This window comes from Armigeres subalbatus, chromosome 3 (assembly GCF_024139115.2).
Source record: "Armigeres subalbatus isolate Guangzhou_Male chromosome 3, GZ_Asu_2, whole genome shotgun sequence".
In the NCBI taxonomy this organism is placed as follows: Eukaryota; Metazoa; Arthropoda; class Insecta; order Diptera; family Culicidae; genus Armigeres; species Armigeres subalbatus.
The window spans coordinates 194,513,287-194,801,644 of NC_085141.1; the positions used below are offsets into that span (position 1 = coordinate 194,513,287).

Consider the following 288,358-nt stretch of genomic DNA (forward strand, 5'->3'; position numbering starts at 1 on the left):
TTTTGTAGGGTTTTCTTCAAACTGCTTTTGTTTTTTTAGCGATTCGTTACAGGTATTATATTTTCTGGTGTGGTAAACTTCAAGCGTGGCGAAACGGAGAGCCAAATTTTGTGATTCGTGGGACCGGCAAAACTAATTGATTCGTCAATCGAAGGGCACGCAATTTTCAATAGTCGATCTGAAGTTCTCCTATTGGCCAACCTGAGAGTTTGATTCCATGATGATGCTAAATGGAATAATTACCTCCAAATGTTTGCTCCATTGATTCCTTCCTACACACTTCTAGTACTATGATATCGAATCAGCGGTCCTTCAGCACATCGGCAATTATACGTGAAGTTGAGGGATTTTAAATTACACGTACCGAGCTTCCAATCACTAGTTTCTTATCGTCGCTGTTGTATTCTGATGTTCAACCGCTTACAAAGAGGAACAGTCGCTTGATCAGATTTCCGGAGAGTACTTAACTTTCCTGCCAGTAAATGACCAAAGTTACCGGGGTGTACGGTAGATTTTTTTAGTTCTTTATTGCATTGAATTACTACGCATTTTTATGATTTTTAATATATAGTTTTGATAATTTCACTATGAGTATTTCATTATATATGAAATAATAACAAATTGGAAAGATGTTCATCGCGAAATTCAAAGCATAACTAGCTTGTTTGTCATACTAATTATATTCTACTAGTTCTTTCAAATTGAACGAAACCTGCTCATTGTTGCCATAATTTGCGTAATCTAGAACAGTGAATCCATTGAACTTGCCACAAAAGATACATACTCATGCATTGGCTATTTATTTATTCAAACTACGGCCAGAGTGACCTGTGTAGCACATAAAAGTCGTCTCCATTGAGCGCAGCCCATAGTTGCACGTCGTCAACCACGCAGTCTACGATGGATCCCCAATTGCACCTGACCAGCTTTTATTGTGGCTGACGGATCGCTATCGCCAACCATTTTAAACGAGTGATTGTCCGACATTCTAAGTACGTGTCCGGCCCACTGCAGTTGTCCAAATTTCGCGATGTTAACCACGTTTCTCCCAACAGCTGATGCAATTCGGGATACAGCGATATCACCTCCCTCATGTACGGTTTTTTTTATCTACACCTTATCATAGATGGTACGCAGCACTTATTAGTGTTTTTTGTCTTTTGTCGTTCAAAAATGATGTCACAGATTCTAGGGGCGGAGGGGTTCCAAGATTTTGTGACAGTACATATACTAGATATACAAAAAAAGCGAGACAAAGAGGGGAGGGGAGTCTAGTAATCTTAAAAGTAGTGGACGTCATATTTGAATCGGCCCAGTGGTAAAACTAGAATAACTTTTTTCAAGTATATATTGGTCAGTTCGACATGAAGATTAAAGAGTATTTTAAATCAACGATTTTTTTTATGTAAACCATCTAGGGCATGGGTTCCCAAACTGTGGGTCGCGACCCCCAGGGGGGTCATAGGCTGATCAATGGTGGGTCGCAAAAGACAAATCTTGATTTATAACTTTGTCACTATTCAGTCTCACAAATCTATACCAGCTTTTAGATAAACGATCTAAGTAATGATTCGATTATAAGAGAACATCAAACTTGACGAGGTCAATGTCTTGTGCAAATGGCAAATAGAATGAAGTTCAAGACAATCCACATCTAATCAAAACCCAATCCAGAACTAATCTGAATCAATTCCAAATCCCATCTAAATCCAAATCACATCCAACCCAAGTTTAATTCATATCCAAATCCAATCCATATCAAACTCAAATCCAATTCAATTTCAAATCTAATTTAAATCCAACCCAATCTAAATCCAATCCAAATACAATCCAAATCTATTTCAAATCCAATCCATACAAATTGAAATCCAATTTAATTTCGAATCGAATCAAAATCTAATTCAAATCCAATCCAAATCTAATCCAAATCTAATTCCAATTTAAAGCCAAACAAAATCTAATTCAAATCCAATCTAAATCAAATCCAAATCTAATTCGAATCCGATCTAAATCCAATAAAAATTCGATCCAATTCCAATCTAAATACAATCAAAATCATATCCAAATCTAATTCTAATTCAATCCAAATCTAATTAATTTCCAAATCCAGTTGAAATACAATCTAATTCAAATCCAATGCAAATCCAATCCAAATCCAATTCAAAAACAATTCAAAACCAATCCAAATTCCATCCAAATCCAATCAAGTTCCACAACCAATTCAAAAACAAAAAATACAATGATGGGATTTGAAGCAATTTATTATGATTTGGTAAATCCTAACGGAAACTCATTTTTATCCAATTTATAAAAATCAATGCATTTGTACCTGGTGGGTCGCAACCAATTTAGGATTCTGATAGGTGGGTCCCGTATCCAAAATGTTTGGGAACCTCTGATCTAGGGAACGGTTCGGCACTTCATCCCATAGCTCCTATTTCATCCATCAAAAACAAAACAATGAAAAGGAATTTGGTTTGTTCTTATTTTTTGATTTTTTCCAGCAGTGAGCACGAGTGTTAGCAAAAGAAGCGACGAGATTGGTGCTGTATTTCTTTGTTTTGCGATGAGATAAATACATGTCCAGTGAGATGGAAAACGGAACAGTTCCCCTATTTAAATTAAAATAAATTTCTGTTGCTGGCTGAACTGCGGGAATTTCTTCGTAAGCTCATCCAGAAATTCATCCGAAAGTTTCTCCAGGAATTTCTCCGAGAGTTCATTTGAATTCCTCTGGAAGTTCCTTCAGAATTCCCAGGTATCTCGGAAATTCTTTCGAGAATTTTTCCGGAAGTTCCTCAGAGAATTCCTCCGAAAATTCTTCCGCAAATTCCTCCGGAGGTTCTTCCGCAAATTCTTCTGGAAGTTCTTCCGGAAATTCCTCCTGGAGTTCTTCTGGAAATTCATCCGGAAGTTCCTCCGGGAATTCCTCCGGAAGATCCTCCGGGAATTCCTCCGGAAGTTCCTCCGTTAAATCCTCCGGAAGTTCCTCCAGGAATTCGTCTGATAGTTCCTCCAGGAATTTCTCTGGTAGTTCCTCCAGAAATTCCTCTGGTAGTTCCTCCAGGAATTCCTCTGGAAGTTCCTCCAGGAGTTCCTCCAGAAGCTCCTCCAGGAATTTCTTCGGAAGTTCCTCCAGGAATTCCTCCGGAAGTTCTTCCAGGCATTTATCCGAAGCTCTAAGGATTCTCTGGAAGTTCAGGAATTCCTCGGAAAGTTCCTCCTGGAATTCCTCCGGGGAGTTTAATCAGGAATTCCTCGGAAGTTCGTCCGGGAATTCTCTGGAGGTTCTCCCAGGAATTCTTTCAGAAGGTCTACGGAATTCCCAAAGTTTCTCCAAGAATTCTTCCGGAAGTTTCTGTGAATTCCTCCGAAAGTTCCTCCAGGAATTCCTCCGAAGTCGTCCAGGAATTCCTCCGAAAGTTCTCCCAGGAATTCCCTCTGAGCTCGTGCGAATTCCTCGGAGTTCATCCAAGAATTCCTCGGAAGTTCCTCCAGGAATTCCTCCGGCAGTTCTGGAAATTCCTCAGGAATTCCTCCGGAAGTTCCTCCAGAATTCCTCCGGAGTTCCTCCAGGAATTCCTCCGGAGTTCACTCAGTCCTCGGAAGTCCTCAGGAATTCTCCGGAATTCCTCGAATTCCTCCAGGAAGTTCCTCCAGAGTTCCTCCAGAATTCCTCGGGAATCCTCCGAGTTCCTCAAAATTCCTCCAGAATTCCTCCGGAAGTTCCTCCAGGAATTCCTCGAGCCAGGAATCCTCCGAGTTCCTCCAGGAATTCCTGGAAGTTCCTCCAGGAATTCCTCCAGAGTTCCTCCAGGAATTCTCCAGGAGTTCCTCAGAATTCCTCCAGGAAGTTCCTCCGGGAATTCCTCCAGTTCCTCCAGGAATTCCTCATTCCTCCAGGAATTCCTCTGGAAGTTCTCAGGATTCCTCCAGGAATTCCTCCGGAAGTTCCTCAGGAATTCCTCGGAAGTTCCTCAGGAATTCCTCCGGAAGTTCCTCCAGGAATTCCTCCGGAAGTTCCTCAGGAATTCCTCGGAGTTCCTCCAGGAATTCCTCCGGAGTTCCTCCAGGAATTCCTCCGGAAGTTCCTCCAGGAATTCCTCCGGGAGTTCCTCCAGGAATTCCTCCGGAAGTTCCTCCAGGAATTCCTCTGAGTTCCTCAGAATTCCTCCTGGAAGTTCCTCCAGGAATTCCTCAGAATTCCTCCAGGAATTCCTCGGAGTTCCTCCGAGAATTCCTCGGAAGTTCCTCCAGAATTCCTCGAGTTCCTCAGGAATTCTCCAGGAAGTTCCTGAAGGAATTCCTCAAGGATTTTCCTCAGGAATTCCTCAGGGAGTTCTCCAGGAATTCCTCCAGGGAGTTCCTCAGGAATTCCTCCAGGGTTCCTCCAGAGGAAATTCCTCGGGAGTTCCTCAGGAATTCCACCTGAAGTTTCTCTAGGAATTCCTCTGGAAGTTCTAGGGAATTCCTCAGGAAACTGAAGGAACTTCCGGAGGAATTCCTGGCTCGGAGGAATTCTGAACTACTCGGAGAATTCCTGAAGAACTTTCAGGAATTTCTGAAACTGAGGAGAAATTTCAGAAGGATTTCTGAAGGATTTTCCGGAGGAATTTCTGAAGGAACTTCGGAGGAATTTCTGAAAAACTTCGGAGGAATTTCTGAAGAAACTTCAGAGGAAATTCTGAGAACTTCCGAAGGAATCTGAAACTTCCGGAAGAATTCTGCAGAACTTTCGGAGGAATTCCTGAAGGAATTTCTGAGGACATATGGAATTCTGGAGGAACTTCCGGAAGAATTCCCTGAACGAACTTCGGAAGGAATTCATGGAGGAACTTAAAGGAATTCTGAGGAACATCAGAGGAATTCCTGGAGGAACTTGAGAATTCCTGAGGGAACTCCGGAGGAATTCCTGGAGGAACTCCGGAGGAATTCTGGAGGTGAACTTCCGGAAGAATTCCTGGAGGAACTGGAGGTCCTGGAGGAAACTTGAGGAATTCCTGGAGGAACTTGAGTTCCTGGAGGAACCGGAGGAATTCCGGAGAACTTCCTGAGGAGGAATTCCTGGAGGAACTGAGGAACGGAGGAATTCCTGGAGGAACTTCGGAGGAATTCCTGGAGGAACTCCTGGAGGAATTCCTGGGAACTTCCGGAGGAATTCCTGGAGGAACTTCTCAGGAGGAATTCCTGGAGGAACTGGAGGAATTCCTGGAGGAACTTCCGGAGAATTCCTGGAGGAACTCCCGGAGGAATTCCTGAGAACTTTTCCTGGAGGAATTCCTGGAGAAACTCCGGAGGAATTCTGGAGAGCTTCCGGAGGAATTCCTGGAGAACCTTCGGAGGAATTCCTGGAGGAACTTCCAGGAGGAATTCCTGGAGGAACCTCGGAGGAATTCCTGAGGAACTTCCGGAGGAATTCCTGGAGGAACTTCGGAGGAATTCCTGTAGGAACTTCCTGGAGAATTCCTGGAGAACTGGAGGAATTCCTGGAGGAATTCCTGGAGGAACTTCGGAGGAATTCCTGGAGGAACTTCCGGAGGAATTCCTGGATGAACTTCCAGTGGAATTCCTGGAGGAACTTCCAGAGGACTTCCTGCAGGAACTTCCAGAGGAATTCCTGGAGGAACTTCCGGAAGAATTCCTGGGGAAACTTCCGAAGGTATTTCTGGAGGATTTTCATGGAACTTCCGGAAGAATTCCTGGAGGAACTTCCGGAGCAATTTCTGGCGGAACTTCCGGAGGAATTTCTGGAGCAACTTCCAGAGGAATTCCTGGAGGAACTTCCGGAGGAATTTTCGGAGGAACTTCCGGAGGAATTTTCGGAGGAACTTCCGGAGGAATTCTTGGAGGAACTTCCGGAGGACTAACTAGAGGAACTTCTAGAGGAATTCCTGGAGGAAATCCTAGATGATCTTCCGGAGGAATTCCTAGATGAACTTCGGGAGGAATTCCTAGAGGAACTTTCGGAGGAACTTATGGATGTATTTCTGGAGGAACTTCCGGAGATATTCCTAAAGGAACTTTCTGAGGATTTTTTGATAGAACTGATGGATCTTCTGGAGGAATACCTGATGGAACTGCCGGAGAAATCCCTGGATGAACTTTCGGAGGAATTCCTAGACGAACCTCCGGAGGAATTCCTGGACGAATTTCCGGAGGAATTCCTGGAAGAACTTGAAATAATTGAAATTTGTTCACGCTGACCCACGCCTCCGTCTTTGATGAAAATTCAATCGGCGCATAGGTCTACTTTTTCACGAATGTTTCGGAGCTACTATAACTCCATAGCCATTTTTGTGCGACAACACCTTCTCTCATACTCAGGTTATGACAACAAATTATTCTGAAAGAATAATTTCATATATTGTAAAAAAATTCCTGTGCTCTACGATAAAATTTACAAATTGATCATTTTTACGGATATTCGGGATCTTGTTGGCCTCCACATACACAAAAATCTTATAATTACACTTTTACAAATATACATTCATTCATTTATTTAGTCTACATCTATACAGATAACACTGAATCAACAATTTGACGCCACAATACACGGTTCGAGGCCGCATCTCTCCATCCTCGAATACGCCCCAAATATACACACATTTAAATAATGGCACACACAAATATACAAACACCCACACCATGTCCTGTCAGAAGTGGGGATGAAGCGGACCTTGAGCAGCTGGGAATATAATTGAAGAAAACTGTACTGAAAAAATCATTACTTCTGCGGGAAATTATAGAAGTAGAAGAAGAAGATCAAGATGACATCGGCATATGTCGGTGTAATGTTCAGCGGGCAAAGTTCGGAAGTAGAGTGCGATCAGTATAACGATAGTAGGTTCGCAGATCAGGATCAGATGATTGACTCGAACCAACACGGAAGGCCTTCTGAAACGTTACTAGCTAGACATGCATGGCATGACGGCATACAGCAACCTACTAGCAATATGAAGCAAGGGGCAGGTATTCTTCCGGTAACATTCCATTTGGTGGGTGAGAGTGAGACTCAACGATTGTGCCTTCAACAGACAATGAATTTGCAAAGAGCTATTATAATAATATTATTATAATCTTTATTAACCAAATATCTCGGCCCTTGGGTGGTTTATCTCGTGAATGCTAGAAATCTCCAGACGCACAGCTTGATAAAGCATTCTTTAACTATTGAAGATGACGCTCGAGGTCAGTCATGTCCTCTCTCGAAGGTTTTATTTTACGAAACTGGGTTTGAATTCCACGCACTGGTCGGGGAAAGCGAAAAATCTACAGAGAATTAACTACAGCTAGACTCTACTGAACGTGTGCTTGGATTGTATCGAACGAAGACATCCCGGTATGCGGTCACAATTTATTATCATTATCAAGTTCAACTTATGAATTACTGCAATTATACAGTCGGTGTAATGTTTAGCGGGCAAAGTTCGGAAGTAGAGAGCAATCAATACGATCAGGCTCAGGCGGTTGACTCGTGCCGTACCCTTTAGCCGTGTGTTACATTGTGGGAGGAGATCTCACTAAATTCAATTTGAGGCGGTCGAATTTTTCCTCGCCATATTGAAAGTTTCGTCGAAAAATAATCTCCTCTAGACGAATCTCAAAACTACAACAAAAAGACAAATTATTAGTTATTCACAAGAGAAAGAGTTATTCAAACTGTATCAATACTCCTAATCCCGAATTACAATAGCCCAGCTGCAATTCAACCAATGCCGTTAATGCACTGGGTAGAAACTCCGTTTTTAAAATCGTTTTCGGTACAGCACTTCCACCTTCTCCACTTCGGTTGCAGCAATTTTTTGAATGTCGGTCGAGGAAACCATTATAAAAACCGCAAAACTGCGAAAAATGGAGAAATGTTCAAACCCGATTATTTTCTCAAATATATTATTTACAGATACTTACCTGCTTGATGACATTTTTTCCTTATCACCTTGCTTTATTGCCGCCTACTTTTTCAATTGCGTTTACCAGTTGTCAAAATTACTTTGGTAATTAGATCAAACTTTCCTTGAGCACTTTCCTTGAGAACTGCGTACTAAGCTTAACGCAAAATGAACTCCCCCAAGAAATTATGACGTTTGAGCGGGTCGCATAATGAACGCAAAATGAACTTTTGTTCGAGAAAACGACCCGCTCAAATGTCAAAATCCGTCGGGTGAGTGAATTCGATGAACTCCTGCACAGGTCTATAGCGGCATCTGGTGTAGTAATACAATATAAGAATACTACAATTGTAAGTTTTAGCGACATCTACAAGGAAAGGGCGTAAACTTCCTTAACGGATGTCATTCAAATTACTTAGAGATGTCGCTCAAATTACTAAAAAGTTAAATGAAAAATAGAATCAAACACCGAGCTGCGATGATTCTTGATTCGGGTGCCACTGTGACACGCTCATTTTTTCTACTCAATAGTATCTTTTTTTTTACTAATTTGAGTAGTTCCACTTTTGTAAAGTAAAATTTCAGAGGAAAAAAACCGGTGAGTAAAATCAAAATGAGGGCACTGCACGTAAAAATCTCAAAGTCAAAGACAAAGCAGTCCGTGCAGTTTCAATACCAAATTTTCAAAACAAAGATTCAAACGTCGATTTGACGAACCTGATAGCATGCAAACTAACCTAACACCATCAACAGCTAGCAGAAGCCTTCAGCTACGTAGTGATGGTGTTGGTTTGCGTGGGAGTGCACTTTTCCCTTCGTCAAATTGAAGTTTGAATCTTTGTTTACAAAAGCAGATAAGTCGTTTTGAAAATTTGGTATTGAAACTGCACAAACGACGATGAATTTGATAAGTTATGTCTGTTTGTATGTGGATGGATAATTTTGGCGACATCTATGAGGCAAAAGAAGGTGAAAGAAGCGAAAATTTTGCCTGAGAAACAAATCGTTTGAATCTCATAGATGTCACTAAAATTAACAAATTTCTCTCGATTACACTTTCGCATTCGCGATTACTCCTGCCATCTGTTGGTGAATTTTGCTTATAAGCATAGATCAAGACAAAATTTTCAAAACGACTTATCTGACTTTGTAATCAAAGATTCAAACGACGTTTTGACGAATCTGATAGCTCTTCCACGCAAACCAACACCAACAACAGGTTCGGAACCCAAGTAACCAAAAGTTTCTTTAAGAGTACGTGAAGCGAAAAAAGCACTCTTAAAGAAACTTTTGGTTACTTGGGATGTTTTGTGACTGGCGACTGGCAACCAACTGGCTGCAATTCCCACTTTTTGTATGCATCCTTCACAGTGGCACTAGCACAACACGTGACAACGCGAGAGATTTAGAACTATTTTTTTAATGTTCATCTTTTACATACATATCTGATATATCAATTTTTGAAGCGACATCGTTAGATAGGTCGCTTGAACATCTTGGAAATCAGAACAAAATGCAAAACAAAATTGCAGTTTCAAAAAGTGACCAACCGGGTACCGGATTCTGTGTTATTGTATCATTTCTACTAGAAATTTGAACGCTCATTGTATAATGCACTAATATGCAGGTCGGTTTAGTTTACAGTGGTTCAGGTTTACGTTTGCCATTTTTTTTCCATACGGATTTCTTGAATCTTAGGGTCTGTCTCATTTGGAGAATTAAACTGAAATTAAACTTAAAAGTGACATTTCAATAATTATCAAATAACCCTGCTCGCAGAGCAAGATTACTTTTGACAGATATCGAATCATTATGCATCGATGTCTTATTGGAATTGCTGGGTAGCACCAGCCATTCTTATGACTGGGTTATTTGCTAATTTTCGAACTGTCACTTTTAAGTTTAATTCTCCAAATGAGACAGAGCCTTAGATGTTAGATACGTCGTTATGAAAAGTAATGCTTAAAATGTTTTATTTTATTGCAACTAGCGACATCTTTTGTGGAAAGATTTTTTTCTGATGGAGAATCAACTCAACAATGAGCAGCTCGAAGTTGTTCCCGTCCTGCTCGTTCTTTTTTTGTCAACAAATGGGCATGAGCAGGACAGGAAGAAACTACTTCAAGCTTTCATTGGACAGCACAGCTGATTAACGAAACGTCAGATTCTTCATTGTTTTGGTTCGCCGCTGCATCTGGGATTAGAAGTTGTGAATAAAATCCGGAATATTTTTGGCAACCAAAATGTCGAAAATAGTGCGTCGCGAGGTTTCTCCATTGCTTCAAGAGATCCGTACCTTCCTTTTGGGTGTAAGAGTCTGAAATATGAATAAATATGTACCCCGTTGTTGGTTCCAACAGTAAAGACAGATTACATAATTTCAGAGAAAATATACTAATGCTCTTCGATGGGAGGATGGAATCGCTGCTAGAACTCAACCGCCACCAAATTTACCAGAAGGACCACACCACAAGTAATAGCTTATGAATAAACCTGAAGAATCGTAATAATTCAATATCCATTCTCAGATTGTCAGCCAATCATTACGTTTTGCGTGATGCTCGCCGAGAGGTAACCCATCCGATCAATTTATCGTCTCATGTTCTTCTCGGTGAAAAGGGGTAAGTATATTTATTTCTTACGATAGCCTACCAGTTACAGGACTTTTACTTAGGTCAAGGAAGTTTGAATGGGAATTAAAATAACATTGGAGCTCTGGAAGTTACTAAGTGGTAATTGAGTGCTATAGCTATAGCTGATTGAACTTTGTTTTAGTAGTTATCCTTGAAAGCTTGAAATGTCGGTTGCTGTCTGGTAGCCAAAGGGAGATGATTCCAAGTAGTAGGCTCCGCTAATGAGCACACTTTTACCACTTGACGTCGTATGGTGCGGAATGATGAATGTTCTCGTTCGAATGTTCGTTCCTTTTTGAAGATGTTGATTTAGGTCCGAAGGCAGCTCTCCGAGGTAACCGCGCCGAAGGAAACAACATACACGGAAATCGTAGTTCTCCAGTAGATCTCTCCCCTTGATAGTATGCCGTAATTCCGCTGTGGTGTCCCGTTGACGAAGGCCGTATCAAAACGTACGGCCGATTTGAAGCTTCGAAGTAGTTGCTGCTTCAGTGCCATTGTCAGTCCCGGATAGTATACAACATCACAGTAGGTGTATAGTGGAGTAATAACCGATCAAACTAGCTTCTTCCTTGTCGGTAACGATAGTAAACTCTGGAATCTACGGAAAGTCCGCAGAGTACTGTATACTCGCTTTACGACCTCGTTGACTTGTGCAGACCAGTTTAAGCGCTTGTCCATCCCAAGTCCCAAATTAATGACCTTGTCTGATAGACGGATTGTTTCGCCGCAGAAAACAATATCAGTCTGCGGGATAATATTGCCTTCTTTGCAAAAAACGATTGCTTGGATTTTTTTTGGGGTTGGGTGAAAGAAAATTTTGCTCGGTCCATTCCTCAATTGAGCGCAGGTCTCTGTTGATACGGACTACGAGTCTGTTTATCTGCTCTACCGGTCCCGATATATAAATCTGGAGATCATCCGCATAGAGTTGGTATCGGCAAATCAAAACGTTCGGTAGGCTGTTGATGAAAAGACTGAACAAAAGAGCATGAGCCTTGCGGTGTTCCATCTGTTCTGTGCCTCATTTCTGTAGAATTGGAGCCGTTGAGCTTGACGATTTGACTGCGTTGATCAAGAAAAGACGAGATAAGCTGGCAGGCAGAGCTGGAAAACCCAAATTCACGGCTCAGCTTCGCTCTGAGGATCCTATGCTTGACACAGTTGAACGCCAGAGATAAATCAACCACCACCAATATAGTACAGTGTCGATTATCCAGATTGGCGTAAATTTTATGTACCACTTCTGTAAGTGCAGTTGTTGTACTATATCCCCGACGGTAACCAGATTGATGAGCTGATAGCAAATGGGGATTGCAAATATTAAGGTGGTCGGATATTTGCCCAAGCAATTCTTTTTGAGTAATAGTAGCCTAGGCTAGTTACAAGAAAGCAATAGGGTACCCGCAGCGCCGTAGCGTGTGCTTTCACCCGGAACGCTCCAAGAGGTTTCGTGAGGAGATCTGCGATCATTTCTTCAGTACATCAGTAGATAAAACTGACTTCTTGCTTCATTTTCATATCATCGGGTATCACTGTGTTTAGTCCTAAATTGGCCAACCCTGAAAAATGCATATTTTCCAAAAAGGATCGATCACGAGGTGGAGAACAGTCTTGAAGAAATTGAAAGTACACAGCAAGAATTTAGTATGGAGGTACATTGAAATCTCTTTTATTGTTTAGAACTGATTTGTCCATACAAGGAAATTCATTTTACTTTAAATGTTGTGGCGCCATCTCGTTCAAACAGCACCTTTGTCTTTGCCTTATTGTCATCAGATAACGACCAGTCGTTTAAGTTTCACCCAATCATTTTTCTTTGGACATCTAGTTTTTTTTGCTAAAAATGCATACAGCTGCAGAGATATCATGGTCTGCTGTTAACAGATACATACACTGCCGTTCTACGCATAATTGTCCCATGTTACCTTTAATGAAAAAATTCAAACTCGAGTCAATTTGTCCCACCAATTTAAGAATCGATTCGATCTTCAAATTTAACAAAATATTTTTGGGATGTTATGAGCGTAGGCAACACTTTTCCAGGACATAAAACGAATCCCTACTTATTTAAACGGGTTTCGGCCTCTATTATCATCAGACAACAACTTCATTTTTTCAGTGGGACAAATTGACTCGAGTTTGAGATTTTTCATCAAGGGTAACATGGGACAATTATGCGTAGAAGGGCAGTACAGTAACTGACCAATAAGTTTTTGATATTCTTTGTTATCTGGAAGACAATCATTTGATTCATGTTTTTCAGGGGGAGAAGGTGGAGCAATGAATCCCTACCCCAACATGTGCGACATCTGGATTTGGTTCTAAACTGTAAACAACAGTGTTAATTCTCTACCACCTTTTTGTTATGGCGAGGCAATTTTTATGCACACTTTTGTTTTCGATATTTTATCAAAATTAAACACTCATTCATGCAGCAATATAACGATGTGATATGCTTGAGATACCTGCTTGATAATAGGGACTCGAAACAGAATTTATTTGCAGTAACTAACTGAATATAAAAATGTTCACATTAACGATTGCGTCCTAACACCGGTTCTAAGCTTCGATGCAGAGTACACGAGCTTTGTTCGCCAGTGACAGGCATATGAGGCCCTTGATGTTTTTGCCTTTCTCGTACAACAAAGTTGTACCGAAAGGCTATCATTTCACTCCAAAATCGAACTTTTTATAGTAGTCTCGGGGACCCATGATGTTATATACCAATCGACTAAGCTCGTCGAGCTGAACAAATGTCTGTCTGTACGTGTGTGTGGATGTGTGTGTGTGTGCACACGAAAACCGAAAAACATTAGCCATTTTTTCATATAGTAATTCTTAACCGATTTTCTCGCAACAAGTTGCATTCGTTGGGGGACAAACCCTTGTTGATCACTATTGAATTTGATAACGATCGACCATTGCGTTTAAAAGTTGGAAGAAAATGGAATCGAACTATGTAAGCGCCATATAAGGTTTGTGTCTTGGCTAAATGCGAGAAAGATAGTGTCACCACTCGGTGTTTGATATCGCGTTTTGATATTATGGGTCTAAGGGTATTTTTGATTTTTTTATTTTTTTACATTGTTGGGAATAATCGGCCTCTTTCGGGTCCAGCATTTAAATGATATAAACCGGATTCCATACTTTCGACACATACATTTCACGCGTCCACATATATTGCATGAGAATGTGGGGCTTCTTGTACCTTTTTCACATTCCAAAAAGCTCATTCTTTCAGTGGAGACGCCATCCATCCATATATGGAAAAACTAGTGTGAACATATTTTGGTGGGACAATATTTTTTGCATGGGAGTCGAACACGGCGCAAAATTTGCAATATATTTTGAACAAGTCGAGATCATCACAAATCGGACTAAGACTACAGAAATGTGTGTAATTTTGTTTGCATGTTTTTGGTGACCCCACACTTTTTTTTCCTTGTTGGGTATTTTATTCACTGTGACCATTTGTTACACGTAAAAAAATAACCTTATATGTTATGGCAAAAAAACATTCGAAAATACTTATACTCTTCATTATGCCACCTAATGAATGATCCTATATCAAAAAGCTACTAACATTCATAAGTTAATGAAAGGTATAAGTTTTGGAATGTATGTGACTAATGCGATGTATAAGTTTTTTCTCATACATCTCATTAGGCGCCTGCTTTGGCAAAAAAGTATTAGAAATCTTAATAATAAATAACATAATTTTTTTTTACGTGTAGATCTATTGTGATATATGCCCCATTTGATCTAGCTTTGTCAAGTTGACGCATTGTTACTAGTTAGAGCAATTTCCTTACCTTGACTACCAGTGTTATCCGAATGCGGTATTATGGTTTTGATGAATCGTACTACCATATTGGGACTTGTTCTCCAAACTTCTGAGGGTTCTATCAGCCCGTTGCTGAAGAACTGTAATCTCTTTCTAAAAATTGCCGGACAATGGCATAACAGAGTCATCTACATGTATGCCGCAGAAACGACATACATCATCTTGAAGTTTTCCTAACAGCTTCAAGTGATATCGGCACGAGCAATGGCTTGTTATAAGACCTGTGTATGTGTTAAGATCTTTTTTGGAAAGATCTAAAATTTTGCGAGTGATAAATACGTTTGGTGTGTTGAAACGTTTTGACTGCCTCGCAATCAAGGTGTTTTCCAGATGTCTTATATTTTAGAGTGTTCCCAAGATTTGAGTTCCATTCGAAGACAACACGCAGATACACCACAAAATGGTTCAGGACCTATGAATTGTCGAGATGAACCAAGTCTGGCCAGCATATCAGCTTTTTCATTACCTTCAATGCCACAATGACCAGAAACCCCATACAGGTTCACTTTGTTACGACTACCCTAGGTTTGGAGTGATTGAACACATTCCCAAACGAGTTTAAATCTGTATGTTGCTGATTTCAAAGCATTCAATGCTGCTTGACTGTCAGACATTATGCAAATATTTGAATGCCTATAATTTCTGCGTGAGCATAATTTAGAGCATTCAAGGATTGCTTGAACTTCAGCTTGGAAAACAGTAGGCAATTTTCACAAGGGAATCGAAATATTTATCCCTGGGCCAGTCACGCCTGCTCCAACTTGATTGTTCAGCTTTGAACCATCGGTGTAAAACACAATTGATCCTGAGCGAAGATTTGGCCCATCGTTTGCCCATGTATTTCGCTCAAGATTAATTACACCAAAACAACGATAAAAATTGTATCTGTTCCTCATCCAGTCATCATTGTTTGTGATAAGTGAGTTGATACTTATTTTGTTTAGAATACTAAGATGTCCTTTTAGGTCACCTTCGAAGTGGATTGAATCTCTTTTGATCTTCAAAGCACTCTTCTCTGCTTCAAATTGAATAAATTGATCCAATGGTAGCATGTGGAGCAAAGCGTCTAGCGCTTTTTTCGGCGTGTTTCTCATTGCACTAGTTGTTGAAAGCGTAGCCAACCTTTGCAGTTTTTCCAACTTTTTCTGAACCACCCTATTTTTTGTTTTTGGCCACCATATTAATGCGGCTAATGAAATTCTGGGTTTCACAATCGCCGTATAAATCCATTGAATCATTTTTGGCTTTAGTCCCCATTTAGTCCCCACTTCGCCTTACTTATCCATAAAGCATTTGTCGATTTACTCAATGCTTCCTCAAGATGTAAGTTCCAATTTAGCTTACTGCCAAGTCTAACTCCAAGATGCTTGACTGAGTTTGAATGTTTCAAATCTGCTCCTTTCAATTTTAAAGTAGGCCACCAATATGGCCTTTGAATGGTTTATGTTTAATGTTTAATTCTTCTTTTTCACTATGGTGATGAAATTTAGGGCAATTTGCATTCGGTTAGAAATAACACAGTCATATTTTCCTCCCACCAATTATATCACTATATCATCCGCGAAGCCAACTATTTCGAAGCCTCGAGCCTCCAGTTGTTTGAGAAGATCATCAACGACACAATAGAGTTGATAGTACGCCTCCTTGGGGACACCCTTTTACTGCTCTTTCACTAATTGATGAGCTTCCAAGGTTAGCTGATATTTCTCTTTTTGATAACATTTCGCCAATCCAATCTACAATACATACATCGAAACCTCGTTTCAACATAGCATTCATTGAATTGTATGTTTTATCGAATGCTCCTTCAATGTCAAGGAATTGCAGCTTGAGATTTCTTTTGCTTCAAAAGATCTTTCCAACTTTGTAACTAGCTTGTGAAGCTCTGTTACTGAAGATTTGACCTCTTGATATGCAAATTGATTTTTGCGTAGAGAAGTTTTCGTCAAATAAGATGATTTTATATACTCATCTATTTATTATATAAATATTTCATTGGCTAGAGCGCCAGCATTGCTCCTGGTGTAATTCATCCCAGTGACTTTATTCGTTTGTTGAATATCTCTCCTGGCCTCATTCACACTAGTTTGGATAACAGATGCATTCTGGTCTTCATGTGAGGTAATGATAGAACACAGGAAGTGTGTTTGCATCATTACTTCTATTGTTTCATAACTTGTCTTGGTAAAAGACCCGTTGTCTTTTTTAATAGTCCCAAGTGTGATCTTTAGCAAGGACTTTCTACAATCTAGCTGCTACTGGAGTACTTTCAATGTTTTCACAAGTGTGCCTACAGTTTATCCTTTCAGATCTTCGAATTTCTTTATTGTAAGTAGTGAGGGATTCTCGGTATTGTTCCCACTGTTGTGTACGTTTAGCCCGGTAAAAGAGTTTCTGGGTTCTTTTGCGCATCTTCTGTAAGTGGCTGTTCCACCAAGATACGTTCCTGTTCCACCAAGATGCGTTCCTATTTGAAGAACGTTCCTTAGCAGCGCAGCTGACTTGAAAAGATGGCAATATTAAGCAAGAAAGTTGCTTAGATCTTTCTTCTAGTCCACGATAAGAGTTTAATGAGGTGCTCAAGTTTTCCGCCCACTTATCAAATTTGAAATATAAAACTCCCACTTAGTTTTCCTGGGATCTCTTCTGGTTTCAATGAGTTGATTTCCAGCCTCATACTCAAATAATATGTGCATGTGATCAGATAGAGATCAGGGCTTGTAAAAAGTGCAGATTTGTGAATATACTCTATGATAATTTGTTGCATGGAAATTCTCAGATTCATCGAGAGAGAGGAGATACACATATTCGATGTACTGTGTTTGTCGCACAAATACTGCACGAGAGAGTTGTCGTGCTTCATTTTTGCGTTTGAAGTATTGTTGCTCTGTGTTGCAACCTACTCACAACATCATTTAGCAACAAAACTTCTCTCTCGCTTTGCTTGTGTTGCTGGCATAATTTACTGGTTTGTTTTGCTCGGAAGTTCCATTTCTACGGGTCGGAACCGAGAAGGATTGCATCATGCTACAACATGGCACTGAGGAGATACATGTTTAATTCGTTCAGTACTGTAGTAAGAGAGCGTATAGACACAATCAACATACGTTCACCATTCGCATGCTGGAAGCGTGCAATAAAAGAATGGTGGAGAATAGGGAATGCACCTAAATGTTGAAGCTTCTAAAAAACGAAAATTTCAATAATTCAATTATTTTCTATGAGAACATTAATGCTTTCAGAGAAATAAAACCTTATGTGAAAAAATCCGTAGAATATTCAGAAAATTGTCGCCCACAGACTTTTACTCCAGCATGTTTAATTATTAAACATGCCATCAAAACAGGAAGTACTGTGGCGCGCATTGTACAGTACTTTTAAGCGAACAAAGATTGTGGGAAAAGTACACGGTGGACAATATTAAGCGTGAAAATGTTTCGAAAACTGCTAAAGTATTTTTGGTCTACTGAGCTCCATTGTATACAAACGTGATTTGAAGGCCAAAGACACGAAGCAACTCATCAATAGGATAAGAAGCAGCATCCGGAAATGGCATCCGTTAAACTACGCCGCGGAGCGGACCACGAACCGTACACTATGATTCAATAATCTATGTTTAAATACTAAGGACAACTCTTTATAATAACGTAAATCAGACTGAGCTGCACTTCTTTGCAGTTTTCTTCCCGAGCCATTTTTTCCATTCCCGCTATTTAGTGGCCACCCATTAGATGTGTTACTTTCAGGGAATGTAAAACAACAACATTGTTAATGACAACAACATTTTCTTTTTTTGTAAATGTTAGGACCTGAGACGAGACCTGCAAAGACGCTGCTTCTTTTTTCTTGTTTTGACACTTGTTCTTCTTTTCATCACAGTTGACCATCGAGTTTCAACTGTTTACTTGACTGTTTCACCTAAGCCCCAGGTGGACCCTTCTGAGCACAATAAAAGTGTATCCATTTCACGAAATAGTTAATTCATTTTCATAAGGATTTTTATACCGGGAACAAAACACAGGTTTATTACTGATTATTAACAAGCTAAACGGAAGGTTTGGAATACTCGTTAAAGTAAAAAAAGTCTTGGTAAAACAAAAATGATGTGGAATATTTTATTTGGGATACCAATACTTTCACTCAAAAAGCTGCTGGTTGCACCTGACAGTTCGTGACAGCAGTTGACTGGCAGCAGCTGAAGTTACATTTTTTCCTCTTTGCAGGTCTCGTCTCAGGTTAGGACCAACCCGTGAGCAACTTGACAGCTCCAGTACACTGTCAGTGTACCCCGAAAAATTGGTTCAGGTGGTTCTGTCAAACTCAATTATTTCGTGAGCATTTCCTGAATATGGCGTAAAAAGTTAAAAATAAACCCAAATTTTAATTATATATATTTTTTAATCATTTACACAATTACATTGCTCATTAGTTAATTTTCATATAGGCTCTATATACATAAGCTCTGATGGAGCTGGGTGATGAATTATATAGATAATCATCACAACCTGGTTTGGCGCTGGAATAATAGAAACAATTATAGAGTACTTAGGCTGTGAACCATTCCACCGATTCTTCTAACTTTAAGTTACAATTTGACAGTTCGATGGTTACTGTGTTGTTGTTGAGATAGTTTTGTTCGTTTGATTTCAGATGGGTGTGATAAAAGCAACAGCAAATTTTTATTTTTATTTTGTGAATTTCGAAATGAATTCAGTTCTTTACTTTAAATAGCAAATATTGACACTAGTAGTAGAAATGGTTATATTTGTCTCATTTAAGTCATTTTATTTTTATTGAAATAGGACAACGTGACAACAGTTAGCCCATATATTTTCTGTCAAATTTGCTCTTTTCCATTGCCGTTCCGCTAACATTGTGTTTGGGGCTTTATTCATGCGGAAAAGAATCAGTTTATGAGTTTTATTACGGATGAATTTTTATGCCTTCGAAATTTTAGGCATATCCTAGGATAGAATGTGCCAATTAGTTATTAAAAAATCGTACCGATTTTTCTGTCAAAAATCGTACCGGTTGATTGGTAAGAAAATGACAATCGATTACTTCGATCGGCGGTATCACATTTTTAAAAGGGCAGCTTGTTGTTACCTTGGCCGTGTTGCTTGAGTAATTAAATTGTAATTTATTACAAAATTCAAAAAGTTTGCTTTTCGATTTTTGGGCAAAATGAGTTCATTAGGCTTGCAAAATTATGTATGCATGATTCTCAAGGGTTATGCTAATTTGAAACACTCAATTTGAAGCATTATTAACCAACTTTTTACCCATTTCACTGAAAAACTCATCTAATTCCATGTAAAATCTTTTTGCTGATAGTACTTAACATCTTTCATTACAAATTATGGAAAAAAATGAACGAGAAAACATAAATTTTATACATATATTTTTCGGCCGATTTTGCATAAAAAATATTCGGAAGCACTGGACGCCACCTCGTCGAAGCAATAGACTTAGGAAACATCAAGACAGTCGCAATTCAATTGTCACATCTATCATAGGGCATATCCAGCTTTTACGCGATGGTGCCATAAATCTTTGAATCACCCTTTTGACATATCCTGTGTCCACTATAATATTCTTAGACAGATGGATCTCAGCAATATGTGCTTTATAAATGTTTCGTTGTGTAGGATCTCAGTAGTCTGTGCTTTATACATTTTCGTTGTAAACATGAAGCTGTCAATATGTTGCTGGAAATCGTAGGTTGGAAAACGTTTTCATATTTTAATCTAAGATATTTCAATCAAATATTTCTTTCCGAAATATTATATAGGGGCAAGTGGGTTTTGTCGACTAAATTTATGAAATTTGCACAATGTTCTTTGATATGCAAAAGAATGTTTAGTAAATTTGAGCATAGTCAGACATAAAAAACCCTGCCAATAATAGAACAAAACTGCCAAAAGCCGTCATTCCCCCTACTACTTTTCAACTTTGCAGGTGTTCATGAACATTTTGGTGTACGGAATTCTTCTCTTGCTTCAGAAATATTTAAAGCTATACTGTGTCTACGAAGACATGTTGATGGGGACACTATTCAAACGATCGACTATGTGTGATTCTCTGGAAGGCAAGACTGAACTTTCAAAAATCTTGTTAAATTGTAATTTCAACTAATGTGGTTTAGAGCAATTAATGTGATTTTGCTGAACAATATCTGCCATTCATTTGAGTCATCTCAGTATCAGATGTATTCCAGTATATATCAATTCATTTGACAATAGAATCACACTGTTTCCCATCAATGAATATACGGCCGCAGGATGACCATCTAGAATAGCTATCACGTGAGGTTACGAGGAGGGATGAAGGGCTAAAATGTGTTCAGTAAACTTGTTAAAAAAAATGTTGGTGGGTGTTGTAGATGTTCATAACGATGCGATATCCAAGCTGCGCATAATGTTTCCTTGACGTTGAAGTTCGGTTTCGGTTAATCGTCAATAAGTATTTTTAACTCCGCCTGAGATTTTACAAATTAAAAAGATCATCTTTGTTGGCCTCAATATGTTATGAAGTCTGAACAAGCTCATGTTTTACAATGCTCACATTTTATTTTTCCAATAAACTGTTTTGAACGTGGATTGCTGAATAAATCAATGATTGAAGCGAAAAGTCATCAAACACAGTGGCGGACGCAAGCGTTTCAACAACCAGAACATCGGCATCGTTTTATTTTCTATCGTAGTCGAGTAGTATTTTGTCGGAACTGGATTACCACCCACTTTTATTTTATACTAGTCGACCCGGCAGACGTTGTCCTGCATAGTAGGCGAAAATGCGTTACGAACTGCTCATACGAAATTCTACGAATCTTTATTTTAGTTTTTCGCGGTTTACTAACTTTACTAATGATTTTCGACGAGGAAATATCATATAAACCCGTCGGAAACTGTAACGAATATAACTGCGAATAAAATCCATCCAGCCGTTTTCGAGTTATGCGGATACGAACACAGACCATTTCATTTTTATTATATAGAAGAAGACTAGTCGACCCGGTGTCCTGCGTAGTAGGCGAAAATGCCCATGTGAAATTTCTATACGAATCCTAATTTTAGTTTTTACGATTTACTATTTAAGCCCCAAACGCAATACAACGGAACGGCGACGGAAACGGAAAATTTGACAGTTAGCCCATATATTTTCTGTCAAATTTTCCGTTTCCGTCGCCGTTCCGTTGTATAGACCAATGCAAGATCTTGATCTAACCTCACTTATTTGACAGTTCACAGAGCTTGTTTTCAAGGTGTTAGAAGAAAAATCGATGAGGAGAAAATTAAAATTCATATTTTTAGTTTAAAATTGCTGCGATCCGAATATTTCAATGATATTCTTTGCATTCAGCATGAAATCAATCGCAAAGGACATCTACATGCGAATAAAATGACGAAACAATTTTATCGGAAGCTGTCCCGGAGAAAAAGCTCTGTGAACTGTCAACCTACGTCATCATGCACTGGTCTATTGCGTTTGGGGCTTTACTCGTGATTTTTCATAAGAAAACATCATATAAACCCGTCGGAAACGATAACGAACATTTTGCCTACGGAATGAAGAAGAAAAATCCAACCAGCCGCTTTCGAGTTATGCGGATACGAACACAGACCATTTCATTTTTATTATATAGAATAGATTATACTCTGCGCTTTGAAAACTCAATACAAGAAAAATTTAATGAAATCAAATTAGTTTTGTTTTTAATTTAGTTCAATTAATGGTTCCAATTATCTCTACGCCTTTTTGTACTGCAACTCTTGCCCGTGGTTTGGCATCAACAAAAGACGAAACAAAAATATATTTTCCCTTACAACAAAACCGTGTCGGCGATGCAGGATGGCCCGTTGTTTATGTTGTGTGGCGCCATCTGCTATTTTCCTAGTGGGTACGCGAAACTAAGGCTTTCTGTCATCTTGTGGGGGGGTTGGTTAGGACAAACTCAACTCGCAATAAACGTTTGTCCCAAACTGCAACAGAATAGGACAATGATCACCTGCCGCGCATTTCGAGAATTAATCGATTTTCGACGATGTGTTAGGTTAAATAAGTATCAGTTATGGGCTGAAAGTCTCCTTAATAAAGACAAAAAAAGTATCAGTTATCAATATTTAGACATAAACTTAACCATCTGTTAACATGATTTGTGTTTTACTTCTGAAATATACAAGTTATTGCAGTTTGGAAAGTTCCCAACATATACCTCTCCATGTTTGTTGCAAATGTTGCAAATAAACTGGAACTCAGCGTTGTCTTTATCCTCTGCAGATGAGGGCAAAGACAAAAGATATTTCAGTTACCAGATAAAGATTGTCGCTGTCCGGAACATCTTTTGCTGGCGAGGATAGGGGATCTAAATGTCAATGAAGGAATTTGATAGTTAGGTACCACACATGTTTCGGACAGCAGAACAAAAAGAACCGAAGCGACAATATTTATCTGGTAACTAAAATATCTTTTGCAAAGATTTATCGCTCTTCTCTTTTATAACATTGCTTTGTTTTTTGCAATAGAAAATTTTGTATATATTTGTTTAGTAGGCTTATGAGACAACCAGTTGAATTAGATATCTCGGAATCTGTGAAATTGAGAAAGTTGTGACATTTTACAAAGTTGTTCGAAAGATCAAACCCATTGTGGACAACATCTAATTAGTTCGGAATATATCCACTTGGCGGCGCTAGCGTATATGACACTACCAGTTGAATAAGATATCTCGGAATTTGTGAAGTTTTGAGAGTTCGATTAAAAAAAACATGTGTTGATAAGTAGCCTAACATGTAGTTTTCCAAAATTCTAACCATACATTAGGGTGGCCCAAATTAGTATGAGAAAAACTTTTTTCAATTTTTTTGATAGGCCGCCCTCTTATTCGATTCTATTTGATGCCCTGATGCTCTAGACAAAATTTCAGCTCAATCGGTCCACGTTTGGGCGGTGCTAAACTTGTTGCAAGTTTATATGGAAAAATGTATGCAGAAACATCCAAAAACAGTAAATTGCAGCTGGACTACACAACTTACGATGAAGAACCATGATACTCATTCAGATTTTGGAGAATTTTATACAGAATGTTAAGCAGAAAACCGCGGGAAGATTAGAGTTTGCCCGGCTAAGTTATTAGCAAATTTCGTTTCTTTTACCTTTGAAAAGAAATAAATTCACCCCTACAACACTCCAGTAAAATGCTAATATCTTTGCCTAATAAACTCTAATCTTCTCGCGGTTTTCAGCATAACATTCTGTATTCAATTCTACAAGAACTGAATGTGTTTCATGGTTCTTGATCGTAAATTGTGCCGTTCAACTGCAAATCATTGTTTATGGATGTTTCTGCATGCATTTTTCCATATAAGCTTCCAACGAGTTTAGCACCACCCAAACGTTGACCGATTCGGCTGAAATTTTGTCCAGAGCATCAGGGCATCAAATATAATAGAATAAGAGGGCGGCCCATCAAAAAATTTGAAAAAGTGTTTTTTGAGCCACCCTACCATACATATTAAAAAGATTTCAGTATTACTCTGTTAAACACATTTTAAAAGCTTTTACAAAAATAATTCCTATCTTCACCATGTCGAAATACAGTGATTTCACCCACACGTCCATCTCCGCGAGATGGCAGCAGCGCGGCTTCGTCAAGGCGAATTAATTCGGAATTCATCTGCTTGGCGGCCCTAGCGCATATAAGTATACCAGAATTAGATATCTCAGAATCTTAAAAATTTAGAAAGTTGTGATATTGCATAAAGTTGTTCGAAAGATCAAAACCATTACGATGAACATCTCATTATTTCTAAATTCATCCGCCTTGCAGCGCTTGCGCATATGTGACTATCAATTGAATTAGAAATCTTGGAATCTGTAGAATTTAGAGAGTTGCGATATTTTACAAAGTTGTTAAAAAGATCAAACCCATTACGCAGAACATCTAATTAATTTGAAATTTTTTAGGTGGCGGAAACGCACATGAGGCTACCAATTGAATTAGATATCACAGAATATATATCATTTAGAGAGTTATGATTCTCTATGTTTGTTCGGAAGGTCAGAACCATTATACTTCAAATCTCATTATTATGCTATTCATCAGCTTGGTGGCGCTAGCGAACACAAAACTAGTGGTATATGCGAAATTTAAAGAGCTGTGATGTCTTCAATCACTATCAACAACCACCGCTGCTGCACCTCGATGATTGCCGTCAACGCCATCACTGCGGTAGCCGTTTTCGCAGAGAAACAGAAATAACACTCGTCAAACCTCCATCGTTCACTGATATACTGGTCAATTCAAATAATCATTAGTTGGCCAATTGATTACTCGTGGCGTACGCATCGGATATGCTCTGGTTTGACATTTGCTCACTACCGCCATCTGGTTCGTGATTTGCCAAATTAACTGAAATCAACAGTTGTCGTTAGTGTTTGAACGAAGATGAATTTGATGAGTGAATGTTCAACATGTTATGTCTGTTTGTCTGTGCTTTAACGTAATGATTTCGACCTTTCGAACAAACTTTGTAGAAGACGGCTTCTTTCTAAATTGTATAGATAAAAGATATTTTAGTTACTAGATAAAGATTGTCGCTTCGGTTCCCTTTGTTCTGCTGTCCGAAACATGTGTGGTACATACCTGTCAAATCGTATGGATTTTCCTTCTTTGACATTTAGCTCCCCTATCCTCGCCAGCAAAAGATGTTTCGGACAGCGACGACAGCGACAATATTTATCTAGTAACTAAAATATCTTTTGTATAGATGCCCAGATATCCTACCTTGCCTAAAGACACTTGTACACTAGCGCCGTTGGGTGGATGAATTCTGAACTAAACTAATCTTTAACGTGATGGTTTTGACCATTTGATCTTTCTAAATTGAATAGCTTCCGAGATATCCTACCACCCTGCCGAAAGTCTCTTGTACACTAGCGCTATTGCGTGGATGAATTCTGAGCTAAACTAATCTTCAACATGATGGTTTTGTCCTTCCAGCTAACTTTGTAGAAGACGGCTACTTTCTAAGTTGAATAACTTCCGAGATATACCGAAGCGCCGTTCGGTGAATCAATTCTGAACTAAACTAATCTTCAATATAATGGTTTTAATCTTTCGAACAACTTTGTAGAAGACGGCTTTTTCTAGATTGAATAGCTTCCGAGATATCCTACCTTGCCGAAAATCTCTTGTACACTAGCACCATTGAGCGGATGAAGTCTGAACTAAACTAATCTTCAACAAAACAAAATGGTTTCGACGTTCCGAACAACTTTTTAGGAGACGGCTACTTTCTAAGTTGAATAGATTCCGAGATATCCTACCTTGCTGAAAGTCTCATGTACACTAGCGCCGTTCGATGGATCAATTCAGGACTAAACTAATCTTCAATATAATGGTTTTGACCTTTTGAACAGCTTTGTAGAAGACGGCTTCTTTCTAAATTGTATAGATTCCAAGATATCCTACCTTGCTGAAAGTCTTATGTACACTACCGCCTTTGGGTGGGCGAATTCCGAACTAAACTTATCTCCAACATAATGGTTTTGACTTTTCGATAAACTTTGTAGAAGACGATGAATTTCTAAGTTAAATAGATTCCGAGATATCCTACCTTACCGAAACTCTCACGTACATTAGCGCCGTTGGGTAGATGAATTCTGAACAAAACTAATCTTTAACATAATGGTTTTTACCATCCAAACAAATTTGAAGAATACAGCTACTTGCTAAATTGAATAGATTCTTAGATATCCTACTTTGCTGAAAATCTTATGTACACTAGCGCATAATTGCAGTAACTTAAACTAAATGATTGGAATTTTGTTATTATTTAGTCTAAGTTATATAGCTATAACTCCGTTACTAAAGGAATTTTAAACAACGAACCATTGAACAGAGTTGTAGAAAAGCCTTCGCACTAGAAGTACACCATACAACACATTTTGAAACTCAGCTTTTGGGATGAGTAATTGTCACGACGAGACCCCTCGTTCTGCCTCAACTGTGGCCGACCAGCGTGATGGTCAACAGCGGTCCACAACGGACGACTGATTAGAAATGTAGATGTGCCTAGATTTGATGAATACATATATGTAGAGCAAGTAAGATACACTTCGATTGGGCTATTGTTCAAACTAAAAACAACAATTTGCAATCCAGCGCTCATAATTTGTAAGGTCTTCATAAAATTGGCTGAAATTCAAATAAAACAACTCACTAAATAGCTAATCGTCTACGGTAGCATACAGTTCGACTAAAGGGCTGTTTAGCATCAGTTAGCTCAGTGTAGCAGTGTTATTTGTTATCAAAGGTAATCATGCACATGCGAATGAATTTATACTTATATCTATAGAACGTGAATTCAATAAATTCTAGGAATAGGTTTAGCTAATATAAGGCGCAATATCCGCAGCCGAAGAGTCACTGAACTCGAAGTGAATTATCTAAATTGTAAGTAGCCCAAACAAAGACATTTCAGTTACAGAATATGTATTAAACTTAATCTATACATAGGGTTATCACTACTTACTACCGACCGTATCGTTACTGCACTTTGTAACACGAGGGTCTACCAAAATTGTATGTATAATCCGATTAGATTCAAGAATTGAGCAGTAAATAATGTTTTTTTTTTGTTCTAGCTTAAAGCTTACCAATCTAAATACCAGGTTTGCTTATTAGATTTGAGAAACCCCATAGAACACAGAACAGTAATTGACAAACTACAAAATGATCATCGACTCGTCGAGTCAAGTACAAGACACTGAAGACGACCACACAGTTGTGGTCGAAATACGTATCTGCAAAGATAACGAAAATTAACTGGTGGAATTAAATGGACAGTACTTAATTCGTCTTAGACGATGCAAAGAATGTTTAGGCCAAATTTGAGCATAATTGGTTATAGAAAACTCCCTGACAGGGACAATAATAGAACAAAAACTGCAAAAGCCGTCATCTCCCCTATATCTTAGATTAATAATACATAGATACACCACTCAAGGCGAACATCGGGCAACAAAATAGCAGCGCTGTTCACACAACTACCGGTCATTGGGTGAACTAGTTGCTTCCTGCTCATTTCACGTTAACAAGAAACAAATCGAGAGTACTTTTTCAATTGAGACTATTTGTTGAATGGAGTATTATATTTTTCTAATGTCGAATTTTTTAATTCCCATTGCAAACGTAGATTAGCAGCAGTTCCAGCATAACTTTTGTTGATTTTTTATTTACACAGGTTGAATTTAGTTTAGCACTAGTCTAAACTATAGATAGTAGAATCTATAGATGAGCGGAAGCATGGCTGAGTCGATTTTTTTGCCCGTGCACACGCGCATATGACGTCACAGCCCTTAACGTTTCCATTGAAATCGTGACGTCATGCTCGTTTGGAGACACGTTTGACAGTTCGTTTGGAGACAGAGGATTTATCTTCGCTCATCTATATATTCCACTATCTATAGTCTAAACCCCAAAACACGTAGTTTTACACTGGGCTATTTTACAGTTTTGCACTTGATTCACCAATTCAACTATGTTGGAGTTGCCAAAACCATATGGGTGAAATAAACAAGTAGAAGGGAAAACAGTCCACAAAAAAAAAACGTTCTATAGCTAGTACAAAATACCTAAGAAATTCTACGAAAATTCTTCCATTGATTGTTTTGAGAGTTCCTTAAGGAATTATTTTGGGAGAAGTTCCAGGAATTCATTCAAGAATTTTTCCAGAAAATCATTATAAAATTCGTATAGATTTTTTTTCGTGAATTCTTTCATGAATTCTTTCAGAATTTTTCATGAAATTTCTTCGGAAATTCTTCCAGGATTCTTCTCTTGAATTATTCTATGTATCCCATGTATCCTTGTTGAAATCTTCCAGGAACTCATTGAGGAATTCTTTCAGGCATTCATTCATAAATTCTTCAAGAATATTCCAGGCTATGTTATAAATGTCATTGGCATGTCACCTGACTAATTTATTCAAGACCAATATTTTTGTCCAAAAGTACATGGCTCTAATACTAAATCTGTGGTTAGAGAGTGGAATCTCTCCAAAATGTCACCTGTCATTTGTCATAATGTAATTTGAATTACATTTTGCCTCGCGCCTCAGATTACGATTTAATTGCTACAAGCTCGTCATCATTACTGAACTGTTGTCTATATACTTTTGAAAAACTATAGCTTAAAAACAAGTTCTAGGAGAATTATACAAATGAATGAAAAACAAAAAACATTTTACAAGGAATTGATGGTTGATTTTCAAAAGTAATTTACAGAAACAGCTCCTGTAAGATTTTCAGGAAAACACCATTTAGACATCTCATGAATATCTGCAATATTTTTAGAAAAAAAAATGTATGAATAGGAATATCAATTAACCACTTGAGCTAAACATTTTACCTCGTTTTATTGTCTCAGTCAACTCTTTGACTTATTTGAGGTTAACTTCCCAAAGAACTCAAAGTTTATGAAGCCTCTAATTATTTAAAAATCCGAAAAAAACGAAAAATAGGTTAATTTGTGAACTAGCCTGATGTTGGTTCAAAATCGAACGAATGTTCAGCCAAACCTAAAAAACAACATTTTGACGATTTTTAGTTTTAAATTTTGAAAATAGTAAGAGACGTCAAAAAACATGGGTTCTTTGGGATAATTGACCTTAAACATATCATCGGTTGAGCGAATAAAAACAAGAAGGGTCAATTAGAAATTCGGGAGAAATCTTAGGTACATTTTGCTGATTGGAAGCCAAAATACATGTGATAGGTCGTTTGGCCCGAACTCACAATTGTAACCAACCAGAATGAATGAAGACTGCATTCCTTCTCGAATACAACCTGTTGTGAAGAAATCGGATAATGCTAAGTACCCAAAAGTGTGTCTCAATATGTTTCCATATAGGGTATCTGTTCCCATGTCCATCTCACCCCCTATATCCATCTCATTCGGTACTCATCAAATTTAAATTAAGCATACCACTCTAAATAATCACTGATCGAATCAAAAAACCAATCAGGCACATTTTTACGGGTTCAAATTACATTTTTTCTAACAAATATGAGCGAGAATCACATTTCCAAACCGTAATTTTTAATAAAAAGTCGAACATCTTCCATGTAGGATGAAAATCTTACCTTCATAAAAGTCATTCGTCTTATTAGTCAATCCGTACTAGTGCAATACCACTTGACACCACTGAACTTTTTCACATTTTTACAATTTATTCGCAATACTTTCCTCGAAAAAACACCACGCACAACACACTTCGAAATATATACTCACGAATTTACTAATTTTTAGTTAAAAAATAGCCACATAATGCTTGAAAATTATGAGATGAATTTTGTTATCTAAGAAAAACTGTTTTGTTCGTATATGCATCTCATTTTACTATCTTCCTAGCAGCACAGAGGTGCCAGTTTTCAAGGCTATGGTACCGTTTTAAGAGAAAAAATTCCGGGATATACGCAGTGTATAACGATGATATTTTGTTTAATTTAGATTTGAATATTTTTTTCAAACACTAGAAGCACATAATCATAAGCTTTTTGACATAATTTCGCTCAAAATATATGCGGTAAATTTCGAAGTAAATTGTATGCAAAGTTAATTTTTTAACTTTGGCATCACGGCCAGCATGCTTGCGCGGCATCACGATGCGCATGCGCAAACTGGCAATGTGTGCGAGCTTGTTGGGAATAGACATATTTGTGAATTACTTTACGCAATTTGTTGTTGTCGGTTTTTCCTTTGGAATAAAATAAACAAATCAATTGATAATGTCATTTACTATTCAAGCTAGCCGCTCAGGTGTGAGTTATACGAATAAATCTATATGAGACTATTGAAGAGCTACAGTAGTGTGAAGTAAATTTTTGGCAGTAAAAAATAAGACGGATATCGGTTCTCTAGTCGCGATTCACTTGAGATGAAAATCTTACGGTGAGATGGATATATGTTCAATTCGCTGCTAGTTTCAAACGGTTATTAGTTCAATTGGGGAAGGAAACTGCCTAATTTTCTAATTGCAGATAAATCATCGATTATGAGCAAGCACGGTTTTGATATTTATTTATGCAATGAATTGGAGTTTATTACATAGTTGTCAATTATAATATGTTTGCTTGCTTATTGAGATGGATATAGGGACATATACCCTATGGAAATTTTGAACTATTGTACTTTTTACTACATGCGAGTTGTCATGTTATGAAATCTGATGTGAGTCCTGGAGGTTTAAGTAAATTTTATTATATTTTGAGTTGCTTTAACTTCAATTAGGGTAAATGGGTTTGACCGTGCAAGTGTTAAATGTCAATTTGAATTGTCAAATCAAAATGCGCCCGACTGCTCTGTTTCGGAATGCGCACCCCACTGTGTTTAGTTCACCCAACGACCGATAGAGTGTTGTTTCCTGTGGATTACAAGCAGGGATGCCCCAGTGAGCAATCTATGTATTAATTATCTAAGCCTATATAGAAGATAGATTATACCCAATTAGTCTCTAGCCCATCGAAAAAACCGCATTTTTTTGTTGCGCGTGTGGATCAAAACTGCTTCGTAAAAACATGTATGCAGAGAGAAGCGCTACATTTGTCTCGTATATTGCAGCCTGAGAACAGTTGCAAAATTCAGAATTGTTTTGCTTTGTAATGTATCAACTTCTCTCGTAATACAACGCAGGAGTGACATCAACACAAGAGTTCGTTACAATCGCTTCCCTCGGTAGGCGATCAAACAACGAACATGTATGATTCAGTAGCTTATGTGTGACAAGAGCATCGAAGCTTCGTGTTGCTTGCCGAATTTGTTTCCTCATTACCACTGGCTGCTTGTGAAGCAAGCAAGAGAATGAGACATGCGTGGTTTGCTCATCTTCATTGGATTGCAAGCCCTGATAGAGATACTTCATCTGAAACATGCCAATTCGTGATTTTCTCCGAAAGTGTATGACTGCACAAGGTTAAATCAAGAATTTCTTGCCTTATGGCATTTGAGAAGGTAGGTTTATTTCCCCTGTTACATATATCTACATCTACATCTACATCTAGATATATCACATCTACATTTTTTTGCAATGTAGTCTAATGGAACGTACACACGGTCAAGCAGTTTGACCAACATTGACTCCACCTCTCGTTTATTCAAACATCTATCAAGTTTTACCAACAGCGGCACGAACAATCAATTTATTTGACCAACAATATCACACACGAACGATAGAAGCGCCAACTTGAGCACCAACCATCAAAAAATATATGGGGGTTTGTGCAACTTCACTACAAATGCTCAAACATGTTCGGCGAACCTTGACTCCACCCCCGACAACTCAAACCAAAATCAAACCGTTTTATTTTTTTTCCAACTGAGCCGTCAACTGTCAAATGGTTGTTCGAACAACTTCATACACGTTTAAACAAAGCAGCAACCGAAGCGTTTTCTTGGGGGCGGAGTCGAAACGAGACTCCACTTCACCGGGAGTTCTAACTATTATTTCTAAACTGAAATTTGTAGTACTTCGCCTGCTTGTACAATTTACGCGACCGTTAGCACTTAATCTACCGATATACAAACCATAACTTGTTTTTGGCAGTAACTTCGGTTGATTTTTTTTTTCGCCGACACTATCACGTCACTAATTAGCGGCAGTGTTTCCAGAAGCTTTACCTACACTTACGACCGGGACAACTGTTTCGTAGTATTTTGGAACCATAAACCATTGAATGATCATAGTTGCGAGATCAATAGATGCATTAGCGAGGACAAATGTAACTTGGGAAGAAATTCCCTTGCTAATTCTCCTCTGATTGACAACTCACTATAACCACCGCCGTGTGCTATAACTTTTAAGAGACTGTGAATAAGTGTTGTTCGAAAATACCATCACGCCGTTTCATTTATCATCTAGATTCCTAAATATATACAATTATTTTATTTTGCAGCTCGGCTAAAAAACTTCCAACGCCTGGAAAATCTTATGGATGGGATAAACACTAAAGCCTCGGATTGTTTAATGGATATTTTAGATTTTTTCATGCTACCTAAATGGTGTAGTATGATATCACAAGTACCATACACTCCAATTCTGTAGGGATGTCAATAAAACGAAAGAAATTTCATGTTTACAGCATTCTTCATGAGAAAGAAACATTCCATTTTTATATTGAGAATCTACTATACGGCTAGAAAAAAAGTGCGTTACAGAAGCCGATAAGCGACCACATTTGCGTGTTGATACTGAAGGGCCAATTCTTTAGTTACAAATCAGCATCTGTACCCCAACGAAGGATAATCCTGATGACGTGAAGGATGCGTTCTATAAGAACCTTGATAAGGCTTGTCAACGGGGATGCAAAAGCGCAAATTGAGAGAGAAAATGTCTTCCGCCCAGTTCTTGGTACGAAAAGTTTCCATTCCGATACCAACTATAATGGTCTGCAAACTTGTGACCTTTCCTGCTGCTGCTTCTTCTCATTGGCATTACATCCCAAACATCAGCACTTCAACAGTGATTAACTGCGAGATTTCTAAGCCAAGTTACCATTTTTGCATTCGTATATCATGAGGCTAATACGATGATATTTTTTATGCTCAAGGAAGTTTATGCTTTAAGGTTCCCCCAAACACACGCGACGCGACAGTCGCAACGCGATTCTATCGCTTGGCGACAGCGATTCTGTCGCCGTTGGTATGGAAGCGTAAATCAAACATTGCCTGCAGCGACCCAACGATAGAATCGCCGTCGCAGCGATGACATCGCTTAGGTCTGGGGGAGCCTTTATAGCTGCGCATCTTACCGCCCCTGGTGCTGTTAGAGAGGGATATTAATCAGCAGTACCTATTTCGCACGTAAAAATATCCGCAAAACGGCGCAAACACACTTGGCAACATTCGAGTAGCGACACTTGCTCACAGATAGATCACGTGCTGATTGACGGAGGGCATTTCTCGGACATTTTAGATGTAAGGTCCTAAGGGGCCCTCCTTAGCCGTGCGGTAAGATGCGCGGCTACATAGCAAGACCATGCTGAGGGTGGCTGGGTTTGATTCCCGGTGCCGGTCTAGACAATTTTCGGATTGGAAATTGTTTCGACTTCCCTGGGCATAAAAGTACCATCGTGTTAGCCTCATGATATATGAATGCATGAATGGTAACTTGGCTTAGAAACCTCGCAGGTAATAACTGTGGAAGTGCTTAATAAACACTAAGCTGCGAGGTGGCAATGTCCCAGTGGGTGATGTAATGCCAAAGAGAGAGAGAGTCCTTTCCCGAACATTGACATGGATACTACCTTGTAGTTGGAAAAATTCGGGTACGACTATCCATCATCACGAATTCATGAAATAAAGAACGACGCGTTCCAATATCCAACGCTTGGTAGTTGAAGGGGTTATTGTACAGTACCGGCAGAAGCTGGACAAGCGCATAGGGACCGTACACTAATTACGTAAGCATTTTTTCTGGGGTTTCCAACTTCCCCCATGTAAGATTTTCCCCATACAAATATTTTTTTATTTATATGGAACGTAAGAAATTGTCAAACCCCCCTCCCCTTGCTTACATAATTGGTGTACGCCCCTGTCGTGACCCGGACGAGGTTTTCAAGCTCGACCGTTCGTCGCAACAATACTCAGCAAACTGAACTCTGTTATCGATTCGTCCCAACACGAACGAAAAACCAAAAACACCTTTGCGTTACCATGGAGCACAAGATAGCACTCTACACGCTGATCAAAATGGATCAATAAATGAGTTCATATCGTTACAAGGAAATAATCTCAGTGGAATTTTGCAATAACTCCTCATTCTTATCTTATTCACTACATTCTTTCCCTTCTCTACTCTGGAGACGCATTAGAAACTTAAAATACCTATGTAGCTTGAAGAAATATCCGAGGAAATATCATAATTCATTCCTTTTAAACCAATATTAAATTACCCCCTTTTCAAGAATTAAGAAAAATATGCGAACGACTCTATATATTCCTAACCTAATTCAAATTGTATTCAAAACCAAGACCAATCAAAATCAAATCTAAATACAATCCAAATTAAATTTATTTTCAATCCAAATTCAATCCAAATCCCAACCAAATTCAATTTAGATTTGTTCGCGACAAATTCAATTTAAATCCATAATCAATTCGACTCCAATCCAAATCCAATAAAAATCAATCCAGATTTAATTTTAATCCAATCCAAAACCAATCAAAATCCAAATCCAGTCCAAAAACAATCCAAATTCAATCCACATTCAATCTAAATACAAACCAAATCCAATTTAAATTCAATCCAAATTCAATCCAAATCTAATCCAAAGCCGATCCGCATCCAATCCAAATCCATTCCAAATTTAATGCAACTCCAATCTAAATCCTACTCAAAACCAACCGAATTGAATCCAACCCAAAACCAATCCGAAATCTATCCGAACAATCCAAATCCAATCCGAATCTAATCCAAATACAATCCAAATCTGTTCCGAATTCCAACCAAATACGATTCGAATCCAAATCCACTCACAATTTTATCCAAATTTAATCCAAATCCAATTCACAACCAATCTAAATTTGAATCCAATCCAAATTAGATCCGAAAGTATTTGATATCCAATTCCGTATCTAAATTCAATCCAAAATCAAATCAAATCCAATTTCTAACCTATATGAATCAAAATCCATTCCAAATCAACTCATAATCCAATCTGAATTCAATTCAATTTTAATCCATATCTAATTCAGAACCAATATAAATCCAATCCAAATCCGATCCTAAAACAATCCAAATTCAATCCGAATCCAACCCAAATCCAATCCAAAAACAAATCAAATCCAATTTCGAACCAATGTAAATTCAAATCCAATCCAAATCCGATCCGAAACCATTTGATATCCAATTCCGAACCAGTCTAAATCCAAATCCAAAACAAAATTAAATCCAATTTCTAACAAATATTAATCCAAATCCAATCCATATTCAATCCAAATCCGAATCCATTCCAAATCCACTCATAATCCAATCCCAATTCAATCCAATTTTAATTCAAATGTAATTCAGAACCAATCGAAATCCAATCCAAATCCGATCCTAAAACAATCCAAATTCAATCCGAATCCAACCCAAATCCAATCCAAAAACAAATCAAATCCAATTTCGAACCAATGTAAATTCAAATCCAATCCAAATCCGATCCGAAACCATTTGATATCCAATTCCGAACCAGTCTAAATCCAAATCCAAAACAAAATTAAATCCAATTTCTAACAAATATTAATCCAAATCCAATCCATATTCAATCCAAATCCGAATCCATTCCAAATCCACTCATAATCCAATCCCAATTCAATCCAATTTTAATTCAAATGTAATTCAGAACCAATCTAAATCCAATCCAAATCCGATCCTAAAACAATCCAAATTCAATCCGAATCCAGCTCAAATCAAATCCAATTACGAACCAATCTTAATTCAAATCCAATCCAAATCCGATCCGAAACCTTTAGATATCTAATTCCGAACCAGTCTAAATCCAAATCCAAAAGAAAATCTAATCCAATTTGTCACTAATATGAATCCAAATCCAATCCAAATCCAATCCAAATCCGATCCGAATCCATTCCAAAACTACTCATAATCCAATCCTAATCAAACTTTTGTCCAAATCTAATTCAGAACCAATCTAAATCCAACCCAAATCCGATTATAAAACATTCCGAATTCAATCCGAATCCAACCCAAATCAAATCCAAAAACAAATCAAATCAAATTCCGAACCAATCTAAATTCAAATCCAATCAAAATCCAAATTCTTATTTTAGTTTTATTTTCATCTGATCAATAATTATTTCTGTCATTTTTTGTTTTCATTCCAACATTTTTTTGGTTTTCGTTTAACAAACTCTCTTGACTATTAGTTTCATTTATCTCATTGTGCTTTTTTGTCCCCCGGCCTACTCCTCTGCCCTTCTGCCAGGGAGCCTACCGGGGACGCTAGCATTCACCTGTCTTTTTCTCTTGTCTTTTTTTTAATCTTTCTTTGCCACTTTTATTTTTTGTGCCTTTTATTTTGTACCTTTTCTTTGCCACCCGGCCTACTCCTCTGCCCTTCCGTCAGGGAGCCTACCGGGAGCTCTAGCATTCTTTTGTTTTGTTTTTCTTTCGGGCCTTTTGTTTTGCACCTTTTCTTTGCTACCCGGCCTACTCCTCTGCCCTTCCGTCAGGGAGCCTACCGGGAGCGCTAGCATTCTTTTGGTTTTTTTTTCTTTCGTGCCTTTTGTTTTGCACCTTTTTTTGCCACCCGGCCTACTCCTCTGCCCTTCCGTCAGGGAGCCTACCGGGAGCGCTAGCATTCTTTTGGTTTTTTTTCTTTCGTGCCTTTTGTTTTGCACCTTTTTTTGCCACCCGGCCTACTCCTCTGCCCTTCCGTCAGGGAGCCTACCGGGGACGTTAGCATTCTCAAGGTTTTTTTTTACCTTGTCTTCCATTTTCTATTTTTTTTTCGAAAACACATATTTTTTTATTTACCTGATTCCGATGACACCGATTCCAATAAAAGTAGTCAGGGAGCTCAACCAACAAAAAAAAACTGAATTGAATTCTACCGGCTGCGTCATTGTCGTGACCCGGACGAGGTTTTCAAGCTCGACCGTTCGTCGCAACAATACTCAGCAAACTGAACTCTGTTATCGATTCGTCCCAACACGAACGAAAAACCAAAAACACCTTTGCGTTACCATGGAGCACAAGATAGCACTATACACGCTGATCAAAATGGATCAATAAATGAGTTCATATCGTTACAAGGAAATAATCTCAGTGGAATTTTGCAATAACTCCTCATTCTTATCTTATTCACTACAGCCCACATAGGAGATGTCAACGGATCTGGCGACATCAACCGATTTCTTTCTTTATTTCTTTATTTGGAGCAGAGAAAAGCCCATTTGAGTAGAACCATGGGATCTTTCTCAAATGGGTGCAAAACCTCCTCATCTGCCCATATAAACAGAAATACAATAATTCCAAATGATACATTGTTTGACTTAAATTACTCAATATTATAGAATATATCCTAATGGCCTATGCTAATGTGTGATACTGTTGGAAGCTGAGAGGAGTGTAGTAAACCGTTTCCGAAGAACACCACGGGAAAGGATAAAATCAAACGTGGTGGAGCAGTGATTGAACATGCGACACATACTAGTGAATGGCTCATTTTGCGCATAGTTTGTGCGAGCACCTCTCAAAAAAATGAAAGTGGACGGAAGGGGATGCTAACGTTCAATTGAGAGAGCAAGGCCGGGCAATCAATTCTAGATTCCAGAAGATAAGCAATAAGTTGGCAGCGTGCTTCATAACTTGGTAAGTTATTTGGATCATTCCAAGGAAGACGGGCGTAGAGCAAACGAACGAATTTTCGCTGAATTGTTTCGATTCGTATTGTGCTGTTTTGGTAGAAAGGAGCCCATATATCTAATGAATATTCTAGTTAGGACCTAACGCGCAGTAGAGTAATTTTAGACATTGAATGTTATCGAAGTGCTTCGCTATGCGGAAAATAAATCCAAGTGTTTTCGACGCTTTCGATTTGATAAAGGCGATGTGGTCTTTGAAAGTCAGCTTAGAGTCTAATAAAACGCCTAGATCCTTAGCAACAGATTGTCGTCTAATAGTTGTAGATCCGATTTTGTAACGAAAGTCAATCGTAGAGCGCTTGTATGAAAATGATTTGTGGAACAAGTGCAGCGCAGGAAGTGCTAGACACTGCCAACGAAATGGTTGGTTTGACGAGGTGTGCCAGTGAGTGACGGACGAGAAAAATCCTGTCAGAAGTCAGATGCTAATGTCTCGTACCCGTTGCAATAGAGAACGAGCAGTACAGCAACGGCAGAAGAGAAACGAATCCACCCCAGAAAGAAAAGGCAGCACGAAGAGAGTGTGATAGCGCAGGATCGCAGGAGAACATGGATAGAAACGATATGCGGAGCCAGTTGGTAGCAATACTTCGAAGATTTGTTAAAATGATGAAAACGAAGACGTGTATTAAGAAACAGGGTGGGCATAGTCAAGCTGTGTAACCACCAACGCTGGATAAGATGAAGAAGGCTCTCACTGATTATTCGTTGCTGTTTTTTATAGCAGGCTTGCAGGGCCAGACACCAACCACCTAAATTTTTAGTGGACCATGGTGCACAATTTTGCTTAGAGTCCCTCACTGGCACTCGCACAATGAACAACCACTCTGACGTGAAGAACAGACCCTCGATCAGATTTGCACCCCCGGAGAACAACAAACCCCACTTCCCTGTCAACATACGACCATGCTGCCGTAATCTGAAAAAGGGACGTATACGCCATTTTTCAAAAATAGTGTTAAATACATCGCGCTCTTCCAAAGAAAAATGGAAAACATTCATTCATTTCATTTATTTAGTTTACATCTAAACAGATAACACTGAATCAACAATTTGACAATTCGAATGCGCCCCCCACGCTGGACAAGTCGTTTTGTACCTGGTCAGCCCACCTCTCTCGTTGCGCTCCACGCCGCCTTGTATCTGCCTGTATAAGCGAACACCATCTTTGCAGGGTTGCTGTCCGGCATTCTTGCAACATGTCCTGCCAATCGTACCCTTCCGGCTTTAGCTACCTTCTGGATGCTGGGTTCGCCGTCTTCTTGCACACCGCCAAAGATGGTCCTAAGCACCCGTCTCTCGAATACTCCGAGTGCTTGCAAGTCCTCCTCGATCATTGTCCATGTTCCATGTCCGTAGAGAACAAACGGTCTTATTAACGTCTTGTACATTACACATTTGGTGCGGTGGCGAATCTTGTTTGACCGCAGTTTCTTCTGGAGTCCGTAGTAGGCCCGACTTCCACACATGATGCGCCTTCGTATTTCACGACTAATATTATTATCAGCCGTTAGCAAGGATCCGAGGTAGACGAATTCCTCGACCACCTCGAAGGTATCCCCGTCTATCGTAACACTGCTTCCCAGGCGGGCCCTGTCGCGCTCGGTTCTGCCCACAAGCATGTACTTTGTCTTTGACGCATTCACCACCAGTCCAACTTTTGTTGCTTCACGTTTCAGGCGGGTGTACAGTTCTGCCACCTTTGCAAATGTTCGGTCGACAATGTCCATGTCATCCGCGAAGCAAATAAATTGACTGGATCTGTTGAAAATCGTACTCCGGCTGTTACACCCGGCTCTCCGCATGACACCTTCTAGCGCAATGTCGAACAACAGGCACGAAAGTCCATTGCATTGTCTTAGCCCCCGGCACGATTCGAACGAACTAAAAAAAATGGAAGACATGCATGTTGTAATTTGTAAAATGGAAAAAAATGGAAAACATGCATGTTGTCTGTTGTAACTTTTTCCGATTACGGCAGTATAGTTCCCACCGGGGTTGGTTACCCGATCCTTTCTAAGGTTGCTCGTATCCCGGCCAGCTCCACGAGGAGGTAGGAGTACAAGCTGGTGGGTAAGAGGCTGAGGAACCCGAGATGGGGTCTATGTTATTCCTTCAGGTACGCGAAATATCAATGGTGCGCTTTATCCAGCATATGAGAAGGACGAAGATCCCGGTCGAACTTCTCAAACTTGGAAGTAAGCAGCTGGTTTAATCGATCCACCACATTATGATTTCTTAGTAGCATACGATTCAGTGAAAAGAAATAAGCTGTGGCAAATGTCTGAACATGGTTTTCTGGTGAAACTGGTTAGGCTGATATGCCCCCCCTCCCCCCCAATAAGTTCTTTATCATGACAGCTTGCAAAAAAGTCTTTACATTTACGATATGTAGCATACAATGAGAGATTTTTTCCGCAAGCTGTCATGATAAAGAACTGATTTGCAGAGCTATAAACTCATGATAAATTTCTTTTTAAAAAAGCTTCAAACGTGGGGAGCCCCCTGCTTCTGTGGATGCATTTCAACTTGTTTTATGCAGCAATGTGAGAAAATAGGGCAGTGGCAAAAGTGGCGACTTTTGTGCGATGATAGGCTTAACCATTATAACTCTACAAAGCAAAGTACATAGTAGCGGGTAGAGATGACTAGATGGAAAGTTGTTTGAAGCTGTTGAAGAATTTGTCTACCTTAGTACGCTTGTGACAATGATGGATTACGCAAGCAGCTTAGGTACCGCAACATGCACGGACATAAAGCGTGGACGGGGTTTTCGAGCGAAAGGTGTTGCGTACAATAATCGGAGGGAACTTATAAAATGGTGTGTGGCGCAGACGTATGAATCAAGTGTACAAAGAAGAAAATATTGTACGGAAGATTTCAGAGGGCTGGTCACTTAGTGCGAATGTCGGAGAAAGAATAGCGAAAACAATTTTCAAAATTGAACCGGATAGAGGCCGGTGACTTCATGGAAAGCCACGAACAAGCTGGCTGCACGCGGCGGAATCAGACCTAGAACCCTAAACGTTCTGAGAAACTGGAGGAACATCGCCCAAGACCGACGGTTATGGAGCTATAAAATACGCCAGGCATAGGTGTATCAACGCTATAGCCAACCAGGTATTTAGGTACCAGGTAAGTAGAGTTAACGTTCATTAAGTTTACTATGTTCTGAAAACTCATATGTGAATATGTACATTATGTGGAAAATATTGATTTGAAAAATGTATTGGCAGTAACCACTTTTCCTTCGATTGAAGGGTCGTGGGTTCGAGTCCCATCTAAGGGAAAGTGGTTACCTCCAATACATTTTTCAAATTAATATCTTCCATATAATGTATATATTCACATATAAGTTTTCAGAACATAGTAAAATAATGTCCACGTTGGCAGGTTTAATACCCGGAATATAGGCCATTAACTTTGATTAAACTGTTCATTAGGTATTTGTGTTTTACTGCTTTCAAAATATGTTTTCGAGACATTTGGAAATGTTAATTTTAAAACAAATAATTTTACATATGCACAACATGTGATAGATTTAGTTCGGAAAAGGTATTGGAGGGTAACCGCTCCCTTCGGTGGGGTTGATCCCACGAAACCAGTGCGCTAGACAGGTGCTTTCATTAATACGAAGCTCCGTCGTCCTCCGCAGCTTAGCGGGTACTGATGAAACCAAATTCCCAGCACCGGGCACGTTTTTGCATTAATTACTATGCATTGCCACCATACTTAAAAAAATGTTTGGTTTTGAATTTGGGAAAAAAACAATGATTTTTCAACGATATAGAAATGCTAATATCATCTTCCACACTTAGACGTACATGTTCATTAGAGTGGGGCGTCATGGTCATTTTTTCAAATCAATGGTTTTTCGAAGCCATTCTGGGTCCTGAACAACTGTGCAGAATTTGGGGCCGATTGGTTACTTCCTCGGTTTCCGCATCGCGTTTTTAGTTTGTATGGAAATTAGTATGGGAGAACATATATTTTTGCATTTCTACTACTAGAGGTCTCAGTTCATCGTAAACCAAGTGGTACATTGCGTTAAAGTATAACCCAAAGGATGCCAAAAAACTTTGCTGAAGAAGGCACGTTGCTGGAACGCCCACAAAAAAAGTTATAACGCTTCGAACATTGAGTGTTCAAACCATATGCGAAAAATAGTTTATTCTGCCAGCACTGCATTACTACGTAGAATTTAACTGAGTGTTATTTCAAAATAATTGATCTTATATGGCTTTATAGCTAATGGGAGCTATCCGGAATTATTTCACAAAGAAAAAAATCCGACAAGAAGGAAGATGGGTTTTGCCCTTCGATAACCATACACGGAAGAAAAAAAGTACCCAAAATTGAGTATTTTTAAACTTACTTTTGAGTTATTTTTTCTCTTCTCTTTCATCCACTCTTTCTTTTGTTGTCAACAACAAAAGAGCCAAACAATCCAACAACGCCAGTTCAATACGGGAAGCCAACTTTGAGTTTTATTACCTGAGGTCGAAATTGAGTAAATTAAACTTACATTTGGGTGAATAAATTTTCCGTTGGGTACTTTTTTAACATGGGAGTAAAGGCAAACTACTTCGACCCTACTTACTCAATTTTGGCTTCCCGTACGGATGTTCGAGGTTGGGTGAATTAAACTCACTATTGGGTAGTTTATTTCTTCCGTGTAGGTTGTCCGGTAGTGCTGGCAGAAACATTGATTTCTTGTACACCCGATTCTTTTTTTACACGGGGGATACGTTCCGTGTAAAAAAAGTTTTCAGTTCAAAATTTGAAAATCCGTGTAAAAAAAGTTTTAGGATTTCTCGACGAATCATGCAAAAAGGAGCAACTTTGCAAAAATTTTGTATGGGATTTTTTTTACACGGCCGTGTAAAAAAAATCCGTGTAAAAACAGAATCGGGTGTATATGGTTTAAACTATCAATTTTCGAAACGTAATAACATTTTTTGTAGACCTTCCAGCTACGTACCTTCTTCGGCAAAGTCTTTCGGCATCTTCCAGACTATATGCTAACGTATTGAGTCACATGATTGATGATAAATTGAAGCAGCTAAGAGCAAAAATGTAAAAAGGTACGTTTTCCCATACTAATCTCCATGTAAATTTAAAACGCGATGCGACATGCGAGGTTGCAACCAATCGAGCCCATATTTTGCGCAGTTGATTGGGGTCCCAAAACGATTTAGAAAAACTTTGATCTCACTTGATCGGACGAAGTTTACGTTTTTCCATACAACTGCGCTCCACTCTAATGTTCATGATAGAGTTAGAGGCGAAAGTATAGATTTGATAGTTCCGTTAAGATACGACAGGCATGAAGAATGTATTGTAGAAACCTATTTAAAACCAATTTTCGATAGCAAACAATGGGACCCCGCAATATACAATCTTTCTCTGTTCTATGATTTGTAGCTTCTTTGGGTCATTGTGATATTAAAGAAAAACAAATTAGAGATGGCAGTATGAACCTTTTATTTTCCTTTTAATAAAATACACGGATTACATTTGTGCCTACAAACACACAACGCAGGTCGTTGGTTATTGACAGATTCGAATTTTCAATATTATGTACCAAATATAATGCCGGTTTAGTTAACAGCATTTAATCGGTCTATGCACTAGTAATGGAGTATTCACTATTGTAAATATTTTGGGACTATATATGGCGTTTTGTTATTATGCGATCAGATTGCACTGTGGATGACTTTACTTGATTACGGACGAATCTAGTTGCATGTCTTTGTTTGCTCATTATCTTTTGTCAGATTCGTATTCTATTGCTTGCTTTCCTAACTATATAAAGAGGACATATGTTAGCGAGTAAAGTCTAGAAAAGTTATTAGTTTTTTGTTTCTTATGGCAGAATAAGGGAAATTTTTAAAACTTTACAGTCTACTAATAATTAGTACTTTCCACATGTCTTTCTTCTTTACTTCAAAAATCAATCTTTTCTTTTCAGCGCCAACATTATTGGTATTTATAACAGAATAAATTTCTCTAAACAAACAATTAAAAAAGCACCGCTGCAATGATAGTACTGGTTTTATAGTCTAGGTCTTGGGAATGCTTTTCTAGGATTATTCAATGTTGCAAAAGAGTTGTTAATTTCTCTTTCATGACATTGTAGAGCATAGCATTGACAAAATCGACTTTTAGCGAGTAAAAATGGAACCGGAACTTTTTAATATTAACAATATTTCCATAAGACATTACACAGATAAATGATATGGATATTACAATCTAACTGATGATGCTAAGCGCGGATGATGGCAACCCATAAAAATGAAACATCCTAATTGTAGCTCATAGTAGTTTCTTTTTTGCGTTTCCATTGGAACCTGTAAAATAGAATAATAATTGATTAAGCATTATACATTAACAAGCTTCTCCTTATTACGGTTTTCAGAAAATGCTATTTTTCAAACTTAGTTTTTAAAACTCAAAGATGCAGCTTATCGGGTTGTACGCAAAGGTGGCGTAGGACTACGTAGCTATACGAAATGGATAATCATTTGTCATCATATTTGCTCGCAGGTCAACCGGATCAAGTAGCCGAATATCAGCTCCCAGTTGGATGGAATTTTAGTCTCCAGCTGTGGAAAAGGGATTAACATGACTCATCGGCCGCATCGACGCTGAAGCCACTCGTCTGCCACATCAGAATCCCAGAAGATGCCACCCTAAAAATGTTTAAAATAGAGGAAAAATAAGCAGAATCGAAAGCGGCGCGAAACCGAACGCAAATATATTTATTTGCATCGTTCGGTTTCCGCCCGCTTTGGAATCATACATGCATCGTCTCTATGGCGCCGGTGGAAAAGTGGGAGGAACTTCAAGAATTATTTACAAACAATCTTCACCCAGACAAACAGACATTCGGTTTAAGTTTTCGAATTTTCTTCTTTTAATGACTTCTACGTGAAGTTAAACGATTTACAATGATATGGTAATGCTAATATCATCTTCCAAACTTAGACGTGCATGTTCATGATAGAATTAGAGGCGAAAGTATAGATTTGATAGTTCCGTTAGGATACGGCAGGCATGAAGATTGTTTTTATAGAAGTCGATTTGAATCATTGGATGGAAATGAAATCGATTTTCTCCGGCCCACCATTTTATACAAAAGAAGGTTGATTCGAGATGATTTGTGCGAAACTTAATCGTTTGGTGATGACAGCAAGTTGCCTTTCGGTAGCAGAATCATAAGCGCGCGGCGTATCGTAGGAAGATGATGCAATAAATTTGTTCGAATGAATAGAATCACTAACAACAAATAAGCTACCATGCCACCTAAACAGTCCATTTTTGCAATCAACCATTTATGTTCAGAAAATGCTAGTCCTGAGAAAAACCAATTCACTTTTCCTAATTCGCCTTTCTAATAACTAACTGAAACTAAACGCTTGTCGTAAACTTGCGTTGAAATTTCACTTCGTGCTTTTATTGTCCGACGGGCATTCGATAACTTTTCGCTAATACGCCACTATTTGGAATTAAATTTTATCATCGTCACTGGTGGCGCGGGATCGCAACAGACGCCATTTTTGTAATCAATCCTTTCTTCACATACAACGCTGGTTCGTTGAGGTTGAATGATCTTCAGCAATCCGCAAGTTGCTTGATTTTGATGTTTCTGCTTGCGATGCATGTTCGTGATTGGTTGGTTTTTCTATTTCTAAACTTTTCTAACCAATGGACAATTGTTGATCTTTCCGCCGCATTCTAAACAAAACTCATCAGCCATATTTTAACAAATCGGGACCGCTTTGCGATTTGGGATTTTGTAAACAAACATGGGAAGGCGAATTCCTGCCAAAACAAGCATTTCATGAGGAAACCACGATATGGATCCGATAGATTAAGCTTTCCTCTACCACACTCAGGAAAATCGACACATACTTTATGGCAAAAATCCATGTATTTTGAAATATGCATATCATGTGTCGGCACATACCAAATTGCATACAAATTCACACATGGATACGATGACCCACATAGATAGTATGTATGAACGCTCATGTAATGCATGCGGGCGCATGAAATATATGTGTCGAAAATATGGAATGCATTTGGCAACCCCCATTGCAAAAATCCATGTGTAAACTCATGAATATAATGCGGAGTTTTTTGTGAGTGCAGATAAGGGAATTAGTTTAGGATGAAAACGCTTGCATTCTCCGGAATTCATGAAGCAATGTTTGTTTACAAAATAAGTTACGCCCAAATCGCAAATCAGTCCCGAAATACATTTAGTTTCTTTTATCAATTGACCAATTTCTTTCCTAATCTTCTATCCTTCCCACGCAATTTCAGCGGCTGGTGATGAGCCGGGTTTGTTTTCTCCGAATATTCCTAGCCATTTTACCCTTCACCTCCAACTTCTTCGCTCGCTGAGCCTCACAACCCGCCGGATTTGTAGACACAAGTTCCCGCATTCATGATCCTGTTTCTTCCGTTCGACCCTGCCATGCGTCCATGGGAGCCACGTGACTTTCGTTGCACCATACTGCTCTGTCATGGTTTGTCTTTCGATCGCCACTTTTGGCTCCAGCGGCAATGTGCACGATTGAGGTGGAACTTACTTCGCCTTCGTCCGGCAAGATCACTCAGGCCCACTGCCCGAAAGACAGAACGATGCTGTTAAACCTGCTCCCCTACATACGTAGACGTTGATCGTTGAGGCCGACGGTGGAGAGAATTAAACAAGTGTGAAGCTGTCGAGAAGAGTAGACGGAGCGTCGATTTATTCTAAAGTTTGCTCTCATCATCTTCGACGCATGTGCTTTTGTCATGAGCAAACGACGAACGATCGGAGTGTCAGTTAAGGTGATGTATGTAGCTTTGCTGATGGAATCATTGTCGTGCGTGGTGCTTGACGAATAATTGATTAATTGGAAGGATTGTTCACAGCAGTTCTTCATGCTATTTTCGCGATGCAGTGTGAGTTTTATGGAAAGTGTCGATATTTTTTCAATTACTGGCTCATAATCTTCGTGACGAAAAATGAAACGTTACACTTTATATCAATTATAGATAATAAATAGATTGAAAAAACAGTGTTCTCAGATAAATACAAAGAAGCGTTGACTCTTCCTTGATTGAATTCTTCTTCTTCTTATTGGCATTACATCTCCCACTGGGACATTACCGCCCGCTGCTTAGTGTTCATTCAGCACTTCCACATTTATTCACCGCGAGGTTTCTAAGCCAAGTTATCATTACCATTCGTATATCATGAGGCTCACACGATGATACTTTTATGCCCAGGGAACACGAAACAAATTCCAAACCGAAAATTTCCTAGACCGGCACCGGGAATCGAACCCAGCCACCCTCAGCATGGTCTTGCTTTATAGCCGCGCATTTTACCGCTAGGCTAAGGAGGGCCCCTGTAATAAGGTAAACCTTGATTTAATGGTCCAAAAAATTAGAAATTCAACTGAGATATTAACGTTCAAGGTCTATCATATTTTCGTGTAGGTCTCCGATTTTCGCGCTCGGAAGGTGTTCCCCCTATATAGAAAAGACATACGTAGTCCTATGCTAAATTTTTATTTCCGTTTCATGGTTGTGATCACCACATGGCCTTGTGGATATACTTGGGAGGGATCAAAGTGCTTCGTACAACAATTCCACGGGAGGATGCAAATGTTATGTATTGTTGGCCGTTGTCATTCGATAAGGTGCGTGAGCGTTCATGTTGCCAATGATGATTTAGACATTCCTCAGTAGGCAACAATCATATACTTCAGCTGTGCATAGAACGCTTCTATATTATCGTTGGGTCGCCCGTCGTGTGAACAAGTGTTGATGCTGTAGTTGAAGAATCGGCTTTTTATCCTCAGTTTACACATCCTTGCGTTAATTGACTGTCACCCAAACACGCTTTGGCGTATCTTGCCCAGCACTATCAAGCTATCAATGTATTAATATTAAAGGTGTCTTATGTAAAACACATATTTTAAGATATTATGTGAAATATAGCGGAATATAAAAATTGTTGTACATGACATCTCGAATCGTAGTAACTTTCTACAATATACTGCATAAGCATTGCCAAAAAATGCCTTATTTTTCCTCAAATATATTTCTTATTACAGAGGCCGTTATCAGCATTTTTTTAACAGTAATAGGGGAAAGACGGCTTTGGCAGGTTTTGTTCTATTATTGGCATTAGGGTTTTTGTCGACCGAATTTTATGAAATTTGGCCACAATATTCTTTGATATGCAAAGAATGTTTAGGCCAAATTTGAGCCTAGTCAGTCATAAAAAACCCCCTGCCAATAAAAGAACAAAACCTACCAAAGCCGTCATTCCCCCTAGATGTATATTTTTTTGGCACGGCGAATGCTGGGTAAAGCGTACCATTGGTACTTCGCGTACCTGAAGGAATAAAATAGACCCCATCTCGCGGTCCTTAGCCTCTTACCCAGTAACTCCTATCCCTACCTCCTCGTGGTGCTGACCGGAATACAGCAAACCTTAGGGAAGATCGGGTAACCAGCCCCGGTGGGAACTGTGGTCGTATGCTGACAGGGAATGGGGGGTTTACTCCTCTCCGGAGGTGCAAATCTCACAACAGCGTCTGTTTTCCATGTTATGGGGGCTGATCATCGTCCGAGTGCCAGCGAGGAACTCGAAGTGAAACTGTGCACCATGGTCCACCGGAATTAAGGAGGAATGGTCCTCCGGAAATTTAGGGGGTTTGGTGTCAGGCCCTGCAAGCCAGCCAAAAAAACCTACGCAACGAATAATCAACAAGAGATTACGGACCGGAACCATCGGCGAAGACCACTGCAACGAAAAGTGACTAGCAATTCGAAACTCGGTTCGTGGAACTGCAAATCTCTCAGCACACGCATACTCGCCGATGTGCTCAAGGACCGTGGATTTGGCATCGTAGCGCTGCAGGAGGTTTGTTGGAAGGGATCAATGGTGCGTATGTTTTGCGGTAATCATACTATCTACCAGAGCTGCGGCAACATACACGAGCTGGTAACAGCTTCCATAGTGATGGGCGATGTGCAAAGGCGCGTGATCGGATGGTGGCCGATCAACAAGAGAATGTGCAGGATCAAAGGCCGGTTCTTCAACTTCAGCATAATCAACGTTCATAGCCCACACTCCGGAGGCACTGATGATGATAAGGACGCATTCTACGAGCAGCTGGAATGTGAGTACGACAGCTGCGCAAGCCACGACGTCAGAATCATCATAGGAGATTTGAATGCTCAGGTTGGCCAAGAGGAGGAGTTTTGACCGACAATTTGGAAGTTCAGCGCTCACCGGCTGACGAACGAAAATGGCCTACGACTAATTGATTCCGCCGCCTCCAAGAATATGGCCAATCGCAGCACCTACTTCCAACGCCTTCCGTATCGGTACACCTGAAGATCACCACTGCAGACATAATCACAAATCGACCACGTTCTGATTGATGGACGGCACTTTTCCGACATTATCGACGTCAGGACATATCGTGGCGCTAACATCGACTTTGACCACTATCTGATGATCGTTAAACTGCGCCCAAAACTATCCGTCATCAACAATGTTCGGTACCGACGACCGCCGCGGTACGACCTAGAGCGACTGAATCAACCTGATGTCACCACTGCATACGCGCAGTATCTCGAGGCAGCGTTGCCGGAAGAGGTTGAGCTCGATGGGGCCCCTCTTGAGGACTGCTGGAATACAGTCAAAGCAGCCATTAACGATACTGCGGAGAACAACGTCGGGTATATGGGACGAAGTCGACGGAACGATTGGTTCGACGAAGAGTGCAGACAGATTCTGGAGGAGAAAGACACAGCGCGGGGGGTCACGCCGCAGCAAGGTTCCCGGCAGAACGTGGAACGTTATAGACGGAAGCGGAGACAGCAGACCCGCCATTTCAGGAGAAGAAACGCCGCCTGGAAAAAGCGGAGATGAAACAGCTGTGTCGTTCTCAAGAAACACGCAAGTTCTATCAGAAGCTCAACGCATCCCGCAAAGGCTTCGTGCCGCGAGCCAAAATGTGCCGGGATAAGGATGGGAGCATCTTGACGGACGAACGTGTGGTGATCGAAAGGTGGAAGCAGCACTACGAGGAACATTTAAATAGCACTGAGAGTACAAGCAGTGAAAGTCAAGGCAGCGGAGTAAATGACTACGTCAGTTTAGCGGACGATAGAAGCCAACAAGCCCCCACCTTGAGGGAAGTTAAGGATGCCATCTAATAGTTAAAGACCAATTACCCAAGCAACCAAAAGTTCAGATAAAAGGGGATGTTTTGGCTTAATCAGCTCACATTTTAAGTAATTTTTTGTATGGTGGGAGCGCAAAAGTGAACTTGGAAGTTCCGTTAAGGTGCTTGGAACTCAATGTGAACCAAAAGTGAACCAATTGGTTCGGTTAGGAACAAATTTAAGTAAAATCAGAACTTTTGGTTGCTTGGGAAAGCAGCTGGTAAGGATGGTATCGGAGCTGAGCTCATCAAGATGGGTTCGTAAAAGCTGGCCACTGGCCTGCACAAACTGATAGTCAGAATCTGGGAAACTGAACAGCTACCGGAGGAGTGCAAGGAAGGGGTTTTATGCCCCATCTACAAGAAAGGCGACAAGCTGGAGTGCGAGAACTTTCGAGCGATCATCATCCTTAATGCCGTCTATAAAATGATATCCCAGATCATTTTCCGACGTCTGTCACCTTTAGTGAATGAGTTCGTGGGAAGTTATCAAGCCGGCTTCGTTGACAGCCGCTCGACAACGGACCAGATCTTTAGTGTACAGCAAATCCTTCAAAAACGCCGTGAATACCAGGTCCCAACGCACCATCTGTTCATTGATTTCAAGGTGGAATACGACAGTATAGACGGCGTAGAGTTATGAAAAATTATGGACGAGAACAGCTTCCCTGCGAAGCTTACCAGACTGATCAAATCAACGGTGGATGGTGTGCAAAACTGTGTGAAGATTTCGGGCGAACACGACCAGTTCGTTCGAATCGCGTCGAGGACTAAGACAAGGTTATGGATTTTAGTGCCTGTTGTTCAACGTTGCGCTAAAAGGTGTCATGCAGAGAGCCGGGTGTAACAGCCGGGGTTCGATTTTCTACAGATCCAGTCAATTTATTTGTTTCGCGGATGACACGGACATTGTCGGCCGAACATTTGCAAAGGTGGCAGAACTGTACACCCGCCTGAAACGTGAAGCAACAAAAGTTGGACTGGTGGTGAATACATCGAAGACAAAGTACATGCTTGTGGGCGGAACCGAGCGCGACAGAACCCGCCTGGGAGGCAGTGTTACGATAGACGGGGGTACCTTCGAGGTGGTCGAGGAATTTGTCTACCTTGGATCCTTGCTAACGGCTGATAACAATGTTAGTCGTGAAATACGAAGGCGCATCATCTGTGGAAGTCGGGACTACTACGGGCTCCAGAAGAAACGCGGTCGAAAAAGATACACCACCGCACCAAACGTGTTATGTATAAGACACTGATAAGACCGGTAGTCCTCCACGGACATGAAACATGAACAATGCTCGAGGAGGACTTACAAGCACTCGGAGTATTCGAGAGACGGGTGCTTAGGACCATCTTTGGCGGCGTGCAAGAAGACGGTGTGTGGCGGCGAAGAATGAACCACGAGCTCACCCAGCTCTAAGGCGAACCCAGTATCCAGAAGGTAGCTAAAGCCGGAAGGGTACGAGACAGCGTGGAGCACAGCGAGCAAGGTGGGCAGAACAGGTGCAAAACGACTTGGCGAGCGTGGGGTGCATTCGAGGATGGAGAGATGCGGCCTCGAACCGTGTATTATGGCGTCAAATTGTTGATTCAGCGTTATCTGTTTAGATGTTAACTAAAAAAATGAAATGAAGACGAATAATTTTATTGGCCAATTAATCACATTTCGTTTTAAATATGAATAAACTTATGACCATTTTTGAGGGAAATTACATCCTATTCTTATGCGCGAAATAAGGAACCAATGGTCTTAGATTAATACCACACATTTTCGTATATATATATAGCAACACCAACAACTTTTGAAACCAACATGTTTTTTTAACTCAGAATCATTATACCGTGACCTGCCCTAATTCCGCGCATTGGCTAATACCGTGGATTTTTTTTTCCAAATTGATGAATATAGAGTGACTGTCTGCCATGAACATCACATTATTTGGTGAAATGCACAAGTATATAGCAGAAAATGTTAGCAAATAATTATTGTAGGTATTTGTAACGTATATTAGGCTTTAAAAAATAAATTTGATTTTGTATGCCTCGACCAGTCAAAACTATTCACCCGCTTAGTATTCTTATTCATCTTATTGGCATTACATCCCCACACTGGGACAGAGCCGTCTCGCAGCTTAGTGTTTACTTAAGCACTTCCACCGCACCGGGAATCGAACCCAGCCACCCTCAGCATGGTCTTGCTTTGTAGACGCGCGTCTTACTGCACGGCTAAGGAGGGCCCTCCCGCTTAAAACATTTAAAATTAGGGTTATACTGCCGTCATACGCATATTTGTCCCATGTTTGCTGGGATTCCCTATATACATGAGACAGTTATGCGTATAACGGCAGTATATTTCCAAGTCTAGTAACTTAATTTTTCAATGATGTTTGCTTCTATTATTTCATTGGGCCCATTTTTACAGCTATAATTGTATTGCTGGGTATTAAAATGGCATTTAAAGTTGTTGTTTATGCACTTTTATTTATCAAAACAATTGATAATCAATAAACATTTTGAAACCGGTTATATTGAGAAGTTGCTCACTTCCCAAGGTAATGATTCTTTTTAGTACCGTGACCTGCCCTAAATCCGCGCATCGCTTAATACCGTGGTTTTCATAAAAAATCAGAACCTGGCTATCATGAACATCACATTATTTGGTGAAATGTTCAAACATAATATGTTTGAACATTTCACCAAATAATACGATGTCCATGATAGCCAGGTTCTGATTTTTGATGAAAACCACGGTATTAGGCGATGCGCGGAATTAGGGCAGGTCACGGTAGGTATCTGTATAAAATAGTAATTTTTTAGCACGTTTTTCTTTAGTATGACCTAACAATTCAATTGAAATTTGTATATAATTAAATTGTTTACATATTTTATTGTAAATATGCTCTTAAGTTCATCATTTGAGCTTTAGGTATTAGGCAATTTTGTGCGCGGTATTTGGAATCATCTTCTGAATATGTGGCCGACGCTGTTATTGATCTTTGTATTTATTGAGTTACTGAAACTTGAACTGACTAATCCCAGCCAATCGTTCAGTTAATTCATTGTGCAATTTTACTGATTCTGATCAATCACGGAGTAGCAACCATAGATATGTACATTCAGTAATAGCTATGCTAAGCTTCTACTTCTTTCTTTAATAGCTCCACATTCCAACTGAAACTTGGCCTGCTTTTCAACTTAGTACTCTATTTAGCATTTCCTCAGTTAGTATTGAAAACTTCTCTATGCCCGGCATTGCATGGGTATGTATCTTGTGTGGCAAGTACTATGGATACTATGCCCAGTGAGTCAAGAATGTTTCCCACTCGAAAACATCCTAGACCGGACCGAGGAATCGAACTCGTCATTTTTGGTTTGGCTATCCTACGCCTTTGCTCGCAAGGCTACTGGAGACCCCTAAGCTATGCTAGCGATTCTCAATATTCTTCCGAAAACCGCTTTTGTAACCGCATGGAATCAAATTGATAAAAATAAAAATATGTGTCCAACGTACCTTAAAACAGTGTAGAATCCAATCATCTGCAATCATTGCTTAGCACCAAAACTATTCAATGACTGGTTACGGCGATGTCAGTACAGTCCCGTGTTGGACCGAACCGGTGCTGGAATCTTCGAAAGGCCTTTTTCCCGTCGCGGTGACAGCACCGAGGGAATTTCCTTACAATTGGCTCCCTCTGATGTGGTTGAAACAGTTGAACTTCGTTTGGATTGTGTCTTCGGCGAATTACTTATGTTGCGATCAACTATCCCATTGTTGTTGACCCACGCGGTTGTGAAGTCGTCGAATTCGGGTCCACCTGGCGTCATGGCTTGGGGCTGATTTGAAGAGTATTTAGAGAGCAGCTGCTTCACCTTTTCAATGATCTGCGTATCATTTTGAGCTCCCGCTGCTGCTTCTATGAGCTGCTGTGCGAGAACCGAAGTTTGTCCGATTTTGCTCGGCGATGTGTTCACAGAACTACTGACTGGCTTAATTTTTCTGCCATTTTTGTCATATTGGGATGTTCTGACTGGAGAGTTACGGGATAATTGTGCCTGGTGGGAGTTTACTTTGGTATCAAATGTGTCAACAGTAAGGGGCGTTCTTTGCTTGGTGGTCCTGCCACTCCAAGTATTATCTTTTTGGTCCGCTGAAGGGTTCGGCTTCCGTACAGATCGATAAGTAGGAATTTTCCTACTCAATGTCGACGCTTTGTCGCTAGCGGGCGTTGTTGAACCTTCGGCACTTTTGCGCCTCGAGGGCAAGGGGGATTTGGGAATTTTTGACACTGTAGGAGTCTTTAACGGTACTGGATTATTTGCGTCATAGAGATTTTCGGAAAATCCTGTCTTTCTCAGTCCTGTGCTGCTAGCTATGTCTATCGTGATTTCATCATCTGTGATGAAAACGCCAGATTTTGCGAAGTTTGTCTCTGGAGTATCCACGCAATCAACGGTATCCGGCAATTCGGCGACCTTATCGATATCATCGGATTTGGCTGTTCCTTCATCTGAGATTGTCGTTAAATCCTCATCGTTTGCCTTCGAACTACTTTCATCAGTCGGCGTGACTTGTGAGTCTGAGGTTGTCTGCTCCAGATGCGCTATGAAATAATGAAAATAAAAGATTAAGTTAGAAAGGTAGAAAAAATTTCACTTTTGCTGTTCTACAACCAACTTTCAACAATTGTTAGTCTTTTGTTTAGTTGTCTTCCTAATCCATAACCATTCAAAAGTAGCATCTTTTGAACTTAATTCAAAATAGTTTCTGTGAAATTTATATAATTTTTGGCAATTGACCTTTCCCGTTGAAAATTGTATCTCATTTTATTGTCTCAGTCGATTCTTTGACTTATTCAAGGTCAACTTTCCCGAAGAACCCATGTTTTTTCAAGGCTCTAACTATTTAAAAAATCAAAAACAAAACCCGAAAAAGTGCTGCACATGTGGCCGGAAAAATTCACCTGATGTTCAAATGTCACAAAGTGAAAATCTAAATAAATACAAAATACACAAAATTTCACACTTTTTCATAGTAATGACAAATAAGCATATCCAACAGAGCAGCATAATGAATACAAATATTTCCAAAAACTAGCCACTTTTGTACCGCAAAATCATTTGTTTACTTAGGTCATGTTCTTTGTATCTGTGCTAAGCACAAGCAAATATGGTGGTCGATGGGAGTACCAAATTGAAATATTTTTTTTTTTGGTTTTGGTACTAAACTAAGTTTGTTTTTCTAACTCTTCCATGAAAAACATCCAACAATAATAATATTTTGTAGGTAATCCTCCCGATTTTTCAATTTTGACTAGTGCCTAAAAATTGAACAAAATAAATAAGTTTATGATGCGCGAAGATAGGGCACATCACGGTAATGTCTACATTTATATATATGAACAAATCCTGAAAATTTCAGACAAATACGAGAACATCATTTCAACCTGACGTGCCTTGGGAAGGAGATCGCGCCTTTCTTATTATGTATAACATGATGACTTACCGCTAATTTCAGCATCTTCGTTCGAGGCTTGGCTGTACAATGACACCCTTTTTTGCACCTGACCCGCTGCTGTTCCGTTGGATTGTATTACTCCCAAACTGCGATATCCCTCATCACTAATTTCACTACCGTTGTCGCTGATATTCTCATATTTGCTGGTTTTGTCCTCGGCGGAGGACTCAGTCTTACTGCTATCAGTTATAATAGAGCCGTCACGATCGCACTCAAAGTGGACCGTCGCTTGGTGTAGTTGATTGCTTCCGCTATTATTAACAGTCGTTGCTTGTGTCGTCGTTGAACTCGAATCCAGCGAGTGTTGCTTTTTCTTCATATCTAAACGGCGGGGACTAGGCGACATCGAACGGCGAGTCAAATTTGGAGAAGCGAGGTATCCCTTCTCGTGTATCTGTAAAGGGAACAATTTGGCATTTAATTCCAATTATTGTGCGCTTCGTCACTGAGTCACTTACGTGTGCCGCCGTAGACTCATTGTTCTGGTTAATTTTACGCTGTGCGCTTGGACTACGGCTTCGACTGCGCGCGCGGGACGGCGGCGACAACGTGCTTCCCAAGTTATCCATATTGGGTGATCCAGTCTGTGCGGTATGACTATTTGACTTGCTTGACGGCGTAGGTGATCTAATGCGAGCAAATACGGTACGAAAATCAATAAGGCAAATAGAAAAAAATCTTCTAAAGGATTCGACAATATTAGCAATTTAGGATCGTAGAAGTCAAATAACAGGGTAGTCCAAAACGTTAAAAATGAGTAGTATATTATTATCTTAGTTTGAATTCGTAAATGAAGACCTTCTATCTACAAATCTCGGGTACTTATTCAAAAGGACGTATGTGATTTTGTAAACAAAGATTCAAACGTCGATTTGTCAGATCTGATAGTCCTCCCACGCAAACCATCACCACAGACAGATAGGGGAAGCCTTCGGCTACCCGTTGGTGGTGTTGGTTTGCGTGGGTGTGCCATCAGATTGGATAAATCGACGTTTTAATCTTTGTTTACAAAATCACATACGTCCTTTTGAATAAGTACCCGAGAAATGTCTATTAAAAGAAGTTACATTGATATAATTATAATATAACAATATGTAATAATCACAATAACTTCGGAACTTTATCATATAAATGGGAGCGCAACGTTGGACATGGGGTTCTTTTTAAAATTACGTAACGCTAAATTTGGATATTTTGAACCCCCACCCTCCCCCACGTAACACTTTTTGTATTGAAGGTTCAATTTTTTGTATGGGCCGTAACGCTCGGCTTGACCCCCTCCCTCCCCCTTCAGCGTTACGTGATTTGTGAAAGAACCCTAGGTAGTTAGGCAGAAAGGGCAGATATTGAACTTAATTCAGCTATCTTCATGTCAAGAGCTGTTCTTTGGAGCATTTTATGCCTAACGTCTTTTGTCTTACGTATATTATGCCTAACATAATTATGCCTTGTGTATTTATGCCTATCGTACTTATGTTTAGCGGGTTATATCATATATGTTTTCCTTATTAGGGCGAAACTCGAGTCCACACTCCTTCTTCTTCTTATTCTTATTACATCTTCTTCTTATTACATCTCCACCATAGGCGTAACTAGAGTCTCGGTCTAGGGGGGGGGCATGGCACCAGCTGGTGGGATGTAAATTTCAAAGGCGATTTAAAGCACTGTGCGCATGGATTGTAATAGAAAATTTTTGACTAAGTTTATCGCTCATTCGTTCTAGAATCTTCTTCGAATTATCTATAAATGAAATTCGATATGAATATATTTCTGAAAGTTTTCAAGCATTTCCATGATTATTTAATGCATAACGATCTCGATTTTTTTGAAACTTGAAATTTTTGAAACTCTTTAGATGTGGAATAAATTCCACGAAATTTTGTCATAATCAATATAAGTATTCATGCAATTCCAAAATGTATGCTATGTGCTGAAATAGTTAAGTACCGATGAACACAATTTTGGAATCCTAAAGTGTTTTTTATGAGTCATAAATTCCATGAGTCATAAAATTATGAGTCACAAATCAAATTCCAGAATAACATAGGGTTTTTGTAGTTACTGACGTTAGGAAGAGGCTTTATTATGGTTTTCTGAATAGGTAACCCGGGTAGAAGAAAATAGCAAAAGAATAACAAGTTTTACCATTAATATATGAATAACAGAATAGCAAAATCTGATGTTAGTTTGTTTGATATAGTTGCTAAAATAACTAAAATAATAGCAAAAATTGTTCGAGCGAATAGCTAAAAAATAACTCATTTTGCTATTATAAGAGCAAACCAATAGCACAATATTCATAGAAAGGAAAATATCAAAAACAGTTATTATTGATATGTTGAAAATGCAAATGATAAATGAATAACAAACTTTGTTATGATTGCAAAATGTGTTCTTCATTTGTTGTTCTGTTCTTCCATACAATAACATAATAATAACAAATTTTATTATTATAACAAAATTTGCTATTAGGATGCTATTTTATGTTATTCATGAATAACATAGGAATAACAAAATCTGATATCACAGCAAAATTTGTTATTATTATGTTATTTGTTTGTTATTCACCTCTACCCGGGATATGTTGAAAATGCAAATGATAAATGAATAACAAATTTTGCTATGATTGCAAAATGTGTTCTTCATTTGTTGTTCTGCTCTTTCTCACAATAACATATAAATAACTAATTTTACTATTACTACAAAACTTGTTGTTGGGATGCTATTTTATGTTATTTATGAACAACATAAGAATAACTAAATCTGATATCATGGCAAAATTTGTTATCATTATGTTATTTGTTTGTTATTCACCTCTACCCGGGGAGAGATTTCTCTGCAAGAATCAAAGAGACTTGAGAAGCAACCAAATCGATCTAAATTGTGCTGCAAAAGAAATGTTCTCTGATACGAACTGGTTTCTAAATCTAATTTTTTATCCTAAAAAACAAATTCTAACTAAAGCAGGCACAAAAGAGTTTTCCGATGATCCTTATGAAATCGCCAAAAAATTAAATGGAACAAGATCTTTTTGAGGATTATAAAAATATTTCTTTAATGCAATCTCTGTTGTGAGTGCAAAGGTTGCCTAAGTTTTGTCCTAATACTTTCAATGGAATGCGTTGTTGATTTTTCTGTCATTGTAACAAAGATTCTTAAGTTTTATAATTTTATATCTTTCTGTGCCAGAATTACAATAGCGAGAGCAAAAAGCTCCATAGGAATTTGATCAACTGTTTTGCGGCATACCTTGCGATTAACTCGAAGATTTTCGAAAGAGTGGTCGTTCGAAATTTCATTGAACGGATTTGTGTACATGTGTTCATTTTGATGTAGTTGCTGCAGTCTTTTTTGAAGCGGATGGTAGTTTAATAGAACAGAAATATTTATATCTTAATACAATTATGTTTTTATGTTTCTGCGACCAGGATACTAGTCTAACAAATGCAGAACAAATTTATTATTTTAAGCTAGCAACTGAATTAGAAGCGGCATTGATTTTAGCTTAAAAATCGAGAAAATGTTCCCGGGGGTCCAACTTAGATTTTTCGATGCTTTGCTGAACAAATGGTCATAGATGTGATATAACGCAACAAAAAATATGTTTATAGAATTCATAATCAAAATTAAGAAATATGTAGGAAATATGTAAACGAAATAAAAACTAACTAAGTTGGAATTACTTTTCAAAATTTTCGGAAATTGGTGCACAAGTAGGCCTGAAGGGGGCCCCCCCACCCCCCCCCCCCCGGCCCCCCCTTATTTACGCCAATGATCTCCACACTGGGACAGAGCCGCCTTGCAGCTTAGTGTTCATTTAGCACTTTCACAGTTATTTACTGCGAGGTTTTCTAAGCCAATTTACCATTTTTGCATTCGTATATCATGAGGCTAACACGATGATACTTTTATGCCCAGGGAAGTCGAGACGATTATGAATTAATGAAAAAGCAAAATTTGCCGCTATGAAATGAGTAGATAGCCGCACCGTAGACCAGTTCCTTCAAAACCTCTCGCATGTTAACCTACATATACAGTAGCGGCTTTGTTTTGATGCGGTGAGTGCAAAATGAGTTACCTAAAATAATCCGCTTCCAATCCGAAAAGTTCCTAGACCGGCACCGGGAATCGAACCCAGCCACCCTCAGCATGGTTTTGCTTTGTAACCGTGCGTATTACCGCACGGCTAAGGAGGGCTCCATAAGTCCACACTCCACAGCACGCAAAATCGTCTAACAAGTGACGCCACCAATTATTTCCGAAATAAGATTATTTCTGTAACTTTCGCATTATAGAAAAAAAAACCTGAAAAATCCACCTAACGGTGGCAGCACCTTTCTCGTATAATAAGAAAAAACACATGAAAAAGATCAAAATAGCACTTAAACCCTTTCAGGGCGGATGGGTCATATTTGCCCAGCGGGCCCATCCGTCCTGAAAGGGTTAAAGAGATAGACGAATAATGAACGCTGTCATCAGAGGAAAAGTAGAATTTGAAATAATTTAAAAAATTACTAGGCGTTTTTTTTATTTGTTTATTACTAGCAGACCCACCGAACTTCGTCTCGCACCAAATTAATTAGTTAGCACCCACAGTAATTTTGTATTCACAATTTAACCTTTGATGTTTGCCCGGCGATTCAATTTCATTTGGCAAAGCGAACGCCACAACTCATTCAAACGTTAACTATTGGATTCCATTTGCTTGACTAGTATCGAACCATCATACAATCATTTCTTGTCTTTAAAACCTCCCCATGCCAAATTTGGTGGAAAAAAACTGATTCGGATAAAACCATATTTTTTCGCAAAGCTGTGTAAAACGAGTTGAAATGCATCATCAGAACCGATGCCCCCGCAATTGGGGCTTATTAACGTGTAATGTTTAAAGGAAGTAGAACATTGTCATACAGATCCTAGCTCTAAATCTAAAAGGTGAAGCAAGCGTGCAAAATTTTTGGAAAATGTACTCTTCTTTGATTATGTTATTCACTACTGGATAATCTGATTGCCAAGAAGTTAGTCATTATCTTCTAATTTTAGGCCTACATGATGGGCGTGGTGAGACGAAGTTCAGCTAGTTTTTTGCCTTTCTCGTATACTAAGTATACGGTAAAGGCTATATGATCGCTCCAAAAACAAACTTTTTATAGAAGGCTCGGAGACCCATAGTGTTATATACCAATCGACTCAGTTCGACGAATTGAGGTGATGTCTGTGTGTGTGTGTGTGTGTGTGTGTGTGTATGTGTGTGTGTATGTGTGTGTGTGTGTGTGCGCAAAACTACTCAAAAAATGTCACTCATTTTTCGGGCACTTATCTTTAACCGATTTACTCGCAACAAGTTGCATTCGACGCAGAATCCTGTCCCATTATTTCCTATTTGAAATTGGCCAGATCGGACTATGGGATCGAAAGTTATGGCCAAAATACAAATTCATACGAAAAAATCGCGTAAAAAATGTCACTCATTTTTCGGGCACTTAACTTCAACCGATTTCCTCGCAACAAGTTGCATTGGACGCAGAATCCTGTCCCATTGTTTCCTATTTGAAATTGGCCAGATCGGACTATGGGATCAAAAGTTATGGCTAAAATACAAATTCATACGAAAAAATCACGTAAAAAATGTCACTCATTTTTCGGGCATTTATCTTCAACCGATTGCTTGCAACAAGTTGCATTCGACGCAGAATTCTGTCCCATTGTTTCCTATTTGAAATTGGCCAGATCGGACTATGGGATCAAAAGTAATGGACAAAATACAAATTCAAACGAAAAAATCGCGTAAAAAATGTCACTCATTTTTCGGGCATTTATCTTCAACCGATTTGCTTGCAACAAGTTGCATTCGACGCAGAATTCTGTCCCATTGTTTCCTATTTGAAATTGGCCAGATCGGACTATGGGATCAAAAGTAATGGACAAAATACAAATTCAAACGAAAAAATCGCGTAAAAAATGTCACTCATTTTTCGGGCATTTATCTTCAACCGACTCAGTTCGACGAATTGAGGTGATGTCTGTGTGTGTGTGTGTGTGTGTGTGTGTATGTGTGTGTGTATGTGTGTGTGTGTGTGTGCGCAAAACTACTCAAAAAATGTCACTCATTTTTCGGGCACTTATCTTTAACCGATTTACTCGCAACAAGTTGCATTCGACGCAGAATCCTGTCCCATTGTTTCCTATTTGAAATTGGCCAGATCGGACTATGGGATCGAAAGTTATGGCCAAAATACAAATTCATACGAAAAAATCGCGTAAAAAATGTCACTCATTTTTCGGGCACTTAACTTCAACCGATTTCCTCGCAACAAGTTGCATTGGACGCAGAATCCTGTCCCATTGTTTCCTATTTGAAATTGGCCAGATCGGACTATGGGATCAAAAGTTATGGCTAAAATACAAATTCATACGAAAAAATCACGTAAAAAATGTCACTCATTTTTCGGGCATTTATCTTCAACCGATTGCTTGCAACAAGTTGCATTCGACGCAGAATTCTGTCCCATTGTTTCCTATTTGAAATTGGCCAGATCGGACTATGGGATCAAAAGTAATGGACAAAATACAAATTCAAACGAAAAAATCGCGTAAAAAATGTCACTCATTTTTCGGGCATTTATCTTCAACCGATTTGCTTGCAACAAGTTGCATTCGACGCAGAATTCTGTCCCATTGTTTCCTATTTGAAATTGGCCAGATCGGACTATGGGATCAAAAGTAATGGACAAAATACAAATTCAAACGAAAAAATCGCGTAAAAAATGTCACTCATTTTTCGGGCATTTATCTTCAACCGATTTGCTCGCAACAAGTTGCATTCGACGCAGAATTCTGTCCCATTGTTTCCTATTTGAAATTGGCCAGATCGGACTATGGGATCGAAAGTTATGGCCAAAATACAAATTCATACGAAAAAATCGCGTAAAAAATGTCACTCATTTTTCGGGCACTTATCTACAACCGATTTACTCGCAACAAGTTGCATTCGACGCAGAATCCTGCAGCCCTTACTTTGCACCGTTCAATGTGGGAAAGCGATCCATAAAAAAATGAAAAACGATCCATAAATAACATCTGAATGTTCCATAAAACGCTACCATAAATCCATAAAATAGTTCGAGAGATTCCATAAAGAATATTTTTATGATCTATAAAACTTTGAAAAATGATCCATAAAAAATATATATTGGTCCATGAAATTTCAAATTTGCGCAATTTATATCCTGATGATGATCCATAATTTCAGCCATATGATCCATAATTTTGGTCAAATGATCCATAATTTTGATAATGTGATCCATAATACTTGGAAAGAAGGCCAATGAAACTATATTAATTGATCCACACATTTTATAAAACCTATGGATCATTTATCAAAATTTATGGATCATATCACCAAAACTATTGATCATTTGAATAAAGTTATGGATCAAATGGCCAGAATTATGGATCATATGACTAAAATTATGGATCATCATTACGATAAAAAAATGCGCAAATTTGAAATTTCATGGATCAATATATAGTTTTTATGGATCATTTGTCACATGTTCATGGGAAAATAGCAAGAATTGTATTGTTTGTTTTGACCATGTTAATGGAACATATTTCCCAATTAATTGCTAAGTTTTAGATTAGTTATGGATCGAAAAATTATTCTTTATGGAATCTCATTGACTATTTTATGGATTTAGGGTAGCATTTTAAGGAACATTCAGATGTTATTTATGGATCGTTTTCCAGTTTTTTAAGGATCCGTCTTTATCGTTTATATGCAAAAGCATGTTTTGCCGCAGAATCCTGTCCCATTGTTTCCTATTTGAAATTGGCCAGATCGGACTATGGGATCGAAAGTTATGGCCAAAATACAAATTCATACGAAAAAATCACGTAAAAAATGTCACTCATTAATCTGGGTTTTTTATGGAAAAATCGCTAAAAAAAAATGTCACTCATTTTCCAGGCACTTTTCCTCAATCGATTTGCTCGCATTAAATTGCATTCGTGGCAGAACATCTCATATTTTCTTATTGAAAATTGGCCAGATCGGACTATGGGCTTAGAAGTTATGGTCAAATTACTATTTATTATGAAAAAGAGTTCAAAAAAGCCTAGCTCACTTTTTTGGCACTAAGACCTCATGTATTATCGCTCGCAACAGATTGCATTCGACGCAGAATATTGTCCCATTGTTTCCTATAGAAACTTGGCCGGATCGTACAATTGGGTCAAAAGTTATGGCGAAATATACTAATTTTAAAACTACAAAATAAAAAGAAATATATACAATACAGAAAAAAAACATGTATATGTATTTGTACTAGTCTACGTCGGTTGACGGAATGAATAAATAAATAAATTTAGATTTTTCCAAACCTTTTGAACGAACGAGAAAGGCACCATCACCGCTAGGTGAATTGATCTGGGTTTTTTAAATAAATTTCAAAACTAAATTCTTCAGAACTGATACTCTATATTGTTTAAAATTAGAACGGATTTTTTTTTAACTTTTCAAAGGGATTTCCATAGGAAATTTTCTGGAATTTATAGTAACAATCTTCATAATTTCCACGGTAAAATTCTTCTAATTTTTTTGGAATTTCTAAACAATTTCTTCGGAGTTTGGAAATTCTTCAGAATTTCTAAGGAAAGGTTTTCCGAATTTTCACGGGAAATTCATCTGGATTCTCTAGGAAAATTCTGTGGAATGTCCATTGGACTTTTTTTCTTTCGAAATTTACATGGAATACAAAATTTGTTTTTCCGTTATACCTTAAAACCTAAGCCACCTTGAGTTATTCTGTTGATGCTGTGTGTGATACTAAGTGGTAAAATTATATATGCGTTTATAGATTATTTCCTTAAATGCAAATGGACCACCCTTTCAAAATGAAATTCAAATGATTATTAGCTGTCGTCAACACTTACCTCTCATAAACCACTTGCGCTTTGTGCAGCTCAATGCCGTTATTCGAATGATTTGTTTTGGTAATTAGTCTTGCGGCCACCGACGAACGATGCTGCGCCTTACACCGGCACGGGTCATGCTTATCCAAATAGTGCGAAAGCGTGTCCCAACCGCCACCTACCCGAACCATAACGTGCGACCGTAGAATCTGCAAGGACGTGTAAATGCATAGAAATAGAAGAAAAAATCAATTAAAAATGCTGCATCGAGGTGAAAAATGTGGACTGAAAAATCAATACTCAATAGCCATTATGGCCAGTTCTAGGTCATACGTGCTGACTCATGCAAATTGTTGGTTGGTTACCAACCCGTCTGTTTGTGAGGTTTATTGTTCAAGCGTGATATTTGATTAACGAGCTATGTACATAAGCTCGACTGTTTAGAATATTATGTTGGTATACCACACACGAATTGAATAGAGCAGATTGACGGATCTTTGGGTAAAAAAAACCTTCAACATGAAATAACTTCAGTTTTCATTGAAAATCTTATAACGCATTGGAAACAGCTTGGTGAGGTCAAGGTTAAAGTTTCTTCGCTGCCACATCTATCCAAAATTCTTGCTAAATATAATACTTGCTAAATTTTATCAAACTCCCAATGCTAGGCTAGATGTAGATACCAGACAATACTAAAAATACTCGGTTAGCAATGTTGTACAATAGTGTGAAAGAGTTGACTCTAAGAACAGATTACGAGAGTTCGGCTATGCTGCCGTAATCTGAATAACAATATATAGGTTTTCTATTTTTACCCTTCTTACATCCTAAGAAGGGTATAAAGATCGCTTGAAAAACCGACTTTTTATCCGAGGCTCGGAGACCCAAGTCGTATATACCAATCAACACAGCTCGACGAACTGAGCACATGTATGTATGTGTGTGTGCATGTGTGCGTGTGTGCGTATGTGTGTGCGTTACAAAAATGTCACATCAAGATCTCAGTCGTCCGTGGACCGATTTGCACGATTTTAACACTAAACGAAAGCTATGACTTGTCATTGTACAAGTTCAATTTTTGCAATCGGACATTTGGTTCCAGAGATATGTGAGAAATACGAACATGAAGTGTATTTTCAGAAAACTAACAAAATAATGTCACATGAATATCTCAGCCGTCTGTAAACCAATTTGCATGATTTTATCTTTAAACGAAAGCTATTGAACCCATTGTATTTTGTTTTTGCAATTAGACATTGGGTTCCGGAGATATCTCTGAAATACGAACATAAAGCATTAGACGTATCAACTTCACACATTGGTAAAATATGTCCCATCAAGATCTCAGTCGTCCTTGGACCGATTTGTGCGATTTTATCTTTAAACGAAAGCTATGTTTTTGTCATTGGACCCATTAATTTTTTTCTGAAATCGGAAATTCGGTTTCAGAGATATCTGTGAAATACGAATATGAGACATATTTTCATACTACTAATGAAAAATTGTCACACCAATATCTCAACCGTCTATGACCCGATTTGAACTCTTTTGGGCTTAAACAGAAGCTGTAATATTGCCATTTAAGGCGGCAAATCAAATCTGCAGTCTTTTTGTATTTTTTAAAAATTGTTAAATTTCCAGAAATATCCTTTTTTGCCTTTCTCGTATACTAAGTATACGTAAAGGCTATATGTTCACTCCAAAAACAAACTTTTTATAGAAGGCTCGGAGACCCATAGTGTTATATACCAATCGACTCAGCTCGACGAATTGAGGTGATGTCTGTGTGTGTGTGTGTATGTGTGTGTGTATGTGCGCACCAAAAGAGCAAAAAGTTTAGCTCACTTTTTTTGCACTTACCCTCAACCAATTTACTCGCAACAGGTTGCATTCGACGCATTATACTGCCCCATTGTTTCCTATTGAAAATTGGCCGGATCGGACTATGGGCTTGGAAGTTATGGCCAAAATACTTTTCCTCATAAAAAAGCGCGTAAAAAAGTCTAGCTCACTTTTAATGCACTTACCCTAAACGGATTCCCTTACAACAGGCTGCATTCGACGCAGTATCTTACTCCGTTGTTTCGTATTGAAAATTGGACGGATCGGACAATGGGTTTGGTAGTTATGGCCAAAATACTTTTTCTCATAAAAAAGCGCGTAAAAAAGTCTAGCTCATTTTTAATGCACTTACCCTGAACGGATTCCCTCACAACAGGCTGCATTCGACGCAGTATACTGCCCCATTGTTTCCTATTGAAAATTGGATGGATCGGACAATAGGCTTGGTAGTTATGGCCAAAATACTATTTTTTACCGCACGAGAAAGGCATCATCACCGCTAGGTGGATTAATCTGGGTTTTTTATTTTGAAATCGATAAAAGCATGATAATATCAGTTATTTTATATTCAATTGAAGGTCATGTGCATAGAAATTGTAATATTCACTGGGCAAACACAACCATTCAAAAGTGTAAGAAGGGTTGCGTTCACTGTAGGTGGATTAAGTCGGTTTTTTTTTTGTTAAGGAAACATCCATCCATTACGTAACGTTTAAAGGGAGAGGGGGAGGGGGTTGCCTGAAGTGTGACGACTCATAAAACATTTACAGATACTTCATATAAAATGTGTGACATAGGGGAGAGGGGGGTTGAAAATAACCAAGTTTTGCGTTACGTAATTAATGGATATTATGGATATAGATGGATAGAGTACGACGAGTATAGTCCGTTAACAATAATATTGCAAAATGGCATATACGTCACTTTGTTAGATTACGGCAGTATATACCTGGTGTTGGGAAATTTGATCTTATCAGTACGACGGAGGTCCTTCGTAGCTTAGAAAAAGCACCTGTCTAGCGTACTGGGGTCGTGGGACCAAACCCTACCGAAGGAATTGGTTACCTTCAATATATTTCTCAACTAAATCTTTCACATGTTGTACATTGCTCATATCGAGTTTCAGACATAGTAATTAACCTTTTGTCTGTGCTCTGGGGTCAATATGACCCCAGGCCACTTTGAAAGGCTGCCATTTTTTTAAATTTTTAACCGATTTTCCTAATTTTCGGTAGTTTGGTAAAACTCGCCGAGATCTGTTCTGCCGCTAACCGCAAGTCGAGCACATCTGGAAAAACGTACAAATGAGAAAACTGCTTGCGAAGTTTTTGTAATTTTTCTCGTCAAAAATTGTGTATAAGTAATTTCAATCAGCTCTAAACGCCACACACCAAAGAATGTTTGCATATTTAATGGATCATAGTGGGTACAAAGTGAAAAACTCACTTGCCGTGTTGTAAATCGCAATGTGACTAACTTGCGATTACTTTTCATCTTAATGAGAAAAGTAACCGCAAGTCAGTCACATTTCGTCGAGCAAAACTCAAATTTGTAAAAAACAAAAATAATGCTCTAATAACAAACATGGTGAAGCATGCAATCTGAACATTTTGAAACTCTTGGATGGTTTGAAAGCCCACATCACAGATTTTCGTGATATCGTGATGGTAGTATCGATATCAAGACTTAACAAGTATGAAACAACCTTTGAACACACCTTTGAACAAAAACTTTTCCACAAACTTTTACTACTAACAAATTTATTCAAACTAATTATTTCAAAATTAAATTAAAATTAAATTAGAATTAAATAATCGTGAAGGTATCCTGAATTTTGAAGAAAGTATTCTTTTCCAAAAAGTCTCCTGACAGTCCGGAAGGATTTTTAATCCAAGAAGTTTTCTAAGTATTTTTAATCCAAGAATGTCTAGAGGCTCAGGAATCAAGAATGTTTAGGATTTCCAAGAAATTAAATGTTTTGATGGTTTTATGGTTTTCCTTAACCTTAGTAAGATGTTGGGGTCAATATGACCCAAAACGAAACTTCAAAGTAGAATAACTTTTTACCTGATAATCCGATCGTTCTGAAATTTCTTGACTTTTAATATTTTGTGGAAATGAAGCATCTGACATGAAAAAAGTATTTTAAGGTGCAACAGGAACGGCCCCACAAAAAAAGTTACGAATAAGATATTAGGGTCATATTGACCCAGAAATGTAAATGCTTATAAAACAGTCAAATTATAACCGAATTACAAAGTTTATATACCGTTCGAAAGATAAATTCATCAATTTTGTGGCTATGTGGTGATATGCTAGTTTTGGAGACAATGGCCACTGGGAAACGACTTCCACGGGGACCTTGTCGGTCATATAAGGGGAGCATAAAAATCGCTCCATATATGCCATTCGATCGCCAATTCTTCATAGATTCTCTTAAAATGGTAATGTATGGTCCATGAGAGGGCTTCCGACGAAAGTGGCCACTCCTGGTACATGCTAGTTGCCCCCGGGGAACCCGTAGGAGGGGACATTTCCGTTTTAGCACCAAAATATGCCGTGCGGCGGCTCTTTCGTCATGATTTTCCACCAAACAGATGGTTATGCGCTTGAAATCGATAAGTGACCACATTGGCCACTCCTGGTGCATGCAAGGTGCCCCTGGGGAACCCGCAGGAGGGGACATTTCCGTTTTAGCACCAAAATATACCGTGCAGCGGCTCTGTCGTCATGATTTTCCACAAAATAGATGATAATGCGCTCGAAGTCGCTAAGTGACCACATTGGCCACTCTTGGAGCCTATGAGGTGCCCTCGGGGAACTCGTAAGAGGGGACATTTTCGTTTTAACACCAAAATATGTCGTGCGACAGCTCTTTCGTCATGATTTTCCACAAAATGCACAATTTTATGCGCTCGAAATCGATAATTGACCACATTGGACGCTCTTAGAGCCTATCATGGGCCCCCAGGGAACCCGCAGGAGGGAGCATTTCCGCGTTAGCACCAAAATATGCCGTGCGGCAGCTCATTCGTCGTGATTTTCCACAAAATAGATGATTATGCGCTTGAAATCGATAAGTGACCAAATTGGCAACGGTTGGAATATGGGCCCCCAGGGAACCCGTAGAATGGAACATTTCCGTTTTAACACCAAAATATGCCGTGCGGTGACTCTTTCGGTGTGTTTTCTTATCAAAGAGATGGTTATTCAGCTCGAAATCGCTAAGTGACCACATTGGCCTCTTCTGGTACAAGCAAGGTTCCCCCGGGGAACCCACAGGAGGGGACATTTCCGTTTTAGCACCACGATTTTTCACATAATAAATGATTATGCACTTGAAATCGATAATTGACCAAATTGGCCACTCTTGGAGCCTATGAGGTGCCACCGGAGAACCCGTACAAGAGGACATTTCCGTTTTAACACCAAAATATGCCGCGCGGCGGCTCTTTCGTCATGATTTTCCACCAAACAGATGGTTATGCGCTTGAAATCGATAAGTGACCACATTCGCCACTCCTGTTACAAGCAAGGTGCCCCCGGAGAACCCGCAAGAGGGGACATTTCCGTTTTAGCACCATAATTGACTAAATTGGCCACTCTTGGAGCCTATGAGGTGCTCCCGGGGAACCCGTAGAAGGGGAAATTTCCGTTATAACTCCAAAATATGCCATGCGGCGGCACATTCGTCATGATTTTCCACAAATCGATAATTGACCACATTGGCCACTCTTGGAACCTATGAGGTACCCTCGGGGAACCCGTAAAAGAAGACATTTTCGTTTTAGCACCAAAATATGCCATGCGGTGGCTCATTCGTCATGATTTTCCACAAAATAGATGATTATGCGCTCGAAATCAATAATTGACCACATTGGCCACTCTTGGAGCCTATGAGGTGCCCTCGGGGAACTCGTAAGAGGGGACATTTTCGTTTTAACACCAAAATATGTCGTGCGACAGCTCTTTCGTCATGATTTGCCACAAAATAGATGATTATGCGCTCGAAATCGATAACTGACCACATTGGACGCTCTTAGAGCCTATCATGCCCCCCCAGGGAACCCGCAGGAGGGAGCATTTCCGCGTTAGCACCAAAATATGCCGTACGGCGGCTCTTTCGTCGTGATTTTCCCCAAAATAGATGATTATGCGCTTGAAATCGATAAGTGACCAAATTGGCAACGGTTGGAACCTATGTGGGCCCCCCAGGGAACCCGTAGAATGGAACATTTCCGTTTTAACACCGAAATATGCCGTGCGGCGACTCTTTCGGTGTGTTTTCTTATCAAAGAGATGGTAATTCAGCTCGAAATCGCTAAGTGACCACATTGGCCACTCTTTGAGCCTATGAGGTGCCCTCGGGGAATCCGTAAAAGGGGACATTTCCGTTTTAACACCAACATATGTCGTGCGGCGGCTCTTTCGTCATGATTTGCCACAAAATAGGGGAACTGTTCCGATCTCCATCTCACTGTACATAAATCCATCTCATCGCTGAACAAAGCAATACGGCACCAAATTCGTCGCTTCTTTTTGTCAACATGCGTGCTCACTGCTGGAAAAATCACAAAAATAATAAACAAACCAAACTCCTTTCCATTGCTTTGTTTTTGATGGGATGGAAGTAGGAGCTATGAGATGAAGTGGCGAACCGTTCTCCTAGATGATTATGCCAGTGAAATCGATAAGTGACCACATTGGCCACTCTTGGAATCTGTCAGGGGCCCCCAGGGAACCCGCAGGAGGCGACTTTTCCGTTTTAGCACCAAAATATACCGTGCGGCGGCTCTTTCGTCATGATTTTCCACAAAATAGATGATTATGCGCCTGAAATCGATAAGTGACCACATTGACAACGCCTCGAACCTATGATGGGCCCCCAGGGAACCCGTAGGATGGAACATTTTCGTTTTAACACCGAAATATGCCGTGCGGTGACTCTCTCGGTGTATTTTCCTGCCAAAGAGATGGTTATTCAGCTAGAAATCGATAATTGACCACATTGGCCACTCTTGGAACCTATGAGGTGCCCCCGGGAAACCCGTAGAAAGGGACATTTTCGTATTAGCAACAAAATATGCCGTGCGGAAGCTCTTTCGCCATGATTTTCCACAGAATAGATGGTGATGGTGACATTTCCGTTTTTATACCGAAATGAATAAGTGCCCACATTTTCCATTGTGGAACCTATGAAGTACCGCCGTGGAGCTCACAGGAGAGGACATTTCCGTGCTTACTCTCACTCACTTAAAATCGATTAGCGACCACATTGGCCACTTTAGAAACCTAACCTATGCTTCCGGGGAACCTGTACAAGGAGATATTTTTATTTTATTCCAAGACATGCCGTGTAGTGGCTTTTTACTATAATTTTCCATCAAATAGTTGGTTATGCTCTTGAAATCTAATATCAACCCGGGGGAACCCCAGGCCAAGTTTCGGTAATTGTGGAGTGCCGCGAAGAATCCATTGAAAGTGTCTGTGCACACAAAATCTCACTCATTTTTTAGAAACTTTTCCTCAACCGATTTGCTCGCATTAAATGGCATTCGACGCAAAATCCTGCCCTATTGTTTCCTATTGAAAATTGGCCAGATCGGGCTATGGGCTCCGAAGTTATGGCCAAAATACTAATTTCAACACCTGCATGGGAAAATCACTTTTCTGGCACTCATGCTCATGCGATTGGCTTACAATAAGTTGCGTTCAGCAGGAAATTTTAGAATGCAAATAAACAAATATGAAAAATAAGAGCTATCTACCTATTAGTGTTATATTAAACTTTTCTTTTATATTTCTCAACCCTTTTGAACGAACGATAAAGGCACCATCACAACTAGGTAGATTATTCTTGTTTTTTTTCTATCAAATAGATCATTCATTCTAAACTTAATATCTTTAACCTACAAGGTACCCGCAGGAGTCTCACAGAAGGAGAGATTTTCTTTTTTATATCAAAATTTTGCGTTTTCACATCATTGTCCACGGCGATATTGAAGGGACCATCGACTAATGGGACCATCGTGATGTGGAATAGAAAATCCTTGGAGAGCTGTTCGAAGGAACCATCACAGTAGCCCAGAAACTATTTTTTATTTGACTCAGTACTCAATTTCAAATAAAGAACAATTTCAAGCGCATAACCAACTTTTTGAAGACTTGTGGCCAGGGTAGACAATGTGATCTAAATCGATTTCAAACGCATAACCATCTATATGTTGGAAAACATGGAGATAAAGCTGCCACAAGCGGCACAGTACATTTGATATAACCATGAAAATATCACGCCATGTTTAAAGGCAACTATTATGCAAAGTGAATGCACCTCGGATGTTAAGCCGTTAGGTCATAGTTTTTGACCTCTAGTTTAAGGATCTGTGTTGATTGAAATATTCCATCGGTGAAAATTTGACTTTTTTACCATTTAAGGGGATATTTTTAACCTAAAAATCTATTCTGATTTTTTTAATTTTTTTGAAGCAAGTTATATAAAATCCAGGTACCACCTTTTTGCCTTTCTCGTACAACTAAGTTGTACCGAAAGGCTATCATTTCACTCCAAAATCGAACTTTTGATAGAAATCCCGGAGACCCATAGTGTTATATACCATTCGACTCAGCTCGATGAGCTGAACAAATGTCTGTCTGTCCGTGTGTGCGTGTGTGTGTGTATGTGTGTGCGTGTGTGTGTGCACAAAATGCCATAAAAAACATTAGCCAAATTTTCGCATAGAAACTCTTAACCGATTTTCTTGCAACAAGTTGCATCCGACAGAGACTAAAACGCTGTTGATCACTATTGAATTTCATAATAATTGCAAATTGCAAAAAATAGATAATATTAAAATAGTGATGAACTATGTCACATAGAACAATAATGTGTTATGAAAAATGCCTTGCATCTATGAATATTTTATCCGTGGCTTCCCATTAAGAGTTTCATCGTACTATAAAGATGCTCGTCTTGCACGCATTTAGGCGTAACTTTGCTCTTCGTTCAGTTTCATAGTACTATGAAATTGTCCGAAAGTCTAAATTCGAACATAGGAAATTCGAGAAACTTTTGGCAGCGCCATCTGTCGTCTACTAGTGTAAATTTTCTATCATAACATTAGACGGTGTAACTGTTTTGCCTTTCTTGAACATCATCGAGGTGTAAGCGTAAAGGCTACATTTATTACCTTTTTGCGCGAGAAAGGCGCCATCACCGCTAGGTGGATTAATCTGGGTTTTTTTCCTTACTCTTCAAGGAAAATTTTCATATAAAAATAATTTTCATATGAAGAAGGTAGCAGAAGTTATACCAAAAATACTGTTGACACCGACCATATCTTTCATTTTTCGATAGCGAATTCTTGTGTAACTGCATAACTCACACGAGTCTATTGAAAAAAAAAAAACAGCAAACCTGCACCACTTGTTACCATAGAAACAGAATTTAACGCTGGACAGGTCAAGGAAGAAGCTCGATTATATATCAATTGTGTTCATATTCATAATCATCTTCTGGAAGGAGGAGACTATGATATAATTTTAGACAAAACCCCTCCTCCAGTGCTAAATTTGCTGGTGGGATTGCTCTACCAAATTTTCGGGCCTGTAGCAAAAAAAAACATCCAGACAAATCTAAAGTCTGGACATCAGAGGTCAATGCAACACATCACGCTCAACTTGATTTCACTGGGCGGCACTGCCGAAGTCTTCTAGTTAAACGGGTGTTTTGAAAGGAGAATAATGCAATGGTTATTACAAGGTATTGGAGAGCCTACCACAGGTAATTAATTGCTGTTTAAGTGTAACATTGTTGGACTTTTATTCAGACGCCATACGAGCTTTTTGTGACAGATCAACAGCAGCAGGGCTACCAATCATCGAACAATTTCTTATTTTGAAATTCCATGTTCTTGAATTGAGCGCATTACAGGGAGGCCTTACAAAGTATACGGAACAAACCACGGAAGCCATCCACAGATATTTCAATACATACTATTTAGCAAAACTACAAAATGCAGATAACCGCGAACAGTATGCAAGTAAACTGTTATCCACGGCGGTAGCATATAACAGTGGTCACATAATGCAGACGTAGATTGAGGTTCAATCAAGTTTGAAATACAGAACATAAATACTACTTTGAACTAGTTCGTAGTTTTAATTGTTTGTTGATTTGAAATGTTAAAAAGTGATATTATGTTCTTAAATTTAAAAATACTTCTTATTGGCATTACATCAACCAATCTGACATATGCCGCCTCAGAGCTTAGTGTTCATTTAGTACTTCAATAGTTATTAACTGCGAGGTATCTAGTCCAAGTTACCATACGATGATGCTTTATGACCAGGGAAGGCGAGAATAGTTCATAGACAAGACCGGGAATCGAACCCTGCCACTTTTAGCATGGTCTTGCAGTGTAGCAGTGCATCTTACCGCACGGCTAAGGAAGGCTCCAGATCTATTCATAATAAACCGTAAGAACATTTGAGGCTGGCAGTAATTTTAATATAACTTCCAGTATTTTCATCATATGAAAAATGTTTTTATATGAAAATGATTCCTAAAGCATCAGGAAAAAAAAAAAAAGTGGTTGGTTTTTATATAACTTGTTCCAAAAAATAAAAAAAAATAGAAAAGGTTTTTAGGTTAAAAATATTACTATAAATAGTAAAAAAGTCAAAATTTCACCGATGAAATATTTTAATCGACACAGATCCTTAAACTAGAGGTCAAAAACTATGACCTAACGGCTTAACATCCGAGGTGCATTCACTTTGCATAATAGTTGCCTTTAAACATAGCGTGAATGTCCTCTCCTACGGGTTCGCAGGGCACCTCAAAGGTTCCAAGAGTATACAATATCAGTAATCAACTCCAAGCACATGACCATCTGTTTGGTAGAAAATAACAAAGAAAGCGCCACCGCACGGCATATTTTGGTGTTTAAATAGAAATGTACTCTTCTACGGGCTCCCGGGTGCACCTCATAGGTTCTAAGGGTGGACAATATGTCAATAATCGATTTCTAGGGCACCTATTTGGAGGAAAATCACGACGAAAGAGCCGCCGCATGACATATGTTGGTGTAAAAATTGAAATGTCACTTCTACGTGCTCTCCCAGGGAACCTCATAGGTTTCAAATGTAGCCATTGTGGTCACTTATCGATTTCGAGCGCACGACCATCTGTTTGGTGGGAAAACACCGAAAGAGCCGCCGCACGGCTTATATTGGTGTATAAATGGAAATGTCCCCTTATACGGGTTCCCCGAGGGCTCCTCATAGGCTCCAAGAGTGGCCAATGTGGTCACTTATCGATTTCGAGCGGATTATCATCTATTTTGTGGAAAATCATGACGAAAGAGCCGCCGCACAGCATATTTTGGTGCTAAAACGAAAATGTCTTCTTTTACGGGTTCCCCGAGGGTACCTCATAGGTTCCAAGAGTGGCCAATGTGGTCAATTATCGATTTGTGGAAAATCATGACGAATGAGCCGTCGCATGACATATTTTGGAGTTATAACGGAAATGTCCCCTTCTACGGGTTCCCCGGGAGCACCTCATAGGCTCCAAGAGTGGCCAATTTAGTCAATTATCGATTTCAAGCGCATAATCATTTATAATCATTTATTATGTGGAAAATCATGACAAAAGAGCCGCCACACGGCATATTGTGGTGCTAAAACGAAAATGTCCCCTCCTGCGGGTTCTCCGGGGTCACTTATCGATTTCAAGCGCATAACCATCTGTTTGGTGGAAAATCATGACGAAAGAGCCGCCGCACGGCATATTTTGGTGCTAACGCGGAAATGCTCCCTCCTGCGGGTTCCCTGGGGGCCCATGATAGGCTCTAAGAGCGTCCAATGTGGTCAATTATCGATTTCGAGCGCATAATCATCTATTTTGTGGAAAATCATGACGAAAGAGCTGTCGCACGACATATTTTGGTGTTAAAACGAAAATGTCCCCTCTTACGAGTTCCCCGAGGGCACCTCATAGGCTCCAAGAGTGGCCAATGTGGTCACTTAGCGACTTCGAGCGCATTATCATCTATTTTGTGGAAAATCATGACGACAGAGCCGCCGCACGGTATATTTTGGTGCTAAAACGGAAATGTCCCCTCCTGCGGGTTCCCCAGGGGCACCTTGCATGTACCAGGAGTGGCCAATGTGGTCACTTATCGATTTCAAGCGCATAACCATCTGTTTGGTGGAAAATCATGACGAAAGAGCCGCCGCACGGCATATTTTGGTGCTAAAACGGAAATGTCCCCACCTACGGGTTCCCCGGGGGCAACTAGCATGTACCAGGAGTGGCCACTTTCGTCGGAAGCCCACTCATGGACCATACATTACCATTTTAAGAGAATCTATGAAGAATTGGCGATCGAATGGCATATATGGAGCGATTTTTATGCTCCCCTTATATGACCGACAAGGTCCCCGTGGAAGTCGTTTCCCAGTGGCCATTGTCTCCAAAACTAGCATATCACCACATAGCCACAAAATTGATGAATTTATCTTTCGAACGGTATATAAACTTTGTAATTCGGTTATAATTTGACTGTTTTATAAGCATTTACATTTCTGGGTCAATATGACCCTAACATCTTATTCGTAAGTTTTTTCTAATATCCGAAGAAGGTTAAGGTTATTAAACAGTTAAAGGAAGTACGCAATGGTTTCTTTTAAAAATATTTCTGGATTCTCAAAAGAATGTTTGAAATTCTATATGACTTTCTGTAGAAAATAAAGATTGTTGAAATCTGCTAATATGATTAATTACAAGGTTAGTTATAAATTCTACCAAGTTTAGATAAATTGTTGGAAGTCCATTGTAAAACCATAATCATCCCTAATTCCACATATCTTGTCCGAAAAAAGAACCGGAACTATAGAACATTAATGAACGGTCATAAGATTTTTAAAGAATTCGTAGCGATCCCATTGGCGTAACTACAGGGGGGCTAGGGAGGGCTATAGCCCCACCTAGGCTTTGGCTAGCCCCCCCTAGAAAATTTGTTACTTTGTATAAGTATTGCACATATCTAGTCCACTGATTATATACTGGGGTAAATGCAGAGAAAGGATTGTCTTCATTATCCAATTCCTCTCTTCGAAACACTACAGAAAGTTGAATCTATTCGCTCAAGTTCTTGAACTTCGAGCAATTGTTATAAGGCTTGCTCAGGACAAAATCTGGACTCCTCCAAACACGTTATAACTTATGAAATACCAAAGGAAATACCTCATCAACAAGTGAATTAAAAATCTATAGAGTAGAGTGGGGCAAGAGTACGCACTTAGTTTTCAATCGATCATGTGGCCCTTATGAAGCAAGCTTCTGCATATCAAATCAGTGTCGATGATTCATATACTCGTCCTTTATGTTACCCAGTGGAAAAAATATTGAAATTATTGAGATTCGTTTTAGTAGAACCCTTATTGCAAGACAAGTGAGAAACGCACTCTTACCCCACCGGTGGGGTAAAAGTACGCATCGGGTGCGGTAAGAGTACACATTTATCCAATCATGTGCTTTAAGTATGTATTAACACAAATAAGAGTTAATAACATTTAATTGATGTTTAATGAGCATATATTAGGGAATGTTTAAAGATTACGTAACTTTCAAAGGGGGAGGGGGTCCTAAAAATGTGCACTTTCATACGAAAAACCATTGTTTTTTATATATACAAAAAACTACAAAGGTAAAAATATATATCCGGTTTCGCGTGGCGTATACAAAGGCATTTTCCTTAAAGAAAGTCCACCAATCACGTAACGTAAAATTTGGCTATTTCATCACCCCTTCCCCCCTATCTTACACTATTTGTATGAATCCTCTAAAAATTATATGGATCGTCACACATCTCGCAACCCCTCCCAGCTAAACGTTGCGTAATTTATGAATGTTTTTTTTTATTGAATGATTTTTTTTTTTTTTTTTTTTTTTTGTGTCTTTATTAAAGAGACTTTCAGCCCGAGGCTGGCTCGTCTCCGTGAATGAAATTATCATTTAGATGAAATTGTGTTTTCGTACTATGTTTAGGTGTACAACAAGTTCTAATACAATTTCATTATTTCGCTTCAGTGCTTTGTTCGCTAAGTCCTTTCTAACACCGAAATACTTCAACTTATCCTAAAAACTTGTGAAAATTTCGAATTCTGTCCCTTTTTTCTTAGTTGTGGATCTTTACGCTTTGGAAGAAGTCTTAATTCGGCCGGAGATACGGGTTTGACATCAAGATTCATATGCGTACTCTTGCCCCACCGATTCCTGCGTACTTTTACCCCACAGTCCCAAAAATTATTCAAGTAATGGTTTTGACTTCTTGGAAAACCAACCGGATCGGTGTTCTGTACCATAAAGTACTCTATACAATAGGTTATCGAAATGGTATAATGTTCACCTGATTGAACGTATATATGGTAATGAAATACTAGTTGCGGAAATCCAATTATTTTTAACAAAATGACCAAAAAGTGATCTAACTCCATATCTCCTTTGTTGTTTATTCAAATCGTTTACAATTACACATGATAATAGTTGGCCAGAGTACCTGTTGAACTGATGCAGTGCTGCTAGTTTATCTTTTTTTATTACTTCAAAAAATCGAAAACGTACTCTTACCCCACGCGCACTCTTGCCCCACTCTACTCTAGGGCCTCCTTAGTCGTGCGGTAAGACGCGCGGCTACAAAGCAAGACCATGCTGAGGGTGGCTGGGTTCGATTCCCGGTGCCGGTCTAGGTAAGCTTCGGATGGGAAATTGTCTCGACTTCCCGGGGCATAAAGTATCATCGTGTTAGCCTCATGATATACGAATGCAAAAATGTTAACTTGACTTAGAAACCTCTCAGTTAATAACTATGGAAGTGCTTAATGAACACTAAGCTGCCAGGCGGCTCTGTCCCAGTGTTGGGATGTAATGCCAACAAGAAGAAGAAGAAGATTATTCTTTAGTATTACAATAACTTTATGGACAATTCCTTGAGATTTTCAAGTATTTCAAGGGTTTTGTGAGTAATTGTTATCTAAATCGAGCGATCTTAACCTTCCTAACTAATACCAATCCTAAAAGCTGCAGCGCATTTTAATTAACCTTGTAGGCTGCTTGAGAAAGGTTCCGTAAAACTCTTAGATTTCAAGTAGAGGTTACTAAAAGTTGAATAAGAAAGAACTTTGTATTCTTCTGGGTGGATTTAATGTTGTTTAACTCTCTAAACTCTTATTGTCGCTGCAGCAATGAAACCAGTGAAAATGTCTCAGTAAGCGTGAAACAGACCTACTGAGAGGAAAGATGTGTTAAATGTTCCTATGTGTTAACAAATGCTCCTATAAGTTAATATTTTGCAATTTTTTAAATTAAATTGAAAATTAACGACCAGAAGTCGAGTCAAATACGAGACACTGAAGACGTCCTTACTGTTGAGGTCAAACGTATCTGTCAAGGCACAATCAAGTGGTGGAATTAAATGTACCTTCCCGTACCGTACTCGTCTTATGACAAGTGAACGACCAATAAGTTGTATTGGGATGTAAAACAGATTTTTTTAAATCATCCTAGAAGTTATTCTAACAGAAAAGAAAAATTTGGTTTGTTGTGGTCAGATCGCCGTTTGAAAGTTCATAGGAATTGTCAGGCCACTGAATTGAAAGCTGGCGAAAATGGCTAATTTAGCTGGCTAATTTATCCAATATTTAATTTATAATGTATTCTTGGTTCGAAGCAAATCAAAAAATCTTTTAAAAATCAAGATCGTGCTTCACATTCTATTTACAGCGAGCGCAACACCTATGGTCTTCTGAACCTATCAAGGATTTTGAGAATTCTACAAGATTTCCAAATTTTTGTAACAGGGCTGAGCGTCGATGAACATCATTTGAAATATTTATGTTGTCCAATAATATCTGATAGACCAACTTGCGAACAACAATAAAATCAGTTGAATCGAGCGAAAATGATAAACTTTCTATGTGGAGTGTTAAAATAGAAATTTAAAATAAAAGTTAGCCCCCCTAGAATTTTTCACTAGTTACGCCAATTAGCGATCCATATACATTTCTGAGGATTTCTGAAAGTTAATGATCATTTCTTGAAATTAGTGGCTTTGAATTCCTCTGGTTCATAGCTTGCAGAATGTATCTCATGCTTCTTAAGAATCCCGCTACGTCATTTCTGCTACTCGTCATTTTGTCCCAAGGCTCACCCATGTTTTAGCATGTGGACAAGCATGACTATTATTGGTTTTTGCACTCATTGGGAACCCTGCTGAAAATACAAATAGTAGCAATTTTATTGTTAATGATTCTATTAGCTGATAAGTCTATTGATAAAATCATTCTCAGATTTCAAAAATTCGCTCACCGAGCAACCTCGCTTGTGTTTTTGAAGGATAGCATCGTGACTCATATGAATAACATTCGGAAATAGGTTGATTACGCCTTATTTTCATCATATGATGTTATTGATTAAATGGTAAAAACAAGGCGTAAATGTATCAAAGCTCTGAAGTAAATCAGTTTAAAATCCAACTCATTCTCTGAGTGAGAAATTAGAATGATTTCTCAATAGTAAGTTCGTTGTTTATTAAGTAAAATGGGAAGTAAATATCACCTTAAAAAGTCTTCATTGTCATAAACTAAAACATATTCCAAAGAACTTTTGCTACACTGACCCAACCTATATGGGTCACTTTGTAACAATATTTAGTCACTCAAATTAGCATGTTGCTTAAATGGAAATGACTTATATTAGTGTGTGACCCATGATTGTGGGGTCAGTGTATATGTAGCATGCAAGTTTCAACACGTTATATTGGAATTTACTGATGCAACGTATATTCCTCTATGCATCAATCTTAAATTCAACCTAACTTCCAACCACAACTTAAACTAAAATTACAAATGTTTACACAATTTTCTTCCGTATTTTTCTTTCGAAATGATTTGTTTTTGTCTTTGAGAGGTGTTCTGAGCACATGTATTGAACAAATATGATCAATTTGTATGCCATTCTACGAAGTGACTCGATGTGACTGACTTGCGATTACTTTTCCATATGGGACAATTTGACTTGGTATTTTTTCCACTTTTCTAGAACAAACTTCTCGAATAGAACAGCCTAACGCATAGTACATGTGAAAATAAAGTGAAATATGATAAATACTCAAAATTGACAAAAGTTCAGATGTGCTCGACTTGCGGTTAGTGGCAGTGTTCCCTAGGTGCAAATTTACTTGAAAAATCTTGAAAATAAGCGCTACAGTGTATTTTTTTTTTTTTTCAAAAAACTTACGTTGTCTGTGCTCTGGGGTCATATTGATCCCAAATTGAAATAGCTATAACTTTTTTTATTGTTTGACCGATTCGGGATGTTTTGGGCTGTTTCGAAAGATAATTCAATCATCTTTAACCGATTCAATACGGATGGGTCATATATGACCCAAGACGAAAATCAGCTGTCAAAAATCAGTTTTAAGAGATAGAGCCTTGCTTTCTTCAGCAAAAATGTTCAAAATTAACTGGTCCATCCAGGAAAAATATTGCACAGGTCAGGTTACGGGCCATACGATGATCTAGAGCATCCAAACTATCCTTGAGTTGTAATTTTGATGTTCTTAGGAATCAACACCATACTTTACCATATTCTTGTTGAATAATTATAATTGAAACGCTTAACGATGAAATCCTGCGCCTGCCCAGTGGTATAATAAATTTTTAACAATATACAATACTCCAAACCATCATTGAATTCAGATCTTAATATTCAAATCGACCAACTTGAAGATCTTCGATGTCTCAACTATTTTTATGAGTTAGAATAGCTCCACAGGACTTCGTTACACCATTACAGATAAACTACCAAATTCGTTTGATATTCAAATCGATCAACATGCACACTTAGTTTTTATTTCTGCAGCTCGGCAAAAATCCGCACAGCCGTGCGCCAGCAAAATAAAAAACTGATATTTCAGCAAAAATGGCGTTTGTTAGCTGATTTTCGGCAAAATATTTGCTGATTTTCAGCAATTTCGACAGAAATCTCGGCAAAAAACATGTTTGCTGGGGCACGGCTGTGCGAATCTCGGTAAAAGTTCAACATTTCGCTGATATCCCGGTTAAAAAAATTAAGTGTGTGAAGATCTTCGATGTCCTCATTAGTTTTATGAGTTGGAATAGCTCCAAGATACCTCGTAACACCATTATAGACACACCACAGAATTCGATCAATATCTACGACACTCCAAACTATCCTTGAGTACAGATCTTAATGTTCAAATCGATCAACATGGAGATCTCCGGTGTTTCAACTATTTTTATGAGTTGGAATAGCACCACGGGACATCATTACACCATTACAGACCAGTTGGCAACTACTTGTCGTGCGCGATAGTCGTGTTTTCGGATAGCTCGCTATGTTCTTACGGAAAATTGCATTTTTTGTGGATCCTTTCGCGAAACAAGTTTGCATTCATCGCAAAATGTCTTCATGCAGGCAAAACACGCTAGTCGTCGATTTCAGTGTTCTTCCGAAACGACCAACACTAGAACTAGTGAAGGAAGTTATCGAGATTGATCTGAAGCTCAACATGGCAGATGTTAGAAACATTCAACTGCACAACTTGAGAAACAGTGTGCTCATCGAGTTGATCGATGCAGGCTTGGTCCCACTATTTTCATGAGTTGGAATAGCTCCACGGTACCTTGTAACACAATTACAGACATACTACATATTTCGCTCGCCATCTACGACTCTCCAAACTATCATTGAGTACAGATCTTGATATTCAAATCGATTAACATGAAGATCTTCGATGTCCCTACCAGTTTTATGAGTTGGAATAGCTCCATGGGACTTCAATACATCATTACAGACACACTACAGAATTCATTCAATATATACGAAATTCCAAACTGTCCTTGAGTACAGATCCTAATATTCAAAACGATCAACATGAATATCTTCGATGTCTCAACTATTTTTATGAGTTGGAATAGCTCATGTATGGTATCGTAGATATTCTGGAAATCTTATGATTTGTATATACCGGTGTAATGATGTCCCATAGGGCTCAAACTAACATACAAGCTCAAGAACCTATGGATTACTCTGTTGATCTTGTAGACCTCCAATACTTGAACTTAATAATGCTTTGGAGTACCGTAGATATTCTGGGAATATCATAATTTTCATATGCTGGTGTAATGATGTCTCATGGGGTTTCTGCAACTTATACATAAGCTAAGTAGCCGTTGAATCAATATGTTGGTCTTATAGACCCCCAAGATCTGAATTCAAGACTGGTTTGGAGTACCGTAAATATTCTGGGAAAATTGTGTTTTGTATATACTGGTGTAATGATGTTGTGTAATGGGGTTGCTCCAAATATCACACAAGCTCAGAACCCTATGAATCACTCTGTTGGTGTTGTAGACCTCCAATATCTGAACTCAAGAGTGGTTTGTAGTACCGTAGCTATTCTGGGAATGTTGAATTTCTTATATACTGATGTAATGATGTCCCATGGGGCTTCTCCAACTAACACACAAGCTCGGGAACCTTTTGAATTACTCTGTTGATCTTGTACACCTTCAAGATCTGAACTCAAGAATGGTTTGGAGTACCTTAGATATTCTGAGAATGTTGATTTTTTATATACTGATGTAATAATGTCCCATGGGGCTTCACCAACTAACACACAAGCTCGGAAACCTATGAATCACTCTGTTGGTCTTGAAGATCTCCAATATCTGAACTCAAGAATTATTTGGAGTACCGCAGGAACTCTGGGAATGTTGTGATTTGTGTATACTGATGTAATGATGTCCCATGGGGTTGCTCCAACTAACACACAAGCTCAGGACCGTATGAATCCCTCTATTGGTGTTGTAGACCTTCAATATCTGAACTCAAGAATGGTTTGGAGTACCATAGCTATTCTGGGAATGTTGATTTTGTTTTGAAATTCTGATGTAATGATGTCCCATGAGGTTTCTCCAACTAACACACAAGCTCGGGAACCTATGAATTACTCTGTAGATCTTGTAGGCCTTCAAGATCTGAACTCAAGAATAGTTTGGAGTACCGTTGATGTTCTGGTAACACTGCGGTTTGATGAAAATAGTTCACTTATGTTTCATGTACCATTTCCAACTTCATATTAGGATTGAGGCCCCGTAGAACGCTTTGTTGTTTATGTAGATCATCAAGGTCTGAACTCAAGGAAGGTTTGGAAAAAAATATTTCCCCCCATATTTCAACTTTTTTATGGTTTGCATTCGTTTTTGAAGCAGTATGTCCAAAATTTATGTTGAAATACGACGAAAAAAATCCGTATTGAATCGGTTAAGGACGTTACATAAGGTGGTCGGGTAACTCGGAATTTCTCACATTGTAAATATTCTTATCGCACAGATTTGTAAAGATGACGTCTTTAACACAACTCGTCTAGTGGGAATGGTCTGTCCTGCGACGGAAAAAAATATTTAAGAAATTTACAAATAGGCGGCGCTAGTGTACTTATTCTTACATCTTTGAAAGATTGCTTTAGCTTGAGATCCCTCGTACCTACACCCAAGTTTTATTCGGCAACATTGTTCAGGATAACCAGGACTACAAAGCGGTGCTCAATATAATGAGCACTTCTTCCAAGATGCGGCTCTAGTAAGCTGTTATATTTGAGATCTGATGTATTCTGGTTCGTAGTATTTTTGGCAAATATGAATGTTGTGGTAGAGTCCACCAAAAGTTTTCCTAGCGGCAAAGTTCTAAACTAATCAATACCTCATGTCAAAGCACACGCCTTCCTGCATAACCATAACCTTAAGGTGCAGATCAAAATAGGTAGGATTTTCAGATATAAGTAAATTAAGCATAAAAAAATACTGTTTTTGTATCCTTTTTCACGAAAACCCCTCCCCGTGAGGTGCCCGCCCAACCAATAGTCAGTATTTGATTGCAACCTGAAAGGTGATTAAATTGTCTTTTGAAACATCCCAAAAAATCCAAAATTGGTCAAACAATAAAAAAAGTTATATTAATTTCAATTTGGGGTCAATTTGACCCCAGAGCACAGACAACGTATGTTTTTTGAAGCACAGAAAGAAGATTAAGTAATTACAACTCCGGATGGCTTCTATACAAAATATAGGCAATTAATTTTAAATGTATTGGTATTTTTTGTTTGCATAAGGAAGAGCTTTGCTTCAAACTGTTACGGGCTTGGTGGTCATATGGCTACCACTTCTTCGTCATACGAAGGAGGTCGTGAGTTCAATCCCAAGCCTGTTCCATTTCTCCTACTTTGTATCTTTCCATATATTTCTCGTGTTTTTTATATGAAGGGTAAGAAAATGACAGACCCCCCTCTCCCCATGTGTTTACGTAATTATTGAACGACCCCTTAGAATATACTTATCACCCTTTCATTACTATCACATTTACAAACCCTTAACCAAGACGTAACTCAGCCATAGAACCTATCCCCCAGTTCAAATAAAATTCCGCAAGAACTTGTGGCGAGTGCAGAGGTGTTCTTGGCTCGCAGTGGGCGACGAAAACATGAAATGCGTTAAAAAAGTGTACTCAAACATGTTCCCTAGATCCAAACCGAGTTCATCATAAACCGAACCAAAATGACACCTATTTCGAACACGAATGTGCGCCCATGTTCAAACACACGAGTTTGAACATGGAAGTTTAAACATCAGTTTGCAGCATGCCGTAATTTGTTCACGTTGGTCAAGTTTCTCTTCTTGGGTATTTAGTAGTGATGGTCTTGTGTTAACTCGTTGGTCTCTCACTAGTGTTTGATTTTTTTTTGTAAAAGTGGCACATGGTTTCAGTTTTATAAGTGGCACTTTTCTGCCTTCCGATATTTAAATGTCACAACACATTTTTTATTGTATACAACCTTTATATATTATTCCTAATGTTCATAACAACTGAATATTGTGTGCATTTGATCGATAATACAACGCTAATGAAACTAGGGTAACTGTACCAGTTTTGGCCATGTTCCTAATTTGGCCAATTTCTCGCATAACTCCGAAAATAAAGCAATTTTCGTGGGTTTTATTAGCTACTACAGGAGATATATCCATTATGCTTCTTCGCTGTGGAAACTGATCGATAGTTTTTGGAAAATATGCATTTTTCAGGGTTGGCCAAATTAGGCACTAAGGTGGCTTAAACTATGCGATATCCTTGCGTTTTGAGCTGTTAAAATAATTCTCTGTTGTTATTTTTTTTTTCAAAACCATGAGTTTCAAATTTAGCCCTTAATTATTTTATACACGTTGCACATGCAAGCAAGCATTTTATTTTATTAGAGACGATGGGATTTGCACATCGTGCGGAAAATACAAATGTTGAATATAAAAACTCAAAGATACACTTTCAATGCGGGAGGGTGAACTAAAATTAAAATTGATAAAGACTAAAAATGGTAGTAGGAGTTATATACTTAATGTATCCTATATTTTTTTACACCACATGCTTGAATAATTAAATAATAACTCAATGACGTTCTTCTTCTTCTTCTTCTTCTTATTGGCATTACATCCCCACACTGGGACAGAGCCGCCTCGCAGCTTAGTAATCATTAAGCACTTCCACAGTTATTAACTGCGAGGTTTCTAAGCCAAGGCACCATTTCTGCATTCGTATATCATGAGGCTAACACGATGATACTTTTATGCCCAGGGAAGTCGAGACAATTTCCAATCCGAAAATTGCCTAGACCGGCACCGGGAATCGAACCCAGCCACCCTCAGCATGGTCTTGCTTTGTAGCCGCGCGTCTTACCGCACGGCTAAGGGAAAAGAGAACAGAATTTTTGAGGGAACATCCAAAAAGGGGGTAAGGTTTCGTAGGGCATGGAAGGCCAATATTTGGGATAAATTGATGAATTGGATAAATTCGGGTAATCTATGACAAGAAATTAAATTACAATCATAAAGATTGGGATAAAAAAAAGTTATTGCGGCATTTACGGATTTTGCCAATAGCTGATCACGCATTTTGCGCAAGAGAACTTTCAGGGAGCATCCATAAAATAATTCAAAGTTTCGTGAAGAATGGAAGCTCGTGTTTTAGGATATTGACAAATTTGATATTAGAAAATATATTAGGAATTCGAAATGTGGGAAATTATTACGTTATTTAGGGTTCTTTGGACCTTTCGTGGGGTCCGAAGTTCGGCGTTTTCTGAGTCTTCTCAGGGAGCCTACCGAAATCAGTTTTAAACAATACCTTTCTTCGAATTCGGCACTTACTGGGTTATCTCAGCTTAGCAAACCGAACACTCCAATTGAAACAGAGTTGTCCGTTAGGATCTCAACACTCGTGACTTGTGCACGAATCGAGATCTAAGTATAAATTAACTTACATGGAAAATTTTGAAAATCGGTTTTGAGTCTTCGAATGTTGTATCGCTCGGTTCAGTGTTGGAGTTTGCTTGCCACTGAATAGTAGCAGATAATATTCAAGTGTGACCTAGTGTAGCAACTAGTTGAAAAGAAAAGTATAATTGTAAAAAAACAAATGTTACATAGCAGAAGAAAATATTTTGGTTAACAATCCTAAAGAGAATATCATAGCGCGTTTGCTTATTCAGTTCACATTTGCGGTTGCGATCCATTTTTTCGTTCATATTCCGAGGCAGAATAGAGAATCACTTATCATCCCTGTATATATTTACGATATGTAGCATACCGTGAGACTTTTATAGCAAGCTGTCATGATAAACAACTGATTGGGGAATGGGAGGGGGGGTGGTGTCCATACCCCATGATAAATTTGTTTTAAAGAGCTCCAACAGTGATCAGAAATTTCAAAAAAATATTTAAGGGATTGCTTTTACTAATTTGCTGAGAAGGATCCTAGAAATTTGTGAAACAGATCATTGTTTTAAATTTAAAGTGTGAAGACCCCCGCACATAGGATACGTTTGCGTTGCGTTTGACACATTTCCCATGGGAAAACTGTCAAACGCAACGCAAACGTATGCTATGTGTGTGGGGCTTGAGGCATGAAATCGAAATTTAAAAAATGTCGCGGAGATTCATGACAATTATGTCATTTGACACTAATTCGGCCGTCACGCCGCCAATGTCAGATTTGGAGCAATGACCTATTGGAAAAAGTTTACTATATTATTTAATCTCCTAACCTCGACCAAACCGGCTTTTATCTTTTGTATTTAAACTGTGTTTAAAAACATGATTTCGGATCCATAACGCTTTACGGCAAATGATTATTATTATTTCTTAGATTAAGGCCGGTGTAGCCTGTGCAGTAAATAAAAGTCTTCCTCATTCGGCTCAGTCTATTGCTGCACGTCGCCAGCCATACAGTATGCGGAGAGTCCCCAAATCGTCTTCCACCTGATCGATCTACTTTGCTCGCTGTGCACCTCACTTTCTTGTCCCCATTGGATCGTTGTCGAGAACCATTTTCAGCGGGTTATTATCCGACATTCTGGCTGCGTGTCCGACCCACCCACCCACTTCCGATTTTCGCGGTGTGAACGATGGATAGTTCTCTCAACAACTGATGCAACTCGTGGTTCATTCGCCTCCTCCACGTAGCGTCCGCCATCTGCACCCACCATAGATGGTACGGAGTACTTTCCTTTCGAAAACTCCGATTGCGCTCTGGTCCTCATCGAGCTGTGCCCAGGCCTCGACTGCTTCACGACTTTTTCAACCACCTTGATTTCTTCACCACCAATACAAACTCGTCCTGGGTGGTTTGCGTTGTCTTCTTCCTATCATGTACTTCGTCTTTGACGTGTTGATGACTATTCCAATCCGTTTAGCTTCGCTTTTCAGTCTGTATAGGTTTCCTCCATCTTCTCAATGTCGTCGGCGAAACCAAATAGCTGAACGGACTTCGTAAAAATCAGACTACTCGTGTCAATCCCTTTATTTATTACCAGACTAAGGCCGGAGTGGCCTGTGCAATACATACAAGTTTTCTCCATTCAGCACGGTCCATGGCTGCACTTTGTCAACCACGCAGTCTGCGGAGGGTCCGCAAATCGTCCTCTACCTGATCGATCCGCCTTGCCCGCTGTGCACCTCGCCTGTTTGTTCCCGTCGGATCGTTGTCGAGAACCATTTTCACCGGACTACTGTCCGACACTCTGACTACGTGCCCGCCCCCCCCGCAGTCTTCCGATTTTCGCGGTGTGAACGATGGATGGTTCTCCCAACAGCTGATGCAACTCGTGGTTCATTCGCCTCCTCCACGTACCGTCCGCCATCTGCACCCCACCATAGATGGTACGCAGCACTTTCCTTTCGACTCCCAGTGCGCGTTGGTCCTCCACGAGCAGCGATCAGGTCTCGTGTCCGTAGAGAACTACCGGTCTAATAAGCGTTTTGTAGATAGCCAGTATGGTACCGCCGAACTCTATTCGATCGGAGCGTTTTGCGGAGACCAAACTACGTACGATTTCCAGCCACTATGCGTCTCCGAATTTCTCTGCTGGTATCATTTTGGGCTGCAAAATGGTGGGTTGACATCAAGGAAGGAGCGCCCAACAGAGCTCTGGTCCCCACAAGTCCCTATCTCACGCTTCCACGGGTCGTCCGATGACAAAAGACCGCCAGCTAAGGGTTGTGTACTTAGCTGGTAGAGCAGCCTGGGCACTGTTGTCCTTCTGACATCAGCTAGAGTGAGAAGGTACGCCTCGAGCGTCTGTTCACCAGGAGGTGCGGCTCAAACAGCGTCTGCCTGGTACCCAGCGGCTGATTAACGAAATGCTGTATCGCGTCAGCTATACCTAAGGTGGCAGCCCCATCATCGCGATGTAGGTAACGCGACCCCGGTAAGGTAGCTTATTGAAGCTTCTCAAATACCACGAGAGAACGTTATTTTGGCAACCGACCCGGCAACGAAATAAGGACTATAATTGGAAACTCGGTACCTGGAATGTCAGGACCCTAAATGAACCTGGACGAGTGAGCCTTCTGGCTCGTGAACTGCAGAAGGTTGGAGTGAACGTGGCTGCTATTCAAGAAGTCCGATGGCCTAGATCCGGAGAACGTGAATTCCGAGCCGTGGATCCCACGACCAATACTGCATTCAAGTATAACATCTATCACAGCGGCGGTGAAAAAGCAGAGCATGGAGTTGGTTTCGTAGTGATGGGCAAGCAGATGAAGCGAGTAATGCGGTGGAAACCCATTAGCGAACGAATCTGTGTGTTGAGGATACGGGCAAATTCTTCAATTACAGCCTAATCAACGTTTACGCACCGACAAACGATAAATCCGACGACGTGAAGGACACGTTTTATGAATGTCTTGATAAAGCCTATGGAGAGTGCCCAAAGCATGACGTGAAAATTGTTATCGGAGACGCTAACAGGTCGGTAGAGAGGACTTTTCCGTCCCATAATCGGTAGGAGAGCCTTCACTCCACTACCACGACAACGGCCTACGGCTAGTAAATTTTGCTGCTGCCAGAGGGATGGCCATCAGTAGCACCTACTTTGCACGAAAGAACATCCAAAAAGCACACCTGGAGACACCCAAATGGTGAAACTTGCAACCAGATAGACCATGTTCTGGTGGATGGGCGCCATTTCTCGGATGTTATCGATGTGCGGACATTCAGAGGTCCGAACATTGACTCTGATCACTACCTCGTTGTCAGTAAAATTCGATCACGGTTGTCAACTGTATCGAACGAAAGATCACAGCGAACGATGCGTTACAATATCCAGCGATTGTCGGCGGAAGGAGTATCGGCTGAGTACCGCCAGAAGCTCGACGAACGGATAAGTGCAATCAACGTTAGCGACAACATCAACGATCTATGGGAGTCGATCCATGGAGCGGTGAGCACAACAGCACGAGAAGTGGTAGGCACTGCACAGAGGCGACCCAGGACGGGTTGGTTCGATGTGGAGTGTCAGAGAGTGACAGACGAGAAGAACGTTGCCAGAAGCCGGATGTTGGTGTCAGGTACCCGATCGAATAGAGATCGGTACAAGGAAGCAAGAGCAGCCGAAAAACGAACCCACCGCAGGAAGAAAAAAGAGTACGAAGAACAAGTTATTAGTGAGGCGCAGTAAAAAATGGAGCAGAACGATATGCGGAGGTTTTACGAGTCTGTCAATGGCGTGCGGAGAAAGACAGCGCCATCTCCCGTCATGTGCAACGACCAACAAGGGAATTTGCTGACAGATAAAACTGAAGTGGCTGCCAGGTGGAAGCAACACTTCGAGACTTTGTTGAATGGAGGAAGTGACGGTGCATCGGTGAACAGAATAAGTATTATTGACGAGGGACAAGCTGTGGGGTCAGCTACTCTAGTAGAGGTTAAAAAGCTGTTGAAGAGCTAAAAAACAATAAGGCTGCGGGAAAGGACCAGCCTCCGGCTGAACTTCTCAAACATGGCAGTGAGCAGCTTTATGAAATTCTGCACCATATTATGTCGAAAATATGGGAAGACGAGGAAATGCCTGCTAGCTGGTTGGACGGCCTCATTTGCCCTCTCTTTAAGAAAGGGCACAGACTGGAGTGCGCCAATTACCGAGGAATAACCCTCCTTAATTCGGCGTACAAAATTATGTCCCGTATTCTGTTCAACAGATTGAGACCGCTTGAAGAGTCCTTCGTCGGCGAATACCAAGCAGGTTTTCGTGAGGGCCGATCAACGACGGATCAAATGTTTACTCTGAGACAAATCCTTGATAAATTCCGGGAGTACAACTTGCAGACACATCATCTGTTTATTGATTTTAAGGCGGCGTACGATTCAGTGAAACGGAATAAATTATGGCAAATTATGCTTGAACATGGTTTTCCGGCGAAACTTATACGGCTGATTCGTATAACGTTGGACGGATCGAAATCAAGTGTAAGGGTTGCGAATATCGACGTCATTTGTTACCTTAGATGGATTAAAGCAGGGTGATGCACTCTCGGACCTACTGTTCAATATAGCGCTCGAGGGAGCGATTAGGAGAGCTGGTGTGCAAAGAAGCGGTACCATTATCACAAAATCGCATATGCTCCTGGGATTTGCGGACGATATCGATATTATCGGAATTGATCGCCGTGCCGTGGAAGAGGCTTTTGCGCCTTTTAAGAGAGAGACAGCGAGGATTAGACTCACGATCAATACCAGCAAAACGAAGTACATGGTCGCTGGCAATCAACGTGGGTTCATTAGTGGTGGTGGTAGCGAAATAGTGCTGGATGGTGAAAAATTTGAAGTGGTAGAAGAATTTGTGTATCTTGGAATATTAGTGACGTGCGATAATGATGTTACCCGCGAGGTGAAAAGGCGTATTGCAGCTGCAAATAGGGCTTATAACGGACTTCGTAACCAGCTTAAGTCCCGTAGTCTGCAAACGAAAACAAAACTCGCGCTGTATAGTACTTTGATTCTTCCGGTGGCTTTATACGGCCATGAGACATGGACGTTAAAGGAGGCTGATCGGAGAGCTCTCGGAGTGTTTGAGCGTAAGGTGCTGCGGACAATACTCGGCGGTAAACAGGAGAACGGTATCTGGCGGCGTCGCATGAATCACGAATTGTACCAGGTGTATAAAGGGCTGGATATTATTAAGCTTATACAACACGGCAGACTACGGTGGGCTGGTCACGTTGTTCGTATGCCGGAAGAACGCCAAGCGAAGATAATATTTAGTAGAGAACCCGGAAGAGGCCGCAGGCTTCGTGGAAGGCCGCGTACACGATGGCTTTTTGCAGTTGAAGAAGACCTGAGGGCGCTCAATGTTCAGGGCGACTGGAAGCGATTGGCCCAGGATCGAGTCCAGTGGAGAAGGATACTCCATTCGGCGTAGGTTCATCGAAGAGCTGTAGCCCATCAAGTAAGTAGTATCATTTTCGGCAGTCACCAGTGAGCCCAAGTACACAAATTCTTCTACCACCTCGATTTCGTCACCACCGATACAAACTCGCGGTGGGTGGCTCACATTGTATTCTCTTGAACCTCTTCCTATCATGTACTTCGTCTTCGACGTGTTGATGACTAGTCCGATCCGCTTAGCTTCCCTCTTCAGTCTGTTGTAGGCTTCCTCCATCTTCTCAAAGTTACGTGCCATGATATCAATGTCGTCGGCGAAACCAAATAACTGGACGGACTTCGAAAAAATCGTACCACTCGTGCCAATACCTGCCCTTCGTATTACTCCCTCCAAAGCGATGTTGAATAGTAGACATGAAAGACCATCCCCTTGCCGTAACCCTCTGCGCGTTTCGAAGGGACTCGCGAATGCCACTGAAACTCGAACTACGCACATCACCGGATCCATCGTCGCCTTGATCAACCGTATTAGTTTATCCGAAAATTCGTTTTCGTGCATAAGCTGCCATAGCTGATCCCGATCGATTATATCATATGCAGCTTTGAAGTCGATAAATAGATGATGTGTGAGTACGTTGTTTTCGCGGCATTTCTGCAATATCTGGCGAACACCTGGTCCGTGGTAGAGCGTTCGCCTATGATACCCGCCAGGTACTGTCCCACGAATTCTCTTGCAATTGGTGTAAGTCGACGGCATAAAATTTAGGAGTGTACCTTGTAGGCGGCGTTCAGCAAAGTGATTGCACGGTAGTTGCTGCAATCCAGATTACCGCCCTTTCTGTAGATGGGACACACGACACTTTCCATCCACTCCTGCGGCAAAACATCCTGCTCCTAAATCTTGGTGATCCCCCAGTGCAGTACTCTAGCTAGTACATCAGCATCGTATTTAAATACCTCTTCTGGTAGTTGATCAACCCCAGGGGCTTTGTTGTTTTTCAGCCGGCCGATATCCTCCTGGATTTCCTGGAGATCCTGAGCTGAAAAAGGTATATCTTGCACGCGTGCTCCTAGGTTTGTCACTTCACCATGCTGCCCTCGTTTCCTGCCACATAACTATTCAGGTGCTCTTCGTAGTGCTGCCAGCAACTTTGGATCATCTCACGCTCGTCCGTAAGAAGATTTCCGTTTATGTCCTTACGGGTATACCCCGTTAGGCACAAGGACGTTAGGCATAACGGACGATAGGTATAATGTACGTTAGGCATAATGGACGTTAGGCATAAATTGACCCAAAGAACAGCCTATGACATAAAGAAGGCAGAATTATGCCAAACGTCCATTATGCCTAACGTATATTATGCCTATCGTCCATTATGCCTAACGTACTTATGCCTAACGTCCTTATGCCTAACGTACTTATGCCTAATGTCGCGGACCCGTCCTTACACATGTCATGTTCAACTTCTTATAGAACTTTACAGCAAATGTGCCCCCCAAACAAATAAAAGTTTGAAAACATGAATTAAACGCATTAATTAAAAAAAAATACCATGTAAATCTCCCGTAAAAGATTACGTAAATACCGAATCTAGTATATTGCATGGTGTAAACATTAGAATAGTTGGGACAAGATACCTCTTACGATAAATATGTATGAGTGAAGAGACAAAATAAATGCATCTGATGATGCTCATAGCTAGATTTGGAAAATAAAAGATATGATATATGAAAGATGTAGGATGTAAAGCATTCTAAGTAATGTACATACCCGCACAAAAATAAGCACTTTGGTATCACCGATGCGATATTTTCCCTCTGATACTCGCACCATGGGGAACTGCGACGGGCAGGTGCATTTTTCTACCAGATCGCGAACCTGAAACGAAGCAATGCAGACGTAATGAAATCATTAGAATATGTTTATTATTCAGACAAGGGAACGGGAGCGATATACATTGCCACCAACCGAGCGGTATAGTAGAAGCAGATACAGTAACCTACGAACTCGTTCGGCCATATACGAATTAACTGGATCCATCAGAACCAGAACCTGTTCGCGAATTAGTGTCTTTTTGTACGCCTTATAATAAATATCGTCACAGAAATATTTGCCATAGCAGTAAAATGCCGCCTACTTACTCCAGCGGCGGTGAAGTAGATCACAACGTAGAGTAGAGACTGAATTGCAGATAAGATTGGTTTTCTTGTTTTGCTGTCATCCATCATCGATTTTATGAAAGAATCAAGCGTGTCATGTTACATGTCCTACAGAAGACTTTGTCTACTGTATACCAAGATAATGTATATTTTCAAGCGCTTTTAAAAGAATGCTTATAGCCAAAATATGCTTTGTGAGAGAGCTTTTAGCGACCAGGTTCAGCAGGTTCAACAAAGCATTAATAGAAATTACTGTTATCCAGTAGATACAGGACAGGTCAAGGCAATCAATTAGTTCACAGATTATTCGGTGTCCCAGTAGAAATGACAGGATTGATATTACTTTAACATAGTTGATAATTTATGCCTCACTAAAAAGATACGACTTATCTAGAATTGTATTTTTGAAAAAATCATGTGTTTTTGTACAAGATGCCTAAACGTTTTAATTCTTGCACCGTATTTTACTCTTATGATTCTAATATATTTAACCATTCAGCGGAATTAGATTTTCTTACATTTATGTATAAGAACCTACAAAAAACTGTATAACAACTGTTGCGAAATTGTTAGATGCTAATACTAAAATGTAAGCCCTTTTACCGTAAAGTGTTAGGTGTTATACAATATTTGTATAAAAATCTAGCCATTTCGTATATGCCTAGTTCTCATACAGAAATGTTAGAAAAAAAACTGAAAAACGCTGGTTAGGTGTAAGAATTTGCAATCAAGAAAAGCGGCTATCCTCAAACGCATTGACATTTGAATGTACGATGATTGTGAAGAAATGCTAATAATCTGTCACGATATCGTTCCCTAGTGTAAAAGAGCAATTTTGTTCCGAGCTCATTGCATGCCAATCAACCACCCGCACCGGTGCGCGGTGTTTGTCTATCGCTGGTTTACCATCAAGTAGGATCCAATGAATAGAGAGACAGATTACAAAACACAACCGTTAAAAATTAATTCATCACGGGCGCAAAACCTTTGTTAACAGAATCCAGGCAAAAACTGTGCCAACTTTTTTTTCGAAAGGCAAAATCAATATTTTCACCTATTATTGATTGACCACTACTGATGAATGAGGAGGAGATTTGCCTTTTGAATCATGCAACTTGAGCTGTGATTTGATGAACGCCAACAACTTCAGGTACTCAATTTGCGTTGTTGAACAAGCGACAGCCACAGGCAGTTGAAAGTGGGCTCAAACGTATAGCGGCAATCTACAATTTCACCCACTAAATTTTTGTGTTGATTACAGTTGCGATTCGTTGGTTGGATCACAATGTTATATTTAGAAACTAACGGGCAAACATCTGCAATAGATCACCCCAACTGACCTCAGCAACTAAAACTTATATTAGTGAAATTTCAACGTTAGAATTTCTGTTTTTATTCGCACATTAGACCATCCTCCCCTACGTGACGACCGCGACCGCTAGCAACGGCCAGGGCCAGATAAATGACATCAGGTTACTACGTTGAGCACTGGACAAAGGAGATATTGTGTTGGCCAGACGACTTGTCACAATATGCACCTCCAATCCAATATGCTGTTGTGTACAAAAATGTCACTTTTACTTTCAATAGCAATCAAAGCACAGCGAATCGGAGAGAATCTCGCACTAAACCAATCCGCAGAACACGGATTTCCATAGCTAGAAACATCTTGCAGTTTAGCACGGTGTCTTTACACGCTTAGGGTAAGACGGTATAATTTGCCCCCCTTAAGGCAATACCTATGAAAACTTGTTACTTTTGAACGCAATTTATGCAAACGTTGTGTTAAATAGGGGAAGATGGTCGGTAGTTGGCACCCTTTTCTTTTTGGTCCTAACTTTGCACAATGTGGTGATATTTGGATACCAATGGAAGCATATAGGCATGAGCTAATAACCAGTGGAGAGATTTGTTTTATTTCATCTATTGGCAAAATGTTATTACCAATTTTAGCGTTGGTTTTATGCCTAAATAAATGAAATTTATTACATTTAAGTACATTATACAAATTTTATAAACATTTCAAAAATTGTTAGTTTTGCTAACAACTTGGCTTATAGCCTGAAATTAGGCAATAAACTGATGATTTCCCTTGATAATCACCTGGGTGCCGACAACCGAAATAAGTAACCCTTTTGAAAAATGAAAATAATAGTTAAATTATGACCCCTACGGTGGTATTCAATATTGAATTACAAAATAGAGTAAATTTGCTTTGTAAATACGTAATGCGCTCACCATTTCGATCGTTTTACTACGGTTTATAGCACATGACAAAAAAACTCAGAAGCCTCCTTTCAAGAGGCTCAGAAACCTCCTTTCAAAAGGCTCAGAAGCCTCCTTTCAAGAGGCTCAGAAACCTCCTTTCAAAAGACTCAGAAGCCTCCTTTTAAGAGGCTCAGAAGCCTCCTTTCAAGAGGCTCAGAAGCCTCCTTTCAAGAGGCTCAGAAGCCTCCTTTCAAGAGGCTCAGAAGCCTCCTTTCATGAGGCTTAGAAGCCACCTTTCAAGAGGCTTGGAGCCACCTTTCAAGAGGCTCAGAAGCCTCTTTTCAAAAGGCTCTGAAGCCTTTTTCCAAGAGGCTCCTTTCGAGAGGCTCGGAAGCCTTCTTTCAAGTGGTTAGGTTGCCTCGTTTCAAGAAGCTCGTATGCCTCCTTTTAAGAGGGTAGGAAGTCTACTATCAAGTGGCTTGGAAGCCTCTTTTCAAGATGCTAGGAAACCTCACTTCAAGAAGCTCGGAATTCTTCTTTCAAGAGGCTTGGAAGCGTACTATCAAGAGGCTAAGAAGCGTCCTTTCAAGATGCAAAGGAAGCCTCCTTTTAAGGTCACTCCTGACGGAATCCAAGATTAAAAGTGCTCGCGTTTTCGAGGGCACACCACTCGATACGGCAGCAACGCTCAACTGTCATTTTTATTATTTCACGCATGCTGCGACGCAGCAAAGCTAATTTAACAAAAATGACAGTTGTGCGCCGCCTCGAGTGGTCGAGTGGTGTGCCCCCGAAAACGCGAGCACTTTTAATCTTGGATTCCGTCAGGAGTGACCTTAAGGTGATTATACAATAAAGCCAGAAATCGGCCATTTTGTAAACCACGTGCTTTTCCAATTTTTTTTTCAAGAGCACGAGATAAAAGAACCATAACGCATATGGGCCTGAAATAATGGTAGATCGTTTGCTTAGTTATGCTGAACAATCATAATTTGAGTTTCGCCACTCTACGAAAACTATTACGCCAGATTTGGGCTTTTGTAAATGTATGTAGATAAACGTGTGGTGAATTTGAAATTCACCACGGGCTTCATTCTATAATTACCTTAAGTGACTCGAAAACCGCCTTCAAGAGGCTTGGAAGCCTATCTACAAGAGGTTCCCTTTAAGCCTTTAATCAAGAGGCGTGGAAACGTACTTTAAAGGGATTCAAAAGCTGAAAGGAGCTTCCCTTCGTGAGGTGAACCGGTCAAGGGCCGAAAACCTCATTAATAAAGACAATAAAAAAAAAGCTTCCCTTCAAAGGCCTCGGAATTATTTTCTCAAGAGGATTGGAAGCCTCCCTTCGAGAGGGGTTACCTCAATTGATGCAAAAGTTCGAAGGGGTACCTCTCAAGAAAAAGGTTGAGAACCGCTGATGTATGGCATGAAGGTTTAATTGTAAAATTTATTGATGAATTTTAATTTTCCTCTGTACATTATTAAACTGATCCAAAATTATTTATCAGAACGTTCACTGCAGGTAAACTATCAGAATTCGAAATCTGATTGATTACCTGTAAGAGCTGGTGTTCCCCGAGGCCGCATACTGGGGCGCATATTGTATAACATTTTTCTTCTGACTTACCTGATTTACCACCAGAGTGTCAACAATCTTTGTTTGCAGATGACACGGGCCTCTTAGCCAAAGGGCGAAGCCTTCATGTCATTTGTAATAGATTGTAAAATAGTTGGGTAACGGGATGTAATATTAGGCCTGGATGCAACGTTGGCTCATCATGCAAATAATCAATAATTCAACAATAATACATTGTTTTGTAGATAGATATTTATCAAGGCTTCTTTGAAAAGTGTATCAAGCCGACTTTATTTATATTACTCAAGATTCATGCACTTCTTCAACTGATAATCGCAATTAACCTTCGTGAAAAATTGCTTTGACTTGGTTTGTTTGCAACAACTTAAGTACAATGTAGGCAGTGCAAAAGATTTTGACGTAAACTACGTCTAAGGGGAAGACTCGGATATAGGGTGACAAATGAAAATTTCCAAATTGGGGACCGTCACGAAATCATGTAAGATTTGTAACATTAATAGGTCCTTTATCTTTCAATGGATTTTAATGATTTATATATCAATCGATTCGCAAACTCTCCACCAATTTGCCAGTAGTATTTTAATTTTTGATTTTCAACGCTAAACTTTTAAAAATTTTAGTTCTTTCATCCATCATGCATTCCCTATACAGCGTGTTCCAATCCATGGTAATTGCCTACTTTTAGGGTATTATCAATTATGGTATGAGGTGTACACTGAGAAAAATTTTATAGTAGAAATTGAAAATAATATCAATCAGATTTACTACATTTATGGTAAAATTAAGCGATTTGTCTCTTCAGTTGAAAAACGTCGGTACTGTTCTTAATTTTACCATAAAATTGTAATTTTTACTACAACGTTTTTATCAGTGTATGAATGGGGTGGTCCACCTGTCCACCTTACATAGTGGGAGGGGCTGCTAAAACTGGGTAGTAGTGTCGGTGAGATGGTTCCTCCTCTTCTACCCGGTAAAAATCGTTTACTCATTAATGGGTACTTTTTGTCTGCTATCTCTTTCTCCCTGCTGAAAAATTTACCCATTTTGGGAGAATAAGTGGATTTACTCATTTAAATGAGTAGATCCACTTATTCTCTCAAAATGGGTAAATTTTTCAGCAGAGGGAAAGAGATAGCAAAGAAAAAGTACCCATTAATGAGTAAACGTGTTTCTCCGTGTATATAGAGTGGAATGATTTGTTCAGTTTACTGCAAGGATGTTATCGATCATTTAGTAATCTGCCTTCGATCATTTAGTAGTTTGTCAATAACTCATTCCAGAGGCTTAATTTCAAAATGTGTTGTATGGTGGACTTCTAGTCCAAAGGTTTATCTACAACTCTGCTCAACAGTTCGTTGTTTGAATTACACTAATAACGGAGATAGTGCTAGTAGCAACAACTTAGACTAAATGATTGCATATTTTGTAATCATTTAGTATAAGTATAGCAACTAGCACCGTAACTCCTTTAATAGTGGTATTCAAATATCGACCTGTTAAGAAGAGTTGTAGAAAAACCTTCGCACTAAAAGTCCCCCATGCAATACATTTTGAAATAAGGCCTCTGAAATGAGTTATTGACAAACTACTAAATGATCGAAGGCAGATTACTAAATGATCGATAACATCCTTGGTTTACTGTATTTGGTTTTACGTAGTTTACGTCGAGCGGTCGTGTCTTGTATACAACCTCAAGATTTTTTCTTTTGCCCAATAAAGTAGTTTTTGGAATGGATATCAATCCCACTATTTTAACCATCATGTTAAAGTCACTTTTTTCATTAGTATAGTGAAACAATTAACCAAAACTTTTTTGAACAATATTAGAACACTTGTTGCCAAAATTCGGCTGATGATTTTCACTTGAAGCAGCACATTATAATTGCCTACCTTACGGCTTATGCAAACGATTTGTACAGTGAATAATGCACCAACATTTCATGGGCCGAAAAAGCATCCAACACCAGAGCCGAGATTAGGAAAATTGGCCGAACATAAAGTCCATTTCGCACGAAACTTTTGATGGATTAAATAATATATTTTTAACCATTATTGTTGGTTTTGAATACTTAGCGTAATAACCAAAAGTAAGTAATGCCATATTTTCTCCACTGACTTGCAAAAAAGGAAAATTTCACCGCATGCTTCCAAAACTCAGCTTATAATTTTCCCACATAAGCCGAGAGCTTCTTATTTGAAACCTGCAAGCAGACATATTGTCACTATGAATGGGGTCCCAATCAATTGGTCTAGCGAAGCTAAATATTTGGGTCTTCTGCTAGATTAAAAATTAACTTTATGAAATCACATTGAAGGCACTCAAGCCAAATGTAACAAATATATTTTAAGTGATTCTCTTATAAACAGAAAATCAAAACTTTGTCTTAAGAACATATTTTTGATTTACAAACAAATTTTTAGAACGCTGTTAGAATTTTCTATTGCAAGGATTAGATCCTTGTACCCTTAATATAAATTAGGTCAAGTTTAGTTTAAGTTAAAGACATTGTAATTTCTATACATGGTTCAATTCATTTTTATTTATTTATTTATTTTGACATCGTCTTCAACTTATAAATTGCACTGATTGTTTGACTTAATCCTATTTTTAAAATCTAATTTGCTACCATTGAAGTCGAAAAAAACAATACACTTCGTTGAATAGTCTGCAGCATAAGTCTTATGGATTATTTTGACCGTAATGTGTGCGGTGGCCACTGGCCTGAGTTGACGAGACGGTGCATGAAATCGAACATTCTCCAGGATGTAACGGCAGTCGTTGTTGCACGTTATGACGTCGAAAATAAACATCCTCTGAAGCATCACTCGACGGTCTGCCAATGGATGCAAGTCAATCGAAGCACAACGATTTCAGTATGGATCGTTTCATGGTAAGCGGCGCAGGGCGTAGTTGATGAAGCGTTTCTGTATTCTCTCGATAGGTTCAATGTGAACGGAATGATACTGAGCCCTGATTTGCACGCCATGCTCCGAATTAATGCACTATATAATGATTTAAGAGCATGGACATCATCGAACTGTGGTGTATTACGCCGTAAGAATCCGAGCACAGCGTTGCCTTAGCGATGGTAGCTGATAAATGCACCGTAAAACGAAGCTCACTGTCGAGAACGATTCCAAGGTCTTTGATCGATGTAACACTCTGAAGCGCTGTGTGACTCAGACAATAGTCGTAGGTTACAGAAGAAGATCGGCAACGTGTGACTGTTATGGCTTTGGATTTAGACGGTTTGCACCAGTTTGCAACTTTAATTTATTTATTTATTTATCCATCAACAGGCTTAAAATAGCCCCAATGATGTTGGTAATAATATAAAACAAAAACAGAGATACAAATCAGGTCAGCAAATAGAAGTAAAACAAAATAAAAATAGAACAAAAAATAACAATCAATAATCTACATTCATCATCTAATACTGTTACGGACACCTGTTAGAAAAGAATGACGAAAACTTATGACGAAGCATATCACGTGTACTGTTGAAGTCGAACAACGGTGCCACTCTATTAAAGATCCGTTGTAAGCCACTAACTCCTCCTTGCAGGCCATAATTGGTACGTCGTAGAGGCAACCGAAGCATTACACTGTTGCGAAGCGTGCGTTGTTGAACGTTAATATCGATTCTCTCCAAGATGGCTTCACAATCGATTCGACCTTGAAGCGTATCAGCAATCGTCATAGCTCTTGCTGTATCTCTTCTGGTGCGGAGCAGCTCAAGATCTATTAAACGACATCTGCTCTCGTAGCTCGGCAACTGGAACGGATTCCTCCAAGGAAGCTTTCGAAGCGCAAAACGAAGGAAGCGGCGCTGGACGGATTCTACTCTATCAGAGCCATTGTTGTAGGCCGGGCTCCAGACTGCTGCACAATATTCCAGTGTGGAGCGAATGAGGGCACAATACAGAGACTTCAGACAATATATATCGGTAAAATTTTTCGCTGTTCTGAAAATAAATCCCAGCGTCTTTGAAGCTTTCTCGACGATATACGAGACATGCTGCTTGAATGTTAATTGCGAGTCTAAAATAACTCCCAGATCCTTCACTTGATTTACGCGCCCGATTGTGGTACCGTGTAGGTTGTAGGCGAATGTGATCGGTTGCCTCTTTCGCGAAAAGGTGATGACGGAACACTTGGTAGGATTCAGTGTCAAGCGGTTTAGCAGGCACCAACTGGCAAAGAGATCTAGTTGCTCTTGCAGATAGTAGCAGTCGGCGATTGATTGGATCAAAAGGAAGATTTTTAGGTCGTCAGCGTACGATAACCGGGGGCTCTTTATGATCAAATGCGCATCGTTGAAGTAGAGTAGAAAAATCAGTGGACCTAGATGACTTCCTTGAGGTATACCGGATGTTGCAAAGAAGCAATCAGATCTGAAGTCTCCAATCGCTATCATCAGTTGTCGGTCCGACAAATACGATCTAAACCAGCGAAGAAGGTTGCCGCAAATACCGAATCTATCAAGTTTTGCTATCACGATGACATGGTCTATCTTATCAAATGCGGCGGATAGGTCGGTGTAAATGACATCTGTCTGAGCTTGTTCAATCATGCTATCGGTGATAAACGATGTCAGGCACAAAAGGTTGGTGGTCGTTGAACGTCCAGCAGTAAAACCGTGCTGATCTGAGCAGAGGTGTTGTTTGCAATGCGAGAGCAACGGTTCCATGATAATCAGCTCGAAGAGTTTCGACAACGCACTCAGCGAAGATATGCCTCGGTAATTGTTAACGTCACGCTTACTGCCTTTTTTGTGTACAGGAAACATGTGGGCGTGTTTCCAGCAGGATGGAAATTCGCCGCTGGATAAAGACGAACGAAATAAGCGCTGAAGCGGTACTAATAAGCAGGAGATATGTTTCTTCAAGAACGATGCTGGAATCCCATCTGGACCGGGACTGTTCGATGATTTCAGTTGAGACGCAGCCCTGGAAATTGCATCCGCGTCCACATCGAATGTACCAAGCGTTTGTCCAACCAATGGCACATTACTAGCAGCGAGGGTGGCTTGATTATCACTTACAGCTTCATTGCTAAATACGCTAGAGAATTTCTCTGCGAAAAGACGACACGTTTCTTGGGTGGAAGTGGCTATTTCGTCATCCAGGTGCATCGAGGATGGAAACCCAGACTCCTTTCGCTGTTCATTGACATATTTCCAAAAACGTTTTGGATGAGAGCGTAGAGCGCTGAATATCTTGCTCGTATTGGAAAAAACATCTTTGATTGGCTCGCTTGTACTCGTAATTGAGCCTGACGTAATGATTTCTAAGCGGTACTGTACGGTGCCTTGTAAACTTACGCAGGGCAGCTCGTTTAGTTGATTTCAGTTTGCGTAATGAAGTCGTTTGCCAGGGACAGTCGGTTTTCCTGTCTCGCACAGTCTTTGGAACATGTCGATCAATAACGTAAGTTAAAATATTTGAGAAAATTCGCGCCGCAGTTTCGACGTCCTCTTGTTCCAGAATACTTTCCCAATCTAATGAAGACAATAACTCGTCGATACTTCGATTATCGGCTCTTGAGAAATTGTATGAAACAGTTACATCTGAAGCATTGAAATCATGCGCCGCATTATGAGCGATCGTCACAAGCAATGGCGGGTGATGCAACATTTACAATATCAGTATGCCAAGCACAACAGTCTACGAGCGATTTTATGGCAAGGTATATTTTCAAATCGTGCGCATTAAGCTGCTTTCCGGAGCTCAGGTTGCTACACAGATCATTACCGAAAAGAATAAAGATGAGCGGACCTAGGATATTGCCCTGCGGTACTCCAGAGGGAATGTCATAGGCATAAGACTTGGTACCATGTGCTTTGACGAAAGCCTGCGACAGGCTAAGTACGATTTTAACCACCGAATGATCCAAGTAGGTAAGCCAAGTCGGTCAAGTTTTGCTATCGCTAGTGCATGGGGCACCTTGTCAAACGCCTTTGAAAAGTCAAAATAAATAGCGTCGACCTGGCTACGGGTCTCCAATTCGTCTAGCACTGTATGGGTGAATGCCATTAGGTTGGATGTCGTCGAGCGCTTTTTCGTGAACCCATGTTGATACTCGGAGATGATAGACTGTAACTGCTGTGCTGGGTATAACACTTCGTGCAGAAGACTCTCAAAAACTTTGTTCAAGATTGATATCGGACGATAGTTCTCTACTATGTATGCTACCGGCTTTGTACACGGGAACGATCGAAGCAAGCTTCCAATCTTCCGGGAAAACACTATCGCTTATACTTACTTGATACTTGATGGGCTACAGCTCTTCGATGAACCTACGCCGAATGGAGTATCCTTCTCCACTGGACTCGATCCTGGGCCAATCGCTTCCAGTCGCCCTGAACATTGAGCAAAAAGCAAAAAGCCATCGTGTACGTGGCCTTCCACGAAGCCTGCGGCCTCTTCCGGGTTCTCTACTAAATATTATCTTCGCTTGTCGTTCTTCCGGCATACGAACAACGTGACCAGCCCACCGTAGTTTGCCGTGTTGTATAAGCTTAATAATATCCAGCCCTTTATACACCTGGTACAATTCGTGATTCATGCGACGCCGCCAGATACCGTTCTCTTGTTTACCGCCGAGTATTGTCCGCAGCACCTTACGCTCAAACACCTCCGAGCTCTCCGATCAGCCTCCTTTTTCGTCCATGTGTCATGGCCGTATAAAGCCACCGGAAGAATCAGAGTAGTATACAGCGCGAGTTTTGTTTTCGTTTGCAAACTACGGGACTTAAGCTGGTTACGAAGTCCGTAATAAGCCCTATTTGCAGCTGCAATACGCCTTTTCACCTCGCGGGTAACATCATTATCGCACGTCACTAATGTTCCAAGATACACAAATTCTTCCACCCCTTCAAATTTTTCACCATCCAGCACTATTTCGCTACCACCACCACTAATGAACCCACGTTGATTGCCAGCGACCATGTACTTCGTTTTGCTGGTATTGATTGTGAGTCCAATCCTCGCTGTCTCCCTCTTAAAAGGCGCAAAAGCCTCTTCCACGGCACGACGATCAATTTCGATAATATCGATATCGTCCGCAAATCCCAGGAGCATATGCGATTTTGTGATAATGGTACCGCTTCTTTGCACACCAGCTCTCCTAATCGCTCCCTCGAGCGCTATATTGAACAGTAGGTTCGAGAGTGCATCACCCTGCTTTAATCCATCTAAGGTAACAAATGACGTCGAAATTTCATCCGCAACCCTTACACTTGATTTCGATCCGTCCAACGTTATACGAATCAGCCGTATCAGTTTCGCCGGAAAACCATGTTCAAGCATAATTTGCCATAATTCATTCCGTTTCACTGAATCGTACGCCGCCTTGAAATCAATAAACAGATGATGTGTCTGCAAGTTGTACTCCCGGAATTTATCAAGGATTTGTCTCAGGGTAAACATTTGATCCGTCGTTGATCGGCCCTCACGAAAACCTGCTTGGCATTCGCCGACGAAGGACTCTTCAAGCGGTCTCAATCTGTTGAACAGAATACGGGACATAATTTTGTACGCCGAATTAAGGAGGGTTATTCCTCGGTAATTGGCGCACTCCAGTCTGTGCCCTTTCTTAAAGAGAGGGCAAATGAGGCCGTCCAACCAGCTAGCAGGCATTTCCTCGTCTTCCCATATTTTCGACTATCGCTTATAGATCGATTGAAAATTGAAGCAAGGGCATTGCCAGGGATGAAGCTTGTTTGATGAAGGTGGGCGGTAAGCGATCGGGTCCCGGTTCTTTTGATGTGTCAAGCGAGCTGAGAGCTTCAAAAATATCCGCATTACAAAAGTGACTTGAGGATGCCGGACGGAATACGACGGAAGACTTTCGATGTAGCTTTGATCCAATGGAGGAGGATTGTCGTCATGTACTGAGCGGAAGAAGCTGGCAAACAAATTTGCTGTTGCGACAGGTGATCGGGAGGAAAGCGTACGATAAGTAACGTCAGCAGGGATATTGTTCAACCCCTTCCGTTTTTAACGTAGGCCCAGAACGATGAAGGATCATTTTTCAAATTAGCTTGAATATTTACTATGTACTCACGGAACTGACAATGCTGCATAGGAGTATATTCTTCTTCATCTAAACCGCAGATTAGTCGCGTTCACTTTAATCATGTTTCGGAAGAACTTCTTCCTGCATTTCCGCAGACGATTGCGAAGATTCCGGAGTTGTGTCGTCCACCATTCCCGAGCAGCACAAGTCGGACAAAACTAGTTGCAGTAACTTTATTGCGACTTAATCTGATCACATATGAGTTGCAGTAACCTATGTGGATCATGTGTGCTGCTTGGGTTGCATTGCAGTGTTGTACTTTTGTACTTTTTAGAAGGTCGGCAAATTTTGACCGGTACGTTTTCTCGGATGATCTGTTCGATGCTGCGATAGAACGCGGTAACAGAATCGTCGATTGAGGCATACCTCATAACATGATTCCAGTCCAGGGCAGCAATCCGTGCACTGACGATTTGATAATCACACCTGTTAACGCCGTAGTCAACGGTAGATATTGGCACTGATCTTTCATCGAGAGAACGGACGTCAACGGTTAAAACTAGTGGCTTGTGATGAGGTTAAATTTTTAAAAGAGCAGATGGCGAATCGAAGAGATCTATGATGCATGAATAGCTTACGAACACCAAGTCAAGAAGTTTTCCGTTCGCGTTCACAAGATCATTGATCTGATGCAGACCGGAGGATAACAAGGACTCTGATAGGGCAAGCTCCTGCTCAGTTGACGCGTTGATAGGCAAGTATCCGTTAACTTCATCATCGAAATGCCAGACTAGATTCGGCAGATTGTAATCTCCGAGACAAACAATAAAATCACAGGAATCGGAATGATTCAGTATCTGGCTAATAGAATCCGCGTGTTTCGTGTAGATATCAGGGCAGCTGTTTGGGCGAATGTAGATGCAGCTAACGTAAAGCCATTTTCAAAGCCAAATTCAACCAGAGAAAAAATCTTAAAACTTTCCTTTCTGGCCGGTTCTCAAAATTGATTGGCTTTTAATTTAGGGTTCCATGAAGTGAAGTTGATTCATTTAAAATAGTTAATGGGCAACCTCATAAGTCGGTTTTTCACTAAAGTAATTTCCGTAGTAATTGTTGTTCAAACGTAAAATAACATGTGTACAGTCCAATCAAAACCAAATTAGCTCAGAATTATGGAGGTCTTCTAAAATGGCAAACGTAATCGCGAAAATGTCAGAATTTGAATCACTCTCATGTCGATATAGATAGATAAAATAAAAGTAAATGAACATGTCTAATGCTACCACCAATGCCTATCGTTTTTGCACACAATTCAATAAATCGCATCCCAAGCCTGTATCGATCAGTGCTAACGATTTAATAAATGATTAAAAAGCGAAGGCACTTTCGGCATCCGTGTGCTATTAGCATATTAATTATTTTTTTTGCTTTTCATACGAGGCGCTTTGATATGCGTCAATGTCGGTGGCAGAGCGGAAAGCATTCAATACGCATTTCCTCTGTCACTTCCAATCAGAAGCGAAGGTGTTCGAATATGGCAATGATGGCTAATCGCCGGAGACGTTTCAGTCTCTTGCTGTCGTCGTCGTCGTTTCCACACAATCGGAATGTAAATGCACAACTCGAACGAGTAGGTAAAGCCCAGCTATTTGTTCAAACCCCTATCTTCTTCTGTCGAATTATCATCGAACGAGTTTTTGTTCTTCAAGTGATTTGGGTGATTAACGAATGGTTATTTTCATTGTTATGCTGGTACAAGGGTAAGGCAAATAAACCGTTGCCGAACCTTACGTAACGTTCAGCATCTTAGGGGAACAGGCGAACCACGTGTCAATCATATTTGTCAAGTAGCTGGAAAGTCAGAGCACTGCGTACGCTTTGATTACTATTTGCTTGGACCGTGGGGTCTGTTTACACATACTGAAAGCGAAAGTACTCACAATGCTGATTGCTCTTCGGAAGATAATTGATGCAACAGACGAAGTATGAGGTTGGTTGTCCCTTTGAATGGATGCTCTTTGTCGTTAGGCATCGAACTACACGTGTTTATATGTTCGTGTCTCTGCTTAAATATATTTCAATGACTTGGATGTTCGATGAAATGCCAAATCTTTCATTGATTACGTCCGAGTTCCGGCTTCACGTAGTTCCTCTGTGAGGCGATTATATGTAGGTTCTGTAATCTGAGCAATGCTAGCACAAATTTTATCCGAATTTTGGGGTGGCTTGTAGAGACGCCCAATAACGTTTATTCTGATCTGTAGATTACGTTTGGGCAAAAATGTGGTTGTCGATGTTAAATCACAAAATAGCGACGTGCACCATCACAGGTCCTTCTCATGTATAGACAAATTAAAAGTTTTAGAGCATCTATTAGGGTCGGAGAATTAACCTTTTGTCTGTGCTCTGGGGTCAATATGACCCCAGGCCACTTTGAGTGGCTGCCATTTTTTTAATTTTCAACCGATTCTCCTAATTTTTGGCAGTTTGGTAAAACTCGCCGAGATCTGTCTCCTAGGTGCAAATTCACTTCAAAAATCTTGAAAATATGCGCTACAGTGTACTTTTTTCAAAAAACTTACGTTGTCTGTGCTCTGGGGTCAAATTGACCCCAAATTGAAATTGCTATAACTTTTTTAATGCTTGGCCAATTTTGGATTTTTGGGGCTGTTTCGAAAGATAATTTAATCATCTTTCAGGTCGTTACCAAAGATTGACTATAGGTGGGCGGGTACATCGCGGGGAGAGGTTTTCGTAAAAAGGGTACAAAAATAGTGATTTTTCATGCTTATTTTACTTATATCTGAAAATCCTACCCATTTTGAACTGCACCTTTTCAAAAAGGTTATGCAGGAAGGCGTGTGCTTTGATATGAGGCATTGATTAGTTTAGAGCTTGGTCGCTAGGTGGCGGTTTATATGAATTCATTACTTTAGACTACTCAAGTAATTCCGATATATGGAATTTTCCTCATTGTAAATATTCTTATCGCACAAATTTGAAATTTGTAAAGATGACGTCTTTATAAAGTTCGTCTGGTGGGAATGGACTGTCATGTGACGAAATGAATAATTAGGAAATTTACAAATAGGCGGCGCTAGCGGACTTGCAATATTCTTGCATATATGAAATATTGCTTTGGCTTGAGATCCCTCATATCTACACTCAAGTTGTATTCGGTAACATTGTTCAGGATGTCTAGCACTACAAAGCGGTGCTCAATATAATGAGTACGTCTTCCAATTTTTGAATTTGTGCGATAAGAATATTTACACTGAGGAGAATTCTATATATCGGAATATCTTAAGTAGTCCAAAATAATGAATTCAAATATACCTCCACCTGGCGGCCGAGTTCTAAACTTATCAACGCATCATACCAGAGCACATGCCTTCCTGCATAACCTTTTTAAAAAAGGTGCAGTTCAAAATGGGTAGGATTTTCGGATATAAGTAAAATAATCATAAAAAACCACTGGTTTAATACCCTTGTTCACTAAAACCCCTCCCCGCAATGTACCCGCCCACCAATAGTTAATCTTTTGTAACGACCTGAAAGATGATTAAATTATCTTTCGAAACAGCCCAAAAAATCAAAAATTGGCCAAGCATTAAAAAAGTTATAGCAATTTCAATTTGGGGTCAATTTGACCCCAGAGCACAGACAACGTAAGTTTTTTTGAGCACAGACAGAAGGTTAATAACGATTGGTTATCGAAAATAGGGCCAAATGTGTTAGTAGTACATTCATCTATAGTCAAGACACGTGACGGATTTTGTTCAATCAGTTTTTCAAGTGTTTTTATAACTAATGAATTGAAAATCCTAAATTGTATTGTTAGATTTAAGTTAGTTAAAAAATACCAAGATTGTATTATTTGGTTTGTAAACTGTTAATATGAAAAGTAGAGGTTTTATGTCTACCGGAGAAGGAGTGAAATTCATTCTTAACTCCACTCCCCTGCCGTAATCTGACGTATACGCCATTTTTCAAAAATGGTGTTAACGAGTAGTACTCATCGATCTTTTTAACAGAAAAATAGAAAACTTGTATGCTGTAATTTGGCGCATACGTCACTTTTTCAGATTACGGCAGTCCCGCCGGCTAAAAGATAAAAGATAAATATCGAATGAGGAAGCGAATATTTAATTTCATGAAAAAAAAATCTGCTGACAATTGAACTACCTATGAGGGGTTCTAATATTTTTCGTATGAGTTGATTTCAAGGTGCGTTCAAAAGAGAACAAATTTTAAAGATCATCGCATGATAATTCAAAAATATGAATTACGTAATCATTATCTTCCACTAAGAACGCTTACTGGATGCAGAAACATTGTAAGGGATGATCCATGAGTTAGATCACATAACAATGTACCATTTTCGATCACACTTTTTGCGTGATCGACAATTGTCGATAAAAATCCTCAGTTAAAATCTGAGATTAGTTCTTTATGTTTGAATTAACCAAAAATGTATTAAATTTTCCAAGAAATTGTTAAATGTTAACCAATTTGATTTTATTGATTTCGTCCACCGTCGTACATTAAATATACACCGTCGTACATTAAATATACATAATTTTCCATCTATTATGAATTATAACATATATTTATAATAAAAATTAAATTGAGATTAAATAGTGCAGATTAAGAATGTTATAATTTTTTAACTTATGTGTTGCGATTTCGAATTGTTTTAAAATATGTGGTAAGATTCTGCTGAGACATTGTAAAGTCAATAGTTCCGCGGTGTTGATTATAAATGTTCATTATTGGATTTAAAGGTCTAAATTTGGCTTAATTTGTTCGATAATAGTTTGTTATGAATAAGGTACGATTTCGTAGTTGCCTCGAAGGTATATAACATTTTAATTTTGATGAGATTTTAGGTGAATCAATACGTTGCGAAACGATATCGTTTAAGGATGAAACCATTGCTATTTCACGATTTCACTTTCAAAGTGTGTATATCAATAAGCATGCAGCGTACTTTGTATGATGGGAGTGGAAATGATGTCCAGCCTGCTTTTGCACAGATTCTAATCTCTCTTCGTGCGTGATTGAGAAAGGAGAGCAAACAATACTGCAATATTCCATTATTGATCTAACATAAGGGTGTCAGGTCATTTGGCCGAACGGGTCGCTTGGTAGCATGTCGTTTGGCCGAATAGTTAGAAGATTTGACCTCAGATTACTACTAGTGAAGAGTGAGAAATGAGAAGTAAGTAATGAGAAGTAGGAAAGTGAAGTGAGAATTAATTGTTCGGAAGTTTATTGCTATAAAGTCTTATTTCCATCTGAAAGCGTTTTTTTTAAAAAGGTTTTTAGAACTGGGATCCAGCTTTGAGACATTACTCCCCAATTTGGTATTTTTCAGAATAGCTAAACGGCTATATTCGCTCATTTTCATCATGGATCAATTCGAACTGATTGCTCAGTTCTTTATGAGAAGAATTGTTTGCAATATTAGAGTTAGAAGGAATATCTGAAGTTTCCAGCTTCCTTCTTCCGCGCTTAGGCAGGACGGTCTTGAAACCTTGTTTTTTTTAAGGAAATGGAGAATGCAGAGATTCCCCATTCCTCTTGTTTTTTGTTAATGCTCATAGTAAAGCGTGAAGACTTGATCTTCTAAGAGGTTCTTTTTCCAGAACGGTATCATTGTGCCGCTTGTCGGAATTTTACTTCCCCAAACGGGTCCAACGCAAAACGAAGGAAGGGTTCAAGCAAATATCGTAACGGCAGCAGTGTGTACAAATAGCACCGAAAAGTACTGTTGAAATCAAAATATTTTGTATAGTATTAAAAACTTCCTTCTTGAAGATGATCATCTCCCGAGCAAAGCTTGAGAGCAAAACGATAACTTGTTTTGATGTTGTGAAATCGAATATGATTACTTAATTTGATATCTTTTTGGTCGTTTTGACGGTTAAAATAACAAAATGTATAGCAGAAAAATCTTACTGTGACATCAAATCGACAACTATTCCTGCTATCGATGAGAGCAAATCGAAAACTAAATTTGATATTGGTTTCGATAACAATATAAGTACACAGTTTGATGTCAGATCATACAATTTAGAAATCTAAGGCAAAATGAGATCAAAATATGTAATCAGTCACGATGATTCATATTTGAAAACAAATTATGATTTCAATTTGATATCAAAATCAAAATATGTTTTCTATATGCTTTAATTATGTTTTCAGACTTTGCTGGGTCTACTTCCCCCATGAAGACAGCTATTTGTGCATGTTTTTACATCAGTATTTCATCGATTGCGAAAGAGTAGAATCCGAAGCAGACGGCTTTTTCACGTAACGTTGTTTTCAAATCTTCTATGAGAACTTTAATCATCATTGTGTTCAACGACAAACTAATTCAACTGAAGAAGGCCTTTTGATTTGGGGCCCATGATGTCAACAACTGCCGATGCATTACTTCATAAGTTCTCCGCCCTGGAAAGGTTTCCTCCCTAGGGAAACGTAATTGTTTTTAAATATTTGTATCGGCACAACTTAATAAAAAAGGAGCTTCACTAGCCAGATAGAAAAGTTTGAGGACCGGTTATGAAGTGTTGCTTACCAAGCTTTATATGTTTATGGATTTCATCATACGCCAGGACTAGAAATGCGAATATTTAATTGTCGCTAAAACGTGAACTTATGTAGCTTCTCAAATAAATTATTCAGTTGCTCATTTGCGTGCACTAACTTATGCACAAAAGCCTATTTTAACAACCAGTTCAACGAGCACGTTTGCGAATTATGGCAGGTCCGCGTTACCTAGCGTTGCTGACCCATATAAGGACAATGTGTTTGGAATAGTAAACTCATAACCGCAACTGATGGTGTACTTCCATCGATGCTGATGATGATATGGCGTCAAAGCTTAAAGACTATCTGATTGTAGAAAAAAACTGTTAATAAGCTGTAGATGATGTACCCAGACAGTCGTATAAAGTCGCCGGCTGCGTCGCGGCGTCACGTTTGCCGCTATCTCAGCAGGTGGGTGACGCACGGTGAGCGCGCTTTTGAGCTGCTGCCATCGTTATGCGAGTTTGCAACTGGACCTTATAAATAATTTATAACTCTGAAATTATCATAAATCTTATATAGAATGATGTGACATTTTCACTCAAGTGGGAGATGAAGCAAAATAGAACTGTTGTGTAAGAGTAAGTAAAACATAGAATGGATGAATGACATGATGTAAGACCGTACAAGCAACGGTTGTTTTGTAACTATAATTGCTAATTTTCAGGTGGGCGGATCTTATACACTGCATGTGCTCTAAATGTAGCTAGATCGTGTCGTCGAGGGTTTCCATTCCAACAACAGAAGTCAAATTTGAAAATACATTACACTATTTTTTTTCATAAAGTGTATTAGGATATTCAGACTACAAGCTAGATTATATGATACAGCTTCATGTCAAATTTTAACTTGAAATAATGTATAATATGACATATCAAGAAAAACTATATAAAGTAATAAGGTTCAAAGGTAATTTGAATAGACTTTAAGGCAACTTTATTGTCTACGAGATTTTATTCCCATTTTTTTTCCTTTCAAAAGGAGAATCAAAATAGAAAAGCAGCACAATTGAAAATACTTGAAGACCAAAATCAAGCGGAAAATCAACGGAATAGATAAAATCAATATAGTAATATGCTAATAATGTAACATATAATGAATCCTACCTTCTTATTAAAAATACTCTTGAGCGGTAGTCGGGGAAATATAACTTCTGCTTAAACAAAATATTTGGGGTTGTATACAAGACACGACCGCTCGACGTAAACTACGTAAAACCAAATATAGTACACTGGTCCTATCATTCCGCTCTATATAGAAGAGAAGGAACCATCCCACTGACACTACCCAGCTTAAGGAGCACCTTCCACTCTGTTAGGGACTAGGGACCCCACTGTCTAGCAGCTGGAGCACCCTATTCATACACTCCAGTTTAATAATTTATAATTGACTTCTCCAAAGCCAGAATCACCATCACTAATGTCACTGTGTAGGATGTGTAAAATAAAAGTGGGTGGTAATCCAGTTGCAGAAAAACTATCACAAACACTCTGAGAGGAATACTGCGGAATCACGCACAGTTCTATTCATTTGGAGAAGTCAATACACTAAAGGTAGGCAATTACCAAGGATTGTAACACGCCGTATAGGAGATGCATGATACATGAAAGAACATTTTCAATAGTTTAGCCTTTAATACTACTGGCAAATTGGTGGAGAGTTTGCGAATCGATTGATATATAAATCTTTAAAATCCATTGAAAGACAAAGGATTTATTAATGTTACAAATCTTACATGATTTCGTGACGGTTCCCAATTTTGAAATTTTCATTCTACCCCCTGTATTTGAGTTTTCCCCCTAGACGTAGTTTACGTAAAAAAACAATGACTTACCATTTCATCCAAACTTTTCAGATCGTTGGTAACAATTTGAGGCTGGGGCCCATACATCAGCATGGGACCGTTGGGGTCATCTTCGTCTTCACTGTCGGAATCGAACAGATCTTCCTCTGTTCCCGTTGATATGGAATGCGAATTTCCATCGGTTTGCGTACCGCAAACAATGCCATTCGCTTTATTGTCGGCGGCGATTTCCCGATCGATTTGCCTCTCCATTTGAACTAACATTGGAGCCAGCATTCCTGATGAACACAATTGGAATAAAATAATAAATATTTTTTGTGATATCATATAATGAAAATAGATATTCAAACATGTTCTATATTGAAACACAGTTTTAAACCCAGAAGTTTTTGGACTTCGGACTAGTCTATAAGGTTCGAACAATTATGTTTAAACTGTCCGACGTTTCCCCAAATGAAGACTTGCAAACGTCGGGCAGTTAAAACATTATTGTTTGAGCCTTATAGATTGGAAAGCCGAATTCCAAAAAAAAAAACTACATTTCACAGTCAAGGAGTCCTTAGAAGCACAAGAAACTTACCAAATTTAGCACCTCTTCGAGCAACCTCTAGTAAACATAAGATCACATGTTTTTCGTTTTTGCGCATAATCAAGTCGTCGGTTTCGAATAATAAGCATTCGAATATTTGGAGACTTTTTCTGAAAGTGTAGTAGAAAACAAAGGAAAAAATTGTTAAGTTTGTTGAAGATCAATATTTGCTAGAACAGAACATTTAGTACTATATGGAAAGATACAAAGTAGAAACATGGAACGGGTCTGGAGTTGAGCTCGGGACCTCCTGCGTTTGGATCAGAAGTGGTAGCCTGGGTCGTGACTTGCAAAGAGGCAAAAATATACAATCATTTGCCTGCAGACAAATTCGCAATATGAAAACACTTTTATAGTGCTAAGGATAGTCTACACTGGACTTTGGTGAAACAGTTGATGGTCAACTGTGAAGAGAAGAACAAAAGTCAAAACAAGGAAAAAGAAGCAGCATCTTTGCCTGTCTCGTGTCAGGTGGTAGAACAAGATGTGGCGTACAATATAGAATAGACCTTATCGATAGTCCTCATCCTACTGCCCTGCAACCTTTATTTCTACTTCAGACGGCATTTCTCAGACGTAATAAATGTGAAGACCGTTAGATGCCAGAAAATTCACGAAACTATAAAACGATGTGATTATCCAATGCTTGGCTGTTGAAGAGGGTTAGGGACAGAAGGTCGAAAGACAAAAGGTCGAAGGGACAAAGGGTCGAAAAGGATAAAAGGTCGAACGGGACAAATGGTAGAAAGGACAAAACGTCGAATGAGACAAAAGGTCGAAAGAAACAAAAAATCAATAAGAATAAAAAGGTGAAAGGGACAAAAGGTCGAAATAGACAAAAAACTGGAACGAAGCAAATCAATCTCGCGCCAGAGTTACCCTACGCAGATGGCAGATGGCGTTATCTGAGGATGACCCCCTTAGAAATAGTTTTTTCAATATGACTTTTCATCCCAATTTTCCACATTTTTGCGGCCTTCTACAAAGTTATTTGAGCCAAATTTTCATTACTATGTTTCTACTGTTTGAACAAACAAAGCTATTCAAGTTTTTTCATTATTAATTTTAACCTTAATTTTTATCTTAAGTAGTTCCTTCCGGTGCAAAATAGCGCAGCTGGTTCAGGTGGCATCTGAAAGGCCTAGCTTTCTTCTATAACTGACATGTGAAACCCCTTGTAGGCAAGAGTGGTTAGGGTATGTTACATTCAGAAGAAGTGTCCAATGTATTGGAGATCGAAACATTCGATTTCACTTTCAAAATTGAAGAAGTTCTCCAGCTCTCTTCCAAGTAGTTCTTAGGCATGAAGTGACGCATCTTTTGAAATGAAAAGTTTAGTTATTAATTCTCCTAGAAGTGAGTTGAAAATTTCCTTTGCGCAAAAAAATAGATACAATGTTAGTGTTTTCAGTAAAGGTGTAGAAAATTCAATTACAAAAACTATGCAGAGTACTATAGCAAAGCTCTATCTGATCAAAGTGTTGAGATATGAAGCATTTTTGCGGAGGACACCTTGAAAACAGTTGTTTGCATATCCAGCTTTTTACGCTAGCCATAAACTTTAAGAGGGGTAATTCAGCTATGGCATATGCTGTGTAGCGGGCAGCAGGGACTATGTCCAAGGGCTTGACGATCCCTCCCCAGGCCATCTGCGAGTTGTGGGGCTTGCCTAGGATGTGGTGGGGTTTGACAGTGGACCCTGTTAAATTCCTAGAAAAAGCTGCATGCATCCGCAAGTAGGCCCAACCGTGTGCCGCTCAAAGCGCACAAGCCCAAGTCCTGGTGTTAGGTGGGACGCTAAACAGCCCTGACACGATGGCCCTCCGACGAGACAGGAGGTTTGCGCAGGCCCAATAAGCCGCCTGGAAAACCAATAATTACGAACAATATAAGAGATAATGCGACTCGATCTTCTTCTTCTTCTTCTTATTGGCATTACGTCCCACACTGGGACAGAGCCGCCTCGCAGCTTAGTGTTCATTAAGCACTTTCACAGTTATTAACGGCGAGGTTTCTGAGCCAGGTTACCATTTTTGCATTCGTATATCATGAGGCTAACACGATGATACTTTTATGCCCAGGGAAGTCGAGACAATTCCCAATTCGAAAATTGCCTAGACTTGCACCGGGAATCGAACCCAGCCACCCTCAGCATGGTCTTGCTTTGTAGCCGCGCGTCTTACCACACGGCTAAGGAGGGCCCATGCGACTCGATATAATCGGCAAAGACCTAGGCGACGAATAAAGGATCACGATTGGAAGCTTGAAACATGGAACTGCAAGTCGCTAGGTTTCGCAGGTTGCGACAGGATGATCTACGATGAATTACATCCCCGCAACTTCGACGTCGTGGCGCTGCAGGAGATTTGCTGGACGGACAGAAAGTGTGGAAAAGCGGGCATCGAGCGGCTACTTTCTACCAAAGCTGTGGCACCACCAACGAGTTGGGAACCGGCTTCATAGTGCTGGGTAAGATGCGCCAACGCGTGATTGGGTGGCAGCCAATCAACGCAAGGATCAGCAAGCTGAGGATTAAAGGCCGTTTCTTCAACTACACTTGGCACGGTGCCCCCGGATCAGAGAAACGACTGGTATGACGGCGAATGTGAGCAGTTAGTAGAAGAGAAGAATGCAGCATAGGCGATATTGCAGTATGGGCGAACGAGGCACGATATAAACAGACGCGGAACAGACAAAACTCGATTTTCCGGAGAAAAAAGCGTCAGCAGGAAGATCGAGACCGTGATGAGACGGAGCAACTGTACCACGCTAATAACACACGAAAGTTCTATGAGAAGTTGCACCGTTCACGTAAGGGCCACGTGCCACAGCCTGATATGTGTAAGGACATAAACGGGAACCTTCTAACCAACGAGCGTGAGGTGATCCAAAGGTGGCGGCAGCACTACGAAGAACACCTGAATGGCGATGTGGTAGACGAATATGGCGGTATGGTGATGGACCTGGGGGAACGCGCGCAGGACATAGTTCTACCGGCTCCGGATCTCCAGGAAATCCAGGAGGAGATTGGCCGGCTGAAGAACAACAAAGCCCCTGGAGTTGACCAACTACCAGGAGAGCTATTTAAACACGTTGGTGAGGCACTGGCTAGAGCGCTGCACTGGGTCATTACCAAGATTTGGGAGGAGGAAGTTTTGCCGCAGAAGTGGATGGAAGGTGTTGTGTGTCCCATTTACAAAAAGGGCGATAAGCTGGTTTGTAGCAACTACCGCGCAATCACATTGCTGAACGCCGCCTACAAGGTACTCTCCCAAATTTTATGCCGTCGACTAGCACCAACTGCAAGGGAGTTCGTGGGGCAGTACCAGGCGGGTTTTATGGGCGAACGCTCCACCACGGACCAGGTGTTCGCAATTCGCCAAGTACTGCAGAAATGCCGCGAATACAACGTGTCCACACATCATCTATTCATCGACTTCGAAGCCGCATATGATACAATCGATCGGGACCAGCTATGGCAGCTAATGTACGAACACGGATTTCCGGATAAACTGACACGGTTGATCAAAGCGACGATGGATCGGGTGATGTGCGTAGTTCGAGTTTCAGGGGCATTCTCGAGTCCCTTCGAAACCCGCAGAGGGTTACGGCAAGGTGATGGTCTTTCGTGTCTGTTATTCAACATCGCTTCGGAAGGGGTAATACGAAGACCAGGGATTAACACGAGTGGTACAATTTTCAATAAGTCCGTCCAGCTATTTGGCTTCGCCGACGCCATAGATATTATGGCACGTAACTTTGAGAAGATGGAGGAAGCCTACATCAGGCTGAAGAGGGAAGCCAAGCGGATCGGATTAGTCATCAACACGTCGAAGACGAAGTACATGATAGGAAGAGGTTCAAGAGAAGACAATGTGAGCCACCCACCGCGAGTTTGCATCGGTGGTGACGAAATCGAGGTGGTAGAAGAATTTGTGTACTGGGCTCACTGGTGACTGCCGAAAATGATACCAACAGAGAAATTCGGAGACGCATAGTGGCTGGAAATCGTACATACTTTGGACTCCGCAAGACGCTCCGATCGAATAGAGTTCGCCGCCGTACCAAACTGACAATCTGCAAAAGGTCATCAGACCGGTAGTCCTCTACGGATACGAGACCTGGACGATGCTCGTGGAGGACCAACGCGCATGGGGAGTTTTCGAAAGGAAAGTGCTGCGTACCATCTATGGTGGGGTGCAGATGGCGGACGGTACGTGGAGGAGGCGAATGAACCACGAGTTGCATCAGCTGTTGGGAGAACCACTTGACAACGATCCGACGGGCACAAGAAGGCGAGGTGCGCAGCGTTCAAGGTGGATCGATCAGGTGGAAGATGACTTGCGGAGCCTCCGTAGACTGCGTGGTTGGCGACGTGTAGTCATGGACCGAGCTGAATTGAGAAGACTCTTATATACCGCACAGGCCACTTTGGCCTTAGTCTGAATAAATAATAATAATATTATATGGGAGTCACCCTTTTCAGAAGGGAGAGGGGTTCCAACCACCACAGAAATATATCTAAAACCTTCACATACCTTGCTTGAGTAATTCTCGAGTTATGATGAAATCGGTGTTTCATTTGTATGGGAACCCCCCTTTCCAAAGAGGGGAGGGGTCTTAAACCATCTCAAGAACTTTCCCCAGCCACAAAAACCATACATACAAATTTTCACGCCGATCAGTAGTTTCCGAGTCTATAAGGTTCAGACAATTCTTTTTTATATATATAGAAGAAGAAGATTACGTAAAACTCAGTCGCACATGATATTCTACACTAGTACCTATTCGAGAAATAAACGTACATTAGCAGATCATTTTCATATTGGCATTACATCCCCCATTGGGATATTGCCGCCTCGCTGCTTAGTGACCATTCAGCATCCCACAGTTAGTAACCGCGAGATTTCTAAGGCAAGTATCAATTTTTGTATTCGTATATCATGAGGATAACACTTTTATGCCCAGGGAAATCGAGACAATTTCTAAACCGAAAATTGTCTAGACCGGCACCGGGAATCGAACCCAGCCACCATCAGCGTGGTATTGATTTACCACTAGGCTAAGGAGCGTCCCCATCAGCAAATACTTCAATCGATTGGGTTCAGTTGATCAGCAACTCTTCAGAATCCTGCAATCCTGTACGGGACTTTCGGTCCATTCCATTGTTTGCTTTGATTCTTTAAACAATAGGAGGCTTCGAAAATATGGATTTTCTGGAAAAGTTGACCTTTAAATAAGTCAAAACGATTGCCACAATAAAAAGAGATAAAATTCTAACCCCGAGGTGAGCCAGCCTAGGGCTGAAAGCCTCGCAAATAAAGATAATAATAATAATAATAAGATAAAATTCTAGATGTGAAAGGTCAATTCACAAAGGAGAATTATTTTAAAAAATCCGATCTTTATAAAAAGCTGGTCGAGCAAACATCTGCTAGAGCTCGCCAAATGAAACTCTTGCAAACACAAAACAAAAATTTGGCTCAAATCAGTCCTGCAGATATTATACTTTACTTGTATTCAATAACAATCCTTGCAATCCTTACTGTAACTTGCCTGCATACAAGAATACCACATTGTTGCACCGCTAAATAAAAAGACTTTTTTTTTCTTTGCGGCAGTATATTAACGATGCTGATGTATACATTGATTTATTTAGTCATGTTCAGAAACATATTTTCTGGTTATCACCTTCCGCTGTGCCTCCCAAACGAAGGTTATAATAATAATGATAATAATACTGCAAAAAGGATATTTGTTCGTTTTATTCCCATCAGCGGGTAACCAGCACAAAATACGAGAAGTGTGAACATTTTCAAATTAAGCGATGATTTGCAGTTCCATTGGACCGTTTCGGGTTTTGCATTCACTTACCGGCACCACGCGATGAAGTTTGAGACATTATCTCTTGCGAAAAATGTTCCACATTTGGCCGCTGGCAAAAAGTGGACGTTGCCCATGCTCAGTATGGGTCCGGCCAAGCCGGATGTCATCGATTTTGTCATGGATTTATTGCGCGCCTGTCTCCTCGCCAGATATTCCTCTGCGGCCTGCCGAACGTTATTTGCATGCTGGGGATTAGAGAAGAGAGAACACATGATAAGAATGTGAACAGAAAAAAAAATAAATCGATTTCACTTGAGACTAATTCCGATCTTCCATGTCAAGCTGCAATTTAAAATGCATGATGTTTTTTGATAGTGAGAACAAACGTACAACAAAGTTGTACCAAAAGGCTATAGAATCAAAAAATGAACTTTTGATAGAAGGCCTGGAGACCCATAGTGTTATATACAGATCGACTCAGCTCGACGAGGCGAGGTGATGTCTGTATGTGTGTGTGTGAGTAGACTCACTTTTTGGAAAACACCTAGTTTTTGGTTTTAGTCGTTTAAGACCTTCAGCGTCAATGAAATAATGAGTTAACAAGTGGTACAGTGATTGACCGTGAATATACCGACCTAGTGTGCATGGTGCCGCGAGTGAACTAAACCACGGTTAAATTCCTCTCGAAGGCACTATTCAGTGGTCTGCCGAAGGTCGTCCGTCATCAAACGACCCCAACGTAAAGTACTCCAGGCGGAGGTGAAAGTAAAGCCTTCCCGAATTAGTGAAACAGTGAAGCCGAAGAGCAGCATTTTCCCGGCAGTTCTAGTGCCGAAAGTCGTCTCCGGCCGGTTGTGAACCGGCGCCATTGCCAACCAAGTGGACCTCTTGGTGTCGATATTACGTGCAGCACCGTCAACGGGCTAAAGTGAGTCCGTTCCCTATTAACAGTGCCAAGAATTTCCAAATAAAAATAACCTAGTATCAAATTAATAAATTTCTAGTTCATTATTCAATTCTTATTTGCCAACTTCTTGTGTGCACCGAAAAATTAAATTTCAGTCCATTTACTTCACTGTGATTGCAAAGTGGTACAGGTAAGTCTCCGCTAGTGCGATTGTTCGACCCTGAGATAAGGAAAAGAGGTGAGCTAGCTCGGGACGTGCGGATGTCCATGCCAAAGACGCATGGGCGTCATCGGTAGTAACAATTTATAAGGGCCCTTCTTAGCCGTGCGGTAATACGCGCGGCTACAAAGCAAGACCATGCTGAGGGTGGCTGGGTTCGATTCCCGCTGCCGGTCTATGAAATTTTCGGATTGGAAATTGTCTCGACTTCATAAAAGTATCATCGTGCTAACCTCAGGATATGCGAATGCAAAAATGGTAACCCGGCTTAGAAACCTCGCAGTTATTAACTGTGGAAGTGCTTAATAAACACTATTCTGCGAGGCGGCTCTGTCCCAGTGTGGGGATGTAATGCCAATAAGAAGAAGAAGTACATTTATAAAATTATTTTAAACAACTCACAAAATAAATAAAAACTATTTTAAAATTGAAAATAGGTTTAAAATCTGTTGCGGAAACATTCATGTTGTCAAAATTTCTTTTCAATAAGCTGATTTTTGTGAGTAGAACTGTACATGTACCACTTCTCCTGTACCACTTTTTCATGGATAACATTATAAATACTAATGAAGGTTCGTCTGTACCTTTTAATCATATTTATTGAACTTACTAAGTCTTACACTTAGGGGGCCCTCCTAAGCTGTGCGGCTATAAAGCAAGACCATGCTGAGGGTGGCTTTCCTGTGCCGGTATAGGAAATTTTCGGCTTGGCATGAAATCGTGTAAGCCTCATGATATACGAATGCAAAAATGGTAACTTGACTTAGAAACCTCGCAGTTAATAACTGTGGAAGTGCTTAATGAACAATAAGCTGTGAGGCGGCAATGTCCCACGGGGGGATGTAATGCCAATGATGCGAAGATGACGAAGATGAAGTCTTACACTGCCACAACTTTTTTTTATTTATCTGTCGACAGAAGATTGTGTCTATTTCAAGAATATAATTAAATAAAATATAATTTGAAATTTATATTAAGCGCCAAACCGTAAAATTAATATGACCAATTATAATTTGGAAGAAACATTTTTCAAACTTTCTCTTCTAGATTAAGTCATATAGTTATAAACCATGTATAAACAATCAATTATTTCTTTCTATTGTTCACATAACAAAAGTCTAGATTCGATCGTCAACTCTATGTGATTAACATGCTCAATGAAAATTCAATATTTGGTGCTACTTTATTACCGAACATAACCGGCACTTAAGCACCTACGCCAAATCTTAATTTTACGATCAGGTTGAATCCTCAAACCAGTTTCTTCGCGTACGATTCAGAAGATCGGTGCAAAACTGTTGAATACCCCTTCGACATGCGGGCGTTTTTCGGTTATAAGCTCAGTATGAATAGGCCACTTCTGTTCGGAGCATTCGAGTGGAATTTTAAATGGACTTGTTCTTAGAATCAATCGGATTTACTTCGACAGTATTATCCAGTCCTCTCATATGGTGCTCTTCCCACGTTGAATTTAAATTAAGAAAATTTATCTTTATGATTTGTTTCAATTTACAAAAATGTGTCGTTTTTTAAACCTTTTACACCCAAGCAGTGAATGCTAGATTTTCTTACAATTCTGTATAAAAAATGGACATTGGTAGATTCTCATACAAATATTGTTAAAGACTTTTGAATTCAATAACACCCTGGGCGCCGATGAATACGACCGCAGTTTAGACTGAGTTCCATGTTTTTTACTGCACTGACTCAACTGTGAAATATTTCTACCCTAGGCAAAAAGATGTTAGTATGGAAAGCGAACTTTGGTTCGCAGAGTGTGAGTCTCTTTCGTTATAACTTTATCAAATCGAGCGTGTTTTGGTACGATCGACAATTTACATTACACTGAAAATAATGTTGAATATACATATTTGGGACTAACTTATGAACTGTTTATGCTATTGGTTGTTTAAGTGTCATAGTTTGATGTATAATTTTAATTATATAGATATATGTATCCTTCCCCATCTCACTGTAACAAATCGAATACAATCTAAAAAAATTCAAATCAAACGCCAATTTTGTCTTTTCAATTTCCTGACATGTGTGCTCACAAAAATAATAAACAAATTAAATTCCTTATCATTTCTTTGTTTCTGATAGGATGAAAATGGGAGCTATGAAATGAAGAATGAGAACAGTTACCCTACATATGGAGCTGATGAATACGTGCATCAGGAAAACAAAACTGGCATACTAAGTAACTTGCATCAGGCACTTGCACCAAATTGCATTCTGCTAAGGTATTGCATTAACTGATGATTACCTGAAGGAACGATGCAAGATTGAAAACGAAAAGTAAGAAACATTTATTCTACGGTTTGCATAAACCATAACAAATGCGGGCAAACGTGCTTTTGGCATGTGATCTACCTCGTGTGTAGCACACTAGAATATGCCCCACCGGCATAGGAGCCGTTTCAAGAAGTTGAATCGTATCGAACGTGTTCATCGTAACTTTACTGGGTGGTTGACTTTCAGAAAGATTTCCGCGAAATGATCCTTGGAGGTTACCTCAGTATGAATAAATAAGTATCAGCTTGTGGAATACTCAAGAGCCTTTACTCTACGAGAACCACATCTTGAATGATCGTTCCAATAATCCAATAAACTTTAGCGAGATAAATCCTATTATTTCTATCAATTCCTATTCGGTTGTATTTATAAACATTTCTGTTCCGAAAGAATTTTTTTGGGTTTTAATTTTATTGCGAACAAATCGGTCAGGGATACCTACCTATACCTATGATGGTCGTATACTCCATGTTGTCCATGTAAAACCGAATGTAATGTCTTGTTCCAGGTCGCTCGTTCTTGGGCCGCCAATTGCAATCGCCAGTCTCTCTGCACACCGGCCGCACGCACATCTTCCTCGATTGCACACAGCTAACGAGTGCGAGGTCTACCCCGGAGCCGACGTCTGCTTCCAGGTTCTCTGCTAAACATCATTTTCGCTTGTCTCTCTTCCGACATACACAGTACATGTCCAGCCCACTGTAAGTTGTCGTATTGTATCAGCCGGCCGATGTCTGTTTTTTGCCTTTCGCGTATACTAAGTATACGTAAATGCTATAGGATCACTCCAAACCCGAACTTTAAGGCCGACGGTTGATCAAAGCGACGATGGATCGGGTGATGTGCGTAGTTCGAGTTTCAGGGGCATTCTCGAGTCCCTTCGAAACCCGCAGAGGGTTACGGCAAGGTGATGGTCTTTCGTGTTTGCTATTCAACATCGCTTTAGAAGGTGTAATACGAAGAGCAGGGATTAACACGAGTGGTACAATTTTCAATAAGTCCGTCCAGCTATTTGGTTTCGCCGACGACATAGATATTATGGCACGTAACTTTGAGAAGATGGAGGAAGCCTACATCAGACTGAAGAGGGAAGCTAAACGGATCGGACTAGTCATCAACACGTCGAAGACGAAGTACATGATAGGAAGAGGTTCAAGAGAAGACAATGTGAGCCACCCACCGCGAGTTTGCATCGGTGGTGACGAAATCGAGGTGGTAGAAGAATTTGTGTACTTGGGCTCACTGGTGACTGCCGAAAATGACACCAGCAGAGAAATTCGGAGACGCATAGTGGCTGGAAATCGTACGTACTTTGGACTCCGCAAGACGCTCCGATCGAATAGAGTTCGCCGCCGTACCAAACTGACAATCTACAAATCGCTAATTAGACCGGTAGTCCTCTACGGACACGAGACCTGGACGATGCTCGTGGAGGACCAACGCGCACTTGGAGTTTTCGAAAGGAAAGTGCTGCGTACCATCTATGGTGGGGTGCAGATGGCGGACGGTACGTGGAGGAGGCGAATGAACCACGAATTGCATCAGCTGTTGGGAGAACCATCCATCGTTCACACCGCGAAAATCGGACGACTGCGATGGGCCGGGCACGTAGCCAGAATGTCGGACAGTAACCCGGTGAAAATGGTTCTCGACAACGATCCGACGGGCACAAGAAGGCGAGGTGCGCAGCGGGCAAGGTGGATCGATCAGGTGGAAGATGACTTGCGGACCCTCCGTAGACTGCGTGGTTGGCGACGTGTAGCCATGAACCGAGCCGAATGGAGATGACTCTTATATACCGCACAGGCCACTTCGGCCTTAGTCTGAATAAATAAATAATAATAATAAACCCGAACTTTTGATAGAAGGCTCGGAGACCCATAGTGTATATACCAATTGACTCAGCTCGAAGAATTGAGGTGATGTCTGTATGTGTGTGAACAAAAAAAAGGGTAAGGCACACTTTTTTGTACTTAGCCTAACCCGATTTGCTTGCAACAGAGGTTGCATTCGACGCGGAGTGCTTCCTCATTTTTCGCTATTAAAAATTGGCCTATTAAAAATTGGCCTATTAAAAATTGGCCAAATTAGCAATCTTATATTTTTGAATCAACTCTTGGTACAACTCGTGATTTGTGCGTGTGCGCCATTCACCATTTGCCACCACACCGTCAAGTATTGAACGTAGTATTTTCTGCTCAAACACTCCGAGAATGCGATATTCTGCATCTTTTAACGTTCGTGCTTCATGGCCGTACATTCGACTTGACGAATCAACGATGTGTACAGAGCTAGTTTTGTCCGTCTTCTAACCTGTCACGTCTTCTAACCTCGTGGGTAACGTCATTTTCACATGTAACGAGTGTTCCAAGATATTTGATTTCGTCGACAACCTTAAATCGCATCCAATTCATTCCTATCTCGGGACCAACACCGTTTGGACTGCCCGGTTCTAGTGACAAAGATCAGGATCAGTCCTATTTTTTTAATCTCCCGTTTAAAAGGCACGATGGTCTCTTACACTGCTCTGCGATCTACACCAATGATATCAATGTCATCCGCAAAACCGGGGAGCATGTAAGTCTTGATGATGATGGTTCCGTTTTTTTGCACACCAGATCTTCGTATTGTACCTTTCAGAGCTGTGTTAAATACCACATTAGAGAGCGCATCGCCATGCTTTAATCCATCTAACGTCACGCACGAATTGGATGTCTCACCACATATTCTGACGCTCGATTTGGATCCATCCAGCGTCCATGAATCAGGCTGATAAGCTCTGCCGGAAAACCATGTTCTAGCATTATATGCCACAGTTCGTTCCATTTCACTGAGTCGTTCGCTGCAAATTATATTTCCGAAGTTTCCGAAAGATTTGCCGCAGAGTTAACATCTGGTTCGTTGTTGATTGTCCTTCTCAAAAACAGCTTTGATATTCGCTGTTAAAGGTCTTCGCAAACGGACGCAGTCTGCCAAACAGATTACGTGGTATTGAGGAGTGTTACACCTCCATAATTAGCACAACCGGACATATGAGGCCATCAAGGCAGCTCTTAGGCATTTCTTCTCCCTCCAAAACCATTTCAATCATTTGGTGGATTTTTTTCATTCAGCCGGTCATATCCAACTTTTAGAAGCTCGGCCGGGATTCCGTCCTTCCCAGCGGCATTATCGTTCTTTAGCTCTCGATTTATTATTATTTATTCAGACTAAGGCCGAAGTGGCCTGTGCGGTATATAAGAGTCTTCTCCATTCAGCTCGGTCCATGGCTACACGTCGCCAACCACGCAGTCTACGGAGGGTCCGCAAGTCATCTTCCACCTGATCGATCCACCTTGCCCGCTGCGCACCTCGCCTTCTTGTGCCCGTCGGATCGTTGTCGAGAACCATTTTCACCGGGTTACTGTCCGACATTCTGGCTACGTGCCTGGCCCATCGCAGTCGTACGATTTTCGCGGTGTGAACGATGGATGGTTCTCCCAACAGCTGATGCAACTCGTGGTTCATTCGCCTCCTCCACGTACCGTCCGCCATCTGCACCCCACCATATATGGTACGCAGAACTTTCCTTTCGAAAACTCCAAGTGCGCGTTGGTCCTCCACGAGCATCGTCCAGGTCTTGTGTCCGTAGAGGACTACCGGTCTAATTAGCGTTTTGTAGATTGTCAGTTTGGTACGGCGGCGAACTCTATTCGATCGGAGCGTCTCTTCTCTGCTGGTGTCATTTTCGGCAGTCACCAGTGAGCCTAAGTACACAAATTCTTTTACCACCTCGATTTCGTCACCCCCGATGCAAACTCGCGGTGGGTGGCTCACATTGTCTTCTCTTGAACCTCTTCTTATCATGTACTTCGTCTTCGACGTGTTGATGACTAGTCCGATCCGCTTAGCTTCCCTCTTCAGTCTGATGTAGGCTTGCTCCATCTTCTCAAAGTTACGTGCCATAATATCTATGTCGTCGGCAAAGCCAAATAGCTGGACGGACTTATTGAAAATTGTACCACTCGTGTTAATCCCTGCTCTTCGTATTACCCCTTCCAAAGCGATGTTGAATAGCAGACACGAAAGACCATCACCTTGCCGTAGCCCTCTACGGGTTTCGAAGGGACTCGAGAATGCCCCTGAAACTCGAACTACGCACATCACCCGATCCATCGTCGCTTTGATCAACCGTGTCAGTTTCGTTATCGTTTCGTTATCGGTTTCGTTACAGCTGTTGTTTTGTTTTCTCAAGAGCACCATGACAAGGTCCTGCTATTTAGACCCTTCATAGAGAGCAATCCCATTGAAGGCGCGCCCAATAGGAAATCAATTCTTTCTTGAGAAAACAGAACAGTAATACTGCCTTTGGCCATGCATCGGAGCCCTAGCCACATTCTTGTCTTGCTTCTAGAATATCACCAGTAAAACTACAAACCCGGGATTTAGCTCTGTCTACAAGACCATTTCAAGCAAGAGAATTAAAAGACAGAATCACCGTCTTCGACCATAGGTCGCACAGACTGAACACTTAACATCTAGCATGAGACAACGGACAGGACATTTACACAACACCCAGTGGACCAGTGGAGAGCTTTTCGCTTTACGAAAAGTTTTCCCCTTACTGGGGCGGGAATCGAACCCACACTCCACAGCCCATGCGCCTAGACGATTGACGTCGCTAACCGCACGGCCACGAAGCCCACAAAGCCCACAGAATTCGTTCAGTAATAAGAACTTTAGGAACTTAAGGAGGAAGTAGCTTGAAAGGAGCTCACCTCCAGCGGGTTTTTGCCTGCTCCAAGTGTAAAAAAAAAACTTCCGTGTGTTCCTCTCACTACCATTGTTCATCAGTTTAGGAAGAGCTAGTACGTGTTTAAACCCCGAACTCGATTTTTCCAGCAGTCAGTTCAGCCTAGGACCGGGTACCGAGGTTTTTAACTAATTGCTTGAAAAGTTGTTTCCGCTGCATATAGTTTAGCCTCAAACAAGAGGAATTCGAGTCTTTCAACTGTCTGCAAGGTAACATTAATTACGTTTTATTTCTGAGACTGCTGTTGGTAGCGGAGACTAAATACGATGAATCCTTAATTACCACAACTTATTGCCCTAGCTAGAAAATTGGATTAAGCTAGGGCTCTGTTTGGTAGATCTTACAACGTAACACACTACGTCAAAGTGATCTACCGTGTTACGGGATCACTTACTAGCCTTAATCTAATGATTCGACGCTGCTGCTTACCAAGCACTACGAAACCAACTTCATGCTCCGCCTACTCGCCGCCACTGACTTTTGTAGATGTGATACTTGAATGAGGTACCCGCAATTGGGTCAACTGCGACGGGTCAGACGCTGTTTTGGGCCGCCCCTAACATGGGGAACAGACGCTCATGCAGGTTTGATTAAAGTTGTCAAAAAAATTAAGTGCCAAACAAATGAGTGAGTTTTTTGCGCACATACATACATACACACGTACACACTGACAGACATCACCTCAGCTCGTCGATTGGCATATAACACTATGGGTCTCAGCGAATCCTATAAAATATTTGTTTTTGAAGCGAATGTATAGCCTTTACTCGTACTTTGTGTACGAGAAATGGTGCAGGTATCACAGTAGCATCAAAGTGAGCCCAAAGTATAAAATACTTGTACGTTATTATCCGTACTGTATTGATATCTGGACGAAACTAGAAGCGTAAGTAGGTATTTGTCGTTATTTTTTTATGATTGATTATTGTTGATAAGCGTTTACAGTCTGGCCAGAGAATCTGGCCAAAGTCCGAATACGAGTGCGGCGGAATGACTTCTAATCGTAGCAATATCACTTTTTTGTTTTTACGGCAAAGTATTTGAGTCGGACGAATTGAGTCCTAAAGCCATAATGGTTGTCAACGATAATGCATCGGTCAAGAACACATGAACCGATGTTATTTTTTTTGTTTGATACATTTCAAGATAGGGGAAGAGGTGGTGAAATGAACAGTTGGCTAATTTAGATTATAACACTATTGCTACGTTTTAACAGGGCAAGTGAGTTGAACAACTCAGCTGAATTCAATTGACTTGCCAAAAGTTGAACATGTTCAACTTTCTTTTCGTTCAAGTGAATTGAATTAAGGTGTTTACACGTTCAGTTCGCGTTCGATTCAAGCGACTTGCTCAATTCACTTGCCTTGTCTAAAATGTAGACGTATGTTAATCATGCACAAGTCTTCCTCGAAATAAAATAAGGTAATTTCTAGCCGCACCGTGCTGTAAAAAGGCCAGGATTATGAAAATGTTATACAAAAAAATGTTATTTATAATTCTCTCGATTTCAAAAGGTGACAAAAATATTGTTTTTAAGTATTTGGATGAAATTTGGATGAGTAAATATATCTTCTCAACCAAATAAAAATGATTATGAATAATACCATCTGGCATCTTGTTGTCGTGGAACGTGCATATTTTTGTTTACGTCGCATTTTCCACCGTCCCGAGAGAGAATGAGAGTAAAATGTTGAGAGATTGAGTGAAATTCTGCCTAGGCCGGGGACTGGTTTTATGTATGCCGGAATGGCAATCGCTATGACTGAAATGAGTGCTGCACCTCGTTAATTCAAATCAAATAAAAGCATTTTTGAACGATATTTAGCACGAATAGCTATTTTTTAAGCAGAATACTCGAAACGGTAAAAGTAAAAAACGGAGTAGTAGGCATCGACCAGGTGAGACGTATTTTTTATTCGTGCTGTCATTTTTTCTGCTTTCTTTACAGGATTGAATTTTTCCGAAGAATCTATTTTGAAGGATTTCTGATCTGATAACCTGAATCGACCGCAAGCTGCCCAAATGTAGTAACCTTCCAATTTCAGGAGTTGATGGTCAAGTTTCAGGAATCTATGTTGTTTCGACATTGTTAAGTTTTTTTTTTTCTATTATCTAGCTTCTTTAACCAAATCTTTTTGTTAAATCCAATGATGTTGTCGGTCATTTAGTGGTTTGGATTCGATTAATTGTGTGTGTGTGGGTGTGTGTGTGTGGGTGTGTGTGTGTTATAAGACCCTATTTTATGCGGCCCCGAAAACGCTCAGTTCCTAACGGGAACTGGCCTACACCCCAAGCTGCTGGTCTAGCAACGGCAGCCGTCTGGGGTGGACTCAAAAGGCCTCTTTTGTTCCGGGTCTCAGGGTCACTGGTGTGGGGAGGTTTTTGGGAGCGTGAAGGACCCAACCTTGGATTTGAATCATCTACTTATTTATTTTATTATTATTGGCGGTTGGTAATGATGCGGTGGTCGGGTGGTCGGGTGCAAGGACGATGCCGACAAGAAGGCCAGCGGTTTTGTAGCCGGTGGGCTACCGATCGAAAATTCAGCCCGAGGAAATTCGGCCAATTATGCAGCCGGGGTGTCGCACGATGATTCGATTAGTGGGTTGCAAACCGGAATAGCTTTCGGTGTCTAAAACGGGTGGTCGGCCGTTGAAGCAGCCGACGGATTGTAGGACGATCTCGTGGTTGGTCGGATGGAAAACAGTACAGGTGATGGTGGTACAGTAAACTTGCTACGATGTGATAATACAGAAGCAGGACGATTATACGGCTACGGCCGAACGAAGAAGCGGGTGATAGGCGACCACGCGATTATACAGCCAACGGGCTGCGGGTGACAAGGCAGTCAGCCGGAAGCTTGCTGATTAAGCGGCTTCCCAAACGGCCGGACGAAGTAGTTACCAATAGGTGGCTAGGTGATTTCACAGCCGACGAGCTTCGATGCGGCGGTGGTGCGTTCGACGGAGGGCAGTTGCTTTACCGGACCAGCGGATGACGTCGCAGGTATCGACTATATGCCGGACGGTGATGTAAACAGTCAACTATAAAACCACTGACGAGTGGTTGCGGTGTACAGAATCAGCTCGAGGCGGTGGCCGACCAATTTTCGGCGGGAGTCGCCCTTGGGCGTCCTTACTATGAGATTCACTAACTCGTGACCGGCAAGGAGGCCACGTATTATAACTGCAACAATTTATTTCTCGCGAAACAGCACCTCTCTATGCATCAGTTTCAGAAACCTCACTCTCGAACACTGCTCTCGCTTCGTTTGTCCGCCCTTTGGCTTGGACAGTCATTCACCCACCGAAAGCCTGCGTTCAATATTTCCGTCTTTCCTCCCTTTTCAGTATCGCACTGGACAAGGTCGCTCATTTTTGATACGCGTTTCGACCACCCAACGCAAGGTTTAAAACCACCGTTTGAAAAACAAATCTAACAATGTTTTTCTTCACGCTCGAATTTACCATAAAGTATACAAATATTACCCGCCAATGTTTTTTTTTACAACGTTGCTTGACATCTAACAGCTAGTTTGAACCCAAGTATCTCTTAATATATTGTTTGACAACATGATTCCAATCATTTAGTATAAGTTACTTAGTAACTGGTGTAGTTCACACTACAAACTGTAAGGCAGAGCTGTGGGATCAACACTTTTAGATGTTTGGCCTCTGAGATCAGTTGCAGACGGCTTACTGGGTGAACGAGCCCGGATTTCTGGTTGATCAAACTATCTTTGGTTGAATACATATTGTGGAACCAGTTAGAGAATATAGTTTTCCAAAACAACTTGCTTTCATTTTATTTTACCATATATGTTAAACTTTTTTAAGCAAAAATTGTTTTTTGGAGTTTTTCTGACACATGCACATTTTTACTTAAGCTGGACAATGTGTAGTAGCATATCGAGTTCTGAATGGCATCACTTTTCAGCATGGGAAGATGCAGAAGGGTTTGATTCTGATACACATAGTATACTCGGTATCCATGGATTACGCCATTTTTGCGCTCTGGTTCCTGCCAGCTGATTCGGATAGTGGTTGAAGTTATCTCCAGAATGCTCAGATTGCGAGACTTGGAACTGGAAGCAATGGAATATTCAATAAAAAGAACATTGTGAATTAAATGCTACCCTGTCTACTACAGTTTTTTTGGTACAGTAATGTCTTGATTTTTTGTCATTTCATATTATGTGTAGAGAAAAAAATGTATTTCGAATCTAATGGGCGTCACGTATTCTTGCACCTATTAGATCACTGCAGAATTATTGTCCATTTTTTGGTAAATAACCAGCCCACCACAGTGCAAAACATAGTTGTTTTGTACTTATAACGTTAATCTTCTGATTACAAAGATACAACAAAAAGAAAAAAAAAGTTTGTGAAAAAAAAGTTTGTTGTACGAGAAAGGCAAAAAAGTCAGAATACATATGCATATTAATCAAAACAATTATGTTATTATGTATGATACTGCCATGATACCATGATACATGATATTCCTCGATGTTTGAACCAGAATGAAATATATTCCCCGATCTGAATCAGGACATTTCTTGAAGAGCTATTGGTTTTCTATCTCTGAAGGCATAACTCTAATGCTAGCTGGCATTGAAGAAAGGTCCTCCCTCATCCACGACAAAGGAATTGAAACTTGGTGAGAGAATTCCATTATATACATATATTTACCAAATTATATTGAAACTATATGATTAAATACCATAAAAAATAACCATCAGGGCACCCGATTGAAGCGATTTGGATAGGAAGAGTGGAATCGCCAACTTCCTATTGTTAACATCTCGTGGATAAAGGGCGGGCTCTTCTCCCCATCTATTGGGTCAATCTGGGAAACGAGGGCTAGATTATAATTTTGTGTGTACGAACTTTCTTCTGGAAGGAGATTCTCTATTCATCCCGTGGATTCGCATAAGTGTCTTTGCTTATGGAACCACCCCACCCATTTTTGGCCCTTCATACAGGAGTTTGATGAAATATATACAATAGTATAATCATGATCAATCGTTTGTCAGATATGGCCAGTGCTATCGGCAGGTGCCTTGCTACAATAGATGGTAGTATCATCATCATCATCATCATCATCGAATAGCTATTTTTTAAGCAGAAGTGAACCCCAATGCAGTATTATACAGGCCACACAATTCAGGAAAAATTGCTTCCTGTCATAAATATCAATTAAATAATGCAGTCGTACGCATGTTAGGCCGGGAATGGGGTAAGAAACCCTATATTTAAAACAAAGAATGTAAAAAATGAGACATCATTCTGAAGAGCCGATGTGTTTTCTAAATAAATTGTGGACGCAATAAAATTGGATCAGAAAATTTATCAATTTTGGCAATACAAAGTTCGCCGGGTCAGCTAATATATATATATATATATATATATATATATATATATATATATATTAGGGTGGCTCAAATTAGTATGGGAAAAACTTTGTTAAATTTTTTTTGATGGGCCGCCGTCTTATTCGGTTCTATTTGATGCCCTGATGCTCTGGACAAAATTTCAGCCAAATCGGTCAACGTTTGGGCGGTGCTAAAATCGATGGAAGTTTATATGCAAAAATGTATGCAGAAACATCCAAAAACAGTAAATTGCAGCTGGACTACACAACTTACGATGAAAAACTATGATACTCATTCAAATCTTGGAGAATTTAATACAGAACGTGATGCAGAAAACCGCGAGAAGATTCGAGTTTGCCCGGCTAAGTTATTAGCATTTCTCTGCAGTGGGGTTTGAGCAAATTTCGTTTCTTTTACCTTTGAAAAGAAATAAATTCACCCCTACAACACTCCAGTAAAATGCTAATATCTTTGCGTAATAAACTCTAATCTTCTCGCGGTTTTCAGCATAACATTCTGTATTTTATTTTACAAGAACTGAATAAGTATCATGGTTCTTGATCATAAATTGTACAGTCCAACTGCAAATCACTGTTTTTGGATGTTTCTGCATACATTTTTCCATATAAACTTCCAACAAGTTTAGCACTGCCCAAACGTTGACCGATTTGGCTGAAATTTTGTCCAGAGCATCAGGGAATCAAATAGAACCGAATAAGAGGGCGGCCCATCAAAGAATTTGACAAAGTGTTTTTTGAGCCACCCTAATATATATATATATATAATATATATATATATAAATGAGAGATCATTCTGAAGAACCGATTGGTTTTCTACACGTAAAAAATATGTTATTTATTGAGATTTCTAATATTTTTTTGCCAAAGCAGGAGCTTTATGATATGTAGGAAAAAACTTATACATTGTTCTAGCTACATTCATTGCAAAATTAACTTCATTAACTTATGAAAATTATTAGCTTTTTGGTATGGGGTCATTCATTAATTGTCATAATGGAGTGTATTAGTATCTTCGAATAGGTTTTTGCCTTAACTTATACGGTTTATGCGTTACGTGTAAATATGCAAAAAAATGTTCCAGAAAATTGACCAGCTAGTTCTTAATAAATTCATCATAACATTGGTTCAAATCACAGCGGAAAAAAAGGACAATCTTCACAAAGATGTTGCAGGGGTAAATAGTAAATTTTTGGTTTGCGTCGTTATAGGAAGAGTTGTTTGTCACATGGTTTGAATACAGGTAAAATGAACACTTGTATCAAACTTACACAAATTTATGATAAAAGTTCTGCAATTGTGGAGCGTAAGTTTAGGAAACAAACCATATCAAATAGCCAAGATAAAACTTTGAATATCTAAATTTAATTTCAAAATAACTGATATTCCATAACTTTTTTTTTTTCCTTTTCATTATTTTGATAATTTGGAGCTTTTCAAAAGATATACCAGATTTTTCAAAAGGCTCTCGTAATCCTTATTGGTTATATTTACGGTGCTAAAGTTAGAAAACATGGAAATTAAATGTAAAATTTAAAAACTATTTTTTGCAATTCCTGATCACAATATAATGGTTTACAGTTGGCGTTTGAGTGATAAAACGGCCTACTTTTCCACACCAATGACATGGGTGCTTAAATGAACATTATGCAACTCAAATGGGTTGCATAAAATCCATTATAGCACTCATTTGGGTGCTATAATGGAAAACCATCATTAAAACAATAGTTACATGACCACATTCAGCTAAATTGGCTTGGGTGAGTGTTCAAATAGTGTATTATTTGTGTCTCGTAATAAATGAAATAATTTTATGGGCATGACATCCAATTTTCCAAAGGCAGGTTTATCTATCGCTTTATGGTCTGCCGAACATACAATGGGGCACGATAATATGGAATATGTTTGTTTTCTGCAGCAACATGATTTTTTGGTAAGATTGGTCATGTTAAGTAAATAAAATTGTACCATTGTGGTACAGATTTATCATATTTAAGCCCATTTTTCGTCATTGCAAAAAATAGCGTGTGCAACTCGTTGCAAAACTCGATTTTTCCAGCACTCGTAGTATTTATCCAACTCGGCAAGCCTCGTTGGATAAACGTACAACTCGTACTGAAAAAATCATCTTTTTGCAACTAGTTGCACAAACTACTATTAAACAATGTTTATTAGTGAGAAAAATGTTCAGTACAATATGAAAATGAGTTAAATTGTTGGGCTAAGTGTAAAACTAGCTAATTATCCTCGTTTATTCCCCTATTTTATGAGCTGAATAGGCAACATTTCAGTATGAAGGATAGTGCGTTTAAATCCATTTTATACCACTTAGTTTTTTACGTCAAATAAGACCAAAAATGTAGAAGAATTTTCTTTTAATGTTTGAATATCAAATTATTCAATGTTCCTTTCGACTAAGTCAAAAAAAGTCAAAAAAAATCTGGCGCTTCAGTATGATTAGATTCATCGTTCCCTGTAAGGAGATCGAATATTAAATCTTTATTTTAAGATCGAATTCTTCTTCTTCTTATTTTTCTTCTTCTTCAATAGCTCTACATTCCAACTAGAACATGGCCTGCTTCTCAACTTAGTCGGCGTAGCACCAAATTAGAATTCTGTCGTACTAATTGATGCATTGTTTAGCGGATCTTAAGGCGAATGCAGCACACCACTTCCGAAGTTATTAATTGAAAGCTTTTCTATGCCCGCCATTGCATCAGTATGTATATTGTGTGGCAAGTACAATGTATACACTATGCCCAGGGAGTCGAGAATGTTTCCAACCTGAAAAAATCCTAGACCGGAACGAGAATCGATCTCTGGATTGGCAATCCTACGCCTTTGCTCACAAGGCTACTGGAGACCCCTATCCCGGAATAGAAATTACTAATTGTCGGACAATAATTGTCATGCTCGTACTCAAAGTAAAAAATAACATGGGACAGTTATACGTTGAACGACAGCGAAGCAACTCGTTAATCGGTTTATTATGCACCAAATAAGTTAATGGAAATCGTTTGAACGTTGATTGCATTTAATTCAGTCTGATTTAACATTCTCGCTAGCCTGCCGGATGGAAGGGGACGACACTCCTTATGAACGAATTTCAGTTACCAATCCCAATAACTGCCTAATCATTTCAGCGCGGTGCAGAATATTTTATGACGACTGACCGATCACTGAAATGATGAAATGCAACATGCGAGACGATGTTTTGCAAAACATTTTGACAATGTCGGTTCTTGTTAATGCACACGACGACCCTGATGGACTGAAGTTGCATTATTTAATATAAATTATTGTTGAGGCTATCCAGTCAACCGGACGATTTGATTCGATGCGGTCGATGGTGTAGAATGCGAAAATGGGGGTATTAAGTGCACAAGACCCGGAGCCTATGCTTTTCGGTATCTTCGATCTGATTGGGTTGGGCATTTTGCACATCGAAATGGTAGAACAAAAATATCTTCCTGCTTCTGTATAATTATATTAAGTATGCTATTTGCTTCCTTGTGGTCATAAATAAGTGCATTGAACCGTGATGCGTTTATTATACTGTGATATTTTTAATACTATGTCTAAAAGATCAAAACTTTAGATTAACTAAAAACATTACCACGACGTAAAAAAATAAGATACGCTTGGAACGAAAATAGCGATTGTTATTAAATTATTGCGTCACTTATCGATCACATACGGAAATAAAAAACTCAAAATTCTCAAAGATGTGCTAATTGAATCTCGGCGCAGCGTAACTATGAAATCAACCACCTCTCTATATGGAATCTATTTGAGTGATGCCTCCATTACTACGTTAACCAGCTTTGGTCTAATTAATCTTGAATAAGGTGTGTGAAACCGACTAGCCTTCACCGTTGGCAATAGCACAACCGATTCCGTTCGTTAGTTGAGAGTGAGTCGAGAAGCGGTAATTATTGTAATTGTTGTTTATTCACCTTTGTGTGGATTGACCTCTGCATGACAGAGATGACTATGGTATTTTTGTTTTATTTTCTTCTTTCGAATGACGGCATCGATTCATATCGAATGGTCGAATAAGGTATAAATATACGAATTTTATTTAACTTTGGAGAGGTACTTTAAATTATTATCTCAATGTCACGATAGTTCAAATCGGAGACTAACCAAGTTAGTTGAAATAATTTGATTACAATCTAACATAAAAAGATCGCTTAATCATACCTCATCAGATCGATGTTGTTAGATCCACTTAACCTTCGGTATTGGTCTGGCTCCGCTATTGGTTGTCCGGCGTTTTGGATTTGCATAAGCGAACATCGGATATTGAGTCAATCCCAAAGTATGCAAATAAGACTGTAAAGACTGTACAGTACGCGTCGAATAATGATAGACTACGGCGCCAGATTAATGGTTGGCTTCATGTGTATCGCCTCTAACTGAGTCTGCCATGTGAGATCTTGACTGTAACAAGTTTAGTAAAAAAGCGACTAACAGCCAGGCGGTCGTAATTTTGCCCTTTATGTCTTCTAAGCAGATCGGGAAACAAAAGACTGTCATAATTCATTGCTTTGTACCAGTGCGGACTAGTATGATCATGCGTAATTTACATTCACTTTTCACGATCGCCGGTTTGGCCAATGTAGGATCGTGGAACGTTGCATGCTTATTTTGGTAGAAAACAATGGTAATTGGCGACTTTTTATTTATCAGTGACCAGTGACCAATATTATATATTAACTGTACAATATTTTGAGGTTGTTAAACTTCTCATGACAGTCAAGAAAATGAGAATAGTTTAGACACGTTGATTGATATTCACCACAAGAACAAATGATAGAAAAGAAGATATAGTTTCTAGTTTAGGAGTATTATCAATTCAGTAGAAAACCGAAATAGGCGATTAGCGAAGTTGGATTTTTCTCACAATCCGTACGCTAAACCTAACTTCGGAAGTGGTGCGCTGTTTTCATTCGGGATGCGCTATACTTCCGAAATTAGATTTAACGTATGGATTGTGAAAAAAATTCAACTTCGCTGGCGACTAATTCGGTTTTCTACTGAATTGATAAAACCAGCTTCCAACTTGCTCAAAGAACCCCGGGAGAACGCTTCCATACGAGAAAAACCGCTCCGAGAAACGAACTTGCGTCTTCGGATTTCACGCCTTTGATCGTGAGGGTCGCTCGAGACCCAGTTTTGCTTGACTGCACTTTGATGTAAATAATGAAACATACAGAGAGATACTAAATTATTAGCTCGTAAATTCACTAAATAATCATTTTAATGGGTTTGACTCCAAAACCCTGTCCTACCCTTACTTAAAACAAAAGACATATCCAACAGCAGATAAATTATTCCAAGCGTTGAAAATTATACTGATAACTGCCCAACCACTCGTTTGATCGCATGAAGCGCTATTATTATTCTAATCACTTTGCGCACACCTTTCCATTCACGGGAACATGGAATTCCATTTAACCCGCATGTCAATTATTCCACTCCGTACAAAGATATGTGATTGAATTATTATATGATTTAATAGGGTTTTTAAAATAACATTGTTGACCACCGCCGTAGCAGCACCAAGATTTGTTGATAATAATAGTGTTTAGCATCATTCAATTTGTACGCAAGACCATTCAAAGATTTCGGACTCATATGGTCGTAATCTTCGGTGGGTATGTGATGGAGAAATAAACAAAACAAACGAATGAGTAACAGACTGGTTCACAAATGCTATCATTATCTCCCGAGTATTGAGTTCACGTGTTCAAAAAAAGTAGAATAGTAGAATAAGGGAAGATCCATTAATTACGTAACGCAAAAATTGGGCATTTTCAACCCCCCCTCCCCCCTATGTCACACTTTTTGTATGAAATGTCTGAAAATTTTGTATGGATCGTCACACTTCGCTCAACCCCCCCTCCCCCTCTAAGCGTTACGTAATTTGTGGACGCTCCCTAATAGAAAAGTAGAATATATCTTTAAGGTGATTATACAATCAAGCCAAGTGGTGAATTTTAAATTCACCACGCGGTTTTCTACTCCTATTATCAAAAGTTCAAATCTAGCGTAATAATTTTCGTACAATGCTGAAATTGAAGTCGATTGTTTAGCATAAGTAAGCAAACGATCTACGAATGTTTCATCCCCATGGGCGTTGTGGTTCTCTCAATTCGTGCTCTTGAAAAAAAATTAGAAAAGCACGTGGTCTCCAAGATGGCCGATTAGTGGCTTTGTTGTATAACCACCTTAATCTACATTCATCTACTTTTCTATTCCAAAGATTAGGAAAAAATAAACAAAATTTATTCAGCTGCGAGGTGCGACTCATCTTCAAAATAAGAACTCCCTGATTTTTTCCAGCTTTTTTCCAGACTTTTCAATAAGTTTCCAGGGTTTTAAGAGTACGTTGAATGTACCCATAACATTTAAAAGCAGCTTTCACGGTTTTAGGGTCTAAATTGTGCAGATGGTTTTATTAGTTGTTGGAATAAGGTATATATATTGTTAACATGCTTTGATTCTAGAGCTTTGCGGCAATATGTTGATAAAGTTTGTACGTTGTTTAAAAGAATAGAAAATTGGACGATCGAAAAATTATGTTTCCCTTTTCCCTGCCGTTTTCAAAAATTATGTCTCCCTCTAATATCTTTTGGCCAAAAAATCCGATTTGAAGGGGAAATAAATTCTGCAAAGAATATGAATTGCCAAAACATTATTCAACAAATTCGATGAAAAGAAAACTATGATATGGAAATGCTAATATCATCTTCCAAACTTGGACGTACATGTTCATGATAGCATTAGAGGCGAAAGTATAGAATTGATAGTTCCGTTAGGATAAGGCAGGCATGAAGAATGTTTTTATAGAAGTCGATTTGAAAGCGAGCGGAGGGCAATATTTGTGATGGCACATATCACACGACCTTCCTTCTGCCAAGCTCCCGTATGAAGGGGGAGGGAAGAATATCAGTGTGGAAGCTGATATATCTCCACTGGCAAAAGGAAGGTGGTTTGACTTGCTCATATGCCATCGCGTGCGGAAGGATTTGCTATCGACGAGTACTGTCTCCAAATTTCTAATATGACATCAGCATTTAGTCGAATAGGATTTTTATTGCACAGTTCTGTTTTCTCATTGCGTATAAAACTGTTTGCTTATTTGGTGGAATGTTTTCACTTGTCATGAATTATTAAATACAATTACTTGGCATTCTAATGATATACGAATGATATACTCATGATATACAAATAAAGAAATGGTAACTTGGATTAGAAACCTCGCAGTTAATAACTGTGGAAGTGCTTAATGAACACAGCTACGAGAAGGCAATGTCCCAGTGGGGGATGTAATGCCAATGAAGAAGAAGAAGAAGTTTGTTTTATTTTATTCTTTTTAATATTATTTTTTTGCCCCTTTCACCGCCGGAAAAACACAATTTGAGACAAGTCATACAAAATAAGATGCAATAGTGGGTTCAAACTTTTTCTGAAAATTTCATCTTCCGATGAATAAAGCTTCAAATTTTTCAACATTTTTTCTTCATTCCGCGACGAGAGGAAGAATTTGAGTTTTTCCCAACACTGGTGACAATGAATCACAGGAGGAAACGTCTAAATTATTTCTAGATGAATTTTCTGGAGGAACTCTCGATGAAAATCACGGAAGTATTCCAAAAATAATTCCCAGAGGATTGCCGAGAACATTTCTGGAGGAATTTTTGAAGACATTTTAGAAGAAATGGGATTTAAAAAAAAACTCTCAAAGGATTCCCGAATCGATTCTTATTTCCAAACGCCTTCAGGAATTTCATAAAATCTACACAGATAAAAATATGTTGTGATTTTAAATGTATTTTCATGCACATATTTGGAGCATGCAAATAAACGTAACATTCAATCGATCTCACTATTCTTTTAAATCGAAATAAATTTAGATTGTGCTTGCTTGTAAAATTCAGTCAAATTTAATTGAATATCGAATGTTAATTCGTTTGATGGGATAAGCTGCAATTTTACACGTCGTTGAATTTTAAAAATTATTTGCTGTGTATATAATAAGTATGAGTTGAGATTTCCTACCTGACGATTTAACTCGCGAACGAGTTGACCGATTTGCTAGTTTTTTTTTTCCCTAATCGATTCGTTTTGGGAACCGCAAGGTTTGTATGTACAAAAAGTTTGTGAATTTAACGGGGAAATATAAAAAAAAACAATACTATTTTGGGTCAGCTGTTGAGGAAAACAAAACAAACGCACGAAAATTAATCTATAGTGCGGTGCTGCAAATAGTTCATTGTGACATTTTCAACACCCGGGCAAAGATAGGTTTCTTTCGCTAGTTATTAAATAGGCGAAAATCCGTTTCTTTTTCATATGCCCTATTTGTTCTTGCATTAGGACGTGTATTTTTCCTATGATAATTCCCGGATAATTCCAGGTTTTATAAAATTCAATGGTTCAAATTAAGGTTGTACATTCTTCTTGGTATTGTTATAAATTCTAATTTTATTTTTCTTCTTTATCTTAAGTTGATTAAGTTCAACACCGCTTAGTTCTATTTAGAATTATTAAAATCTCTTTAGAATTTTTATAAATTCTTTGTTGAACAGCATAAGTCAGGAAAGGGCAGCTGAGCCTACTCTCACCCAGTAGGCAAAGCTGGGTGGCAGGATTATGCAGCATGCTACAAGGTCAGACAAGGTTTTACGGGACGGAAAACAGCCTAGCCAGTAGCTCACTCGCTTTTGAGTCAGTGTCACCCGGCTCTATCTACTAAAGAGAGTAGAATGTCAGACTGGTAGCCTTCGCTTTCACAATATAAGGTACACCGGGGCAAGTTGAAACGGTTTTTTCAAAGTTGAACTTTGAAGTGCTGTAAAAAAATCACCCTTTGATAAATTTTTAATCCGTTTGCGGTGTTTGCTAGTTCGGGCCAAAGATTATACATAAAAAATAAGCAACCTTACCAAACTTTTTTATAAATATTTTGCATACTAAAATTATTTTTTTATATGCTTCGTTTCAACTTGCCCCACATATCGGGGTAAGTTGAAACACTGCGCCGTATACATACATAAACAAACTGTACCGTATCAAAAACAAAATATATGTACTCAAGATACACGAGGTTGTAAAGGTGACTATACTGCCAAGATTCTCATAAGAGTCACATGTATATTTTTGACGATCTTTGATTATCTTTCAGAAATTAGCTTAAAATTGTCTCCTTAAACCTTGATAAAATAGTAAGCTTTATTCTAGAAATTTGAAAATCAAATCCCACTTGTCTCATCTTGATATTTACTCGCATAAAAATCACATTCCAGATTTTGATACTCTATACTCTTTTCTTTGAACTATACGCTTGATTAATTCGGCTGTGGCTTCTTCATAAATTCACATTAATTAACCAGCTTGTCTCTCATAGACCCTCGATTGGAGAAAGGGAGGCTGGGGAAGTGAAAGGTGAAGTTAACGAAATGTTAACATGCTCTATGATTTATTTTTCGAGAGCCAGCGCTCACAGCGAGGCAAAACTAGACCGTGCAACTTAAACATGGCCCTTTTTTATTCTATTCTTCAGTGGAGATTGTAGGAGGGATGCATTCACGACGGAATGGGCAGAAATTCATTAAATTAATTTTCAGAGTTTTGGACCTTTCTATTGATTTTTGTTTTCCGAATATATCTACGGACCAAATTGAATTCTGGAAACTTTTGCAAGGGTGACGTTTTGAATCGTTGTTTCAACTTGCCCCGCATCACGTATTTCTATTTGCCCCGATGGGTTGAAAATGGGGAGCAATATCAAACTACCAAAATACAAAAATTAAAACGTATCTTCCATCGATTTTTCATAATCATTATGTTTATTCAACATTGAAAATTTGATTTGAAATTTGATGAAAAAACACTTCCAAACATCATTTTGGGACTTGTTTCATTGGCACGTCAAAAAGTTGGTTCGAATTTTGCAAAGGGCGAAAAATAAACAATGGCAGGGATTGCTTTTAGTAGCGGCAATCTTCCGGGAATGGCAGTCAGAAGTTGCGTTTAGGGGAGTAATTTGTTGAAAAAAATAATCAGGGCATTCGGTCATTGCTGATCTAAATTACAGCTTTCGTTTCAACTTACCCCGCATTTCAACTTGCCCCGGTGTACCTTATCTATTTCGTTTATTTGACAGGCTCAGGCGTGTATAACACTTGACGGAGCCGAGACTTTATGATATTTACAATCGATATCATCTTATTATCAATAGTTAGTAAGGGAAAAGGGACATAGACCAAGATACTCGTGGCGACTCAAGGTTAGATTGCGTAATTTCAGGACGGATGAGGTTGGGATTTAGGTTTGAGGTTTACAGCTGCTCATCCGGGTGTTTGACGTCATTAATGGTATAGCGTAGCGTCGTGCTCGAGTTGTGGATCGTCAGGGAGCATCTTCCGGATGGCCATAGCTTCGTGTTACACGGAACAATAAGACAAAGACAAGAAAAAAAACGCTTTCACAATATAACAATATCCATAAATTCTTATTAGAATGAATTTTATTTAAACTGAAATTTTTTATTAAAATAAAAAATCTTACCATCAGCATTAGCATTAGCATTCAGCAATTCGTACAATTTCGTAGGTGGTACAAGCCTGGACTATTGTATGATAGTAGCATCACTTTCATCCGTTACCACAGATATTGATTTAGGGCTAATTACTATTTCTTAGATGAAAGCAATGCACTCTCCAATAGTCGAGATTTGTCCTAGCCACGTCCTTGCGAATGCTGAGGAATGGGAAGGATGGTTAGTTGGACACTTACTTAAGAAAGATGCAGAGAACTCTACGACCTCTCATAGGTGCCACGGGAGGTTTTGGAATTGTTAGTGTGGAAGATTATAACTGGAACCCACGACCTCCTGTTTATAAGGCAGAAACGGTAGCCACTACTACTAATAAGAATTCAAGGAATTTACAAGAATTTTAAATTACTTTTAATTCATGTAAATTCCTTGAATTCTTATTAGAATTATAAACTCTATTTTTCAATCGAATACCATGCACTGCATTTGCGACAAGGATAACAGCCGATTCTTAAATTAGATCTTCAGGTTTTTAACCGAAAGCACAACAGGAATGATAAAATGAAATTTATCACCATGTCTTTTCTTCAAACATTTCGCTTTTTCTCAAACATTTGGCTGCAACGGATCGGTCTAACTCACACGCTCGATTCATTGAGAAAGATCAACGGCTTTCTGCATGGCGCATGTGATGCTCGCACTGGTGAGTAAGCTCGAACGCGGTTCTTCGGCCGTCCTCAGATGAATGATCTTTGCCCTGATGGAATGCTTGTTATTTTTGTTCCTACAGACATATGCACATATACACATATCAGTGGACATGTCTCTTGAGCCGTCACGTCTACACAATTTTGCATCATAATCGACGTTAAGCATCAAAACCTGAGCCTGTCCGGTGCAGCTATCGTGTCAAACCGTCATTAAATTTTTCGCAATCTAAAGCCGATTATTCAACGTTGTTTGTAGTTTTGATAGCAAAGTCGTGACCACCAAGAGCATCTTTAACGGATATGTATAATCGGACCACCACTGTGGACCTCAGTTTGTCGCAGAACTATGTGATTATACAGTGGGTCGATCATACAGAAATCGGAATTATTTAGCCAGAACAGTGATTTTTTTTGTTAATAATTACAGGATATTACATGCAGGGCCATAAACCGATATTATAACCTATTAATGGCAGGGATATCGGGTAGAGAAAATAGTCTTTTTTCTCTCTCTCGTACACTAAGTAATTCGTTTATTCGCTTCTATCCATTTACAAAAGCAATGAATTTAAAGGCTACAATTAATCCCACTATGGTCCATAGTCGTATCAAACAGCTGGAGGGCAAGGTTTCGCTCAACATTCCGTGGGCAGCACGTATTTTCATAGCTATGTTACCGATACAGCGGATGGATGCCAAGCAAAGCGAGAATTAGTTCGTTTCGATTTGATTTTTTTCAACCAACAATTGTGACAGACTTGTGGAGATTATATTTCAGATTAAAATTGAGTTCACCAAATCTTCCGTATGTTCGGTGAATCCGACTGTTAAAGTCCAGTGAAATCATGTTTTCGTTATTCAGAATATTCCAGTTGTTGATATATCTATTTAGCAAGAAAAGTAAATTCTCCTATCGTTATATAGTTTATGCATTGATGTATGCTAATCGATAGTTTCAATCTAATAACAGCGGCATGACTTTGAGTTGCTAATTTGCAACTTACACTCCGTCATTAACTTGTTAGATCATGCCGAAAGTGTAGCGAGGTGCAGTAGGCAAATTATTGGTGGTCAGAATAAGTTAGCTATACTCTCTATACTGTCACTCAATGAAACAAAACCTGTTTGTTGGTATCGTGAACTATCCTAACAAAACCGTGACTTTCGTGAATATTAGTAAAGCATTTAAATTTAAAGAGTTTAAATTTAAAATTTGAAATTTTCAGGGTAAGTTAAATATTTTTCAATGCGGTTTGCAATATTACATCAGGTGGAACATTTTCTTCATTAGCTAAAACTTGAGCACTGGCTGTTATTCCAGTATCCTGAACGGGAAAAACGATAATACATTATTTAAGCGGCTTCACGAGAAAAAGGAGAACTTAGTTCTTGACTTAGTTGGTGTTTCAGAGTATGATTGATTTTTTATGCACTAGTTGACCAGGCAGATATTGTCCTGCATAGTAGACGACAATTCGCGCCCACGCAAAATTCCCATACAAATATCAGCTTTAGTTTTTGATAAGTTAGAGCAAAAATGGTAACCAGGTTTAGTAGAAACTTCACAGTTGATAGCTTTGCAAGTTGATGGTAGTACTTAATGAATACTAAGCTGTCAGGGGCCATTGTACCAGTTGTAAGATACGATGCCAGGAAAAGAAGCAGAAGAAGGAACAACGCATCGGATCGCTGAGCTACGAACTGCCTTCTATTCTATTATATACAGTAAGAAAGAAAACGAAACGCTTATGCGGGATGACTTCTCGAATGATGCCAAATCAGATCTATGTAGGGTAAAATGCCCAATAGTGGACCCCCTAGTAGCGAAATTTTGCTCTTCCTGTCATAAGGAGTAGAAATTTTCGACATATTAATTCTGCTTGATATCTAACAACAAGCTCTGTATCCCCTCTTCACGATACATACATAAAACACCCAAATACACGACGTTATTCGTTGAAATTAACATTTTAAAATCTAACTGAATTCGCCCTATAGTAGACCCCCTGGGGGTCCATAATAGGAAATTGCTTCCCTATAGTCGACACTTCATTTCGGGGCGTTCTTCTTCCTTATTATGGACCCCCCAAAATATTCCTATAATGGACACTCTGGTGTTTATTTTTTATAGAATTGTAAAACATCATCTAATTTTACTTTTCCTAGCATTTCCAATGCATGTAATCAAATCATAGGACTGTAAGGTAGGTTCTCCCGATAGAATTTCATAGCAACATGTTGACATTGTGCTGTAATAATGCAAAAATGGCTGGAGGGTCCACTATTGATTGGGGGTCCACTATTGGGCACTTTACCCTATTTTATGTGCCCTACAAATATTGAGTTACACATTTCATTAGCTATCCCATATAATAAAACCAATAAATTCGTTTATAGCGACGAAAGCAATTTTAACTAACTCGCACCCAGCATTAGTATTTTGGAAACCAAATTGAATAAAAATAAACATATCCATCAGTGAAACAATATCCATGGCATGGAGAATAAACATGATCTAAAAATATGAGACAATCACAAACGAAAAGTGGAAAAAGCAGCCGAATGTAACAACTCAGTGCGACGAATTAACCGCTTCTTCTGGCAGCGATGACATGCTCTTGGTGGGGTTGTCGGTGGGCTGTTAGTAATTTGTTGATTCCCTCAAGATGAATATGGCAGCTGTGCTATGTAGACTGCAGATGCGAATGGAACCTTAGATGCACGCACCCGGATAGGCACACGCGTTCAATACATATTTGAATCATTTGTTTGAGAAACTGCATATATCCATATTTCACAATTTCGAGAAAACAACAAAAAACTGTTTTTGAACAATTTGGCACCGAATCTTTCGATTTCTTCGACACAGATCAATAGATTTTGGCAAAACTCAACATCCTGGGGCACTTCCAGTGCAACTAAGTGACTAAAAATGTTACATATGCAGTTTCTCAAACAAACGGTTCATTTATAATAAACTAACTGTAGCCTTGTCCGAAATTGCCAGTTTGATTTGCAGTTTTTGTTACAATCGGAAAATGATTAAACCAGTTTGACGACAGGATAGCTGTGTTTTGTTATTGGTACTCCATCGAGTATCGAGGAAAATTATATTGGGGAAAAAGTCATTTGTGGGGACATGTTATTTCCGGGAAACCATTATTGTCAAGGATTTCCTTATTTTTAGAGAAATTAGAACTGGTTTTTGAGGAATTGTACAATCTCAAAGAACCTCGCATGAAAAAGGAATTTGAATCATGCCCAACATCCAATATACCTAACATGTGTCGCAACTTTTGGCCGATGCATACCATGCACTTGAATAAACATTTTGATTTTTAAAGATTTAACAAGATTTTTTCGCAGAAATTTCATCAATGCATCTCAAAGATGATTAAAATTGGGTTCCGTTCCACTTTTTATTTCGAAATTGTTAATTTAAAATACCTACGATGCACGATCTACTCATATTATATTGAGCTAACAATACCCGAAATCAAATGTAAGATGGCGAAAACACGGCCAAAAACTTTTGCCTATATTTTTCGAAGGTGAACCCAAACGTGACGTAGACAAGTTCATTGATTTCATTTATTCAGACTAAGACCGAAGTGGCCTGTGCGGTATATAAGAGTCTTCTCCATTTTCGGAGGCGAGCCAGCCTGGGGCTGCAAGTCTCCTTAATAAAGCTAATAAAAAAAAAAAGTCTACTCCATTCGGCTCGGTCCATGGCTACACGTCGCCAACCACGCAGTCTACGGATGGTCCGCAAGTCATCTTCCACCTGATCGATCCACCTTGCCCGCTGTGCACCACGCCTTTTTATGTCCGTCGGATCGTTGTCGAGAACCATTTTCACCGGGTTACTGTCCGACATTCTGGCTACGTGCCCGGCCCACCGCAGTCGTCCGATTTTCGCGGTGTGAACGATGGATGGTTCTCCCAACAGCTGATGCAACTCGTTGTTCATTCGCCTCCTCCACGTACCGTCCGCCATCTGCACCCCACCATAGATGGTACGCAGCACTTTCCTTTCGAAAACTCCAAGTGCGCGTTGGTCCTCCACGAGCATCGTCCAGGTCTCGTGTCCGTAGAGGACTACCTGTCTAATAAGCGTTTTGTAGATTGTCAGTTTGGTACGGCGGCGAACTCTATTCGATCGGAGCATCTTGCGGAGTCCAAAGTGTGTACGATTTCCAGCCACTATGCGTCTCCGAATTTCGCTGCTGGTATCAAATACAGTACACAAATTCTTCTACCACCTCGATTTCGTCACCACCGATGCAAACTCGCGGTGGGTGGCTCACATTGTCTTCTCTTGAACCTCTTCCTATCATGTACTTCGTCTTCGACGTGTTGATGACTAGTCCGATCCGCTTGGCTTCCCTCTTCAGTATGATGTAGGCTTCCTCCATCTTCTCAAAGTTACGTGCCATAATATCTATGTCGTCGGCGAAGCCAAATAGTTGGACGGACTTTTTGAAAATCTTACCACTCGTGTTAATCCCTGCTCTTTGTATTACCTCTTCCAAAGCGATGTTGAATAGCAGACACGAAAGACCATCACCTTGCCGTAACCCTCTGCGGGTTTCGAAGGGACTCGAGAATGCCCCTGAAACTCGAACTACGCACATCACCCGATCCATCGTCGCTTTGATCAACCGTGCCAGTTTATCCGGAAATCCGTGTTCGTGCATTAGCTGCCATAGCTGGTCCCGATCGATTGTATCATATGCGGCTTTGAAGTCGATGAATAGATGATGTGTGGGGACGTTGTATTCGCGGCATTTATGCAGTACTTGGCGAATGGCGAACACCTGGTCCGTGGTAGAGCGTTCGCCCATAAAACCCACCTGGTACTGCCCCACGAACTCTCTTGCAATTGGTGCTAGTCGACGGCATAAAATTTGGGAGAGTATCTTGTAGGCGGTGTTCAGCAATGTGATTGCGCGGTAGTTGCTATAATCCAGCTTATCGCCCTTTTTGTAGATGGGACACACGACACCTTCCATCCACTCCTGCGGCAAAACTTCCTCCTCCCAAATCTTGTTAATGACCGGAGCCGGTAGAATCATGTCCTGCGTAGTGCTACCGCCACCTTTGGATCACCTCACGCTCGTTCGTAAGAAGGTTCCCGTTTACATATGTCCTTACACATATCAGGCTGTGGCACGTAGCCCTTACGTGAACGGTCCAACTTCTCATAGAACTTTCGTGTGTTATTAGCGCGGTACAGTTGCTCCGTCTCTTCACGGTCTCGATCTTCCTGCTGGCGCCTTTTCCTGTCGAGTTTTGTCTGTTCCGCGCCTGTTTATATCGTGCCTCGTTCGCCCTCGTGCGGTGTTGCAGCAATCTCGCCCATGCTGCATTCTTCTCTTCTACTAACTGCTCACATTCGCCGTCATACCAGTCGTTTCTCTGATCCGGGGGCACCGTGCCAAGTGTAGCGGTTGCGGTGCTACCAATGGCGGATCGAATATCTCTCCAGCCATCTTCAAGAGACGCTGCGCCTAGTTGCTCTTCCGTTGGGAGTGCCACTTTCAGCTGCTGCGCGTATTCTTGAGCTAGTCTACCGTCTTGTAGCCGCCCAATGTTATGCCGCGGCGTCCGACTTCGACGCGTGTTGTACACCGTCGAGAGTTTTGAGCGCAGGCATACTGCAACGAGGTAATGGTCGGATTCAATATTCGCACTGCGGTAAGTGCGGAAGTTCGTGATGTCGGAGAAGAATTTGCCGTCGATTAGAACGTGGTCGATTTGGTTTTCCGTTTCTTGGTTAGGTGATCTCCATGTGGCCTTGTGGATATTTTTGCGGGGAAAGAAGGTGCTTCAGACTACCATTCCGCGGGAGGCTGCGAAGTTTATGCATCGTTGGCTGTTGTCATTCGGAACAGCCTTTAATCCTCAGCTTGCACATCCTTGCGTTGATTGGCTGCCACCCAATCACGCGTTGGCGCATCTTACCCAGCACTATGAAGCCGGTTCCCAGCTCGTTGGTGGTGCCACAGCTTTGGTAGAAGGTAGCCACCCGATGCCCGCTTTTCCACACTTTCTGTCCTGTCCAGCAAATCTCCTCCAGCGCCACGACGTCGAAGTTGCGGGGATGTAATTCATCGAAGATCATTCTGTCGCAACCTGCGAAACCTAACGACTTGCAGCGACATTTTTCAAGCTTCCAATCGTTATCCTTTATTCGTCGCTTAGGTCTTTGCCGATTATGTTGAGTCGCATTTTCTCTTATATTGCTCGTAATTATTGCTTTTCCAGGCTGCTTATTGGGCCTGCACAAACCTTCTGTCTCGTCGACAAGTTCTTCTTCTTCTTCTTCTTCTTATTGGCATTACATCCCACACTGGGACAGAGCCGCCTCGCAGCTTAGTGTTCATTAAGCACTTCCACAGTTATTAACTGCGAGTTTTCTAAGCCAGGTTACCATTTTTGCATTCGTATATCATGAGGCTAGCACGATGACACTTTTATGCCCAGGGAAGTCGAGATAATTTCCAATCCGAAAATTGCCTAGACCGGCACCGGGAATCGAACCCAGTCCCCCTCGTTGACAAGTATATTGGGTAAAAATTGAAAAACATATCTGGATGCCTAGCTGCTCAAATCGTTAGAAAGGATAAAATTCGTTATATTCTCTAGCTAAAACTAATTAAAATTAGAAGTGCCTAATAATCACGGTGTGTTTGTCCGAAGAGGCTTATTTTCAAAAAATCAGTATCTCTTAAACACTCACTACACGAAAGTATAGGTTTTCCTCTTTCACGTAGGTGCATTTTTAAAATGTTCTATCGAGGGTCATTTTTCCATACATTTTTGGGAGTGTTAAATCGGCTATCCTTTGAGATTTCTAAAAAATTGTTCTAGATCCCCCGATAGAACATTTAAGTTTACTCACTATATGAAAGAGGAGAGCATATACTTTCACGTGGTGGGTGTTTCGGAGATACTGATTTTTGAAAAATAATGTTGCCCCATAGATACACCGTGTAATAGAATTGAGCGAATATAGTTGCCTTGAATCTTAATAGTCTAGTAAACGGAATTGCTAAATCTAGTTAGTACGGATGTGTGAATCTTGGTTAGTTCATGAAGTGCCGAATGTCACTAATGTAAATTTATTAACTTAAATGCTATTGACTTAGATACTACACCCAACCGGCGGTTGTTAGATTTTCTAACAATTCTGTATAAGAATCTACCAAAACCTGTTAGAATTTTTTCGGCTTTTCGGCCACATTGAGAGTTGACGTAAAGTCAATGTCAACTTCTCTCCACGAACAGCCTAGATAGCCGTGTGGTGTCGGCAGCTGGTTATCTGGCTAAGAATAACATTACGGATTGCCTGTTCCAGTGGTAAAAGTCCACCATACAGGTGACCCCTAATTCTCGGTGTGATGCGGCTTTATGCTTACCGTGCCTACGAATGAATGGTTAGGGGGGTCTAATAAGAACCTAACCGCAAACGGAGCCTGTGAAGCACCAGGACCCCTTCACAGTATTTTAGCCCTCGCTGCGCTAACCGGAGATATGGCGTAGTTGACTCTTTACTTCTCCGAGATAATCGGCTACTCTTATTCAACCTCATCGTGAGGTTAAATAAGAGTAGGGTTATGAATATGTGTTTTAATTAGTTTTCAACAAATTGTCACCTATATGGATTCGCATTATGCGTTTTTTACAATGTGCATTATGTATGTCACCTAGGGTATCTGTTCCTATATCAATAACAATAAGCCAATGCGCACATGAAATTTATTTCTCACCCCATAATCAAGAAACATGAGAATAATTATGCTCGGCTCACGTCATTTTTAATTGATAACAATTTGGTAACTTCAAAAATAAAATTTGTTATCACATTATAGAAGTATTTAGCTAAAAAACATCATCACTGCCATGCACCTATTTCAATAACATTCAAAAAAAAGTTAATCCTATGCCTGTACCTATATCAATAATACTGTTTCCAACATAAAATACGCACACTATTACTTGTGTGTATACGTAACGATATGATTACAATGATGCCGAATTCTTCAATGTTTTGTATTTGAGTTGAAATATAATTACAAAATTCCAGTTTTCGTAGTAGTTTTCCAACTTATCAGTTTAATTTTATGTTTGTCATGACTTATCTCTTCGATATACCTTGTTTTACAAACATAAGAGTTGAATTTCACAGTAAAAGTTCATTCAAGTATTTTTGAAATAAAAATCTAGGTCGGCAACCCTTGCCGATGCTGCAAGCCATGTAAATAGTTTGGAATACGGACAAGAATAATTTAGACGTTGTTCGAAATAAACCTATTTCAAACTATAGGAAATCGCGTTAGTTTTTCAAATATGATTATATTTATAGTGAAATTGTGATGTGCTCTATGTGTTGTGAAGTGTATTTTGAAAGGATTCATTCGTTTTAGCTTGAAATTGAGTGGAAAACAACGGCGTGAAATGAGATGAATCTGCTAGTAGCAATCGAGCAGTGCATCAAATCAACAGTTCAGAGGTAGGAAAATGAAAATGAAAGTGTTTTATAATTTTGTTTTTAATAATTTGAGTCTTGTGAACTAAAACATTACTCAAACGGAATTTTAAATAATATTCCAAACATTGGAGAAGGTGGTCTATTCATTATTGTGTACATACGATGTGAGAAATTGTAATCAAATTGATTTTTTATTTGGTTTATCGACGATTGAGATTAATATACGGGCTGTTATTAATATGGGAACAGATACCCTATATGGATTCGCATTATGCGTTTTTCACAATGTGCTTTGTGTATATTACCTATATGGATTCGCATTATGCGTTTTTTCACAGTGTACTCTGTGTTTCGTCTTTGACGTTCGGCTTCAGCTACTATTGTTTAATCTCAACTTGAGTTTGAATTAGGGTGGGATTATGAATGTTTTTTACTTAGTTTTTCAACAATTTTTCACCTATATGGATTCGCATTATGCGTTTTTTTACAATGTACTTTGTGTTTGTCACCTATATGGATTCGTATTATACGTTTTTCAAAGTGTAATCTGTGTTTCGTCTTTGATGTTTGGCTTCAGCTACTCTTGTTTAATCTCACCTTGAGGTTGAATAAGGGTGGGGTTATGAAAATTGTTTTTTTTTTACTTAGTGTTTTTCAACAAATTGTCACCTATATGGATTCGCATTGTGCGTTTTTTTTACAATGTACTTTGTGTATGTTACCTTTATGGATTCGCATTATGCGTTTTTCACAGTGTACTCTGTGTCTAGTCCTTGACGTTCGTCTTTGGCTACTCTTGTTCAATCTCAACGTGAGGTTAAATAAGAGTGGGGTTATGGATATGTATTTTACTTAGTTTCAGACAAATTGTCACCTATATGGATTCACTTTATGCGTTTTTTTACAATGTACTTTGTGTATGTTACCTATATGGATTCGCATTATTCGTTTTTCACAGTGTACTCTGTGTCTAGTCCTTGACGTTCGGCTTCGGCTACTCTTGTTTAATCTCAACGTGAGGTTAAATAAGAGTGGGGTTATGGATATGTGTTTTACTTAGTTTTCAACAAATTGTCACCTATATGGATTCGCATTATGCGTTTTTCACAGTGTACTCTGTGTCTCGTCCTTAACGTTCGGCTTCGGTTACTCTTGTTCAATCTCAACGTGAGGTTAAATAAGAGTGGGGTTATGAATATGAATATTTTTTACTTAGTTTTCAACAAATTGTCACCTATATGGATTCGCATTATGCATTTTTTTTACAATGTACTTTGTGTATGTTACCTATATGGATTCGCATTATGCGTTTTTCACAGTGCACTCTGTGTTTCGTCTTTGACGTTCGTCCATTGTTACGTCCTCTGTGTTTTTGTGACACCTCTCTTTAGTCCCTAGCTGAATGCGTCTACATAATTGGCTTTCCTATAAATGGTTCCATTCTCCTTTCCAACTTCACTTCCTCTTCCTTTCCCCTTTTCACTTCCTTTTGCTTCAGGTAAATGATGAGAAAGGCCAGTGAAGGCGATGGCACAAATCTCCCAAATTGAGGGGAACGTGCCTCCTGAGCCGACGTTCTGATACCTGATCTCTAAAACACTCACTACACGAAAGTATAGGTTTTCCTCTTTCACGTAGGTGCATTTTTAAAATGTTCTATCGAGGGTCATTTTTCCATACATTTTTGGGAGGGTTAAATCGGCTATCATTTGAGATTTCTATGGAGTTTGCACCGAAAATAGTAAAAAAATAAAAATTGTTCTAGATCCCGTGATAGAACATTTTAGTTTAGTCACTATACGAAAGAGGAGAGCAGATACTTTACACCGTGTAATAGAATTGAGCGAATATAGTTGTCTTGATTCTTAATAGTCTAGTAAACGGAATTGCTAAATCTAGTTAGTACGGATGTGTGAATCTTGGTTAGTACATGAAGTGCCGAATGTAACTAATGTAAATTTATTAACTTAAATGCTATTTACTTAGATACTACACCCAACCGGCGGTTGTTAGATTTTCTAACAATTCTGTATAAGAATCTACCAAAACCTGTATAAGAACTGGCATATGCGAATTTGCTAGATTCTTATACAAATATTGTATAAGAATCTAATAATATTGTTATATTATTATAGCTTATTAGCTTTTAGCTTTAGTTATAGCTTTTCTTACATTTTTTGTATAAGAATCTAACAATTTCGCATATGCCCAATTCTTATACAGGTGTTGGTAGAATCTTATATAGAATTGTTAGAAAATCTAACAACTGCCGGTTGGGTGTAGTTTAAACCAACGGAAACATGCAATAATTACTAACTACAAGCTAAAGAGACACTGAAAGCTGTAGGTAAGATGCATATACACTTTTGTGAATTAATCTAACCTATAGTTTGAACTTCTAGCAATTCCATCACGGATAGACAATCTAAACAGAAGAGGAATAAGTAAACACACTAAACGTAAAATTTTCTTCCATATGAGTTCCATTACAGTTGTATCATATTATGTGATAATATTCTGTCATATGTATACAAATAATTGTTAATGGTCCTACCCTATTTTTTAACGCCTTCATTGTCGGGAACGTCGTCATCGTTACAAATACACGTTAAGAAATTGGAAAACCTGTGTTTTTCTATGCAAGTCGCAACACTATGCCTTTACACCATTCACACACCTTCTGCTTTTCCAATGACCGTCCGACCCTTTCTATGATCTTCTGCTAAGGATAGATAATATGTCCCAATTTCGGTGGAAATTGGTCAAGGGGTTCAGAAGTTAAACTGAATTATTTCTAAACAATAGCCAGCCTCAAAAACCTCCCGCATGCCAAATGACCCTCCCAGCCTCTGTAATCGTTTCCTTAGGATACCGAATACGTGTTCTAAATTTGATTGTAATCGACTCATGAGTTCAAAAGTTATTCAAAACTGTTCGTTTCATAAATATGTCCCCCCTTTCGTCTCTGACCTTCTCGCGCAGTCTAATATCGCCTATATGTGTTTCGTATCGAGAATATGTGTTCAAAATTTGTTGAAAATTGTTCAGTGGGATCAGGAGTTACACCGAGTTGATCGATACCTAAACAATACACTTTCCCCACACCCTCCCACAACTATGGTGGTTAGTCTCCTTAGGATGAAGAATATGTGTAACAAATTTGATGAGACTCGGTCAAGGAGTTCAGATATAAAACTGAATTGATCGTTTTCTAAAAAATGCACCTCCCCCCTTTTTAAAAGATCACACCAACCCCTTAAATATTTCTAACTGGTTTATTTAAGAAAATTTACCTACGTATTCATTGACTCAGAATGAGATTCCGAGTAAACGTAAATAGAAGAATCTATCTCATTTTTTGAGATTTGTGCTGACGTGAAAACTGTATCACACACACAAAAACTCGACGCGAAACTGGACACAACACTCCAACTCACTATTGGACCAAGTCCTGTAGATGGGCAGCATCGAGTCCGAAACAGGTTGTCAAAAAGGTGAATTTTGAAAATCCTCACATGATCGTCAGAATTCGAACGAATGTAAAGTCAGTGCGGATTTAAGCATGTTTTATGTCGGGCAAATTTCAAGTAAGTCAGCCAATGTCGGGTAAGGAAGTAAGGTATCGGTTTTGTAAATTCATATGTCTAGCAGAACGGTAAATGTTGAGCATTGAGCAGCCTTTGGGAAGGGCTGTGGGTACTTTGGTCGTATGCTGGCAGGGAAAATTTGAAGATGCTGTGAATCTTGTATGGATCATTCTGGAGCAACACCAAGAACCTTTTACTACGTAAAAGGTTTCGATTGGCTGAATGTGAGGGACGTGAAGAAAACATTAATACAAATAACAATTGTTAATTGTAGAATCAAATCTCAACCGGAACTATTCGACGGAAATGGGACACTAAACCCTACTCAGTGCAATGAATCCGGGTATATATTTAATATAAATATAGATGGAAATTGGAACAAGAAGCAGCATTTTGCCGGCATTTATATCTAGCACACTTGGCACAATGTGCGTTGGTTTGCATAAAATGATCACTGCAGTCACTTTTTATCACGCGCACTGTATCCATACAATCGCACGGTCGGTCGGAATAAATTCTACCCACATAAATATAACAAGTAGCAGTCAGTTGCGGGACAAACGCATAGCATGTAAATACGCCATTAAACCCTAGGAATTAGTATGATGCATTTTCTGTCGGAACCACTGCCGAGCTAACGAACGCTGCCCGCATAGAGTGACATCTATTTTTATCAGCCACATTATGCTGAGCGATACCGAATAGGTGGGCCCCACCGAATTACGCAATGAATGACTTTTCCGCATCCTCCTTAATTCAGATTGAATTTAAAAGTAGCAACGGCGACGGCGGCGATTCCCGAGAATAGTGGAACGTAATAGTGCAGTAGCATAATGACCGCCGGTCGTAAGGTTTTACATTGCATACGTGTTGAACTCATTCACTTGTCGAGATGCTGAAGGAATCTTCAATTGAGTACGGTTCAGTACTCATTTAACAGATCATGTTATTTTGGGAGTCGGTGGCGTTCACCGTACTTTACGTTTGATATATCTACGCGGTGCTCTTGATAATATTAATATGGTAGGGCAATTTTCCACTTATTCAGCGAATAAAAAATTGCCTATTGTTGCACACCCCATATGCAATGAACAAGTTATACAATAGTAGGTGCAACTTGTCCTTGCAATAATAAAAAAATACCCTATATGGGATGGCAACTGTGTTGAGGGCTGTATTTAGTAAGTTTACTAATGCACATCTCAACATTCCGAAAGAACCCAATGTCGAGTTAGAGATAAAATATAATAAAATGATAGAGGAAATCGCCTTTCTTAAAAAGATGGAGACGACATATTTGAAAAAATGCTGCGGAACTCAGGTCGTTCGACTGTAAATCTCGCGGTAAGACGCGCAGCTACAAGGCAAGACCATGCTGAGGGTGGCTGGGTTCGATTTCCGGTGCCGGTCTAGAAAATTTTCGTATTTGAAATTGTCTCGACATCCCTGGGCATAAAAGTATCATCGTGGTAGCCTCAGGATTTACGAATGCAAAAATGGTAGCCTGGCTTAGAAACCTCGCAGTTAATAACTGTGGAAGTGCTTGGAACACTAAGCTGCGAGGCGGCTCTGTCCCAGTGTGGGGATGTAATGCCAATAAGCAGAAGAAGAACCCCTTCCAGATTTAAAGTATCGTAATCCGGGGTAACTTAGATCACCAGGGTAGCATTGATCAATTTGGCCATTTTCAAGAAATGAATAAAATATTATTTCCTGTTATAAAATCAACATTAATTTTTGAACTCACAGAAAGCTCCCAAAAAAGCACTAAAAATACAATAACAAAAATAATTAAGCTTGTACCAATAATTGTGTGATAAGTAATCTTATTTTCTTGGATGATCCACAATTTTTGTTTCTCGAAACAATCGATGCACATCGCCTCAGTATAAAGGATTCCAACTATAATTGCCTCGAGGTAGACGCTTGCTTTTGTAACGGTTTACAGACGCTTGCTTTATAGATATTACAAAGTGAAAGTTTTACCATTTTCTTCATAACTTTTTGAATAAATGGCCGGTAGCTATAAAATTCAATGTAACTTGTAACGAGAACATCGGATAAGGATTACTACACACATATACATACGTACACAAACATACACACACAGCACATATACATTTGCGCAGTTCTTTTAGCTGAGTCGATTGGTTAAACACCATCGGTCTCCGAGTCTCCGAGAGTTATCTTTTATCGTAATTTAGTTTAGTTAGTTCTTCTATTGTTTCATATACATCAACTCGCTTTTTTTCTCAATATAATGTTCAATAGATAAATGATCGAAACCCCAAATTGAGAAATCGAAAAACTTGACAAAAAATATTTTTAAAACATGTTTAAAATTATCAAATAATCAAGAACATCAGCTTTATGCGTTTGACATACAAAAGTACTCGTTTTAAAAATTTGAATTTCACTTATGAAGGAAATATTTACAAAACAATAAAAAAAATGATTATCCCCGAATTACAGTAGCCGGGCAATCAGTGGAGAATACTATTCAGTGGCGTCGCGTAACCTCACTTTTTACCTGTGCGTTTTACCTATACCTTTTGATATTTTGACAGCCCAAATGGAAAATAAAATTATCAGAGTCGTTTAACCCTCAAACTGCCGGGACGAATCTTGACAACTTAAAACAGCTCGTTCTCGGTCAATTTTCTACTAAAATGCAAGCGGTTTCAACTGTGATCAAGGGGAATAGCAGTTCCAGCATGTAGATGGGTAAAATGGCCAGGATGACCCCCCCTCTTTAAGAGGGGGGAGTTTTGAAGTGTGGCATAAGTCATTTTTTGAGCAAATGTTTAGTATTTTGAAACTTTTAACGTCATAACAGGTATTTTAGTATAAGTAAATAATGGTCAATATGAATGGTTGACAACAATGGCCAAATAGACAAAAATTGACCTCCGGATAACCTCCTAATAGGTTCCGGAAACCCGGAATATCCGGTATAAAAGGCCAGCATAGAATCACCGAACATATCGGTCTACCGACAACTCATACTTATCAGAATCTCATAGGTAACTTAGAAAACGCCATAGTTTCTTGGTAGGGTGAAACTGGCCATGCAATGGCCACGAAACAGGTTCCGGAAACCCGGAATTTCCGGTAAAAAATGGCCAACATAAAACAACAAAACAAATTAGGCTTCCGACACCTCAAACTTCTCAGAATCTCATAAGTAACTTAGAAAACGTCATACTTTTTCAGTAGGGTAGAACTAGCCATGCAATGGTCACGGAACAGGTTCCGGAAACCCGAAATTTCCGGTACAAAAGGCCAAGATAAAACTACATAACAAATTAGGCTTCCAATACCTCAAACTTATCAGAATCTCATGAGTATTTCAAAAATGCCTTAGTTTCTTGGTAGGGAAAAACTGGCCATGCAATGGCCACGGAACAGGTTTCGGAAACCCGGAATTTCCGCTAAAAAATGGCCAACATAAAACTACAAAACAAATTAGGCTTCCGACACCTTAAACTTTTCATAATCTCATAAGTAACTTAGAAAACGTCATAGTGTTTCAGTAGGGTAGAACTGGCCATGCAATGACCACGGAACAGGTTCCGGAAAACCGGAATTTCCAGTACAAAAGGCCAAGATAAAACTACATAACAAATTTGGCTTCCAATACCTCAAACTTCTCAGAATCTCATGAGTAATTTAGAAAATGCCTTAGTTTCTTGGAAGGGTAAAACTGGCCATGCAATGACCATGGAACAGGTTCCGGAAAACCCGGAATTTCCGGTACAAAAGGCCAAGATAAAACTACATAACAAATTAGGCTTCCAATACCTCAAACTTGATCTCATGAGTATTTCAAAAATGCCTTAGTTTCTTGGTAGGGAAAAACTGGCCATGCAATGGCCACGGAACAGGTTCCGGAAACCCGGAATTTCCGGTAAAAAATGACCAACATAAAACTACAAAACAAATTAGGATTCCGACACCTCAAATTTCTCAGAATCTCATAAGTAACTTAGAAAACCCATAGTTTTTCAGTAGGGTAAAACTGGCCGTGCGATGGCCGTATGTAACAGGTTCGGAAACCCGGAATTTCCGGAACAAAAGGCCGACATAAAACTACCCTCTCAAAATCTCATGAGTAATCTAGAAAACGCCTTAGTTTCTTGGTAGGGTAAAACTGGCCGTGCGATGACCATGGAACAGGTTTCGGAAATCCAGAATTTCCGTTAAAAAATGGCAAACATAAAACTACAAAATAAATTAGGCTTCCGACACCTGAATTAAAATTTTAAAATATTTGAAACTGGCTGACTTTTTTTTTTCAATTGACTTATCGCTTGACTGATTATTCCCTCAAATTGAAGTTCTTACTACTGACGCTAAATTATAAATGAACCTTCTTTCTTCTTCTTCTTCGTTTATCCTAGGCTAACATGATGATATTTTTATGCTCAAAGAAGTCGAGACAATTTCCAATCCGAAAATAGTCTAGACCGGCACCGGGAATCGAGCCCAGCCACCCTCAGCATGGTCTTGCTTTGTAGCCGTGCATCTTGCCGCACCGCTAAGGAGTGCCCCAATGAACCAAAAACGCTAAAAATGCTGGTGCTCGGATTAGATGAATGAATTGACAATTAGGTAACATATTTTTTTTCAAGGTTTCTTTTTACCCTCAAATTGCCGGGATGTATCTTGACAATTTGAAACAGCTCGTTCTCGGTCAATTTTCTACTAAATAAAATGCAAGCGGTTGCAATTGTGGTCAAGGGGAATAGTAGTTCCAGGAAGTAGATGGGTAAAATGCTCAGGATGACTCTCCCTCTTTTAGAGGGGGAGTTTTGAATTGTCATTTTTAGAGCAAATGTTTAGTATTCTGAAATCATCATCATAACGGATGTTTTAGTATAAGTAATTGATGGTCAATGTGAATGGTCGACATCAATAGCCAAATAGATATAAATTGACCTCCGGATGATCACTGAACAGGTTCCGGAAACCCGAAATATCCGGTATAAAAGGCCAACATAGAATCACGGAATATATCGGTCTTCCAACACCTCAAACTTCTCTGAATCGCACAAGTAACTTAGAAAACGCCATAGTTCCTTGGTAGGGTAAAACTGGCCATTTGATGGCCGTGGGACAGGTTCCAGAAACCCGGGATTTCCGGTAAAAAAAAAAACAATACAAAACAAATCAGGCTTCCGACACCTCAAATTTCTCAGATTCTCATGAGTAATCTAGAAAACGTCTAAGTTTTTTAGAAGGGCCACGGTATAGGTTCCGGAGACCCGATATTCCCGGTACAAAAGGCAAACGTTGAATTACAAAACAAATCAGTCTTCCGATACCTTAAGCTTCTCAAAATCTCATGAGTAACTAAGAAAATGCCATAGTTTTTAGCATTGTTTTTTGTTAGGGTAGAACTGGCCATGGGATGACCATGGAAAATGTTTCGGAAACCCGGAATCATCGGTAAAAAAGGCCAACATAAAACTACAATACAAATAAGTCTTCTGACACCTCAAACTTCTCAGAACATCTTAAGTAATCCAGAATACGTCTTAGTTCCTTGGTAGAGTAAAACTGGCCAAGTGATGACAACGGAATAGATTCGAGAAGCCCGTAACAAGCAGTACAAAAAGCCATCATTGAACCATGAAATTAAGCGGTCTTCCGGCACTTTAAACTTCTCAGAATCTCATGAGTAATTTTGAAAACGCCATAGTTTCATGATAGGTTTTGGGAACCCAAAATATCCGATACAAAAGGCCACGGGCTATCGAAATGGGCTTTTCAGGGACTCCGAATCTTGTGTTGTGGCTATAAAATTGCCAGTAAAAGAGCAATTTGGCGTTTTCTGGATAACTCTCAGAAGTTCAAGGTGTCGGAAGACTGATTTATACAGATGTTATATGTAGGTCTTTTTCACTGGAAATCTTGGATTTCTGGAACCTGTTCCGTGGCCATTTGAGGTCGATAGACTTATTTTGTAGTTCTATGTAGGCTTTTTCCTGTAACGTTGGACAGATCACTGTTACTTAGTGTCTTACAAAGTAAGATCTACCAAACCGAGCCCTAGCTAAATCCATTTTTCGAGCAAGGGCTATAAGTTGTTTGAGTTAAGAATTACGCTATCAATAGCAGTATCTGAAGTATAACTAGCTTAACTTTTCACTGCAGATGAAGGAGATTCTCATTGCAGGACAAATGTTTTAGATGCAAATGGTTTTGTACATATAGCTAAATCCCAGGTGTGGTGTTCTACTGGTGATATTGTAGAAGCAAGACGAAGAGGTGGCTAGGGCTCCGATACTTGGTCGAATAACAGTATTACTGTTCTGTATTCTCAAGAAAGGATTGAATTCTTATTGAGAAGGGGCGCACATTCAATGAGATTGCTCTCTGTAAAGGGTCCAAATAGGCTATCATGATCCTCTTGAGAGAAAAAAACAAGAACTATATCGAAACCGATACTGCATTGCTTATCAATAGTATTGGAGTAATTGGAGATGCACCTATACATTAAGAATACGGGGAATGCTGCGATAGATCTAATAGCTGGTCAAAGTGGTACATCCGAACATAAAAATGTTTGAAAAGTGATTTATTTTGTAGTTCTACGTTGGTCTTTAGTACCGGAGAAGTAAGGTGTAAGGTAAGATAAGGGTCCAAGTCTTATTGGTCCAAGGTCCAGGTCCAAGTTTTATTGTTCTATGTTGGCCTTTTGTACCGTGAATTCCGGGCTCCCAGAACCTGTTTCGTGATCATCACATGCCCAGTTTTACGCTACCAAAAAAACTATGGCGTTATCTGGATTACTAATAAGATTCTGAGAGGATTGAGGTGTCGAAATACCGATAAATTTCGTGATTCTATGCTGCCTTTTGAATTGGAATTTCCTGGTTTCCAGAACTTGTTCCGTGGCATGACCAGTTTTACCCTATCAAGAAACTAAGGCATTTTCTAAATTACTCATGAGATTCTGAGAAGTTTGAGGCGTCGGAAATCTAATAGGTTTTGTACTTTTAGGTTGGCCATTTTTTACCGGAAATTCCGGGTTTCCGGAACCTGGCCACCACACGGCCAGTTTTACCCTAACAAAAAACTAAAGCGTTTTCTAAATTACTCATGAGATTCTGAGAAGTTTGAAGTGTCTGAAGCCTAATTTGTTTTGTATGTGTGCCATTTTTTACCGGAAATTCCGGGTTTCCGGAACCTTTTCCATGGCCATCGCACGGCCAGTTTTACCCTACCAAGAAACTAAGGCGTTTTCCAGATTACTCATGAGATTCTGAGAAGTTTGAAGTGTCTGAAGCATTATTTGTTATGTAATTTTATGTCGGCCTTGTGTACGGAAATTCCGGGTTTCCGGAACCTGTTCCGTGCCCATCGCATGGCCAGTTCTACCCTACTGAAAAACTTTGGCGTTTTATTAGTAACATATGAGATTCTAAGAAGTTTGAGGTGTCGGAAGCCTAATTTGTTTTGTAGTTTCATGTGGGCCATTTTTTACCGGAAATTCCGGGTTTTCGGAACCTGTTCCATGGTCATCGCACCGCCAGTTTTACCCTACAAAGAAACTAAGGCGTTTTCTGGGTAAGTCATCAGATTCTAAGAGGATTGAGGTTTCGTAAGACAAGTTTGTTATGTAGGTTTATGTTTGCCTTTTGTGCCAGAAATTTCGGGTATCCGGAACCTGTTCCGTGGCCATCGCATGGCCAGTTTTACCCTATCAAGAAACTAAGGCATTTTCTAAATTACTCATGAGATTCTGAGAAGTTTGAGGTATTGGAAGCCTAATTTGATATGTAGTTTTATCTTGGCCTTTTGTACCGGAAATTTCGGGTTTCCGGAACCTGTTCCGTGGCCATTGCATGGCTAGTTCTACCCTACTGAAAAAGTATGACGTTTTCTAAGTTACTTATGAGATTCTGAGAAGTTTGAGGTGTCGGAAGCCTAATTTGTTTTGTTGTTTTATGTTGGCCATTTTTTACCGGAAATTCCGGGTTTCCGGAACCTGTTTCGTGGCCATTCCATGGCCAGTTTAACCGTACCAAGAAACTATGGCGTTTTCTAAGTTACCTATGAGATTCTGATAAGTTTGAGTTGTCGGTAGACCGATATGTTCGGTGATTCTATGCTGGCCTTTTATACTGGATATTCCGGGTTTCCGGAACCTATTAGGAGGTCATCCGGAGGTAAATTTTTGTCTATTTGGCCATTGTTGTCAACCATTCATATTGACCATTATTTACTTATACTAAAATACCTGTTATGACGTTAAAAGTTTCAAAATACTAAACATTTGCTCAAAAAATGACTTATGCCACACTTCAAAACTCCCCCCTCTTGAAGAGGGGGGGGGTCATCCTGGCCATTTTACCCATCTACATGCTGGAACTGCTATTCCCCTTGATCACAGTTGAAACCGCTTGCATTTTAGTAGAAAATTGACCGAGAACGAGCTGTTTTAAGTTGTCAAGATTCGTCCCGGCAGTTTGAGGGTTAAACTAATCAACATCTAGTTATTCTATGCATTTCCGCAGACCAATTCCTTAAATTTAAGTCCAGTGCACAGGTAGATTGAGGTTAAGGAAACGCCACTGATACTATTAGATAGTAAGAAAAATATTTAGTTTTATTTGCATTTATAAGCTGAGAGCTGTTCATATCTAGTCTCAGGTATTTAGCTTATTCAAAGAATAATGTGCAATTCGGATTAGGTCCAATGGTTCTTCCATCCGTACAGAAAATAGGGGTTATGATTTTGAGCGTAGCTCATTTTTTTTCAATATTAATGTTTTAGTAATAAGTAGTTGACCTTGTGAATATAACATATGGATAAAGTAGGATAAACCAGTGATTTTTCAACTAGAAGCAGTTATCGAATATGTTGTAGCAAGGCCTCACAACTGAACCTTGCTCACAAGGTAGAATGTATCTCTTAATTACTTTGACAAGACACTGGCACACCGCATTTCGCGTTCCAATCCAGTCAGTAAATTATGGGCGCAAACAGATCGAGATAAACATGATGATCGTTTTGCTCCGACACGAACATGCAAGTACTTCTCCGACGTATAGAATCATTTGGAAATTGCTAATGAGTGCTCGTTAATTTAATTGAAACCGTTTTACACTTGTCAAAGAGGAGCGCGCGCTATCCATTCATAGCACCGCTGACTGGGAAGATGGATCGTAGATAATATGGCGAGATCTCACAACTAAACGAACAACGCAGGAGCAGCGTATACCAACCTGGGAATTGTGAATTGATTCCCACAACGGATGAATTAGGAATTGGGGAAAATTTTATCTTGAAATTGGTTAATCATTGTCGCACCCTAATATCTTACGGTTTTGTAATTATATAAAATTGTAACTCAGAATGCTTCTAAATGCAACTTTTCGTAATAAAAGTAGATGAAATAAGTAGAGAATAGTTGAGAACCACTTACTGGATGAATCAGATGTATGACTCAATGGAGCTTACCTTGCAAAGCGCGACGCCGGTGTCCAACCGATCCATAAAATTGTCTACGTTCATACGCAGCTCCGGGTACATTGTGTTCATCCATTCCGCCAAATCTTCGCGCATGGCATAGAGGTATTCTTCGCTGGATTTAAACGGCCGGTAAGGGCGTGCCTCGAGCAGAACGGTCGACATTTTTACTACTTTTGTAGGCGTCTAACCGCGAACGCAGCAAGTAAGGTATTGGAAACAAGTGTTCGACAAGCCCTAGAGGAGGCGAACAAAGCGAGAACACTCTTATCTTTGTTTATAAAAATTGCCTTCCAACACTATTTGTACTTTCCGATAGGCCACGGACGCAGGCACGCACTCTATCGGGGACGATAATTTGCTCAATCACAACCTTCTTATCAGTAACACTTTCTTAGTTACTTCTACGTTGCCAGTGATTGACGCATATAACAATCAAAGTCATTGTAATGGACTGGATTTTGCCCGACGAGTGGTTCTCTTTCGCCGAGTTAAACGCGCAGGTGATGCTGTTCTAAACGCTTTAGAGGCTTATCGGCCACGTGTAAGGGTTCTGAAAATAGAAAACAAAATAAAAAGTTAATGGTGATCATAAATCATTTAAACTGTAACTATAACAGAAATGCACTAGCAACTTATTTTGCCAAATTTCTTCTTCTTCTTCTTATTGGTATTACAATATGGTATTGGTACAGAGCCGCCTCGCAGCTTAGTGTTCATTAAGCACTTCCACAGTTATTAACTGCGAGGTTTCTAAGCCATTTTTGCATTCGTATATCATGAGGCTAACATGGTGATACTTTTATGCCCAGGGAAGTCGAGACAATTTCCAATCTGAAAATTGTCTAGACCGGCACCGGGAATCGAACCCAGCCACCCTCAGCATGGTCTTGGTTTGTAGTCGCGCGTCTTACCGCACGACTAAGGAGGGCCCCATTTTGCAAAATTAAAACAAGTAATTCAGCTGAACCCTGTCGATAAATATGTTGCTTCTGTAACATGATTATGTTAAGTATATGGAGAGGATTTCCCACAATCTGCTCTAACTGCATTGAATTCCTATCCATATTAACTGACGTTTGTTTCTGTCCCCATAGTGCACCACTAACTTCCATCGTGTCCACTGTTTCGGATCGATTGTGCATTATTTATTCTCGTGCTTTATGTAATTGATTAGCTTTTTATGTTAATAAACGTAGTGTCTATACGGTCATTGCAGCAGCAAACTGCAGCAGTAAACAGAATAGAAGCCAAAAACGTCTATGCGAGATAGGGCGCCACCAAGTCAGCCAGCATTGCACACAAACTCCGCAAAGTGGGTTGACTCCAGAAGACCCCTTGGGACTCGGCTTTCCCATCATGCCTTTCCAGTTGCCGTATTCGCGGTTTATTCCATCGGTGTCTCACGGTGGTATGCCCTCGTGCCTCACGCTTAAATACGGAATGAGATGACTGGCGTCAAAAGTTGGCTGCCAGCGATTGTTTGCTGGGTTGATTCCAGCATATACACATTTCTGGCTGGCCTCCTCCTTCCTTATTGTTACGAGCCATGTGATCACCGCTGTTAGAGGGAGAATACGTTCTGCAAAAAAAAGCGCTTTCGTGCCTTCCGGAGTACTTAGAAACAAAAAATACAGTTCTCAAACCAGAACAAGACAACCGAAAGCAAGTCGAAAGAGTTCCTGAGAAAATTACACCTGTCCTTTTTGGCTGTTTAAGTTGCACGTTATTTATTTTTTGCGAAACATTTAGCAGACACTATAAATTTTCTCTCTACACACGATATGAAGCACAGTGGTAAAAAATAGTCGATATCAATGCTTCGATCGGGATTGGTGTGGGTAATCGAGATCGACATATTGAAAATTAATGTCAGACTATTTTCGGCTAAAAACACATTAGTATTATTTTTTTAACTAGCGTCAGTGTATGGGGAACAGAAATATACCGATCAAGATCACTTTCTGTATCCAAATCCGAGCAAATCTATGCTTAGCATTTTCTCCATGAAACAATCGAACTTCTCTGTATCTACATAAAGGGTTTCATTGATGTTTTCAGTTTCCATTCTAAAATTTTTCATTTTTTTATTGTCTATAAATCGTATATGATGATATCTAAATTTTAACAGGTTTTGTGGGTGAACTAAAGTGTTCTTGAGTTTGGGACTTGCGTTGCGATCAACAGTATGTTGTATGTTTTACGCTATTCAAAGTTTCGTTACTTGTTTAACAAGGACAGCTTGAAATACTACCGGAAGTGGTTCCAGGGGGATTTATGCATTCTTAATTCATAGAATAAACCAAATACATTTACCTCGATTGGGAAAATAAAAAAAAATGAATGTATGAAAGTACACTTGTCATAAGACGAGTTCGTACTATCCTATTTAATTCCTCCCCATGATTGTACCTTGACAGCAACGTATTTCGACCTCAACAGTAAGACCGTCTTCAGTGTCTTGTACTTGACTCGACTTAATGTAAAGAAATTGGAGTACATATTACGACCATATACATATTTTATTTCCCTTTTTGATTTTAACTCTGAACTAAGCAAAAGAATAAACGAGTAATATAATATCATTTGAAGATGTAAACCCTTTTCAGATGTAATTTTTGGTTAATAAAAGTATACTCTGAGGTCGATTTTGACACGACTATTTTACGCGGATTTCGGGATTGACGCGCTCGTTTTTACACAGATTTAATTACACGAGTTTTTTCAAGTTTTTTACGCTTTTTTTTCTAAAATAAGGATACGTATTTTTGGGATTTAAGCGGTAGTTTTTTAGCAGTAGCAGATTTTAGGATTTACGCGGTACGTTCCACAAACCACAAACGAATTTCTTACGGTCTTTCAGGCGAGGCTTAAATGTTCTTCAAACCACAAACCATTTTCCGACGGTCTTCGAGACGCGTCTTGTGGTTTAGCAAACCACAAACCATTTTCCGACGGTCTTCGAGACGCGTCTTGTGATTTAGCAAACCACAAACCATTTTCCGACGGTCTTCGAGACGCGTCTTGTGATTTAGCAAACCACAAACCATTTCCGAAGGTCTTCGAGACGTTTTGTGATTTTGCAAACTGAAATATTTCACTCGTCACATCAATTTAACCACTTGAATTCAAATAACCTCATGAAATCAGCGACAGGATTTAACCACCGTAATAATTTGTGGATTTTTTGTTTTACGGCTCTATAAAGTGAGTGTTTGCCTCACAATAAGACAAGCGTGGAATTTGGGGGCGAGCTTTTTGTACCTTGCACCACTGACAATTCTTTACTACAAATGCGATGAATGCTCGTAGGTGCTCGTTGTTTCTGGATCGCAAAACATTGACGAACTTCGTTGAAAACAGTATCTTTGAAAGTGTGTTCATATCGTTGGTGGTGGGATTTAATGCGACGATGCGTGATAATGTGTTCTTTTGACAGTTTGATAGGGAACTGGATATCACACGAAACAATCTCTGACTTCCTAGTACGGCCATCCATACGTAGAACCTCGTGCTAGATTTTTCAATCCTAATCCATTATTCTCGTACCAGTTTTAGATATTTTAATAAAACAGCAACCTCGTCTTGGTCATACTCCCTCTGTGCCTATTTCCAGAGAATATGTTCGGCAATCTCGTATTCTTCTTGTTTTAATGGAACATTGATGCTGCAAGGCCACATGGAAATCACCTAATCAAGTAACGGAAAACCAAATCGACCACGTTCTAATCGACGGTAAATTCTTCTCCGACATCACGAACGTACGCACTTACCGCAGTGCGAATATTGAATCTGACCACTACCTCGTTGCAGTATGTCTGCGCTCAAAACTCTCGACGGTGATCAACACGCGTCGGAATCGTCCGCCGCGGCTAAACATTGGGCGGCTACAAGACGGTAGACTAGTCCAAGACTACGGGCAGCAGCTGGAAGTGGCACTCCCAACGGAAGAGCAGCTAGGCGCAGCATCTCTTGAAGATGGCTGGAGAGATATTGGAAGCACCGCAACCGCTGCACTAGGCACGGTGGCTCCGGATCAGAGGAACGACTGGTATGACGGCGAATGTGAGCAGTTAGTTGAGGAGAAGAATGCAGCATGGGCGAGATTGCTGCAACACCGCACGAGGGCGAACGAGGCACGATACAAACGGGCGCGGAACAGACAAAACTCGATTTTCCGGAGGAAAAAGCACCAGCAGGAAGATCGAGACCGTGAAGAGACGGAGGAACTGTACCGCGCTAATAACGCACGAAAGTTCTATGAGAAGTTGAACCGTTCACGTAAGGGCCATATGTGTAAAGACATAAACGGGAACCTTCTTAAAACGAGCGTGAGGTGATCCAAAGGTGGCGGCAGCACTACGAAGAGCACCTGAATGGCGATGTGGCAGACAACGGTGGCGGTATGGTAATGAACCTAGGAGCACGCGTGCAGGACATGCGACTTCCGGCTCCGAATCTCCAGGAAATCCAGGAGGAGATCGGCCGGCTGAAAAACAACAAAGCCCATGGAGTTGACCAACTACTAGAAGAGCTGTTTAAACATGGTGGTGAGGCACTGGCTAGAGCGCTGCACTGGGTGATTACCAAGGTTTGGGAGGATGAGGTTCTGCCGCAGGAGTGGATGGAAGGTGTCGTGTGTCCCATCTACAAAAAGGGCGATAAGCTGGATTGTAGCAACTACCGCGCAATCACATTGCTGAACGCCGCCTACAAGGTACTCTCCCAAATTTTGTGCCGCCGACTAACACCAATTGCAAGAGAGTTCGTGGGGCAGTACCAGGTGGGATTTATGGGTGAACGCTCTACCACGGACCAGGTGTTTGCCATACGTCAGGTATTGCAGAAATGCCGCGAATACAACGTGACCACACATCATCTATTCATCGACTTCAAAGCCGCATATGATACAATCGATCGAGACCAGCTATGGCAGCTAATGCACGAACACGGATTTTCGGATAAACTGACACGGTTGATCAAAGCGACGATGGATCGGGTGATGTGCGTAGTTCGAGTGTCAGGGACATTCTCGAGTCCCTTCGAAACGCGTAGAGGGTTGCGGCAAGGTGATGGTCTTTCGTGTCCGCTATTCAACATCGCTTTGGAGGGAGTAATACGAAGGGCAGGGATTGACACGAGTGGTACGATTTTCACGAAGTCCGTCCAGTTATTTGGTTTCGCCGACGACATTGATATCATGGCACGTAACTTTGAGAGGATGGAGGAAGCCTACATCAGACTGAAAAGCGAAGCTAAACGGATTGGACTAGTCATCAACACGTCGAAGACGAAGTACATGATAGGAAGAGGCTCAAGAGAGGTCAATGTAAGCCACCCACCATGAGTTTCTATCGGTGGTGACGAAATCGAGGTGGTTGAAGAATTCGTGTACTTGGGCTCACTGGTGACCGCCGATAACGATACCAGCAGAGAAATTCGGAGGCGCATAGTGGCTGGAAATCGTACGTACTTTGGATTCCGTAAGACGCTCCGATCGAATAGAGTTCGCCGCCGTACCAAACTGACTATCTACAAAACGCTTATAAGACCGGTAGTTCTCTACGGACACGAGACCTGGACGATGCTCGTGGAGGACCAACGCGCACTGGGAGTTTTGAAAGAAAAGTGTTGCGTACCATCTATGGTGGGGTGCAGATGGCGGACGGTACGTGGAGGAGGCGAATGAACCACGAGTTGCATCAGCTGTTGGGAGAACCATCCATCGTTCACACCGCGAAAATCGGGCGACTGCGGTGGGCCGGGCACGTAGCCAGAATGTCGGACAATAACCCGGTGAAAATTGTTCTCGACAACGATCTGATGGGAACAAGAAGGCGAGGTGCACAGCGGGCAAGGTGGATCGATCAGGTGGAGGACGATTTGCGGACCCTCCGCAGACTGCGTGGTTGGCGAAGTGCAGCCATGGACCGAGCTGAATGGAGAAAACTTTTATGTGCAGCACAGGCCACTCCGGCCTTAGTCTGATAATAAATAAATAATGATGCTGCAATTTGGTCACTGTACATATTGAGTTAAGGAGGAAAAACGATTAGCAACCAACAACCACGTGTTTTAAGTGAGTGTTCGTGCTGCCGCTAGGTTTTTCACCACCACAGTTATAATTTTGCCGTAGACGGAAAAGGGCAAACGACACACCGCCGATGGTGGTTCCATCGGAAACCTCTTTCCTTAGTCCAATTTTTCTTGCACCTTGAATGAGGAATTTCCAATCTTTCCAGATTCTATCGGCATATGTCGCTTATCTCTCTGGCACTTTTATGTTCTTGTAACCTCGATGAGCCAAATACTCTCTTTCATGAGGTGAAGCATATGAACAGCTTTCAACACAATATTACAAAATTGATGATGGGCGGTTATATCTGGCCAATCTTCTTCTGGCTGATGAAGAAATTCTGGTACCAAATAGGTACCAAAGTCCATTTGCATTTAAATAGTTACCATTCTTCTACTTCGTAAAAATATCAGCAATATCTAGTGTACTTCGTATGTAATGTTATTCCGTAATGATTGTTTCTTGCAAAATATCACAAATCCGATATGCAACTAAAAGATTGTATTGTCTTGAATCTAATGACAGCCAGTGTATGTAGTACCGTTGAAGAGCCTGTCCACAACGTCTAAACGTCGCGCTATTTTCACGTCATGATTCGCTAACACATTGAAGAGCAGTTGAACGCCTAAGGCTGCAGCAAGTAGTTCCATTCGAGGAATTGGAATTGGGATCAATGGTCCTACTTTTGTGTTAGCCGCTACCAGTGAACGTTTTGAAATTCCTGCGACCATTTAGCATAGCATTCATTATTCACGAGATCATTCCACTCACAGCCAGATCTCCATGAATCCTGACGCCTTCATTTCTAGTGACAAAACTTGAACGTATTTTTTAAGCATGACGCATTATTTCAGCTCAAAAAATTTAGTTCCTTCTAGTGTACCGTAAGCTTTTATTTATTTTGATCGATGGATAGACTATGCTCGCGGACCAATCTGAGATTTTAAGGGACAAAAAACTAGAAGAATTTCTTTCGGTTTTATCAAAATAAGATTATTTCAAGCAAAGTTATACGAATTTGAATGCCTTTAAAATTTTGCCTAACTCAGCGTTTTTGTCTAACCCACAAAATTACTCCTTTTTGTTGAAACTGAGCGGTTTACATTCATTGTCCTCCTTTTTTTTCGGGTTTTCATGGGTGCCCACAATGATGAATTAACAAAACTTTTAGTAGATTTTTCATATCGTCTAAAACAAATTAATTTCTTAAAATAATAAAAAAATAATAAGCAAAGCCTAGCTTTCCATTTTTATACAAATGTCAAATGTTTGGTGCGGCGGCGAACTCTATTCGATCGGGATCGGAGCATCTTGCGGAGTCCAAGTACGTACGATTTCCCGCCACGATGCGTTTCCGAATTTTTCTGCAGGTATCGTTATCGGAGGCGAAAGTACACGAATTCTTCAACTACCTCGTTTTCGTCACCACCGATACAAACTTGTGGTGGCTGGCTAACATTGTCCTCTCTTGAGCCCCTTCTTATCATGTACTTCATCTTCGACGTATGCATGACTAGATATTAGACTTGGAGTAATATACTATTTCAGACGAAGTAGTAGATAAATCTTCGCGTTAAGTCCACACGTTTCGAAAATCAGCTTCGGAAATGAGTTATTAGCAAATAAGTCGAACTATAGCTTAATGATTAAAACCATTCCTGCTATTAAGAATCCTTTCAGCAAGGCTGGGGAATCAAACCGTGCATTTATCGATTATATTACACCCAGTTCTTTTTTTACACAAGTGGTTTTTAGTCGATTAAGACGTTTAGCGTTAATGAAACTATGAGTTAACCACATAAAAAAAATCACCAAAAATCAAAGAAAATTCAGGTGGTATTTGAGCTATGAAAAATCAGGTTAACCGGGAAATTAAAGAATACCAACCGTATAAAAAAAAACCCGATTAATCCACCTAGCAGTGATGATGCCTTTCTCGTGCATTATAAAATATATTGAAAGAATCACATTAGAAAGGTCAAAAAAGCTCTTTAGGAGAATAGATCACATTTTTTCGATCATTTTGTATGTTTTTGAAAAAAAATTTTTTTTTGGTTTTGAATTTTTTTTTTTCAAGGGGGACCCTTGGGAATAAACAATTATTTTTCAATAATTCCAAAATACAATGTCCGATCGAGCCAATTTTCAATAGCAAACAATGGGACCGCATTCCCCGTCGAATGCAACTTGTTGCGAGTAAATCGGATAATGCTAAGTTCCAAAAAGTGTGTCTACAAAATGTGTACACATACACATACACACACACATACATACATACACACATACAGACATCACCTCAATTCGTCGAGCTGAGTCGATCGGTATATAAAAATCGGCCCTCCGGGCCTCCTATCAATATTTTGTTTTTGAAGCAATATTATAGCCTTTACGTACACTTAGTGTACGAGAAAGGCAAAAATATTGTGTGTACCTACTTAAGACGTCTAAATTATTTTCTTATTCATTTTTATAAAGGTATGTAGCATAATTAAGGGCCCTCCTTAGCCGTGCGGTAAGACGCGCGGCTACAAAGCAAGACCATGCTAAGGGAGGCTGGGTTCGATTCCCGGTGCCGGTCTAGGCAATTTTCGGATTGGATATTGTCTCGACTTCCCTGGGCATAAAAGTATCATCGTGCTAGCCTCATGATATACGAATGCAAAAATGGTAACCTGGCTTAGAAACCTCGCAGTTAATAACTGTAGAAGTGCTTAATGAACACTAAGCTGCGAGGCGGCTCTGTCCCAGTGTGGGGATGTAATGCCAATAAGAAGAAGAAGAAGCATAATTAGTGTTAGCCCAGTTTCAAAGATAGTCAGAATAGTATTTTTAAGTATTTTCATTGAACAAATGATTTTTTAGAACCATTAGTAAAATACTGAAGTATAAAACCTGTGCCTTCAACTCAACTAGGTATGAAGACATATGAGAAAGTGCGGTTTTGACTAAAGCGAAACGATGTCGATTCCAATCGTTACCCTGCTATTTTGGAAGCATCCATTTGTAGTGGGTAGAATAAATTTATTGCATTTAGCTGACATTTGCTAAAACTGCACAATAAGCGATTTTGAGATATCCATCTCGAAACAAATCAGCGATGAAAAAACTTGTTTCATTCCAGCAGTGCAAAACAAGATTATAATTTTATAAATCAACCTTTTTATCGCATATTAATGCTTGCAAATAATTAGATTTTTCGGGATCTGATACTCCTCTCGACTCGTTTCCGAAACCACTGTGTAGCGATAGGCGTTCCGTTTCGCCAAAGAGTGGCGTTTGGTAAAGCGATAACGTAGGCATCTGAAACCAGTTTCCCCGACAGCCGCCAACTTAATTATTATTCACTCGAAAGCTTTCAAACTCGAACCTCTTTCAGAAGTTAAGAACGAACCGCACTTATCTGGTAGCGTGCCATATTCATAGAACAATTCTTTGGCTTTTATTCAAATGAGCGTAAATTGATTTGCGAACAATCTATTTCGTGGGACAAATATTGTAATCTGAAAGAAAAGAACATGTTATAGCTTCTGTAGTAATGGTTTACATGTCAAATAATAAAATCACGGGAGTTTATTTAACGCCCATTCCAACAGATACAGATTTTAAAACTTACCCTTTGTGCCTATGTTTATGTTTGTCCCGAGCAACCACCTTGTGGAGTTTTGAATTTCTTAATGTTTCATGCGGTATTTCAAATGTGGTCCATGGTCATTATTGGCATATCAATCCGGCTTTACGCCTCATTCTCTGCGGTGTCGCAATCCTACACACTTCCAACGGTTTTCCTTCTATTTACAAGATGCTAAAATAGGTTCCGAAGCTGCCACATTTCACCAATGTATCGGAACCGGTGTCATTTGTGTACACTGGTAAATAATTTGCACCATGAACGCTTGTATTGTTGGTAAGTGTTTGCTATCTCCAATATTGGGTTTCCTTGAATGGGTTGTGTTGTGCTCTAAAGTAAGCAAATCATTCACATCCTCAATGTCCACCGATTCTAAGCATCCAGAACTGTGTTGACTTCTATCGTCGTCCCTCACCCATATCCCGTTGACCACTTGCAACCTTCTTCATCGCATAGCTCATAACCATTTCATAGCCTCTACTTGATGGTGCACAAAACAACGCAAGGCATAAAAAACGCCCACTTTGTGTTCGCGAGAAGTAAATCCATGTAATTGACAGCTATTGCGTTACAATCGACGACGATGACGATGCTGGTAGGTGACCAACAGCGACGGATCGACGTCGGATGGAGAAATCTGTGCGTCTGACTGGACTGAGCCAATCATTGATGGAAATCAGCTCGGAGGCCTTGTCTTTAACGGCACTAGAGTATATTTTATATGGATACAAGAAACTCTCGTTAAGCTTGTTGAGGGTTGAGTTCTTAGATAGAACAGCGAGGCTTTCAATATTACATTGAAGCCAGAACCGCTTTAAGTAAAACGAAACTGCGTGTAGTTTCATCAAAATAAAGTAGATAACCCAATTGCCAAAAGTTTATTTCAAGTTTGTTTAGAATTTCGCTAATTATGTAAATGATATTAGTGTGGCCGATTTCAGGATATGAGTGTACAAGTCTGGAAATTGAAAGTTGTTCTAGATTTGTTTGTACAATTCACAGTTTCAAACAGGCATCAATAATCGATCAAACTGATGTCATAATTCTTTCTACAGCTAATATTTTTGGTTTGCTTCCGTTGTTGAAGTGTAGACGTGTTGTGAGCAATTTATTCAGTTACAAAAATATTGGTAGTGACTTAAATAAATTTACCTGTGGGACCCACTTACCCCTTCAAACGGGGCAAGTAGGACCTATTCTGCTCTATACTGTCGAACGAAACTAATTTGAAAAATGTAGATATAATGCTCATGTAATTTCTGAGTCGTAGCATTTCAGATCATGGATGGAGGTTTATTGCTTGTCAGACTTTTGTTTTTGGCAAATGAAAGGGATTACAATGTTAGCAGATATAAAATCAAGGCAACAGCCGATTTACCGTTTAATTGTCTGTTGTCTGGCTTTACATTAGCTTACTTTCTTACTAAATGTGTTAGATGGAAGAGATAAGCAAATATTTGTTCACTTTTCGAATAAATGTTTCTCTGTTTAACACAAATTATTACATAAACTAGAACCTCAAAAGGAACGTTTTTATTCAGGCGGTGTTGTAAATTTGTAATAGAACGAAATGGCCAATTCATGTCTTAAGCACTTTATTTATCTTAAAATCTGTTAATCTGATGCGAAGTTTGAAAACACAAGACAAAACCTGTTGATCTATTGTAGAATAAGTAGATTGTTTGCACTGTAAACGGAAAATTTTGCATAGATATAACCATTGCTCTTTTCCATGAGGGAGATAATTTTCAGAAAGTAAAATACACATTAGGTACACTACTTCTTAACAACTAAACCAACGATATCAACTGCATATGATTCAGATCCATATGACATATGAGTGTCGAAGTTATTTTTCACTAGACAACAATCTAAAAACAGGTAAAATGGCCCTATCGAAAATGTTGTTCAAATATGTCCCACTTGCCCCCATGTATGTTAAAAATCAAGGGAAAGTGAAAATTGCAGATTTTGGCTTTAATCAAAACTTTTAAATCGTTTTTGATGTCACACAATTATTTAATTGCTCAAAATATTCACTTTCCACATCAATGATGAATTTAGGAACGACAATTTTGTTGAAAATCCATTGAATTAAAATAAAAGTGATAGATTTTGCCGGTAGTTTAAAGTCATGATTAAACAATACCATTAGGGTAACCGTACCCTTAGTGGAGGTAGCACCAATAGTGGAGGTAAAGGGGTTTTAATGAGATTTATCATATTTATACACTTTACGATGGTTTCAGTTGATGCGTCGTGCTTCAAATATCATGTTAAATGCAACTTATCTTAAGATTTCACTTGAAAAACTATTAAAAACAATGATTTTCCTTACCAAAATTGACTCCCTGCAACTGTATGCAGTTGCAATATGTATGCAACTGTACCAATAATGGCGAGTCTCATGAGAAACCAATGGATAGCACCACTATGGGAACCAAAATTAATTTTTACCGCCACTAAAGGAACAGTGTACCCATAGTGGTGCAAGCAATATTTGGTAATTATTGATGTTAAATGACATCTATCTCATTTTTGTTAGCAAATTTATTAGTTTATCTATTAACTAAGATATTAAAGCAGTAAATTTTCCATAATTATCAATTTAAAAAAAAAATTTCTTATGTGGATCTACTAATACCTCCACTATTGGTACCGTTACCCTAGTATGGTGCCGCAAATGGTTTTGATTCCAAATTTTTTTGTGTCAGGCGAATTCGTTGATAATTCTGCTTCATCTTTCTGGAACATTGTTGACATTAAAAACGTTCACCGATTAATTGGCAGCCATAGTACACACTAACCCCGTATTTTCACTTGCCCCGGGGTACCTTACACAAATTCTTGTACCACCTCTATTTCGTCACCACCGATGCAAACTCGCGGTGGGTGGCTCACATTGTCTTCTCTTGAACCTCTTCCATGTACTTCGTCTTCGACGTGTTGATAACTAGTCCAATCCGCTTAGCTTCCCTCTTCAGTCTGATGTAGGCTTCCTCCATCTTCTCAAAGTTACGTGCCATAATATCTATGTCTTCGGCGAAGCCAAATAGGAGGACGGACCTATTGAAAATTGTACAACTCGTGTTAACCTTTCCGTCCCCAACGTCTGTTTTTAAGGGCTTTCAAAAATCTAAACTGCTTACAATTTTAAGTCAAAACAGGTCGTGCGACACCTATGATATTTATAGGGTTCCTGGCCCACTCGGATCCATTCCGGCCACAATCCGGAGGACCTACGGAATGGCCATTTTTTTAAATTGATTCAAAATAGGTCTTGCGACACCTCAAAGTTCATGATTTTACAAAACAATGATGGGAATGATATTTTTAGGGTTCCTGGCCCACTCGGATTCAATCCGGCCACATCGGTCACAATCCGGGGACCTACGGAATGGGCATTTTCTAAATTGATTCAAAATAGGTCGTGTGACACCTCAAACTTCATGATTTTACAAAGCAATGATGGGAATGATATTTTTAGGGTTCCTGGCTCACTCGGATCCATTCCGGTCACAAACCGGAGGACCTACGGAATGGCCATTTTCTAAATTGATTAAAAATAGGTCGTGTGACACCTCAAACTTCATGATTTTACAAAGCAATGATGGGAATGATACAAGGACGTAGCCAGAAGGGCAGGTTGGGGCAAAACAACTCGAAAAATTTCGAGCTCAAGAATTCTCCTTGAAATCTTTCTAGAAGCTCCCCTGGGAACTGTGAAATTCCTCCGGAAAGTTATCCACAAATTCTTCTGAAAATCGTTCGAAAATCTTTCTCATCTAATTGTAATTTCTCCTTATATAGAAACCCCTCACTAAATTTGTTTTTTTAGGAAATTCAAGAGAAAATTCCTTGAATATTTCTTTTCTTCTCCAATTTTTCCTTCAAGACATTTCTTTGGCTATTCTTCCAGAAAAATCTCCGGCATTTCCTTCAGGAATACATTCGAGAGTTCCTTCAAGAATACAAACGGAATTTCCTCCCAAAATTCGGCTAGAAGTTTCTTCAGAAATTTATGACGGAAATCCTCCGATTTCGCTCCATAACTTGTAAATCTATAAGAAATTCCTTCGAAAATTTTTCTAGGAACTTCTTCGGGCATTCCTCCAGGAACTCTTCTTTTAATACCTCCAGGATAACTTTCAGGAGTTTCTTCTCTAGGATTTCATTCTGGAATTATTTCCGCTATTACTTAAGAATATCCTTCAAGAATTCATCCAAAACTTTCTTTAGAAATTTCTCCAGGAATTCGTCCATGTATTTCCTGGGAAATTCTTTCAGGTATTTTCCCGGGAATTGCTTCAGGTACTTCTCCAGGAATTCCTTCAGGAAATTTTCCGCGGAATTGTCCTAGAATGCTTTCCGGACTTCACTAGAAATTTACTCCAGAATTTCATTCGGGTATTAATTTGAGAGTTCCTCCAAGATATCTTCTTCAGAACTAGACTTCGGGAATTCATCCGGTAATTTCTTCAGCATTTCATCTGGGAATTTCTGCATTAATTCCTCCTGGTATTTTTCCCGGAAATCCTTCAGATATTTATCCAGAAATTCCTTCATGAACTTCTCCAAAAATTAGTTCAGGATTTCCTTGTGAGAATTCTTCCGGGAATGCTTGTGGGAGTTCTGGGAGCTCGTCCAGGAGTTTTTCCAAAAGTTCCTCCGGGAATCCCTCCAAGAACTTCACATGGAATTCCTGGAGGATATTTGACAGGAATTTCACGGGAAATGGGATTTCGGAAGTTCCTCAGAAATTCAACTCTGGGTATTCCAACGGCTGTTCCTCTGAAAATTCCTCCGGGAGTTCCAGAGAGTTCCGGGAATTCATTCAGGCTTTTTTTTGGGAATTTATCTACAAAATCCTCCAGAAGTTCCTCGGAGAATTTCTCTGGGAGTTCCTCTGGGAGATCCTTTGAGAATTCTTCCAGGAGTTTTTCCTGGAATTCTTACGGAAGTTCATTTGGGAGTTCATCCAGGAATTCTTACGAGAGTTACTACTTCTTCCTGTAGTTCTTTAAGAAATTCCTCCAGAAGTTCCACCGGAAGTTCCTCCGAACATTCCTCTTATAATTTCTCCGGAAATTTCTCCAAAAATTCCTCCGGGAGCTCCTCCGGAAATTACTCCAGGAGTTCCTTCTTAGAGGAACACTCGGAAGAACTGCCGTAGAAACTTCCGGAGGAATGCTCATAGAAACTGCCGGGGAATCTCCCGGAGGAATTCCCGTAGGAACTACCGGAAGAGTTCCCGTAAAAACTCCCGGAGGAATTTCAGGAGGAACTCCCAGAAGAATTCCTAGAGGAACTTCCAGAGAAACTATTGGAAGAACTTTGGGAGGAATTTCCAGCTAAATTTCTGAAGAAGACCTAAATGATTTCCTGAAAAAAAAAAGCCTGCATGGTTTTTTGGAAGAGCTACTGGTGGAACTCTCGGAGGATAAACGGATAAACACCCGGATGAATTGCCTGTGGAATTCCCGGAGGAACTCTCGGAGGAATTCTTGAAATAACTTCCGGAGGAATTTCTGAAAAAACTCCCGGGAGAATTTTCAAATGAACCCCCGAAGGAACTGCCAGTGAAACTACCAGAAGAATTCTCGGAAAAATTCTTGGATAATTCATCTTATAGGCAAATCTCGTCTAGCTGAAATCTTTCTAGGGGTATGTAGCAGGATCATCATCAGAGGACCTCCCGGAGAATTCCTTGAGGAGCTCCCAGAGAAATTTTTGGTGGAGCTTCTGGAGGAATTTCTATATAAATTCCTGAAGGAGCCCAAATGAATTCCAGAAAGAAGGCTTGAATGAATTCCCGAAACCCCCGTAGGATCTGCCGATAGAACTACCGGAATAATTATCGGAGAAAATCTTGCAGGAGCTCTTTGAGAAACTGCCAGTGGAATTCCCGGAGGAACTTCAGGAGGAATTTTTGAAATCTTGAGGAAATCTTGAAGTTTCCACCGGAATTCTTCAGGATTTCTTTAGGAATTAATCTAGGAATTCCTCCGAAAATTCCATTGTTGATTTCATTTACGGTATAATTTCTGTATAAATCCGAGTGGGCCAGGAACCCTAAAAATATCATTCCCATCATTGCTTTGTAAAATCATGAAGTTTGAGGTGTCGCACGACCTATTTTGAATCAATTTAGAAAATGGCCATTCCGTTGGTTCCCGGGTTGTGACCGATGTGGCCGAATTGAATCCGAGTGGGCCAGGAACCCTAAAAAAGTTGCATGATCACGTTCACGGAGAAGCTTTAGGGTGCGGCCAGAGTAGACGCGAAGTGCGATGCGAAGCGTCCATACGATTTGACAGCTCCTTATTATTGATTGTTATTCCTTCGCGTGTAATTTTCGCGCGACGTCGCGTAGACGCGTCTACTCTGGCCGGCACCTTAGGAACTATAGAGAATAACCACCGCTCAAGTTCATTGTGTGACCAATTCAAAGAGTGAATTTTGAAGAGTACCTTAACTACTAATTTGGAAAAATTCGTTGTTCGAGATTTGTCTATCAGAAACTTCACTTTTCTGTGCACCCAGCTTTGCCTGCGAATGCGCCTTCTCAATGCCATCGATTAGGCAACAGGATACAAATACAATTCATACAAAGGTAATCTTGAATAATCTCTCGACCAAATCACGCATCTGCTCTCTTATGTTTGTACGAAAGTAAGATGCGTGCTTAACTGGTTTCATCGATCTAAGTGCCTCGATATAACTAAGACCATCCGGCAAGATGAAATAATGGTTTATGGGTTGATCGGAAATTATCCCAAAGGGGATGTTTATTAGGTTACACGTTAGGTTGTTTATTATGTAAAATAAGCAAGTTTCCACTGCACAGTGGGCCACGTCGTGGAATTAGGAGGAAAAAAATATTCTCACCATAATGATAATTTTTTAGGATCAAAGTGTCTTCAGCAAAGTCAAAGCTTATTATTTAAGCTTTATTTTGAAGTTTGTTGCAATAGGGTGGCCCCACTACATTTTGAGATAAAATTTTTAACTTCTATATTTCTAATTTTAGCATTGTGCGATGTTCTAGAAAGTTGTTCCTTATTTAATTATGAGGCACTTTGCTGAAGAAACCATTTTTGTACGTCGTTTGTATCATTTGTTATGATAGTTTTACATAATTATGTTAGGGTGACCCTAAAAATCAATATTTTGATTGTAACTTTTAGTTTCAATTTCTATCGAATTGACGTCTTCTACAAAGTTTTAGAGCATAAAAAATGCACGTTTTGGTTACATAACCAAGTAAATTCATTGGTGGATTGCAGAGATATCACTGTTTTCTTGAAAAAAATCCGTTGTTTTCAAATGCTTGTATTTTGAATGGGGAAAAGGGGATCCATTTTTCCCTGGTTAGGCAGAGGAAGGGCTAAGGATTGCTCTGCATATTTTGGTATTGGGGAATTTGAGGGAATTTGAGGTTTTTCCATCATTTAAAAAAATGGCTTTATGTACGAGGAAATCAAAATCATCAGTTCTAGAAGTGTTATAAAACCGAAAATTCCGCCCAATTCGTCAAAAAAAAATGTTTATAGTAATCATAACTTCCTTATATATTTCCAGCGCATCTTCACTCAATATACCGATTGGTAGAATAACATGTTCAATAATATCAACGCTTATCAACGTGACAACTTCACTGAACAGACCGTAATCGTAGGTTGTTTACATCACTCGTTCAATCGATTTTACTTTTAAATCGCTAGGGTGGTACGGAAAATTAGGTTTTTTAGTGTATTTTTCATTTAATTTTTATCTAGATATATATTAGGGTGGTTCAAAAATTCTATTTTTCTCCACACCGATCACTCAATTCTGTCCCATGTTCTGAGTGTCCTCCGCGAATTGATTTAGCACGAGCCGTTTAAATTTGCTTGGGAATTAGTATGAGCAAAGTGAACTTTTCATCATACTGATTATGGCACTTTCCAATTAGGCGCTGGCGAAAACAGAACCAACATAGCCAAAAGGAGGCCTAAAGAATTATCACTTGGATAATCGTTCGAATATTTAGTAATCGATTTTAATTTATGTTGTAGTTCTTTGGAGCTTATCGCGAAACTACTTCACAGGCAACATTGCTGCTCTTGGCGCGAAAGATAGCACTGACAAAAGGAGAAGTTCAATAATCATAACCAAAGATTCGCAAGCTGGATTAAAACCGATAACTAATTATTGGAACGATTAATCAACATGCGATTTTGGCCATGTGGGTTCTTTTTTCGCTTTATGGGGAAGCGCCATAATCAGTAGGATGAAAAATCCACTTCCTCATACTAATTCCCATGCAAACTTGAAACGGCTCGTGCTAAATCAGTTGTTATCAAATTTCGCTCAAATTCGCGGAGGACACTAAGAACATGGGACAGAATTGAGTGATCGGTGTGGAGAAAAATCGAATTTTTGAACCACCCTAATAATAGATAAAAGTAAAATAAAAAAACTACGCTCGAAAAACCTAATTTTCCATACCACCCTAACGATTTTAAAGTAAAATCGATTGAACAAGTGATGTAAACAACTTACGATTACGGTCTGTACAGTGAAGTTGTCACGTTCATAAGCGTTGATATTATTGAACATGTTATTCTACCAATCAGTATATTGAGTGAAGATGCGCTGGAAATATATAAGGAAGCTATGATTACTATAAACATTTTGTTTTCGACGAATTGGGCGGAATTTTCGGTTTTATAACACTTCTAGAACTGATGGTTTTGATTTCCTCGTACATAAAGCCATTTTTTCAAATGATGGAAAAACCTCAAATTCCCTCAAATTCCCCAATACCAAAATATGCAGAGCAATCCTTAGCCCTTCCTCTGTTCAACCTAGGGAAAATGGATCCTTTTTCCCCATTCAAAAATACAAGCATTTGAAAACAACGGATTTTTCAAGAAAACAGTGATATCTCTGCAATCCACCAATGAATTTACTTGATTATGTAACCAAAACGTGCATTTTTTTATGCTCTTACATTTTGCAGAAAACGTCATTTCGGTAAAAATCAAAACTAAAAAGTTACAATTAAAATATTGATTTTTCAGGGTCACCCCAACATTATTATTTGAACTTATCATAAAAAATGATACAAACGACGTTCAACAATGGTTTCTAAAGCAAAGTGCCTCAAAATAAAATAAGGAAGAACTTTTTAGAACATCGTGCAATGCTAAGATAAAATTTTATCTCAAAATATAGTAGGCCCACTCTATTGCAACAAACTTCAAAATATAGCTCAAATAATAAGCTTTGACTTTGCTGAAGACACTTTGATCCTAAAAAATTATCATTATGGTGAAAATAGTTTTTTCCTCCTAATTTTACGACGTGGCCCAATGTGCACTGTTTGAAAACAAAGTTATGTTATAAAAAAAGCATTGAATGCTCCGCACTTTCCGCACAATATTGCCCCTCGATACTGTATTGCAATCACAAAAGCGACACTGTAATTGTAAAGTTAAAAATGTTTCCAACCATGAGCAGAAAATCAAACTTGAATATTAAAAATTCAAGTTGATAAGTATTTAAGAGAATGTCTCCAACCTAAAAAACACCTGTACCAGTGCATCAAGATCAGTATTTCTAGATTGAACATTCTTTGTTCTAACAAGCAATCGCACTATATTTTCGAAACAACAAGTTTCGCACTTACGCAGTGTAAATTACGCAATAATCTTACCCAATATTTCGTTAAAATTAACCTAAAAGAAAATGGTATCGACCTTTGAAAACGATGCTATTTAACTGTGGACACTCTTTAGCTTCCTTATTCGCTATATAGGTAAACAACAGGCTTATCTACAAGAATATTGCACCTGGCAGCATTTTTATAAATGAACACATTCCTCGTATCTATCATTGTTAACCCAGTGTCGAGAATGGAACTAGAGTCGAAAATTTCAGTCGTTACCCTGCAAGTTATTTACACTGTTTTATCTGCAAAACTGAAATCATAAAACTAAAAGCCTACAAGCATGAGAGCTTGACGACAGACTATATCTGTTTTTATGAGAACTAGGCATAGCCAGGAGCGGTATCGTGTTTGGACTGTTTTGTTTCTACATCTCACACCATTGTTTCCCGGACGAACTATTGCTTGCAATAACAAGAATGTAATTTATGCGCAGATTTCTGTGCCATCGGCCGCAACATGCGCAAAAAGTGCTGCACAGAAGCATCTTATGTCACACGGCGGTGCACCCTCGCAGGGTCGCTTGCGGGATTTTCTCACCGTTAGAAAGCGTTGTTCTATTTGGGTAATCTATCACAGCACAGAATAAGGTGCTCGTACACCACCGCGATGCCATGGGACGCATTAAAACAAGCGTGTCTTCTGCTCTCTTGGGCTCGCTGCATGAAACAGTTTCCCATCGTTTATAATTCATATTTAACGGTTACTACATTATCTGCATAGCGAAACACTGACAAAGTGATTTGTAACAGGCAATAATTGCTTGATCGCATTTTTTGCTTAGCAAAGAAAATGACTATTGTTGTTTCACATTGTACCGTTTAAGTTATGCAAAAAATGCAATATAAAATAGATTAGCATCACATCTTGATAGGAGCTGGTGGTTTCGCTATGGGTAAGTTGTTTATTAGAATGTTTGTGAATGAATTCAAAGTTAGAAATCCGCTACATTGGAGAGTGTATCTTATTATTGTTACAAATAAATTAGATGTTTGTTATCTATCAAAATTAATTAAATCAAAACATTTTTTTTATTATAAATTTATTACAAATTTATGGTTTAGCACAAATTATGTGCACAAACATGGTCGCTGGCGATCAACGTGGGTTCATTATTGATGGTGATAGTGAAATTATGAGAAATTTTAAGTGGTAGAATTTTAGAAAAAATACGTCACCTGTTAATCAATTGATATTTTAGACCGACAATTTTGAATGAAGGGATGGAAAATAAATATTTGCGTTGATCTAACTGTAGAGCTCTAGCATATGGGCGAGCTTCAAAATAAAGAAATAAAAAAGATTATTAAATGGGAACAGATGTAAAATGTTGTGAAACTGGTTGTACCATGATTCTAGCAGGACGTAACACATTTCTTGATTAAAATTTCATGTCAATAATAAAAGAGCAGTTAAAATGTAAGCTCACTGGGGATCCAGTAGTGGAAAATACCAATTTTAGGCAACTTAAGGCTTTCATTAAATTGAAGCACAGACAAAGCTCAACTGGTATACATTTGTATGCTCTTCCTTGATGATTGGTGTTTATCAAATATAACAGCTATTACTACAAACATAATAATTTTACTATTAAAGTAACAGGTCAACCTTTCGATTATTCGCAATGCAATTCTATTATTAGCAATAGAACTGCCATACATCGAACATATTTTGCAGAAGAAAAAGTCACCTATATTAGAGGGACGCACACTCATCTGGCTCAACATAAAATTGGGAAAGTTTTCTAAACAATTAAAATTCTTCTTTGGCATTACATCCCTCACTGGGACATTTCCGCCTCGCAGCTTAATGTTCATTAAGCACTTCCACATTTATTAACTGCGAGGTTTCTAAGCCAAGTTTCCATTTTTGCATTTGTATATCATGAGGCTAACACGATGATACTTTTATGTCCAGGAAAGTCGTGAAAATTTCCAACCCGAAAATTTCCTAGACTGGACCGGGAATCGAACCCAGCCACCTTCAGCATGGTCTTGCCTTGTAACCATTCATCTTACTGTACGACTAAGGTAGGCCCAACAATTAAAATTGGCATGTCAAAAATTGAGTTTGTGACCTTGACTTCAAGTTTAAGTCATGTAGGCAGCTAGGCCAATACATTTTAACCAGGGTTTGAAAAAATCGCGCTCAATAGATAACGAACAACGATAAAAAAGAGGCAAAAACTGTCCCGAATCATCACAAGCCATGAGGGGCCATCCAGAAACCACGTGGTCATATTTCTGAAGATTTTTAACCCCCCCCCCCCCCCATGTGGCTTATCGTGGTCATTTGGCAGACCCCCCCCCCACCCTTTGACCATGTGGTTTTTTTCAAGTAAATTTTTTTTTAAACCTTATAACCTTATAAGTTAATATATGGTTAACCCGATCAATTTTAAAGATGGACAATTTTAACTGATTCAAAATCAAACTGAACCCAGCATGGAAATTATAAATTTTCATGAATTCGAATATTTTGATTATGTTATCAAGTTGTAATGTGTATCAGGTATTAGTATAACTAGAACTCGCACACCTTCGATGCATCAGGAGGAAACAAAAAAATGTGGACTCGCGAATATGTTATAAAAATTTGTAATGGTTTAGAAATATTCCAAAATATCCCTATATTTTTTTTTTTTTTTTTTTAATAATTATGAAGGTCACCACTGAATATCCCTATAGATTCCTAAGAGTATTTGGGATATTCCGTAGCTCTGGAGGTACTGGAAATTCTTAAGATATATTAACCTCAGCGAAGCATCTGAGCTGAACTGAAGGTTTTTCTAACGGCATACAAGTTTTATTCAGAATCTCAAAACTCTCTTCATTATGCCAAGATTCTATGATTCTAATCAGAACCGTAACACAATGTCCTTAATATTCCTTTGCCTGAATTATACAGTTTTGGCTTAAAATGCAAGTTTTCATTTTAAATCTACAGTCTTTAATATCTTTAGGTTCCTTTTGATATTCTAGAATTTTTTGTTATATTTTGGTATTTAACTCTCTCAGGACGATTTTTTTACATGGATTTAACGTACATATTTAGGGGTTTCCACTCGATCTTGCCAAAACTAGTTTAGAAAGAAGTAAAAAGTCGTACTTTTTTCGGGTGTCATAGGCCAAACTGCTCTGAAGTACATATCCTCGAAAGTATCAAAATCATGTCAAGAAACAAAATGTCCTAAGACATGATATTGCGGAGTTTTGAAACGACCCGATCAACCAAGTCCTGAACGATGTATCCGTGCATCGCTAAGCATCCAATCAGGTCCATTGAGCCAATGCGATTTCATTTATTACTTTCAAGACCTTCCATGAGTCGATGTTTTAAGATACGATATCGACTGAAATGAAAACTCAGCCTAAAAAATTAAAAAAAAAAATTCCATAACAATTAGGAAATTTCCAATAAATAAATCATGGAATTAGCAATAAAAAAATATCAAATTTTCTATAAATAATGCAAAATTTCCATAAACAATTAAGAATTTTCCACAAAACAAAAATAAATTAACACTTTTAAAACCAAAAAATACAAACATAAAATAAGAATTTTCCATAAAGAAATCAAAAATATTACAAAATTTTCAACAAAATAAATATTTTTTTAACCAAAAATTAAAACCTTTTCATGAAAAAATCAATAATGAGCATTGAAAAAAAGGAAATTTTCTATCAAAAAATATAAAAAAGCAATAAAATTAAGCATTTTTCCATAGATTAACCCTTCTTTAAAAGCGTTTGAAGTTCATGGAAAATTGTATCAATTTGGTTGCTTTTCTTTCTTATTTTCTTATTTTTTATTTGTCATTATTGATGTAAAAGCAACCCAGCATTGCCCAGATGTTGCAAATGTCACAATGAACTATTTGCAGCACCGCACTCTAGATCAATTTCCGTGCATTTGTTTTCTTTTCTTCAACAGCTGACCAAAAATTGTATTTTAGTGACTTTTTATATTTCCCAGTTAAATTCACTAACTTTTTATACAAACATTGCGGATCCCAAAACGAATCGATTAGGGGAAAATCTTGCAAATCAGTCAACCCGTTCGCGAGTTAAATCGTCAGGAAGGAAATCTCAACTCATTTTTATTATATAGAGATTATGTATAGAAAAAAATATTTATTTTGTGAAAAATTTTGTAATTGTTTATTGCTAATATTGATTTATTCATGAAAATTTTGTATTTTTTTCGTGGAACATTTTGATTTCTTTATGGAAAATTCTTATTTTACAATTGCAGTTTTTGCTTTGAAGTTTGAAGTTTTTTTCTTGGATTATTGTAAAAACATGAACATTTTTCAAAATTGTAGCTGCAGTCCGCTAATGCAAAAGTGTTTGCGGCGTGATGCCAAAAACCATCTGCGGCGGTGGTGCGGCGGATTTTTTCTTTATATTTTCCCATTTTTCCTTTCCAATTTTTTTTTTGTGGAAATTGAGACTGAATCGCAACCTGTTTTTTCGTTTATTTTTTTTATAGAAATGGGCTAAGGCTAAGATGGTCAAATAACGCAGATACGCATCGACGTTGCGACCGACGCTGCGTTACCGGTTATTTTCGATGCACACCTACGTCTTTTCAACGCTGAGTTGAAAAGACGCTACGTGGGCATCGGTTCTAAGATGCGCTTTGCGTTTAATGATTTGTATTTTTTACACCGCTATTGTTATTCACCAAAAACTTTTCGTATAAAAAAAGACCACGTGGTTCGAGAGCAACACCCCCCCTCCCCCCATGTGGCTTATCGTGGTCATTTTGCAAACCCCCCCTCCCCCCATATATGACCACGTGGTTTCTGGACGGCCCCTGATAACAAATTTATCAAACTTGTATACAAGTGCGAAAAAACAGAATCGGATTGGCAGCCCCCACAGAAAAATTGTGATTCTCGCTTTGTTTTCGCTTTTGGTTACTGCACAGCTGTATAGAACAAGTTAAAATGCATCATCAAATTCATGGTCTACGTAAGAATCTGGATAGGGGCTATTGTATTTAAACATTTTTTTTTAAATATTGAGATAAATGCAAAGCTGACTATCTTATTCGTAGTTTATGCTGAAAATCTATGCATTATAGGATTTCTTAACCCAGTTATGCATATAACTGCACGGAATACCTACACATATGATGGTCGTGTTTTCCTGAGCAAAACCGAATGAAATGTCTTGTTCCAGGTCGCTCGTTCCTAGGCCGACAGACACCAGTCTCCCTGCACGCCGGCCACACGCGCATTTTCCTCGATTGCACACACCCAGCAAGTGTGGAGTCTTCACCGGAGTCGACGTCCTCTTCCAGGTTCTCTTCTAAACTTGACTTTTGCCGGTCACTCTTGCGGCATAAGCACTACCTGTCCAGTTCACTGTAATCTGCCGTATTTTATCAGCCTACAGATGTCTGCATTTTTGTACACTTGGTACAACTAGTGATTCATGCGTCTGCGCCAGTACTGAGATTTTCATTTTCATTGAGAGAGGTCACGCGATATTTATATTTTATTCTCTCCCGCCAGTACTGGTCTGCGCCATTCATAATTTTTCACCACGTCGCCAAATATTGAGCTCAGTATTTTCTGCACAAACACTCCGAGAATTCGATAGTCTTCATCTTGGCCGTACAGGGCGACTGGACGAATCGACGATGTATAAAGAGCTAGTTTTGTCCGCGTCTGTAGGCTGATGGACTTTAGCTGGCTGCACAAATCATAGAAAGTCCTACTTGCAAACGTAACACGTCTTTTCACCTCGCGGGTCACGTCATTATCACATGTAACGAGTGTTCAAAGATATATGAATTTGTTGTCGATGTCATCCGCAAAACCAAGGAAACATGTAAGACAAGTTGACGATGGCTCCGTTTCTTCGCACACCAGATCTTCGAATTTCACCTTCCAGAGCTATGTGGAATAGCAGATTAGAGAGTATATCGACCTGCTTCTTTTCATCCAACATACCGAGTAGGATGTCTCACCAGATATTCTGACGCTCGATTTAGATCCATCCAGCACGAATCAGCCTAATAAGCTTCGCCGGAAAGTCATGTTCTAGCATTATATGCCACAGTTCGGTTAATTTCACTGGATTGATTGGACTGGATTTCCTTGAATTCTATAGGCCGTTTTAGTATTCCAACGGGGTTTACTTCTGTTCAAAACATAGTGGACAAATCAAGCATCCGAAAGATATTCAATTTGCAAAAAAAAACAGCTAACCGCGGTGGAGGTTGGTATTCGGATTCTGATGGCTTTTCCGCAACCGTGACCTTTAAGTGGTCTTGTTGTGTAGGGGTTATCACGCCTATCTATGGTTTAATACATAATATATAAAAATCTGTCATCTGCGATAACAACAAAAAAACGTTTTTGAACAAATTGGCATCGAATCCTTCGATTTCTGCAATACAGATCAATAGTTTCATTTTGTCCAAAAATGCCACATACAGATTCTCAAAAAAACGGTTCAGATAACTTTGTCAATCAGAAAACCCAAGTCAACTATGGTCCGAGCTCATGACAAACGAAACCCCAAATGTTGCTCTTTTAACTCATTAAACTTTTTTTTGTCTTTATTAAAAGCATTCCAGCCTAAGGCTGGTTCATCTCTGTTCGCAAAAAACTGAAGTGATACTTCATTAGCATGAATAAAGAATAATTTTGTTCTACGAGTGCATTATTGATTCCAGTTACATTTTTTCAGCGTCAGCGTAATGGGATCGTTGCTACTGGTATGTACAAAAATACAATTGAACCAATTTCCTTTACATCAGCTGAAAATGGTTAATATAGCAACCATAAAATACTGCTAGTAAAGTGCCCAATAGTGGTCTCTCCAGCCGTTTTTTTCATTATTACAGTACAATGTAAATATTTTGCTATGAAATTCTATCGGGAGAACCTACCTTACAACCCTATGATTTGATTAGGCTAGATGTACCAGTCGTGTCTATATCACACTAGTGCTTTATATGCCAAATGGCCAATCAAATCACCGCAAACCAAGTTCATATCGATTAACATATTCATATGATACGATAACACATTTGATCTCCAAAACAAGCAAAGCATATTTGTTAAAATTGATTTTGCTTAATATTTGACGTCCTTTGAACCGGTTATCGCACTAGTGGTCCCAATTTGGCCAATCCCATAAGAAAACAATGGGATTTGCCAAATAAGGAACCAAAATTAAGAATAGTGCCACAACTGGTGCATGCGTTCCTATTATGGATTAATCAATTCTGAGGATTATAACAAATTTTATTGTGGTTTTCACAGCTGTTCTAAGGAGCAGGAAGTAAAACCTTTCGATTGATATATAAAGACCACCCTACATGCATTGGAAATGTTATGGAAAGTAAAATTAGATGATTTTTTGCAATTCTATAAAAAATGAACACAAAAGTGTCCATTATAGGAATATTTTGGGAGGTCCACAATAGGGAAGAAGAACGTCCCGAAACGAAACATGAAAATCAAATGAAGTGTCGACTATAGGGAAGCAATTTCCTATTATGGACACCCAGGGGGTCAACTATAGGGCGAATTCAGTCAGACTTTAAAATGTTAATTTCAACGAATAACGTCGTTCATTTAAGTGTTTTATGTATGTATCGTGAAGAGGAGATGCAGAACTTGTTATCAGATATCAAGCAGAATTATTATGTTGAAAGAAACTAAGTAACTTTTTTTGAATTCATATATCATCAGGCTACCACTGACGATTTACAACTCGAAAATATTCTAGATCTGATTAGGAATCGAACCCAGCCACTCTCACCATAGTTCTGTTTTGTAGCCGCCCTGAAGCATCTAATACCCTTTAATAATTTTAGTTACAGTTTTAAAATGTTTTGTTTTTCAAGGTTCTATTATAGTTGATTTCATAAACATTTTTTTATCTCAAATTTTTCCGAGTTTCAAAAAATGTAATCTTTGCTAGAAAAAGGGTAATACCACAGTCTTAATTTCCCGAAACTCTACATTAACATTCATAATACATATAAATCTGATTAATATGGCACTTTTCAATATTCTAGTTTGCAGCACGAACATGAAATCAAAGTCCGACATGACGATTCGATTTGTTCAAAGTAATTCCAGAATGGAAACCATGTTCAAAAGGCAGTCGTGAGTTCTTACAAATCAATAACAATCGGACTTTCCCAATTCAAGAGAGGTCTATGACATTGCACCGCGACGCAGCAACGTGACTTTACTTTCGTGCAGTAGCGACCAGAATTCAAAGGCAAGGGTTTCTCGACCGAACGTCCGGAATACTAATTTAATTTCATGATTGCCTTCACGCAGCAGCAGCAGCTGTTGTGTGTTCGTTGTGGGGCAACATTAATGTATATACGAATCTGTGAATATCACTCTGCTCACTAACAAACCAATACAACTCTCAAAAAAGAGGCGCTTGCCGGAACAGTCTGATCCCAGTCTGCACGAATCGGTCAGTGTCCGCATGATTCGCCCTAGACATGGCTGAAAAGCGATTTCGAAACAATCGCTTCCAAAAAAGAAATAATGTAAAAAATCGTTGAATCTTAAAATAACAGATTATAAGAGGAAGACGAATATCTGGTGTTTATTCCCCTAAGAATGTTTGCTATGTGCGGCAGCCATCAAGTCAAGTGAATTCCGAAAAGGTCACGATATAAAAAATGCCCATCAGAAATGAGTTTACTGCTCTCGCAAGAGGTGATCGTCTCTCGTGAGGAGTTGTATTATGTGGAGCAAAAAACTGCTGATATCGATTTTCGTACATCGAGGCGACTCTTCCTGTCTAGACAGACGACGATGACAGTCGCGAATCAACGCTGAACCGCTGCGACCACAACAATTCCAATTGCATGCCACATGATTGAACTGAAATAACAATAGTTCAATACTATATACATAAATGACTACACACAAAACACACCACTTCCATAAATCACCCAAGGAAGTAGAAGTATCATTCGAAGAGTGCGGTTCTTTCTTGGCATGAATAACAATCAGTGAAAAAGCATGTTCCTCAGCAACTATTGCAACCAGTAGCATGCATACGATGGCGCATTGGCTCACGTTTGAATGAGTTTCCGAAAAATGCCGCACTACGACGAAATTAGCAACGCAGCAAATTGAAAGCGAATTCTGCTAGGGTAAAGTGCCCAATAGTGGACCCCCTAGTAGCGAAATTTTGCTCTTCCTGTCATAAGGAGTCCAAATTTTCAACATATTATTATTATTATTAGCAAAATTAGCAAAATTAGCTTGATATCTAACAACAAGCTCTGCATCCCCTCTTCACGATACATACATAAAACACCCAAATACACGACGTTATTCGTTGAAATTAACATTTTGAAGTCTAACTGAATTTGCCCTATAGTAGACCCCTGGGGGTCCATAATAGGAAATTGCTTCCCTATAGTCGACACTTCATTTGATTTTCATGTCCCGTTTCGGGACGTTCTTCTTCCCTATTATGGACCCCCCAAAATATTCCTATAATGGACACTCTGGTGTTTATTTTTTATAGACTTGTAAAAAATCATCTAATTTTACTTTCCATAGCATTTCCAATGAATGTAATCAAATCATAGGATTGTAAGGTAGGTTCTCCCGATGGAATTTCATATCAACATGTTGACATTGTGCTGTAATATTGCAAAAATGGCTGGAGGGTCCACTATTGGGCACTTTACCCTATATGCCTTGAAAATCACATTCGTATGGTGTACACCCAACCAACAGATGTTAGATTTCCTTACAATTTGGTATAAGAACCTACCAAAATCTGTACAAGAACTGGGCATATGCAAATTGCTAGATTCTCATACAAAAATGGCTTGTGTGTATAGGTATTGTGAGAAAAGCTTGTAATATTGTAAAGTTTTATACTTCCCGTTATTCTAGGTAGAAGTTTTTACGTGGTGTACTACGGAGAAAGATCTACAACGCTGTACTCTAGTTCTTACTATACTTACTTGTTACAAAGTTGGGAGTTATGGTCGGAAGGGTATGGGACGACTATAATTCACTTTTAGATGACCGATCTATTTTTACTGCGTTTTTCGCAGAGCAGATCAATGGAGTTAATTAAACGCAACGCAATCAACCTTAGACTGGTTCAAAGCTTATAACTTCAGAACACTTAATAATCAAGAATTAGGAAGAAACGAATTTAATAGACTTGCTGAAAAGCCAAACGCAATGAAATCATATCTCTGGATAAAAACAAATTCAGAAGAAACAAAAATAAGTCGGAGTATGGTATTTCTCCAGCATAACTTCTGATTAATGTGTAGTTATTGATCAATTCAGTGTATCTTCTGAATCCCTTGACCGATTCCCTCCAAAGTTGAAGCATATATTATTTACCCTTAGCAAACGAATATAGAGGGGGTTAGAAGGTCATTGAGAAGAGGGGGAGCTGGATGCTGTAGAGTGCGATGTCATCCAGTTAAAAACGTTAGATGTAATGTATCAATTCCCCATTCGTTAGTACATGCGAGGTTCTTCGAGTTTTACAATTCCCCGAAAACCAATTGACAAAGCTTTCCAAAAATAGCAAATTTTCGACAATAACATTTGCCAGGAAATAAAATTTTCTAAAATGACTTTTCTCCAGAAAAATGAAATCTTTTCAAAAATGTATTTTTTTCCGAAAACGACATTTCGTAGACAATGACATTTTCCCAAAAATAACATTTTCTATTTGACATACTCCTGTAAACATTTTCTCGAAAATGACATTTCCCCGAAAATTACATTTTCTCTAAGATAACACTTTCTCGGAAATATAATTTTCTAGAATATAATAAGAAATAATTTAGCAAAACCAATGTTTTCAATAGTGAAGTCAGCCTTCTTTTAATCAAATGATGAAGTATCAATAACAAATCACGATAACTCTGTTGACCAACTTGTTTTATCATTTTTATCAAACAGGCAATTCCGGACAAGGCCATGTATATACAACTAGTCTGTGTATATAAAATGACTTAGCTTTTTTTGACAAACTAACGAACGGGTTGATTGATTCAAGTTGATCAAGATTTTCTCACTAATCGATTCGTCTTGCGATACTCTCTGTTTTTTGTATATGTATACATATACTGACCTCACTATCATGGGCCACACATTTATATGAGTCATTCCCATTTGACCAACATGCAAAATGGAGTGACTTATTAAGTTCATTTTGCGTTCATTATAAGACCCGCACAAACATCAGAATTTATTTGTGGAGTTCATTTTGCGTTGGTCTATGCGTACGTTTTAAGGGCTTAGATTTGTATGGCACTTTACGGAGCCACATTCAACCTGTCACAAGACAAGCTGGTTCTGTTCTATTAAATTAAAAAAAAAAGGTTTGTCTACGAAATTTCAGAGATATAATTTTTCAATTTTTCAAAGGCAAAATCATGGAGGGTTCCCTGTAGAATTTTTTTTTTTTTTTTGTATCCTGGTCCAGTCTAAGCGAAGAGCATGAAAATTTGGTCTAAGTGGTATATGGACAGCCCCATTCGTATTTCGACCTCAACTGTAAGGCCGTCTTCAGTGGCTCGTACTTGACCCGACTTGAGTAATACATACATATACAGACACGCACACAAAAACTTCACTTACGTCAAGCTGAGTCGATTAGTGCAGACATATTGTATAGACTGTTCCAGAAGTTATAAGTACACTTGTTTTTGATATGGGAAGATCCATTAATTACGTAACGCAAAAATTGACCTTTTTCCAAGCCTCCCCCCTATGTCACATTTTTTGTATGAATCGTTGAGATTTTTTGTATGGATTCTCACACTTCGGACAAGCCCCGTCCCCTCCCCCCTCTAATTTAAGTAATTTATGGATGCTCCTTAATTCGAACTTTTTTTTTTAATTTTGAACAAGATTTTTTTCAACGTATTTAGTTTATCTTGTCTGCTTTTTTCTAGTGTCGAGTTTTGCAGATTTTCTGAAATATAAGTAATGTTTTAGGATTTTTTACTTCGCAAAGTTTTCAGGTGTTTACAGCAATATGTGATGAGAGTAATGAAGTACTGGTGTTAAGAGTGCTACCGTCGAGTCGGTCACCCTAGAACAACCGATTCTACCGCTTGACTGATTCACTACCAATGTGTCACCGCGGTGGGCTGTCAACAGTGGAATGACGAACGAAAACACAATTAAGAAACGTGGGAGAAAGATATCAATATTAAACTTAAACTATTGATTTATTTAACTTAATCTACTTGGTCACTTAACTAGTTTCCTAAACCTAAATTAAAGCTAGTGAAGGACTAATTAATAACCTCGAAGTTAGGCAGTAAACAAAGGACATACATGTTTGGAGGGCCACTGAAATGTAAGTTCTACCTAAAATCTAATTACCCTACACTACAGTCAATCATTATTTTGCAGTTTTGAAGCAATAAAATTTCGCTACAGAAATCAGTGTGCGCCTTTCGTTTCTGTCGTCAACAAACTTCAAAAATTTCATGGCGAGTCAGCAATCTGCCGGCAAGAAGGATGGATGCGCTGGTTGCAACAGACCGGATGAAGCGGACAATATGGTCCAATGCGATTCGTGCGATGTGTGGTGGCACTTCAGTTGTGCTGGCGTATCAGGATCGATTACCGATCGTTCGTGGGTGTGTACCCGGTGCCAGCGGTGCCTCTCTCGTCCCTCATCAAAGGTTAGTGTCGCCAGTCGATCTTCGGTGAACTTAGCAGAGGGTATGGCACGTCTGCAGGAACGACACGAATTGGAAAGACAGCGAGTAGAAATAGAATTAGAAAAGAAATACATTCACGAGCAACGGAAGCTGCTGGAAGCTTCAATTGCGGCCGAAGAGGAGAGACGAAGCCAGGTGAGTCGTACAGATAGCCGAACGAGGGTCCGAGATTGGATCGAAAGCGCGGATCCGGAAGCAAGCGCAGCAGAAAGTCAATTGCCAGCCGCTCAAACGATTCAGCAGCAAATCTCCAATCAAAACCATACTGATTCAAACGCAGCAGGTGCTAATAAGGAGCTACCTTCGGGGCTTCCGTCAGGTTTGGACATCCAACCACACAGTTCTCCCCTTCGAGACAAAAGACAGCTACAGCATGGCTTTGCGTAGACACCAGTGTCTTCAACGTAGAATGGAGAAGAACCCGACATTACGGGAAAACATCAGCCGCCAAATACAGGAATACGTAGAGAAAGGCTACGCTCATCGGGCGACGCCCGCCGATCTGGAGAACGCGAATCCCAGGAGAGTCTGGTTCTTACCGTTGGGAGCAGTTACGAATCCGCACAAACCTGGGAAAGTGCGGCTTGTATGGGATGCGGCAGCAAAAGTTTCCGGTGTATCGCTGAATAGCGCATTGCTTAAAGGGCCGGACCAGTTGACGCTTCTACCAACCGTAATGTTTCGTTTCCGTCTGTACGCCGTGGCAGTTAGTGCGGATATAGAGCAAATGTTCCATCAATTGGGTATTCTACCAGCTGATAGGAATTCATTGCGCTTCCTATGGAGCGAAACGTCAGATAAACCAGCAGAGATCTATCTCATGGACGTTGCTACGTTCGGTGCAACGTGTTCGCCTGCATCCGCGCAGTACGTCAAGAACCTAAATGCTAAAGAACACATTCTGCAATATCCTAGGGCTGTCGAAGGAATACTGAAAAGCCATTATGTCGACGACTACCTCGACAGTTTTGGTACTGAAAGTGAAGCCGTGAACACATCAACAGAGGTTCGATTAGTTCATCACAATGGTGGATTCCATCTACGGAATTGGAGGTCGAACAGTGAGAAGGTCGTGAAGGAACTAGGGAATTCAGCCACAATAGACAGCAAAAACCTATGCCTAGAATCTGGCGAACGAGTGGACCGTGTGCTTGGAATGTTATGGTCATCAAGTTCGGATGCATTAAGCTTCTCCACCCGCCTGAGTGAGGAGGTGAGGAATCTACTGGACGACGGTTCTCGGCCGACGAAACGGCAAGTACTGCGGTGCGTCATGTCATTGTTTGATCCTCTGGGATTACTCGCGCTATTTATCATTCACGGGAAAGTGTTGATCCAGGAATTGTGGCGTGCTCAAACCGAGTGGGATGAAGCAGTAAGTGACGATGTATTCGAACAGTGGAATCGCTGGATTGGGATGATCGAGTTCATAGCAACCGTAAAAATTCCTAGATGCTATTTTTCCCAAGCTACCATCCAAACGTATAAAAATGCTCAGCTTCACGTCTTTGTCGACGCTAGCGAGATTGCTTACGCGTGCGCCGTGTACATTCGAACTTACGTTGAAAATGGAATGTTCAATTGTGCTTTGATCTCTGGTAAGGCCAAGGTGGCTCCGCTCAAACCGATGTCTATACCAAGATTGGGCTGCAAGGATGCGTACTTGGTGCGCGACTACTCAAGTTTGTCCAAGACAATCACCCAGTTGTATTCTCCAAAAGATTCCTTTGGACGGACTCTACTACAGCCAGGTCCTGGATCAGATCGGATCCACGACGCTATAAACCCTTCGTAGCTCATCGTGTAGGAGAAATATTAGAAATCACGGATGTCAGTGAATGGCGATGGGTGCCGTCCAAATTGAACCCAGCAGACGAGGCTACCAAATGGGGTCGAGGACCCTATTTTAGCCCTGATAGTCAATGGTTCCATGGACCACGATTCCTGCGTTTACCGGAAGGAGAGTGGCCGAAAGCAACCGACTCAGTGGAAGCAACAAACGAAGACACGAGAACATCGGTGATGCTACATTTCGTGTTCCAGCCAATTTTAGATTTTGAACGATTTTCGTCGTGGAAGAAGATCATGCGAACCATGGCCTACGTCTTACGCTTTCTTCGCAACATCGCTAAGCCCAAGCGAAGAAATCTAGAAGCACTCACACAAGAAGAGCTGAGTGATGCACAATGTGCAATTTTGAAAATCGTACAGCGAGAGTGTTATCCCGAAGAAATGGCAATCCTCGAATCAAAAGGGTCCTCGAATAACAATCAAGTGGCTATCGACCGGAAAAGCAGTCTGTTCAAATTAATGTCTGCAATGGATGAAACCGGTTTAGTACGGCAACGGAGCCGAATAATAGCTACAAAGGAAATAGCCTATGATACTCGATTCCCGATAATCTTGCCATCGAAACACCGAGCAGTGAGTCTGCTGATAGAAGATTATCATCGTCGATACCTCCATGCCAACAACGAAACGATCGTTAACGAACTCCGCCAGCGTTATAATATTCCGAAACTACGTCAACTTGTGAAGAATATCGCCTACAAGTGTCAGCTTTGCAGGATCCGCAAAGCTCGTCCTAGCTATCCACCGATGGCTACACTACCTCCGGCTCGTTTGGCAACGAATGTTCGTCCGTTCAGCTATGTGGGTGTGGATTATTTTGGTCCGCTTCTTACGAAAGTTGGTCGGTCGAATGTGAAGAGGTGGATCGCACTCTTTACATGTCTCACCGTCCGAGCAGTGCACCTTGAGATCGCGTACAGTTTGTCAACGGCTTCCTGTATCTCCTGTGTCCGTCGATTCATCGGTCGCCGTGGATCGCCACTTGAAATAATTAGCGATAACGGAACTAATTTCCAAGGAGCTGAGCGCATTCTTCGTGAACAAATAGACAGAGAACTGGCCGTGACGTTCACGAATACGACAACGAAGTGGAGCTTCATTCCTCCAGGAGCTCCGCATATGGGGGGTGCTTGGGAGAGGTTAGTGCAGTCTGTTAAATTGGCTATGAAAGACGCCTACGCAGAAGGAAAACTGAGCGATGAGGAATTGCAAATGCTGGTTGTCGAAATAGAGAGTATTGTCAACTCGAGGCCACTGACATACTTACCGCTAGACTCTGAGGAGTCCGAGGCTTTGACCCCTAATCATTTCCTTCTGGGAAACTCTAGTGGAGCGAAACCAGCTGGGGTCAACATAGTTGATTCACGAAAGAACTTGCGAGACACGTGGGAAGTAATACAACGTCAGCTGGACAAATTCTGGGAACGATTCTTGGTGGAGTATTTGCCAGTCATTAGAAGACAACCAAAATGGTTCAGCGAAACTAGGTCCTTGAGGGTCGGAGATCTTGTACTGGTTGTAGATGCTGGCAAGCGTAGTGAATGGGTACGAGGCAAGGTATTGCAGGTCTTCGAAGGAGCTGATGGCCGAGTCCGTCAAGCCGCCATTCAAACACGCCAAGGTGTGTTCAGACGTCCAACAACAAGGCTGGCAGTACTCGACGTAGATGGTCAAGGTGCTGTCCTAGGAGACGTAGGGAAGCACCGGGGGGAGACTGTTAAGAGTGCTACCGTCGAGTCGGTCACCCTAGAACAACCGATTCTACCGCTTGACTGATTCACTACCAATGTGTCACCACGGTGGGCTGTCAACAGTGGAATGACGAACGAAAACACAATTAAGAAACGTGGGAGAAAGATATCAATATTAAACTTAAACTATTGATTTATTTAACTTAATCTACTTGGTCACTTAACTAGTTTCCTAAACCTAAATTAAAGCTAGTGAAGGACTAATTAATAACCTCGAAGTTAGGCAGTAAACAAAGGACATACATGTTTGGAGGGCCACTGAAATGTAAGTTCTACCTAAAATCTAATTACCCTACACTACAGTCAATCATTATTTTGCAGTTTTGAAGCAATAAAATTTCGCTACAGAAATCAGTGTGCGCCTTTCGTTTCTGTCGTCAACAACTGGTTTATTGCCAAAATTGTAATAGAATGAAAGGTACTATAAAAGGAAATGGAATATATAGGCAGGTGGTCGTTTGTAACTTCCCGGTCATATTAGGATCAGAAACAAGTTGGGACGCGAGTATAAACAGTGAGGAAGTTTTTGGAAATAGATTTAACGTATTTAGAGATGATCGCGATAAATTACTATCTGATAAGAAATCGGATGGTGGGGCACTGATTGCAGTTAGTGTGGATTATGAATCCGAACAAATTGCATCCATCAAATGTAAGGGTACAATCAAAATTAATTGCTTTTTTCCGGGAATTAAACCACCCGACTTGGACATTGATTTACAATGTTGTGAAAACTCATATCTGAATATGTACATTATGCGGAAGATATTGATTTAAAAAATGTATTGGAGGTAACTACTTTCCCTTCGATGGAACTCGAATCCACGACCCTACAGTACGCTGGACTGGTGCTTTAACCAACTAAGCTATGAAGGACCTCCGTCGGAATTCGATCATGTCTGAGTCAAGTCAACAATAAGTAATCAGGTTCACATCTTTGCTGCAATATATTTTCCGCTTGAAAATGCCAAGAAAGAGTCATATGATATTTTTTTAATATTGCGAAACAAATTATTTTAAAATACAGCCCAGAGACAAATATCCACATTTATGATGATTTCAATCAACGCTCTGTTAACTTTATAGTAGGTGACGAAAATGACTCTTTGTTGATACCAATTGTTGGAGACAATGAAACACTTCAATCCCTTTTCGATCATAGCTAGGCCTCAGTCAAATTAATACCATGAAAAATAAAAATACCTAATTGCTATATTAGATTTACTCTTCACAAACATGACTGATGATTTCTGTGTGACTGAGGCGCTTACTCCATTATGGAAGAATGAAACATTTCATACCGCGATAGAATTCTCCATTTTCATACATAATAACACAGAGATTCATGTTGACAATTTATTTGAACGAAGCTTTGATTTCAGAAAAGCTAACTATGGACTTATGAAAAGCAACTTGAATAATATTGATTGGAAAACTCTCATTGCTAACTTAGCTGTTGATCAGGCTACCAATGTATTCTATCAAACCTTATACAATATTTTTGAGGAGACTAAAACCATAAAATAATCAATCTCAAAAACAGAAATAAAAAGGCTCATAAAATAACAAAATTGAAAGTAATATCAAGTCAGACCCGAAATCTTTTTTCAGTTATGTAAAAATCAAACAAAAATCTAACAACTTTCCATCAAAAATGCTGTTGGATGGCAGGGTAGGTAATAATTCCGAAGACATCTGATTTCTTCTCTTATCTTCCAGAACCGATGAAAGACATTGTGGTAGATAATATATCTCCTAATGAAATCCTGTACGGACTTAGATCCCTCTAAAGGTTCTGGATCAGATGGCATACCGCCGGTACTCCTGAAGTCACTTTCTAAAGAACTAAACCTTTATTTTGGTTATTCAATTCATCACTGAAATCCAACTATATATTTGGAAAGAATCATTTTTGGTTCCAATATATAAAAATGGTAAAAAATCAGATATCAAAAACTATCGTGGGATTGCCATTTTATCCTGTATCCCAAAATTATTTGAATCTATTATTAATGACAAAATATTTTCTCAAATCAAATGTTTAATAACTTGCAATCAACATGTTTTTTCAAAGGACGATCAACGGTCACTAATTTAGTGCAATTTGTTTCATTATCTATTAACGCCATGGACAGAGGGCATTATGTTGAAACATTATACACAGACTTCAGCAAGCCATTTGATAGAGTTGATATTGATCTATTACTTTTTAAATTAGATAGACTTGGTTTCAATCCGAGATTACTAAACCGGGTCCAGTCATACCTGTCCGGTAGAACACAGAGAGTTAGATTTCAGAATAGTGTATCCACAAAACTAGTCGACTTCTGGGACCCATCTTGGTACTTTGTTATTCATTTTGTCGTAAATGATGTAGAACGTGTTTTAACACACCTCAATGTCTTAATTTATGCAGGTGATATGAAACTGTTTCTGGAGATTTGTAATTATATTGATCTTGTTGTATTCCAAAGTGAAATAGATATTTTCCCCAATTGGTGTAAAAAAAACTTGCTTGAATTAAATGTGAAAAAATGTATCTATATCTCGTTTACAAGAAAATAAGCAGTTGAACCTACACTTGTTTATCTGGATGGGAATCAAGTGGAGAGGTGCAATCAGGTCAGAGACTTAGGAGTAATTTTTGCCTCTAAGATGTGTTTAATGACCATTACAATAGCATTATCTATAAGGCCAGTGACAAACTTGGATTCATAAAAAGATTCAGTTACAATTTCAATGGTCCATACACAATCAAGACATTATATATCTCATATGTAAGGCCCCACCTGGAATATTGTAGTATAGTGTGGGCTCCATATCAAGAAACGCATATAAACCGTATAGAGTCTGTTCAAAAACAGTTTTTACTTTTTGCTCTTCGTAAGCTGGGTTGGATGTGTTTTCTTCTGCCGTCTTATGAATCTCGATGCATGTTGATCAATCTATTTAGGGTCTGTCTCAATTCGATAATTAAAATGAAATTAAACTTAAAAGTGACATTTCAATAATTATCAAATAACCCTGCTCGCAGAGCAAGATTACTTTTGACAGATATCGAATCATTTTCCATCGATGTTCTATTGGAATTGCTGGGTAGCACCAGCCATTCTTATAACGGGGTGATTTTTTAATTTTCGAACTGTCACTTTTAAGTTTAATTCTCCAAATGAGACAGACCCTTAGTCTCAAGAAAAGAGGAGGATATGACATGGACCATGGTAGCCTTTATTAACGATGTTGTATCACAGAAAGTAGACAGTACAGTTGTTCTTGAAAATCTTAATTTTTATGCTCCCACTCGTCAATTAAGGAATCGATATCTGTTTTATATTAATAACCAAAGAACTAACTATGGGCCTATTAATAGAATGATGTCCTGTCATAATAGCTTTTATGAATCAGATGACCTAACAATGAATAGGTATGTGCAAAAAAAACTTTCTTCTCTAGATTTTCGAGGTAATGACTGATGCAAAATAGGCATTTAACATTATACAGTAATATAAGTTATATATAATGCAAAATTGTTAATTTGGTCTACGTATTGTTTGAGGACAAATAAATAAAATAAACAACACAGTGATTTCAAGTGATTTCTTCATATTTCTCATCAATATCCACTAAATCCATCACATATGGTCATTATACTAAAAACTAAAAATATTGTAACAGAAAGAGAATTACATGCATTCGAAATTCTCAGGGTGCCACTCCAGAAACGTAAAATAAATATTAGACCTTCGTTTTCACTTATTTAACATGTTTTTTGCTTTATTTAATCAATGTTGGCTTATGACTAGGATTCTTAATGAACCCCAACATAAACCGAACGTCAAAGTAATTTGATCTTTTTGCCACACTGATATCAATTTATTAAAATTTTCCTAGAAAAAAATTTACATTTTTTCGAGGTTTTCTAATCTTCGCAACATATTTGCAACCACTTGCTATACACTTCCAATGAAAATTAAACTGATCTAATAGCTCTACGTTTTTACTAGGTGATTTTTCAAAAAAGGCACTCTAAAAATGATCAATTTGTGAAGACCAATTTTTCGGACCCAAAATAGAAGCTAATTATTTCCTAAATTTGACGCAAACTATCCGGAGAAATTACATCACATTTATTAAATGGATATTATCTATAGGATCAGGATGTAACAAAATTTTCATGGAACATTACATTATGTCATATGCATTCCAATTTGCCGACTATTTTTTAGTGTTCTAATAGTTTTGTTTGCTAGTAGCATTTACGTACACTGGGGCTACTTTTTACGCAGGTCACATTTCACGCGGATTTTGGAATTTAGGGATTTTTAGGGTTTTGTGAGATTTACGCCGATTTTCGATGAAGTCGTTTTTTACGCGGTTTTCGGGATTTACGCATTTTTTTATGCGGATTTTGAAATTAACGCGGTTTTCGGGGTTTGTTTTTAGGCGGAACGTATCCCCTGCGTAAAAACTTACTCCAGTGTACACTTAGTATACGAGAAAGACTAAACGTTAAGGCTTACAAGAAGTTACAGTTTAACTAATCTACTTTTCATGGAGCATTCCGACGAAAATCGTTGGTTATTAAGCTATGTATGTAATTTAACATTAATCAACCAATACCGCACTTCAAATTTGTTTTAAATAGCTCATAATGTTCTGATAACGTGGCTGATATAATTTACTAAGAAAAAGAGATTTCGCAAAGATGTCGTGCTCATAATGTTCTGATAACGTGGCTGATATAATTTACTAAGAAAAAGCGCTTGAACGTGCTGAACTCATTTTGTAATAACAGACATTCATTATCCAACCATGACACATCGAGACACTTACCTTTTCCAAGTTTTTTTTTGCTATCCTTTCCGCCTTCCTTCTTGTTAATAGTGCTACAGAAAGGCGTGATACACTTTTATTCTTATCAGCTGTCACAGATAAGTTTACCACTAAATGAAAAGTTTGGATACAAACAAATGATGACACACGATACACCAAAACAACCGGACACACAAATGTAGAGAGGCACAAGTTGAATTATTCTTCAGTCCACTGGAATCCGCTATGCTACATATAGGTAGTAGGTATCCTTCAAAGCAGAATTATTTTTGATTAAAACGCACTCCTTTGCTCTCTCGCACACTATCATATATCAGAAGAGGCACAGTGATTTATCAGACTGGTTTTGCTTCCCTATCGTTTTGACCGTGGACTATCGACATTAGGATATCAACATTAGCACAGAGATATTTCCTCCTAGTTCTGCGCCTGTCACACTTCGAAAATCATTGCACATACTTCCGTCACAGACTTATGAATTTCAGCACCCGGTGTTGGTCCAGCCAGACGTCAAGGTCAGCTTTCGGCAGATTTTCCCAGCCCTGGAATTGCACTGAACACATCCCCAAAACTGAAAACTTATATGAGCAACTATTGTTTGTTCTGAAAACGCCTTATCATAGAAACGGTAAAAATCAAATCCATCAGAACTGTGTGGAAAAGAACCCTTCACAGAATTAACACAAATTCGAAGAAACGTACATCCGACAATCGCAAGGTAAGCACAAAAACTGAACCCAAACGAAATGAAAAGTTGGTTTATGTTGCGATCTCCTCATCAAGTGTTGCTTTGGTGTGTACTCTCGTGTCGATGGTTCTCTCTTACTCCGGCGTAAAATTCACTCAAAAGAAGAGAATTCTCTTTGAATGATTGAATTAAAAAGAGTAACTGAGAGATATTGCTGAGAACAAGTGAGAATGCCATGTGCGACGGAAAGACGATTCTTTTGATGCATGCATGCATGGTTCCTCAGATAATGCTGCTGCTTTGCAGTTGCATTGCGGCATACGCTCGTAAACAAATCAACAGCCAGAATGAATCATATTTTCAGCCAAAGAGCCAGCATCTCTCGTGCATGCTAACTGCTTGTTCGTACGACAAGCAAACTTTTCACACACAGGTCCATTCATACTGTCGTTATGGGTTGCGAGATATCAGCATGGTTGTTTGACTCATGTTTATCTCCAGGCTTTCGCGCCACACGCATGCGCTTTTGGCAAATTTGGGTTGGCGTGTCGATGAAATCATATGTTTTAGCAATGTCCTAACGTCACTTAGCCGTCTACAAGCACGATTGATAGAAGAGTAACTGTTCTTCTGCAGCTATTCTCATTCCATTTTTACCTTCCTCGTGCAACAAAGTTGTAACGACAGGCTATAACATCAGTCCAAAAACATCACTTTTGATAGAGCCCTCGGGGACTTAGGGATCGTATAAGCATATTTTCCGGGCTCCCCAATGTAATTTTTTTTCCGAGCAAATTATTTTGTGTTTATATGGAGCGTAAGAAAATGACAGACCCCATCCCCCAATAAGTTCTTACGTAATTAGTGTACGACCCCTTATAGTATTATTTACCGATCGACTCAGCTTTGCGAACTGAAAATTGGCCCGATTATTAGAAAATTATTGTTTAATAAAATTAAAATCGAAAAAAGAACATGTTTTTCAAAAGATGCAAACACATGTAAATTTGTGGAAATAATAGGATATATCCCCATTTATGACCTGCATTTATGACCTTTCGAACGCTTTTTTTATTAAATTTATTTTGTTATGCACGAGTAATTTTTCATCACTGCTAGGAGAATTAATCTGGGTTTTTCACTAAGCATTGTAGTATGCTTGTGTAAAATTGTAATAGTCTTAAGAAACATTTTATCTGTTGGAAATTGTAATTTCTGTTGATATAAAAGAAGAGGAGGTTTTGCGCCCGCTTGAGGAAGGGATTTTGCTCTACTCAAGCGGGCTTTTCCCTGCTCCAAATAAAGAATAAAGAATAAAGAATATGCTTGCGATAAGCTCTTTTCGGAAATTTAAAGCATATCATTTGAAAATTGACACTTGAACTGATAGCCATTTATTTATTTTAATTAATTATTCGTAAACTGCATAAGGTCGCGAAAAAAATTTCAACTAATCTTAAAAAATGCCGTTTGCTGAAATTTATTGATCTATCTATATGCAGTTATACGTCGATATAGCTAAACTATTCTTTTCGTCACATTATATCGGGTTAAATAATATTGAATAAAAAAATGTTTTATTTATTGGTCGAAAATTATGTATAGTTGCCCAAAATATTCAAAAAACATATATAACCAGCTGTTAAGGGGCTAGTCTCGCCAAAAATTAGTTTATCAGCCGATTGCCATGAAATATTCTGAAAATGAGCTACTATGAACTATGTAAGCTTTGAATATGTATAACTATGTCACTGCAATTCTTGAATATAGTCCAATACTGGAACTTTTTTCATAAATAAACTCATAAGATTTTGTACACGTCCTTAACCAACATTTTTCAGCCTGCAATCTATCCCAGCAAAAAAAACGCCCATTTTATTGCCCCATTTTTGACGCCTCTAACTATTACAAAAATCGAAAGCAAAAAATCAAAAAAGTGCTGCAGTAGGAACCGACCTGAACAATGAGATTGATGCTCTCCCAAAATCTGACGAATATCAGTCCAAAATTAGATTTAAGCGCTTTTCTTTTTTTTTTTGTTTATTGGACAGTTTACCTCTATTAGTCGGATAATCGAAAATGTTGATGTAGGAGTTAATAACCAATACGAAATGTTGACGCGAAAGGCCAAATCAGTATTTTCATAAGATGTGAAATGTAGAGTTGAATGCGCAAGATTTATTTGCTCACGTCCTGTTCCCTCGGCTGTATTTTCCAAACTACTGGAAATTTCTCTGGAAATGAAAGTTTACTGGAAACTCACACAGTGTAAATAACATGCTGAAGTCGGTTTCCACAAAATTTTGTTAAAATGAGCCCAGGACACGAAATGTCATCGACTTTTGGAAGTGTACCCGGCCTTGCTCGAAAGTGCCAGTATAATTCGCAGTTTTTCCCCATGAATGAATAAACCAATTGGTTAACAGGATGATTGTGTTTTCTTATTGATACTTCATCATTTGATTAAAAGAAGGCAGATTTCATTTGAAAACATTGACTGATTTTGAAGAAGGGATCAAACCCATAATCGCCTTATTCCGGGCAAATGTCTATTTTTAAAAAAGGAAAAACATCCACCGATGCCTTATTCCGGGCAAACGTTTATTTTTAAAGGAGGGATCACATTCACCACCCAGGAGGAAACACATTACCCAATGCTTTTCACTGGTTAAACCATGATTTCGTTGAAGGATTGAGTTGATCGATAACTAAACAATACCTCTCCCCCACGCACTCCCCTTTTTCATTTCTAACCCACTATCAGGAGGCACGTTCTCCTCAATTTGGGAGATTTGTGCCACCGCCTTCACTGGCCTTTCTCATCATTTACCAGACGGAAAAGGAAGTGAAAAGGGGAAAGGAAGAGGAAGTGAAGTTGGAAAGGAGAATGGAACAGGTTTCTGGAGAAGAAGGATACAATCAATAATACATACATACGATGCATTTTGTAAAACGCAATGAAACGCGAAGCATAAAATATACTGGATAAGTCACACAATGCAAATGCATATGATATACCATTTATAGGAAAGCCAATTATGTAGACTCACACGCATTAAGCTAGGGACTAAAGAGAGGTGTCACAAAAACATTGAGGACGTAACAATGGACGAACGTCAAAGACGAAACACAGAGTGCACTGTAAAAAAACGCATAATGCGAATCCATATAGGTGACAATTTTTTTTTTCAATTTCGTTTATTTGGTAGGCTCAGGCGTGTATAACACTTTACGGAGCCATTGTTCTTTGTGATATATACAATGAATATCATTTTATTATACGGTTAGTAAGAGGGTGTAGAAGCCAGCGTACTCGTGGTGACTCGAGGTTAGTTTACAATGTTTAAGGATGGACTGGGCTTAGGATTTGGTATCAGGAAATTTCAGCTTCTCATCCGGGCATTTGGCGTCAGTGACGATGTGGCGTGTCGTCGTGCTCGAGGAATGGTTCAACTGGGAGCATCTTCCGGATGGCAAGAGCTATGGAGCTCTACGGAACAAAAAGGCAGAGACAGAACAAAAAAAAACTTTAAAGAAAGAAAAAAAAACAAAATGTTAGATTTTGATGTCAGAAGCACAAAGAAAACTATAAATGGCCTGCATATAGACAACATCACGATCTCCCAAAACACCGCGAACTTCCCTGAAGGGTTGTTTACCTCGGGCCACAAGGGTATCCAATAATTGCTCTCTGGAGGCGTCATTTTCCGAGCAGGACCAAACTACGTGATCGATGTCATCATAATCGGCTCCGCACCTACATAAGTTGCTATCGACAAGGTTTATTCTGTACAGATGTGCGTTTAGTGAATGGTGATTAGACATAAGTCTCGACATCACGCGAATGAAGCCTCGACTTAAGTCCTCACCTCTGAACCACGCTCGCCCATAAACTTTTGGAACTATGGAAAATAGCCACCGTCCAAGTTCGTTGTGTGTCCAATTTCTTTGCCAACTTTAAAGAGTACTCTGACGGACTAATGGGAAAAACTCGTTGCTCGAGTATTGTCTATCATAAACTTCACCTTCCTGTGCGCCCAGCCAGCGAGTCTGCCTTCTCATTGCCGTAGATTGAGCAGTGAGATGGGACCCAAAAGAAAGGTAATCTTGAATGATCTTTCGACCAAAACACGCATCTGCTCTCTTATGTTTGTAAGAAAGTAAAATGCGTGCTTAACAGGTTTCATCGACCGGAGTGCCTCGATAGAACTAAGACTATTCGAGAAGATGAAATAATGGTCTACGGGCTGATTGGAAATTATCCCCAAAGCGAAGTTAATTGCTGCCAGCTCAGCAACAGACCGTGTGGGACCGAAATCCGTACAGTACCAAAATCCGTCCACCTCATGAGATATCAATAAATTAAAGAGGGATAAAGGTAATTAATGTAGAAATAATTTATCTTATCCTGTTCAGATACTTGGCAGTAAGCTTTTAGAGCATAGAAATGGAAAGAAGGCTTTGAAATTAAAACAACAAAAACCAAAACAAATCGCCACCTAGCAAACGCGGAGTTTTTGACGCCATTTTGTTTTTGGATGGAGCATAATTTCACCAAAAGTAACTGTGTTTTAATTGCTAATCGCGAATCATTATATAAGATAAGCGGAATATAAATCAAAAGGATCGCTTCTGAAGGTGCGTATCGAACTATTTACAGTGGTAGTTTAGTCAATCAGATTGTTTGAATTTGAATATTTAGTTAAAAATTAGCTGTACGGATTTTGATCCTTTGATTCGAAATCTGTCCACGGTGGACGTAGGAGTAGGTGCTTTTATTCATTATTTTATCATGTTTTTAGTATTTTTTAATGAGTAAATGTGAAACTCTTCAAAAGTAAAAGCCTTCATGCTCCTGTGTCAATGACAAACGTTTTATTTACATTAGATTTCTATTTTCTAATGACTTTTTCGTATACTAGGGTGCTTAAGTGTACGGATTTCGATGCCCCACGGTAAACCGAGCACGGTTCCTGAAGTTTTCGGAAGGTGGTTGAAGTTACATTGAAAACACCGAAGCCAGTGGATCCGTTAATGCGAGAACCATCAGTGAAATATCTGTTGTTGCAATTGACATGTTCATATTTTTCTGAAAAAAAGAGGGAATAGATATTTGTCGAAGATGATCTGGTATTCCTTGAATAGCGTATTTCATGGACAGATCGTATTCAATTCGTATTCGTTGGTGAAGTGAACTCGAGGTGGATTATAAGACGGAAGACAAAGATCTGAAGAAATGTAGTTGAGATAGACTCTAAGGAATCTTGAACGACAAGTCAGTTCAAGCATTTTATCGAAGTTATCTAAGACAGCTACTGAGAGGAAGCAGAAAGAGCCATACTCTAAAACAGAGAGAATAGTGGTTCTATAGAGTTTGATTAGATCTTCCGGGTGAGCACCTCACCAGGTTCCGGAGATAGAACGTAGAAAATGGATCCTTTTCCAGCATTTTTGTATCAAACACTCAAAATGGAGTTTCCAAGTACATTTAGAATCAAACACGACCCCAAGGTATTTAGAAGATAAAGATTGGTTGATGTCATCATTCAACAGCTTGAGTTTCAGTTGAGCTGGGTACCGCTTCCTAGTAAACACAACCAACTGAGTTTTTTGCGGTGAAAACTCGATCCCCAAATGTCTGGCCCAAACAGTCAGATTATCTAGGGTACTTTGCAATGGTCCTTGCAAGACAGCTGCACATGGACCTCTTAGAGAGACCACGGCATCATCTGCAAGTTGTCTGAGCGTGCATTGTCCTTCCAAACAATTGTCAATATCTTTAACAAAAAAAAAAAAAAAATCTAAAGCAAGGGACTTAAACATGATCCTTGGGGAAGGCCCATGTAGCTATTTCTGGAAGTTGTCAGAGTGTGAAGTTCATTTGTTTTTCTGACAACAAATTGTACAAGAAATTGTTCAAAATAACGGGTAATCCATTACTGTGCAGATTGTCTGACAGTACTTCTATAGAAACTGAATCAAAAGCGCCCTTAATATCCAATAATACTGAAGCCAATTGCTCTTTGTGCGCAAAGGCCAGCTGAATATCTGAAGAGAGCAACGGTAGACAATCGTTTGTTCCTTTACCTTTTCGAAAACCAAACTGAGTATTTGAGAGTAATGCATTTTGTTCGACCAAATGGTCGACTCTTGAAAGGATCATTCTTTCCAATAACATTCTCATGCATGATAGCATGGCAATTGGTCGGTATGAATTGTGATTAGACGCTGGTTTCCCAGGCTTTTGAATAGCTATTACTTTGACCTGTCGCCATTCAGGTGGCACAATGTTGTACTCCATAAAACAGTTGTACAGGTCAAGTAATCGTCTTTTTGCGATATCTGGGAGGCTTTTTAAGAAGATTGAATTTGATGTTATCGCATCCTGGAGCAGAGTTATTCGATGAAAGAAGAGACATAGAAAGTTCCAGCATTGTGAATGGTCCACCCAAAGAACCGGGATCAGTGACTGATTCTCGAAATAGCGGTTCTGCTGGTACGGAATCTGGGCAGACCTTTTTTGCGAAGTTGAATATCCATCGATTGGAGTATTCTTCACTCTCATTGGTGGAAATGCGGTTCCGCATGTTGCGAGCCGTTTTCCAAAGTGTTGTCATTGAGGTTTCTCGTGATAGTCCCTCGACAAAACGTCGCCAGTAGCTACGTTTTTTGCCTTGAGAAGATTTTGAGTTTTCTTTCGAGCCTCAAATACTCTTCAAAAGCTCGGACCTTCCGTGTTTACGGAAGGCCTTGAAACATCAGATTTCTCGGAATACAACTTAGTACATTCATCATCCCATCCAGGAGTGGCTGGTCTTCTGATGACAGATGTACTTGGAACGCGTCGTTTCTGAGCTTCTAGTGCGCTTTTTTGAATCAACTCAATATGGAATCGAAATTCATCCAAAGGTGGAAGAGTATCAGTTGAGTCAATACCAATTTTTACCGCCGATGCAAATTTTTGCCAGTCAATGTTCTTCGTGAGATCGAAAGGAACATTACCTGGCTCAGATTGTTGATAGCCACTCTTAATTGTGGTGACTATCGGCATATGGTCACTACCATGGAGATCTTGAATTACCTTCCACGTGCAATCTAATGATAGTGAATTTGAACATAAAGACAGATCAATACGGCTTTGTTGACCATTTGGTCCTATTCGAGTTACTTCACCAGTGTTCAAAATATTCAAATTGAAATCGTCACACAAATAATAGAAAATAGGCGCTCTATAATCGTCATACGTTTCGTCCCATCCAATACCATGTGCGTTCATATCACCCAATATCAATACTGGAGATGATAGGAGGGAGACTGCGCTCCAAAAATGTCGACGATTAATAGAGGCATTTGGAGGAATGTACACTGAAGCTATGCAAAGATCTTTATTCTTCACATTTACTTGGCATGCGACGATTTCTAAACCAGGGAACAGTCGGAATGGGAATTCTGTAGAAGGAGTAGAATTTTTGATCCCCAAAGAACGCCACCATAATGATCATCCCGATCTTGGCGAATAATATTAAAATCGTGGAAGTTGATTTCATCTTCAGAAGAAAGCCATGTTTCACAGAGTGCAAATATATCGCAATCGGAATTGCGAATCAAAAACTTGAACACGTCTAATTTATTTTTCAGGCTATGACAGTTCCACTGCAGCACAGTGATTGTATCTTGGGTATTGGCCGTATTATCCATCGAAAGATATAATTCCTGCAAGAAGGGGCCATGAAACAGTCAATTGCTTCAGATAACTTTCCACTGTTGGTATAAAAAGGTCAATGATAGGCCTCAATGAATTCGGAATATTGAATAAATTAGAAAAACGGTCCACAAGGTCCTTAAAGGAGATCAAATAGGTGACAATTTGTTGAAAAACTAAGTAAAAAACAACACTTTCGGATTGGAAATTGTCTCGACTTCCCTGGGCATAAAAGTATCATCGTGTTAGCCTCATGATATACGAATGCAAAAATGGTAACTTGGCTTAGAAACCTCGCAGTTAATAACTGTGGAAGTGCTCAATGAACACTAAGCTGTGAGGCGGCTCTGTCCCAGGCATTCCCACGTAATGCCAATAAGAAGAAGAAGAAGCGAATCCATATAGGTGACAAACACAAAGTATATTGTAAAAAACGCATAATGCGAATCCATATAGATGACAATTTGTTGAAAAACTAAGTAAAACACAAAACATATTCATAACCCCACCCTTATTTAACCTCAAGTTGAGATTAAACAAGAGTAGCCGAAGCCGAAAGTCAAAAACGAAACACATAGTACACTGTGAAAAACGCATAATGCGAATCCATATAGGTGACAGACACAAAGTACATTGTAAAAAAACGCATAATGCGAATCCATATAGGTGACAGTTTGTTGAAAAACTAAGTAAAACACATATTCATAACCCCACACTCACGTTGCGAATCCATATAGGTGACAATTTGATGAAAACTAAGTAAAACACATATTCTAAGGCTAAATACTGTGAAGGGGGCCCTGGTGCTACACAGACTCCGTTTGCGGTTAGGTTCTTATTAGACCCCCCCCCCCTAACCATTCATTCGTAGGCACGGTAAGCATAAAGCCGCATCACACCGAGAATTAGGGGTCACCTGTATGGTGGACTTTTACCACTGGAACAGGCAAGCCGTAATGTTATTCTTAGCCAGATAACCAGCTGCCGACACCACACGGCTCTCTAGGCTGTTCGTGGAGAGAAGTTGACATTGACTTTACGTCAACTCTCAATGTGCCCGAACAGCCCGAGTTGATCGATAACTAAACAATACCCTCCCCCTTTTCACAATGCACCCTTTCCTCCCCTACGGTGTAAGATCTACCAAACCGAGCCCTAGCTTAATCCATTTTTTCTCGGGTTTGTAGCTTTACTGGTGATATTCTAGAAGCAATACAAGGATGTGGCTAGGGCTCCGATGCATGGCCAATTAACAGTATTACTGTTCTATTTTCTCAAGGAAAGATTCGATAAGGGGGGCGCCTTCAATGAGATTGCTCTCTGTGAAGGGTCTAAATAGCGGGACCGTGTCATGTACTCTCGGGAAAACAAAACAAGAACTGTATCGAAACCGATACTTCATTGCTTCTCAATAGCAATGGAGTAATACTCCTCCTCTCACACCCTCCCCCTTTTACGAGGAGCATCCTCAACCCCCTGTCGTCGTCTCTTTAAGATAAAGAATGTGTGTACCGAATTTGGATGAAATCGGCCAAGAGTTTCAGAAGCCAGACAGAGTTGATCGATAACTAAACTTTTTTTTGTTCGGGATGAACCACTGCTCCATTTCATTGAACTTTAGTAGTATACCCGTGTCATTTGTATAGTGCATGTTTTTCTACTCCATTTCTGTTGAGAAGAAATGAAGTACAGCAACAGTTCGCTAACTGGGCGCCTTTTAACTGGACTGTTTTTTTAACTGGGCGTTCGCTAACTGGGCCAAATCCCAGTTAAAAAGCAGTTATCCGTAAAAAAACAACAAAGACTCGGTGACGAAGGGATTCTGAATAGTATATTCTTTAAGCTTCATGTAAAACACGATCACAACAATGCATCGCGAATTCCCTCGTCAGCCCAGTTAAAAAGCGGCGTTCGGTAACTGGGCTGGTATTTTAGCCCAGTTAGCGAACGGTTGCTGTAGTCGTTTTTGATTCAGATATTTTCTCAAACTTAATGTAAGGCCTCTTGAGAGCGAAGTGGAGAATACTCTGAGTCAGCTTGGCCTTACCGAAGACCAGCTACTCAGTAGTTCGCAGGAGAAGATGGAAATATCCTGCCCCTCAACGCCTATCTCCCGGAGCAGCACATGTTTCGACAAAGCTGATCCAGATCTACAACCCCCCTCATCGACCGACTCCAACCTGTTGGACATGGAAGATAACGAAGATGATGGTATAAGGATCATCATCAACCCCCAAAAATCTTTAGCAAGTAGCAAAGGATCCGAAGATAACAAGGGTTCTACGGAAGCCAAGGGTGCTTCGAGAAAGAAAATCCCCACACTCACACGCTCGCAGAGGAAGCAGCTTAGAACTCTTCGGGAGAAGGGAAAAGACCGGAATGAGGCCTTGTCCATAATCCTGAATAAGGAGTGCGAGCCCACTTCCTCAAAACGCTCGAGAAACGACCTAGACAAATCCGCCACAGAGGACCCCAAACAAAAAGGGTGAAGCACCATCTGGATCCGAGAGAGCGCGCCCAACAGTCCTCAAACCGCGTGCCTCAGAAAAACGTGTCTGGACAACAAAACCCACCCATGAGGAAAACAGCTGGTATCAGCTACAGTGATATGGCCAAAAGCGTGAAGGTCAGGATAATACCCAAAGACTTTCCCACCGTCCAACTCACTACAGCCCAGCTAGACCTTCTACAAGAAGCACTCCTGCTCAGAGTAGTTCAACAGCGAAACGAGCCAATAAAACCCAAATTCAACAACCTCATCTACAAGTCCGGTTACATGGTTCTAATCTGTAAGGATCAAGAGACTGCTGAGTGGTTAAAGAGAATATCCCCATCCATGAAACCCTGGGAAGGTGCAGAGCTGATGGCAATGGACGAAGTGGCGATTCCACGTCCAGAGATGATCCGAGCATTCTTCCCACAAAGCTCCAGCTATGATGACGACCGAATAAAGGCTCTCATAGAAAGCCAAAATGACATCACAACAACTAATTGACGTATTGTGAAACGATCCATTCTGAAAGATATTCATGTTGAATGGATCTTCACAGTAGAGGGTGCGTCGATGGAAAAGTTGAAGAAGTCCAAATACACCCTCAACTACCGATTTGATGAAATCCAACTAAGGAAGATTACAGATCAACCGACTGCCGCTACCGCCAATCCGACTGGAAGGCCGACCCAAGAGCAATCTGAGGAGGCCTCCTGTTCGGGCGAGGTTCAACTAACTGGAAAACCGACCCAAGAGAAATCTGAGGAAGCCTCCGGTTCGGGCGAGGTTAGTAAATCTCACCCCAAAAGCACCATAAAGGCTAGTCTGTCCGCCTCTAAAGGAAAAGCTCAAGCTTACATGCGACCCCTGCTCTAGTGGTACCAAACCAAAGGTATCTAAACAGGGCAAAGGGGTGCAAAAAGCGACAGTTTGACCACAGAGGCGAAACTGGCGAGCCAGGTTGCTACAGGAAGAGAAAACCCATACTGTAATACCAAACGACATCCTGATGATCCGCAACATCCAAAGCCGGACAGTCGTCGTCCGGAAAAAGCAGGAACCCGGAAATGGCGACTAAAGTTCTGCAAGTGAACCTCCACCATGCTGAGAGCGCCACGGGTGTGCTCTGTCGGAGGTTCACCAAAGAGAATTAACCGTGGCTCTCATTCAAGAGCCATGGGTCAATAAATCCAGAATACAAGGTATTCCACAACACTCATGTAAGTTGGTATATGATGACAGCCAGCTTTCTCCTAGAGCGGCTATTTTATTACATAACAACTGTAAATACTTTCCAATTTCAGAATTCATAAAAGGGACATCATGGCGGTCAGGATGGAGGTACCTTCCGCCAGAGGGAGTAGAGTAGATCTTGGTGGTCTCGGCATACTTCCCAGGTGACGTGGACGAAATCCCTCCTCCAGAAATAGCTGCGCTCGTAGCCTACAGCCACCGACACAACATCCCTTCGTCGTCATAGGGTGCGACGCAAATGCACATCACACCGTATGGGGAAGTACCAATATAAACACCAGAGGTGAGTACCTGTTACAGTTTCTCTCTTCCAAGAACATTGACATTTGTAATGTTGGTGACAAGCCCACGTTTGAAAACTCCATTCGTCAGGAAGTTTTGGACTTGACTCTATGTAGTCGGTCTATCTCTGATAAAATAAAAATTGGCATGTTTCTGAAGAAATAACAATGTCAGACCATAAACACATCATCTTCAGCGAATGGGAAGGGGGTCTAACGATGGAAAAAAGTTTAAAGATCCTAAGAAAACTGATTGGGAATCCTACTCAGCTATCCTACGATCCGAAGAGTACATCATAGAAAGTCACATCAAGTCCATAACACAATTGGAAGATGCGTCCAAATCCATTAAAACAAAATCCTTAACGCCTACCAAGAGAGCTGTCCAACTAAATCAACTAGTTCGAGTAGAGACGTTCCATGGTGGAATAAAACTCTTGAGAAGCTTAGGAAAACTGCGCGTAGGGAGTTCAATCGTGCTAAGCGAACCGGCGATTGGAGCCTATACAGAAAGGCCCTGACGAACTACAACAAAGAAATAAGGTCAGCCAAACGGAAATCGTGGATTCTAATGTGTGAAAGCATAGAGAATACACCCGTAGTGGCCAGAGTCCAAAAAACTCTTTCAAAAGACCACTCCAATGGTGTGGGTAGCCTCCGAAAGACGGATGGTTCGCTCACTGTAGAGCCTAGCGATACACTGAGCGAATTGTTAAAGATCCACTTCCCTGATTCAATCCCTGAGTCGAGCATCGGCGACCAAGGCACTGGAATTGCTGTCTCAGATCCACAAGAGATCCAATCATAGGTTTCTGGGTCTAAAAAAGACGCAATAAAGGTTGCAAAGGAAGCTTTCACTCGGGCCAGGGTTGAGAGGGCTGTGAGATCTTTCGAGCCATTTAAGTCTCCTGGCATGGATGGAATATTTCCAGCGTTGATCCAAAGAGGAGAAAACACTGGTTCCACCCTTGGTTGAGATTTTTAAGGCGAGAGTCTGATTTTGGGGCACATACCTAACGATTGGCGTCAAATCCGGGCTGTCTTCATTCCGAAGGCAGGCAAGAGAGATAAAACCAACCCCAAAGCATTCAGGCCGATAAGTTTATCCTCTGTAATGCTCAAAATTATGGAAAAGGTACTATGCGAGTACATAAATCACAAATTTATGAAAGCAATGCCTTTGTCAAAAAACCAATTCGCTTATCAAAGTGGAAAATCTACGATCTCTATTCGTCTATAGGGTCAGCAATGTTGAGGAGAAAATTCGACCCATGCATTGTTACCTGGGTACATGCTATGCTAGCTAATCGGAAAATCTCCTCTGAGCTTAGCGGTTCATACATCACTGTTAAAGCAACAAGGGGGTGTCCGCAAGGCGGAGTGCTTTCTCCTTTGTTGTGGTCACTGGTGGTGGATGAGCTTCTAGACAGCTTAGAGAGAAGAGGCTTCGAAGTGGTTGGATATGCTGATGACGTTGTCATTATTGTACGAGGCAAATTCGAAAGTGTTATCGTGGAAAGAATGCCATCTGCCCTAAATCACACTTTTTCCTGGTGTCAAAAGTATCAACTAGGCATAAATCCTACAAAAACTTCCATTATCCCTTTCACCAAACGGAGAAAGGTACAACTGAAACCCCTTTTCTTGAATCAAACACAATTAGTTTATTCAAGTGAAGTAAAATATCTAGGTGTCATACTCGACGCAAAGCTTAATTGGAACTCTCATCTCCAATCAGTTGTGCAGAAAGGTCTCAATACACTTTGGGTTTGTTAAAAAACCCTTGGTAAAAGATGGGGCCTAAAACCAAGTATGATCATGTGGATATATAAAACCATTGTCCGTCCCAGGACAACTTACGCTTCCCTTGTCTGGTGGCCTAAAACTACTGAGGCTGCTGCAAGGGCTAAGCTCAACAAAATCCAACGCACCGCTTGCATAGCCATCACTGGTGCAGTTCGTAGTACACCCACTTTGGCCCTAGACGCAATGCTTCACCTGCCCCGGTTAGATCAATTCATAAAGCTGGAAGCGGAAAAAAGTGCTCTAAGGTTAAAGAGAACAAAAACACTGCTGTCAGGGAGACCTTACGGGTCACCTCAGCATATTAAATGAATTTGCCATAAATCCCGCAATAGGAATTTGTAGTGACTGGATGGAAACGGTAGTCAATTATGACTTACCTTACGATGTGTTCATTCCTTCCCGCCAGGAGTGGGAAGGAGGTGGACCAACGTTCCAACAGGCTCTATAAATTTCTTCACAGATAGTTCGAAAATGAATAATCTGACAGGATCCGGAATCTATGGCCCTACAACAAAAATTTCTGTCCACTTAGGACAGTGGCCCTGATATTTCAGGCGGAAATATATGCAATATTAGAATGCGTGTTATTATGCCTGAGGAGAAAGTATAGATTTGCAAAAATATGTATTTTCTCCGGCCACCAAAGGGCAAATAAGTCGCTTAATAACTACACTTGTAACTCAAAGCTAGTGTGGGAATGCATTCTGGCTTTGAAAAACTTATCCATACGCAATCGAGTCTACCTATATTGGATCCCAGGACATACGGGTCTAGAGGGAAACGAGATTGCTGATGAGCTAGCCAGGAATGGATCTAATGAAAGGTTCATTGGCCCTGAGCCCTTCTGCGGGATCTCAGACTGCTCTGTAAAAATGGAACTGAACAAATATATGGTCAGTCAAATCACATCAAACTGGAATGCACTTCCCCATACGAGCCAATCCAAAAGGCTCGTAACGATTAACCCCAAGAAAACCCAACAACTATTAGGTCTCAACAAAAGGGATCTCAACATCTACACCGGTCTAATAACTGGACACTGCCCCTGCAGATACCATCTACAAAAGATCGGAGCAATCCAAACCTCAAATTGCCGCTTCTGTGACGAGGAGAGAGAAACATCAGAACACATCCTCTGCTATTGCAGTGCACTCAAAGTTCAAAGTTCTCAGCAAGCCCTTTTAGGGCCTGCTGACATATGGATCTTATCCCCCAAGGACGTGGTTGGCTTCATAAAGCTAGTCTCGCCAGAATGGGGGAGTCACATACTGTAACTCAGGATCTCTATTCATCAATAATAGATGGTCTTGAGTTCAGTCGATACCAAGGTATCTCAGTGACAAACATGTTACTGAGATAACTTGCGTATTTCACAGTAAAAGGGTATATCACAATAGTCCTAAAATCTGGACGCAGTGATCTTCACCCGACAAAAAAAAGAAAAAAAAAAAAAAGGCCTCTTTAGATTAAGGTACCGCTATATATACCCTTCGAGAAATGGCTTATACCAACAACCAATGTCACAGATCACATCAATATATCAATCAACTCAGGAAAAGCTCTAGTTTATGTAAAAAATATAAAAAGAGTCAACATTTCACCCAAGCAAAAAATACAAGCGCCCAAAAAATAGCATTTTTGACATGCTCTCAAATAAACCGGATTATCTCCGGTGTCCAGCGGTCTAAACATGGATTTGAAACAGTTTCCCAAAACTTGATTAATTTTCCAGTCAAACACTATAAGAACCAAGGAAATCAGTTGATTTTTCACAGAGTTATGGTCATTTGAAATTCGATGAAATTTGGCCTGTCCCGATCATTCTGTCCAACCCCCGTACTTCAGAAACATGTTTAGTTCGACAAAATCTAAAAGACCTGATCATGAATCGAACCCAGCCACTCTCAACATGGTCTTGCTTAAAACTTAAAGCTATCAAAATTAAATACAACTAACGGTTTGCTTGAGCAGGTAACCATCCTGTAAAATCATACGAATTGATTAACTATATTTTACTTTAAATCACCGTATATCAGTATATACTCTGAAAATTGCCATCACGTTTCCTTCAGTAAGATATTAATAAATTAACAGTAATAAATTAGGTTTTGTACTTCTCTTCTCCTTAAAATGCCTTTATAGCCACATTTCATGCGATTTATAAAACCATCTTCATAAATAGTCATTTTTAATGATGGTCATCCTGGTCATAAGCTGATGAATAAGCTATGTTCATTGACCCTTTATTTACCTTTTCCGATCCGAAGCAACATGACACTATCAGATGTATCGAACTCGACTGAAACCGGCGCAATGTGAGAGCGTGACTTCTGGCTCTGAGCATGGATGACCTTAGTTGGATAGCGGAATTGAACTCTTCATATGGCACCAAAGACTACCCCTGATTGTTGTAAACAAGTATTATAATGGCACCGACTGATTGCCCATTTGTCACTCAAAAAGCTATAGGACTCGAACCGTAACATCGACGCGGGTGCTGATGACTATAAACTAATATGGGCATCCTGTGATAGGATGCTTTTGTGTAAAATGGTGAAATAGCTGCTTCGGAAAAAGAAATATAATAACATTACTTCCTCTTACGGTGGCCGTTGACTTTTCCGTCGTTCCATACACATATCCGAGCACGATCTGGAATCGCAGTGGATCATTCACTTCAATGTCAATGACGAAACCCTTTTGAGTAGCCGTATAAGGGAATTTCAAGATTTCACGATTATTTATATACCGACACGCAGAACTAGCTGGTCAGCATCCAGCGCACGGCTTGACAATCGCGCCAAAGGGGTAGCTCACGACCACGTCGTCGCTATCCATGGCGGACGGGCTCGGACTTGTTTCACGCCAAACCACCGCTGGAGAACGGTGGGTTTCAGCTGTGCTGATGGGCCTGGGTTGGGTGGCAGTGAGTCAGTACAAGTAATACCTACACTACATACATATTTGCGCATGGCGTCAGATTGCTCGATACCTTTTCTCGTTTAACCTATCGATTGCGATCCATCGAAAATCACGCCGCTCGAACGCGACAGCAAAGGATCAATATCGAAGGCGTCGCTAAGACACATCTTTATGCCGCTCATTTGATTATGATTTATTTATTTCTCGTGTACAAAGTGTATCGAAAGGTTATAAAATCCAGAACAAGTGTACCTACTTTTTGACAGCGAGTTTCAACAGAAGATCTGAGAGTTTTCCCATCTCTATGAGGGTGTCGGAAAGCCATGATAATGAAATAGATGAAAGATAATCGCCATAAAAAAGTTTACATGACAGACCATAATAAGTATCATACACGGTAATTGTTGGTATTATGCGATTATATGATCTATAGAACCATTTGAATATGTATCATGAAAATGCTATAATGACGATATTTTTTGCAGAAACTTGCCTCGTACATGATTTTTTTTTATTCAGGAACAAGCATAGTTTTATAAGCAAAGTGTTCATGGATACAGATCGAAAATATTATAACGGGGATGATTTTCTAAAGTTTTAGTAAACCTTAAGAACCATAAAAATTTGCCAAAAAAATATGTTAGTGGTTAGATTAATAATTTTGACGTTTTTGTCATCAAAAAGGGTGTACGGCCAGACTGAAGTTTAATGTAACATAAAGCGACCCGGTTTTTTTTAGCCAATCCGGGATACCTAATACATTACAGCAATATTCAGCTTTTATCGCCTCTGGAGAAATTTGGGGTGATAAAATAGGAGATGTTGAAGATGAAACCATGATTTTTTGGAGAAAAGGTTTAAACACAGAAATGCTTTATTAGAGGCGACTGAAGGTGAATTGACAGTTATTTTATAAAAATCCAAGAATAGAAAGGACGATTAAAATTTTAGAAATTTTGCAGGGTTACAAAAGAAAGTAGAAAACACGATAAAATCGAGAGAAAAAGAAAGTCGGAGAGTGACAAATGTATATATTTTGAATGCGTATTAAATCCTTTCACAACAGATTTTTTTCTATCAACCTTCAACACCTACTATAATGCTAACTACTTGATTTGATAGAAATAAAGACCCTATAATATTTTACAAGCATTTTTTAATATTTTTGAAATAGAAAATGTTGTATAATCCAGACCTTGTGGCGGTGTGGTTAGGAGCTCTGTTCAAGTTCAGTAGACCCTCTAAACTACTCAAGTTCCTCTTTTTCTGCTGATTATCTGATTCTGTTACAGCTTTTTCTGGCATCTAATTTTCTAAAGATTCCATAGATTCTTTTGTCTTTAAATGTTCAATAAGGTGACCGGTATAATAAAGTGCCCACTTTTTCGAAGACAAGCCAGCCTAGGCCTGAAAGTCTCCTTAATAAAGATACCAAAAAAAACGGTAAAACCAAAATTATTTTTTTGGTAAAACTATTTTTCAAGTATGTTAAAAACTTCAACGTTTAATTCAAATGTACCTTCAGCAAACTTTTTTGTATTGCCCTAATAAGCATTTTTGCTAAACATGTCATCAGTCTACAACACTTAGGGCCAATTTCTTCACCTTCGCTTAAATCTTAAGCGGTGCTTACCCATACGATTAAACCGGGTTTAAGCACTAAGGGGAGGTGAAGAAATCGTCCCTTAGTATTTAAAAAAGTTGTATTTCCATAAAAAAAAAGTTAAAAAAATAAATTGTCAACCCCCGAGTAAAATCGGAGAAGTTTAGTGAGCCTCAATTTCGTTAATTTCAAAATGAGTATCGAACAAATCGAAGTACATCGATCAGATCGATTCTGCATGTATAATAGCTGGATGGCGCTTTTCTCGTTGTGTTTCACGTTAGCTCATTGAATGAGGAACATCTCTGCAAAATTCAACATGATTGCAAAATGTTTGAATATTTAGATTTTTTTGAAGTTTTGTGTGGAAAATGCGAATTGAAACTTCATCGGTTATGTGTGTGAAAAACCAATATGGGACTGGACAGACATGAAAGTTTCGACAGATTATAATTTTTTTGTTCTTTTTTTACAAAACCACTCGCGGTATTCAGGATGCTTTTCGTAATAATGTAAAGATTGTACGTGTTACTAATGAGTGTGTTGAATGTCTACAGCGCCAACTAGAGGTAAAAAGTAGCTTCTGGTGAAAACTTGACTTTCAGGAAGTTTTATTTATCAATATCGAAAAAATAATTTCGATTTTATTATATAAGTGTGGTTCACCATAATGTTCATCATAGAATGCGGGACGTTTTCAGGGACGCCTGACAAAATCCAGAATATTAAAATCAATTTAAATATCAAAACTTGATTAATTAGATAATTCATGGACATAATTCATTGAAATCGTCTTCAACAAAGTAGAAAAACACGCAAAAGTTCAAAATATATTCAGATGTCCAAAATACATCATTTACTCTAATACTCAAAAAATCTAAAAGAAATTTGTAGTATGCACATGAGGTTTGAATATTCTTATAAAATGTAATGTAAATGAAAAGTGACATAGCTACACTAATAAAAAATCACTCATTCTTATTGGCAAAAATCTAAAGAAATTTCCAAATTTGAGAAAACAGTAGCATGATTTTTTTTACTGAAGTTTTTTTTTATTGTCTTTAATAAGGAGACTTTCAGCCCTAGGCTGGCTCATCTCCGTTCTGATGTTATTTTAGTTTAATAAACAATACTACAACAAAGATTTATTCGCAAATAAAACGTTGCACACGATTGCGTTTTTGTTGCTTTCTAATCTGAAATATTTTTCTATAAGTTTTCGAATGAAATCAATGTAAATATCAAAAATCAAATGCGTGTATTATAGTGCCAAAGATATCAGAAGAATCAGAATTGTGAGAAATGGATTATGAAAAAAATGCTTCTCAATACTTTCTACAAGTAAACACCCATCGAATTGCCTTTTGAACGCATCGCACCGTACGTTTCTTGAATATGTGAGGCGAAGAGCAGCCGCCATGCTATGCTTAGCAGAATGGAATAGAAATCTGAACTAATCTGAATAGTTTTGAATTTCTCAGTCTAATTCTTAACAGTTTTGAAAAAATCTTCACTGGGCTGCTGAGCATCTTGTGATCGGTCCTGATAGAACCTAATGTTAGGTCAGTTATCTATTGTTAAATGTTCATAATTGTATATTGTGTAATTGTATATTGTGTATTCTTGTATACATTTTGTGGAATGGTAAACAGGCTAGCATAATTATAACATTTGTTCAATGTTGATTTAAAATCTCCCATTATAAAAATGGTGCGTGCAGTTTATAACTGGAAAGTGCTTAATAAGACTATCAAGAGAGTCAGAAATTTTCCATCTGTAGATGTAATGGTAAGAAAGTAGAATAGGATGTCGTATTCGCTTCGACTTACTAACACTTCTTGCAATAAACGTTAGTGGGCAAAATTCTAACAAATATAATATTCTTAAACATATTAAAAACTTAAAATCGATCGATGTTTTTTATGTCCTCCTTTTTCGCTACGATTCGTGTGAATTGTCCTCTTTTGGAAAAAAAAAAAATATAGTCACCGTACCAATGAAGTAATATTCTAATAACATTCTTGATTTGACACGGTTCGATTCATACAACAAAAATGTGTAATGAAAAAAAAAAAGTTTGCCCAAGGCAAACTCAACGCAGTTTATGGTTTATATACTTCGAATTAGTTGTGGCGGTGTTCATTCAGTCAGGCCAAATCTATTTTAGGTTGCACCAATCTCGCTTCAATTCATGACAAGCTTAAGAAGCTTGAAGTAGACTGAGTTCCGGATTTCATGAGTTTTCTTGAAAATATTACTATTGAAAATTTAAGGTATGTTATTTGATCAATGGGGCTCTCCTTAGCCGTGCGGTAAGATGCGCGGCTACAAAGCAAGACCATGCTGATGGTGGCTGAGTTCGATTCCCGGTGCCGGTCTAGGCAATTTTCGGTTTGGAAATTGTCCCGACTTCCCCGGGGCATAAAAGTATCATCGTGTTAGCCTCATGATATACGAATGCAGAAATGGTAACTTGGCTTAGAAACCTCGCAGTTAATAACTGCGGAAGTGCTTAATGAACACTTAGCTGCGAGGCGGCTCTGTCCCAGTGGGGGATGTAATGCCAATAAGAAGAAGATTTGATCAATATAATATTTGACAAATAAGGTTACTAAAACTTAAAAAATCATAGTTTACCCTCAAGTGCACTTCTAATATATGTGTAACACAGCTTAAAACTTTTGTCCCATACTGATTGTAAATTTTTCCGATAGTCGCTGAAGTGCATGATATTGGCGGTATTACAAACTCGGAGCTGGTGGTTTCGGATCCTGCCTGAATCGATTGGACTACTCTGGACGTAGTGTATCATTTCCTCACTACACAATATTTACTATGCAAATGGTACTGGCATCGAAAACTCTAAATAAATAACTGTTGATGTGCTCCAGAATACTAATTTTTATTTGTAAAAAAAATGCATCTAACATAAATTTGTTTTAATGAACATAACTGTTAAAAAAGACCTTTAATAAAAGCGATCGGAAATAACTGTTTTGTTGAGAGTGGTAAATGTTAAGAGTCGACTGTAAGATAATTGTAGCGAGCAAATAGTAAAGATATAGGGAGTCATAAAAGGCATATACAAACTATGAGAACTTAACAATACTCTACTATTCAACAATACTCGATAATTTATTTGTAGGATTGTAATATAATTCAGTCATTATTTATAATATTTGATCATAAGTTCCGTCACGGAAGCCAATAAAAGATCATTTTGGTCATCAGGCTTATGTATCTGTAATGTTATGCGTTATAGTGTTTGAATTATCCTTTGCACAGTTAGTTATTCATAAAGCGTGATTTATACAGGGACAGCTTGATTTATATTGGCGGGGCGCCACGATTCTAAAAAAAGGGACACGAACGTCGAGAATTATCATGATTAATAATTGCCGCTTTTTTGCTACTTCCGTGTACGACCATCGAGAGCATAAAATGTTTATACGGCACAGGAAGTCGGAGCTGCCTCTCATGCCTTTTCTTACAGAAATATGCGGCCGGCCTCAACAGAAATTACAGTTTTTTGATCTACCGTACAGGTTTCTCCTTTTTTGGAAGACGCCGAGCCGGGCAACTTTATTCGCCGTTCGTTCGGAAGAATATCTCTTGAAAGTCAAGTTTACTGCGCTGCTGATGGAGCTTATGCGCGAGAAAGAGGGTTCAATAAACGTTTGTGAACTTAAAATTTTCGCGCGTTCTCTAATCTGTCCACATGTTCAATCACGCAGGGAGCATTGGATATGCACTAAATAACGATGTCGTGCTGAAGAAATCCCTTTCGAAGAGAAGTGTAAAATTAATAAGTTTGGTCATCTGGGTTGAAAATAGATGATAATTGATGCTTGTTTGTGTTTGCTCTATATGGTACTCGATAATGACCTTGAGTGGCCAACAGCTTGCCGTTTACTCAAATACGACTGTAGCGCTTCGGATAGTCATTCTCAATCTATGGATCACAGATTCTTTTTGAAGAATTCATGCTTTATAAGAACCCCAGTGTGGTAGATGTAGCAGGCAATGAATTTTAGATAATATGTGTTGATTGATTCCAGTTTGAGTTCTGGATCATTTCAATTGTCGAACTAGTTTTGAACCAGTATGATGATGGTGATGACGCAGCATTGTGTTCGCCCCATAAGACAGAAAGAGAAGGACAATGAAGGGTGTACATCGGAATGAATGAAATAAGCGATGTGCTACGAACCATCGAGTGAGAGTGTTGGTTTTCGTTGAACTTGCACGAAGCTCGGATTCTATGATTGCGAAGAAAAGTAGCATTCTGTTGGCGGACCTTGAGCGAATTGCACGCACGGAAATAGCGTTTTGGTTTTCGGTTACGACAATTGGCGCAGTCGGTGAGTATTTTCGGATGTAAACGGTGTTTAAAAGTAATGTCTGTGACTACAACCTATTAAAGTGGTATTATGAGAATACAGGAGTTCCAGTAGGCTCACCATGACGCTCCTGCGGTGGTGAGTAGGCTGTGAATGATCCAAGGCCGAAAGAAAAGTTTTGAGAAAATTTGAAAAAAAAAACGAAAAGTAATGGAGTTCCAGTAGGCTCACCATGACGCATTTGCGGTGGTGAGTAGGCTGTGAATGATCCAAAGCCACAAAACAAAATTTGGGCAAATAAAAAAAGATAAGGAGTTCCAGTAGGCTCATTATGACGCTGTTGCGGTAATGAGTAGGCTGTGAATGATCCAAGGCCAAACTAAAAAAAAATAGAAAAAACAGTCAAAGAATAATAAGATAAAATTAGTTTTAAAACTGGATTGAATTTGTATTGGATTCGAACCGGATAGACATTGATTTGATTTAGATTGAATTTGGATTGGATTTAGATTGAATTTGGATTTGGAAAGTATTTGGATTTGATTAGATTTAAATTGGATTTGGATTAGATTTGGATTGGATTGGATTAAGATTGAATTTTGATTGGATTTGGATATGGATTGAATTTTTATTGGATTTCAATTGGATTTCGATTTGATCTGGATTGAATTTGGATTGACTTGGATTGGATTTGGATTGAATTTGGATTGAATTTGGGTTGGATTTGGATTAGATTTGGATTGGATTGGATTTTGATTGGATTTGGATTGGATTTGGATTAGATTCGATTTCGTTGGATTTGGATTAGATTTGAATTGGATTTGGATTTAATTTGGATGGGATTTGGATTTGAATTTTGATTTGGATTGGATTGTATTCGGATCTAGTTTGGATTGGCTCTCGAATGGATTTAGATTGATTTTCGGAGACACACATTGGAGACAGATTGGATTTTAATTGTTTTTGGATTAATTTGGATTGAACTTGGATTGGATTTGGACTGGATTTAGATTGGATTTGGATTGGATTTGGAATGGATTTGAATTGGATTTGGATTGGATTAAGATTGAATTTCGATTGGATTCGGATGTGGATTGAATTTTATTGGATTTCAATTGAATTTGGATTGACTTTGAACTGGATTTGGATTGCATTTGGATTAGATTTGGATTGGATTGGATTGGATTGAATTTGGATTGGATTTGGATTAGATTTGGATTGGATTTGGATTTGAATTATGAATTGGATTCGATTTGGATTTGGATTTGGTTTGGATTAGGATTTCATTTGGATTTTGATTTGGATTGGATTTGGATTGAATTGTATTCAGATCTAGTTTGGATTGGCTTTCGAATGCATTTGGATTGAATTTCAGAGACACACAAAAGAATTTAGTTGCAAATGATTGAAGCGTTTGCTTAGTATAAAAATAGCAAAACATGTAAGAGTAGAGATAAAGGATAATGTGGTAGATGTAGCATTCAATGAATTTTAGATAATATGTGTTGATTGATTCCAGTTTGAGTTCTGGATCATTTCAATTGTCGAACTAGTTTTGAACCAGTATGATGATGGTGATGACGATGATGATGTAGAGAAGAAACGAAGGAAATGAAACAACGTATGGTTGCGAATGTGTGTGTGGTAATTTTCGGATGCAAGCATTGCGCTGACTACGCATCATTCAAAACTGTAACGGCTACGTAAGACAGAAAGAGAAGGACAATGAAGGGTGTACATCGGAATGAATGAAATAAGCGATGCGCTACGAACCATCGAGTGAGAGTGTTGGTTTTCGTTGAACTTGCACGAAGCTCGGATTCTATGATTGCGAAGAAAAGTAGCATTCTGTTGGCGGACCTTGAGCGAATTGCACGCACGGAAATAGCGTTTTGGTTTTTGGTTACGACACCCAGTATACTCATTCCAAATCAATAATTGACAATTTTGTGTTAAATAACATTGATGGATTAGTTAGTGACTATTTCATAAACACTATTTCGTTGCGTTATGTTACGTAAAGGTAAAGGTGTAGGTGAAAACGATTTGTGCTACGTGAAAGAAACCAATTTCTAAAATTTTAGTAAATGACTAGTTGACCCAGCAGACGTTGTTCTGCATAGTAGGCGTAAATGCGCGTTGTAAACTGCCTATGGAAAATTTCCATACGAATCCTAATTTTAGTTTTTCATGATTTACTCGACTTTTCTTGTTACTTTCACATGAGGAAATATCATATAAACCCGTCGGAAACGATAACCAACATACCTGCTGAAGAAATGGAGAAAATCCCTCCAGCCGTTTTCGAGTTATGCGGATACGAACACAGACCATTTCATTTATATATATACTAGTCGACCCGGCAGACGTTGTCCTGCATAGTAGGCGAAAATGCGCGTTGTGCACTGCCCAAGTGAAATTTGCATACGATTCTTAATTTTAGTTTTTCACGATTCAAACAACATTAACTCGTGATTTTCGTATGAGGAAATATCATATAACCCCGTCGGAAACCATAACGAACATATCTGCTGAAGGAATTAGAGATGTCGCAAATTAATCGATTACGTCGATTAATCGATTCATCGTTGTGATAATCGATTAATTTTGAATCGATTATTACCCAACGATTAATCGATTCAATAATCGAGAGGAATCGTGAGTAATCGTTTAGTTACTAATCGATTAATCAGAATTTTACGACATCATAAGGGTGTCGAAAATTAATTGATTATTTCGATTAATCGATTCATCGTTGTGATAATCGATTAATTTTGAATCGATTACTATACAATGATTAATCGATTCAATAATCGACAAGAATCAAGAGTAATCGATTAGTAACTAATCGATTAATCGGGATTTTACGACATCTCTAGAAGGAATGAAGCAGATCCATCCAGCCGTTTTCGAGTTATGCGGATACGAACACAGACCATTTCATTTTTATTATATAGATATATATAGAAGATGATTGTGTCGCCCAGACTATGAACATTAGACTGGCCCAGGAAACAAAAAGTTGTCAAATTCCACTGGGCACCCCCCAGGATTGTGTCTTTTGGTGAGAAAATCAATCTCTCAAAATTTCAGCTCAATCGGTTGTTGCATAAGCTGGCGCATTTGATTTGAAGTTTGTATGGGGGTTTCAGACAAAATATATACAAATACAATACACCTCCGTCACTCATTCGATCTGGAAATCAGCTCTGATTGCTCGATTGAGCTCAGAATTGCAAAAAGGGCAGTTGGTATGTTACAGAACAATTTCACAGAACATTGTACGATGCCTAAATGAACTTTTATATAGTTTTCGGCTGAGGCGTTCAATCAATAAATCCAAAATTACACAATTTAGCTCCTATTAAATCAACCGAAAGCTAAGTAAAAGTTCATTTCATCATCGTACAATGTTCTGTGAAATTGTTCTGTATAAATATTATAAGATATAAGTTATAATCGATTAATGCCAACTAAAATGGTGGATTTTTTGCAGTGTAGAAGATCGAATGCTTTCAATATCTTTGCAGCCAATCAGCATCAGAATGCGTAACCAAGGAGCACACACTTAGTTTTTATTTCTGCAGCTCGGCAAAAATCCGCACAGTCGTGCGCCAGCAAAACAAAAAATTGATATTTCAGTAAAAATGACGTTTGTTAGCTGATTTTCGGCAAAAATTTTGCTGATTTTCAGCAATTTTGACAGAAATCTCGACAAAAATCATGTTTGCTGGGGCACGGCTGTGCGAATCTAGGTAAAAGTTCAACATTTTGCTGAGATCCCGGTAAAAAAATTAAGTATGCACAGACCAAGAAGAATAAATGGCTGGAAAATCACATCTCGCAACAGGTGGTAGACTCAACCTGCAGCAAAATAGAACATAATGATCGTCTACTGTACGTAAACAGATATAAGAAATCTATAGGGGAAGGAGGGGCAATACGCCCTAGCTAAGCATAGACTGCTTCTATGCCTTAGCTAAAACGATTTTCATGGGCGTTCCTACCTCACGCAACAGTTGAACAATATGGCTAGCTGATGCCATATTAAAATTAGAAAAAATCTCAATCATATTGATGATATTCGCATTTAAAAAAAGTGGTGATATTTCGTTGCCGGAAAACTCATGAGGCAAAACGCCTTTTAGCAGGCAGCTCTTAGAGAACAACGTACCATACGTCGGCACATCAGCATTCTGGTATGGACAGTACATGGAGACGCGAGTACATTGTATGATAGTTCCACTAGGGCGTTTTGCCTCGCCGAAATGTTAGATGTTTCATCAGAATGTGAAAAATTTCAGTTTTTCCTGCCTGTTTTTCCTTTCCTGCAACCTTCTATACTGGATCTCAAATGCTGACATCGACATCAACGGTGTCATAAAAAACGTCAAAAACCGATATTAACAGAAATTCGAAAGCGTTAATGGATGTGGAATGGCATTATGAAAGATCGGAGGCGAAATCTACAAGCAATCACAGTTTATTTATTTATTTTTATTTCAATCTTCAACGTAAAGTTGTACAGATGTTTCTTAGCTCTAGGTTTTGTATTCTTGACTTATAGGCCTCTTTACTAATATTAAAATCAAACACGTGACTTACTCCATTAATCGTGCGGCAGCACATGCTCCATGGCTCATTGTATCCATAGTTTGTACGGTGAGTAGACTTGTCAAGAAGTGTGTAATTCTGTAGCTGTCTTTGAGACTCGTTGATGTGTACTTTAGCTAGGAGAAAGCCACAGTCTACACCTCCAGCGAGAATTCCGAACACGAAGAGTCTTTGAAGAAGTTTTCTTCTGGCAGCTAGCGATTCCAGATTTATAAGCATACACCGTTCTTCGTAGGGGGCAAGCTAGCCGCATCGTTCCAAGGTAGTACCCGGAGAGCACACCTGATGAAGTTTAGTTGAATCGCTTCTATTCTGTTAGTCAGTGTTGCATGAAAGGGTGCTCAAACAACGACTGCGTATTCTAGAAGACTGCGGACGAGAGCACAATACAACGCTTTTAGCGCGTATATGTCCTGGAATGCATTCGTGTTTCTTTTCAAAAATCCCAGCATGGCAAACGATTTGGCTGTGATCATGTTGATGTGGTCGTTAAATCTGACTTTAGAGTCAATAATGACTCCCAAGTCTGAGACTCGAAGTAAACCGCTGTTTCCAATAAAGTAATCAGTCAGCAATGGCTCTCGCAAACGGCTGAATGTTATGGAACTGCATTTAGCAACATTGACTTCCATACAATTTAATGAGCACCATCGTAGAAGTGTATCAATGTCATTTTGGAGAACGCAGCAATCCAACCTAGTCTCAATTTCGCGATATATCTTTAGATCGTCAGCGAATAAAAGCTTAGAGGAGCGAAGACTATTGCACAGGTCATTAACAAACAAAATAAAAATTAACGGTCCTATGTGACTTCCTTAGGGGACACCTGACGGAATGCCAAAATTCGATGAATTAACTCCGTTGATGTGAGCGGTCTGTCAAATAGGACTGGAACCAAGTAGTTGCCCAGTCAGGAATTCCCATGTGCCTCATCTTATCGATAGCAAATGAATGTGGAACCTTATCGAAAGCTTTACTGAAGTCCACATATATGGCATCAACTTGTCGTTTTCTCTCTATGGAGTTGATTACTGTGTTGGCAAAAACCATCAGGTTAGTCGTTGTCTATCGTTTCCGGACAAATCCGTGTTGATATTCGGAGATTATAGGGCGAACCGCTTCGTACACGACTTCGTAAACCATCTTTTCGAATGTTTTCGGTACCGGATTTGTGAATAGGAGTAATTGAGGCGATCTTCCATGCAGTTGGGAAAATACCACTATCCAGCGAGCGATTGAATCTATGCCCAGCCCATAGACCATTGTGGCAACGAAGTCTCAACAAAGAAATAAAGGAAGTCCGTTAGGAATCTGATCTGGGCCCAGGATAAATCTAAAGCGAGCAGGCGCCCAGGATGAAGATCTTTTCGTTGATCCATTGCAGAGCCCTTTTTTTTAACGAGGGGGCAAATGAGGCTGTCCATCGTAGTAATACACACTATGAATATTTAAGAGATTGGAGAATCCATCGGCCATCTTCAGAATAAAGTCAAGTTGTGTGTTGGCTCAAGAAATTATATTTTCATAATGGAACCCAAATGTTCACACCAAAATCGCAAATTTGATCTTCACGACTGGACGGTTGTTCCGATCTGAGGTTCGGAGGTGAGTGTACTTATGGTTATACGGATGACAATTTTTCTGAAGGTAATTGTACTGCATTTACAAGAATCCATGTAGTTTTGCGCTTGCTCCAATAGTCGAAAGAATTTGACGGGTTTTAATAATACAGACAATCAACAATATGTTATAATCCTATATATTTCCATGACATTTGTATAAAATACTTTATATGGCCAGTGTGCAGTACATAGGGATGATTCAAATATGACGTCCACTACATTTTGGGATTTCTAGACCCGCCCCCTCTGTTACGCTTTTTTGTATACCTAGTACATGTACTGTCACAAAATCTTAGACCCCCTCCCTCCCTATAACCTGTGACATCATTGTTGAACGATCCCATATGCAACATAGTTACGAGATAAACTTATACATCATTTAAAAGGTTCTGAAAATTAATATGAGAATATGTACATTATGTGAAAGATAATGATTTGAAAAATGTATTAAAAGTAACCACTCTCCCTTCGATGGGACTCGAACCCGCGATAATTAACAAAGAAAATAGTAATGGGCCAAGATTACTACCCTGCCTGTAGCGCATGCAGATGTAAAGAAAAAGGGGTTGTATTCTGTGGAACCGATTTTAACTTTCAATAACTTTCCTAGAAGGTTGAATCTGTGAAAAACCTAACTTTTGATGCTTGTGTAGTAGAACGTCATTATAAACGCTAACGCTAATTTAATTTGGAAACATTTTAATTGGTCATTAAATGAACCGCAACCAACATAAGGTTGAGAACTACAATACTACAATGCGCGTATCCGAAAATGGAATTGTTTACCATGCAAATAATCAACTGTACCTTCTCCTCGGGCTCGGAATATTATCGTTTACAGTGATTAGATCATCGAACGTCCGCCGAAGCAGAGCCCTATTAGATTTTGACGAAAGACGTTGTTTGATCTCGGTTCTCGCCACATAGCGCATGAGATCTCTCAGGTTTCCATTCTGCTCTCTCATAGCGATTGTGGTGACTGATCCTGGTACATAGCTGCTGCGGTTAACAGCTATGGTACTGGGCATGACGAACATTTATATCCGCTTTGCTTAGTTACCCGTTTGTTCGTTTCGAATTCACGGTACGAGAGAATTGAGCAAGTCATAAATTACGCAGGAAACTCGCATAGATCCTCGTTCAAAATTGAATGAGAGTTCCTGTGTGTCCATACCGTAAACGGTATGCTTATTCGACTGGGTGAATCAATTTAAGGAGTGATAGTCCCCTTTACCTCCAGTAGCTGCGCAGAATTGGGTGTCTTTTATTTGTTTCCCAGTTTTAACTAGTTTCCTTTCTAATCTAATCCATGCCTTGGTATCAGCCAAGGGAAGGAACAAAACACTGACCCTGATATTCGGATGCCACTAGGATATGTAACAGCATTAACGTTACGTGGTATATTCAACAGTGCCCTGGGATTTTTGCTTATAAACGAGAATTCTCTGTATCCAGGTGTGTTTTGACCAGGGGTGCGAAATCTCAGTCTCAGTGACTGAGATTTGTAAGATATTGATATCTTTTCACACTCACTTCCTATAGCAGTGAAAACTGAAAATGGTTAGCAGAAACAATCAAAGATAAAGTAAACAAAAGACCTTTTCTCAAAAGATATTTTAGTTACTAGATAAAGATTGTCGCTTCGGTTCCCTTTGTTCTGCTGTCCGAAACATGTGTGGTACATACAGTCAGTCTCAAAATTGAGCGTACAGCATGGATTGGATGAATATATTCGAAAATTCCAAAGGAAATTTAATTGTTGGCTCGGTTGTTTTTAATGCATTTCAATATTCATCCCTTCCTTCAATGTATACGTACATAAAATGGTTGAAATTTCATCACTAAAGTTCATTTATTTGAAAATAATCTCAAATTAGCCTATTAGCGTACAGCGATTTTTTTCTATAATATTTCTTATTATAAACACGATTAATGTATTTTAATATTGTTTTTTCATGATTATATTTATAATAATAAACATCCGCTACTTAAACATTCAATGTATTGAAATTAAACCATGTTTTAATCAAAATGGCGATCAAGTAAGATGTATAAACAATGCTATTTAACAATTCAATGCTGCTGGGCAAAATAGATGCTTTAAGATATTGATTTCACCGGCATCGTGTCTTATATTTGATAGATAATCGAAATCGAGCGAGACATACGATAAATTTGGGAAAATTTAGTCGGTAAATGATGAAAACAGATGTAAACATACAGAGAAAACGACAAATGTTGGGAATGCCATATTTCAAATTAAGTATAACTTTTTTTAAAAGTCGATGTATAGGTAGCTTATAAGCTCAGGACACTCATTAATAATAATATCAATAAAAGAGCAGCACACGATTTGAAGACTCAGTCACCGTAGGAACAAATTTGGTTGAATCACAGATAACAGATGTTGAGGCTGGCATCCTATACGTGTGTAAACATCCGCAACCGTTAATAATTCAAATGTATTTTAAATTGGGACCGCGTTTGGCAATCGATTGGAGATGGCGCAAGGATCATTATTATTGAAAACGCAGCCCGATTGCGGCTGTCAAATGCATTGGCTGCGTTCGACGGTTGTTAATCAGCTGCATCCTTAGGTACTGCCGCAATCAGTTGAGTAGATGGCAGTAGTGGGCCAACGTATATCAATTCAAAAGTTTACACAGGATTTTCAATAAAATTTGTTCTAGCTTCAATGTCTGTTATCTAGGATCAATCGCAGGAGGAATTCCAAGAGGAACTCCTGGAGGAATTCCATGAGGTACTTCTTGAGAAATTTCGAGACGAACTTCTGGAAAAATTCCAGGAGGAATTCAAGGAGGAACTCCTGGAGGATTTCCAGGAAGAACTTCTGAAGGTTTTCCAGGAGGAATTTCAAAAGCGAACTCCTGGAGGAATTCCAAGGGGAACACCAGGAGGAATTCCAAGAGGAACTTCTGGAGGAATTCCAAGAGGAACTCTTGGAGGAATTCCATTAGGTACTCCTTGAGGAATTTCGGGAGGAACTTTTGGAGGAATTCCAGGAGGAACCCCTGACGGATCTCCTGGATGAATTGTAGGAGGAACTCTTGGAGGAATTCCAGGAGGAACTTCTGGAGGAATTCCAGAAGGAACTGCTGGAGGAATTCCAGGAGGAAATGCTTTAGGAATTCCATTAGGAACTCGTCGAATAATTCCAGGGAAGCTCCTGGAGTATTTCCAGGAGTAACTCCTGGAGGATCTCTAAGAGGAACTCCTGGAGGATTTCCGGGAGGAACTCCTTGAGGAATTTCAGGAGGAACTCCTTGAGGAATTCCAGGAGGAATTGCAGGAGGAATTCAAGAGGAACTCCTGGAAGAATTTCTGGAGGAATTCTAGGAGGAACTGCTGGAGGAATTCCACGAGGAACTGCTGGACGAATTCAGGAAGATTTCCAGGAGGAATTGCTGGAGGATTTCAGGAGGAATTGCTGGAGGATTTCAGGAGGAATTCCTGGAGGATTTGCAGGAGGAATTCCTGGAGGATTTGCAGGAGGAATTCCGGAGGATTTACAGGAAGAATTTCTGGAGGATCTCGAGGAGGAATTCCTGGAGGATTTCCAAGAGGATTTCCAGGAGGAATTCCTGGAAGACTTCCAGGAGGAACTCCTGGAGGACTTTCAGGAGGAACTCCTGGATGACTTCCAGGAGGAACTCCTGGAGGACTTCCAGGAGGAACTCCAGGAGGACTTCCAGGAGGAACTCCAGGAGGACTTCCAGGATGATTTCCAGGAGGAACTCCTGGAAAAATTCTAGGAGGAACTCCTGGCGGAATTCCAGGAGGAACCCCTGGCGGAACTCCTGGATGAATTGTAGCAGGAATTTCAGGAGGAACTACTGGAGGAATTTCAGATGGAACTCCTGGAGGGATTTCAAGAGGAACTCCTGGAGAAATTCCAGAAGGAACTGCTGGAGGAATTCCAGGAGGAAATGCTTTAGGAATTCCAGAAGGAACTCGTGGAAGGAATTCCAGTAGGAACTGCTGGAGAAATTCCACTAGGAACTGCTGGAGGAATTCCAGGAGGCACTTTTGGAGAAATTGCAGGAGGAACTTCTGAAGGAAGTCCAGGAGGAGCTCCTGGAGGAGTTCCAAGAGGAACTCCTGGAAGAATTCCAGAAGGAACTCCTGGCGGAATTCCAGGTGGAACTCCTGGAGGAATTGCAGGAGGAACTGCTGTAGGAATTGCAGGAGGAACTCCTGTAGGAATTGCAGGAGGAACTCCTGTAGGAATTGCAGGAGGAACTCCTGTAGGAATTGCAGGAGGAATTCCAAGAAGAACTCCTGGAGGAATTCCAAGAGGAACTCCTGGAGGAATTCCAAGAGGAACTCCTGGAAGAATTCCTGGAGGAATTTGATGAGGAACTGCTGGAGGAATTCCAGGAGGAACTGCTAGAAGAATTCCAGGAGGAACTGCTGGAGGAATTCTTGTGCTATTCCTCTTGGAATTTCTCCAGCAATCCTAGATGGTATGCAAACATTTATTCTTCCCGAAATTCCTCTTTCATTACTCCTGGATTGAAATTAGAATGTTCTACTCTAGATTTCTTTTTGAAAGTCCTAAAATCTTTTCTGAAACTTCCGGAGGACTTTCTGGGAGAATTTCAGAATGAGCTCCTGAAGTAATTCCAGGGGAACTCTTAACGGCATTCTAGGAGAATGTCCTGGAGGATTTCCAGAAGGAATTCCAGGAAGAACTCCTGGGAGAATCGCAGGAGAAACTCATGGCAGAATCCCAGAAGAAACTCCTGGAAGAATCCCAAGAGAATCTCCTGGAAGGATCCCAGGAGGAACTTCTTGTCTTATTTTGTCTTAGCACATGCACAGCCAGTTTTGAAAAGCATCCCTGGAAACTCTTGGAAAAATTCCTAGTAGAATTTGTGTAGGAACCCCTGGAAAAATTCCAGTAGGAAAACCCGAAGGAACATCTGGAGGAACTTAAGAGGGAATTTCAGGAGATACTCCTTGAGGAACTCCATAATCAGTTAGAGGAGAAATTCCGGGTGAAGCTTCTGTAGGAATTTCTTGGGGGAGTTTCTGACAAAATTCTCGGTTCAATCCTCTGAGAAATTTCTTATGGAATTCTTTTAGGTATTTTTGAAGGAAACGCTTGGGAGTTATTGTAGAATATCTAAAATATCATGAGGAATCGTCAAACGAAAACTTTCTAAATTGTCAATAAAGATACCTAAAATTCTCAGGAATTTCTTATGCAATTATTCTAGGAATGTTTGTCGTAGATTGCCAGGAGTTTCTCTTGGAATTGCAAGCAAATACCTCCTTATTTTCAACTTATTATTGGAAGGAAATACGTTAAATTTTCAAGTTAATACATATGGAAAAATTGACTTTTGAAAAGCAAAAGACTATTTTCTTGAAAAACATTTTTATTTTAAATATAGTTGTCTTTAATTAAACCTAACCTAAGTTCTCGGTTAAGTTGACCAGGCTGACTGCCCAGCTTGTTTCAATATTTTAATAACGTTCTGATCCATCTTTTCTGAAATCTTCCGAGTTCCGGGTTATCGAATGCAGTTGTTGCCTCTCTTGAATGCCGTGCGATTGAGAAGCATAATTTTAACTTCAGCTCACTTTTTACAGCTGGGTGCACCTAAAGATAATTGGACTACGTTTCGGTTCTATCAACAAATCACGCCCGTGAATAAGACTGATCCTCTGAAAATAAACGCATGGCATAAAGTTCTTCATCTCCTGTATAATAAAGAAAACATACCTTCATGTGCAAATGCTGTCTTCCGGTAGTCCGCAACATTGTTCCTTCTTGCGAGCTGCGATTTCCAACCGAAGACTCCAGGGTAAAAATCCGATGGCCGTGAACGATTTCGCCCAACCAGCCACGAGCCACAAAAGAAAACAAAATATCGTTCGCGGTGATGTCAGCTGTTTTTGTTATGATTTGGCATCTTTCTACACGCATTAGTATGTGTGTGATCTTTTTGTAAGCACGCAACCATCATAAGTAAATCTCCGATTATCTTTAATACGCCGAAATCGGCGTATTAAAGTTAATACCAGTATTAAAATCAAAGATAATACTGGTTGGTGCTTATGAAAATCGAGGATAATACGAGATTGGCGTATTATCCTCGTTGGAGCTTACCGCCATGAAACAAAAACCAGATATTTGGTGTTGTCATCGATGTATGCCATGCGAAACGAGAGAGAAAATGTATGAAGTGACAGCTGCGGTAGTTTATAAATTGAACCGGAAAAGGGCAAGCTTTCTCTGGAACAGCAATAATCCGTTTAATTTTAGTTTTTCTTTTGCACAAACACAATGCACACCGCCATTAACTTCGAGAAAAAAAACTTGAATGGCAGTTGGATCTGTTGCCGATGCGGTTGTCACTATCACACTGAAAAAGAAACAACTTCATTTCTGTGTTGGTGAATATCTAAATTATTTATGGTGAGATACGTATACAATAATATGATATCAGGTAATCCTTATTATAACATGTATAATCTGCAAATTATTATATATGATCGTGGTTTTATTTCTGTCAATCATATAATTGTACAAGTATCATACAGTTTAAAATGATTACAAGTGGAATGGAATGCCAATAATATTAACCATTCGGCGTACCATTTATTTCTATTCGGGAGGAAATTTGTGACGAATGATCATCAGCTTCAGCCCGCTGTTGGCAAACCGAGTTGGCTAAGCTATAGGCCTTTTCATGTGACACTGCCGAGACCCGAGACTGCAATTGTTTACAACCGCTGAACAGGCCTGCAATCCCGAAGCTGTCACTTTCATAGAAGAACTGTCAATTGACGATAAAATCAGCTGTTTTTAAACGTCTCGTGAAAAGGCCTATTGTCAGTCTAATGTTGCATGAAGAAGAAGAAGCAGAAAAGATGATATTCGAAAAAATGTCCGAACCCGCACTGCTAACCATTTTTAATTAAATTGCCTCTAGATTTTTTTTAAAGGAGTTTCTAAATTTTCTTCGTATGCTTCCCCGTGCATTTTTTTTCGAATATCATTTTCATGCTTCTTCTTCATGCAACGTTTGTTCGCCTGTTTGTCTTTCTTATTGAAATGCATCGTAACACGCTAACTTTCACCTACTCAGTGACTGAGTAAAATTGTATCGCCGTCTCTCTTCTTCCCACGGAAATTTTACTCAATTTCCGTCAAAAGCAGGACAACTCAAAACTATGAGTAATCCTGCTTTTGACGGAAATTGAGTAAAATTTCCGTGGGAAGAAGAGAGACGGCAATACAATTTTACTCAGTCACTGAGAAGGTGAAAGTTAGAGTGCATAGGCAAAGAGGAGCAGAATACAAAAACAAAAGAATCGCATTCAGCAGGATTTGTTGATAAATTGCACCACTGGTTTTGACTGCTAATTTTGTATCGCTCAATAACGGATTGTGCCAGCAACGCCGGTATCTACTGTTTGTCTTATTTTTCTTATTTTGCCTTATTTGTCTTTATTTATTTTATTTTCTTTATTTCTTTATTTTTCTTTATTTTCTGGAGCAGGGAAAAGCCCATTTGAGTAGAGCTATTAATAAAAGCTCTTTCTCAAATGGGCGCAAAACCTCCTCTTCTTTTCATATCAACAGAATACAAATTTCCAAATGATACATACAAAATTTGCTTAATAAATTATCTAACTAACTAACTAACAACTAACTATCTAGCTAACACCTCACGATAACGATTCTTATTGGTGACACGGGACAAGTGGAAGTCAAAAACAGGATAACAGCGATTGAACACACGACACATACTATTTATAGGATCATTACATCCGTAGTTTGTACGATAAGCAATAAGACGAAGAAATGCATGAGAACGGAGATGATGACGACGGATGTCAATATTCAACATATCTAGTACACCAAGACAATCAATGTAAGATTGAAGAACATCAGAAATGATCGAGGCTTGAAAACATTCCGACCTGTTTACAATAACTTCACATCAATTAACTTACATCGATCTTCATAAGGCGGAAGGTTCAGCGGATCGCTCCATGGAAGTCTTCGAAGGGCGAAGCGAATAAACTTGCGTTGGACTTTTTCTAATAGTTGAATTCCATTTTGATAGTAAGGAGCCCAAACAACGACAGCGTATTCCAAGATAGAACGTACCAAAGAGCAATAGAGAGTTTTTATGCAATGGATATCATCGAAGTGTTTTGCAGCGCGGAAAATCATGCCCAAGCACTTGGATGCTTTGGCCGTAATGTAGCGTATATGCTCCTTAAATGTTAGTTTCGAATCTAACAGAACACCAAGATCTTTAATGGTGCTTTCTCGTTTGATTGGAGTGGAGGAAATACAGTAGTTGAATGACGTTATTGAGCGTTTTCTGGCAAAAGAAATCACGGAGCATTTGCTTGCATTCAAGCTCATTCTATTCAGTTTGCACCAATTGATCTAGTTCCTTCTGAAGAAAAATAGCATCTTCGTGACATGAAACTATATAATAAAGTTTGAAGTCATCAGCATATGAGAGTTTGAAACATTTCAGGATTCGGTTGACATCATTCAGGTATAATATAAACATAAAAGGCCCCAAATGACTCCCTTGAGGAACACCTGATGTTACGACAAATGGGTCGGAAGTAGTGGATCCTAATTTGACTGACACTGTTCGATTGTGTAAATATGAACGAAACCAATTTAATATTGGATTAGAGAATCCTAGACGTTCCAATTTTGCTATCAATATTTGATGATTTGTCTTATCGAACGCAGCAGAAAAGTCAGTGTAAATTGCGTCGACTTTTTTACGGTTTTCTAACGCTTTGATGATGAAGGACGTGTAAACAACAAGATTAGTTGACGTTGACCTTTTCGGAAAGAATCCGTGCTGAGTTTCAGATACGTAGTCCAAGCATTGGTGTTTTAGGAAATCAAGAACAATTAGCTCGAATAGCTTAGATGTATGTAGCACTTAAAGCAGAGATACCCCTGTAGTTGGAAATGTCCTGTTTGTCACCTTTCTTATAGACCGGAAGCACAAACGCCTTTTTCCACAAACAAGGGAAACAACCGGAAGATAGAGAAAGGTTGAATAATAATGACAGTGGCTGTGAAAGAGTACCGCTGCATTTCTTCAGTACTAGAGCCGGTACTCCGTCAGGGACCAGGATTGGAAGATCCTTTCAAGCGGGAACATGCAGATTCAACAGTAGTTCGTGAAACTAAGGGATGAGTGCTCACAGCAGAGGAACGTAAAGGTACATTTGTAGCAGCGTGGATAACATGATGTGGATCCAGAAGTTCGTCTGTGAATACAGAGGAAAATTGTTCCCTGAAGAGGTTCGTTATTGAAGAGCGAGAGCAAGCTTCCTTGCCATTCAACACCATGGTGGCCGGAAAACCAGTTTCTTTTCTCTGTTCATCGACGTATGACCAAAACTTATTAGGGTTGCGTTTCAGATTTCGTTGGGTACGGCGAATATGTGAGAGGAACAGTTGGTTGTTCAATCGTTTGTATCTACTACTAACATAAATATAGTTCAGTCTGGTATGTGGAGTATGATAGTTCGAATGTTTTCTAAGAGCTGACCTTTTTGCAGATTTTAAACGTTTTAGAGTGATATTCGACCAAGGTGGATGCATGTGTGTTTTGGTAGCAATTCTTGGAGTATAATGGTCAATTGCATAAACTACAATTGATGTGTACACTTCAACTGCTATTTCTAAACTCAAGCCTTTCAAAATTTCATCCCAACTGATGGTGGAGAGAAAACGACTCATTTCTATGAAGTTGGTTTTTTTGTAGTTGTAGCGGCTAGTTTCAACTACTGGTAGAAACTTGTGTGGAACACATTTCCGTATGTCCAACTGTAAAGGCGGATGATGGCAGCATTCTTTTACGAGGGGGACAGGGGCCTTTGTGACGGTAACATACTGCTTAAGATCAGTACTTGCAAAGCATAGATCGAGCATTCGCGCTCTCTGATTGTGGACAGCGTTTAACTGAATGAGACCCGCTAGACTGTAGTCAGTCAGTAGTTGATTCTGAATGCTGTTCATTGAAGATTGAGCTAGATCCGGGAACAGATAATTAACTGACCCTTGTTTCCAAATGATTGTGCGTATGTTGAAATCTCCCAGAATAAGTATTTTGTCAGTTATACTCATTTCAGATGTAATCCATGTTAATGATTCGGAGTGATGAGCGGCAAGTACTGGATCGGTGACTCGATCAGGAGGGATGTATAATACGCAAATGTATAAGGTATAACCATGTGCATGAAGCGCCACCCACAATTGTTCAATAGCGGCACAATTCGGAGGGTGTAATATTCGGCATTTGTAGGAGGGTCGTACAGCTAAAAGTACACCTCCTCCTGATGACTTATTACTAGTTTGGTTCGACCGATCTGATCGGAAAACGACATGCGTGTTACTAAATACTTGAGATGACAGAGTGTTGCTTTTCAGCCAGGTTTCAGTGAAAGCGTATATGTCATATAGTCCATCGGAACAGGCAAGCGAGTATTCAGATAGGGTAGTATTCATACCACCGAGATTTTGGTAATAACACAATAGTCCATTTATACTAGAGTCACTCTGTACTTGGGTTTTACCATCCTGAATGGTGGGGCTAGTTGTCTCGGAACTGGGGCTGATTTCAATGTAGGTGGAATGGGATTCAAAGACGGGATGCTCTGATATTGGCGAACTTGCTCCTGTATTCGATGGCGGGGCGTCGATAGTGTCCGAGTTGTAGGTGTGCGTGGAGACAAACGAACTTGTACACGAGGTCCAACAGGTTTGCTGTTGTTTGATCTCCTCTCTAAAAAAGGAGCAATGGCAACCCCACTGGGCCAGAACTGTTCAGATAATATGATCTGCTCAAAACTAACCGGAACGCTGATTTTAAATGACAGAAAAGATAGTTGTCTAGTATCATATCCCTCTCTTACAAGCTTATGACAGATGACTTGATTAGGATTGCAATTGGCACGACGTGCAATATAGTTGATTATGTTTGCTTGTCTAATCTGACTTATTTGTTTTATTTTTCTTATTTGTCTTATGTGTTTTATTTATCTTATTGATTTTATTTGTCTAATTTGTCTTATTCGTTTCATTGTTCGTATTTGTCTTATTAGTTTTATTTGTCTTATTTGTCTTCCTTGCTTTCTTTGTCTTTCTTGTCTTCATTGTTTGTTATTATTTATCTCATTTGTATTATTTGTCTTATTTCGCTTTATTGTCTTATTACGCTTATTTGTCCTATTTCGCTTATTTGGCTTACTTAGCTTATTTGTCTTATTACGCTTATTTGACTAATTTGTTTTCGAAGCCCAATTTTTCACTTGTTTCTGAAATCCTAGAATTTTAAAGTCTTGTGATCATAAAGTTCTCATATTTGAAATTCCATTATCCGAAATTCTGATTTTTTCAAAATTTACCGTGCTGGAACTGTTTCCAACTGAAGCCCCAAACACAATGTCAAGGGAACGGCGACGTCAACGGCAATTTTGACAGTTAGCCCATATTTTTTCTGTTAAATTTGCCGTTTCCGTTGCCGTTCCGCTAACATTGTGTTTGGGGCTTAACCGTTCATCAAGCTGTGTGCAGAACGACTAATCCTTCCTAACCGAACAATTTCATGCAACTCAAAATTAAAATTCCGAACTGTGGATAACACCATTGACGAATACATAGACGGATGGGTGGCCATTTTTCCGGGCACCACTATATACCCCTGGGGAGTGACGGATTACAATTATTACAATCACTCGACCATTGAGAAGCCCCTCAATTCGAACCATGAAAACAAAAATGAAAATGACAACAACTGTTGTCATTTTCATTTTTGTTTTCATCTGAAATCCGATCGCACATCGAGTCCAACGGTTGTTCTCGTTTCCCATATGGAATCGCTCCAACAGCAGCACCAGCACCATTTATCGGGAAGTGAGGTTGCCGGTACACGCACCGGAGGTGCTAGTGCTCCTATCACAACGATCACCACGACCAGCACCACCAGCTCCACCGCCGCAGTGCTACTTGCCGACCTGAGTTCAATTCGCATAAAAGGCGACGAATTGTCGCGGTCTGCTTCATCTCCTTTGGTAAGTGTTAACATTTCCTGAATCAAAATTTACCTTTGTTTTGTACTTAAATGCCAGTATTTACAGTGAATCGATCTATCTTCTCATACAGATGAGCAGCCGATCGAAGGAAATACCCGGCCTGGACAGCCAACGGTCTAGCCACTGTCCGGTGGTACGGGAGGGTCCCGCGCTGGGTTGCAATTTCTGATGGAACACAAGGAGGATACTGCGACGGAAAATCAAGTACCACTGTCCCGAGTGCCAGACGAACTTGTGCCTTGCGCCCTGCTTCCAGGAGTATCACGAACGCCAATCGGCGGAGAACCCTGCCCCCACCAGCAACGACAGCGGAAGCGGCTGTGTGTATGGTGTAGGTGGATTGTACGCCAAAGTGGATCTCCGATTTGTTGAGAATCTTTACTTTTGCGGAATTGTGTCATTCTCTTTTTTTTATGGGTAAGAATAAAACACTCATTCAGACTATTGCTAGGAAGAAACATGTTTTGTAACGCTGCCTCCGGCTTGGATCGCTCCCCCGATCGAATGGCTCGTCTACTCAGATTTATCTGGACCGTTTTACTGTATTCGGATTTTCTTTGAAATAATCAACCAAGATGCGGAAAAAGTATACAATTATTAACGAAGATGTTTTACAAATCAAATTCGGTAGAAAACACACAAATCTGATAGAAGGCGACTATGATCGTAATCCCTTTTGTCGGCGGAGTGACCGCTTGGAGGTTCAGGTCATATTTGTGAAAGTTTTCCGTACAATATAAAATATTTGGATCGGCACCGGAAGTCGAACCCAGCCACCCTCAGCATGGTCTTGCTTTGTAGCCGCGAGTCTTACCGCACGACTAAGGAGGGCCCTTAATTATTACGAATACATATCTTAGGATCACTTAAAAAAGAACTTTTAATAGGATATCCGGAAATCCACATAATACATCAATCAACTCAGCTCGATAAATTAATTGATTGGTTTGTTGCCTAACTGATTACTAAGTTGCTTGATTGCTTTATTAGTTGGTTGGTTGCTTGATTGATCGTAGCTTGCTTGAATGGTAGAATGGTGAGTTCCTTGATAGGTTGACTGGTTGGTTGCTTGATTTGTTAGTTAATTAATGGGTTGGCTGCTTGATTAATTGGTGGGTTATTTGGTTGGTCGGCTTGTTAGTTGATTAGTTGTTTTGTTGGTTGCTTGAATGGTTGATTGGTTAATTGGTTGGTTGATTGATTGATTTGTTAGTTGGTGAAATGATTATTTGCTTGATAAGTTAGTTGGTTGATTGATAGCTTGTTTGATTCGTTAGTTGCTTGATTGGTTAATGGTTGCTTGATTGATTGGAAGTGGTCTTGAATGATTTTTTGCTTGATTGGTTAGTTGTTTGATTGGTTGGTTGCCTAATTGGTTGGTTAGTTGTTTGATTGGTTGGTTGCCTAATTGGTTGGTTAGTTGCTTGATAGGTTAATTGGTTGCTTGATTAATTTTTAATTGATTGGTAGCTTGCTTGAATGGTTGAATGATTGGTTGCTTGGTTGATTCGTAAGATGCTTGATAGAATGGTTGTTTAATAGGATGGTTGCCTAATTTAGTTTATTGGTAGCTTGCTTGAATGGTTGATTGATTGTTTTGTTGGTTGCTTGAAAAGTTGATTGGGTTACTTGATTGATTAGTAGGTTGTTTGATTAGTTTGTTGTTTCATTGGTTGGTTGACAGGCTGGTGGATTGGTAGGTTGTTTGAATGGTTGGTTGGTTGATTGGTAGCTTGCTTGAATGGTTGAATAATTGGGTGGTTGGTTGGTTGATTTGTTAGTTGGTTGAATGGTTGGTTGGTAGCTCGCTTCAATGCCTAATTGTTTTATTGGTTGGTTAGTTAATTGGTAGCTTGCTTAAATAGATGATTTATTGGTTGCTTGATTTTTTGGTCTGATGGTTAGTTGATTATTTGTTTTTTTGGTTGCTTGATTGGTTGATTAGTTGGTTGGTTGATTGATTGATTAGTTGATTTGTTAGTTGGTTAAATGTTTAATTGCTTGATTGGTTGGAAGTTGATTGGTAGCTTGCTTGAATGGTTGATTGGTTGATTGGTAGATTGGTTAATGGTTGCATGATTAATTGGAAGTGGGTTAGAATGATTGTTTGTTTGATTGATTAGTTGGTTACTTGATTCGTTTGTTGTTTGGTTGATTTGCTGGTTAATTAGTTGCTTGATTGGATAATTGGTTACTTTATTGATTGGTTGCTTGATTGGTAACTTGCTTGAATGGTTGGTTGCTTGATTGGTTTATTGGTTGATTAGTTCACTGGTATCTTGCTTAAATGATAATTGCTTGATTGGTTTGTTACTTGATTGATTTGTTGGTTGCTTAGTTGGGGGGTTGATAGATTGATTAGTTGCTTGATTGGTTAATTGTTTGCTTGATTGATTGGAAGTGGGCTTGAATGATTGGTTGCTCGATTGTTTAGTTGGTAACTTCATTCTTTACTTATAAAGTTGATTGGTTAATTGGTTGCTTGATTTGTTCTTCTTCATGCTAATATTACATCCCCACACTGGGGCAGAGCCGCCTCGCAGCTTAGTGTTCATTAAGCACATCCACAGTTATTAACTGTGAGGTTTCTAAGCCAGGTTACCATTTTCACATTCGTATATAATGAGGCTAACACGATAATACTTTCATGCCCAGGGAAGTCGAGACAATTCCCAATCCGAAAATTGCCTAGACTGGCACCGGGAATTGAACCCAGCCACCCTCAGCATGGTCTTGCTTTGTAGCCACGCCTCCTACCGCACGGCTAAGGAGGGCCCCTGCTTGATTTGTTAGTTGGCTGAATGGTTGGTTACTTGATTGGTAGTTGCTTGGTAGGTTGGTTGCCTAATTGGTTTATTGGTTGGTTAGTTCTTTGGTAGCTTGCCTAAATGATTGATTGGTTTGTTGCTTGATTGATTGGATGGTTGCTTAATTGATGGGTTGGTTGATTGATTAGTTGCTTGATTGGTTAATTGGTTGCTTGAGTGATTGGAAGTGGGCTTGAATGGTTGGTTGCTCGATAGGTTAGTTGCTTATTTGGTTGCTTGTGTAGTTGATTAGTAGTTTTATTGATTGCTTGAATGGTGAATTGATTGATTCTTTGATTGGTTGATTAGTTGGTTGGTTCATTGATTGCTTGGTTGATTGGTAGCTAGCTCACTAATAACTGTGGAAGTGCTTAATGAACACTAAGCTGCGAGGCGGCTCTGTCCCAGTGTGGGGTGTAATGCCAATAAGAAGAAGAAGGTATTGATTACCAAAGTTTCATGGTTTGCTAAGAACCGAATTTCAGTTCAATGTCTGAAAGCAGTTACGGTTTTACCTAGTCATTCGATAATAAATAGAAACCGGAAGCAGCTGTTGATCGTCGCAAACCTAAAAATATGGTGGCATACTCCGACGGCCTTGTGTTGGAACCAATAAAGGGGTTCAGGAATACAACATTTGCTTTACTACGACTACCGATGCAGAAGATTATGAGAACGCCGGCGCTCAGATCCTCCAAAGAAGCAAATGGGAATATTGTCTCGCCAAATTCGGAAACTCGTCGAGAGCAGAAAATTAGTGAAACAGCTAATGGAAACAATATTCGCCAGATGCGCTCAATTTTTCATTTTTCATTGATTATATTTACGGAGATACATTTGCATGACTTGGTGACTCGCATTGCTGCCCACACTACCGTAATATGTAATAAATTACCGTAATGATTACGAATACATACCTATTTTAAGATCACTTCAAAACGAACTTTTGTTGAGAGGCCCGAAGATCCATATTGTTACACATCAATCGACTCAGCTAAGTTGCTTGGTTGATTGATTGGTATGGTAGCTTGCTTGAATGGTTGAATGGCTGGTTGCTTGAGTGGTTGATTGATTGGTTGTGGTTACTTAGTTGATTGGTTGTTTAGTTAGTCGGCTGGTTAGTTGATAAGTTGTTTTGTTGATTGCTTAATTAATTAGTTGGTTGGTTGCTTGATTGGTTGATTAGTTGGTTGGTTGCTTGATTGCTTGGTAGATTGATAGCTTGTTTGGCTGGTTGGTTACTTGATTGTTTGATTGATTATTTGGTTGGCTGCTGCTTGATTTGTTAGTTGGTAGTATGGCATGGTTGATTGGTTGGTTGCTTGACAGGCTGATTGATTGGTTAGTCGGCTGGTTAGTTGATTATTTGTTTTGTTGGTTGATTAGTTAATAAGTTGATTGGTACCTTACTTGAATGGTTGGTTGCTTGATTAGGATTTATTTTTAAATTCTGCTCAAGCTTTTCACGGTGAAATAAAAGACAAATTGTTGTTCATCCAATTAAGTAAAATCAAAATTGATCATGTAGATAAGTTTTGAATCAATTAAACTCATTAATCATATTTAATGAATATTCCCGATTAAAGTTGCATATTGAAGAAAGCTGAATTTGGATGTTTTATGATGTTAAGCTTTTTTAGATTTGACCGTTGCTCGGCGTTGGTGTTGGCTACGCTAAACATGAGCTCTTAGCATAGGCCTGGCTTGACTGGTTGATTGAATTGGTAGCTTGCTTGAATTGTTGGTTGCTTAATTGTTGGTTGGTTGCTTGACTGGTTGATTGGTTGGTTGCTTGTTGGTTAGTAGGCTGGTTAGTTGATTAGTTGTTTTGTTGATTGTTTGATTGGTTAGTTGATTGATTGGTTAGTTATTTGGTTGATGGGTTGGTTGGTTGCTGCTTGATTTGTTAGTTGGTAGAATGGTTGATTGGTTGGTTGCTTCATTGTTGGTTGATTTATTAATTGGTTGGTAATTTGGTTGATTAATTGCTTGACTGGTTGATTGGCTGGTTGGCTGGTTAGTTGATATGTTGTTTTGTTGGTTGCTTGGTTGGTTGATTAGTTGATTCGTTGCTTGATTGATTGGTAGCTTGCTTGAATGGCTGATTGCTGGATTAGTTGGTTGGTAGCTTAATTGGTTGGTTATTTGGTCGATGGGTTGCTTTACCGGTTGGTTGAATGGTTGGTCGGCTGATTGGTTGATTAGTTGTTTTTTTGGTTTCTAGATTGGTTGATTGGTTGATTGGTTGTTTGTTGCTTGATTTGTTAGTTGGTAGAACTGTTGATTAGTTGGTTCCTTGATAGTTGGCTGGTTGCTTAATTGGTTGCTTCATTGTTTGTTGGTTGCTTGGTTGGTTATTTAGTTGATTGGTTGCTTGATTGGCTAATCCAGCAATCAGCCATTCAAGCAAGCTACCAATCAATCAAGCAACGAATCAACTAATCAACCAACCAAGCAACCAATAAAACAACATATCAACTAACCAGCCGTTCAGCCAATCAAGCAACCAAACAATCAACCAGTCAAGCAACCAATTAACCAAATTACCAATCAATTAATCAATCAACCAACAATGAAGCAACCAACCAATCAACCATTCTACCAACTAACAAATCAAGCAGCAACCAACCAACCCATCAACCAAATAACTAACCAATCAAGCAACCTAGCAATCAACTTATTAACCAATCAACCAAGCAATCAACAAAACAACTAATCAACTATCCAGCCTACTAACCAACAAGCAACCAACCAACAATGAAGTAACCAACCAACAATCAAGCAACCAATCAATCAACCATACTTCCAACTGACAAATCAAGCAGCAACCAACCAATCAAGTAAGCTACCAATCAAGCAACCAACCAACTAATTAACCAATTAACTAAACAACTTACCAATTAACGAAACGACCAACCAATCAACTAAATAACCACAACCAATCAATCAAGTAAAGCAACCAATCAACCAAATAAGTAACAAACCACCAATCAATCAACTAATCCAGCAACCAACCAATTGAGCAAGCTACCAATCAACCAACTAACTAATCAACCAACAAGCTAATCAACCAAATAAGCAACCAACCAATCAACCATTCAAGCAACCAACAAAACAACTAATCAACTAACCAGCCGACCAACCATTCAATCAACCAGTTAAGCAAACAATCAACCAAATAACCAACCAATTAAGCAACCAACCAATTAATCCAGCAATCAGCCATTCAGGCAAGCTACCAATCAACCAAGCAATCAAGCAACCAACCAACTAATCATCAACCAAGCAACCATTGAAGCAACCAACAAAACAACATATGAACTAACCAGCCGACCAACCAATCAAGCAACTAATCAATCAACCAGTCAATCAATCAACCGAATAACCTGATTAGTTGGTAAGATTGAGAACCAATCAACAATCAAGCAACCAACCAACCAATCAACCATTCTACCAACTAACAAATCAAGCAGCAACCAATCAACCGATCAACCAAATAACCAACCAATCAATCAACCAACCAATCAAGCAATTTACCAATCAACCAATCAATTATCCAACCTACGAACTAATCAAGCAAGCAACAAAACAGTCGAGTCGAGTATACGAGACACTGAATACGACCACACAGTTGTGGTCGAAATACGTATCTGCAAAGATGTCAAAATAATTGGTGGAATTAAATGGAGAGTCCTAAACTCGACCAACCAATCAATCAACCAGGCAAGCAACCAATCAATCAAATAACCTGATTGGTTGGTTGTATTGGCAACCAACCAACAATCAATTGGTTGATTAGTTGTTTTTTTGGTTTTCTGATTGGTTGATTAGTTAATTGATTGATTGATTGGTTGGATACACACCAAAATCATAAAAAGTTTTCAGCAAAATGCTTTACTGAAAAATTATCAGCAATTTTGAAACTTACTGAAAATCAGTACATATACCGATTTTCTAGATTACTGATCGTTCAGCGTTTTTTCGACAGGCACTGCTGTCAAACTTTAGGAAAAATTAGCCATTTTAGCTTAGTGATTTCTTTTCACAATTTTTTTTTTTTTGTAATATTTGTCATTTTAATCCATGATGAAACCGGTAAGTAGGGGAAATGACGGCTTTGGCAGGTTTTGTTCTATTATTGGCAGGGGGTTTTGTGAACCAAATTTTATGAAATTTGGCCACAATATTCTTTGATATGCAAAAAATGTTTAGGCCAAATTTGAGCCTAGTCAGTCATAAAAAAAACCCCTGCCAATAATAGAACAAAACCTGCCAAAGCCGTCATTTCCCCTACTTACGGGTTTCATCATGGATTAAAATGACAAATATTACATAAAACAATAATTGTGAAAAGAAATCACTAAGCTAAAATGGCTAATTTTTCCTTAAGTTTGACAGCAGTGCCCGTCGAAAAAAACGCTGAACGATCAGTAATCTAGAAAAATCGGTATATGTACTGATTTTCAGTAAGTTTCAAAATTGCTGATAATTTTTCAGTAAAGCATTTTGCTGAAAAACTTTTATGATTTTGGTGTATCCAACCAATCAATCAATCAATCAACTAATCAACCAATCAGAAAACCAAAAAAACAACTAATCAACCAATTGATTGTTGGTTGGTTGCCAATACAACCAACCAATCAGGTTATTTGATTGATTGGTTGCTTGCCTGGTTGATCAGTGCCCGTCGAAAAAAACGCTGAACGATCAGTAATCTAGAAAAGTATGCTGATTTTCAGTTAAGACAAATCGGTATACTGATTTTCAGTAAGTTTCAAAATTGCTGATAATTCTTCAGTAAAGCATTTTGCTGAAAAACTTTTTATGATTTTGGTGTGTAGAACTGTTGATTAGTTGGTTCCTTGATAGTTGGCTGGTTGCTTAATTGGTTGGTTGATTGCTTCATTGTTTGTTGGTTGCTTGGTTGTTTATTTAGTTGATTGGTTGCTTGATTGTCTAATCCAGCAATCAGCCATTCAAGCAAGCTACCAATCAATCAAGCAACGAATCAACTAATCAACCAACCAAGCAACCATTGAAGCAACGAACAAAACAACATATCAATAACCAGCCGACCAGCCAATCAAGCAACCAAACAATCAACCAGTCAAGCAACCAATCAACCAAATTACCAACCAATCAATCAATCAAGCAACAATGAAGCAACCATCCAGTCAACCATTCTACCAACTAACAAATCAAGCAGCAACCAACCAACCCATCAACCAAATAACTAACCAATCAAGCAACCTAGCAATCAACTTATTAACCAATCAACCAAGAAACCAACAAAACAAATAATCAACTAACCAGCCGACCAACAATCAATCAACCAGTCAAGCAACCAACCAACAATGAAGCAACCAATTAAGCAACCAACCAACTATAAACCATTCAACAGTTTTACCAACTAACAAATCAAGCAGCAACCAAACAATCAATCAATCATTCTACCAACTAACAAATCAAGCAACCAACCAATAATCAGGCAACCAATCAACTAATCTACCAATCAAGCAATCAACAAAACAACTAATCAACCCATCAAGCAACCGACCAACAATCAACCAACCAACTAATCAACCAATCAACTAATCAATCAACCAATAAAGCAACCAATCAACTGAATAATTAACTAGTCAACGATTCCAGCAACAACCAATCAAGCAAGCCACCAATCAACCAATCAAGCAACCAACTAATCAGCCATTTAAGCAACCAACAAAACAACTAATCAACTAACCAGCCGAACAAATCAAGCAGCAACCAACCAATTAATCATTCTACCAACCAACCAATCATGCAACCATTCAACTAAATAACCAATCAATCAACCAACAAACAATGAAGCAACCAAACAACCAACTATCAAGGAACTAACTAATCAACAATTCTACCTACTAACAAATCAAGCAGCATTCAACCAATCAACAAATCAATCAATCAATCAACTAATCAACCAATCAAGAAACCAACAAAACAACTAATCAACCAACCAGCCGACCAACCATTTAATCAAACGGTAAAGCAACCCATCAACCAAATAACCAACCAACTAATCCAGCAATCAGCCATTCAAGTAAGCTACCAATCAATCAAGCAACGAATCGACTAATCAACCAAACAAGCAACCAACAAAACAACATGTCAACTAACCAGCTGACCACCCAATCAAGCAAGCAATCAATCAGCCAATCAATTATTCTACCATCTAACAAATCAAGCAACAATCAATCAAATAACCAACCATTCAAGAAAACTACAAATCAACCAAGCAATCAAGCAACCCACCATTCAAGCAAGCTACCAATCAACCAAGCAATCATTCAACCAACCAACTAATCAACCATTCAAGCAACCAACAAAACAACATATAAACTAACGAGCCGACCAACCAATCAATCAATCAGTCAAGGAACCAATCAACCAAATTACCAACCAATCAAGTAATCAATAAACAAAAAAGAAACCAACCAATCAACCATTCTTCCAACTAACAAATCAAGCAGCAACCAACTAACCAAATAACAAACGAATCAATCAACTAACTAATCAAACAACCAACCATTCAAGCAAGCTACCAATCAACTTATTAACCAATCAACCAAGCAACCAACAAAACAATTAATCAACTAACCAGCCGACTAACCAATCAAGCAACCAACCAATCAACCAGTTAAGCAACCAACCAACAATCAAGCAACCAACAATTAATGCAAGCTACCAATCAACCAAGCAATCAAGCAACCAACCAGCGAATCAACCAATTAAGCAACCAACCATTCTACAAACTAACAAATCGAGCAGCAACCCATAAACCAAATTACTAATCAATCAAACGACCATCCATTCAAGCATGCTACCAATCAACCAACCAACCAATAATCAAGCAACCAACCAACTAATCAATCAATCAAGCAACCAACCAATTAGCCATCCAAGCAACCAACAAAACAACTAATCAACTAACCAGCCGACCAACTAATCAAGTAACCAATCAACCAACCAGTCAAGCAACCTATCAATCAAATAACCAACCAATCAACCAAATAACAAAACAACTAATCAACTAACCAGCCGACCAACAATCAATCAACCAGTCACACGGAGAAACACGTTTACTCATTAATGGCACAGAGAACAGACATGGAGGCTCGAACAAAATTTCTTGCAAAACATGTGTAAACAAACACACCGAACCTCAACGCCACCGACGTCGACATTGCAACTCACAATCTCATTTTGACAACACGATGGCGCTGGTATGCTCTTGCATGCATAACGACACTAGCGCACAGTGGCATTTTTTGATGACGCTAGCGCTGATTATGCACGAGATAACGTCGACATTCCAAAGTTATTCAAAATGAACAGTAAAAAGTTATCACAACATAGCGAGTTCAGCTTCAACGTCTGTTCTCTGTGTTAATGGGTACTTTTTCTTTGCTATCTCTTTCCCCCTGCTGAAAAATTTACCCATTTTGAGAGAATAAGTGGATCTACTCATTTAAATGAGTAAATCCACTTATTCTCCCAAAATGGGTAAATTTTTCAGCAGAGAGAAAGAGATAGCAGACTAAAAGTACCCATTAATGAGTAAACGATTTTTACCGGGCAGGCAACCAACCAACTATCAACCGTTCAACATATCTACCAACTAACAAATCAAGCAGCAACCAACCAATCAATCAATCATTCTACCAACTAACAAATCAAGCAACCAACCAACTAATTTACCAATCAAGCAATCAACAAAACAACTAATCAACCCATCAAACAACCGACCAACAATCAACCAACTAACTAATTAAGCAATCAACTAATCAACCAACCAATCAAGCAATCAATCAACTGAATAATTAACTAATCAACCATTCCAGCAAGCTACCAATCAACCAATCAAGCAACCCAACAATCAGCCATTCAAGCAACCAACAAAACAACTAATCAACTAACCAGCCGACCAAGCAATCAATCAACCAGTCAAACAACCAATCAACCAAATAACCAATCAATCAAGCAACCAACCAACTGTGAAGCAACCAACCATTCAACAGTTCTACCAACTAACAAATCAAGCAGCAACCAACCAATTAATCATTCTACCAACCAACCAACCAATCAATCAACCAACAAACAATGAAGCAATCAACAAACAATGAGCAAACAACCAACCAGCTATTAAACTGATCCAAAATTATTTATCAGATCGCTCATTGCAGGTAAACTATCAGAATTCTAACTATTTAGGACTTCTGCTAGAACTAAAATTACCTTTTAAACATCACCTTGGAGGCCTTCAAGCCAAATGTAACAAATATATTAAGTGGCCACTTATAAACAGAAAAACAAAAATTTGTCATAAGAACAAACTTTTGATTTACAAATAAATTTTTAGACCAGCCATGTTGTATGCTGTGCCAATATGGACTGGAATGGTTTATAGGGTATAATGTCCTATCGTTGTGGTATGCCCTAATGTTGCGATAGTGTTAAAGAAGTCCATTCTGGATATAATACCATTGCAAACAATTGTGGGTACGCTAAAACTCTTCGGATTAACGACTAGAACAGCTTTTGTTTGACAAAATTCCGTTCAAAACGATGAAAAATCATCATTTTTCGTTAAAAATTTGAATCCTTTGAGCCTATTATTGCGGTAATGCTAAGGTCCTATTGTTGCGGTATCGCTCTCCATAAGAATTACATGCAATACCGCAACAATATGACTGACCTTCAAAAAATATCGCAACGATAGGCAATCGCGTCCTATTATTGCGGTAGTTTGTTTTATTGTGATAAAAACAAAACAACATAATTTTAGCACAATTGACGTAATATTTACGAAACTATAGTTAACGAGCATCCTATTCAACTACTACAATGTGGAAGTCGACCAACAGGTAATTTTCGAAGAATTTTTGTAATCAATTTTGTTTCGACACGGTGCTTAACCCCTCCATAATAGGTCGTTTTACCCTAGTTGCTGCAATACCAGAAAGAAGGCACTTCAGAGGATTTTTCCTCCTCGGACCACCACGATTACCAGATGGTCTTCCTTCAGTGAGGTTGTGACATGTTCGTTTCAACAATTCTGTCGAAAAATCGCATGACAGGAATGAGTAGAGCACACCAGTTGCTTCCGTTTCTTTATTGAGTAAGGATATAACGCCGGCCGCTTCTTTCTGCTTCAGGTAGGACACGAGATAACGCAGTGGACGCGTCTGAACGCTGGCATCATCCAACGATGCTACCGATGACGTCGATCCCGGCAGGCCGAGGAAGATTGCGTGCGACGATGACGTCGATATGCGCTTCTGCACATCTTCCAACTTGGGTTGATCGAGGCGTAGTCGCTGAGTAATACGAAGGTGGTGTTTACCTGAGACGAGACCTGCAAAGAGGAAAAAATGTAACTTCAGCTGCTGCCAGTCAACTGCTGTCACGAACTGTCAGGTGCAACCAGCAGCTTTTTGAGTGAAAGTATTGGTATCCCAAATAAAATATTCCACATCATTTTGTTTTACCAAGACTTTTTACTTTTAACGAGTATTCCAAACCTTCCGTTTAGCTTGTTAATAATCAGTAATAAACCTGTGTTTTGTTCCCGGTATAAAAATCCTTATGAAAATGAATTAACTATTTCGTTAATTGGATACACTTTTATTGTGCTCAGAAGGGTCCACCTGGGGCTTAGGTGAAACAGTCAAGTAAACAGTTGAAACTCGATGGTCAACTGTGATGAAAAGAAGAACAAGTGTCAAAACAAGAGAAAAGAAGCAGCGTCTTTGCAGGTCTCGTCTCAGGTGTTTACCTTCCTCGTCCTTCATCAGGCTGTCCACTATTCCGTTGTCAGTCGACAGCTTGCAGCGATGGCGAACGGACGCGCATCGATCTAGCTTGTTTGTTTGCTTTCGATTTCAATCTCATACGTCGGAATAAAATACTTGGTTTCGTTTTTCTGAGAACCTTCCGTGGTCGCCGCGTGTGATCTTTCTGTCTTTATACCTACTGTTTGCAGTGTTCCTTCGGTCTATCAGTTTTTTTCGGGAATACATCACCCAAGCTTAGCGTCTATCATACTAACCTCAAAAGCGAGAAGAAAGCACATTTAGTGTAGTGACCCCGATAACAAAGAAATCGTCTGTTTCCCTCGTTGTACATTATCACGATAGTGCGGTCAAGTAATTACAATATCTAGCAGTTAGCAGAAGTGCGTTCGGTTCACCGACAATGTCGGACAAGGACCCCTTCCCACCTTTAGATGACCCTGGAGGAGGAACTACAATAAGTAGTTCAGGAAGAATAATCGATGGATCCTACACAGGCAGAACATTCCCGTCCTTTTACGATCGTAATAATGAATATGGTTCAATCACAGTTCTTCGGATGGAAGGCCTAAACAACGGAAACCTTCCAAATAATCCTTTCCTTCTACGAACCTCTGTGGAAAAATGGATCGGAGGAAAAATCGATGGAGCATTTCCAGAAAAACGAGGCATCACCTACGCACTGAAGGTAAGAAACCCATTACATGTGCAGAAATTACTAGTCATGGAAAAGCTAGCAGATGGAACTGGAATCAGAGTTGTTAAACATCCAGTGCTAAACTCATCGCGATGTGTGGTTACCTGCTCGGAAGCAATGAGCATGACGGACGACGATCTGAGATCGAATTTGAAGGATCAGGGGGTTATCGATTTCCGTCGTATTAAACGACGGCACGGATCTGAAGTGATCAATACCGCTACTATTATTCTAACGATTGAAGGCACAGTTATTCCACAGCATATGGAGTTTGGGTGGTTAAGATGCAAAACGCGACCATACTATCCAGCTCCTATGCTGTGTTACAAATGCTGGAGTTTTGGCCACACAGCTACTCGATGCGTGGCAATAAAAGCCGTATGTGGTACATGCTCGGAAAGTCACACGATACAAGAAAATATACCCTGTACTGCCGAAACCTTTTGCAAAAGATGTACTTCCTTCTCGCACTCAATAGCTAGCCGAAAATGTCCGGAGTACATTAAAGAAAACGATATCCAGCACATCCGTATCGACCAAGGAAAATCGTATCCCGAAGCGAAAAGAATCTTCGAACAACGTTTTAGTAGTAGGTCATTCTGTGGGATTACAACGGCCGGAAAAGACGAAGAGATCACCAACTTGACGACGACCATGAACCAACTACTTCAGCAAATTTCAGAGAAAGATAAACGAATCGAGGCTCTGGAAGAAGGAGCCCAACGCATACCCGATGAAGCAAGTAGTGACGCCGGTGCCATTGGAACACTGACTAAAAAACTAGACCAACTTCAGATTGTTCTAAAAGAAAAAGATGAGAGTATCAAAGTTCTAGAAACTGCATTGAAGCGGGAGTCGCGACTAGATTTAACTAAGAAGTATGGTACTATCGGAGATCTTGTTGCCAGAATCAAGGTCATGGAAGAGAACATCAATCGAAAAGACAATCGCTTTTCTGCGAAGAAGTACAGATAACGGAAGTGAAACAGAAACATCAACAGGCAAAACGAAACCGCAAAATCAAGGAGCACAGCAAGCTAACTACTCTCCGAATGCATCACAAAACGACATCGACATGGAAACAACCGCCCAACGTACCAAAACGAAGAAAACCGCCAAGCAAACTAAGAAAAAGAGAAAGCAAACACTTACCTATCAAGAGATCCCATTCCTTAACGTAACCACTCCACAGACTCGGATGGAAATGATGATAAACCCAGAGGACCCAAAGTTCACATACCAGGTGGTCCGAAGATCCACCTTGTCATCTCTCCATTCATAATTTCTCTTTGCTCTTCGCTTCGCACACCAAATCCCTGAAATTTTGAACATTAATAATGATTCAACAACGGATTCGCTCGAGGTAGTATCTACAAATACAAACCAATCACAGCAGCTGTTCATAAGAAACGATACCAGCAACCAATCTTCAGATACCGTACATCCATCCACATCAAGCTCATGTCCAGTCGCCACAGCATTATTCCATCCAGAGCTGGTAGCCCAATCTGGACCGCATAACGGTGCAACAAGAAAATTAGATACTAAATTAGCAATTCAGTGGAATATTAACGGAATACACAATAATCTACCAGACCTAGAGATACTAATTCTGGACGACCCCCCAGCGGTAATAGCAATCCAAGAAGCTCACCGAACTACAGTTGAGCGTTTGAACAAAATATTATCAGGAGAATACCGTTGGATTTATAAGAGGAAGCTAACATTTATCATTCGGTTGCAATAGGAGTACGTAAGCATATACCTTTCTCTGAAGTCACACTAAACACAGACTTACCCGCACTCGCTGTTCGGATCGAGCTACCGTTACCAATAACAGTAGTGAATGTGTATTTACCTTGCGGAAAAATAACAAACTTGGATAATCGTTTAAAACAATGTATCGATTCTACGGAAGAGCCCAGACTCGTACTCGGGGACTTCAATGGCCATCACCCATCATGGGGTAGCCCTTCTGCCAACTCTAGAGGTTCCGTTGTGGCAGAGGCGGCGGAAGCCTTAGACCTAATTGTACTCAACGATGGATCCGTTACTTTCACGAGAGGCGAAACATCAACTGCCGTAGATGTGTCACTAGCAAGTGCCAGCATTGTACATCGTCTGTCATGGCGTACATACATTGAGCCAATGGGCAGCGATCATTACCCTATTATTATAAAAATCCCAATCTCTCCACCTAAAACATCCAGACGACCGCGATGGATTTTTGAACGCGCAGATTGGCAAACTTTCGAACTCGAATTAGAAACCCTTACAGAACATAGCCCACCAGAGAACATAATCGATTTCATCAAACAAATGCATGAAGCAGCCAGTAAGAGTATCCCTAAATCAAGTCCCAGCCCGGGACGAAAATCATCACATTGGTGGTCCCCAGCCACCAAAACTGCTGTCAAAGCCCGCAGAAAAGCATTGAGAACCGCAAAGCGAATTCCATGTGGACATCCGGATAAAAAAATAGCTGTGGCCAAATATCAAGAAAAAAGGAATGAATGCCGTCAGATCATCAGAGAAGCTAAAGAGCAAAGTTGGGAGAACTTTCTAGAAGGAATCAATGAAAATCAGTCTTCTTCCGAACTGTGGGGCCGAATTAATGCTGTGAGTGGTAAACGAAGATCTCAAGGTATGGCTCTAAAACATAATGGTGTTACCACAGCAGATCCTACAACAGTTGCTGATATGATGGGAGCACACTTTGCATCACTATCGGCAATATCTGCATACGAAAAAGACTTCATCCAAACAAACGCTGTTTCCACCAACTCGATTGAACATATTCGAATTCCAGACGATAGTACAATCCAGGAGATCAATCAACCATTCCGACTAGTTGAGTTAGAACATGCACTCTCCCGCGCGAAGGGAAAATCAGTAGGCCACGATGAGGTAGGTTACCCAATTTTGAAACAGTTGTCACGTACTGGAAAGCTAATACTCCTGCGACTCATGAATAAAGAATGGGTAAATAATTCGCTCCCAACAAACTGGAAACATAGCTTGGTTGTCCCGATTCCTAAGCGAACATCAGCTGCTCCAACTCCGGACGACTTCCGGCCTATATCTCACATGCTGCACTAGTAAAATACTCGAGAGAATGGTAAATCGACGATTGGTACACTTCCTCGAAGAAAACAATCATTTAGATCACAGACAGCATGCGTTTCGTCCAGGACACGGCACTGGAACATATTTTGCATCCCTGGGAAGTATTACAGCAAACAGAAGACAGAGATAATCATATCGAAATGGCCACCCTGGACCTCTCTAAGGCCTACAATAGGGCCTGGACACCGAAAGTAATATGTCAGCTAATAAAATGGGGCCTCTCTGGTCACATTCTACACTACATTAAAATTTTCTGCAAAATCGAACCTTTCAAGTATGCATCGGTAACCACAAGTCTAAAATATTTCGAAGAAACAGGAGTTCCACAGGGTACTGTGATCGCGGTCACAATTTTTCTTGTAACAATGAATGATGTCTTTGCCAAACTACCCAAAGAGATATACATCTTTGTATATGCAGATGACATTGTTCTGGTAGTACTGGGTAAAACTTTAAAAGCCCTTCGAAGAAAATTGCAAGCCGCTATCAACGATGTTCATAGATGGACAACAAAAGTCGGATTTGTACTTTCCGGAGAGAAAAGCGCCATAACACATATATGCCTAAACAACCACCGCCCATCACGACTATCGGCCAAAGCTGGTGAAGATCTCATCCCCTATCGAAATTCGTTACGAATTCTTGGAGTTCGAGTCGACCGCCACCTCACCTTCCAAGCTCATTTTCTTGAGGTAAAACGAAGTTGCCAAACCAGATTGAACATATTACGAGCTCTAGCACGACGGCATCAGTCCAGCAATCGAGACATAAGAACACGAGTAGCGAAAGCCGTTATAGATAGCAGATTGATATATGGAATTGAACTCACATGTCATGTGAATAAATCGCTTATCAACACCCTACAATCAACCTATAATCAAGCCATCCGGATTACATCGAATCTTCTACCATCTACACCGGCAGAGGTAGCATGCGTTGAAGCCGGAAGATTGCCCTTTGAACACTATATATCGGAAATAATATCCAAACGTGCTATCGCTTTTTTGGAAAAGACGACCGGAGATGATGAAGGAATCCCTTTGCTCGAAGTGGCAAAAAGACTCTTTCGTCACCACACCGACCAGGAGCTCCCTCCGGTGTCCGAGATCCACTGGGCTGGAGCCAGGGCCTGGAATCAACCCAAGATGGTCCTAGATTATACGATAAAACAGCGATTTCGTGCCGGTGACAACTCACTTGTTATGAAAAATTCAGTAATAGAACTGCAAAGAAGAAAGTATACCAGTCATGCCATAAGATATACTGACGGATCCAGAGCACTAAACCGCGTTGGAATAGGTATTTATGGGAGTGATATCAACTATTCCCATAGATTACCAGATCATTGCTCGGTGTTTTCAGCTGAAGCCGCCGCAATACTCGGGAAGCAGTTACGTCTCCATCAAACAAACCAATCGCCATCTTCTCTGATTCTGCTAGCGTACTTTCCGCTCTCGAATCAAACATCTCACGCCATCCATGGATTCAGGCCATTCAGAAGCAGGCTCCAAAAAACTCAGTTTTTGTATGGGTTCCCGGACACTGCGGGATTTATGGGAATGAAGAGGCAGATAATCTTGCATCTGTTGGACGTAACGCCCGTCTATTGACACACAACACACCTGGTCAAGACATAAAACGATGGATAACTTCAGAGATACAAACCTCCTGGGCAATCGCATGGGAATGTCGTCAGAATCTGCTGCTAAGGAAAATTAAAAATGACACCACTCGATGGGAAGACGTCCCATATCACCAGGACCAGAAGGTGCTCTCTCGCTTGCGAACAGGGCACACTAGAGCATCGCACAATATGGCAGGTGGTGGTCCATTTAGGAAAATTTGTGAAACTTGCAACATACATCATTCGGTGGAACACTTTCTACTTATATGTCCACTATATGAAGGAGCTCGAATACAAAACGGCCTCCCTAACAATATTCGAGAAATCCTTGGGTACGACCGGACACATCACGACAACCTATTCAACTACTTGAAGGACACTGGCCTTTATTACCAAATTTAAAATAGTAATGGTAGCAACGAACTCAAGAATATAAAGATTTTGTTTTTTCCTTTAAATAATTAGAACAATAATAGACCATGAAATGTATACATACCTTATTATAAATCCATTTTAAAATTGTAAAACCTTACTCAAGGGAATCCCTCCGACTCCTCTATATATATATATATATGGAGACGAACCAGCCATGGGCTGAAAAGCTCCTTAATAAAGAAAAAAAAAAAAAAAATATTCCGTTGTCTCCGTCCGTTAGGTGCAACTTGGCGGGGAATAGAGAAATCTTCAAAATCAGCGCCCCTTGTCAGACTGTGGTAGATTTCCGTGCCACTTCTGGTAACGTTCTTGCATTCAATAACATGCCATTCCTACAAGACTGCGTCGCCTCGGTGAACGGGAACGAGATCTATCGATTCCTGGTTCACGTGATCCAGAACGACGGCGTGAATCATATTCGCCATCGGCTCCTGATCGACGCCATTCATCATTGTCCCCGTGGTGCGGAAACGGAAACCACCACGTCCGCGGAACGGTTTTCCACCATAGCCGTACGATGAATTTTCCTCGTATCATGCACCGCCTTCCGAATATTCGTAGTCGGGGCCGCGACGATACTCACCGCCTTCCTCAAAACCTCCACTGTTCTTCGAGAACGATGGTGCTGTTCCGTTATCAGCAAAATCGATACGAATACGACGATCCGGTGCCCCTAACGGGAATCCACGCATTTCCTTCACAGCAGCCGTAGCAGCATCAATAGAATCGTACAAAATGTAGGCCTGGGGTGTCCCTTTGTTATATTCAATCTTTTTGATGGCACCAAAACGGTCGAACTCACGCTCCAACTGAGTAACGAAACGAACAAACAACAAACGAACCGAAACGACGTCACAAGGTGAGGGAGAAAAACAAACAAACTGTCAAAACGTCAAGAGGGGGTAAGTCAGCGCTCGTAAAATATTTATGTAATTCGTCACCCACGAGGGGTATTTTCTTCAAAATGAAGAAGAAGACATGGTGCCCGATTTTCTGATGGCTTTGTACCGGACATTTCGGTCTATGTATTCGTCAATGATGAGAGTTCTGCGTCTGGAATCGAAGTAGAAAGCCTGTAAGTAGGCAATTAAATATTTATGTGGTGAAATGTTCCAGACACAGACATCAAATTATTGATGCTTCAAGGCATCGGATCTATCGAGGTGCCTAAAAAGGATCGGAATCCCAAACGAAATTAATCTATGAATACAACTGCTTGGCTGTTGTAGACAAAATGCGAAACGTAATGAAAACATATTTGCGGGATTTGACTGATGGACAAAAACCTTTAATGTCTGTGCTTTAATGAAACCTCGTCAGTTATTTTAATTTGTTGAATGTGTTGTTAACTGTTTATTTTTGTATGTTTGTAAAATAACTTTATTGTAACATGCCTCCCCGACGCGGAATTTACCTCTCCCGTCAAAAATTGTATCTCGTTTTATTGTCTCAGTCGATTCTTTGGCTTATTTAAGGTCACTCCTGACGGAATCCAAGTTCCAAAGTGCTCGCGTTTTCGGGGGCACATCACTCGATTCAGAGGCGGCGCACAACTGCCATTTTTGTTGATTTAGCTTTGCTGCGTCGCAGCATGCGTGAAATAATATTGTCATTTACTCACAAATGGTGAAATAATTTGCTGAATTGGTGAACCGGATCTTTTAAAAAATGATCCACGAATCATTCACTCACTTCAGAGATCCGGATCTTTTTAACGGTTCCGTATCTGAACGCCCATCTCTAACTTCAACACTAGTCCGGTTACTGTTCGTAAACGGAGAGTATTTGATCCTCCATTCAGATCGAGGAACTACACGCAGCATGAGCCAACTAGTAGGTTCATGAATGATTTCAACAGACTACAGGATGTTATTTCCACAACTATGACAACAGAAGTGATTCGTAATAAGTTAAGATTATATTTAAGAGGACAACTGTATGTGTAACGTTAATTTTGTGTATAATATTTAAGCAGGGTAACGGGCTTACAGCCTATAGTCCAATAGTCCAATAAACCAATAAGTTGAAACCTAATTTTCTATGAACATGTGTACAATATTCAATTAATCGAAAATCCATATTCATGTTAACGTTTGAAAGTATAGTTCGTTCGTAAACAAGAATACGAATGAAATTTAAAAAAAACTTCTTTACCGAACCTAAACCTCATATGAATATAATGTGTAACTGTGAATCAAATTTCCATCGTTACAACTTTTTGATGCATCATGAGGATCGTGAAAGACAAATTAGTTTTTTTTCTTTTATTGAATACAAGATTATTGTTGAAAACGAAGGTGTAAGAGGTGTAAATAAAAGAGGAGGAATACATAATATATTTATTTGGACAAATTGGAGAACGTAGAAGGAATCGATTGAGATAATTAAAAATTAAGGAAAGTTTAAATTAGATTTAATATAAAAAATCGTTGCAATCAAAGTTGATTGCTCATGTTCCGGGTATAAGTAACCCGGAGTGGTGATTAATTACTATGCCTGAAAATCAACTTTGGTGAGGATTGATCATTGATTGAATGGGGTATCTAGGGTCTAAATATTCATAAATACATGACCTACTTTAGAAATTGGTATGAGTTCACAGTATGTACGAAAAGTTGTAAACTCTAAAATAAAATGGAATGAGCAAATTAATCTACCAATTCTCTCATGATGTTTGAGATTACTGCACTATTTTTTACAAAGAGACAAATGCAGATATGAAAATTTTCCCGGTGGTTATTTAATTTCCCGCATATTTCTCGACATTTTCACGGTGATTTTCAATTCCCGGTTTTTTCCCGGTTCTCCCGGTTTTCCCGGTTCGCTGGTCACCATGTGTGAAAAAATGATAGAATTTGGTCATTATTGGGAAATTTTGCGTGGCCACTACCCGAGTAGACAAAAATAGCTCAATAATATCAAATGTTGATAAGATAGCAAAATGAGTTATGGACATGATTGATATAAGAGATAAAAGATCAGACGACAATATCAATATTTTGCACTAATATATCATAACGATATCAAGATATGTTATTTGTAATAAGTGATACATATCAAGTGTCATTAGTTTGTTCTTATCCATAGCATATCTTGATATTTAAATGATATTTCGGTGCAAATTTTTGATATTGTTGCCTGTTCTTTTATCTCTTATATCAATCAAGTCCATATCATGTTTTGTTATTCTGTTCATGGCTTCTGCCCGGGTAAAAACATCTTTAGGAGAGAAAAAACACAGTAAATAATAGAGTAAATAAGGATGTCTAATAGCTCGCCACATAACGATCATTTGTCTATAGAATCTATTATTAAAATACGCCATAGCAATGCTACTTTAGTTTTGGGTAAAACAGGGGAGAATCAAGTCTCCCACCCGAGCAGCACACATGTTACACAAAAGTTTATGTGTCCCATATGCATTCGAATTTAGTCACAATTGAGACACCGCAACCAAATAGGTTTTAATTGTGCTGCTATGGCAAGGACTTATGTCTCCCAAGGAATCAAGTATCCCCACCTTTCCCTACTGTATAAAATCTAAGTCGGCAGGTCTCCTGCTTGCATGACTGTATACCAATTTATTAATTGTGACGTAAAATACCTTCAATTAGCTACTGGTGAAATGCCAGCACGTTGAATGGCTGGCGAAGTTTCAGAGCGATAATTTTTCCAAGATCCGTAATTTCATTTCCGCCATGAACAAAGCATCATCCAACGGATGCAAAGAGCTTTATTGAAAAAATCTTAGTCAATAGTTTCAAAATAGTTGAAAATAGTGACTTTTCCGAGAAAAAGTGGCTTTAGTGACTTGAGGTCGAAAAAAGATACTTTTTAGTGACTTGCCCGAAAAAAGTGACCGAGTCACTAAAAAGTGACTCGCTACCAGGCCTGCTTTATAGTAACGTGTATATTTTTTTTGCGTGGATGTCTGAATAAACCAAGGGCCTCATACGCCTGTCACCGGGGAACAAAGCTCGTGTACTCTGCATCGAAGCTTAGAACCGGTGTTGGGGCGCAATCGTTAATGTGAACATTTTTATATTCGGTTAGTTACTGCAAATAAATTCTTTTTCGAGTCCCTATAATCAAGCAGGTATCTCAAGCATACCACATCGTTATATTGCTGCATGATTGTGTGTTTAATTTTGATAAAATATCGAAAACAAAAGTGTGCATAAAAATTGACTCGCCATAACAAAAAGGTGGTAGAGAATTAACACTGTTGTTTACAGTTTAGAACCAAATCCAGATGTCGCACATGTTGGGGAGGGATTCAGTGCTCCGCCTTCTCCCCCTGGAATAAACGAGAAGTGGAGTCAATGTTGGTCAAATTGCTTGACCAGTGTGTACATTGCATTAGATTACATTTGGCGATAACACATTTTTGAATAAACTGTGATAACCGTGCAACATCAAATTGACAGATCGCGTACTGTGAGGGATGTGCATTTCGTTATTAAATTTTATTGACTTTCTATCTGTTGACAAACGGTTTACTCCAAAATACAAAAGTTCGATTTTGATTTGCGTTTCTAGCAGCTTTGTGTATCATACAAAATACAATTTCTTGTGGAATATTGTTGATCCGTACAATTAATATATTGTTTATTGATTTAGAAATATGGGAACATTATTTGATCATTTAAAAAGTCTTTTCGAATACGAATTGTACTCGAATACCAGGACGTTGGTAAGTTGTTTTGTAATTATTGTCTATCGAAAAAAAACTTAATTGTAATCAAATACTTTCAGTCCAACCTAATACTGGCCGTGTTTGACAGTAATAGATCCGTGTTAACGGCGCAGCAGCACTTTTCGACTCTAATTTATTATGCAGAGTCACTATTCCAAGAGCATCAATATCGAGAAGCAGAGGGAGTTTTCCGTCAGGCACTGCAAGCCAAGCGGAATCTGCCAAAAACCAAATCTCCTATTGGTAAAGGAAACGAGAATCCTCCGGATATTTTCTCAGAGGTTGAAATAAAATACAAAACAGCTAGATGTTTAATCGAGATAAAACGTTTCCGGGATGCTATCGTAATGTTGCAATCGCTTTCCATCAAACAGCGGACACCAAAAGTAAACATGCTTCTGAGTCGTCTGTATCATAATCACGGCCACGAAAGGAGTGCTATTGGCACATATAAAGAAGTATTGAAAGATTGTCCTCTTGCTTTCGAAGCTGTTGAAGGATTATTGTCGTTGGGGACAAACGGAATCGAGGTTAATACGCTGATACTCGATGCAACTCTTGCACCCCAGTGCAGTGACTGGCTGAGCAACTGGATAAAAGCCCATGCTCACATGCAGAATAGGAAATACTCAGAGGCTATACAAACTTTTCGGTCTATTGAATCAAACACATCCTTGTCCAACTATCATCAGCTTTTGGTTCAGATTGGCGAATGCTATTACCATAACGGCGAGTATGAGAATGCTTACACCTATTTGAAACGAGCTCACAGCTTGTATCCCTACATGAAAAACGGAATCCAAATTCTGGCAATATTAATGGCTAAAAAGAAGAAAATGAATGAACTTGAAAAAATGATTGCACCCACATCCACTTTTCCAATGGAATACTCATCGGAAATGTGGTTTGTGATGGCTCAGTATCTCTACTCCACGGCCAAGTACGACAAAGCGGTTTATTTTGTGCAAAAGGCGTGCTTCCTGAATCCTAAGAATGCCGAAGCGCTGATTCTAAAGGCGGAAATCCTGCTGCAACTGAAGAAGTATCAGGAGGCGATAGCCCACCTACGCTTTGCTCAGCAGTTTGCTCCTTATCGCTACGAGGTGCATAAGGTTCTGGTCGACACCTATCTGAACATGAATCGTCTCCGGGAGGCGCAGGCCCAAGCACTGAAGGCCCTTAAAGCTATCGGAGAAACGCCACGACTCCTCGTGGTAAGTTGGCTTTGAATTCTACGTCCTTCAATTAGTTTTGTAAATATGGTTATATTCCACCAATAATTATGTTCTTTAAAATGAGTTTCATACCATGTTTAAACAATGGCTTGAATAACAAGGTTGTTTGTCGTTAAAAAGAAAGCTTATTAAGAGATTAAGAAGTTGAATAACATGTTACAAGGCCCTAGTGAGAACATAGTATTAGGACTAAAGACTATCCAGAATAGAAGCTATGCCTTTATCTCTTATAATATAACAAGGGTGTAAAAAATCATAGAGATCTCTCATCTAAACAAAATAATCGGATTTGTAAAAAAATGTTTTTGAAGTTCATGACGAGTTCTATAGATTCTCGTTATTTGATGTAAGGGGAGAAAATATATATTCTAAACACATAATTTCAGCTTTTGGGACGAACTTACTTGAAGGACGACACCACGAAGGCAAAAGCTAAAACATTATTTACTAAGGCTCTGGAAATGAACGAAAATTATTTGCCGGCGGTCTACCTGTTGGCCGATCTGTACCGCCAAGAAAATGATGCATCCAGCTGCATAAAACTGCTGAAGAAGCACGCTTCGCTTACTCAAAACTGCAAGCTCCACGCCATGCTGGGGGATCTTTTGAGTAATGACAAGGACCATTCCGGAGCATTGGAGCATTATACCATTGCATTGAAGTTAGTATTTTTAGTTTTTTTTTCCTTTAATTATAATATGTTTAACACCAATTGAAGTTCGGAGTACATACATGCGACATGTTCAAACAGAATAATATATTTTTGTCTTCTACACAGTCTCGATCCAACAAATCGTTGCGCAATGGCAGGACTATTGGCAATGGGTCAAAGCGCGGGTGGTGCTAGTGGCGTTCCAGGTTCATCCTATTTGGAATCATCGATGGTAGAGGAAGGCAGTGATATGCAAGATAACCCACTTGAAATGATAGAAATTCCTCATAGCGCCCAGAACGACCTTGGATCCGAAAGCGATATTATGTGGTCCGATGTGGAGATCGAGATCAATCAATAAACGTGTCTGTTTGTGATGTATTATGTTGTTTGTATAACATTAACACACATTGCATTCTATAAATATTAAGAAATAAATTAGACATAAACACTTTCCTCTTTATTCCGAACGTTTTGGGTCTTCAACACTTTTGATTTATTACTTGAACAGTGATGATATCCTAGTCTCTACACCCGTGTTTCGTCAGAGGGGAAAGTGGGGCAAGATGGCCACCATAACCGGTAACCTTTGTAAAATAGTGAAACGCCTTAGAATTCTGCGGATTTGTCCATGAAACGCCTTTATTATGACCTGCCTTTGACATAAGTATCAATACTAGACCAACATTTGAAAAGGGCGTAGAAGCCAAAATTTATTCCTTCTGATTCTTCGTCTACATATATGGCTTTATATGTACACGAATAATCAGAAGGAATAAATGTTGGCTGTTACGCCCTTTCCAAATGTTGGTCTAGAATAAGCATTTAATTAAATGACGTTTCAGTATCTTATAAACTGGTTTTAAAAAAGGTGTTTTTATGATGCCTATATTCATCATATTGGGCGACATGGCCTCGGGGCAGGACGAGTGAGGGCCGAAAATTATATCAAAAATGTGCTGAATTTATTTAAAACGGATGACACATCCTTGCACTTCTAGGGATTATGTTCAATTGATGTTTGTGTGTATGTGTGTGTGTATCTTCAATCTAACCCCACTGTCCGGCAGTGATATTATGGAAGAAAGCTGTCTTTAATAAAGTCAGCTTTAGTCCGGGAGTTAGAAGGTGTTAGCTCTACTGCAGCTCCAGTGACCCATTTCAGACTGCCTGGTAACTCACGTCCAGTCCGAGGTCACTTTCACATGCAATAAGCCCCGTCTGTTTATGCTATCATTGTCAATTAGATAATGGATCCATAAACAAGCTTCCGGATTTTCAATCCAGCGCGTATTCAGTTTTGGAATCATATAACAACATATTTGGGCTTATTCTACGAGTGGAGTGACGTGAGAATGCTCGAATGACGTGAGAAGAGTCGTATAGCCCCATTTGAATAACATGGTCACCTCACGTGAGAATTGCTGAAATCGACTCACCTCACGTCACTCGACTCGTAGAATAAGCCCAATTGAAACAATCTCATCAAATTGATCCAATTCCGGATAAATGAACTGAGGAAGAGAAGACCACAACTAGTGTCCACAAAAAAAATCACTACTCTTTCAGCGCTATTCCCGGAAATTCTTCCATATTTTCCTGGTATTATCACACATTCATACATATTTTCACCAAATACATCCCCGTATTCAAACTACACAAACGATTTCGCATGCTCAATTAAGAATACACTTGATTAAAAGTCACCAAACTCGTAAATCTCAAACTTCAAATAACTTAAACTTTTTTCTTCTAGTACATATGCAAAATATTTATATCAGCCGAATACATTTTTTGCGGAAACGAACAAAAATCGTGACAGCAAATTTAAAAGCTACCGTCCCCGCGCATGGCTTGCTGCGATTTCTTATGTTCAATTGATGTTTCGCTTGAAAATATCGTATTCCAAATACGCAAATTTGTCCATGTGCATGGGACAGTTATGCTTAGAACGGCAGTTTAGTGTTATATACCGATTGACTCAGCTCGAAGAACTGAGGTGATGTCCGTTTGTATGTATGTATGTGTGTGTACAAATTGTGTAGACACAATTTTTAAAACTTAGCATTATGCGATTTACTCGCAACAAGTTGCATTCGACAAAGAATGCGGTCCCATTTTGAAAATGTTTTTTGCTATTGAAAAATGGCCCGATTGGTCATTGCATTTCGGAATTATTGAAAAATCATTGTTTTTTTCCCAGCATCATCACTGCTAGGTGGATAATTTTGGTTTTTTGAACTATGTTCATATCTATTATCTTTTTATTGAATTCTTCATTTGAGATATCTATCCTTGATAAAGTCAGAAAAATCAAATGGAAGCTCGATAGCATCAAAATCACATTGAATAACAGAAATCATTTAAAAATTTCAGTAAATTTGATAATGTTCGTTACTCACCAGATTCAGCGCATTTTAAATCATAATTGTAAGTTGTACAAAAGAATTTTCGTACCTATTTTGTGTATTATTGTATAATTATGGGGTGCTCTTCTTGCCCCGGGTGGCAATTTCAGAAAGTTAACTCCTAGTAGCCGCTGTAAGCACGCTCGAAGTGAATAATTCATTCATAAGGGAAGATCCTTTAATTACGTAACGCAAAAATTGGGCATTTTCAACCCCCCTCCCCCTTATGTCACACTTTTTGTATGAAGCATCTAAAAATTATGTATGGGTCGTCACACTTTGTCCAACCCCCCCTCCCCCCTCTAAGCGTTACGTAATTTGTGGACGCTCCCTAAGCATATTATTTCGTAGTTTTTTCATTTCTAGCGGCTTGAAAAATTTGCTTACAACGGAGTACATGTCTTTGACCAAAAATTAACACTCCATAAAAGTAACCGCACTTTTTTTCCTCGGAGAAAATTCAGCAAAAGTCTGTAGCTTTCCTATGATGTTAATATTCTTGCATAATGTTGATTCGAAAAAAGAGCGAAACACGCAACTAGGCTGACAACCGGAGACACTCCCTTACTGTTACGCTGAACTTAAAACAAAAATTATCTTGTAGGTCTTGACTATATTTCTGTATTTATACGTTTAAGGTGATTACCTTACGTAAACTTATCTACATAATGTAGAATCTCAAATCCCACTTCAACCATAATCAGGATAATTATCATCCACTCCAGTCGGATATGATGCTTGTCGTTTAGGTTTGAACTTATCAAATCCGCCAGCTCTACACAGTGGTTTAATTTCTCGTTCATAACCCGTGTCCGGCGATTTATGCTAAAGTACGAACTTGTCTGTTGGTATAGATTTTCCAACTGTTCGCGATCCCAGTAGAAATCCGGCACATCCAAAAGATCTGAACTTAGATTTATCAAATGGCGGAATGCGAACAATTCGCCCGTTTTTCGCAGCATTTCAGGGCGGGAAATTGTTATTTTATTCCCTTTCTTGAGGTCCTCTGTTACGTATGCCATCGATTCGATGTATCGCTCCAAGGCAGCTTCCCAAATTCCGAGCTTCACCGAATGGGACATGGCATTCGAAAACGTGTACTTTTCTAAACCGGCATCATCATTTGTCGAAACGTAAAAGCTGTTATTCTTCAACCGAGCAGGACTATCAATGGTGTTGTACAACATCGCTTCACTCTCCTCAAGAACCGTGGATTCTTCATATGGATCCTGGAATAATTTTTATATGAAAAAGTTGGTTCCCACATTCAGCAGCTTTCCTTCCCATTCAGCATCACATAATCTACCTTATCTGAATTCATTATCCTAATTATTATGTACAGTTAACAATGTTTTTCTTAGACAAATCCAAAATGCAATCATGGGAAGGAAAGGGATCATTAGATCAGTTAATTATCTTTACCTCTTCGAATTGCTTCAAAAAGCGCAGAATGTTGTTATTCTCCAGATCGGTACAGTTCCACAACACCACGGTACCTTCACGGAAGAAGTACACATCGCGCGATTCATCACCAACTTTATATTTTGCGATGACATGCAAAACATCCGGATCCACGTCGTTGTCCTCGCTAGACAGGAATTGCTTCGGCTCATACAGGTTCTGGTCTTTCAGAGCGGCTAGCAGGCGCTCCAAGTCGTATTCTTTTGCTGTTGCAAATGCTGTCACCGTGAGGTATCCGTTGGCCAGTTTAGTAAACTCGTCTTCTCGCCTTCGTCGTGGTCGTTTCTTCGGCGGAATATTTTCGTGCAGGTTGATAACAGATGATGAAATTTTCTGCAATTGCTTCCCAACAGTGTTGCTGATTATGGGCGTTCGTTTCTGCAATAACGACTTGGACATCACCCTCTGCGAACTGCTTGCGTAACGCGTCACCGGAAATATTCGGTTCATTGATAATATCGATGCTCTACCGGTGATGAGAATCGATTGATTTATCACGATTCGCACTGTCCTTGTTATACAATTCATTCTGGATCACACACTTCATGCACTAAAACGCGTGTTGTTCGTCTGCCGTAGTAGCCGGTCGTCTGCAATGTTTTTATTTACATACTGCCATAACGACAGAAATATAAACTCCCCATAATAAAACAGAATTTTTTTCAAAAATAGTTTTATTATGTTCTTTTTTTCATTGGTTCATATTTTTGTTTTTTGTTGTTGAAGGATTACTACAAAACCGAACTTTTGATAAATGGCTCGGAACCCATAGTGACATATACCAAACGAATTGAGCAAATGTGTGTGTATTTTTTTCTTGCTATGGAGGGGGAATCTGCTCAACAGACTTCCTGGGTTGGACGTCCAGGAAGTGCGGGGTTAGGGACCACCTCCAACAGCAAACGAGGGAGGCAGGACTACATCCTCGAACCGCTAAACCGTTTCCAATGCCGCCAATCCCATCGTCCCTTCGGTACAACCAGAAAGTAATGCTTCAAAGGGGGGCCAGTGCACAACGCACCCTCGAGGCTAGCTGCGTGTCCTTGCAGCACATCGTGAGTCGCTTTTTTAGAAGAACACCATGGTATCGTGCTAGCGCATTGCCGGCTTTCTAGGTGGCCTTACCACGCCCTTTGCACGGCTGGTATCAAGAGTTCGACCACAGGGCACCGGTATGACACATGAAGCCGACTCTGAACCCATGAACCACCTCTTATTTAACCCTTATGCGGCCAACAAAAAAACACACGTGGATGGCCGACAGGGTACCCGTGTTCCCTTAAATTGATATTCTCATAACTTCAACAATTTTCAACCGATTTGGATAATTTTGACAGTTTTGAAAACAGAAACTCATATACTTTTTGCCCATTGTCAAGGTTTACAGCTTACGCCTATGGTTATACAAGAAATCCTTGTAGTAAGGCTTAAGAGTCTACACGCGTAACCAAAGGCCATTCAACCAGTTTCAAATATGCTACAAGCTCTTTGCGCTTCTTAGAATTGAAGGTGTTGACAGTATATGCTTCGGGTAATGCAAAAATCCCTGAAATAAGGTCTTAGTCATCCGAGAAATCTCTGGAGTAAAGCCTAAAGATCTACTCGCGTAACCAAAGGCATATTATGCAAATTCAAATACGGTACATGCTCTTTGTGGTACTTAGCATATAATGCGTTCACAGTATATGTTCCGAGTCAACCAAGAAATCTCTGGAGTAAGGCCTTAAGGTCTAAACTCGTAACCATAGGTCTATGGACTTGTCTCAAAAGTGGTACATGCTCTTTGCGCATCTTGAAATCAAATGTGATCACTACATATGTTCTGCGACTCTCGGATAAGTCCTCTGGCGCCTTCATTGCATATTAGGGTGTCCCAAAATTGGACAAAGTCTGGGATTTTAGGGACTCAACCTTCAAATGAAAGCTTAGGGTAAAACAAAAGAAAAATTGTTCTACGACAACTCTGGGAAATGACGTTTAGGGGTGGACCCGACGCGTTTTATGAAAAAAGTGCATTTTTTATAGGTAACATCGAAAATACCGGTATGTCGGAAAGAAATTCGATGAAACCCATCCATTTTATATTTTTTACATTTAACTTAGGGTCTATACTTTATGGTAAAACTTTGATACCGCATGTTTTAGCTCTATATATTTTTCACTGATGCTTTAAATGCCCAAAAATGATGAATTTTTCTTAATATTTTTTTATTAATGCATCCAAAACGGGTATCCATCATAATGCTTTCGAAACTAGATATACATAGAAAGATGGGAAATTTTATAACGAATATTTTGCTAAAAATAGCAACCTCTTATCTCTATCCGTTTAAACATTATTCACGATTTACTGCAGCTTGGAAAAAGACTTTTTGAAATTTCGGATTATAATACCTGGATCATGTTTAAGTAAAAAAACGCCTACTTTTCCATACCAACCAAATGAGCGCTTTAATAACCAATATAGTATTCATATGAATTGCATAAAACTGATTTTAATACTTATTTGAGTGTTATAATGGAAACCCAACGATGGACCAGCAGTAACTTGACTGACTACAAATTGTTCAGTTAGTCTGGGTGAGTGCTCAAATAGATTGATGAATATGGTTTCAAAACTACCCAAAGGTAGGTTCAGTTTTCGTGTCATGGTTTGTCCAGCTGTGCAATGTTTCTCGATAACATGGAAATTAGTTGTTTTGTGACCCTATTGCATATGTTCATGGTCATCCAAGAAAACCCTGGAGAAGGCCTTCAGGTCTACACGCGTAACCAGAGATCTTTTAAATTGTTTCAAAAGTGGTGCATGCCCTTTGTTGTACATAGAATAGATTGCGTCCATTGTATAGGTTCATGGTCATCCAAGAAAACCCTGGAATAGGCCTTTAAATCTGCATGGGTACCCAGAAATCTTTTGACTTGTTTCAAAAGTGGTACATGCCCTTTGTAGTACAAAGAATACCGCTTTCATTGCATATGTTCATGATTATCCAAGAGAACACTTGAACAATCCTAAAGAACTTTACGCGTAACCAGAGTTCTTTCGGCCTATTTGAATAGTTATACATGCCCTTTATGGTACGTAGAATAGAATGCACCCATTTCAAATGTTCATGGTCATCCAAGAAAACCCTGAAGTAAGGCATTAAGATCTACACCAGAGATATATCAGCCTGTTTTAAATTTGGTACATGCCTTTGGGGTCCATGAATAAAATGCGTTCATGGCATATGCTAATGGTCATCCTAAAAATTTATGGAGTAAGACTTCTAGGCTTACACGAATATCTAGAGGGTCTTTAAGGTCACTCCTTACGGAATCCAAGTTTTAAAGTGCTCGCGTTTTCGGGGGCACACCACTCGATACGGAAGCAACGCACTACTGACATTTTTATTGTTTCACGCATGCAGCAAAGCTAAATCAACAAAAATGACCGTTGTGCGCCGCCTCCGTATCGATTGGTGTGCCCCCGAAAACGCGAGCACTTTGAAACTTGGATTCCGTGAGGAGTGTTCTTAATCTAATTTTATATAATAATTTTATAAATAACTGCCCAGAGCTAATGACAACAACTTGAACTACTTGAAATGCAAACATATACCAATAGCCTTCCGTTCGTGGGTTGATCTGCAGATCATTCCTATATGGAGTTCATAGACTACCTAGTACCATGGCAAAAACAAAAACTACAAGGAATGCGTACATTCACTCAGATGAGGTCTACCCCTGATTTTGCCTAACCTGATTTTATCACGTTTTCGACCCAATTTACTGCAAACAACAATGATTTTCATGAAATAACTTTCACTGCCTGTAGCTTATTATGAATCATTTATGAGTACCTGTTAAGAAGGTTGTAAGTCTCTCTCCATTCACGTATTTTGCCTTGCCTTCATTACGGAGCCCACGACAATGAAAATAACTACTTAAAATACAAACATATACCAAAAAGGGGTCTCACAACTTGTTTATTTTCAAATAACTGCCTCCATTAAGGATGTTGATCCACCGACCTTGACTCTATTTCATAGACTACCTGGAGCTCAAGACAACAACAAGAACTACTTGGAATACAAACATATACCAAGATGGGATCACAACACAACAACAAGAATTATATAGAATACAAACAAATACCATGAAGGCGTCACACAACTTGTTTATTGTTCAATAACTGCCTCCGTTACCAAGGTCGAACCCCATACCTTGACTCTATGGAGTTCGTAGACTACTTGGAGTCTTCGACAACAACAAGAACTACTTGGAATACACACATTTACCAAGAAGAGGTCACGCAACTTGTTTATTCTTCGATAACTGCCTCCATTACGGAGATTGATTCGAAGAGCTTGACTGTATGGAGTTCGTAGACTACCTGGAACTCATGACAACAACAAGAACTACATGAAATACAAACATATACCAAGAAGGGGTCACACAACTTGCTTATTCTTCAATAACTGCCTCCATTACGTAGGATGATCCACAGACCTTGAATCTTTGGAGTTCGTAGACTACCTGGAGCCAACGACAACAACAAGAACTACTTGGAATACAAACATTAGGGTGGCTCAAATTAGTATGGGAAAAACTTTTTTCAATTTTTTTAATAGGCCGCCCTCTTATTCGGTCCTATTTGATGCCCTGATGCTCTGGACAAAATTTCAGCCAAATCGGTCAACGTTTGGGCGGTGCTAAACTCGTTGGAAGTTTATATGCAAAAATGTATGCAGAAACATCCAAAAACAGTAAATTGCAGTTTGACGGCACAACTTAAAATGAAGAACTATGACACTCATTCAAATCTTGAAGAATTGAATACAGAATGTTATGCAGGAAACCGCGAGAAGATTAGAGTTTGCCCGGCTAAGTTATTAACATTTCTCTGAAGTAGCGTTTAAGCAAAATTCGTTTCTTTTACCTTTGAAAAGAAATAAATTCACCCCTACAACACTCCAGTAAAATGCTAATATCTTTTAATATCTATTTAATTCTACAAGAACTGAATGAGTATAATGGTTCTTGATCGTAAATTGTGCCGTCCAACTGCAAATCACTGTTTTTGGATGTTTCGGCATACATTTTTTCATATAAACTTCCAATGAGTTTAGCACCGCCCAAACGTTGACCGATTTGGCTGAAAGTTTGTCCAGAGCATTAGGGCATCAAATAGAACCGAATAAGAGGGCGGCCCATCAAAAAATTTGAAAAAGTGTTTTTTGAGCCACACTAACAAATAAAAATATATCAAGAAGGGGTCACAAAACTTGTTTATTCTTCAATAACTGCCTCCGTTACCGAGGTCGATCCCCAGACATTGACTCTATGGAGTTCGTAGACTACCTGGATTCCACGACAACACCAAGAACTACTTGAAGTATACACATATACCAAGAAGGGGTCACGCAACTTGTTTATTCTTCGATAAACGCCTCCATTGCACAGTGTTGCTTTTTGCCGATTTCGTGCGCTTTTTTAATACCATCGTTTCTGTGGATTTTTTCGCTGTAGTTTGTTTGGAGAAGACGTTAGATATGAAAAGGGACTTTTTTTGTGAAAATCTGTAAAATGATTAATCCACCTAAAAGTGAGATAAAAATTTTGCTTAACCATCGAAACTAGATATGAGCCTAGTGTCTTTAGGAAAGTTGTAGCGGATGTTATTTCAAGCCACTTTGCCAAAGAGACCCTATACATATGACTTTAGGGTGGTTCAAAAAATCAATTTTGCTCCACAGTGCTCATCTGATTCTTTACCATGTTCTGAGTGTCCTCTGAAAATTTGAGCTCATTTGGATTAAAACTGATTTAGCACAAGCCGTTTCAACTTTGCATGCAAATTAGTATGGGGAAATTTATTTTTTCATTATACTGTTAATGACGTTTCCCCAATAAGCGCAGGTGAAAAGAAAACCTACATAGCTTAAAGGGATACTCAACAGCTTTCACCCAACGAAAACCGCATGTTGATTAATCGTCCCAATAATTAGTAATCGATTTTAAGACAGGTTGCGAATCTTTAGTCATGATCGTTAAACTTCTTTGAGGGCATCACTGAAACGTGCAGTGCAACATAGTAGCCTGAATTTGTGTGTACTATCTTTCGCGCCACGAGGAGCAATGTTGCCTATTGATGAGTTATGCAATTAGCTCCAGAAAACCACGGTATGGATTAAATTCGATTACTAATTATTGGAACGATTAATTGAGATGCGGTTTTCACTGAGTGTAAGCTGTTGAGTATTCCTTTTAGCTATGTAGGTTTTCTTTTAACATGCGCTTGATGGGGAAGCGTCATTAACAGTATAATGAAAAAATAAATTTCCCCATACTAATTTGCATGCAAAGTTGAAACGGCTTGTGCTAAATCAGTTTTAATCCAAATGAGCTCAAATTTTCAGAGGACACTCAGAACATGGTAAAGAATCAGATGAGCACTGTGTAGCAAAATCGATTTTTTGAACCACCCTAATATGACTTATATAGTACGAGATATGTGACATTTTCTGTGGAAGGTCCCTGAAATCAGTTTTTTGAGCATAACTTTTTCTCTATTTCATTTTTATTCATTTATTTAGTTAACATCTAAACAGATAACACTGAATCAACAATTTGACGCCACAATGCACGGTTCGAGGCCGCATCTCTCCATCCTCGGATACGCCCCACTCTCGCCAAATCGTTCTGCACCTGGTCTGCCCATCTCGCTCGCTGCGCTCCACGCCGTCTCGTACCTGCCGGATCGGAAGCGAACACCATCTTTGCAGGGTTGCTGTCCGGCATTCTTGCAACATGTCCTGCCCATCGTACCCTTCCGGATTCAGCTACCTTCTGGATACTGGGTTCGCCGTAGAGTTGGGCGAGCTCATGGTTCATTCTTCGCCGCCACACACCGTCTTCTTGCACACCGCCAAAGATGGTCCTAAGCACCCGTCTCTCGAATACTCCGAGTGCTTGCAATTCCTCCTCGAGCATTGTCCATGTTTCATGTCCGTAGAGGACTACCGGTCTTATTAACGTCTTGTACATAACACATTTGGTGCGGTGGCGAATCTTTTTCGACCGCAGTTTCTTCTGGAGCCCGTAGTAGGCCCGACTTCCACAGATGATGCGCCTTCGTATTTCACGACTAACGTTGTTGTCAGCCGTTAGCAAGGATCCGAGGTAGACGAATTCCTCGACCACCTCGAAAGTATCCCCGTCTATCGTAACACTGCTTCCCAGGCGGGCCCTGTCGCGCTCGGTTCCGCCCACAAGCATGTACTTTGTCTTTGACGCATTCACCACCAGTCCAACTTTTGTTGCTTCACGTTTCAGGCGGGTGTACAGTTCTGCCACCTTTGCAAATGTTCGGCCGACAATGTCCATGTCATCCGCGAAGCAAATAAATTGACTGGATCTGTTGAAAATCGTACCCCGGCTGTTACACCCGGCTCTCCGCATGACACCTTCTAGCGCAATGTTGAACAACAGGCACGAAAGTCCATCACCTTGTCTTAGTCCTCGGCGCGATTCGAACGAACTGGAGTGTTCGCCCGAAATCTTCACACAGTTTTGCACACCATCCACCGTTGCTTTGATCAGTCTGGTAAGCTTCCCAGGGAAGCTGTTCTCGTCCATAATTTTCCATAGCTCTTCGTAGTCTATACTGTCATATGCCGCTTTGAAATCAATGAACAGATGGTGCCTTGGGACCTGGTATTCAATGCATTTTAAAGGATTTGCCGTACAGTAAAGATCTGGTCCGTTGTTGAGCGGCCGTCAACGAAGCCGGCTTGATAACTTCCCACGAACTCGTTCACTAATGGTGACAGACGACGGAAGATGATCTGGGATATCACTTTGTAGGCGGCATTAAGGATGGTGATCGCTCGAAAGTTCTCAAATTCCAGTTTGTCGCCTTTCTTGTAGATGGGGCATATAACCCCTTCCTTCCACTCCTCCGGTAGCTGTTCGGTTTCCCAGATTCTGACTATCAGTATGTGCATGCAAGTGGCTAGCTTTTCCGAGCCCATCTTGAAGAACTCAGCTCCGATACCATCCTTACCAGCTGCTTTATTGGTCTTTAGCTGTTGAATGGCATCCTTAACTTCCCTCAAGGTGGGGGCTGGTTGGCTTCCATCGTCCGCTGAACTGACGTAGTCATCTCCTCCGCTGCCTTGACTTTCACTGCCTGTACTCTATGTTTCAGGCATTTTTACCACTTTCTACAAAGTTGTTTGGCTAACAAAAATACACGTTTTTGTAGAACATTGCGAAGCTCTATCTCTTGAAATTGAAAAGTTATTTGAGAAAATGTGTTTTTTCTAGGGGTGTTTTAGAATCGTGTAACTTGTTCCGGCGCAAAATGGCGCACACAACTGATTAGTACACTGAAAGTGCTGTATGTCTACTCTTATATCGCGGTTGAAGCTTGTGTTTACACGAAATTACACGTAAGTTATATAGATTTCAAATGTCCCACTTTTTGCTCTACTTGTACACTAATTTTATGAAAATACAACAGGATCACAATAAAAATTAACCTTTGATAGGTGGCCAATAGGCCCATAGTATATTGCAACACTATGAATTGAGCTGATGTCTGTATGTGTGTATATTCGTGTGTAAGTGTGTATGTATAGTCATTTTATAGACACACTGTTTGGAAATTAGATAATAACAATTTTTCACAAAAACCTTCAAGAGGAATTTGAGTTCATTATTTGTTATTGAAAATTTAAATCTTATAGTATTTACATAAACTTAGTGTACACGTAGAGCAAAAAGTGGGACATTTGAAATATATATAACTCACGTGTAATTTCGTGTAAACACAAGCTTCAACCACGAAATAAAAGTAGACATACAGCACTTTCAGTGTACTAAAAAGTTGTGTGCGCCATTTTGCGCCGGAACAAGTTACACGATTTTAAAACACCCCTAGAAAAAATACATTTTTTCAAATAACTTTTGAATTTTAAGATATAGAGCTTCGCAATGTTCTACAAAAACGTGTATTTTTGTTAGCCAAACAACTTTGTAGAAGGTGGTAAAA

General features: G+C 39.5%; 6 protein-coding genes across 9 annotated transcripts; 4 read left to right on the forward strand and 2 right to left on the reverse strand.

Annotated features, from left to right (window-relative positions):
- Window positions 1-10,033: 10,033 nt before the first annotated feature.
- On the forward strand, window positions 10,034-32,501 carry LOC134219419 (NADH dehydrogenase [ubiquinone] 1 alpha subcomplex subunit 7). Its single transcript, XM_062698140.1, has 4 exons — window positions 10,034-10,198; window positions 10,274-10,362; window positions 10,418-10,510; window positions 32,325-32,501. Exons 1-4 carry the CDS (start codon window positions 10,133-10,135, stop codon window positions 32,377-32,379), a joined length of 303 nt encoding a protein of 100 aa, XP_062554124.1. The 5' UTR covers window positions 10,034-10,132; the 3' UTR covers window positions 32,380-32,501.
- Window positions 32,502-43,262: 10,761 nt separating this feature from the next.
- Window positions 43,263-209,646, reverse strand: LOC134224403 (GAS2-like protein pickled eggs). 4 transcript variants are annotated; one of them, XM_062703728.1, is made up of 12 exons: window positions 209,383-209,646; window positions 208,911-209,160; window positions 168,331-168,892; window positions 121,950-122,146; window positions 116,067-116,185; window positions 115,517-115,764; window positions 94,875-94,982; window positions 64,489-64,676; window positions 56,013-56,181; window positions 55,543-55,948; window positions 53,551-54,640; window positions 43,263-44,147 (listed from the first exon to the last, which is right to left on the reverse strand). In XM_062703728.1, the coding sequence occupies exons 3-11, from the start codon at window positions 168,502-168,504 to the stop codon at window positions 53,628-53,630; spliced, it is 2,622 nt and encodes an 873-aa protein (XP_062559712.1). In that variant the 5' UTR covers window positions 168,505-168,892; window positions 208,911-209,160; window positions 209,383-209,646; the 3' UTR covers window positions 43,263-44,147; window positions 53,551-53,627. The 4 variants fall into 4 exon arrangements, with proteins under 4 accessions (XP_062559712.1, XP_062559713.1, XP_062559711.1 ...); XM_062703729.1 differs by having other exon boundaries at window positions 208,911-209,020; window positions 209,370-209,646; XM_062703727.1 differs by having other exon boundaries at window positions 209,370-209,646.
- On the forward strand, window positions 199,945-200,862 carry LOC134222211 (uncharacterized). Its single transcript, XM_062701354.1, has 2 exons — window positions 199,945-200,105; window positions 200,170-200,862. The coding sequence occupies exon 2, from the start codon at window positions 200,239-200,241 to the stop codon at window positions 200,860-200,862; it is 624 nt and encodes a 207-aa protein (XP_062557338.1). The 5' UTR covers window positions 199,945-200,105; window positions 200,170-200,238.
- Window positions 200,885-204,102, forward strand: LOC134222212 (uncharacterized). The gene is made up of 2 exons (XM_062701355.1): window positions 200,885-202,157; window positions 202,283-204,102. Exons 1-2 carry the CDS (start codon window positions 200,885-200,887, stop codon window positions 204,100-204,102), a joined length of 3,093 nt encoding a protein of 1,030 aa, XP_062557339.1.
- Window positions 209,647-273,319: 63,673 nt separating the features above from the next.
- Window positions 273,320-275,922, forward strand: LOC134219566 (anaphase-promoting complex subunit 7). Its single transcript, XM_062698338.1, has 4 exons — window positions 273,320-273,562; window positions 273,625-274,779; window positions 275,187-275,461; window positions 275,579-275,922. The coding sequence occupies exons 1-4, from the start codon at window positions 273,494-273,496 to the stop codon at window positions 275,811-275,813; spliced, it is 1,734 nt and encodes a 577-aa protein (XP_062554322.1). The 5' UTR covers window positions 273,320-273,493; the 3' UTR covers window positions 275,814-275,922.
- Window positions 275,923-278,453: 2,531 nt separating this feature from the next.
- LOC134219572 (required for meiotic nuclear division protein 1 homolog) lies at window positions 278,454-279,928 on the reverse strand. The gene is made up of 2 exons (XM_062698348.1): window positions 279,283-279,928; window positions 278,454-279,089 (listed from the first exon to the last, which is right to left on the reverse strand). The coding sequence occupies exons 1-2, from the start codon at window positions 279,847-279,849 to the stop codon at window positions 278,508-278,510; spliced, it is 1,149 nt and encodes a 382-aa protein (XP_062554332.1). The 5' UTR covers window positions 279,850-279,928; the 3' UTR covers window positions 278,454-278,507.
- Between the last annotated feature and the right edge of the window lie 8,430 nt (window positions 279,929-288,358).

What these genes read in the sequence shown, in the direction of transcription:
- LOC134222211 (XM_062701354.1), top strand. Translation starts at nt 200,239, where the DNA reads ATGGCGAGTCAGCAATCTGCCGGCAAGAAGGATGGATGCGCTGGTTGC.
- LOC134222212 (XM_062701355.1), top strand. Translation starts at nt 200,885, where the DNA reads ATGGAGAAGAACCCGACATTACGGGAAAACATCAGCCGCCAAATACAG. An exon ending in CTTGGTGCGCGACTACTCAA is followed by an intron (nt 202,158 to 202,282) that starts GTTTGTCCAAGA and finishes CTCATCGTGTAG; the next exon opens with GAGAAATATTAGAAATCACG.
- LOC134224403 (XM_062703728.1), bottom strand. Translation starts at nt 168,504, where the DNA reads ATGTCGACCGTTCTGCTCGAGGCACGCCCTTACCGGCCGTTTAAATCC. An exon ending in CCGGCGTCGCGCTTTGCAAG is followed by an intron (nt 122,147 to 168,330) that starts GTAAGCTCCATT and finishes TCTAATCCCCAG; the next exon opens with CATGCAAATAACGTTCGGCA. An exon ending in AACTTCATCGCGTGGTGCCG is followed by an intron (nt 116,186 to 121,949) that starts GTAAGTGAATGC and finishes CTACACTTTCAG; the next exon opens with AAAAAGTCTCCAAATATTCG.
- LOC134219572 (XM_062698348.1), bottom strand. Translation starts at nt 279,849, where the DNA reads ATGAATTGTATAACAAGGACAGTGCGAATCGTGATAAATCAATCGATT. An exon ending in TTTTGAAGCAATTCGAAGAG is followed by an intron (nt 279,090 to 279,282) that starts GTAAAGATAATT and finishes AAATTATTCCAG; the next exon opens with GATCCATATGAAGAATCCAC.
- LOC134219566 (XM_062698338.1), top strand. Translation starts at nt 273,494, where the DNA reads ATGGGAACATTATTTGATCATTTAAAAAGTCTTTTCGAATACGAATTG. An exon ending in ACTCGAATACCAGGACGTTG is followed by an intron (nt 273,563 to 273,624) that starts GTAAGTTGTTTT and finishes AAATACTTTCAG; the next exon opens with TCCAACCTAATACTGGCCGT. An exon ending in AAACGCCACGACTCCTCGTG is followed by an intron (nt 274,780 to 275,186) that starts GTAAGTTGGCTT and finishes ACATAATTTCAG; the next exon opens with CTTTTGGGACGAACTTACTT.
- LOC134219419 (XM_062698140.1), top strand. Translation starts at nt 10,133, where the DNA reads ATGTCGAAAATAGTGCGTCGCGAGGTTTCTCCATTGCTTCAAGAGATC. An exon ending in TCCGTACCTTCCTTTTGGGT is followed by an intron (nt 10,199 to 10,273) that starts GTAAGAGTCTGA and finishes ACATAATTTCAG; the next exon opens with AGAAAATATACTAATGCTCT. An exon ending in GTTCTTCTCGGTGAAAAGGG is followed by an intron (nt 10,511 to 32,324) that starts GTAAGTATATTT and finishes TTTATTTTGCAG; the next exon opens with CTCGGCTAAAAAACTTCCAA.